This window comes from Oryctolagus cuniculus, chromosome 7, assembly GCF_051225735.1.
Source record: "Oryctolagus cuniculus isolate XC-2025 breed Fujian yellow rabbit chromosome 7, ASM5122573v1, whole genome shotgun sequence".
NCBI classification, from domain to species: Eukaryota; Metazoa; Chordata; class Mammalia; order Lagomorpha; family Leporidae; genus Oryctolagus; species Oryctolagus cuniculus.
In genome coordinates, this window is record NC_142873.1 from 10,804,010 (window position 1) to 11,062,192 (window position 258,183).

General features: G+C 45.4%; 2 protein-coding genes and 1 long non-coding RNA gene across 21 annotated transcripts; 1 reads left to right on the forward strand and 2 right to left on the reverse strand.

Moving 5' to 3' along the window:
* Window positions 1-27,178: 27,178 nt before the first annotated feature.
* On the reverse strand, window positions 27,179-110,349 carry DYNC2I1 (dynein 2 intermediate chain 1). 13 transcript variants are annotated; one of them, XR_016236932.1, is made up of 26 exons: window positions 110,139-110,349; window positions 106,188-106,241; window positions 105,014-105,476; window positions 101,078-101,169; window positions 97,903-98,193; window positions 92,461-92,516; window positions 91,149-91,203; window positions 87,363-87,428; window positions 80,362-80,439; window positions 79,658-79,874; window positions 74,794-74,896; window positions 68,296-68,425; window positions 67,003-67,114; window positions 65,535-65,623; window positions 63,224-63,435; window positions 54,077-54,206; window positions 52,519-52,691; window positions 51,030-51,192; window positions 46,998-47,111; window positions 46,846-46,907; window positions 45,406-45,457; window positions 42,153-42,213; window positions 37,773-37,872; window positions 37,470-37,601; window positions 33,562-33,785; window positions 27,179-27,794 (listed from the first exon to the last, which is right to left on the reverse strand). XR_016236932.1 is itself a non-coding variant. In XM_002715015.6 (25 exons), exons 1-25 carry the CDS (start codon window positions 110,151-110,153, stop codon window positions 27,596-27,598), a joined length of 3,231 nt encoding a protein of 1,076 aa, XP_002715061.3. In that variant the 5' UTR covers window positions 110,154-110,349; the 3' UTR covers window positions 27,179-27,595. The 13 variants fall into 13 exon arrangements, 7 of the variants coding, with proteins under 7 accessions (XP_002715061.3, XP_089192976.1, XP_089192980.1 ...); XR_016236930.1 differs by lacking the exon at window positions 63,224-63,435 and having other exon boundaries at window positions 54,077-54,228; XM_002715015.6 differs by lacking the exon at window positions 63,224-63,435.
* Window positions 110,350-110,676: 327 nt separating this feature from the next.
* LOC149125288 (uncharacterized) lies at window positions 110,677-124,031 on the reverse strand. Its single transcript, XR_016236938.1, has 2 exons — window positions 123,905-124,031; window positions 110,677-111,825 (listed from the first exon to the last, which is right to left on the reverse strand). It is a non-coding gene; the product is annotated as an uncharacterized LOC149125288 (long non-coding RNA).
* On the forward strand, window positions 123,612-227,394 carry ESYT2 (extended synaptotagmin 2). 7 transcript variants are annotated; one of them, XR_016236935.1, is made up of 24 exons: window positions 123,612-124,069; window positions 157,680-157,721; window positions 158,853-158,987; window positions 162,142-162,218; window positions 166,593-166,665; window positions 166,903-166,992; window positions 181,674-181,729; window positions 187,130-187,250; window positions 190,548-190,724; window positions 192,026-192,108; window positions 193,901-193,949; window positions 195,130-195,219; window positions 196,077-196,172; window positions 198,105-198,206; window positions 202,353-202,415; window positions 206,089-206,163; window positions 207,259-207,345; window positions 214,133-214,244; window positions 216,357-216,730; window positions 218,730-218,828; window positions 221,073-221,204; window positions 223,273-223,378; window positions 224,236-224,285; window positions 224,401-227,394. XR_016236935.1 is itself a non-coding variant. In XM_051857038.3 (24 exons), exons 1-24 carry the CDS (start codon window positions 123,740-123,742, stop codon window positions 224,444-224,446), a joined length of 2,703 nt encoding a protein of 900 aa, XP_051712998.2. In that variant the 5' UTR covers window positions 123,617-123,739; the 3' UTR covers window positions 224,447-227,394. The 7 variants fall into 7 exon arrangements, 4 of the variants coding, with proteins under 4 accessions (XP_051712998.2, XP_089192982.1, XP_051713000.2 ...); XM_051857038.3 differs by having other exon boundaries at window positions 123,617-124,069; window positions 214,133-214,282; XR_016236936.1 differs by lacking the exon at window positions 202,353-202,415 and having other exon boundaries at window positions 123,613-124,069.
* Window positions 227,395-258,183: the final 30,789 nt, after the last annotated feature.

Below are 258,183 nucleotides of genomic sequence, written 5' to 3' on the forward strand. Positions count from 1 at the left end.
TTCTCATCCCAGAAGGGTCAATGAGAGCCACCTGAGGGTTTAGTCAGATTAGCCAGCTAGTAGATGCCTTCCACTACTAATATCCTGAAATTTAATATATGTTATTTTCCATTATCATAAGGATATTTGGTGTTTAACGAATAGGACTCTGTAAATTAGAAATAATGTTTCTGGCCCATAGCAAAAATAATTGGGGACATCATTTAGGTTTTACTCCTCTGCAATAAAAATGCTTTTAATTTGGAATTTGTCTTCTAGCAACCAATTTGAATTTTCTCCTACTGTAAAAATAAACATTTGCCTTATGGATAGTTTATATTTATTATTATTGTTGTTATTGTTATTGTTATTATTATTATTTTGACAGGCAGAGTTAGACAGTGAGAGAGAGAGACAGAGAGAAAGGTCTTCCTTCCGTTGGTTCACCCCCCAAATGGCTGCCACGACCGGCACTGCACCAATCCGAAGCCAGGAGCCAGGTGCTTCTTCCTGGTCTCCCATGCGGGTGCAGGACCCAAGCACTTGGGCCATCCTCCACTGCCTTCCCGGACCACAGCAGAGAGCTGGACTGGAAGAGAAGCAACCAGGACAGAACTGGCGCCCCGACCGGGACTAGAACCCCGAGTGCCAGCACCGCAGGTGGAGGATTAGCGAAGTGAGCCGCGGCGCCGGCCTTATTTATTATTAACTGACAGTAAAGGCTTCATCTCAGAATTCTGAGGAGCTAGAGATAATGTAGGAGTTTTGGTGCCATTTTTAATATAGAAGTCTAGGTTTTTGTTTGCAGAAGGGAGCATATTTTAGAACATTAGCAACAAAAATCACTAACCATTTGTATTCCCCCCCTTAAAATTCATATATTGGAGCCAGCTTTGCAGCATAGCAGGTAAAACTGCCACCTGTGACGCCAGCATCCCATATGGGCACCACTTCAAGTCCTGGCTGCTGTGATGTAGCGGGTAAAGCTGCCGCATGCAGTGCTGGCATCCCATATGAGCGCCGGTTCAAGTCCTGGCTGCTCCACTTCCCATCCAGCTCTCTGCTATGGCCTGGGAAAGCAGCAGAAGATGGCCCAAGTGCTTGGGCCCCCACATCCACGTAGGAGATCTGGAAGAAGCTCCTGGCTTCTGGCTTCAGATCAGCACAGCTCCAGCCATTGCGGCCATCTGAGAAGTGAAGATGGAAGACCACTCTCTCTGTCTCTCTGTCTCTGTCTCTCTCTCTCTCTCTCTCTCTGTAACTCTTCCTTTCAAATAAACAAATAAATCTTAAAAAAAAAAAAAATTCCTGGCTGCTCCACCACCAATTCAGCTCCCAGAATGTTCCTAGGAAAGCAGCAGAGGATGGCCAAGTGCTTGAGCCCCTGCACCCACGCGGGAGGCCTGGACAAAACTCCTGGGTCCTGGTTTCCGCCTGGAGCCTGCTCTGGCCATTGCAGCCACCTGGGGAGTGAACCAGCAGATGGAAGATTCCTCTGTCCTCGTGTGTGTGTGTGTGTGTGTGTGTGTGTCTCCTTCTAACTTTGACTTTAAAATAAGTAAATATTTTCTAAACATTGTATATTGATATCTTAGCTCTAAGCAAGGAAGGCGTGGCCTTCCCATTTCAAGTTTGATTTCTTTTCTTTCCTTTTTTTTTTTTTTTTTTTTTTTTTTTTACTGCTCCTTGTTTTCAGAATGTGTTGTCTGACATTTTAAGCCCAGTCAAAAAACCAGTATAACTGCATTTTTCAAGCCTCTGCTTTGCTTAGGATATATTAGTCAAAAATCACATCTGCTAAGGCAAACCACTCGACTTGCCCTGGAGACTTCTCCTGGTTAGAGGAGTGGCACAGGAGAACAAATATTAGGTCCTTATTTCCTGACCTGAATGTCTCTGCTGAGTCAGAATGATATACAGGAGAGGGCGGGGGGGGGGGGGGCGCGTGTGATCTGAGGCATTTTAATCATCTTATTCACTTTAGCGCTGTTTACACAAAGCATGCACCTATGTAATGTGCATATATGTTTCATAGTATTTATTACTTTATGACTATTTATTTTTAGAGACTCACACGTCACATTAACCTACTAAGGTCTCTGAGACCTACAATACAATAAGCTCTTTATCTCTAGCCCACTACTTCCAAAGCCCATTGTATTTCATCGACGCTAAGAAGCCATTGGCTAGAACATACATGACTATTTTGTGAGCCAAGTAACAACAAGCAAACAGTCATGGCTGTTGACACTACAACACACCATGGAATTTTAGGACACGTTATGACTTTAGAACTATTAAATGTTCCAAGGAGCACCTTAGAATCTACTGAGATGTTAATTCACCACATGCCTTGGTTATGCATTGTTGCAAAAAAACAGGACAACCATTACTTGTCTTCTAATTCTGCAGATCACCAATCAAGCGCTGGGCTCAACTGTGCGGTTCATTTGCACTCTGGCCTAAACCATTCTCACATTCTGCGGACAGACTCAGCTCAGCTGGAGACCACTGTCAGTGAAGCCCGGCAGGAAGCTGGGAGGAGCTGTAGCTCTCCGTGTGCCCCCCCAGGAGACAGACTCACGATTCTCACAGCGTGGGCTCAGGGCTCCAGACGAAGCCCGAGGAGGGGAGGCCTCAATGTGCTGGCATTTTTGAAGCCTCTGCTTTGCTTAGGATATATCAGTCAAAAATCACATCTGCTAAGGCAAACCGCTCGACTTGCCCTGGAGACTTCTCCTGGTTAGAGGAGTGGCACAGTCCTACTGTAAAGCGACAGGCTCTCAGCGGTGGGAGGGCTGTGTTCATCCTTCTGCACTGAACCTCATGGTTTTTTCTTAAGGTGCCTCTTCACACTGCACACATTCAAGGTTAAAAAATCGCCAGGAAAACTAGAAGATCTTAGGCTCAACTGAGCCTACAGTCCTGACAAATACATAAGACAAGCGAGTATTTAAATAGGCTCAACTGAACCTATAGTACTTAGCAATGGATATAACAAGTGAGTATTTAAATAGGCTCAACCGAGCCTACAGTCCTGAGAAACGGATAAGACAAGCAAGTAGGCTGTTTAAACTTGAGATCTACCAAAGGGCACTCAGAGTTCAGGCTCACCCTAACTTAGGAGCCCGCGTTCTAACCTATGACTGTTTCTCGGACACGGGTGGAAGACGTGAGACGCCTCAATCAGAGACAAAGGACTTTATCACTCACGGTGCACAAATAGGGTGAGCACCCTATGGACACTGGCTGGCCCCACGCCCCCAAGCCCCGCAGGCAGGACATGGCACACACAGGGCACCGCGCTGCAGCTGAGATGCACGGAGCTTGGAGAAGCCAAGGTGTGCAGAGGGAGCTGTCGGTGGCCTGCTCTCTGCCCAAAGGGAGACAGTATCGTTTTTCCCCCAGGGCCGCTCCCTGCAAACACCACACCAAAAAAATGGCCTGGGAAGAGACCCAACAGAACCTTTAATCCTTGGCTCATCCATCAGAAACCTAAAATATTCAAGACGTGGCAGATCACCTCCCCAGTCAAGATTGTGCATTGAAGTCTTCCTCCCAAACCACAGGGCTAGGTTAGGGGGAGGGGCCAGGTGGTCCCTCTCCCGGTCTTCCGGCCCCCAGTCAGCTGTCATGTGACCTGGAATCAGTCATTTGTATCCTTCTGTGGGGGATGGTTGGCACTGCCCATGAAGCAGAGGAAGGATGGCCAATTTTCAGGTACACAGTTGGTGTCCAGGATCCGGTGGTGTGGAATTGTTCAGTACCCAGAGGCAGAAGTAGACATCTAAAAATAAGACCTAGCCGTAATGCCCTGGTCAAAGTGCCCCTGCCCCAGGCTCCCCTGGCTCCTGCCTGCTTGCCCACATCTTCTCTGTAGCATTCTTCTGATTTGGTAACTTGCGAAATACTCACTATGAATCCCTTTTCAGTTTAAAAAAATATTTGGAATTCAGAGAAAATCAAGAGAAAGCTTACTTTGATGGGCACTCTACATTTTGATTCAAGGAACATATTGAAACAATCTAAAACATAAGCCATGAATGAAGTATTTTACATATATAAGTAAACATCCAACACATATATATATATTTGTTAACTTCAGTCATCTAATTATATATATATATATATATAGAGAGAGAGAGAGAGAGAGAGGTGTTTTTCTTCATTAATCACAAATAAAGCCTCTTTTCTCCTGAATTAAGTATGCATTTATTTTTATACAAATGCTCCTGTCTTTATGAATGGATTGTTCTAAATCTTCATTAAACATGTCGTGTGAGATTTCAGATCCATTTCTTCACCACTATGAATGGTGAACCACCCCTTTTCTGACTCATCCCTACTAAAACGTTGGGTAAAAGAATGAAGAACCTCATTGGCATTGAATGTATTACTTGAAAATGGAGAATTCCCACGATTAGGTGATTTCTATGGGAGATGGAGGTGGGAATGTCATTTGAAGGAAAGACAGCTTGGGGGTGAGGATGGGAAGTGGGAACGGAGTTTGCATGTGGAGGTGGTGGGTAGGAAATAAGGCTGGAAGGGGCAGGTGGGGTGGCTTGTCCAAAACCCCTTCTTTTGCTCAGTTTTCCTGGGGCCATGGATCCCTTGCGTCCTGTGCACCTCCCTGGACGTCATCCTCCCAGGCCCACTCACCGCAGTGCATAGCCAAGGAGCAGAAGAGAGAATAAATATTTCTGATCTCCATTCTGCAAGTGATTTGAGCCTTAGGTCAATACCATGGGAAACAGGATTTAAAAAGGAAGTTATTTTCAAAAACAAAATGTGCAATTAAAGCTTGGATCATATCATAAGATGATATGAATTTTGGATGGTCTATTTACAAAAGCATACATTTCCTAGATTGAGAAGATGGTAAAAACTCAACCGAGTATGACTGATATGGAGCACGGAGGACAGGACCCGAGTCAGGGAGGGGCAGATGTTCCGGGGCCCAGAATGGGACAAGCTCAGAATAGGGCCTGGAGGAAGGCCCGAGTTTGCAGTGAACCTGAGAAACAGACACGAGTATGGTGAGGTCCCAGACCAAGGTTCAGAGTACAGGAGGAAATGAACAAGGAAATCTGTCGTAGTCAAGAAGCCCTTGGGGCTGGAGCTGTGGTGTAGTGGGTAAAGCCGCTGCCTGAAGCGCCGGCATCCCATGTGGGTGCCAGTTCAAGGCCTGGCTGCTCTACTTCCAATCCAGCTCTCTGCTAAGACCTGGGAAAGCAGTAGAAGATGGCCCAAGTCCTTGGGCCCCTGCACCCACGTGGGAGACCTGGAAGAAGCTCCTGGCTTCAGGTCAGTTCAGCTCCAGCCTTTGCGGCAATTTGGGGTATAAACCAGTGGATGGAAGATCTGTCTCTTCTCTCCCCTCTCCCCCTGCCTCCTCTCCCTCCCTCCCTCCCCCAACCTCTGCCCTCTCTTTAACTGTCTTTCAAATAGATAAATAAATCTTTTAAAAAAAAACACACACACACACAAAGTATATACACCTTCACCTATATTTTAAAAAAAGTCCAATCTCAGGACACCTGGTATGAAGTCAGGTGATCCTCACTTGTCCCCTCCTGGTCTCCAGTGAGCGTGATCTCCAGCAGAGACTCCAGCTGAGAGAGACGCATGCGTCCATCATCTGATGAGAAACGGAGCAGCTGCCCGTGACCCTAACAGCCACCCCTCCCACATTACTAACACTTTACAGCTCACGCTGTATTGTCCACTTCTTAAACTCACAGGCACTCACAACAACCTGTAAGGCAAGCGCTCCCCCCATTTTATAAGCGAGGACTGGGGTTGACCTGTCCAAAGCCAGCAAGCGACTGGGCAAGCAGCTGGGAGTCAAGCTTCAGTCTTCTGACTCCAAAACCTCTCACCATTTGTGCTGTGTGGCACAAAAGTCGAAGCAAAGAGAAGGAATACACGATTCTCTCAGAGTGTGGGAGACTCAGTTCTGGCTTTCCTGAAGATTCCCGGCACAGGTTCCCGTCCACAGGAGTAGCAGGTCTCCAGGTTTTAGGCAGGCTCATTTCCCAGCCTCCCTTGCAGCTAGAAGGGTCCGGCTACTAAGGTTCTGCCCCTTTGGGAGAGCATCTACCATTCTCCTCCACGTTCCTTCCGTGTCTTCCTGACTGCTTTAAACGCGGGCATGGTGATGAGCCACAGTCCAGGAATGTGTCCCTCAGAGTGGTGGAGCCCAGTCCCCACCATGGAAGAGGCCTGAGTCCCTGGCACTGGAGTTCCTGGTAGACCAGGGGTGAAGACACCTTTTCTGCTCAAGGCCAGATGTGAACGACTGTAGCCTCATGGGCCACGCCGTGTTGCAGCAATCCAGCTCCACCAGTACAGCCTGAAAGCACCCACAGCCACTGCAGAGCCGTGCAGCCAGCTGGAGAGTGAACCAGCGGATGGAAGACACCTCTCTCTCTCTGTGCCTCTCCCTCTCTCCTCTCTCTCTCTGCCTCCCCCCCATCTCCCCCCTCTCTGCCTCCCTCTCTCTCTCTCTCTCTGCCTCCCTCTCTCTCTCTCTCTGCCTCCCTCTCTCTCTCTCTGCCTCCCTCCCTCTCTCTGCCTCCTTCCCTCTCTCTCTCTGCCTCCCTCTCTCTCTCTCTGCCTCTCTCTCTCTTTCTGCCTCTCTCTCTGCCTCCCTCTCTCTCTCTCTGCCTCCCTATCTCTCTCTGCCTCCTTCCCTCTCTCTCTCTGCCTCTCTCTCTCTTTCTGCCTCTCTCTCTCTCTGCCTCCCTCTCTCTCTCTGCCTCCCTCTCTCTCTCTGCCTCCCTCTCTCTCTCTCTGCCTCTCTCTCTCTTTCTGCCTCTCTCTCTCTCTCTGCCTCCCTCTCTCTCTCTGCCTCCCTCTCTCTCTCTCTCTGCCTCTCTCTCTCTTTCTGCCTCTCTCTCTCTCTCTGCCTCCCTCTCTCTCTCTCTCTGCCTCCCTCTCTCTCTCTGCCTCTCTCTCTCTCTCTGCCTCTCTCTCTCTCTCTCTGACTCTCTCTCTCTCTCTCTCTCTGCCTTTCCTCTCTGTAACTCTTTCAAATAAATTTAAAAATTTTTTAAAAAGAATGAAGAGAGGATTGTCCCGTGTCCGGGGCCAATTAGCTCAGCTGTGAGCAGCTCTGCTCGTCCAGCTCAGACTGAAATCTCGGTGTGGACCAGCAGGAGTGCAGGTGCAGGTGCACAGCTCACCTGTGCAAACCCACCAACACTCTGGACAGGCGGCTCAGAGGGGACGGCTGCAGAGAATGAGCCATGCGTAGGGGAGAGCATCATGGGGATACTGCGGCACACCAGGCATGTGAAGGGGTTTTGTTCTAGGAAAGATGCTTCCACCGTGACTGATGGTGCCCCCAGAGGTACTGACGACCTCCTTCCCGAGAGGAGACCTGACATTTCAATACACCTCTCCAGTGCATCCTAAGGGACACACATTCAATGACCAGACTCTTCGTACTCAACCCATCTTCTAAGATCATCCCAAAACACCAGCCAGCACACAAGAACTTAATCTCCTATTAGAATAGGGGACATTAGCAACACAAAACAACTCCCCTCCTCTTAAGTGAGAGAAGGCTGCCTGAAGACCTAAGAGGTAGGTGGAGCTTTTTTCCCAGGCTTTGGAGGAGAGCCAGGACAGGGTATTGTTGGTCAGTGACCACTTCTCACAAAGATGGGCCAAAACCTACCTCTAATAACAACCCATATAAGAAATGGGGTGTTGGGGCCGGCGCCGTGGCTCACTTGGTTAATCTTCCGCCTGCAGTGCCGGCATCCCATATGGACGCCGGGTTCTAGTCCTGGCTGCTCCTCTTCCAGTCTAGCTCTCTGCTGTGTCCCGGGAGTGCAGTGGAGGATGGCCCAAGTGCTTGGGCCCTGCACCCGCATGGGAGACCAGGAGGAAGCACCTGGCTCCTGGCTTCGGATCAGCACAGTGCGCCGGCCATAGTGACCATTTGAGGGGTGAACCAACGGAAGGAAGACCTTTCTCTCTGTCTCTCTCTCACTGTCTATAACTCTACCTGTCAAATAATAATAATAAATAAAAAAGAAAGGGGGAGCTGAATTTCACACCATTAACAGATGCACTATGCGTGTCGTGGTTTTTGTTTCATTTTGGAATCTGAGAGTCAGCCTGAACTCCCATCTGCTGGTTCACTCTCCAAACGCCTGCAACAGCCAGGGCAGGACCAGACCAAAACTGGGAGCTGGGAGCTCAGTCCACGTGACCAGAGCCCAACTCCCTGAGCCATCCCTGTTGCTTCCAGGATGCTCAGCGGCAGAAAGCACCTGAGAGCAGAGCTGGCACTCAAAGGCAAGCGCTGCCATGTGGCTCAGTACGCCCCAGCGGTGTCTCCACCCCAAGGCCGAAGGCCTGCCCCGCATGCCCTGCTGTTACAAATGGATACACCCTGCTCTTCATACGTATCCAGTGAGCAGCCAGCATTGAGACAATGGGTTAAGCTGCTGCTTGTGAGCCTGGCATGCCGTCATTGGAGCACCAGTTCAAGTCCTGGCTGCTCCATTTCCAATCCAGCTTCCTGCTAATGTGCCTGGGAAAGCAGTGGATTATAGAGCAAGCACCTGCGCACCTGCACCCACGTGGGAGACTCAGATGAAGTTCCAGGCTCCTGGATTCAGACCGGCCTTGCTATGGCCATTGCAACCATTTAGGGAGTAAAGCAGTGAATGGAAGATCTGTCTCTATCTCTGGCTCTCCCTCTTTCTGTGCCACTCTGCTTTTTATTTATTTATTTTAAAGATTTACTGATGTATTTGAAAGGCAGAGTTACAGCAAAGCAGAGGCACAGAGAGAGAGAGAAAGAGATCCCATCCACTGGTTCACTCCCCAAATGGCTACAACAGCTGGAGCTGGGCCAATCCAAAGGTAGGAACCAGGAGTTTTGTCCAGGTCTCCCACGTGGGTGCAGGAGCCCAAGGACTTGGGCCATCCTCTACTGCTGTCTCAGGCCATAGCAGGGAGCTGGATCAGAAATGGAGCAGCCGGGACTTGAACCAGCGCCCAGGTGGCCTGCTGGCACCGCAGGTGGTGGCTTTACCTGCTTTGCCTCAGCACCGGCCCCATCACTCTGTTTTTTAAAGCATCATGTTTTAAACATACTTGATAAATACTTTTATCTAAGTACAATTATGAGCAAAAATCATATAATCTCACAGTCTTTAAATAATACCAGCTTATTTAAGGGAATTATTTTATTCTAATGACTGTAAGTAAACAATCTAGATGAATTCATAGAGATTGGGTCAGTTCGTTTTACCTCAGTTTAAGAAAATCTTTAATGAGCCACTTAGGAAAGTATGTTGTGACCACCGCAGATACTAAGAAATACCTTGATGGCCCGTCTATGACCTCAGGAAGCCCATGTCCTACCAGGTCATTAAAATAGCATTCTTTTTTTTTTTTTTTTTTTTACAGGCAGAGTTAGAGACAGAGAGAAAGGTCTTCCTTCTGCTGGTTCACCCCCCAAGTGGCTGCTACAGCCGATCCAAAGGCAGGAGCCAGGTGCTTCTCCTGGTCTCCCATGGGGTGCAGGGCCCAAGCACTTGGGCCATCCTCCACTGCACTCCCTGGCCACAGCAGAGAGCTGGCCTGGAAGAGGGGCAACCAGGACAGAATCCAGCGCCCCGACCGGGACTAGAACCCGGTGTGCTGGCGCCGCTAGGTGGAGGATTAGCCTATTGAGCCGCGGCGCTGGCTACTGGTCATGTACCTTTAACATCCCACATCCACTGTCACGTCACAACACGAGCTCTGTAAACACCTGCAGTACAGACTGTTGGGACCCCCAAATACACTGCTGATGTGATTACATCAGCTGAAGGGATGTACACAGAACCAAAGCCAAAGCATCTACCCAAATGGCAATCTACGCCTCATCTAAGCAAGAACGTAGTCCCCTGTGAAAGCTACTCCAAGAAATTAAAAGCAGCAACTGCCACAGCAGATGCACAGACATCAACACAGGGACCCAAGCAGCTGTGAAAACAAGGAATCATGATTCAGGCTGGTGCCGCGGCTCACTAGGCTAATCCTCCGCCTTGCGGCGCCCGCACACCGGGTTCTAGTCCCGGTCGGGGGGCTGGATTCTATCCTGGTTGCCTCTCTTCCAGGCCAGCTCTCTGCTGTGGCCAGGGAGTGCAGTGGAGGATGGCCCAAGTGCTTGGGCCCTGCACCCCATGGGAGACCAGGAGAAGCACCTGGCTCCTGCCTTTGGATCAGCGCCATGCCCCGGCCACGGCAGCCATTGGAGGGTGAACCAACGACAAAGGAAGACCTTTCTCTCTGTCTCTCTCACTGTCCACTCTGCCTGTCAAAAAACAAACAAAAAAACAAACAAACAAACATACCATGATTTCTCCAAAGGAATACAACAATTTCTGGCAACAGACCCTAACATAAAGGAAACAATGAAATGCCTAAAATGAATTAAAATTAATGACCCTAAGGAAACTGAGGGAGATGTTAGAGAATACAGATAATTGAACAAAGTGAAGAAAACAATTTATGACCCGAATGACAAGTTCAACAGAGGCAGAAATCACTAAAAAAGACCAAAAATATTTTAATGTGGAAAAAAGTCAATTAATGAAATAAAAAGAACAATGGAGAACTTTTCCAAAAAACTAAAGAATTTCTGAACTCGAAGACAGGTTTTTGTTTTGTTTTGTTTTGTTTTGTTTTTTTACAGGCAGAGTGGACAGTGAGAGGGAGAGACAGAGAGAAAGGTCTTCCTTTGCCATTGGTTCACCCTCCAATGGCTCTGCGGCTGGCACACCGCGCTGATCCGATGGCAGGAGCCAGGTGCTTCTCCTGGTCTCCCATGGGGTGCAGGGCCCAAGCACCTGGGCCATCCTCCACTGCACTCCCTGGCCACAGCAGAGAGCTGGCCTGGAAGAGGGGCAACCGGGACAGAATCCAGCGCCCCGACCAGGACTAGAACCTGGTGTGCCGGCGCCGCAAGGCGGAGGATTAGCCTAGTGAGCCGCAGCGCCGGCCGAAGACAGGTCTTTTTAATTAACCCAGTCAGAAAAATAGAAAAGAATTTTAAAACCTGTGAGACTAATGGGCCATCATTAAGCACTTTTTTTTTTTCATAAATTATGGGGTTCCCAAAGGAGAAGAGACTGGAACAGGCACTGACAACCTATGTAATGCAGTACTAGCTGAAAACTGCCCAAGAGGGCTATGGATATTTAAGTCCAGGAAGTTAAAAGACTCCCTGTAGGTCAACGAAAGGAAGACTTTCTCCAAAGCACATTGTAGTCAACACATCAGAAGTCAAAGAGAATTCTCAAAACAGCAAGAGTCAAGTGTCCACTCACAAGTAAAGGAATCCAAATTCAACTAACAGTAGATTTCCTAGAAGAAAACTTAGAGACTGAAAGAAAGAAAAAAAAAACCCTGCCAGCCAAGAACAGTGTATCCAGCAGAGTTACCTTTCAGAAATGAACTACAGGGGTCAGGTAGTGGGTAGAGCAGCCACCTGTGCTGCCAGGAGCTTCTTCCAGGTCTCCCACATGGGTGCAGGGGCCCAGGCTCCAGGGTCATCCTCTGCTGCTTTCCCAGGCACATTAGCAGGGAGCTGGGTTTGTGGAGCACCCAGGACTTGAATTGGCATCCATAGGAGATGCTGGCATGGCGGGCAATGGCTTTACCTGCTACACCACAACACTGGCCCCAATAAATCCTTTTTTTTTTTAAAAAAAAGAAATGAATAAAGGCTAAATAGTCTTTCCTGAATGACTAAAATATGAAGCAATGCATCACCACTAGACTGGTCTTAACAAGAAATGCTTAAGGCAGTTTTCATGTGGATATGAATGGAGGATAACTACTTTCCTGCAAAAAAAAAAAAAAATAGGAAAAATACTAAAACTTAGTGGGAAAAGAGACACACAAATGAAAAAGGAAAAGAATGGAAACAGTACCACAGAAAACCACCACACAACGAAAACAGATAAGGAGAGAGGCAGGAAAGAACAAAGTATATACAAAATGACCAGGCATGACCATAAAACATTAACAAAATGGCAGCAAAAAGTTCTTATTAATTAGGTTAAATTTCCTAATCAAAAGATATAAACTGGAAAATTAATAGAAATGAGATCCAACTACAAGCTGTACATAAGAAACTCACTTTATGGGGACTGCGTGTGGTGTGGTGGTCTAATCCTCCGCCTATGGCACCAGTATCCTATATGGGTACCAATTCTAGTCCCAGCTGCTCTTCTTCTGATCCAGCTCTCTGCTATGGCCTGGGAAGCAGCAGAAGATGGCCCAGGTGCTTGGGCCCCTGCCCATGCAGGAGACCTAGAAGAAGCTCCTGGCTTCAGATCAGGACAGCATTCCTTTGACTGACACATGCCGAACAGGTGCAAGGCCCTCCCCCCGGGCCCCACCTCTTAAAGGTCCCACAACATCTCCCAACACTGCCGCCCTGGGGCCCACGCTCCCAAGATGTGAACAGCATGCAAACCCTAGCAAGGCAGAAGTGCAAGTGACCAGCTGTAATGCAAGAAGTGCTAAGTAAAAGGGGACGATACGGTGTCGTGAGAGATGAGGAAGGCTTCAGAATGACAGTGTTTTATCTGCACGCCGAGGGATGAGCTTTGCATCGCAGTGCTAATGTCTCTCCTCCGAGTGGACGTCTTCGAGTGGAGGTCTGCCCAGGCCTGGTCCTGGCTGCAGCACGGGGCAGATGGAGACAAGGGATGAGCCAGCGCTGGGTGCCTTCTCCACCGTAGCTCCCGAAAGGCACTGCGGCCTTGTAAAACATCACAACATGGATTGTTTTCTTTGAATTGTCTTCAGATACTTTAATCCATTCAGTAAAGAAAAAAGACACATGGAGAGCCAAACATTTTCACCATCCTGCATTCATATGGAAGCAACAATGCCGATAAAATTACCTTTGCAAAACAGTCATTCAGAGACTCATTCAAGAAATGTGTATTGAACACCCTGCTCCACATTTATTTATTGGAGGGTTGGGGCTTTGACAGTGAATGAGGCCAACAAGCCCCCTGCTCCCTGGAGCCTCTATTCCAGCCCACAGACGACAATCCCGCTCCGTGGGGAATAAAGGGCACGATGCCTGCAGAGCAGCTGTCGCGGCCACCTCCAGCAGAGCAAGCGGTGCCTAGTGGCCTTGTGTGGCCAAAGATCTCAGCTGCACGCCACAGAGCCCACGCTGGGCGTTTAAAGCAGGAAGCAAAGCTGGCTTTTTATATTGTATTTTGCTTTATAGCTGACACACAGGGAATCGTACATTTGTCTGGGGTACCATGCAACGCTTCCACATCCGGGTAAACACATCCATCTCCCCAAAACGAGAGGCCCTGGCAACTGTGTTGGGTTTATGATAAGCTTGGAGAAACACGCTGTGGTGTAGCTTCCCAGACCAACTCCAGGAGATGGGCGCAAGGGATAGCCTGCAGGAAGGTCCTGCCTGGGGGACCCCACACCAGCCACAACCACATGGCTCCTGGCTGCAGCCTGGCCTAGCCCCAGCTGTTGTGGCCATCTGGGGAGTGAAACTGTGATGGAAGATCTCTCTCCCTCTCTCGCTCGCTCGCTCTCCTGTTTCAAAATAAATAATTAATTTAAAATGTTTAAAAAACAAAACCACCACCACCCTGTCCCAGCAGAGGCACCAACTGAAGCTATGCCACTATGGCATCTTCTAAATGCTCCCAGTGACTTCAATCTGCAGCCTGAGTCTGAGAAGCGAGCTCCAGGCCCGTATATGACATGAAAATACACGCGTCCCTGTCCCTGACATCGAAAGCCCCGGTCCCAGGCGCCATCTGTTGAGTGAAGCACTGTTTAACTTGGCAGTGGGTGGGCAGAGCTACACAACCCTAGCCCCTCTTGAGTGGCACCTGTGAGCAGGAAGTAGGCATTCCACACGTCTCCGCTGTGATGGGGACCTGCTCCTGGGCGGCTGGCATTGGTCAAGATCTCTAATTCCAGGCTAAAGAGCCAGCGAGCCTCGTGGGCTGTGGCCAAAAGTCGCACTCTCAGACAGCTTCATCTAGGCAAAGTGAACATTTGACTAGATGTCTGACTCTTGTGTCTGTTTTCACATACTTGATTCCAAACATCAGCAGGGAGGAAAAGGGGCTTATTTTTAAATCCTTTAACATGTCAACAGATGTCAGGGAAATACTATTTATTTCCATTTGACAGAGTAAACTGAGGCAGAAAAGCACTTATCCTAAATCACATACGCGCTTAGCCTTCGAACAGTCTACCCTCTGACGATGCTGCCTGCCAGGTGCCGGGCTAGGAACCCTGGGAAGCACGTGGATCACAGGTGGGAGCCATCACTCGCACCTGTTCGCTGTGTAAGACTGCAGTGGTCCCCGACCTCCCAGGAGGCGGCAGCCTGTCCTACCCGCTCAGCTTCCAGGCTGTTAAACAGGCTCTGAGCAATGCACAAAACCCAGCCAACTGTTCCTGTTTCCTACTCCCGAAAACAAAAACCATGCTCTCCCTAATTTTATGCCACACTTTTCTTCGGAAGTGAAGTTGGCTCAAGGAAAGCATAGAAGGACCTCCCAGAGAGTGATGTAGGCAAAGAGGCAGACAGCAGGAGGATCTGAGGGAGGTGGCCAGCCCCACCCCGCAGCCCCAGCTGCACCAGAGCCCCCCCACCCCACCCCATCCCTCCCTGCAGTGGAAACCCGCAGCTTCCATGAAACTCCGACTCCATTTGGAGGGCGTACTTTTATTTCGTATGCAAATAAATCTTGCTTCTCTGCTGGCTTTTACCTACCTCTCATCTTCAAATTCTTTCTTGTGTTGAAGAGAACCTGGACCCAGCTTGCCGCTGGCAGCAGCACGGACTGGGAGGGATTAACCATGCAGAGAAAGGCGGCTGGTGTGCGCTCTCCGCAATCTGTCCTTTCTCCTCCTGCCTCTCTGTCCTGGAGCAGCACCTGCGGCCGAGCAGGTGGCTTCAGGCTTGCACTGTCCCCTGCAGCAGAGAGGAGAGGACGCATCCCAGCCTCAGGGAAGGTTGCTTCCTCCTGGTCCTCCTCACACAGTGCATAGCACACAGCTCTGGGGCTGCATTCTCACAGCTGACATGGATTCAGCCTTGGGAATTTAAGCCCAAGAGATTAAAAATAGGGTTTAAAAAGAGCCTGTTTTGGGGCCAGTGCTGTGGTGTAGAGGGTGAAGTCGTTGCCTGCAGTGCCAACATCCCATATGGACACCGGTTCAAGTCCTGGCTGCTCCACTTCCGATCCAGCTCTCTGCTGTGGCCTGGGAAAGCACTAGAAGATGGTCCAAGTCCTTGGGCCCCTACACCCACGTGGGAGACCTGGAAGAAGCTCCTGGATCTTGGCTTCGGACCAGCTCAGCTCCGGCCGTTGCGGCCAATTGGGGAGTGAACCAGTGGATGGAAGACCGACCTCTCTCTCTCTGCCTCTGCCTCTGCCCCTCTGTAACTCTTTCACATAAAATAAATAAATCTTTAAGGGAAAAAAAACAAAGCCCGTGTCTGTCTGCATGGGCTGCCATAACAAAATACCACTGTGGGTAAACAACAGAGGTTGATTTCTCACCATTCCAGACTCTAGGAGCCCGAGGTCAAGGTGACAGCAAATACCGTGGCTTCTGAGGGTCCTTTCTCCATACCTGGTGCATTATGTGCTGGAAAGATGTGCGTGGGCCTACGTCCCACGGTCACTAACCCCATTCATGAGGTGGGGCCCTCCCCAAAGCACCACCTTTGTTGTCATCACCTTGGGGGTAAAGGTTCAGAGTATTAATTCTTGGGGGGGGGGGACACATCATCCAGACCAGAGCAGCTTGGGGGGCTGCTGTTTGTGGCACAGCAGCTGGGCTTCTCTTGCAAAATCAGCATCCCCCATGAATGCCAGTTCAAGTCCCGGCTGCTCCACTTCTCTCTCTCTCTCTCTCTTTTTTTTTTTTTTTTTTTGACAGGCAGAGTGGACAGTGAGAGAGAGAGAGAGAAAGGTCTTCCTTTTGCCGTTGGTTCACCCTCCAATGGCCGCCACGGTCAGCGCGCTGCGGCCAGCGCACCGCGCTGATCCGATGGCAGGAGCCAGGTGCTTCTCCTGGTCTCCCATGGGGTGCAGGGCCCAAGCACCTGGGCCATCCTCCACTGCACTCTCTGGCCACAGCAGAGAGCTGGCCTGGAAGAGGGGCAACCGGGACAGAATCCGGCGCCCCAACCGGGACTAGAACCCGGTGTGCCGGCGCCGCAGGCGGAGGATTAGCCTAGTGAGCCGCGGCGCCGGCCTCTGCTCCACTTCTAATCCAGCTTCCTGGATATGCAGAAGATGGCTGAAATACTTGGGCTCTTGTCCCACATGTGGGAGATCCAGATGGAATTCCTGGCTTCAGGCTGGCCGGCCAGCTGTTGCGGCCATTTAGGGAGTGAAGCAGAGGATGGAAGACTCGTTCTCTCTCTCTCTCTCGTCTCCCTCTCTGTTGCTCTTTCAACTAAATAAATCTTTTTTTCTTAAAAAAAAAAATGCAGCTTTGGCTTCATGACAAATAGGTGGTGCATTCCAATAATTTGAGGACATTGTCATTACAGCTAGCAGTTGAACTATAATACTTCAAAACTATTTTAACTTATTTGAAAGAGAGGTATAGACAGAGATCTTCCCACCCACTGGTTCACTCCCCTAAATGCCTGTAATAGCCAGGACTAAGCCAGGAGCCAAGAATTCAATGCAGGTCTCCCATTGTGAGTGGCAGGGACCCAACCCCTTGAAGCATCATCTGCTGCCTCCCAGTGTGTGCACTAGCAAGAAGCCAGAATGGAGAGCGGAGCCAAGACTCAAACTAAGCGCTCCACCGGGGAAGCAGGTGCCCCCAGCGGTGGCTCTCCCGCTGCCTGAACACCTGCCCCTCAAATGATTTCTCACGGTATCTTTGTAATCTCCTAGGGGTTGCTTCTGTTTGGAGGCTGCTGATCTGTGTGCTTGCCTTCCCACTCCCATGGCTTGCTTCCGGAGAAACCACCGTGTAACCCAGACAGTCCCCACAGGTCAGGACAGCTACACACTCACACTTCCCGCATCATCACGGCTCCCCCTCCCAGGCTCAGATACCGCAGGGCCACCCCCTCCTAGGTATCCGTCCTTAGCAGCCATACTTTTTTTCTTAACAGCAAGAACTCCCTGCGCTTAGAGAGGTGAAGTAGTCAGTCACCGCTGGACAAAAGACCTTGGCTTACTCAAAGCTATTGCTGTGTTGTGTGATGTGCGTAAGTTCTGTGAACTGTGATTCAGAGTCCACACAGCTCTCCTTTGTTAGGGAGAAGGTCCCAGGACCTGTCCACCCCCTCAGCAAACTGGACGACTTGTCCTGAAGTCCCTGTCCCATCACGTCTACATGGCCAATGTGGTCATTTGTAATGCCTGTCCTTATTGAGTGAGTGTTTGTTGTGAACGTCTTGGTGAATGAGAAACCTAAAATAACAGGCTAGGATTTCACCCAATTTGTGGGTTCTCAAGTAGTTCACTTCAATGCCTATCAAAAATAGACAACCTTCTAGAAAAATAAGTGATTTTGTTCCTTTGATCAAATGTATCCCTCCCCATGAAGAGGGGAAAGATTGGATTATTGTGGTGTTTTCAAAAGAGAGTTTTTATAATCTCATTGCTTCTTGCAAGTATGTTTGACTTTGCAATGTTCCCACAGGCCATGAACTGAAATGAAGTGAGGGCATGGAGGACTTGGGACCAGACAGGCCTTGGACATGGCTGCCCCCATGTGGTTGACCTTGTAATGTTTCATGCTACTTCCAAGATGCTGAACGCTGCCGTCTGCTCCCTGGTTTCTGTCCTGCACAAACACAAAGCGAGGGAACGAGTCTGTCACAGCTCCATTCAAGTTACCATTAGGGAAGGAGTGGCTGCTGGGCATGGGGTAACCACGAACCCTCAAGGCGCACACACCAGGGCCCTGGGGACACACGTGCCTGAAACCCATCAGGGTGCGGGGACCAACGCGGCCAGTCTCAGAGAGACGGACATCTGCAGAGACACACGGGGTGACCCGCTTCCATCTAAAATAACTCAAAAGCTGCCTGTGCGATGACAAGTTTCCCCTGTGACCTATGGCCAGGTACTGGCACGGGGGCGGAGTCCTGAGCATGTTTCCCGCTATGGTGCTGGCTGTTGGGTGGACACCTTTCCCGGCCACTTGTTGGCCTGTGCAGCCTCCACTCTGCAAGGTCATCAAAGTTTCCTTCTTTCTCAGAGTTCTACAGTCAGAGATGTTTTGTGATCCATATAGAAATGTGATCGCCACAGGGAAAAATCCAAAAGGCTCAAGCCCTCACAGTCTCATCCCAGGAAAGACGGGGCCCACGGTGCTCATTCCTACACCCTCACACATAATCCCTGCTTTAAAAAGGAGCTCGCTTGGCCTTGTAGGCCCCCGACAACAACAATCTCTTCCCTGTTTAGGAAGAGAAAGAACCTGCAAATAGGATTGGGTACCTTCAGACTCTAGCCAAGGATTAGGAACACAGAGAAAGAAGGGAACCTGCACAGAAGGCCAATTCCATGGTCCTACTTCATAGCTTCTGCTTGGTGAGTGCCACACTTAACTCAGAATGCAAAGTGTCCCCACTGGGACACATCCGCTTTTGCCAGGTTTGCAAGGCAGTCTGAGACTGCTCCAGCTCCTCCTCTCACCCATCACACCTCCCTGTGATGGAAAATTCACTTGAGCATCTAACAATGGGGTAAGAGGGGACTTTGAAATGCTGCAATGAACCCCATTTGCAATTTAGAGTTCTAATCTTCACCTTCATCAAAACCTAGGGGGAGGCCAGTGCCAAGGCTCACTAGGCCAATCCTCCACCTGCAGCCCTGGCACCCGGATTCTGTCCCGGTTGCCCCTCTTCCAGTCCAGCTCTCTGCTGTGGCCCGGGAAGGCAGTGGAGGATGGCCCAAGTGCTTGGGCCCTGCACCCGCATGGGAGACCAGGAAGAAGCACCTGGCTCCTGGCTTCAGATCAGTGCAGCGCTGGCCATAGCAGCCATTTGGGGGGTGAACCAACAGAAGGAAGACCTTTCTCTCTGTCTCTTTTTCTCTCACTATCTAACTCCGCCTGTCCAAAAAAAAGAAAAAAGAAAAAAGACCTAGGGGGATGCAACGGAGTTCTCAGATGCTGTTCCATTATAAGTAATTCTAGATGATGCATCACTGTGACTGGGGCATTATCAACTGAAGCAAACCAAAATACCTTGCTGAGCAATTCCAAATACTGAAACCCAAATTTCCCCTTGAGTAACAAGAGTCAATGCAAAAACAAACGAATATTTCTGTGGAACTACTGTGAATAACATCTGAGTATTCACAGATGCTAAAACATGGGAAGAAGTCCAAAGAAAAAGAGGAACAAATAATTTAAAATAAGTGTAATCCAAAATCCCAAAACCTACAAATGACACCATTCATTTAAGTGTTCTAGCGGTGCCACGGCTCACTTTGCTAATCCTCCACCTGCGGCGACAGCACCTTGGGTTCTAGTCCTGGTTGGGGCGTTGGATTCTGTCCCGGTTGCCCCTCTTCCACGCCAGCTCTCTGCTGTGGCCTGGGAGTGCAGTGGAGGATGGCCCAGGTGCTTGGGCCCTGCACCCCATGGGAGACCAGGAGAAGCACCTGGCTCCTGGCTTCAGATCAGCATGGTGCGCTGGCCGCAGCAGCCATTGGAGGGTGAACCAACGGCAAAGGAAGACCTTTCTCTCTGTCTCTCTCACTGTCCACTCTGCCTGTCAAAAAAAAAAAAAAAAAAGTGTTCTATGGCAGTTACCAAGCAGGCTGCGAATGAGAAACAGCCAGGATGGATTCATGAAGAACACGCGTACTCATCCCACTTATCCTTTCTGATGGGGTTGACACGTGAGAGAAAATGAACCGAACTCTGGTCATTTACTTAACAAAGACTGGGTACACACCTATCTGACTGAGGTGACCTGAAAAAGTTTATGACTAAAAAATAAAAATGGGGACCACAATTATGGGACAGCAAATTAAGCTGCTGCCTACAACACTGGTATCCCATATGAGTGCCAGTTCTAGTTCTGGCTGCTCCACCTCTGATCCAGTTCCCTGCTACTAAGCCTGGGAAGCCAGTGGAAGATGGCCCACATATTCCAGTCCTTGTTACCTACATGGGAGACCTGGATGGAGGTCTGGGCTCCTGGCTTTTCAGCCTTCCGCAGCCCCAGCCATCATAGCCATCTGAGGAGTGAACCAAAAGGAAAATTTCTCTGTTTCTCCCTCTCTCTCTAACTCCGCCTCTCAGATACATAAATCTTTACATATATATATTTAAAAACTCTCTCAATGTAACCTCCATGAAACTCAACAAATTTTTGTTAGCAATGATTACATCCATTCAGTTCACCCAAAAGAACTGAGGATCCTGGTTTTTGAACCATGTCCATGCAGTCTTTTTAATATTTCTAACTGAGGAAAACTGGATGGCCTTTCAGGAATTTTTTAAGAATCGGAAACAAACAGTAGTCTGAAAGATCCAGATCAGGGCTGTGTACTGAATGCCTGATGGCCTTCTCCTGAAACTCCTCCAAAACCCCCCTTGAAGAGAGGAAGGAGCAGGGGCATTTCTGTGGTGCAGGCTTCGCTGACTCGGGCACTTTTCTGCTAAAGTTTTTGCAAACTTTTGTCAAACTGCTCTTATTCTTTTTTTACAAAAAGATTTTATTTTATTTTATTTATTTGAAAGGCAGAGGCAGAGAGAGAGAGAGAGAGAGAGAGAGAGAGAGAGAGAGGAGTCTTCCATCTGCTGGTTCACTCCCCAAATGGCCGCAACTGCCGGAACTGGGCCGATCCGAAGCCAGGAGCCAGGAGCTTCTTGCAGGTCTCCCATGTGGGTGCAGGGGCCCAAGCACTTGGGCCATCTTCTACTGCTTTCCCAGACCACAGCAGAGAGCTGGATCGGAAGTAGAGCAGCCAGGACTCAAACTGGATGCCGGCACTGCAGACAGCAGCTTTAACCACTATGCCACAGTGCAGGCCCCCAAAAAGCTCTTCTAATAAGCACATATTATTGGTTCTTTGGCCCTACAGAAAGTCATCAAGCAAAATGCTTTGGGTATCCCAAAAAACTGTTACCATGCCCTTGGCTCTTGTTTAACTTCCATTCACTCTTCACAATCAGTGCTTTGGCTGTGTTTTGTCTTCACGGTTGTACCAGCCAAGCTGTATTTCATCTCCTGTTCCAATTCTTGCAAAGAATCATGCAAGACCTTGATCCCACTTGTTGAAAATTTCCACTGAAACTTCCGCTCTTGCCTGAGCGGATCTGGGAGCAACAGTTTGGCACCACTGGGCAGAGGGTTTAATTGTGCCTTTTAAATTTTCAGCCTTGTATAAGCTGAATCAAGTGAGATGTCTAGGGTATTGGTTACTGTTTCTGCTGTTAATCACAGGTCCTCTTCAATCAGGGCACAAACATTTTTTCTCTGCAAGTTGCTGTGGGTGGTCTCCCAGGGTGGGCTTTACTTCTCCCTCCTTAAAACAACTTGACCATTTGTAAGTTGATGACTTGTCTGGAGCAGTGTCTCCATAAGCTGTGCAAAGCATCCACGATGTCACCATCCTTCCTCCAGTCTTCACCGGCAATTCAATGTCTGCTCTTGCTTCAAAACTGTGGCAGAACTCATGTGGTTCTGACGTGTGTCCTTCTTAGAACCTCAAGCTAGAGCCACTTCAGACATGTATCGCAAGCTAGGACGAGTGTGTCTTGATGCAAACATGTTTTGAAACCCATGCAGACGCCGGCGCTGCGGCTCACTAGGCTAATCCTCCGCCTTGCGGCACTGGCACACCGGGTTCTAGTCCCGGTCGGGGCGCCGGATTCTGTCCCGGTTGCCCCTCTTCCAGGCCAGCTCTCTGCTGTGGCCAGGGAGTGCAGTGGAGGATGGCCCAAGTTCTTGGGCCCTGCACCCCATGGGAGACCAAGAGAAGTACCTGGCTCCTGCCTTTGGATCAGCGCGATGCGCCGGCCGCAGCACGCCGACCGCGGCAGCCATTGGAGGGTGAACCAATGGCAAAGGAAGACCTTTCTCTCTGTCTCTCTCTCTCACTGTCCACTCTGCCTGTCAAAAAAATAAATTAAAAAACAAACAAACAAACAAACAAAAACACAAAACAAAACAAACAAACAAAAAAAAAACAAAAAAACCATGCAGAGCTCTTCTGAAAAACACATTTTCCACAGTCTTCTTGAAGACCCTGTGTATATGCCAGGCACTGTGGAAGGTATGGGGATTCAGTGGCCAGTACGACAGAGTAAAGCCAACCCCCGAAAGATACTGTTGTCTTCATTAGGGATCATGGCAAAACTGTGTACACGGATGTCCACATGTATGTGTGTGCATGTCTACATGCCTGGAAAGTTCTAAAAGCACACACAACGCTGAGCCTCTGGACAGGATGGATGGGGAAGGGAAGGCCACAGGGGATACTATTCTGCTTCAATTGCTTTGTGTTTTTTTTTTTTTTTCTTAAAAATTGTATTTGAAAGGCAGAGTGACAGAGAAAGGGAAATTAGAGGCAGATCTTCCATCTACTGCTTCACTTGTCAGATGGCTGCAACAGCCAGACGTGGGCCAGCAAAGAGCCAGTAACCAGGAATTCCACCGGGGTCTCCCACTTCGGTGGCAGAGGCCCAAGCACTTGCATCATCGGCTGCCTGCCCAGGAACATTAGCAGGGAGCTGGATCACCAGCACAGGAGCCAGGACTCAAACCAGCACTCTAACACGGGATGACGGTGTCTCAAGTGGCAGCTAAACCTGCTCTGTGCACAACGCTGGCCCCATGTCAACTGTCGTAACAAACGTACAATTTTTGATAATTTAAATCAGCGTGAGAGGGGCTGGAGCTGTAGCACAGCAGGTTAAGACTCTACCTGCGGTTAAGCCTCCATATGGGCACCAGTGCTGGTCCCTGCTTCTCCTCTTCCGATCCAGCTCTCTGCTGTGGCCTGGGAGAGCAGTAGAAGATGGCCCAAGTGCTTGGGCCCCTGCACCCACATGGGAGACCCGGAGGAAGCCCTTGGCTCCTGGCTTTGGATTACATAGCTCCAGCTGTTGCAGCCACTTGAGGAGTAAACCAGCAGATGGAAGACCTCTCTCTGTCTCTCCTTCTCTCTATCTGTAATTCTACCTCTCAAATAAATAAGTTATTTTAAAAAAAAAAATCAGTGTAAGAACAGAAGTAAAGGTTCCGGGGCTACTCAGGTGACTGGAAGGAGAGCATCTCAGAAGTTCAGAGAGCACAGTCCCACCCTGCAGGGAAGCGTGAGCAGTACCCAGAGCATCAGGGAGACGTGGGCAGTACCCAGAGCATCAGGAGACGTGGGCTGTACCCACAGCATCAGGAGACGTGGGCTGTACCCACAGCATCGGGGAGATGTGGGCTGTACCCACAGCATCAGGAGACATGGGCTGTACCCACAGCATCAGGAGACGTGGGCTGTACCCAGAGCATCGGGGAGACGTGGACTGTCCCCACAGCATCAGGGGAGACGTGGACTATACCCACAGCGTCAGGGGAGACGTGGGCTGTACCCACAGCATCGGGGAGATGTGGGCAGTACCCAGATCATCGGGGAGATGTGGGCTATACCCACAACATCAGGAGACGTGGGCTATACACACAGCATCAGGGGAGACGTGGACTGTACCCACAGCATCAGGGAGACGTGGGCTGTACCCACAGCATCAGGGGAGATGTGGGCTGTACCCACAGCATCGGGGAGACGTGGGCAGTAACCACAGCATCAGGAGACGTGGTCTGTACCCACAGCATCAGGAGACGTGGTCTGTACCCACAGCATCGGGGAGACGTGGGTTGTACCCACAGCATCAGGAGACGTGGACTGTCACCACAGCATCAGGGAGACGTGGACTGTCCCCACAGCATCAGAGGAGACGTGGACTATACCCACAGCGTCAGGGGAGACGTGGGCTGTACCCACAGCATCGGGGAGATGTGGGCAGTACCCAGATCATCGGGGAGATGTGGGCTATACCCACAACATCAGGAGACGTGGGCTGTACCCACAGCATCAGGGGAGATGTGGGCTGTACCCACAGCATCGGGGAGACGTGGGCAGTAACCACAGCATCAGGAGACGTGGACTGTCCCCACAGCATCAGGAGACGTGGGCAGTACCCACAGAATCAGGAGACGTGGACTGTCCCCACAGCATCAGGAGACGTAGGCTGTACCAACAGCATCAGGAGACGTGGACTGTACCCACAGCATCGGGGAAGATGTGGGCTGTACCCACAACATCAGGAGACGTGGGCTGTCCCCACAGCATCAGGAGACGTGGTCTGTACCCACAGCATCAGGAGATGTAGGCTGTACCCACAGCATCAGGAGACATGGGCTGTACCCACAGCATCAGGGGAGACGTGGGCAGTACCCACAGCATCGGGGAGACGTGGGCTGTCCCCACAGCATTGGGGAGACGTGGGCTGTCCCCACAGCATCAGGGGAGACGTGGGCTGTCCCCACAGCATCAGGGGAGACGCGGGATGTACCCACAGCATCAGGGGGACGTGGGCTGTACCCACAGAATCAGGGGAGACGTGGGCTGTACCCACAGCTTCAGGAGACGTGGGCTGTACCCACAGAATCAGGGGAGACGTGGGCTGTACCCACAGCATCGGGGAGACATGGGCTGTACCCACAGCATCAGGAGACGTGGACTGTCACCACAGCATCAGGAGACGTAGGCTGTACCCACAGCATCAGGAGACATGGGCTGTACCCACAGAATCAGCGGAGACGTGGGCTGTCCCCACAGAATCAGGGGAGACGTGGGCTGTACCCACAGCTTCAGGAGACGTGGGCTGTACCCACAGAATCAGGGGAGACGTGGGCTGTACCCACAGCTTCAGGAGACGTGGACTGTACCCACAGAATCAGGGGAGACGTGGGCTGTACCCACAGCTTCAGGAGACATGGGCTGTACCCACAGCATCGGGGAGACGTGGGCAGTAACCACAGCATCAGGAGACGTGGGCAGTACCCACAGCATCAGGAGACGTGGACTGTCCCCACAGCATCAGGAGACGTAGGCTGTACCCACAGCATCAGGAGACGTGGGCTGTACCCAGAGCATCGGGGAAGATGTGGGCTGTACCCACAATATCAGGAGACGTGGGCTGTCCCCACAGCATCAGGGGAGACGTGGGCTGTCCCCACAGCATCAGGAGACGTAGGCTGTACCCACAGCATCAGGAGACGTGGGCTGTACCCAGAGCATCGGGGAAGATGTGAGCTGTACCCACAATATCAGGAGACGTGGGCTGTCCCCACAGCATCAGGGGAGACGTGGGCTTTACCCACAGCATCAGGAGACGTGGGCTGTCCCCAGAGCATCGGGGAAGATGTGAGCTGTACCCACAATATCAGGAGACGTGGGCTGTCCCCACAGCATCAGGGGAGACGTGGGCTTTACCCACAGCATCAGGAGACGTGGGCTGTCCCCACAGCATCAGGAGACGTGGACTGTCACCACAGCATCAGGAGACGTAGGCTGTACCCACAGCATCAGGAGACATGGGCTGTACCCACAGAATCAGGGGAGACGTGGGCTGTCCCCACAGCATCGGGGAGACGTGGGCTGTCCCCACAGCATCAGGGGAGACGTGGGCTGTCCCCACAGCATCAGGGGAGACGCGGGATGTACCCACAGCATCAGGGGGACGTGGGCTGTACCCACAGCTTCAGGAGACGTGGGCTGTACCCACAGAATCAGGGGAGACGTGGGCTGTACCCACAGCTTCAGGAGACGTGGGCTGTACCCACAGAATCAGGGGAGACGTGGGCTGTACCCACAGCTTCAGGAGACGTGGACTGTACCCACAGAATCAGGGGAGACGTGGGCTGTACCCACAGCTTCAGGAGACATGGGCTGTACCCACAGCATCGGGGAGACGTGGGCAGTAACCACAGCATCAGGAGACGTGGGCAGTACCCACAGCATCAGGAGACGTGGACTGTCCCCACAGCATCAGGAGACGTAGGCTGTACCCACAGCATCAGGAGACGTGGGCTGTACCCATAGCATCGGGGAAGATGTGGGCTGTACCCACAATATCAGGAGACGTGGGCTGTCCCCACAGCATCAGGGGAGACGTGGGCTGTACCCACAGCATCAGGAGACGTGGACTGTCACCACAGCATCAGGAGATGTAGGCTGTACCCACAGCATCAGGAGACGTGGGCTGTACCCACAGCATCAGGGAGACGTGGGCTGTACCCACAGCATCAGGGGAGATGTGGGCTGTACCCACAGCATCAGGAGACGTGGGCTGTACACACAGCATCAGGGGAGACGTGGACTGTACCCACAGCATCAGGGGAGACGTGGGCTGTACCCACAGCATCAGGGGAGATATGGGCTGTACCCACAGCTTCAGGAGATGTGGGCTGTACCCACAGCATCCAGGAGATGTGGTCTGTCCCCACAGCATCGGGAGACGTGGGCTGTCCCCACAGCATCGGGGTTACGTGGGCAGTGGCCTCTCAGATCCCTCCAGCTCTAGGACTCTCCAGGTCCAGCCGGGTAAGTGGAGACGATCCTCTGAGGCAGTGAGGGGATGTAAACACGCCTGTCTGTACCCTCACAGACCCATCAAGAGAAGCGCAGGAGGTATCCTCACAGCAGCGCTCCTGGCTTTCCTGTGATCGCACCCGGAATTCCCCGACCCCGTGCACGTGTCCCTGCAAAGCTCCTAGGCTGGAAGTGAAATTCCCCCAAGGGCAGTACCAAGAGTGGGGTCCTCTGTGAAGCACAGCTCCCACGACAGATCAGTGGTCTTCCAGGAGGCTGAAGCAGTGTCCTGCGCACTTCTGCTCTTCCAGCTCCTGCCTTGCGAGGACACAGCAACAACGGACCCTCCTGGACGCAGACCCTGCCCATGTGTCGCTAGTGGACTTCAGCTTCCACAACTGTGAGAATTTCCACTCCTACAGATCACCTAGCCCCAGGCATGTTGCTATAAAAGCACCATCGATTCATATATTCAATTACAAGATTCAAGAGGATTTCTTTACCCGTAGTACTTCTATAGAAGACAATTTTTAATACTAATGCATTGTAAAAAATGTGTCTGAGCACTCTAATGAGAAATAATGCGATCATGGAATCATGCCTTTTAATGTAGACACACATATATATATATCATTCTATGAACAATTAAGAAAATAGCTCATTAAAACACATTTTCATCATGGTGGACTGTTTAGAAATCCAGTAATGTGCCAGCATTAAATCTGTTCTAAAATTCACTAGAAATATTGTCAGAACAGCACACACTGGACATGACTGTATTTCCTTTGAAATTTCGTATACACTATGATGTTCATTTGTTTCTGTTCAAAAATAGCAATTTATTTATGGGGAATATCAAAGCAACATTCTTGTGAAGTAAATTATGTACAGAATATACAGGGTCCATATACAGAAATACACATGCACACAGATGTAAAATTATCCACCTTATAATTTTGTCTCTTAAATTTGGGTCATTACATAAACACGTCCTGTCAACAACACTGTTAGATCTGTAATCTTCCTTTTTTCCACACGGTTTCCTGTAAAAGCAGACGCAGCCGGCCAGGCTCGTCCTCCTCTGGGGTTGTCCACTGCCTCTTCAAGTACTGAACGTCAATGGTGCCGGAGGCCCTGGCCAGCACCAGGGCCAAGAAGCTGCTGCTGGCCTTCTCCGGCTCCCCCATGACGGCCATGGCCACCAGCCTGCGGGCGAGAAGGGGCATAAACAGAGAAGTTGGTGCACGTGTGTGAGACTTCCTGTTCCTTCCGAGTCTCCCACAAATCCATCTTGCAAAGGGAGGGTGAAATGGGAGAGAAATAAAAAAGGGCAACAGTCAAAATGAAAAGTGAGACCAGAAATAAAATGTGAAAATCTACAGAGAGTGTATTTCTGCACCTTAGACCTCTACGGGGCCGCTGACTTGACGAAGTGACTGATGAGCACGTGTTACCCCAGGCAGGCCGGGAACTCTGCAGCAGCCTCACGCAGGTGGGAGGACGCTCTCAATGTGCCTCCTCTCTGCTCAGCTCAAGAGTGACCTCGGCAGGTCTTGCCCAACCCCAGAGCCTCGGACAGCTGCGTCCCTGACGTGGGGCCCCAGCATGAGGTTTCCTGGTGCCTCGTCCTTGGTCTCCTCACTGCCTCCCCAGAGGAGACGGCCAGCAGCTCAGTGTCAGTGCTCAGAAATCTGCATCTACAGCCGAGGCCACCCGCTGACCGCTGGTCACCTCCTTCATCCATCCATCAAGTGCCCGTGCAAGAGACCTAGGGCTGGGCCAACACCTCTGTCTCCTCCCACAGGACATCCCCACCGTGAGATCATCCCCACTGCCCATCCTGAATCTTATTCCCTCCCCACAGCTGACAGACTTGAAACACACACGCAGTGTTTGTGCTGCCCCCACTTAAATCCCATCCTGCTGCCCGCAGGAAAGCATTCAGTCTTCCAGAAGGCCTCCGCCAGCCTGCGCTGGCCCAGAACCTCTACAAATCCAGCTCTCCCCACCCTCCCTCCTTCCCCGCTCCAGGCACCTGCAGCTTGGGGACTGGCTTCCTCTCCCAGTGCCTCAGAGACTCCTCCTATCCAGCTTTGTCCAGCACACTCCCATCTATCAGTGCCATCACCTGGAGAAATCTCCCAGGACCCCCTGACTGCAGCACATCTGGGTCAGCCCCCCGCCCCCCCCCCAGGACTCCCACAGCACCCCAGGAATGTCTCAGTCACAGCCTGAATCATCGGGTTTAACCTAGCGCCTTCCTCAACATGGCCCCTCCCCCTTGTCTTACTCCCTAGTGATCAGCAGCCAGGGTCTGGCACTACACAGTGCTGCACCGTTTCAGTGGGGCACATGACTGGAAGCAGGACACACTGAGCTCTCACCAGCAGGCAGCAGAGGGCTAGAACGAATCCCCCTTGTGTGGCCCAACAGCTCTGTCTACTAACATGAAGTAAATGCTGTCTCTGTAATCCAAATACCCAGGGCAGCCAGACTCCCATGGTATGAGCCCTCAGAGCACACGGACAGGAGCCTCTGCTGTCACCATAGCATTCCCTAGCACATGGGTGGCCAAGGCGAAGCCAGAGTTGCACTGGGGGAACCCACCTGAGCACTCAGAGAAATGCACTTGGGGCTTGACAATGTGCCTCTGAAGTGTTCACTGAACAGCCACCAGGAGCTCTTGCTAGAGAGAAGTTACAGCATTACGAGGAACAAGGGCAGGTGTAAGAACTAATTCCTCGCAAGAACACAACAGGGGCAGACCATGACAAGTCATTAGAACTTACACTGTTTAACATTTCAGTATTGCTGTTTGATCAGTCATGTAAAATACAGGTAGAGTTTAACTGCCACAGACCTGGAAACATCAAGAATGGATGACACTCTGACCTCAGAATCAGCCCTTAAGGCATTCGGATGTGGCTAAAAAGCCCATGAGAGCAATGCAGGCATGGAAAGCCAAGACACTGTGGCAAAAATTATCCTATATGAAAGATCTTGGTGAGTGAGACCCCAGTGGAAAGAAGGGGCCATCAAAGAAGGAGGTACTGGGCCGGCGCCGCGGCTCACTAGGCTAATCCTCCGCCTAGCGGCGCCGGCACACCGGGTTCTAGTCCCGGTCGGGGCGCCGGATTCTGTCCCGGTTGCCCCTCTTCCAGGCCAGCCCTCTGCTGTGGCCAGGGAGTGCAGTGGAGGATGGCCCAGGTGCTTGGGCCCCGCACCCCATGGGAGACCAGGAAAAGCACCTGGCTCCTGGCTCCTGCCATCGGATCAGCGCGGTGCGCCGGCCGCAGCGCGCCGGCCGCGGCGGCCATTGGAGGGTGAACCAACGGCAAAGGAAGACCTTTCTCTCTGTCTCTCTCTCTCACTGTCCACTCTGCCTGTCAAAAAAAAAATAAATAAATAAATAAATAAATAAAAAAAAAAAGAAGGAGGTACTGTTCTCTGAAAGGAGGAGAGAACTTCTAGTTTCCTTATGGCCCTAAATACTGACGGAGTTTGTGGACTCAAGAGGCTTCCATAGTTTTCTTGGCAGCTCATGTCAAGAGCCTTGGGTGATCACTGATGTCATAAATAATAGTGTCAATTGTTCAATCAACAACAGGAGTCACTGTGCACTTACTTTCCATGTAGGACCTCTGTCCTTAATGAGTTGCACTATGAGAATTAACTGTAAAACTAGTCTTCAAACAGTACTTTATACTTTGTATGTCTGTGTGTTTGCAAACTGTTGAAATCTTTACTTAGTATAGATTAGTCTTCTGTATATAAAGATAATTAAAAATGAATCTTAATGAAAAATGCGATGGGAGAGGGAGTAAGAGGTGGAATGGGAGTAGGTGAGGGAGGGTGGGTATGGGGGGTAAAACCACTGTATTCCCAAAGTTGAATCTATGAAAATTGTATTCACCAAACAAAAGCTTAAAAAAAATTAGAATGGATGATAATCCTAAAAGGTATCCCTGGAATAAGGACTGGAGGAGTGGGGTGAGGAACAGAATGTAGTTCATTGATAAACTATCTCTATAAATGTTTTTTTAAACACTACCATTGGGGAATTAGTGCTATCATTGGAGAATTTTTTGAAATATCTTCAAGATTTGAGTTGGACAGAATCAGGGAAGCAGGGCAAAATATGAAAACCAAAGCCTAGGTTTAACATTTGTTTGCCAAACCGATTACAACAGCTCCTGGGCTGGCCCCAAGAAGCCCTAGAGAGGAGCTGTCTGCTTTCAATGAGTGACTGCAGAACAGGAAGGTGGTTATCATGAATTTCAGCCTAAAAAACTCTAAAAGTGGTAAATCCTTCCTCTATTTAATCTAAACTCCTGTCAAACTCTATTGCACTCCTCTTGGTCTGATTTTCTTTAGAGCTAGAGAAAAACAATTCAGAACTTTCTATGTAACATTATTTAAAAAAAAAAAAAAAAAGATTGATTTGGTTGCTTGAATGACAGAGTTACAGCGATACAGAGAAAGGGAGAGAGAGCGAGCTCCCCCAAAATGGCCACGATGGCCAAGGCAGCACCAAGTCGAACCCAGGAGCTGGGAATTCCATCCAGGTCTCCCATGTGGATGCAGGGGCCCAAGGACTTGGGCCATCCTCCACTGCTTTCCCAGGCCACAGCAGAGAGCTGGATCAGAAGTGGAGCAGCTGGGACTGGAACTGGTGCTCATACAGGACATGGCATCTCAGGTGAGGGCTTAACCCTGCTGTGCCACAATGCTGGCCACTGTACCACAGCACTGGCTCCTACTTTTTTCTAACTGAAACACAGCTGCAAACAAGCTGCTCAACTGCCACCTCCCTCCCGCAAGCTCCCGAGAAGCAGACACAAGGACGGGCGGTCCCTCGCGTGTCCAGCACTGGCACGGGACACGGCAGAGAGGGCCCTCGCCAGGGCAAGAGTCGTCAGGTTCTTAGACTGCAACCACGGTCCCCAGCACACATGGTGCGATGCAAGACGAGGCTCCACGGAGGAGGGCTCCTTATCCAGCTAACGTGCGCAAACATATTCTGAACAGTGCATCTGGACCTGATCAAACAGGACTCGTCATTGTTCTGCTCACCTCCCACAACTCTCATCCCACTCAGCCAGTGTCCCTGTCCCACGGGCAACCGCGGCCTCCCCACACCAGCGCAGTCCATCGTGGGACTGGTTTGCCTGCTCTCCTGCCCAGGCAGGCCCCTGGTATTCATCTCCTATGTCTTTGCCCAAATGTCCCCTCTCAACAGGACCATCTTCCCCAACAGCCTACTGCCCCCACTCCTGGCCCCTTACTATTTTAATTCTCAACATCGCATACATTCTAACACATCTTCTGCGTTCCTTGTCTTATGTATCACCCATCTTGGCTAACCAGGAAGTGGGGGCAGTCCTGACTGGCTCCGTGTTATACCCAGGGTCTAGAGCAGTGCCAGGTACACAGCTGGAGCTCAATAAATTCGGTATTTATTTACTAAACAATGGACAGGCAGACTTTCCGGAAAATAAACTACAGATGCACTATGAGTGTACATGTATCCACAGGATGAACTTTTTTGGTGTATTTTTTTCTAACAATTAGAATAATGTCAGTATGCCTAGCATTTGAATTACATAAATCCAACCCTCAGTATTTTTTCACACCTTATCAGTGTATTCCTAACAGTCGATCAAACTATTATCTGGCTTTCTATCTTCCTCTTACCTTTACAAACGGGATTTGGGGTTATATTTGGGAGTTCCTTTTCTTCCCCGGAGAGGAAGTTTTGAGAAATGTAAAGTCTCAAGAAAAAACACAGGTGAACAGACAAACTCATACCAGAGAGAACCCTTCGTAATGAAAGCTTCTATAAATATTTCTACTTTGAAAAAAGACAACAAAGATAAAGACTCATTAATTCACATTTAATGTCTTAAATTCACATTAGTGAATTTCACATGAATTGATGGAAAGGCCACGGCAGGGATGCTGAGATGATTTGACTCTGAAATGGTTCAACAGTGTGAAACTACGTGAATTACTTATTCTCACATACTATTCTGTTTTTGATACCAGAAGGAATACTCTATATCACAGACATGCTGAATTTATAAAACTGGCACATGAATATAACCAAGAAGCTTACAAAAACTTTCCTTTTACTTACAGAATCATGACAATGGGGAAACAGTATATTACAAATCTTTAATTCATTAGACTATTTTGGGATAAACATAAAATAACCGCATTTTAAAGTGGTTTTCAAAATATTGCCCAGCAGTGGGCATTTGGTGCAGCAGTTAAGCCATCACCTGGGACGTCCGTGTCCCTACTGGAGTGCCTGGGTTCAAGTTCCGACTCTGCTTCTGATTCCACCCTCCTGCTCATCTGCACCGTGGGAGGCTGCAGGTGACGGCTCAAATACTTGGTCACTGCTGCCCATGTGAGACCTGCAATGACCCGGTTCCTGGCTTCAGCGTGGCCCAGCCCCAAAATGTTGGAGGCATGTGAGGAGGGAACCAATGGACAGGAGCTCTCTGTGTCTGTCTCTCTCTGCCTTTCACATAAAATAAAAACCTTAAAAGCACTTTAAAATATTATGTAAATGTACAACACCAAGAGTACACCCTAATGCAAATTGGATTCTGGGTGATAATGTCTTGATATAAGTCCATCAATTATATTTTCACAATACACATTTTCCATTAACTTTCCTGTGAAAAAAGTATACATGGATTTAAAAATTTTTCTGCACCCAAATAAACTGACCCTTTCATTCCATTTTCCTTGAACTTTCTCAAGTACCTCTGATTAATTAAATTTAAATAGCCACATTTTAAAATGCAGTGGCTTTATGCATAAATTAAATAAGTACTCCATAAATATGCACACTTACTATGTGCCAGTTAAGTTTTTTAAAGTAGAAGTTTAACTAAATCCTCAGCAACACCCCTGCCTAGGATCCAGCTGCAGTGATGTGGGGCGTCCTGAGTGCACTGCTTACCCGTCTGGGGAGATGGACTGCCTGGCCACAGGGCCCAGATCACTCTCGAGGAGGTCCCAGATATAAACCCTGGATGCCTCATCCTGGACCAGGAACACAGCAGGCCTGCTTGGGGACCACTGCAGGCCGGTGACAGCGCGTCCGTCGGTGCTGTTGTCCCACTGCGCAAGGGGGTGCTCGGAGGTCAGCTGGTGCAGCCTGATGCTTCCATCTGAGCAACCAGCCTGGGGGGGCAAATTCGAAGATGAAATACAAACAAACAAATTTGAAAACCTACATTCCAAATAAATAACATAACCACAAAGGGAGAGGAACAAGAGCTCAGCCCACTGATTTCTGAACACAGTATGGCAACAGCGTACTTTCTGACTCCAAGCACAGAAAGAATCCTCAATACGGAACCCACTTGGGTTTCTTGTCACAGAGGCATGGAGGCTCTGCATATTCTACGATGAGCAAATAAACAGGTATATTATCAATAATCTATCAGTGTCAGAGGCAGCCTACGAGTTAACATGGAGTGAGAGATGGGGGTAGATTTCTGCTTGTGACCTGTAGCTTGGGTAAAAGCAGGTATGGATAGATGTCCTGCCTCACTGTTTGGACTTCAGCACACTGACCACTTCTTACTGTGCAGGTGTGGGTTTCTGGACACTTTCCTCCAATGATGACAGAACTCCCTAGAGAAATGGCCAGTTCTAGAGCTTGCACCAGGAAGCAATGGAAGGGCTCACAGAATTATATCAAAAGAACATAGGTGCCTGCTTAAAGGATACCTATGGGGGCCGGCGCTGTGGCGTGGTGGGTAAAGCCATTGTCAATAGTGCCAGCATCCCATGTGGGCGCTGGTTCGATTCCCGGCTGCTCCACTCCCAATCCAGCTCTCTGCTATGGCCTGGGAAAGCAGCAGAAGATGGCCAAGTCCTTGGGCCCCTGCACCCACATGGGAGATCAAGAAGAAGCTCCTGGCTCCTGGCTTCAGACCAGTGCAGCTTCAGCTGTGTCAAACAACTGGGAAGTGAACCAGAGGATGGAAGACACCTCTCTCTCTCTCTCTCTTTCTCTCTGCTTAACTCTTTCAAGTAAATAAATAAATCTTAAAAAAAAAAAAAAAAAAAAAAAAAAGATATCTACTGGCCTAACCGGGAGGACAATTTGAGTAGCAAAATAAACACTGACAGTAAATGAGTACAGCCCGTTGTGTGAAACAAAAGGCCACATGTGCAAATTCCCGTGATAAATGAAAACACACATACATCCACAGGGAAGAGGGGACGCTCTCCCTAGTAGCAGAAAGCCAACCGGGAAATGGAGAACGAACGACAGGATTAGAGATCAGCATTTGCCAGCCACACAGTGACAGCGTCAGGCGAGCAGCAGCAATGGATGATTCAGTGAGCGGGTGAACATGAGTCTCCGGCAGTCACAGTGTCCACTTGTGTCCCCATTTAAGACACATGGTCACTAGGAAGGGCTGGCAGGAGAGCCACGGAGGAGGAGGCCCCCACCCGTGGTCAGAATGAGCACCATCAGTGACTGGATCAATCAGTATCATCAGGCCCTCCCAGCACACATGTCACTTCTGAGCCACTCCAGCTAACGGGTAAAGCCTGCAGGTAATCATGACGGTAACATCAGGCAAGCTCACACTGGGGAGCATTCTACAAAAAAACTGGCCAATGCCCTCCAAAAACGTCAAGGTCACAAAAGACTGAGAAACTCAGATCAAAAAAGACGGAGGTGACAGAGTAGCTGGGATGTATGCCCCAGGATGCTATTTGGCTTATATAGGACACTACGAGAACTCAGTGAGGTCTGTACATTAGATAACGGGATCTTTTCAGTGCTGACTTCCTGGTGATTACGATCATGCTGGCAACATGAGAGAGTGCTCTTGGTTTTAGAATAAGAACATCTCATTTAACTATGCTGGAGTGGAAAATCATACAACTTTCTCCTCTCAGTTAAAACATATGAACACGGCCAGCGCCTCGGCTCAATAGGTTAATCCTCCGCCTAGCGGCGCCGGCACACCGGGTTCTAGTCCCAGTCAGGGCGCCGGATTCTGTCCCGGTTGCCCCTCTTCCAGGCCAGCTCTCTGCTGTGGCCTGGGAGTGCAGTGGAGGATGGCCCAAGTTCTTGGGCCCTGCACCCCATGGGAGACCAGGAGAAGTACCTGGCTCCTGCCTTCGGATCAGCGCGGTGCGTTGGCCGCAGCAGCCATTGTGGGGTGAACCAACGGAAGGAAGACCTTTCTCTCTGTCTCTCTCTCTCTCATTGTCTAACTCTGCCTGTCAAAAAATTTTAAAAAAAAATTAAAAAAAAAAATAAAAAGATTCTTAGAAAGCGAAGGATCAGGTGTGCAACATCAGACACAAGCAAACCTCCCAGGACCAAAGATGCAGGTCAGTGCCTCACGCAGCAGTGAAGCGGGAGGGGACCTTCCAGAGGCTGCCCCATCCCACTGCAACCAGAGCCTGTGGAGCCAGAGCTGCTCTGCACTTAGGACCAGCTCTAGGCCCAAGGCCAGGATACACACAAGTCTTTCTGGGGAACATCACTGCTCTTTTATGCACCTTCATAAAACAGACAATTTACTGTAGATTTATACCTACAGCACACCTCGACTCTGGCCAAATGCCCAACAGCCAGCCACATGTAGCCACTGCACTGCACAGCCAAGTATAACCTTGGGAAAAATAAAGATGAACAACATACAATCTCTGCCTTCAACAATCTTAACGTTGGCAGAGATGCTGACATAGAAATATAATTTATAACATACTTTAAGTGCTGTAACTGTAGTACAAATAAAGAAAATCTTTCCCCTCAATCTCAAGCACAGAGAAGTTTGTAAGGACTAGAGAGAGAAAGGGAGAGCTGAGCTATGCATGCCTTGATCCTGGCGTAACACTTAATAGTTAACGGCCAGATTTAGGCCGGCGCCGCGGCTCACTAGGCTAATCCTCCGCCTAGCGGCGCCGGCACACCGGGTTCTAGTCCCGGTCGGGGCGCCGGATTCTGTCCCGGTTGCCCCTCTTCCAGGCCAGCCCTCTGCTGTGGCCAGGGAGTGCAGTGGAGGATGGCCCAAGTGCTTGGGCCCTGCACCCCATGGGAGACCAGGAAAAGCACCTGGCTCCTGGCTCCTGCCATCGGATCAGCGCGGTGCGCCGGCCGTAGCGCGCCGGCCGCGGCGGCCATTGGAGGGTGAACCAACGGCAAAGGAAGACCTTTCTCTCTGTCTCTCTCTCTCACTGTCCACTCTGCCTGTCCAAAAAAAAAAAAAAAAAAAAAATAGTTAACTGCCAGATTTAATCATCTAAAGTTCTAACATGTTTTTGCCTTCTCCCCGCCTAACCCACATCCTGAGTGACCTACAAAGTCAATTAGAGTTGGGATGAGCTGTGTTGTCACCAGGTCCTGGAGGAGAGGGGATTAAGGACTCTACACTCCACCACACGTTCCCTGCAGTATACCCGTGCAGCCTGTAGACGGGTGTCCCACTGCAAGGCTACCTCTACACTTTCTCTGGGAGTTACAGACACGGAACGTTGACTGTGATTATGTTTGGTTAAATAATAGAAGTCCATAAGGCAAAAATTCCTGCACTAAGAATTTCTTGACACATTTTTGGTTGTATCAAGATTTGATACTCTGTTAAAATCTAAATAGTTTTCAACTGAATAAAGTACTCCTTAAGAAGTAAATTTCTAGGTGGGTTCTAGTCTTAAAAATTTCTATTATTAATGTCATGTTTCTCCTTTTTAGACCACCAAGGCCTAATAAGTAAGTTTGTGGCCTAGTACATGATCAACTTTTCAAATTTTCCAAAGGACATGTTAAGCTGCCCAAGTAGGCAAATAACACTGTTAAAAAGAATTGTTGTTGTAAAAAATAGACTTTCTTACCAGGAATATTGGTTCTCCAAATGGTGAAAAATCAATCACATTAACTTTTACTGGTCTTATTCCACACTGCTGAGACTTGAACAACCTGGGAGATACTTTCAAATCTTGTCTTGAGCCATGGCTTATAAGACCCTAGTAATAAGATGATGATTAAAGAAAAATATTAAGTATAGGGTTGGATAAAGCTTTCATTATTAAAATAATCATAATAAAAGCAAGTACTAAGTTAATGGTAAATTAAGACATATCAGGTGACTGGAAAAGAAGAAGGAGTAACAGAATGCAATTCACAGTACTACTCACCAGGTCTGTGCCAACAATAAAGTGACTTGGATCGGAAGGCAGAAATTTAATATTCAGTGTTTGTGTGTTTCCCCAAAATTCACTGCTTCTAGGGCAAAGACTGAAAACACAAAAGCAAGATGAACAATGAATTCTTGTAAAACCTTAGGGACAGTGATGACACTGCACACGTACTCAGCACTACCACACAAACTCAAATGTGCAACAGGCCACGTGATTGTCTTCTGGGTCATTCCACTGTTTGTTATTTACTTTTTCTGTTACCGCATTCTTGGTAAATTCTTCAGCTGTCATCCTATCACCAAGTCTTTGTTCAGCTATGACTAACTCATTACATTTAAGATTTCAGGATAATAGTTTCATTTTTAGGAACGTCTTTAGACCATATAGTTGTGGGCTAACCCTATTTGTAGCACTATGGGGACTGTTTTTCATGCGTGTAGGTTTTATGGTTTTTGTTTGTGAACTCGTTTTCAGCAGACTACTTATGGGAATCCTGGGAGCTCCAGCTTGTACAAGTGTCCCTACCCACCAGTGTTCTCTGTGCTTTAACTCTGAGCCCACTGATATCAGTGGTCTAGAATCTGGATGTCAACCTCTCAGTTTACACCCACACACTGCCTGGGATTTCAAGGTGCTCCAAGTTCCCCTGCCCTCTCTCAGCTGAGGATAATGCTTTCTGAATTTCTCTCACACTGAGGGGGCAGTGAGTGCCAGGGTCCTGTTCAAGGGTCTGCTCCAGATCCTGCCTATACATCACCTGGTCCTGTATGGGGCGTGAGCCCTAGACACACAGTAGAGGCCAAAGAGCCTGGGCCAAATAACTCAGCTTCCAGGCCATTGCACATCAGCTTAAAAGTTTATTACTGGGGCTGGCGCTGTAGTGCAGCAGGTAGAACTGCCGCTTGCAGTGCTGGCATCCCATATAGGCACCAGTTCAAGTCCCAGCTGCTCCACTTCCAATCCAGCTCTTTGCTATGGCTTGCGAGAGCAGAACAAGATGGCCCAAGTTCTTGGGCCCCTGCACCCATGTAGGAAGCTCTAGGCTCCTGGCTTTGGACCTGTGCAGCTCTGGCTGTTGTGGCCAATTGGGGAGTGAACCAGTGGATGGAAGACGCCTCTTTCTCTCTCTCTCTCTCTCTCTCTGTTTCTCTCTGTGTAACTCTTGACTTTCAAATAAATAATCTAGCTTTTTTTTTTTTTTGGCCAGGCAGAGTTAGACAGTGAGAGAGACAGAGAGAGAGTTATAGACAGTGAGAGAGAGACAGAGAGAAAGGTCTTCCTTCCATTGGTTTACTCCCCCAATGGCCGCCACGGCTGGCACTATGCTGATCTGAAGCCAGGAGCCGGGTACTTCCTCTCGGTCTCCCATGTGGGTGCAGGGACCCAAGCACTTGGGCCATCCTCCGCTGCCCTTCTGGGCTACAGCAGAGAGCTGGCCTGGAAGAGGAGCAACCGGGACAGAATCCAGCACCCCAACCGGGACTAGAACCCTGGGTGCCAGAGCCCCAGGCGGAGCATTAGCCAAGTGAGCCACGGCGCCGGCCAATAAATATATCTTTAAAAAAAAAAAAAAAAAAAGTTTAGGGGCTGGCGCTGTGGCGCAACAGGTTAAAGCCCTGGCCTGAAGTGCCAGCATCCCAAATGGGTGCCGGTTTGAGTCCCAGCTGCTCCTCTTCTGATCCAGCTCTCTGCTGTGGCCTGGGAAAGCAGTAGAAGATGGCCCAAATCCTTGGGCCGCTGCACCCACATGGGAGATCCGGAAGAGGCTCCTGGCTTCAGACCGGCTCAGCTCCAGCCGTTGTGGTCATCTGGGGAGTGAACCAGCAGACGGAAGACCTCTCTCTCTGTCTCTACCTCTCTCTGTAACTCTTTCAAATAAATAAAATAAATCCTGTTTTTAAAAAAGTTTATTACACCAACTTAGGTTCTCTCCTTGTTTCTGGCATTTAAATAGATTTAGACTTTTTCAAAAGCTGCATCTGGCTTTATTTTTTTCTTTAGGCATACATGCACCTGTAACGGGAGAGGGCCCGCAGCTGCTCCGTCTGCCTCAGGGATCAGCACAACAGCCTCGCACACCATCTCCCTGATCCAGCCTCCTTCCCTCTGCTGCCAGCTCACCCTGCTCCAAGTCTATCATTCTGAAACTCAAGTTAGACATGTCCTTTCTTTGCTTAAAATCGTGCAATAACTCCCTATCACCTGCATGGTAATTTCTCAACTCCTCAGCACAGCAAACAGCCGCATCAGGGTCTTGGCCACTGACTCATCCCCATCTCTCTCAACGTCAGACTCACTGGCATTTCCAAATGCGCCATGCACCTTCCTGCCTCTGGGCCAGAACGCATTCCTAAGTCTACCTACCATGCACCTTTTAAAGGCATGGCTCACTGATCACCTCGCCACAAAGTCACCATTTCACACCATCCCCTAAACTATTCCCTTTTTTTTTTTTTTTTTTTTGGACAGGCAGAGTGGACAGTGAGAGAGAGAGACAGAGAGAAAGGTCTTCCTTTTCCGTTGGTTCACCCTCCAATGGCCGCCGCGGCCGGCGCACCGCGCTGATCCGATGGCAGGAGCCAGGTGCTTTTCCTGGTCTCCCATGGGGTGCAGGGCCCAAGCACCTGGGCCATCCTCCACTGCACTCCCTGGCCACAGCAGAGAGCTGGCCTGGAAGAGGGGCAACCGGGACAGAATCCGGCGCCCTGACCGGGACTAGAACCCGGTATGCCGGCGCCGCTAGGCGGAGGATTAGCCTAGTGAGCCGCAGCGCCGGCCAACTATTCCCTCTTTTGAGCTCCCACAGGCCCTGTGGCTGCCCCAACAAGTACTGCATGCTGTGTGTTACAACCACAACGGATGAGCAGATGTGCACTGAACACCGCTTTCCGTGGAGAGCTTGTTGGCGCAGAGGTGGGGCGCTGCAGGCAGGCAGTTACACGAGCAACTTCATCCAAGTGACACACCCTCCCAAGGACGCCCACCTCCAAGGACTGACGGGAAAGCGGGTCTGAGGGCCTGGCAATAGCGATTCTGAAAAGCCATTCCGGCTCCAAGTCCCCAGGGCCGGAGACTGTCCTGGGAGGATTCCTGGACCAGTCTGCCTCCTGCCCTCCCTTGTCCAGGTGCTGGTTCCAGGAATTCCCTAGGAAACGTCCCCACACTAAACTCCATCCCACAGTCTCCTCCCTCTGGAAGCAGGACCTCCACCTGCAATAGTTGCTGTGTTCACCTGTCTGCCTCCTTAACAGAGCTACAGGGGGAAGATGCTACTCTTGGAGCAGAATATACGCAGCACGGCTGTATCAAGTCTGATTACCACGCATTACTCTCAGGAGGTTTTATGGAGAAAACATGACATCAGGTACATTAGACACTTCCCTTCAAAGAGCACCTAATTAAGTCTAGGAGAAATCTATCATTAAAAAAAAATAAATAGAATACATGCTAGGAAGTGAGAAAGACTATTAAGAAAGACAAAAAGTCTTAAAAGAAATTCATCAAGGGAACCACACAGAGCTGCTTAGAAATCAAGTGTGCCTGACTCTGTAACACAAAAGTACTTCAAAAAGTTCACAGAAAAATAGAAGCAGAAGATAAGCATATTTTGACGCAAAATATTTTTCATAGTATGCATTTTCCATGACCTCTCACACATTAGATGGCTTTTTAAAATACACTGGTTACTTTCAGAGTTATGTTTTAAATCAGCTTTAATGTCCATGAATTCATTAACATAACCCAGAGGCATTTTGTGTGATGGAGGAACCAGGCTCAAAAATTTTTTCAAAAATTTTAGCCTGAGTGCAATAAATGGCAAGAAAAGATATCTTTAGGAAATAAATTAACACAGAATATGTAATATCACAAGTGATATTTGTGTATTTATTAAGAACATAGATGTCATTTTAAGTGATATGAGTAAAAGTAAAAATCTAGATTTGTTAAGTTTTTATTTAACTAATTTGAAATTAGTGAAAGACAAAGACAGACAGACAGAAAGCCCCCATGCACTGGCTCACTCCCCCAGTAATCCAAATCTAAATTTCTGTGGAAAAACAGGAACAGAAACAAAAAAATTTTCTATTAAGGTTTCTAGTTCCTGAAGCCTTACTCAAGCATTACAAGTGGATTAAAAATGGCCAAAGAGTATCAACTCATAAGACAGGAAATTTTTCATCAAAGTAAAACGGTAGCTCTGTACCTGGAAGTTATATTTATCACAGTAACTCATGAATAACGAACTGACTAAACAGCAGTGTGAGAAAATGTGTCTTCACTGACAACTTTGCATTCATTGTCTGTGCAGTTAAACGTTACGTCTCTCTCTCTGAGAGACGACGGAGCGAGCATCTGAGCTCAAAGCAGCAGCCTCACCTGTCGCCCAGCTGGATCGTAGCACTGTGCACCAACTTTATCCTCCCTCCAGGAATCAGACCTAAACACAGACCAGAAGTAAGGGCACTTTTTAACGAAAGCTCATTACAGTTGCCTGGAATCATTTTTTATTTCTTAAATACGTGTTAGGAAACAGTATCAAAACAGAAATCAACAAACAGTATTTCCTTCCTAATTCTGAGGGACGTTCACACACTGCCTCAGGTTAAGAGCTCAGCTTCAGATCTGTTGAAACGAGGGCAGTTCACCCTTATTCATGCAGACATATGTGTGAATGACTCACCCTTAAACTCACCAGCGCAAGGGCTGGGCCCTCCGCACCTCCCTCCTCACCACTTCAAAGCCCCCCTTTGAAAGCTTCAGGCCCTGCAGCAAGTGGACAGAGGTCTCCGGGCTCCTCTAGCTCCACTTGTTGCAGCATCAGCCCCTTTAACTTCCTTCTCTCAAACAAAAAGGCTACAGTTCTAAGGCCTGACTTTATTTCTCCTTCCTTGCACCTCCCTACAACGTCCACACCACCGTGGTAACTCGTGATCACTGACCAGCTTCGCCTCTTCCCTTTATGCTCAACATCAATCCCACTTTAAAATAAAATTATTGCAGAAGGAAAAGTGGAAATTCCTATACACTAGAGCCCCAATTTGGGCCAAGGAAGTGCCTCGAACATTGGGAGTAGGATTAAACGTATAAACAGGGGCAAGCATTTGGTGCAGCAGTTAGGTGCTGCCTGGGCCACCCGCCTCCCATGCTGAGTGCCTGGGTTTGAGTTCTGCTTCTGCTTCCACTGCCAGATTCCTGCTAACGCACACCCTGGGAGGCAGCAGGTGATGATCCTGTGCTTGGGTCACTGCCACCCAAATGGGAGAACCAGACTGAATTCCAGGCTGCTGGTTTCAGCCCGGCCCAGCCCTAGCTGTTGCATGCATTTGGGGATTAAACCAGCAGATACATAAACGTAAATAAATTTTTTAAGTATATGGATAAAGCAGCAGGCATTTGAACTAGAGGTTAAGACACTGGTTAGGATGCCGCACCGGCACCCATATGGGACGCTGGCAAACTGGTGGAGACTTCACTGCTAGACCACCACACCGGCCCATGGACACCCACATCCCAGATCAGAGTCCTTGGGTTCAACATCCAGCTGTGCCTCTAACTGCAGCTTCCTGCTAACGCAGGCCCTGAAAGGCAGCAGTGGTGGCTCCAGGGACTGGGCTCCTGCCACCCATGTGAACTGGACTGGCTTCCTGGCTCAGGGCTTTGACCCCAGACACAGGCTACCCTAGGCATCTGGGGTGCAAAACAAATTAAAAAAAAAAAAAGCTTTTAAATCATAAAGTACACAGAAATAAATTCAATTTGCAGTTGGAAAGAGCGACTGTGATTATACTGCACGTTACTTGTCACAATTTTAACTCTAATGCAAGAATGCTCAAGCAGCTATTCACAAATCGGAGACTGCCCTCAACCTAGAATCTCAGCTCACGTCTACCTGCCGTAGGAAGTCTCGTGACTGGCCTCCTCTGTTCCAGCACTTACAGCAGCAGTCGTCACCTCTCCAACAGCGTTTCCCAGGCACCTGGGACTGACCAGCTTGTGCACAGAACATTCATAAAGGAATGAACCCCAACATACACCAGTGAGCACGGAATCACCTTCATCCGCTTGCTGTGTGACCTTCTCTCCTTTCCTAAAGACAAGGCTAGAACATCACCGAAGCTCTGGTAAGTAGTTTAGCAGACACAAGATGTTTGTGGGTTTTTTTTATTTTTATTTATTCATTTTATTCGCTAAGCAGAGAGACAGAGAGAGAGCTATCTACTGGTTCACTCCCCAAATGCCCACAACAGCTAAGCAAGGCCAAAGTCAGAAGCTGGGAATTTAATCCAGGTCTCCTACGTGGATAGCAGGGACCTAGCACTTGACCCATCATCTGCTGCCTCGCAGGGTGCACATTATTAGCAGCAAGTTTGGGTCGAGAATGGAACTGGGAACTCAAACCCAGGCACTCTGATAAGAGATGTGCTCATCCAAGTGGTGGCGTAACCACTGAACCAAACACCTGCCCCAAAACGTGTTTTTATATAGCAACATTTAACAATGAAATACATTTCTCCACAGCCAGGTTTATTAACTGTGGACAGACTCCTTAAACTCCTTAGCATTATCCCTAATTGCTGGGAAATTGCCTTGGCCATGTAACAAGTGACTAGCATGATCAGCCTCTGGGTGAGTCCTCAGGGTTAAGAGAAATCTGGGTGTTCGGGGAATAAGCCTGGATGAGAAGCCGGGGTCAGTTCTCAGCCTGGCCTCACTGTGATCAGCTTCAATGACTCGTGCACACAGAGGCGGGCCTAGGAAACCTCAAAGGCTTCTGCAGCTCTCAGGTGCCAGCATCCTTCGAGCGATGGTTGCAAAGCAAGCAGGAAGGATGCTATTTGAGGAGGGCTCGTTTTCATTACAGTCTATACTGAACTTTATCACTGACATTTGGATATGAAGCACACAGCACCTGCTCCACAGATAACAAAGTGTCCCTCTTGCCTTATTTCAAGAAGTTGGGAATAAAGTCAGTATTAATCCTGTCATGTACTTTTTGCAAGATCCACCTGGAGACACACTCTCGATACAAACAAGTGGGGAGGCTTGTCATTAGAAATGAGAGGTCAGAGGCTAATAAAGCAATGAGAAAGTCGAGTATAAAACATGGGCTAAGCTAGACGACAGAATGCAACAAGACAGAATTACTCCATGATTTCTGAGTTCTTTTTGGAACTAAGGCTGAAAACCATACTGCACAGCATCAGCAACAGCAAACTGTGGGGATCTGGTTACTGTTCCTCCGGGTCACTTCTGCTGCACCCAGACAAGAGTGTACTGGCCCTCAGCCAATTCTATGACCTGAGGAAGGTTCCTGCAGTGCACTTACACCACAGACCCAAAATGAAGACCCAAGGCCGTGGACACCTGGTGACTACTAGAAAAGGCACTCTCATAAGTAAAATACAGTGATACGCAGCTGCAAACAGAACTCGCTAAAATAAAACAGATTACCCTTTGATTACTCATGTTAACTGAGGTGCTTAGTGAATAACTCGTAAGATTATATCACACACAACTTTAGCATTTATTTTTCAGGCAGCTGATTACAGATTTTTCAAAGCAGTTACTGGTATTTTTAATTTCTACTAATTTTAGAAAACATCAACTAAAATTAATTTTTTTTAATTACCTAAATCACTTATTGAACCTGCGATGTCTGCCTTTGGTAATTCAACAACCACCTAAAAACAAAATATTGAAAATGAATATTGATATGTTTTGTAATCATGAAACAATCTAAGCAAAGCATAGCTCTAATTAAGATAGCATGCTGTATTAGCTGCTAAAAATATAACTGCTCCAGAAAAGAGATGGATCATTATGTTTTAATTTTTAATTTATTATTTGAAAAGCAGAGAGATAGAGAGAGATGGAGAGTTACAGACTTCCCATACACTGGCCCACAACAGCCAGGGTTGTGCCAGGTTAAATCCAGGAGTCCAGAACTCAAGCTAGGTTTCCTACATGGGTGGCAGGAACCCAGTTACTTCAGTTATCACCTGCTGCCACCCAGGAAGTACATTAGCAGGAAGCTGGAATCAGGAGCAGAACCAGGACATGAACCAGGCGCTCGGGTATGGGATCCAGAAATCCCAAGGGGCTTCTTAACTGTTACACCAAAAACCTATCCTCAACCATGAACTTTAGGGACAATATTTTATTTTGGGGCTTAGTGACGATTTTTTAAGAAAGCTTTTATTTAATAAATATAAATTTCATAAATACAATTTTTGGATTATAGTAGTTCTTTCCCCCATACCTGCCCTCCTACCCCCAAAATGTCCCATCCCATTCCTCATTAAGATTCATTTTTAATTATCTTTATATATAGAAGATCAACTCCATACTAAGTAAAGATTTCAACAGTTTGCACCCACACAGACACACAAAGTATAAAGTACTGTTTGAAGACTAGTTTTACAGTTAATTCTCATAGTACAACACATTAAGGACAGAGGTCCTACATGGGGAGTAAGTGCACAATGACTCCTGTTTTTGATTTAACAATTGACACTCTTATTTATGACATCAGTAATCACCCGAGACTCTTGTCATGAGCTGCCAAGGCTATGGAAGCCTTTTGAGTTCGCCGACTCCTATCTTTCTTTAGACAAGGTCATAGTCAAAGTGGAAGTTCTCTCCTCCCTTCAGAGAAAGGTACCTCCTTTGATGGTCCCTTCTTTCCCCCAGGATCTCACTCGTAGAGATCTTTCATTTAGGTCATTTTTTTTGTAGGGACAATATTTTAAATGCTACTCTTTCATATCTCTATGCTCAGGAACTTCATTGGCAGCCAAACTTCCGTTCACGCTCTAGGATGAGTCCTGAGGCCTTCCTGTAGTTCTGGACATTTTGTTCCAATTGCCAAACCACATATCCATATTGAGGAGTCAGGCTGGGCCCCAAACCTGCTGCGCATGACACTCCACACCTCCTCTCCCAGAGCTAGGAAACCCAGGCTTGCTCCTGACTTGCCCAGGGCAGGTCCCATACTGCTGCCCTACTACTGCCCTGGCCCCTCCCCAGACCTCCTCATTCCTGCTGCACAGGGCCCTGGGCTCGCACTTACCCACACGTTGAGCACGCCACTCTCATCCAAGGAAGCCATGTGGAAGGACACACCTGGTCTTTCTAACAAAGAGGACAAAGAAAAAGTTTAAACAAGGAAACCACAAACCCAGCGGCTCATTTAAGGATACAAAGAAAATGAGGGCTCGGTACCTTCTTGAGTAGAAAAGGGTGAAAGCACAAAGCTCTGCTTCTTGCAAGCAGACGTCGAGATCGGTTCCACTGCTTGAATGGGACTCCGATGGTTTACTGATAGAAGGATTCCATCTGGAGATTAAAACCCACAGCACCCACAAGTCAGCAGCAAATCAGAGATATACAAGGGATGCTTGCATGGACAAACATGGAGGTGCTTCTGGGCCTGAGAGATCCAAATCTCCCCATAGGTCCCCCCAGAAAACCACAAGACCAACATGGACCACACGTAAAGTGACACCCTCAGCATTCCCAGCAAGCAGAGACCATGGACTTCAAAGTGCTTGGAAGAAGACAAACAAATCCCAGCGCCAGCGCCCTCAGAAAGACAGGCTCTAACGCTGAGCCGGATCCCGCGGGCTCTCGACAGCTACAGGGAAGTGAAGGGACCACAGGAAGTGACGCAGCTTAGGAAGGAGGCCAACAGAAAAGGAAGGTGCCACTGGAGACAGGGCAGTGCCAGGGACACCAGGGAGCAAGAGAGAAACCCAGGCTCTTATAAACCAAAGCTAGCTGGCGCCGCGGCTCACTAGGCTAATCCTCCGCCTGCGGCACCGGCACCCCGGGTTCTAGTCCCGGTCAGGGCACCGGATTCTGTCCCGGTTGCCCCTCTTCCAGTCCAGCTCTTGGCTGTGGCCAGGGAGTGCAGTGGAGGATGGCCCAGGTGCTTGGGCCCTGCACCCACATGGGAGACCAGGAGCAAGCACCTGGCTCGTGGCTTCAGATTGGCCCAGCTCCGGCCGTAGGGCCATTTTGGGGGTGAACCAACAGAAGGAAGGCCTTTCTCTGTCTCTGTCTCTGTCTCTCACTGTCTAACTCTGCCTGTCAAAAACAAACAAAAAAAACCCAAAGCTAAAAGACACACCAGCCCCACCCACCATCACCACAAGCAACACTTTCCATTAAAGAAACACATTTTACAAATTAGAATATTTGTCTAGAAAATGTCTAGGAGTAGGGAAAAAAACCCAGCAAACTCCATACAAAGCAACTATAGTAAGAAAACAGAAAATACAAGTCAAAGCATTCCAACTGATGAAAAGTCTCATCCCCCTCAAAAGACAACCACAAAGCAGAACTCTAGCAAAACTCAACATTCCAAATTAAGTCAAATCTTTTCTGAAAGAAATTGAGGGGGCAAGTGTTGTGGCACAAGAGGTAAAGCCTCCTCCTGGGAATCTGGCATCCCATATCAAACTGCCTGTATCCCGCATCAGAGAGCCCCGGATGGAGTCCTGCCTCTACTTCCAATCAAGCTTCCTGCTCGTGAGACCGGGAGGCAGCAGATGGTAGTGCGAGTACTTTGGTTCTGCCACACACTGGAGAGACCCAGATGCAGGTTCCTGGCTCCTGGCTCCGGCCTGGTCCAGCCCAGCTATGGCAGGCATTTGGGGAATGAACCAGTGCGTGGGAGATCGATATTGGTATCTGTCTGTCTCTCTTCCTCTCTCTCTTTCTCCCTATCACTCTGCTTTTCAAATAAACAAATAAGTCTTAAACACACACACAAATGTCACAGCTTGGAAATTACTCATCACGGCGAGCAACAAAGCTGTCCTTCAACACGTGAATGAATGAATAAATAAGTAAGTAAATGGAGGCACATCCATGCAGTGGAATACTGTTCACTAAGCAGAATTTTAAAGAATATAAAACAAAATAAACTTTAGAGTGAGATATCAAGGCATGAAAAGAAATGGAAGAACCTTAACTGCCCATTACTAAGTGAAAGAAGGCAATGAAAATACTACGTGATTCCAACTAGATGGCATGCAGAAAAAGGCAAAAGTAAGGAAACAGTAAAAGGTAAGTGGGTGCCAGGAGTTAGGAGGGAGAGAAGGATGTACAGGAGAAACCACGCTGAGACAGAATCGTAATCAAGTTGCGGGAAGCCACATGCACAGAGCAGTAAGAAAAACAAGTGCTTTTTTAAGCAAGGGAAAAAATAACAGATTAATATTTGACTTCTCAATAGAAACTGTGGAAGTCAGATATAGAACAACAGAAAATCAGAAAGAAAAAGGAACTATAAACCTCTACTGTTGGGCACTGCCTACAATCTCCATTACAACATGGCGCCTGGCGGATGTTCGAGGGGCGTGTCTGCGGCTGCTGGGGTTAAGCCACGTAAGATCAGACCACCGGCAGGGATAGGTCTGCTTTGGTCCTGGACACGTGCACAGTGCGTGATCCCTATACTTTGCTTAAGGTGCCCCTGTGCGTGCTCCACCCACGCCTGCGTGACCTTTTCACTGATTGGCTCCCCTGCTGCGCATGTCTTTCGTAAGCTTTATAAGCCTGCACACTTCCTCAATAAAGTAGTTCCTGCTTCGACAGAATTCACAGGTGCTTGCTGTGTTTGTTCTTCACCCGTCGACCTTACCTCTCCCGTTCGCCTTGTTGGGGAGTGTCTGTAGTGGTCCCTGCTGGTCAGGGGCCAGCCTAGGGCTTGAGACCCTGACACTCCACTTGTATGTCCTCCATACTATCTCTCAAGAATGAAAGTTTCCACACACAATATTATTAAATAACTGGATATCCATATACAAAAAGAATGAATCTCACCCAATACCTCTCACCATGCACAAAATTAACTAGAAACCTAAAACCATAAAACTAGAAGAAAACAGGAGAAAAGCTTTATAATTTTCAGCTAAGCAAAGATTGCTTATTTGTGACTCTAAAAGTATGATCATAAAAAAGATAAACTGAATTTTATTAAATGTAAAACTTTCTATTTGAAACAGTTAAGAGGAAGGAGACCACAGATTGGGAAAAATATTCATTAGGGAATGGAAGTTAAAAATACAAGGTACTATTACATGCTTTTTTTGTTTATGAGTTTATGATTAGTTTTTTTTTTTTTGGACAGGTAGAGTGGACAGAGAGAGAGACAGAGAGAAAGGTCTTCCTTCCATTGGTTCACCCCCTAAATGGCCGCCACGGCAGGCACACTGCGCCAATCCAAAGCCAGGAGCCAGGTGCTTCTTCCTGGTCTCCCATGCGGGTGCAGGGCCCAAGCACTTGGGCCATCCTCCACTGCCCTCCCGGGCCACAGCAGAGAGCTGGCCTGGAAGAGGAACAACCGGGACAGAATCCGGCACAGGAATGAAATTCTGCAACATGCAACTGCATTCCCCTAACTATAAGATTCCTTTTATTTGACCCCTGGAGTAAGGCAGACTATAGGGTCAGAAAACAGATCAGCAGCCTATGGGAAAGGAGAGAGAGAAAAATCAAGAGTCATTGTTGTGTGGTGGGCTTGTGAGCAGGAACGGGGGGGGGGGAGGGGGGACCCCAGTCAGAGACAGAAAGTATGCATTCGGTCAGCAGGATTCCAGCCCCTACAGCTGGTCACAAAAGGTAAGGTGTCACAGCACAGCATAAGTCATAAAACTGGGGATGTGTGCAGGCCTGGCCCATGGAGTCAGTCTGACCCTGGACAAATATTTCATTCCTGAGGATCTGTAACACAGGACTACATGAGAAATTTAAATTAGGATATACACAAAGCACTTAGGCAAAGTCCTCAAACAGAGGAAATGCTTACTTATTACCTACTATGGTGGCTGTGGTACAGCATGGCACCAACTGTTCACCGGAGTCAGATTGCGGGTCCCAGGTGGTCTCACTGTTCTGGTTTCTTTCATCCCCCAAGAGGTGACTATTTCAAGTACTAGTTAACTATGCCATAGGAGCACACACGTAACACACTTTGGGCTAACTTGGGATTAAAAGTTATTTTTTGGAGGATTTTTTGGTTGCTACAGACTTAATAAGAAAAAAAAAAATTCCAATCATTGCTGGCTACCAGATAAGCATTCCTTGAATGGATTTTGGTTTTTTCTATTTGTCTCTTTCGCCCATGCGTCAGATCCCATGCCCTGAGATCAGCTGAATGAACAAAGGTGAATAAGTGTAAAAGCCCAGTCTTCAGATCTGCCATGGCTTTGCTAGGAGACACATCACCAGCACACACATGACACTGACCAGTAGAAAACGTTGCTGTCCTGAAGGTCCAAAAGCAATCGCTCAGCTTCACATAATGATGTATCCTCGAATCTTCTCTTAAATCCCACACAACTACTGAGCCATGCGCTGTGCCAGCAAACAGCAAAAATGCTTTAACAGGGCTAAAGCAGCAACAAGTGACCTGAAAAACAGGCACACAGGAAAGTGATGGCCAAAAACATGAAAACCACATTCCCAGAAGTTAACTTTACTGACTCCGGCATCGGGCGCTTTTTTATTTTACATAGGTGTCACTATAAAACCTTTCACACCAGGAAGCTGTGACGCGTAGTAACTAGTCTATGTACTTTTTTTTCTGCACATAAAAATTTCATTTGTCTGAGTGTCAGTTTCTTTAAATGGAAAATAGGGATAACAAAACTAGCTCATAAGATTGTAATAACTGACACAAAAGATGCTTAGCACACATAGGGGCACATAACAAGTATGGAGTGACCCCTTCAACTGAACTCAGTTACCTGGACCTCAAAAATGGCAATTATATACTTTGTTATTCTATTTACATTGCATTGCAAAAAGTTGCAATTCTCAAGTCCCCTACATCGACAAAAATTATTCTCAATAACTGGTGGAAATCAGTGTCTTTGAGGGCAAGAAATTTATAAATAGGAAAATACAAATAGAGCTGGCCATCCGTATCCCTGTTCCGCACATCCACGGTTCAATCAATCATGGATGGAAAATATTCCAAAAACAACTGTGTCTGTACTAACCATGCACAGACATTTTTCTTGTTATTCTATAAACAATAAGGAATAACCAATTACATATTTATATTGTATGAGGTATTATACTATGAAGATGACTAAAAGTACATAGGAGGATTGTGTAAGCTATATACAAACACTGTGTACTTTATACAAGGGATCTGAGTATCCTCAGATTGGGGGACCCACAGGAGTCCTGGAAGCAATCTCCCACGGGTATCTGGGGGATGACCTCATGTATGTCCCCTGTCAAAAAGGGAGCAAACAAAAAAGGGCAGGTCTCCCACTGGACCTGCACAGGCACAAAGCCAGGCATCAACAATGAGGCGGATGCATGAAACTGAGGGAGGACTCTGAGGACAAAAGCATTTCCAACTATTTTAAGAAACCTCAGCAACACTAAGAAGGATCCAAATAGTGCAAGGATTCCCACAGCCATGTCCAGGGTGGCCAAGTATTTTCACTGAGCCTAAAACGATAGCCGTTACCTAATTTTCAGTGGACCACAGAGGCTGCCCAACAATAATTCTGGGCCTCTCAGTCTGAGTTGGTCCTTTGAACTAGGAATTTCTATTGTCAAAACACGAGTCTTGTCACCCCTGCAACAGAGCTGGGCGTGGCTGTGAGAAAGGAATGCTCTAAGTTCGCATTCTCCCTCACTGTCCCTGCTCCCTCTCTCCTCTGCAGCTTCAGAGTCCACGACCCTTCAGATGATCAAACAGGCAACTCCCTCAGCTTACCTTGGACTCACATATCAGAACCTTCTGGGGCCCTGATGGCTGCCAAATATCCCACACGCAGAGGATGTATCTTCCGTCCAGTGGATGGACGAACTCCTTTTCAGGTAAGTCATGAACGGAGACGACCGTCTGCCTCTGAACTTGAGAGGCATGCAAGCCGGATACTTTTCGATCTGGGGACAAGAAGAATATTTTTGCATTTCAGTGATTTGCCAGAACCCATGTTAAATTAACACACTTCAGAATATCCAAGTGAATTTCAGTTTAATAAAGAAACATACATGGTCTCTCAAATTTGGGATCTGATAAATGGCCGTAGCCTGTACCTAAACATTATGTCGAAGCTGATCTTATGGTTTCACTAAAGAGAACTCCTTCAAACGTGGTACAGTGCAGTCCAGGACAGGCCACTTGCCTCTACCTACTAGCTATTCACACCAAGACCAATGGCACCAACGGTTCTGGTTTCACACCTGCCCTTGAGCACATTTATACCGTAACCTACTGAAGAGAGAGCAATTGCCGGGCTTCCCTGAATCCTGTCACCTCCTCACACAGACCAGGACCTGCAAAGCCTGATGCCACCTCACGAGCACGTTGTTCAAGGCAAGGAGGCTAACAGCTTAAGAAATCTAAATTCAGTCTTGCAAATGTAACTCGTTTCAACCATGTAAGCAACTATATCTTATGCAATTATATCTTATGTTTGATATTATGCGCTTCATTTATTTAGCATTTTCTGTTCTGTATCCAACATCAACGTAAAACTTGAAGCGTATCTATGGTAAGTGCTGGGCATCTTACACGATATCTAAACTAATGCAACTCTGACCCAAACTCTCATGCTGCTCCAACTGTTTCCTCTATGCTATTTCAATAAATAAAAAAGGAGAATAACTGGAAAGAAAAAGAAATAAGGATTTAAGCAAATATGGGAGGTGAGCATTTGGCCTAGCAGTTAAGATACCACTTGGGATGGCCACATCCCATGTGAGGGTCCCTGGGTTTGGGTCCTGGCTCCACTCCTGATTCTCGCTTCCTGCTGAAATACTCCCTGGGAAGCAACAGGGGATGACTCGATTCCTGGATTCCTGCACTCACAAGGGAAACCCAGGTTGAGTCCCTGGCTCTCAGCTTCAGCTGCCCCAACCCTGGCTGCTACAGGCATTTGGGGAGTGAACCACTAGAAGGGAGATTGCTCTCTCTCTCTGTCTCTCTATTTATCTCTGTGTGTCTCTGCCTCTCAAATAATAAATAAAATTTTTTTTAAAAACTTTAAAAAATAATATAATAATACAAAAAACTGTTAAACATCCTCATTTATTTAAATTACTGTGTGCCCCTCTTCTAATCATTTTATGAAAGCTGTTAACCATAAATTTAACATAAACATTTAAGAACAATAAATTTAACCACTTTCACATTCTGTAGAAACTGAGTCTTTCTTTTGTATATGAAAAATCCCATCACATGAAAGTAGAATGTAAAAGTACAGGTCGCTACTCAGCATACGTGTTAGCAGTTAAATGCAACGCCGCATTCAAGGACGGTCTCTTACTCTGAAGGAACGGCAGCTGAGTATTCAGCTGAGAGGAGCTGTCACTGAAGTGCAGCGTGTGGTCTTGAGCCCTGAGATTCCAGCTGGGCTCAGCTGCCAAACGATCCTCTTCCAGTAGAACGGAAATCACCTTTGAAAAACCAATCAGGAGTCTAGTTAAAAAACAGAGACGTGTGTTTGTGTGTACACATATATACACATATAAAATGTACTATAATTTTAAGAATATCTTCTCATTTTATCCATCTCCACAAATAAGTATTTGGCCCCACCACATAATAAATAAAAAGGAAACTCCAAGGTCATTTCACACAATAGCAGAAACCAATGGGAAAAGTCAAATAAACTCCACAGGAGGGCCATTACTTGACCTCGCATACCATTTTATTCACTGAATAATGAAAATCACAGGGTAAGGACAAAGGCTGAGTACTCAACACACGCATGTGTGCGAGGCAGCCTGAAGAGACGCGGTGCACACGACCTCTCTCCCTGGGCTTTGGTAACGGCCCAGCCTGTGCGATAAATCAATGGTTCACTCTAGGAGGAGCATCTTCAGGATCTGACAGGGGACGGGCAGAGACTGAGCATGCAGCAGGCACACGGTGTCTGGTGATACCTGACAGGACGAGTGTCAGGAAGCCAGGGAACATCGGGTGAGCAACGTCAGGCTGGGAGCGAGGAAGTGAGGGAGTGGGAAGTCAAAGTGGCTGTGAGAAGTCAGAAGGGGCCGGCACTGGGACACAGCAAGGTTAAGCTGCCACCTTCAACACCAGCACCCCACTTAGTTGTTAGTTCGAGTCCTGCTACTCCACTTCAGATCCACCTGCCTGCTAATGGCCTGGGAAAGCAGAAGAAGATGGCCCAAGTGCTTGCACCCATGTGGGAGGTCAGGATGAAGATCCCGGCTTCAGCCTGGTCCAGTGCTGGCCATTGCACCCATCTGGGGAGTGAACCAGTGAATGGAAGATCTCTGTTTCTAACTCTGCCTTTCATATATATATATATTATATATAAATTTATATATATATATTTTATATATATATTTGAAGATTTATTTATTTTTATTTGAGAGACAGAGTTACAGAAAGAGAGGTAGAGACAGAGAGAGGTCTTTCCACCTGCTGGTTCACTCCCCAAATGACAAAAGCTGTGCCAATCCGAAGCCAGGAGCCAGGAGCTTCTTCCGGGTCTCCCTTGTGAGTGCAGGGGCCCAAGGATTTGGGCCATCTCCTGCTATCCCAGGCCATAGCAGAGAGCTGGATTGGAAGAGGAGCAGCCAAGACTAGAACCGGCGCCCATAGGGGATGCCAGCGCTTTAGGCCAGGGTTTTAACCCACTGCATGACAGCGCCGGCCCCATCTAACTCAGTCAAATCAATCAATCAATCTTAAAAAAATTTAAAAAGGTCGGGTGTAAGGCAATGTTCAGTAAGAAATGACAACATGGGAATGAAGATGACTAGGGATATTTCATGAGAATGACGAGACAGGCATAAAGGAGGGAATGCTTAGTGAGAGCTGACAGGGCCGTGTTTTAGGAAGATGGGTTAGAAGGCAGAGGGGTGCTGACAGATCAGGGATGGCCCCAGACCTCTTCTGTCCTCACTTCAATTCCCATCCATCCCATCTCCACTCTTCACCTCACCCTGCACTCGAATGCCCTCCCTTCCTAGTTCCCATGTACTTAGACTAAATGGAATCTGATAAAAATAACAATTTGTGAGGGAGCACAATCATATCACAAAAACCACAGATCCCTACACCACCACCTGTTCAGATCAGTCTGAAAATGCTGAATCCAGGTCAACCTGTCAAGGTTTAACAACTATATATTTATTGCTGATCTTTCCTTAAATCCTTAACCTATAAAATACATTTATGACACAAATCTATTCTTGTAAGTTTTTTAAAAGATTTATTAAATTATTTACTTGAAAAGCAGAGTTATAGAGAGAGAAACAGAGACACACAGGGAGATCTTCCATCCACTGGTTCACTCCCGAAATGGTCACAATGGCCAGGGCTGGGCCAACATGAAGCCAGGAGCCAGGAGCTTCATCCAAGTCTCCCACGCGGGTGCAGGGGCCCAAGGACTTGGGCCATCTTCTGCTGCTTTCCCAGGTGCATAAGCAGGGAGCTGGACTGGAAGTGGAGCAGTTGGGACTTGAACCAGCACCAGTAAGGAATGCTGGCACTGCAGATGGCAGCTTAACCCACTGTTTCACAGCGCCAGTCCCACAACATCTAATGAAATCTTTTTTTTTTTTTTTTATCTTTTATTTAATGAATATAAATTTCCAAAGTACGACTCATGGGTTACAATGGCTTTCCCCCCCATACCGTCCCTCCCACCCACCACCCTCCCCTTTCCCACTCCCTCTCCCCTTCCATTCACATCAAGATTCATTTTCGATTATCTTAGTATACAGAAGATCAGCTTAGTATACCTTAAGTAAGGATTTCAACAGTTTGTTCCCACACAGAAACATAAAGTGAAAAATAATAGATGATTTTTTTTTAAATGATGATGAAATCAGATCAGACCTATTGTCATGTTTAATCCCAGTGAGAGTCAAGTTGGGAATTGATAATTTCTTTTTTTTTTTTTTTTACAGAAGATCAGTTTAGTGTACATTAAGCAAAGATTTCAATCGTTTGCACCCCCATAGAAACACAAAGTGAAATATACTGTTTGAGTACTCGTTATAGCATTAAGCCTCAGTGTACAGCACATTAAGGACAGAGATCCTACATGAGGAGTAAGTGCACAGTGACTCCCGCTGTTGACCTTACAAATTGACACTCCTGTTTATGGCATCAGTAATCTCCCTATGCACCAGTCATGAGTTTCCAAGGCTATGGAAGCCCCTTGAGTTCTCCGACTCTTATCTTGTTTAGACAAGGTCATAGTCAAAGTGGAGGTTCTCTCCTCCCTTCAGAGAAAGGCACCTCCCTCTTTGAAGACCTGTTCCTTCCACTGGGATCTCACTCACAGAGATCTTTTGCCAGAGTGTCTTGGCTTTCCATGCCTGAAATACTCTCATGGGCTTTTCAGCCAGATCCGAGTGCCTTTAGGGCTGATTCTGAGGCCAGAGTGCTATTTAGGACATCCGCCATTCTATGAGTCTGCTGAGTATCTCACTTCCCATGTTGGATCACTCTCCCCTTTATTTATTCTATCGGTTAGTGTTAGCAGATACTAGACTTGTTTATGTGCTCCCTTTGACTCTTAGTCCTTTCATTATGATCAATTGTGAACTGAAATTGATCACTTGGAATAGTGAGATGGCATTGGCACATGCCACCTTGATGGGATTGAATTGGAATCCCCTGGTATGTTTCCAACTCTACCAATTGGGGCAAGTCGGCCCGAGCATGCCCCAAATTATACATCTCTTCCCTCTCTTATTCCCACTTTTATGTTTAACAGGGATCACATTTCAGTTAATTTTCAACACTTAAGAATAACTGTGTGATAATTACAGAATTAAACCAGTCATATTAAGTAGAACAGACAAAAAAAAATACTATGAGGGATAATGTATTAAGTTGTCCATTAGCAGTCAGGGCTATGCTGATCAAGTCACCATTTCTCATAGTGTCCATTTCACTTCAGGAGGTTTCCTTTTTGGTGTTCAGTCAGTTGTCACCGATCAGGGAGAACATATGGTATTTGTCCCTTTGGGACTGGCTTACTTCACTCAGCATGATGTGTTCCAGATTCCTCCATTTTGTTGCAAATGACTGGATTTCGTTGTTTCTTACTGCGGTATAGTATTCTAAAGAATACATATCCCATAATTTCTTTATCCAGTCTACCATTGATGGGCATTTAGGTTGGTTCCAGGTCTTGGCTATTGTGAATTGTGCTGCAATAAACATTAGGGTGCAGACCGCTTTTTTCTTTATCAATTTAAACTCCTTTGGGTAAATTCCAAGGAGTGGGATGGCTGGGTCGAACGGTAGGGTTATATTCAGGTTTCTGAGGAATCTCCAGACTGATTTCCATAGTGGCTTGACCAGTTTGCATTCCCACCAACAGTGGGTTAGTGTCCCTTTTTCCCCACATCCTCGCCAGCATCTGTTGTTGGTAGATTTCTGTATGTGAGCCATTCTAACCGGGGTGAGGTGAAACCTCATTGTGGTTTTGATTTGCATTTCCCTGATTGCTAGTGACCTTGAACATTTTTTCATGTGCCTGTTGGCCATTTGGATTTCCTCTTTTGAAAAATGTCTATTGAAGTCCTTGGCCCATCTCTTAAGTGGGTTGTTGGTTTTGTTTTTGTGGAGTTTCTTGATCTCTTTGTAGATTCTGGTTATTAACCCTTTATCTGTTGCATAGTTTGCAAATATTTTTTCCCATTCTGTTGGTTGTCTCTTCACTCTCCTGACTGTTTCTTTTGCAGTACAGAAACTTCTCAATTTGATGCAATCCCAATAGTTGATTTTGGCTTTGACTGTCTGTGCCTCCCGGGTCTTTTCCAGAAATTCTTTGCCTGTGCCAATATCTTGAAGGGTTTCTCCAATGTTCTCTAATAACTTAATGGTGTCAGGACGTAGATTTAGGTCTTTAATCCATGTGGAGTGGATTTTTGTGTAAGGTGTAAGGTAGGGGTCTTGCTTCATGCTTCTGCACGTGGAAATCCAGTTTTCCCAGCACCATTTATTGAATAGACTGTCCTTGCTCCAGGAATTAGTTTTAGATCCTTGATCAAATATAAGTTGGCTGTAGATGTTTGGATTGATTTCTGGTGTTTCAATTCTGTTCCATTGGTCTATCCATCTGTTTCTGTACCAGTACCATGCTGTTTTGATTACAACTGCCCTGTAGTATGTCCTGAAATCTGGTATTGTGATGCCTCCGGCTTTGTTTTTGTTGTACAAGATTGCTTTAGCTATTCGAGGTCTCTTGTGCCTCCATATGAATTTCAGCATCATTTTTTCTAGATCTGCGAAGAATGTCTTTGGTATCTTGATTGGGATTGCATTGAATCTATAAATTGCTTTTGGGAGAATGGACATTTTGATGATGTTGATTCTTCCAATCCATGAGCATGGAAGATTTTTCCATTTTTTGGTATCCTCTTCTATTTCTTTCTCTAAGGTTTTGTAATTTTCATCGTAGAGATCTTTAACGTCCTTGGTTAAGTTTATTCCAAGGTATTTGATTGTTTTTGTAGCTATTGTGAATGGGATTGATCTTAGCAGCTCTTTCTCAGTCATGGCATTGCTTGTGTATACAAAGGCTGTTGATTTTTGTGCATTGATTTTATATCCTGCCACTTTGCCAAACTCCTCTATGAGTTCCAATAGTCTCTTAGTAGAGTTCTTTGGATCCTCTAAGTACAGAATCATATCGTCTGCAAAGAGGGATAGTTTGACTTCTTCCTTCTTGATTTGTATTCCTTTGATTTCTTTTTCTTGTCTGATGGCTCTGGCTAAAACTTCCAGAACTATGTTAAATAGCAGTGGTGAGAGTGGGCATCCCTGCCTGGTGCCAGATTTCAGTGGAAATGCTTCCAACTTTTCCCCATTCAATAGGATGCTGGCTGTGGGTTTTTTATAAATTGCTTTGATTATATTGAGGAATGTTCCTTCTATACCCAATTTGCTTAGAGTTTTCATCATGAAAGGGTGTTGAATTTTATCAAATGCTTTCTCTGCATCAATTGAGATAATCATATGGTTTTTCTTCTGCAGTCTGTTAATGTGGTGAATCACATTGATTGATTTGCGAATGTTGAACCATCCCTGCATACCAGGGATGAATCCCACTTGGTCTGGGTGGATGATTTTCCTGATGTGTTGTTGTATTCTATTGGCCAGAATTTTATTGAGGATTTTTGCGTCTATGTTCATCAGGGATATTGGTCTGTAATTTTCTTTCAGTGCTGCATCTTTCTCTGGCTTAGGGATTAAGGTGATGCTGGCTTCATAGAAAGAATTTGGGAGGATTCCCTCTTTTTCGATTGTTCTGAATAGTTTGAGAAGAAATGGGATTAGTTCTTCTTTAAATGTCTGGTAGAATTCAGCAGTGAATCCATCTGGTCCTGGGCTTTTCTTTGTTGGGAGGGCCTTTATTACTGTTTCAATTTCTGTTTCAGTTATGGGTCTATTTAGGTTTTCGATGTCTTCATGGTTCAATTTTGGTAGATTGCATGTGTCCAGGAATCTATCCATTTCTGATAGGTTTTCCTGTTTGCTGGCATACAGGTCCTTGTAGTAATTTCTGATGATTCTTTTTATTTCTGTGGTGTCTGTTGTTACGTTTCCTTTATCATCTCTGATTTTATTGATTTGGGTCTTTTCTCTTCTTTTTTTAGTTAGTTGGGCCAATGGGGTGTCAATTTTGTTTATTTTTTCAAAAAACCAGCTTCTCGCTTGGCTGATTTTTTGTAGTGTTTTTTTGGATTCAATCCTGTTAATTTCTTCTCTGGTTTTAATTATTTCTCTTCTCCTACTAGATTTGGGTTTGGTTTGCTGCAGTTTTTCTAGGTCCTTGAGGTGCGCTGAAAGCTCATTTATTTGGTACCTTTCCAATTTCTTGATATAGGCACCTATTGCTATAAATTTGCCTCTCAATACTGCTTTTGCTGTATCCCATAAGTTTTGATATGTTGTGTTGTTGTCTTCATTTACTTCCAGAAAGTTTTTGATTTCTCTTTTGATTTCTTGAATGACCCAGTGTTCATTCAGGAGCATGCTGTTCAGTCTCCATGTGTTTGCATACTTTCTGGGGTTTCCTGAGTTGCTAATTTCCAGCTTCATCCCGCTGTGGTCTGAGAAGCTGCATGGTATGATTCTAATTCTTTTAAATTTGCTGAGACTTGCTTTATGGCCTAGTATGTGATCAATCCTAGAGAAGGTTCCATGCGCTGCTGAGAAGAATGTGAAGTCTGTAGATGTAGGGTTGAAAGTTCTGTAGATATCTGTTAGATCCATTTGGGCAATAGTGTCAATTAAATCTGCTGTTTCCTTGTTGATCTTCTGTCCAGATGATCTGTCTATTTCTGAGAGTGGAGTATTGAAGTCCCCCAGTACTATTGTATTGGAATCTAAATCTCCCTTTAAGTCCCTTAACATATCTTTTAAATAGACCGGTGCCCTGTAATTAGGTGCATATACATTTATAATAGTTACATCTTCCTGTTGAATTGAACCCTTAATCATTATATAGTGTCCCTCTTTGTCTCTCTTAACAGTTTTTGTATTAAAGTTTATTTTGTCTGATATTAATATGGCTACACCTGCTTTTTTTTGGTTTCTGTTGGCATGGAATATCTTTTTCCAACCTTTCACTTTCAGTCTGCATGCCTCTTTGTTAGAGAGATGTGTTTCTTGTAGGCAACAAATAGTTGGGTTGTGTTCTGTGAGCCAGTCAGTCAAACGGTGTCTTTTAACTGAAGAATTCAGACCATTAATGTTCAATGTGACAATTGATACGTAGTGACTTTGCCCTGCCATTTTCCCGGAAATATTTTCTAGTATATGCTTTGAGCTTCCCATGCTCTTTTACTGGTAGGTGTTCTTCCTTTCCCTTCTTTCATATTGATGGCCGTGTTTCTGTGTTTCTGAGTGTAGCACATCTTTAAGTATCTTTTGCAGGGCCGGACGAGTGGCCACAAAGTCTTTCAATTTCTGTTTGCTATGAAAGGTCTTTATTTCACCTTCATTCACAAATGAGAGCTTGGCAGGATATAATATTCTGGGCTGGCAATTTTTCTCTCTTAGCACCTGTGCTATGTCTCGCCATTCCCTCCTAGCTTGTAGGGTTTCTGATGAGAAGTCAGCTGTGAGTCTGATTGGAGATCCTCTGAGAGTAATCTGACGTTTCTCTCTTGCACATTTTAGGATCTTTTCTTTATGTTTCACTGTGGTAAGTTTAATTACCACGTGTCGTGGTGAGGATCTCTTTTGGTCATGTTTATTGGGGGTTCTATGAGCTTCCTGTACTAGGATATCTCTGTCCTTCTCCAAACCTGGAAAGTTCTCTGCTAGTATCTCACTAAAAAGGCCTTCCAATCCTTTCTCTCTCTCCATGCCTTCAGGAACTCCTAGAACTCGAATGTTGGTTTTTTTAATAGTATCCTGTAGATTCCCAACAATATTTTTTAGGTTTCTAATTTCCTCTTCTTTTCTTTGGTTTGACTGTATGTTTTCCTGTGCTCTATCTTCTAAGTCCGATATTCTCTCTTCTGCTTCACCCATTCTGTTTTTAAGGCTTTCTAATGTGTTTGTCATTTGATCTATTGAGCTCTTCATTTCATTTTGATTTCTCTTGACTATTACACTTTCCTGTTCTACTAGTTTCTGAGTTTCATTTTGACTCTTCCTTAAAATTTCATTTTCACGAGAAAGATTTTCAATCTTGTCCATTAAGGATTTCTGTAGTTCAAGGATTTGCTTTTGAAAACTTCTAAATGTTCTTATCATAAATTTTTTGAACTCCGTATCTTGCATTTCTTCTATCTCATCATCTTCATACTCTTGGCTTGGGGTGTTTTGCTTATTTGGAGGCATCATAGTGTCATCGTTGATCTTGCTCCCTCTATTTCTGTGTTTGTTACTCGGCATAGTTAATTCTTCTTGCGTCACTGTGCGCTTTTTTTTCTTTCTTTTTTTTTTTTTTTTTTATACTGTGTCCGTGTTAAGTGGACTGCCTGCTGTTGGAGGAGCCTTGGAGGCTTGAGCCTGGGAGCTCTGCCTGGTTCTTCCTGGTTAAGGGTGTGCAAAGGTGACACCCTCAGGTTATGCGTGGTAAATCTCTCTCTTTTTATTTATTTATTTATTTTATTTATTCAGGGGGTAAGTAACACAGCAGGGCAGGGCTGTGCAGAATTGATGGTATTTAGCTTCCAGTCTTTGGCTCCTCTGGACTCCCACTGGGTTGCCTAGGCTACTGAATTGTAGTGACTCAGTTCCTTAACTCTCCCCCATTGATATGTAAATCCAAAGAGGAGGCCTGCTCTTTGTCTCTTGGGAATTCTTCAAGCCGGCCTTGTAACCTTTGCAAGGTTAGGGGGAAGAGAAACCCTGAAGCTTTTTTTTTTTCCTTCTTTCCGGTAGTGAGTTTGCTGCACTTTCCGGTCCCCCTCTAGATTCTGACCCCCGTTTCCCCACCAATGTCTGGGGTTATTGAGCTCACCTCCCCTTCCAGCGCCGATGTGTGGACTCGGGGCCCTGAGCGTCCCAAGTCTCCCCGCTGTTTTCTGTGTGGCGTGCACTCTCCTTGGCGCACTGTCGCGCAGACCCTGGGGCTTCTGCGGCTGGGTCCCGCGACTTGGCTTCTGCGGTGGGCGACCTTGTTCTCCCAGTAGGTCCTCCGATTCACGCCTGCTCCATTCAGAAGGGTTTCCCCTGCAATTTTTTGTTTGGTTCTATTTTCTGCGGCTACCGTAACTCCCCTTTTATTAAACTAAATTTTCCCGGACTATCGGTGCGCGCCCTCACTATTCCGCCATCTTGGCTCCGCCCCCATCTAATGAAATCTTAATACTGACGTCATATTTGCTGACATTTAGAAATTATAACTAATAATTCTCTTGGTGTTGTTTTTCTTTTAGAAATTCACACTGAACTATTAATGGAGAAAAAGCTATGATGACTGGTATTTGTTTCAGCATAATTAAAGATGAGTGGGTGATGGGGTGGTGGGGGCCAGTGTCAGAGGAGATGAACTGGCCATGAGGCAGGAAATACTGAAGCACATGAGAATTCACGATACTGCTTCCTTACCTTTGTATGGATTTTGAAAAGTTTCCATACTCGGTTTAAGAAGTCATGAGTTGGAGCTTGCATTGTGGTGTGGTCAAGCTCTCGCCTGCAGTGCTGGCATGCCATGCGAAGGCTGTTTGGGCCCCGGCTGCTCCACTTCTTATCCAGCTCCCTGCTATTCAGTCTGTGAAAGCAGCAGATGGCTCAAGCGCCTGGGCCCCTGCAGCCCAGAGTTCCAGGCTCTTGGTTTTGGCTTGGCCCAGCCCCATCCCTTAGGGTCATTTGAGAAGAGAACAAGTAGATGGAGAAACTCGCTCTATCTCCCTCTCTCTGTAACTCTGCCATTCAAATAAATAAATAAATAAATCTTTAAAAAATTAAAATCTAGGGGCTGGCATTGTGGCACAGTTGCTAAAACCATTGCCTGCAATATGGACTTCCCATATGAAAATGCGTTCAAGTCCAGGCTGCTCCATTTCCAATCCAGCTCCCTACTTATGGCCTGGGAAAAGCAGTGGGAGATGGCCCAAGTGCTTGGGCCCCTGCTGCCCATGTGGGAGACCTGGATGAAGCTCCTGGCTCCTGGCTCTGGCCTGGCTCAGCCCAGGCTGCTGTGGTCACTTGGAGAGTGAACCAGCAGATGAAGAACTCTCTCTTTCTCTGTGTTTCTCTCTCTGTAACCCTGACTTTCAAATAAATAAAAAAAAATCTTTAAAAACAAATCTAAAAAGAAATCGTGAGTTTATTATACAAATACACAATATTTATGTTTGTCTTATCAACTAGTATGTCTAGGTCTTAGTCTATAGTTATTTTAAAATATAAGAAACTAATGTTAAAGTATAGAATGCACTAGATGGCTGGCGCCGTGGCTCACTAGGCTAATCCTCCACCTAGCGGCGCCAGCACACCGGGTTCTAGTCCCGGTCGGGGCGCCGGATTCTGTCCCGGTTGCCCCTCTTCCGGGCCAGCTCTCTGCTATGGCCAGGGAGTGCAGTGGAGGATGGCCCAAGTACTTGGGCCCTGCACCCCATGGGAGACCAGGAGAAGCACCTGGCTCCTGGCTTCGGATCAGTGCGGTGCGCCGGCCGCGGTGCGCCGGCCATGGCGGCCATTGGAGGGTGAACCAACGGCAAAAGGAAGACCTTTCTCTCTGTCTCTCTCTCTCACTGTCCACTCTGCCTGTCAAAAAAAAAGAATGTACTAGAATCCAAATACATACTTAGTATTTTAGTGATAAACATTTCTGAGTATCATTTTGCGTACAAGAGCTTAATGAAAATATCACTGACATTTGTAGGGAAAAAGAAACTGAAAATGAGTAGCTGCTCCTTATCTAAGCTATAAAAGGCTCCAAGATTTCAGCAGCCCCTATGCTTTTTTTTTTTTTTTAAGATTTTATTTATTTGAAAGTCAGAGAGAGAGAAAGGGAAGGAGAGACAGAGAAAAAGAGAGAAGAGACAGAGATCTTCCATCTGCTGGTTCACTCCCCTGATCATCTGCATCTCCCACGTGGGGGCAGGGCACTTGGGCCATCCTCCGCTGCTTTCCTAGGCCATCAGCAGGAGGCTGTCTCAGAAGTAGAGCAAATAAGACTTGAACCAGTGCCCATTTGGGATGCCAGCGTTGTGGGCAGCAACTTAACCCGTTATGCCACAGCACAGGCCCCGTTCTTACGTTTCTATGTATAATAAAACTTTAACCACTTACACACAGACTAGAACACACAATGTAGAATATACCTGACAAGCTGCACGGAGAAAACTAGATAACCTTGGAGTATCAATCTTTGGTACAACTGCAGCATCAGAAATATCTCTTTTTTCACTACCTAAAGGGGAAAAAAAAAAAAGGTTATATAACATCTACTAAATTGACTCTAAAATAATCATGCAAACACATCTTAAGAGTTCAAAGAGGTGTTACAGATGAACATTCAAAGTCCTAGATGGAAAAGTCAGAAAACTTTGCATCATATTCTCTCACCTACAACTGATTTTTCCCCTCAAAAAACATGCAGCTCGGTTCACAACAGCTAAGACATGGATTCAACACAGATGTCCATCAGCTGGTGACTGGATAAAGAAATCATGGTATATACACACTATGGAGTACGACACAGCGGTTAAAAAATGAAGTCCTGTCGTTTGCAACAAAATGGGTGGAACTGGAAACCATTATACTTAGTAAAATAAGTCACCTCCCCAAAAAACAAATACCGTATGTTCTCCCTGAACTGTGGTAACTAACAGAGTACCTAAAAGGTAATCTATAGGAGTAAAATTGACACTTTGAGATGCAATGATTTTGAACAGCCCTTGTCTTGACTATTGAGGAAGAGTTTATTTATCTTCATACTAATTATTAGCGTCTTTACTTACTGTAGGGTTAATCTTACGGGTAAAAAGTTAACTGAAAATAGATCTTTGTAAAACAAAAAGAATGGGAATAGTCCTTGGGTCCTTGGGCCTCTGCACCCACATGGGAGACCTGGAGGAAGCTCCAGGCTCCTGGCTTCAGACTGGCACAGCTCTGACCATTACAACCAATTGGGGAGTGAACCAGTGAAGGGAGGACCTCTCTCTCTCTGCCTCTCCTTTATGTGTAACTCTGACTTTCAAATGAAATTTAAAAATCTTAAAAAAAAAAAAACCTACATTTTGTTTTATTGGAGGTCTGTAAACAGAACTCTATTTAAATGTATTAAGAAAAAGAGTTAAAAGATTCAATTTAACTATTATGTAAGTGTTACGTTTAGGTAATTCCTTAAGGTGAGGCTTATCTGAGGAAACCAAGTTAATATCATTTCCCTCCATACAGAGAGTTCCTCAAGAAAAACAATCAACCAGCAAGATACGTAACATGTAAACAGTTGCAGTATACCTACAAGAAACCATGTGTCCCAGGGATCTTCAACCAGTGTCTATGGAACATACCTGCAAACTGCACTTTGAAACATAAAGATTCTATATTGGTGGGAACAGACTCTCCTCAACTTAAGAGCAGAGTGTATCCCTGAAGTCCAGTTCAAGTGGCTGTTTGGAATGTGAAATCCTTCCCTCTATGATTAGGAACAAAAGGACCCTGACTGGTCTCCACAAGCAGATTTAATCACCTTGTAGTTCAGTTGCTATAATGTTACTTCTTCAAAACAATATATGGTATTCATTCCCACATCACATTCAACACTGAAGAGCAAAATGATGTTACCTCCAGACACAATAGCACTCTCTCCTGGATGCTGGGTCCACACTTCCTTGGTCTCTATTTCTTCAGTTTGAATATCTCTTTCAACATTATCTTCATTATACTGAACATATGCCTAAAAAACAAAGGCATGTTAGAATTAGAATTAACATTTAGTCTAAGTATCAGAGCAATCTATCATTATTGAAAATTAAAATAATTTAATTTTTTTAAGTTAACAATGCCTGTCCTTCTTGCTTATGTCCAAAACAGGTATAATGGCATATCTAATAATCATGCAAAAACTGCTTGTGTCTTAAACATTTGAAATGTATAGGCCTGATTTTCAAACAACCACATCAAACAATTTAACCTGACTTTCAGAACTCCAATACCTAGCCTACCCAGAATGTACTGGCTTTGCAAAACCAAATATAGTTTCTTTATTTCAAAAAGCAGCATGTTTCAATAAGGACAATTTTGTTGCCAACTGCTGTGAAATGAAGACACACAAGCAAAGAAGTTAGAAAATTTACACTGAGTCAGAGTGAATTTGTCAATAAGCAAGGATTAAAAGTTTGTTTCTTCAGTTCTATGCCATGACTTTGCTCTAAAAGAGTATGGTCCAAATACATAATGTTAAAATAGACGGTACCATGATCAAGGACATAAGAAAAACACAAGCTATGTTGACTGACTTCTAAAGTTTTATAACCTTGATGTTCAGTTTGACTATTATTATGTGGGATGTATTGCACTGAGTATGGATTAAAACAGAGAATTCTGTGTGAGGTCATTTGGGAAAGATCCACACAGAGAATGGGCCTTGGGCACTGCAGACTGACACAGAAGTTCCGGACAGAGAGGAGGAGGGAGGCACAAGAAGACAGAATACACAGAGAAGCTTGAGTGTTAAAGAGGTCCAGTTACGGGGAGTTCAGGCAGCATTACTGAAGGCTCATGAACGGTAAGGGTTTTATCTACGCAAGAATCAACGTTACGTTGTCACCTGAACGCCAAGAAACTAATCCAAACTTGACACTCTGCATGACTTTAAATAAAACATTTGCACTAACAAGGCTGTACTCACAAGTTCAAACCTTGTGCCACCACCTGCAACCCATTACAAATGGGCCACTCCTCCACGCTCCCCAAGGACTTTCTCTAAACCTTACATTGCACAGTCTACCCAGATATGAGTACCTATATCCTTCACTGACCAGTCCCAAATCCTAACATTCTGCAACAAGACACTGGAAGGCACAGACTTACAAGTTACTTACATTTAGCCACTTGCTTAAAACAACTTGTACTAACCTGCTTGGTATTTTTTTTCCCAAAGTTTCTGATATACATGTCATATTCATTTACTGGTGGTAGATCCAAGAGAGAGAAAGTGAAGGAAAAATCTAAGTCAATAAGCCGAAGCAGCTTTGTACTCCGTGTCCTTTAAAAGAAAATGGAAATAAGACAAAAATGAAAGTGAGTAATACACATAAGAAAGTCAGCAAGAGCAGGGAAGCATTACGGCTGGACGTCAGCCACGAGCAAGACTCAGCTTGTGCTTGACTGTGAGCCTGAGGTATTCAATACTTGGTGCACAGGGACAGGTGCTGTGATGTGGTGGGCTAAGCCGCCACATGGGACACCCACTTCCCATACTGAAGTGTGAGTTGGAGTACTGGCTCCTCCACTTCCGATCCAGCAGGCTGCAGGTGATGGCTCAAGGGCTTGGGCCCCCGCTGACTACATGGGAGCTCTGGCTGGAGTTCCAGGGCCTTGGCTTTGGCTTGGTCCAGCCCTAGCTGTTGGTGGCCATTTGGGGAAAGAACCAGAGAATGGGAGATGAATCACAATCTCTCTCTCTTTCTCCCCTCTCCTTTTTAAAAACAGCTGTTGAAATATCTATGAGACCAAGCGTGCCCCCAGCTGGACCAGGCGTGTGTATCTGTGCCTCTTTCCCACTGGGATTTTCAAGAGCGGCAGCTCATATCACTCACTGCCCTGTCGGGGCTGGAGGGACGACCTCTGTGTGGCACGAGCAGGTCGGTCACACTCGTTCCTGAGTTCACAGCCGACCTCTGTCTCCCACAGGACTCTGAAACACAGGCCCACGCCTTCCGAAACGCCACATCCTCTCAGCTTCCTCTTGCTCACAGACCGGTCTGCTGCACCCCGTGCTGGTTTCTCCTTCTCCTCCAGACACCCTCTCTTTAGCATGCCCTGGGCTCAACCCGTGTGATAGTCATCGGCCATCGCCCCCAGCAGAATACGCGTTCCTCACGGGCAGACTTCTCTTGCTGTCATTTACTCTAACTTCCGCACTACTGGTGCTCATAAACACACACTGAACACGCGAACGCTCCTCCCAACACCCTGCTACCTAACAACGTGATCTGCTCTCCCCTCGCGTCCTCCTGTCCTTCCTTCCAAGTACGATCACGCGTCCAGAATCTTACTCTCTGGCCACCATGTCCTATCTTTCCAACTTATTGCCCCCAATCTTCTGTCTCTAAAAAAATCCTTCAAGCACACGGCACCCACAAAAGAACCCTATACCTTCCCTGGTCTCTCACCACCCTCCCCGACTATGTGGGGTACAAGCAGGGGGCACAGGTTCCTCTGTTTCCACACATGCATCTAATTGTTCCAGAGTCTTCCACGGAAAAGACCACCCCTCCCCCACCACGCTGCACTAGCAACGTACGAGTCAGGTGATCACACGCACGTGTCTGCTCCTGAACTGCCCGGTCTGTGCACTGGTCTGCTCCTCTCTCCCCGTGCAGTAACACAGCTTACTCCCTGTGCTTTACAAGAAACCTTCATAGCTGAGCGCAAGGCCTTAGCTCTGTTCTCTGCCTCAGGATGTGCTAGTCCTGACCCTCTGTATCTCCAGGAGTTCTAGAAGCAGCATTCTAAGATGTGAGAACCCCCGCTCTGCTGAGACTCCGAACGCGACGGTGCAGAACCCACACTTCGGTGGGAGAACCAACACCACTGCCACTGTGAGACCTTCCTTTCAAGAACATGATCTCTACCCCTTATTTGGGTTTCCCTGAATTTCAGTCATATCTGTTAAATTTCAGTCATATCTGTTAAATTTTAGTCATATCTGTTAAATTTCAGTCATATCTGTTAAATTTCAGTCGTATCTGTTAAATTTCAGTCATATCTATTAAATTTTAGTCATATCTGTTAAATTTCAGTCATATCTGTTAAATTTCAGTCGTATCTGTTAAATTCTCTGTACTGAGGTTTTTACATGTACTCCATTACATTCATCCTAGTCCTGCTGTAAATGGTGACAATTCAGTAATACACAGAGACACCGCTGACTGCTGCATATCACCCTTTTGCCCAGTACCCTTGCTGTCATTCGTCACATTTATTCATAAATTCTAGTGACTCACAGCTCTAGACTCACATCTATGCAGAAACACACTGCAATGGACAGTTTCAATTTTACATTATTACTATTTGTGAGATTAATTTGTTTTTCTTGCCTAATTGTAGCTAGAACCGTGTACAATGTTGAACAGAAAGAAAGCAGCACACATCCAAATGCCTCATTCCAGATAGGAAAGGAAACTTTACAAATCTTTGCTAACAATTTTGGTTTTGCTGGATTTATTAAAACTGTTTTCAATTTTACAAAATTCTGCTCCTGCTAACTAACTCCTTTAACGTACCATTTGTGTCTCTTTGACAAACCTCTTGAGACGGATGCTCACATCACGATTTACAGCCTCTTCATATTCTGATAGGCGTCTCTAGGTTTAGCTTCAGCTGCATCCCACAGGCACGGTACTGAGCATGTTGGTTTTTATTATCATTGTTAAAAATAGTTTGTAATTCCCCTCCTGATTTCTTCTTTGACTCACAGTTTATTAAAAACTATAATGCTTAATTTTCAAACTTTGGGGAATTTCCTAATTATCTGCTTATTAAAGTTTTCAGCATAATTCCACTGTGGTAAGAAAACATATTCTGTACTGTTTCAATCCCAGCATCATATGACCTTTTGCTAAGAAAAGAATATGGACTGAAAAGAACATGGCAGGCGCCAACACGTGGAGCAGCAGGTTAAGCCGCTGTTTGCAACGTCAGCATCCGTATCAAAGCGCCAGCTCAAGTCTTGGTTACTTCGCTTCCCATTCAGCTTCCCGTTAACTTGCCTGGGAAGACAGCAGAAGATGGCCCAAGTACTTGGGCCCCAACCACCCATGTGGGAGACCAGGATGGAATTCTAGGTTCCTGGCTTCAGCCTAGTCCAGCCTTAGCTGTTGCAGGTATTTGGGGATTGTGATCAGTGGATGGGAAATCTCTTTCTCTCTCTCTCTCTCTCTCCCTCCCTCCTTCCCTCTCTCCCTGTCACTCTTTCAAATAAATAAAACAATATATATTTCTAAAACAGTGTTAGGTATAAGTTTTTCTTTTGTTAAGATTTATTTACTTATTTATTTATTTACTTGAAAGGCAAGGTTAGAGAGGAGAGACTGAGAAAGAGAGAGAGATCTTCTTTCCACTGGTTCACTCCCAGAATGGCTGCAACAGCCAGAGCTGGACCAGGCCAAAGCCAGGAGCCAGGAGCTTCATCCACTTCTCCCACATGGGTACAGGGGCCTAAGTGCCTGGGTCAATCTTCTGCTGCTTTCCCAGGTGCATCAGCAGGTAGCTTGACTGGAAGTGGAGTAGGCGGGACTCAAACCAGCACCCATATGGAATAATTTACTGCATTGGCAGCTTAATCCCCTACACCACAATGCCGGCCCCAAGTGTAATTTTCAATGTTATGTTAGGTACAGTTTGTTAGCTAGGTAGTTTAACAGTACGGGCTGTTAGTTATGAGATTTTTCCAGTACCTTTTAACCTTTTAATAAGTACCCTACATATATTAACATGCATTCCTACCCTATTAAAATCTCCCTTAAGTACTTTTACCTCTTTCTGTCAGGACCTTACAACAACTAAGTATCCCCCTTCATTTCCTTCAATTTTTGTGCTATGCTGTTAAGTAATTTATTTGAAAGTCAGAGTTACAGAGAGGCAGAGAGGCAGAGAGGCAGAGAGGCAGAGAGAGAGAGAGAGAGAGAGAGAGAGAGAGAGAGGAGAGAGATAGGTGTCTTCTATTCAATGGTTCACTCCACAGATGGCTGCAATGGCCAGAACTGTGCTGATCCAAAGCCAAGAGCCAGGAGCCAGGAGCTTTCTCTAGGTCTCCCACTAGGATGCAGGGGCCCAAAGACTTGGGCCATCTTCCATTGCTTTCTCAGGCCACAGCAGAGAGCTGGATCAGAAGTGGAACAGCCGGGACTCTAAACAGCGGCCATATGGGATGCCGGCACTGCAGGCAGCAGCTTTACAGGCTATGCCACAGTGCTGGCCCCATTTAATTACTCTTTTAATTCTTTCAAATAAAAAAATAATTAGAAAAAAAAAGAGCATTCTGGGGGCCGGCGCTATGGCACAGTGGGTTAAAGCCATGGCCTGCAGCACCAGCATCCCATATGAGTGCTGGTTCGAGACCCAGCTGCTCCACTTCCGATCCAGCTCTCTGCTGTGGCCTGGAAAAGCAGTGGAGGGTGGCCCAAGTGCTAGGATCCCTGCACCTGCGTGGGAGACCTGGAGGAAGCTCCTGGCTCCTGGCCTCGGATCAGCGCAGCTCTGGCCGTTGTGGCCATCTGGGGAGTGAACCGGAGGTTGGAAGACTTCTGTCTCTCCCCCTCTCTCTCTGTAACTCTATTTTTCAAAAAAGTAAAATAAATCTTTAAGAAAATAAAATAAAAAAGAGCATCCTGTTAAGCATTCTGTTATGCAATTTTCTCAGAATCAGGTTTAAAAAACAAACAACAAAAGAGAACTTTAGTTTTACTGCTTCAATAGGATGCCCAAAATATAAGGCCAACAAAAATCCTGTGAAAACTGTTAATTTTATCAGTAATGGTTTATTGTTCCTTTAGCAAATATTTACACACTATTTACCAAGGCCATTCAGTGAGCTGGAAGGTATAGAGTTTTTTTTTGGTTTTTTTTGTTTTTTTTTCATTTAAGCCTTAAAAATATTTGAGTTTAGCACAAGAAACCCTTGGCTTAAAAATATCTTGTATAAAATTCTAAATTTACAGTAATTAGAAGCTTGGACCTTGATGTCTGGCAGTCCTAGGTTCAAAACTCAATTCTAGGGGATGGCGTTGTGGCACAGCAGGTAAAGCTACCACCTGCAATGCTAGTATCCCATTATGGATGCCAGTTCATGTCCTGGCTGCTCCACTTCTAATCTAGCCCCCCGCCAATGGCCTGGGAAAAGAAGCAGAAGATGGCCAAAGTGCTTGGGCCGCTGCACCCATGTGGGAGACTGGTAATAAGCTTCAGGATCCTGACTTCAGCTCAGCTCCACCCTGGCCATTGTGGCCATTTGGGGAGTGAACCAGCAGACAGATGCTCTCTCTCTGTCTCTCTCTCTAACTCTTTCAAATGAATAAATAAATCTTAAAAAAAGAAAAACCTCAACTTTACCAGTCACTACATTTTGACCTTGAGCCTTTTCTTTCTTATCTCTAAAATGGGGCTGCTAAGGAATCTGAGGTAATACACATAAAGCAGCACTCCAAGCTACACACATAAAATACCTAAGTGGAGCAGGTGCTGTGGCATAGCAGGTAATGCCACTGCCTGCAGTGCCAGCATCACATATGGGCACCGGTTCAATTCCCTGCTGCTCCAGTTCCCATCCAGCTCTCTGCTATGGCCTGGGAAAGCAGTAGAAGATGGCCCAAGTCCTTGGGCCCCTGCACCCGTGTGGGAGACCTGGAAGAAGCTTCTGGCTCCTGGCTTTGGATCAGCGGAGCTCTGGCTGCTGTGGCCATCTGGGGAGTGAATCAGCAGATGGAAGACCTTTCTCTCTTTCTCCCCTTTGTGTCTATAACTCTGCCTCTCAAATAAATAAAATCTTTAAAAAAAAATACAAAAGCACTCAACTCAAGTATTATCTAATACGAGTATTCTTAATCATTTCTAATTTCCTTAGCTTCGTCAAGTGAGACACAGATGCAGTGATACTGAACTCACAAGGATACAGCAGGACTGACATTAACTGGCCTTCAGTGACAACAATGCCAACTGAGAAGCCACGTTACAAGAGCCACACTTACTGTCCCCTTGGGGGTTTCTGGCCCCCAGCTTAGTGAAGTGCGACTGTGATTCCGCCTCAGCCAAAACAGACTCCCAGGGTAACTCCTCAATAGCCAGCCACAAATTTAACAACAAACATCAGATGTCAAACATCTAAGACACCAGTACACATACTCGCACTACCAGCCTAATATCTAAACGCAAAGATAAATGTGGCACAAATTAAAGGATACACCTAAACAGCCAACAGAGAAAACAGAGTGGGCTGGCACTGTGGAGTACTGGGTTAAACCTCCACCTGCAGTGCCAGTATCCTATATGAGCACCAGTTTGACTCTCGGCTGCTCCACTTCCAATCCAGCTCTCTGCTATGGCCAGGGAAAGCAGTAGAAGATGGCCCAAGTCCTTGGGCCCCTGCACCCACGTGGGAAACCCAGAAGAAGCTCCTGGCTCCTGGCTTTGGATCAGCCCAGTTCTGGCCTTGCGGCTATTTGGGGAGTGAACCAGCGGATACACGACCTCCCTCTCTCTCTGCCTCTCTGTAACTCTGCCTTTGAAATAAATAAATAAAAACCTTTAAAAGTTTTTTTAAATAAAGAAAAGAAAAAGCTTTTTTTTTAAGTACACTGAAGCAAACTGTATTACAATTCCATAATCCTTTGGCAAACTTCCCAAAATACCTACTTTTGCTTAAGGGCCTGAGTCCTACTCTTCTGGCGGTGTGAGGCTGTTGCAAAATCCACAAAAATTCCACAAACAGGGGCTCTGGAAGGAGAATTATTCCCATCTGTACCAGGGGAAAAGAGCTAATTAGGTGATACTGAAGTATTTCTTTCAAGGAAAAAAAGACAAGAATAAGACAGAAGAATATGTAACAATGACATTCCACAAGTTCTTTACCCGAAACTAATGACAGCAATGCTAAACATCTGTCAAGCACATTTAAGAGGTTTGTCCTGTTTAATTCATCTAAAACTTTCAGGCAACAAAGCAAATTTTACTGATCATCTACTGTATGTACAATCACACTACTCTAGCTTTTAAAAATAGTTTTTTAAAGATTGTATTTATTTGAAAGGTAGAGTTACAGAGAGATGGAGAGACAAGAGAAAAAGGTCTTCCATCTGCTGGTTTACTCCCCAAATGGCCACAAAGGCCAGACATTGGTTGATCTGAAGCCAGGAGTCAGAAGCTTCCTCCGTGTCTCCCACACGACTGTAGGAGCCCAAGCACTTGGGCCATCTTCTACTGCTTTCCCAGGCCATAGGAGAGAGCTGGATCAGAAAAGGAGCAGCCGGTACTAGAACTGGTGCCCATATGGGATCCCAGCACTGCAGGCAGAGGGGCGAGCCCCTTTAAAAATACTTAAGACAGATCCAACTCAGTCATAGGTTCCTCCACTATCCCCAAAATATAAAAGATTATATATATATATATATAGTAGACCTCCCTTACCTATAGTTGTTTTACATAGTTTCAGTACCCATGGTCAGCTGAAATCTTTCATTATTAGATGGAAATTCGAGAAACAATTCATTAGCTTTAAATTTTAGGCTGCTCTGAGTTGTGTGATAAAATCTTGTGCCACCCTGTCCTACCCTTCCCACTATGTGACTCATCCCTTTGTCCAGTGTACCCACTCTGTATACCCACCCGCCAACATTAAAGACTTGGCAGCCATTTTATCAGATCAACCATCCTGGCATCACAGTGCTTGTGTTCCAGGAACCTTTATTTTCCTTAGTAACAGCCCCGAAGTGCAAGAATAGAAGTGCTGGCAATTCAGACAGGCCAAAGAGAAGTGATAACGTCCTTCCTGTAAGTGAAAAGGTGAACATGCCTTACAAGGGGAAAAAATCATATGCTGAGGCTGCTCGGATCTACAGTAGGAACAAGTCTACCCATGAAATTGTGAAGAAAAAAAAACTGCTGGTTTTGCTGTGACTCCTCAAACTGCGAAAATTATACCCACAGTACATGGTAAGAGCTTAGTTAATACGGAGAAGGCATTAAATTTGTGTGTAGGCATGGACATGGACAGCAACACACAGCAGAAAGAACTGAGCAGGCCGGCGCCGCGGCTCACTAAGCTAATCCTCCGCCTGCGGCGCCGGCACACCGGGTTCTAGTCCTGGTTGGGGCGCCGGATTCTGTCCTGGTTGCCCCTCTTCCAGGCCAGCTCTCTGCTGTGGCCAGGGAGTGCAGTGGAGGATGGCCCAAGTCCTTGGGCCCTGCACCCCATGGGAGACCAGGAGGAAGCACCTGCTTCCTGGCTTCGGATCAGCGCAGCTCACCGACCATAGCGGCCATTTAGGGGGTGAACCAATGGAAGGAAGACCTTTCTCTCTGTCTCTCTCTCCCACTGTCTAACTCTGCCTGTCAAAAAAAAAAAAAGAAAGAAAAGAACAGAACAGAACTGAGCGTACGTATGACGTCAGTGAGAGATGCCCAGAAAGAAGTGACTGCAAGCCATTGACTGCAAGTGAGGGATGGTTACAACAGACTCAGGAACAGGGATGGACTAAAAATATAACAATTCCTGGAGAGGCTATCTCAGTGCGGAAGCTGCTGCCACACTTCTAACAGACTGAACAAGCTGGTTAAGGAGAATGCCATCCAAAGCTGGTCTTTAACTGCACTGGAAGAAGATGCAAAACAGAACCCACCAAAGTGCAAAAAAAAATTCACAAAACTGCAAAAGAGGCAATGAGAGCATAAAACATGTGGTAACCCCACAGGGCGTATGATAAAGCCAGGCACAGGGTACTGAGTGAAGGACACACCACTCTCAGAAACACCAACGTGATTATTTCACTGTGTCCTGGCGACATAATCACAAATCAAGAATGACAGCCATCTTGTTGATGGAATGGTTTCGTCAATACTTTATCCTAGAAGCAAGTACTGCTTAGAAGGGTTAGGATTTAAAGTCTTCTTAATAAAAGTCACTGCACCTGGCCATCCTGAAACTATCTGCTATGAGAATAAAAACGTCAAGGTTGCATTTTTACCCCACTGTTGCAGCTCCATGACCAGGACCCTGTTTGATTTGTCATGGACACATACACATACTTGTATCTCATCACATTGGATCAACACTTGATGCAGATTTCAATTTAAACACAAAACAGTGCTGGAATATTCTCTACGGCTGATGCAATGCCATTCATCAAAGCTTCAATGGATAAATGAAAATCAGAAACTAAATTCCTACTGGAAGAACTTAAAGAGTATAATTGAGTTTTAAAGGCTGCTGGGGACTGACAGAGAAGTCAGGAAAACCCTGTGTGCAGCAAGACAAGCTGGTGGGAAAAAGTCTGTCAACAGGGGTGACAGAGAAGTGGACAACCTATTGAAGGCCATCAGGAAGTGTTAGCCAATGAGGAAGTTAAAGAATTTGCTGGGTCTGGTGTTGAAGTGCAACAGGTTAAGTTGCTACCTGTATCACCAGCACCCCGTAGGAGTGCCAGCTGGAATCTGAACTTCTGCACTTCCAATCCAGTTCCTGCTAGTGCGCCTGGGAAGACAGAGAAGATGGCTCAAGTGCTTGGGCCCCTGCACCCCGGGGGAGACCTGGATGGAGTTAGGGGCTCCTGGCTTTCACCTGGTCCAGCCCAGCCACTGTAGCCATCTGGAGAGTGAATCCATGGATGAAGATCTCCCTCAATATCTTTCTCTCTCTCTCTCTGTACCTTTGCCTTTCAAACAAAAAAATTTGCTGAGTCATCTCAAGAAGAAAAGGAAGATGATGAAAAGGAAACTGAAGCAGAACTAGCAACCTAGATATTACTAAAACTTGTCAAAGGGTTTAGAATTGCAGACATTAAAAGGACAAAATTATGAAATACAATCTATTAAAGTCACTCATGTGATCATAACCTCTTCAGCAATAATTTGATGAACTAAACAGATCTGCTAAGAAAATTGAGAACTTTAAAAAACATCTTGCTCACATCTCAGACTTTAAAAACTTTAATGTATGTGTATAAGTATTTGAAAAGCAGAGTTACAGAAGGAAGAGAGACATCTTCTATCCACTGGTCCACTCCCCAAATGGCTGCAATGGCTTGAGCTGGGCCAGGCAAAACCAGGAGCCAGGAGCTCCATCCAGGTCTCCCACACGGTGCCAGGGGCCCGTGCACTTTGGCCACCTTCTGCTGCCTTCGCTGGTGCATCTGCAGGGAGCTGGATGGGAAGTGAGGCAGCCGGGACGCACACCAGCTCTCGAGTACACGATGCGGGAGTCGCAGGTGGCAGCTGAACCTGTGCACCCAGACGCCACCTTCTCAGCAACTTCTGAGCTCCGGCAGGACCGGAACGCGGTCCTGACATCCTGCTGCACACTCCTCTGCACATGCTCCTCCACAGCAGAGGCAGGCAGCCAGGCCTGGACACCTGCCCAGGACAGGCTAATGAACACAATACAGACAAAACGAAGGCAGATCCTTAACGCTGCCAGGACAGGCACCCCTGGCTTCAGAGGCTTTCAGCTGTAAGTTTACAGAATAGTCTAAATTCAGCGCTTGCCATGGGGTTTCACTACCTCTGTAGCAGACACAAAATCAGAATACTGATCTCCCTGTTGGTGCTCCTCCTGCAGTTACATTACACTCATAATTACTAATCGTGATTCATTGTTTTCATCATTATTTTACTAGATGAATAAAAGTAGTGTACCCCTATACTATTATTTTATTTTACTTTCAGTGCTAGGTTTTTTTAGCTGTTTTTCCTTCAGTCACTCTAAAACAGTCACAGCCATCGTCACTCAGTGATGAAGACGTATTCTAAGAACTGCCTCTTCAGGCGATTTCATCTCTGGGCAGACATCAGAGAGTGCACTGACACAAACGTGACAGCTACAACCTCAACAATGCATCACTAAGTGACAGAATTACGGTGCCACCGTCGTACATTCAATATGTCACTGATCAAAATGTTGTTATGCATCATTCGACTGTTTCCTGTTCTATTCGCACAAGTAACTTATCATACCCAGATGCCAAGATCTGGGGGTTGAAACGTATTTCTAAACTCCTAACCAAAACCTCTGGGGGGACAAAAGGCTCAGTGAGAAACGTTCTTCGTGACCAGCGTTGCCGAGCCGCGCTGCTGAGCCTTCACGGCCATGCTGCCCCCTCGGTCTGCGGCCTGCTCACAATGACTCTCATTTGCTGGCATCTCTGAGTCTCCTGCTGGTAACCACGACTGCTCCCTTAGTGAAAACTCAGGCCAATCGGGAAAACAAGAGCTTACACTCACAGACTGAGCAAGAACTGATTACGTTGGAAAAATGAGTACACTGCACACTGACGGGCACCTGACACGTGCTCACGGCCACCCTCAGGCCTCGGGTGCCAGAGAGAAACTTCTTCCATTAGACGGTCCCTAACACCCACATGATTCAAGGCTCTTCAACGTCTCACAGATCAAAAGGGCACAGCATCACCCCAATGGACAAAATGCTACTTATCTGCCCACCTGATTACAGGGACCCTGTCTGTAACAGGTCCTACACAGACATATGAGCATGGACACCATCATTTACCTGCCCTGGACTCCCTGGTACAATCCACTCGACCTTGCTTCTGAGACAGTTTCAAGGACAACTCGCCAACCCTTTCATTTTCTGCATTAATGGCTTTCTGAATTTCTTGGATTTCCTTTTTGCGGGCCGGAGGAAGTTCTTCGATGTTTTCTTTTGATTCAGTCTCATTATTACTATCGTCATCTCCATCACAAACCTCAAAGTCATCTTCATAGTCCTATAATAACAACATTTTTGGAACACTTTAAGTAGCACTTGTACTGAAGAAAACATTACAATTTCTAATTTAAAATAGAGTCCTTATTATGGCTAAGACAGACTTTTATAGTTCACTGATTTTAATATCATTGAATTATATAGTTCTATAAACTGCACTTATTTCTCTAAAAATGAACTGCACAATATACAACCGCTGTGCCAAGAATCTGAAAAGTGTTTATTTGCATACAGTTACACACACACATATTTGAATGCTGTACACATAAAAATGGACTAAATTTTAAAGTCCCTTATTTATATCATATTAGTAAGCATTTCCATAAGTACAGTCAATTTTTCAAAAGTTACAGACAGACCTAAAGCAAATCTAGTCAGATACTGGATATTAAAAATATTAAGAGAGAAAAAAGCTATAATACTTCACATATGCTAACTTTTAAGAATGAATTATGTTTAAGCAGAAAAACTTTAACTTTTATACATACTTCAAAATCACCTTCAAAACTGGGTGTATACTCATCAGCTTCAGTATTTTCTAAATCAATGTCTTCTTTTTCAATTTCCTAGAGGTAAAAATAAAGCATGAAAAAAAATCAATCATAAACTTGAAATTTGTAAATAGGCTGGGAAACTATATGCTTTCTGAGATTCACTTGACTTTGAAAATTTTAAAATATAAGTATTTATAAAACCAACAAAGGCTAACTGAATTCTTGCAAGAAATACCTTTGTTAATTTACAGATATGACTAAAAGAAGAAAATGGTTAACAAACAGCCTTTTAAGAAAACTATAATTTTGAGGAGCAAAAATAATGTGTTATACACAGAAATCTAAGTGTGCAGCAATCCATTTCTCACCCATGAATGCATTCCCTACTGATGGCTTCATCTGCAGTGTTAGGAACACATACACAGAAACGCATGCTCAAGAACCACAGTCAGCCCAGTCCCGCCTGAACTGTCAGACCTCCCAAAGGATGGAAACGTTGACTGAGAAGTCTCACGGCACCACGGCCCCTTCCTTTCCACGGACAGGCTGCCCAGATCCTGCCAGGCACTGGGTCAGAGAGCACCGGGCTAATCACCTTCCACTCCACCAAGGGGTAAGATGGAGGCACGCATGCTGGGCCAGGCCTGGAGGGGTGGGAGGCTGCACACCATCTTGGTCTGCTAGGTGAGAGTTTGTCAGGGAAACGGAGTAGAAATATGGGTGCAGGTTTCCAGGCTAAGAGGATGGCAGAAATGCAGTAAACATCTGGAGAATTCAGGCTTTCCCTCAAAAGCTGTCCCTCCCTTTATTTACATCTGCTCTTCCACTTCCTACGTACTGGTATCATCCACCTACCCAAACCCCAGGAATCCTCCAGGCTCTGCCCTGCCCATGCCAACCTGACAGTCGGCTCCCACGTGTCTCCTGGCCCCTTCCCCTCCTGTCACGACTGTCACCCTCAGGTCAGCATCTGCTATCCCTCCTGTGTCCCTGGACTCACGGGGGGTTCACAAGCACCCTTCTAGGAAAGGGACCTGAACACCCCACCCCTCCTGCAGACCATCAGAACACGCCACAGACCACTCACAGAACCCACCCCTCCTGCAAACCATCAGAACAGGCCACAGACCACTCACAGAACCCACCCCTCCTGCAGACCATCAGAACACGCCACAGACAGGTCACAGAACCCGCACGTGGACCTGAACACCCCGTCCCTCCTGCAGACCATCAGAACACGCCACAGACCGCTCACAGAACCCGCATGTCCATCCGCAGGAGGCAAGAACCCCACCATGGGATCATTCTGGTTCCTGAAGAAAGACGGACACGGAACACAGAGGGAAGGACTAGAACAAGGAGAGTGGAGCGGCCGCCACAAGAAGCTGTAACAAGGGTGACTTGGACTTAAGGGGAAGAAGGGAAAATGATCCTGCTCTCCCGGGCTTCCATATTCAGAACCTGGACTACACCAGTGTCATCAGCCAACACATGGACGTGAGAGCGCGAGCACACTCAGAGGGGGCGGAGGGAAGAGGGAAGTCAGGGCGGCCTGAGCATAGCGAGGGCGAGGGGCAGAAGATGCACGCGCAGACCTGGGACTCAGGCAGGAGGCTGGCGGAGCGCTCAGCTGCCCCATCTGTCACCTAGGAGGGGAATGCTCGTCTCCAGCACCAAACTGACGGCAGTAAGCAACGCCATCAATCGATTATACCACCACGCAGCTGCGGTGTCACTCACGTCTGGATATTCAATTCTGACCTTCCAGCATGAGAAGTTCCTGTACGCCTACGTATCTACGAGGATGGCCAAGGACACCTCGCTACGGGAGGGTGGGAGGTGAAGTTTTACTGTGAGCAAATACTTTGCAGGAAAAACGGACCTACAGGGTTTTTTTGTTGTTGTTGTTTTTTGTTTTGTTTTGTTTTTTTTTAAGATTTATTTATTGGCCGGCGCCATGGCTCACTAGGCTAATCCTCCGCCTTGCGGCGCCAGCACACTGGGTTCTAGTCCCGGTCGGGGCACCGGATTCTGTCCCAGTTGCCCCTCTTCCAGGCCAGCTCTCTGCTGTGGACAGGGAGTGCAGTGGAGGATGGCCCAAGTGCTTGGGCCCTGCACCCCATGGGAGACCAGGAAGAAGGACCTGGCTCCTGGCTTCGGATCAGCGCGGTGCGCTGGCCGCGGCGGCCATTGGAGGGTGAACCAACGGCAAAGGAAGACCTTTCTCTCTGTCTCTCTCTCTCTCTCTCACTGTCTACTCTGCCTGTCAAAAAAAAAAAAATTTATTTATTTGAAAGGCAGAGTTACATAGAGGCAGAGGCAGAGAGAGAGAGAGGTCTTCAACCAGTGGTTCACTCCCCAGACGGCCGCAAAGGCTGAAGCTGTGCTGATCTAAAACCAGGAGCCAGAAGGTTCTTCTGGGTCTCTCACAAGGGTGCAGGGGCCCAAGGACTTGGGCCATCTTCCACTGCTTTCCCAGGCCAAAGCAGAGAGCTGGATCAGAAGTGGGGCAGCAGGGACTTAAACCGTGTCCACATGGGATGCTGGCACTGCAGGAAGCAGCTTTTCCCATTACACCACAGCGCCAGCCCTCAGTGTACTTTTTTTGAGACTTTCAGTTTCTAGTTTCATGGGCAAACAGCTTAGGAAATAAAATGAAGAAATACACAAGACTTGACTAGGATCTGTAAGAGAGGAGCAGGCACAGGGCAAACTGCTGCCCCCAAGCGTGGAGAGACAGCAGGCAAAGTGCAGGGAGTCCCTGCTGCTGGAGCCAGCGTCAGTGCAGGAAAACCTCAGCTGAAACTGCTCAGCAGGTGTGGCCCAGGGCAGGCACGTGGGGCCCAATCACGGATGCACGGCACGTGCTTGTGAACTTTATAGGTGACTGCAGGAGGGAAGCCCCTTGTGCTTCTGGGGGGCACGAGGGGAGGGGGGACCACCCTGGAATAGGCCGGAGCTTTCTGTGCTTCACAAGGCCTGCCCTTGGAGAACAGACTTAGCCAGAGCCTAACCTGCTGCGGTCTCATCAGAGCCTGACCAAACCAGGACGGGAAACAGCCACGTCCAGTTCACGCACACCATCCTGGCCCACCCAGAGGGGACCAAGAAACACACTAGTAGGAGACGCAGGCAGGACGACAGTGCTTCCCCTCCCCCACACCTCACCACCCACCTCCTGTTGCCCGTGACAACATAGCCCGCTACCGAGAAAACACTACAGGGCACACTGAAAGGGACAACGTCCAGCTTGAAGAGACAGCCGCAGCATGAGTTCCTGACACGGCAAAGATACCGGAATATCAGACCAGGGGTGTATGGACAGCACACAATAACAGATCGATAGAGAGAGAGAGACTACAGGGAATAACCTCAAAGTCAGGGATCAAAGACACTGCAACACAAACGAGGAGTGCCTTTGACGGGCTCAGGAGCAGAACGGGAAGAAGCAGCTCAGGGACAGCTGAGGGAGAAAAACCTCCGAGCGTGAGGGTATCTCGGCTGAAACCTTCAGAACGGAAACGCAAGTGAATGAACAAAGCCTTAAAGAGGACAAAACGGACCAAAACTGTGCGATTCCTACAAAAGGGGTAACACGTGTGTAACGGGAGTATCAGAGGAACAACAGAGAAAGGAACAAAAGAGAAGTGTCAAGCAATGACTGGAAATCTCCCCAAATTTGGTGTCTGTTGGACACCAAACCAAGGACCAGGAGGCTGGCAGAACACTGAGCAGTAGTCGTGCAGAGGCCACCACGAGAATCTGGGGTGGTGACGTGCACTTAACGGGAAGAGGGAAAACGGACTCTGCTCTGCCAGGCCGTACGTTCTTCAGAGAACAAGACAACAGTGTAGGTCAGGAATTCAGATACAGGGCAGCTGGCAACCAGCCCAGCGGTTAGGACGCCTGCACCCGACCCTGGAGTGCAGCTCCAGCTCCCGATCCCAGCTTTTTGCCAAGGCTGACCCTAGGAAGCACCGGTGACAGCTCAAGTCATGGGGCTCCTGCCGCTCACACAGAGGGGCTGTACTGCAGGCCTGCTCCGGGCTCCAGCCCCAGCCTAGGCTACTGGTAGCATACGGGGAGGGAACCACTAGAAAGGAGCTCTGTTTCTTTTCTTTTCTTTCTTTCCTTCATTTTCTTGGCTTTCTTTCTCTCCCCACCCCCCACATACTTTCTCAAATAAAATATTATTTTTAAATTGTGGGGTTGGGGTTGCGCTGCAGTGGTTTAAACTGCCACTCACAACACTAGCAACCAGCATTCATTTCAAAGCACAAGTCCCACTTGCTCTGCTTCCAATCCAGCTTCCTGCTAACGCGCCCAGGAAAACACAGGAAGATGGCCAAAGTACTTGGGCCCCTGCCACCCACAAAGGGAGACCTGGATGGAGTTTCTGGCTACTGGCTTTGGGCTGGCTCGGCCCCAGCTACTACAGCCAACTGGGATGAGCCAGTGGACAAAAGGCTCTCCCTCCCTCCTCTGCTGCTCTTTCACAAAATTAATAAATCTTTAAAAAAAAAAAAAAACACTAGGGAATGGAGCAAAGAAAAAGAGGTAGCGGTAACTGCAAAAGAACAGTTTTTGCGGGTGGGAGGGAGGTTATGGGGGGAAAAAGCCACTGTAATCCAAAAGCTGTACTTTGGAAATTTATTAAATAAAAGATAAAAAAAAGAGTAGTTTTGAGTCATCTTTGCTATGCCGATGGTGCTTCACCCTGCATTCCAGCAAGAAACACATAAGCAGAGAAAATGAGAATGTGGGTCACAATTTTACATTCCTATAATCCTAGCTTAACCAATTCAGCAAAACTGAAACTACATTGAAAATCATGGCTAGAACACATTCAGACACTTGCACCCACTGTGTTCTCCTTAAATACGATAAGCACTCTCCTCATCTGGACCCAAACTTGCAAGTATGATTTTATTACCATCACTTCCAACATATGCTCCTTTTGCTGACGAAGGAACATTAGTGCTAAAGCTAGATTCAATTCCTAGTAATTCACGCCATTATACACTTGTCCAAAACCATAGAATCTACAACACCAAAAAGTAAATCCTAATGCAAACCATGGACTTTGAGTGATGATGTGTCAATTTATGTTTTTCAACTGAAGCAAAGAGTATCAGTCTAATGAGGGATACTGATAATGGGAGAAGCTATGCATGAGTGAGGACAAAGTGGAAACAGAGAAAGGTACCTTTCTCTCAGTCTTGTTGTAAATTTAGAAATGTTCTTTAAACATGTCATAAAATACAAATCAAAGGGGGGCTGACAGTGTGGCGTAGCAGGTAAAGCCACTGCTTGCAGTGCCGACATCCTATTAGGGCACCAGTTCGAGTCCCAGCTGCTCCGCTTCCAATCCAGCTCTCAATCCAGCTGTAGCCTGGGAAAACAGTGGAAGATGGCCCAAGTCCTTGGGCCCCCAGCAAATTCGTGTGAGAGACCCAGAGGAAGCTCCTGGCTCCTGGCTTTGTATTGGTGCAGCTCTAGCCATTGCAGCAACCTAGGAAGTCAATCAACGAATAGAAGACTTCTCTCTCTCTCTCTCTGTGTCTCTGCCTCTCCGTAACTCTGCCTTTCAAATAAAAAAATAAATCTTAAAAAAAAATTAATGCAAATTCTTTTGGCATACTTTTCTATCAAATCATGACACATTACATTGAATGATAATACTGTATTTGTTGTACAAATAATATCTACTGATAAGAAAAACAAAAACAAATGTTATATACTTTCACCTGTAAAGAAATCTTTTTATTGAAATGTAACATTTATGTGATACACTATAATGCAATATGTATAATGAACAAGTCAAAGTAATTAGTATTTCTATCTCCTTAAACATGTATCATTTCTCTGTGCTGGGAACATTCAAGATCTCTCTCTCCTAGTTCTTTATAAATCATACAATAAGCTGTTGGGACCATCACCTACTGTGCTGAGAAGACGGGAACCTGCACTCCTGTTTGTGTATTGGTACCCCTGAGACAACCTCCTCCATCCCTCCCACCACTAGTCCCCTGTTAGCCTCGAGGGACCACCATTCTACTCTCTACTTGTCTGAATCCACTTTGGCAGTTTCCATGTATGAGCAAGAGAGAACATGTGGTATCTGTCTTCTGTGTCTGGCCTATTTCACTTAACAGAATGTCCTCTGGTTCCACCCTTTTTGCCATAAATGATAGGATTTCATTTTGTTGTTGTTACTGAATATATTCCATTGTGTATAACTTCCACATTTTTGTCCATCTGTTCATCCACGTATGGAGACACCTAGGTTCGCTCCATATCTTAGCTACCACAGGAGTCTTAAACAAAAACTAGTAAACATCACACTTTATATTCATGTTCAAACTCAGGATGATCGGGACTCTACCACATCCTGTGTCTGGCCAGCATTTTGAAACTGCAACTCATCCACTCAGTAAACATGGCAGCACACTCCACGCGCCAGGCACTCAGCTAGGTGAAGGGGCGATACGGCGGGGGGCGGAGAGCAGGGTACTGTGGTTCCTTGATCTCTCTGATTTCACGTTTCTGAAAATTATGTGACCTTCTCTGTTTCTCCCAACAATGGCCTGAATCATGTCTTTTGTGACTTCTCTTTCTTCAGATTTTCCCAGTCTTCTTCCATTTGAAGGCAGAGCCACAGTGAGAAGGCTGGCTGTTCGCCCGACCTAATCCTCTTCCCCGCAAACATCTTTCCAAAACCTCTCCCTCACCCTTCCACAAAGAACACTGAGGCTGCACACAGCAGTCTGGCTACCTCTGCCCCACGACCGAGACTGCCTTCAACAGGACCAGACTTTCAAACAAGAGAAAATAAAATTTCACATGCAAATCTCATGCATCCTTTATATTAACGCCCTGATGTCTGAAAGGAATAAGAGTTACACTAATAACATGGTAACACGAAGGCAAGGAAGCAGGAGGCACAGTACATGTCCGGACAGACTGCCACGTGTATACGGACACACTCTGCTTACCACAGTTTCTTCACTTTCTTGCCTCTGAGACAGCTTCCACATCAATGAGGCTTCCTCGTGGCCATGCTTCAGGAGAGAGGAAAGCCACCATCAGCCCAGGGAGTAACACGATGCCATCCCAGCTCCTCCCACGCAGGTGCCACCCTTGCACTTCAGCGCACAGACAGCAAAGCTCAAACTCTGGGAAACTGGTCCTAGCTTTGTGGTGTATGAACTATGTAACTAGGGAGATTAACTTAAACTCTGTGCCACAGTCATACCTGAAAAATTAGATTACAATGGTACCAGTGAAAGGAGTGGATAAAACAATGCACATAAAGAATGGTCCTTGTGCTTGAGATAGGAAAATCCTGATAAATGTTACCTATTGTTACTCATACAAGGAAGGTATGACACTTACCCAAACTATTCAGTATATAAAACTGGTGACAGTAAATGTATTATTCATGAAGAAAATAAAAAGAATTTACTATGTGTCCAAAGAACTTTCGTGGCACATAGTAGGCTATCCATGTTCTGAAGAATTGAAGCAACATAAATTCAGTGTTGAGACTATAAAATATATGACCAAATGTCACAAGTAGCTGGGTTCCCAGCACCCTTATGGAAGACCTGGATCTAGTTCCACACTCCCACCCTCAGCCAGGCCCAGTCTTGGCCATTGTGGACATTTGGGGAATGAACCAACAAATGGGCACACATTCTCTCATTCTCTCTCCAATAAATAAATTTAATTTAAAAAAATATATATGAGACTAGTCATAAGCCAAAAAAAAAAAAAAGCTAAGTTTCAAAATCACTTCTGAAATGTTTCTGGGAACAAAACCATCACACATTTCACATTTGTGGCAAAAAAAAAAAGTATAAAATATCTCATTGGTGATTTTTCATACTGATTACATGTTGAAAGAATACTACTTTACGTGCACTGGATTACATATGTTACTAAAATTAGTGGTTTTTTTTTTTACTTCCCTAATGTGACTACTAGAAAACTTATAATTTAAAATGTGGCTCACATAATAATTCTAGTAAACAATACTAATCTGAATTTTAGAGAAAAAATATTGGGAGACATGAGAAACAGCATAAAAAAAATAGATATATTTTCATCCACTAATTCCACAACTTCAGTTCAAGAAATTCATCCACAAAAAGAATGTGAGGTGATGTTCAGCACAACGGTTAAGTCACTGTTTGGAACACTGCATCCCATACTGGAGGGCCTGCTTGGAGTTCTGGCTATTCTACTTCTGATCCAGTATCCGGCTCACGTACACCCTGGGAGGTGGGAGATCACAGCTTAAGCACTTCAGTCACTACCACCTACATGGGAGACCCAGGTCAAATGCTGGGCACCCGGCTGCTGCAGGCACTTGGAGAGTAAACTCGCAGATGGAAGATCTCTGTCTCTCTGCCTTTTGAATAAAAATGAAATTTTTTTTTTCCAAAAAAGAGGGGTAAATAGATTTCCACAACCAACTGGGGAAGAACAGTGGGCTGCACAGTATGTGTGTTTATGTGTGTATGTGTGAATATGTAAACAATAAAAGAAAAATAAACCTATTGGGACGAGCACGCTCACGCTGGGCAGCCACTTGCCGGCCTCCCATGCTGGTGCTCTGATTCTGATCCCAGCCACTCTGCGTCTGCTCCAGCTTCCTGCTAACATGCCTGGGAAAGCAGTGGAAGATAGCCCAAGTGCTTGAGTCATGGCCTCCCATGGGAGACCGGGGTGAAGCTCCTGGCTCGTGGCTTTGGCCTGTCCCAGTTCTGGCTGTTATAGGCATGTGGGCAGTGAACCAGTGGATGGAAGGGGTCTTCTCTCTGTTTCTCTCTCCCTCTCAACTGCTCAACCTTTCAAATAAATAAATTTTAATATATATAATATATATTATACATAATATATACATACATACATATCAATATGTGATTGTAAAAGATAATGAGGAGAAATATTTGTAAGGCTAACATTTTCCTATGGTAAGGGGTATAGCTTTAGCCAGACAGTAGTTGACCCAACCAGCATCCCCCAAAATTCAATGATCATAGCCACATCAAAACAATACATGCCATAAGAACTAATTTATATAAAATTATATGTTTGCATATGTATGTGGAATAAAGTTACATAAAACTACGGCATCTAATTGTTAAATATGACGGGTTTTAGGTAACTGCAAAGAAATAATTATTCTTCAGAAATAATTCAGAAGACAAATAATCTCGCCACGTTATCTGAAATAACCACAAAAGGAACTAAAAATATGGTTTGATACGAACTCTACAATGTAACATTTTATAGGTATTGCATAATCACTAGGAAGACTATTCTTATGATAACTAGGAAGACGGCAGTAAAAAGAAGCGTGTGGAGAAATGCTGATACAGCATACATCACTGCTCCCACTATGCGTACATACGTATAGACAAGGCAGTTTACAAGACAAGAGTAACTATGCAAGGAGAGACATTGCGAGTGCACATTACTATCAGTGACAAGTGTTTAGGGAGCAAGCACTGAGCCTAGGCATTAAGACACTGCACGCTACACTGGAGTACCTGGGTTGGCTACCTAGCTGCGGTGGCTGACTTCAGCTTCCTTCTAATGTAGACACTGGGAGGCCCTGGTAATACTTCAGGTAATCAAGCCCACCCTTCTGGGATACCTACACTTAATTCCTGGTTTCTGGCTTTGGTCCCAGCACAGCTCCAACCATTGTAGACATTTGGGAAGTAACCAGCAGATGAGAGTTCTCTCTGTGTTTCTGTCCATTTCAGTCCCCTTTGCCTCTCAAATAAATTTGTGAAAGTTTTTTTAATTTTTTAAAATTTTAAGTACTTGATAGAATTTGCCAGAGAAGGGCCAACACTGTGGCACTCCAGGGTAAGCCACGGCCTGCAGCATCAGCATCCCATATGGGAGCCTGTTCAAGTCTCGGCTGATCCACTTCCAATCCAGCTCCCTAATAATGTGGCTGGGAAAACAGCAGAAGACGACCCAAATGCTTGGGCCCCTGCACCCATGTGGAAGACCTGGAAGAAGCTCCTGGCTCCTGACTTTGGCCTGGCCCAGCCCTGGTTGCTGCAGCCATTTAGGGAGTGAGCCAGCAGATGGAAGATCTTTCTCTCTCTCTTTCTCTCCTTCTCTCTCTCTGTAACTCTGTATTTCAAATAATTAATAAATAAATAAATCTTTAAAAAAAAAGAATTTGCCAGAGAAGCCACCTGAGCCTGAGCTTCTTTGTGGGAAGATTCTTAATACTGAGTAAATTTCCTTATTTTTTTTAAAAGATTTATTTTATTTATCTGAAAGACAGAGTTACAGAGAGAGGTAGAGACAGAGAAAGAGGTCTTCCATCCACTGGATCACTCCCCAGATGGCCACAATGGCCGGATCTGTGCTGATCCGAAGCCAGGAGCCAGGTGCTTCCTCCTGGTCTCCCACATGGGTGCAGGGGCCCAAGCACTTGGGCCATCTTCCACTGCTATCCCAGGTCATAGCAGAGAGCTTGATCAGAAGAGGAGCAGCTGGAACCCAAACCTGCACTCACTTGGGATGCTGGGATGCAGGTGGCTTTACCCGCTAGGCCACAGTGCTGGCCCCATCTTTTCACTTTCAATCTGAGTCTTTTATTATAAAGGGAGTCTCTAGTAAGCATTCTGGGAAGATCATTCGCACCACATGCAAACAAATCCTTTCTTGAGCTCTGCTTTCAAGAGGAAACACAAAGTAAGACACATGACTAATCTCACTGCATGAACAACCTCAATGCAGATTCTTACCTTCCTTCTTGAATCTTTGTCTTTCCCAATATTCTTGACTAAATTCTCTGCATGCCTAGAAAGCAAACATGATCAAAATTAAAATTTAATTTTAAATCATGTCCTTAAGAAAAATGAAACATTTTTCTTCTTAGTAAAAGTTCTTATCAATATTTTGTTATGATTAAGAACTGCTATCTGTTAGCAAAGCATGTTTTATTCGCATTATGAATGCTAAAGACTTCCCAGTACTTTCACTATTGCAACAGTAACGCAAGATAGAAGACCTCTTCGGCAGAGAGAGGAAATTCTGTGTTTTAACAATCTTTCGTGTGTGTGCATGAATCTATCCTTTAAGAGTTCTAGAGTTTGTCTATAATTTTATTAATCTATCCCAAATACCATTTTATGTGGCATATAAAACTTATATTTCTAAAACAAAATTTACCTTGAAATATGTTCTATTTTTCAATCATATTTCACTTTAGTTGGGATCTAAAGTAAGGTTTACAAAATTTCAAATTGATTCCCAAATTTTAGAACTTATAAAACACAGTAATTCAATATAACATGGGGCTTAATAGATATACAGATCTGAGCAAAAGCCTACTTTACAGATTTATAATATAAAATCTAGGAAGCTCACCCAGGTTTAAGTGATGTTTTTGCTCAAATGTGTAAAAATTTGGGTAAGATAGCAAAGCTGAGTTCTCCTAATCTATGAAAATCATCACAAAATGCAGCTGCCCTAAAAACCTGAATCCAGGGCTTCTGTTCAAGATGAGCATTCACCCATAAACTCGAGCCTGCAATCTTCACAAGGCATGATCACCAAGATTTCACTGGAAGGCCACCCAATGGCATAATTGAGAGGCAGACCCCAGACTCGAGGCGAGGCCGGTCCCAGCGACTGCTCTCACGGTGACTGCCGCAGCCCAGCTGAAGTGTCCTGGTGCTCACGATTTGTGAATGCTGAGCTGGGGGCAGCTGCTGGAATATGGCATCAGTGAACGCGACCCTGAATGGTCTACTCGAGTCTCTAAAAGGAGCTAATCCTTCTACCTGAAGACACTTTTCCTCTAGACAGAGGAAAGACCACCTCTCACACAGTGAGAAACTCCCAAATGTCTTACTTCCCATAGTAAGTACTCATTCTCTAATTTTATATGAACAAAAAGACTTGGAGGGGTTAAATCTAGAGAAAATTAAATACTTCTATAACTTATTCCCATTTACTAGTTATAATTAGGCAAAAAAAGAAAAATTCATTTTTATAGCATTCTATGAGATCTATGCTGTACATAACGATCAAGAAATGACGTAGATTCCTTACTGGCTGCCAGTTCCATCTCTTTTTGAATTTGTTCCTCGATTTCTATGTTCACCATTCTATTAAAGAGAAAAAAATTCCATAACCTAATTAAGTAATAAATCATAACAAATTAAGGATAATCAGTAAACTCTATAAAACAAGTATGGATATAAAATTCAGCAATAGCATCTACAAACATTTTTAAAAATAACTATTTTACTTGATTTTTTTTAAAAAATTGTTTTTAAAGATTTATCTATTTATTTGAAAGGCAGAGCTACAGAGGCAGGGGCACAGAGAAAGAGAGGCCTTCCATCCACTGGTTCACTCTCCAATTGGCTGTAACAGCTGGAGCAGCGCTGATTCAAAGCCAGGAGACAGGAACATTCTCCGGGTCTCCCACATGGGTGTAGGTGCCCAAGGGCTTGGGCCATCTTCCACGGCTTTTCCAGACCATAGCAGAGAGCTGGATCAGAAGTGGAGCAACCAGGACTAGAACTAGAGCCCATATGGGATGCCGACACTGCAGACAGCAGCTTTACCCACTATGCCACAGCGTTAGCCTCAGCTATTTTTAATAAATTAGGCAATGTAAGGAAAATAAATAAAAGTATATTAAAATGGTGATTATATATTACCCCAGTACATATAATAATATATAATAATGGATGTACTAGTCATCCATTTCACATAACCGACACATAATTTATGGATAAATATGACTGGTTCCTTAAATTGCTGAAAATTGCAGTTTCAAGCATTTAGAATATCGCTTTTTCACAGATGTATGTTACTACAGAGAAAAAAAAACTTCAAAAAACTTCTCTGGAATTAACTGAACTTTTAAAAATAAAATTAGGGGGCCGGCGCTGTAGTATAGTGAGCTAATCCTTCGTCCTGCAGCACCGGCACCACATATGGGTGCTGGTTTGTGACCAGGCTGTTCCTTTTCCAACCCAGCTCTCTGCTATGGCCTGGGGTAGCAGTGGAAGATGGCCCAAGTGCTTGGGCCCCAGCACTCATGTGGGAGACCCAGATGAAGCTCCTAACTCCTGGATTTGGCCTGGCCCAACCCTGGCCGTTGTGGCGATTTGGGGAGTGAACCAGTGGATGGAAGATCTCTCTTTCACTCTCTCTCTCCTTCTCTCTCTGCATCTCTGCCTTTGAAATAAATATATATTTTTAAAAAATCTAAGAAAATAATCAGATATATTAAAATTTTCAACCTATTCATGACAGAATTTATAATACCAAAAAATGCTAATAACCTGAATGTTCAATATTGTTATTAGCTAAATAAATGAAGTTATGACCACAGGACAGAATACTAGATGGCTATTAAAAATCCTAGTATTAAAAAGGATTCCCCAGAACAAAGAGAAGAGAATACCACGATTCCAACGTTCGTTTTCACAAAGTTCATTTACGCGTGCAGAAAAAGCAGTGCAAGGATATATATACACAAAATACCAAAATGGATTATCTGACTCCAGGGTCATGCGCAACTTGTAATTTCTAATACTTCCCTGTACTTAAAAATATTTCTAAAATCATTGAGACAATAAATATAATTATATGTTGAACAAAAGAGATTAGAAGGGAAAAGGAATGAAATCTTAAGAGCTAGGTAGGAAAAAACTACAATTTAATGGTTAACTAGACATAAATGAGGAAAAAGAAAAAAGTGACCAAGTTAATTGTAAGAATCAAGCAGCCAGCACTGGAAGAGCCCTGGGGTAATGCTGGCCCGAGGGGCTGCATGTGGGCAGGCGACATGGGTGATGGCCAGGGATTACCCACTGCTTTCAAGTCCTTATCTCAGTACCTACAATGCTCACGGAGATGGGTAACACTGCTAAACCCTCACGGCCTGCACAGGGCAAAATCTAGAATAAAAGTCTAGAGGTTTTGTCTCTTTTCCTATGATCTGTTTTATTTATTTGAGAGGCAGAGTTACAGAGAGAGGAGAGACAGAGAGGGGTCTTCCATCCCCTGCTTCACTCTCCAAATGGTTGCAATGGCCAGGGATGGGCCAAGCTGAAGCCAGGAACCAGGAGCTTCTTCCAAGTCTCCCACATAGGCACAGGGGCTTAGGCATTTGGGTCATCCTCCACTGCTTTCCAAGGCACATTAGCAGGAAGCTAGATCGGCAGTGGAGCAGCCAGCACTCCAACTGGCACCTATGTGGGATGCCGGCACTGCAGGCAGTGATTGAAGTCCCGGCTGCCCCACTTCTCTTCTAGCTCCCTGCTAGCAGCAGACGATGGCCCATGGTGCTGTGGTACAGTGGGATAACAGTCCTGGTCTACAGTGCCGGCATCCCATATGGGCGCCAGTTCAAGACCCAGCTGCTCCACTTCCAGTCCAGCTCTCTGCTATGGCCTGGGAGGGCAGTGGAAGATGGCCCAGGTCCTTGGGCCCCTGCACCCACGTGGAAGACCTGGAGGAGGCTCCTGGCTCCTGGCTTCGGATTGACGCAGCTCCAGCCGTTGTGGCCATCTGGGGAATGAACCATCGGATGGAGGACCTCTCTCTCCCTCTGCCTCTCTCTCTGTGTAACTCTGACTTTCAACTAAATAAATAAATCTTTAAAAAATAAGAAAGAAGATGACCCAAGTACTTGGGCTACTGCACCCATCTGGGAAGACTCAGAGCTGCTCCTGGTTCCCAGCTTCAGTCTGACCAAGCCCTAGCATTTGTGGCCATTTGGGGAGTGAACCAGCAGATGGAAGATCGATCTCTCTCTCTCTCTCTCTCTCTCTCTCTCTTTTTCCCTCTCTCTCTAACTCTTTCAAATAATGAAAATAAATCTTAAAAAAAAAAAAAAAAAAAAAGATATCCAGAAAGATGTTTCAGAGACAGGGACTAAACAAATGCAATCTAAGCATATCATTTCTAGTAACTGAGCCTGGCCTATGGAATGGACAACAGCAAGTTCTATATAATGTTAGTGGCAGAATCCAAGTGGAGAGTATAAGGGTGTCTATTGTAAAATTCTGTCAACTTCATGCTCAAAATGTTCATAATAAAATGTCAGAGAAAAAAGCAATGAAAAAGTTGTGATCTAGAGAAGAGCTTTTAAAAAATAAAAAATGCATACCTGTCCTTGGGGATCTGTTTGTCCACTAGCGTCTCACCGAGCTTTCTAACCAGTCCACGGCCAGGAATGCACACATTCCAAGTGACTGATTGGAGAGGAAGTGCATGGGCCTTAGACAGCACATACACACATGGAAAATTTGAGACTGTGTTGTGACTGCTAAGAAACATAACCACCATTTAGCTCCAAAAGGAAGGCAGGGGCGGTAGGCGACGGTGGGTTTCAACACAGCTCTAAGAAAGGCACCAGGGTGAAGACAATGGGGAGAAAGGACGCGGATTCATGCCACAGGACAGTGAAAAGAGCAAACTGGTGACATGAGACCAGGCAGCAATCTATTCCTTTTTCATAAGTTTACTTCAAAGGCAGAGAGAAAGCGAGTGAGAGAGAGATCCCATCCTCTGTTCACTCCCCAAATGCTCACAACAGCCAGGGCTGGGCCAGGTCAAAGCCAGGAGCCTGGGGCTCCACCTGGGTCATCCATGTGTGTGGCAGAAATCCAGATACTTGAGCCATCTGGTACCTCCCAAGAGAATTAGCAGGAAGCTGGATAGGAAGGGGAGGAGCCAGAACAAACACTCTGACAAGAAGTGGCTTACCCCACCGTACCACAAAACCTGCCCCAGTAACCTACTCTTAACTCAACTGTTTCTCAGCTTAAATGGTCCTGGTTTTAATCCAAGGCTTTTGGTTCCTACAACAAACACATGTGCATACAGTAGGCTTCAGCTATGTATACTTGCATCAGCAGGCCAAGTCCTGGGCTTTGGCTAAAACCCCATCTTGCCCTTGAAGGTGTGAATCTCTCTCAGCCTCAGTCAGCCCCTGACCCCCTGATCCCACTAAGAAATAATAGAATAAAACCATACTAGCTACAGATTCTGTAAAGAGCAGCAAAAAGTACACATCAGAACAAGATACTAAAATGAGTCTAAGAAAATATTAAGCATGTACAGTAATTAAATTAATACCGACGGAGAGATTAGATCCTTTGCAGCCAGTGTTTTATATTTTTGGTCTGTTTTGTTTGGTTTGCTGTACACTTACACTACCAACTCTGGCTGAACACTGATTACTTGGCTGCTCACTTAGTCTCCACTGTAAAATATCAGGGCCAGGCATTTTGCCTTTCCATTAAGACACTGTAAAGACACGTCTGTCCTATCTCAGAGGACCCGGGTTTAGTATCTGGCTCCAGCTCCTGACTTCAGTCTCCAGCCGATGCAGTGACGGCTCAAGTGTCTGAGTTCCTGCCACCCACGTGGGAAACTCAGACTGAGTTCCCAGCTCCTGGTCCAGCCCTGCTCACTGCAGGCACCTGAGAAATGAGCTAGTCAGTTCTTTGCTTCCCTGTGTGAATATCTGACCGTGTGTGAGTGTGTATATCTCTAAAATAAATAAATTTTTAAATAACATCAGCTACCTTTATAATGCTAAATCTCAAAATTTTATAACAGGTTCTCAAATATAAGTTAAAAGTACATTCCTAGGGGCTGGCGCTGTGGTGTAGCAGCTAAAGCCGGCGCCTGCAGTACCGACATCCGATATGGGCGCCAGTTTGAGACCCAGCTGCTCCACTCCCCATCGAGCTCTCTGCCATGGCCTGAGTAAGCAGTAGAAGATGGCCCAAGTCCTTCGGCCCCTACACCCACGTGGGAGACCTGGAAGAAGCTCCTGGCTCTGGATTGGCGCAGCTCTGGCCATTGCGGCAAATTGAGGAGTGAACCAGCGGATGGAAGACCTCTCTCTGTCTAAGTCTTTCAAATAAAATAAATAAACCTTTAAAAAAAAAAAAGTACACTCATTGGGGCCGGCGCTGTGGTGTAGTGGGCAAAGCCACTGCCTGCAGTGCCAGCATTCCACCTGGCCACTGGTTCGAGTCCTGGCTGTTCCACTTCTGATCCAGCTCTCTGCTGTGGCCTAGGAAGACCATGAAGGATGGCCCAAGTCCTTGGGCCCCTGCACCCGCGTGGGAAACCCAGAGGAAGCTCCTGGTTCCTAGCTTCAAACTGGTGCAGCTCTGGCTGTTGTGGCCAATTGGGGAGTGAACCAGTGGATGGAAGGCCTCTCTCTCTCTCTCTCTGCCTCTCCTTCTCTCTCTGTGTAACTCTTTCAAATAAATAAATCTTAAAAAAAAAAAAAAAAAGTACATTCATCATAAAATCCAAAGTTTGCCTTCGTTTCTTGTAAGTTCAGTAATCTCCATACATATACTAATCAGAGACTTGAATTACGTTTTTCCCAAGATGACAGGCATCAGATAACAAACAGTAACGTCATCAGGCCACATGCAGCTACGACTCTTCTCTAAGAATGCTGATCTGAGGATGACCAGAAGGCAAGCAAGCATCGGAAACTCATACCTTGGATTCTCTTTTCTTGTGTTCCTCTTTCAACGATCTTTCTTTTTTATCCACGTTACTTCGGTGCCTCTCATCATCAAAATGAGAGCTTTCTTTATGTCGTCTTTCTTTATGTCTTTCTTCTCCTTCTTTCTCAAAGAACGAACTACTTTTTTCCTTTGAATGTTTCTCTCTTTTCTCCCGGTGTTTCTTTTCTCGATCTGGTTCTCTTGCCTTCTTGTGTCTTCTCTCGCCTTCTTCTTTATAAAGCCAATACTTAAGAGGATTGTCTTTACTGTCACCATACTGCAACTTTGAAATGCAAAATATTGAAAAACGAATGAACACATGAAACAAGAGCAGTCTACCTTATGTACACAGTATGACAAATGCAGAGAAAACCACACAACTAATACTGCCCTCTTCTCTCTCCCGAGGTTAGGGGTTGTCCTAACAACTTAATCTGCTGTCCTTTTGGAAAGCAAAAGAACCTATTCACACCATTGTTCTACGGCTGATGCTTCTGATGACTCAAGCCTACACAATATCAGAAAGACACCACGGCCCAGCTGACCTCACTGAGGTATGGAGGACAACGTTCAAGTTCCTCAGGAGGCAGATACGGCATCAGAGTCCAGCCTCTCCCGACTCCTGCAAGTCTCGTCCTGCCGCCCACATCCTGAGCTCCGCTGGCCCTGAAGATCTTCCCTACGGAATCTCTGTGACCTCCCTAGACGGTCTCTTCACTGACCACCCACACGCTGCTACCTCTCTCACAAAGATGCATCACACCACTCTATCAGTCCGACCCACATAGAGATCTTTGAAACAGGGACCACCATTCGGTCACTTCTGTATCCCCCAAGATCAGAGCGGCGCTCAGTGAGCAACTGGTGACGTTCCTCAGGAACTGTATGCCAAGTTATCAGGACAGAATATTCTTGGCTCAGACGCAGTTCCAGGGGCACAGCCAACGTGCCGCCAGACCCCAAAGTGTGCCTGACCTGATCCTTCACAGAGGGTCTTCTCAGCTCAACCTCAACCAGGGGGAGCAGACTCCTAGTCCACAGCTTTCTGCTCATCGCTGCACTCTGCGGCCCCTTCCCTCCTCCCACAGACCCTGACTCTCACCTGTGCCAGGATACCCACCCTGAAGACAAACACACTGAACATCTCCCTGACCAAACTGCTCCCATGTAGAGTGAGATTACGTCCTGTGTCGCTCACCAAAATAAACTCCAAGATAATAAAAGATTTCAGCTGGAGCCGACGCCGCGGCGCACTAGGTTAATCCTCTGCCTGCGGCACTGGCATCCTATATGGGCTCCGGTTCTAGTCTCGGCTGCCCCTCTTCCGATCCAGCTCTCTGCTATAGCCTGGGAAAGCAGAAGATGGCCCGAGTGCTTGGGCCCCTGCACCCACATGGGAGACCAGGAAGAAGCTCCCGGCTCCTGCCTTCAGATCGACGCAGCGCACCAGCCGTAGCGGCCATTTGGGGGGTGAACCAATGGAAGGAAGACCTCTCTCTCTCTCTCTATCTCTCTCACTGTAACTCTACCTGTCAAATAAATAAATAAAATCTTTAAAAAAAAAAGATTTCAGCCTTAAAACAAATGTTAAAGACCCAAATCAAACTTCAGATGACCACACAGATAAACACGTGGGGGTGGGCATTGCAGGACAGCAGGCCACGCTGCCCCTAGGACACCTGCATCCATGTGGGAGGACCTGGCGCAAGTCCTGGCTACTCTGCTGCTAACCCAGCTTCCTATCAATGGGCCTGAAAGGCAGCAGGTTACAGCCCAAGTACTTGGGTCCCCACCACCTCCCTGGAAGATAAAGACGGAGTTCTGGGCTCCTGGCCTTGGCCTTTTACAGCATGATTACTGTAAGACTGTGTGTGTGTTCTAGGGGCTTGGGGGTGTGTGCAATGGTTAATCAGCAGATCAGCAGATGGAAGGTCCCTCCTTCTGTGTGTGTGTGTGTGTGTGTGTGTGTGTGAGAGACTCTGCCTTTCAAATAACTTTCAAATAAACAAATCTTAAAAAAACAAAACAGATGTTTCCCTATGGGGAAAGGGGGCTCAAAAGTTCCACAACAACAAGTTGACTAAAGGTCACATAAACCAAATTCAAAGCAAAACAAAACAATGCTATAAAAGACTAGCTGTGGGGCCAGCACTGTGGCACAGCGGGTTAAAGACCTGGCCTGAAGAGCCAGCATCCCATATGGGCGCTGGTTCTAGTCCTGGCTGCTCCTCTTCCTATCCAGTTCTCTGTGTGGCCTGAGAAAGCAGTAGAAGATGGCCCAAGTGCTTGGGCCCCTGCACCCACATAGGAGACCCAGAAGAAGCTCCCAGTTCCTGGCTTCAGATCGGCGCAGCTCCGGCTGTTGTGGCTATCTGAGGAGTGAACCAGCAAAAGGAAGACCTCTCTCTTTCTCTATCTCTCTCTGTAACTCTTTCAAATAAATAAAATAAATCTTAAAAAAAAGACTAGCTGTGAGTTAACCTTTAAGGACTCTTACAAATCAGTAAGACACAAAATGTACACAATAAGTAACTAACAGAAAGGCAGTACATCCTTTTAAGAAAACGTGCAGAAATGCCATTGTCTTCTCAAATTAGCAAAGACTGAAAATGAAAATAATGCCCAGTAGCTACTTAGGACATGGGGAATTATCCTCTGATGAGGAGTTTTCCAAAAGTTTGTGGGGAAAAAAAATATGCACAGACTTGAAAAATTGTTTATGCCAAAATAAACATCTCTTAAGAATCAATTTTTCCACAAACTTTTTGAAAGTCCCCTCATACACACACATATCTACAAACATATGAGTATGGGTGTATGTGCATACATGTTTGTACATATAAACAAAAAACCTGGTAAGATACATACATGATCAATACAAACATTATCAATAATTAATTACCTGAGTGGAGATCAGACAGCCTTTGTTTACTTGCTATTTATCTGTGTGTTCTAAATTTTCTAAAATAATGACGCACTACCCTGGAACCCAGAGAAACACGCAATCACGAGGAGGAAAGACTGGTAATGCATAGAGCCTGAAACGTTTCCAGGCCTGGAACCCTCAGGTATGAAATTTTCCACAAATGCTTCCAGTAACGTCCCTCCCGGCCCTCAGCCGCCCTCCCCTGCAGCACTGAACGCCCCGTGCTGGCCTGGTTTGGTACCTTTCTCTCTCGGTATCTCCTCTCTCTCTCATCTTCTGCTCTTTCACAGTCTTCTTCTCTCCGTTCTTTCTCTTCAATTCTTACTTTACTTACTACAAAAATAAAACATTTTTAACACTCCCAAATGTTAGCCATAAAGCAGATATTCTAACATCCTGATGCAGACTTTACTGCACCTCCATTTATTAACATTTATTAACATGTATTTTTAGATATTCTTGAATAAAACACACTCTCCAAATTCGAGGGGAAGTTCTAGCATCTAAACCTACAATGGAACAAAGAGGGAGATCAAAATGGCAATCCAAGGCTCAGACAGAATTCTTCCCCTCTCCCAGTTTGCTAGTTGGCAACCAGGCAAATGTCTCACTTCCATGAGACATTCAAGAGGAGCCCCAGCCCAGATACACACTGACCTCATGATTTCCACGTATCAGTAAAAGGGGAAAGCAGAGCCCAGTTTGAGGAGAGACTTTCACCCAGATGGCCAAACATGCTAGCCAGCTTTGACGCTCCGAGGATACGTCTGCCCTCATGGAGGTGCTGAGGAACTAGCCCGGCCCCCACAGCCTGATGGCTCCCCCAATGCCGGGAAGACAAAAGAGGCAAGAGGTCCCCGAACTAAAAGGAAGTTAGGCAGGCACAGCCCACACACACTAGCATGAAGGATCAGTGCCTGGGGGCAGGGCGTGTTGAGCCAACGCCCAGCACAACTTGGCAGTGAGGCCCAGGGAAGGAAGGGGTGGGCCAAACAGTCATACAGTTACTGACGTCGCCCAAAGCACCACTGAGCAAGCAAACCTGGATCTTCTCTTCTGAAACTGCAGATAAAAAAGGCATCTGCCTCCCAGCTATGAAAACTGACTTTAAAAGATAAGGGCGGGAGCTGGCATTGTGGCGCAGCAGGTTAAACCACCAACGGTGATGCTGGCATCCCAAATGAGCACCAGTTTGAGTCCTAGCTGGTCCACCATAGATCCAGCCCCCTGCTAATGTACCTGGGACAGCAGTAGAAGATGGCACAAGTGCCTAGATCCCTGCCACCCACGTGGGAGACCTGGATGGAGTTCCTGGCTCCTGGCTCCTGGCTTTGGCCTGGTCCAGTGCCAGTCACTGTATCCTTTTCGGGAGTGAACCAGCAGGTGGAAGAGTATGTGCTCCCTCTCTCTCCCTCTCCCTCTCTCCTTTTCTCTCTGTAACTCTGCCTTTCAAATAAAACCTTATAAAGCAAATTAGGGCGGGGCCAGCACTTGGCATAGCAGGTGGCGCCACCGTCTGCAGTGCCAGCATCTCATGTGGGCACCAGTTCAAGTCCCGGCTGCTCCACTTCCAATCCAGCTCTCTGCTATAGCCTGGGAAAGTTGTGGAAAGTGGCCCAAGTCCTTGGGCCTCTTGACTCACATGGGAGACCCAAGGGAAGCTCCTGGCTCCTGGCTTCAAATCGGCACAGCTCTGGCCACTGCGGCCAACTGGGGAGTGAACCAGCGAATGGAAGACCTCTCTCTTACTCTCTTTGCCTCTCTCTCTCTCTCTCTCTCTGTGTAACTTTGACTCTCAAATAAATAAATAAATCTTAAAAAATAAATAAATAAATAAAGGCAGGAGCTGGTGTCGTGATGTAAGAGATTAAGCCACTGCCTGCATCACCAGCATCTCATGTGAGTACCAGTTAGACTCCAGGATGCTCCACTTCAGATCCAGCTCCCTGGTAACACACCTGGGAGTGGAAGTGCTTGGGCCCCTGCCATCCACATAGTATACTCACATGGAATGCCAGCTTCCTGGCTTCAGCCTGGCCCACTGCAGGCCACTGTGTTCATGTGGGGAGTGAACCAGCAGATGGGAAAGTCTCTGTGTGTGTGTGTGTGTGTCTCCCACTAACTGTTTTTCAAATAAATAAAATAAATTCTTTCAAAAAGGGGCAAAATTAAACTTTCAGAGATGACTAAGACAAACATCTTCAGGAGCACTAGCCACCGTGCTAGGAGCCAGGGACACAGGCCGGGGAGGGTCAGGGTCTAGCGTATTTGGAAGGTAGAACCACATATTCTCCAAGAGACTGGAGAGAAGCATGTGTCAGGGTGATTCCAGGTTTCCTGACTCCGGAACAGAAGGACGCAACTGCCACCAGAAACGAGAGGGCGGTGGTGGAGCCGCGTCCGGCAGAGTGATCCGAAGTGCAGCGGGGACACAACTCACAGAACCTAAGCAACAGCAAATACAGGCAGGTAGACGCACGGGGTTCAGGGATGAGGCCCACTGCGGGAATGTGGAAATCTGGAATAGATAGAGGGTACTGAATACTACAAGACTGGATCCAGCCAGTGAGGGAGACAGCCAGCTGTGAAGTGCTCCAAGGACCACGGCCCAGAGCAAGGTCACGTGTAAGACAGGGAGAAGCAGGAGGAGAAAGAAATGCGAGAGGCCAATCCGCGATGACGGAAACAACTTCACCAAACCCAAGTATACAATCTGCCTTCCTAACATAACTCATTTAAATACCGTACTGAAAAGGCAAGGGCAAGCAGCGACAACAGAGAGCGACCTGAGGACAAAGTATGTTATTAGAAATAAGGACCAAGAACACCAAAATAATAATGAGAGGCATTAGTAAGATAACTTCATAGCTAGTTCCTCTACCCCTTATGCTGATTCTGAGTTACTACTGCTAACTATAAGTTATATATGTAACTTATATAACTATAAGATATATTCTGCTAATCTATTTTTTCACGTAAGTTGCCTCTTTTTTTATAAGAAGAGTACACTGTCTGTACAACTAATAAATCATCAAGAAACTTCCATTTGGGGTGGGGAGAAGCCCATTACCTTTACCTCAGAATTTACATAAACAATATCTAAACGTTGCTTAAAAGAAAACCGGCATTTGTAAGGAATACTTCCTACCAAAGAACATGATTTCTGCTTATTTACAATAGAATTAAGATGTATTAATATGAACCTAAAATACTTTCCAACAGTAAAACTCTAGCAAATGAGGAAATTATTACTACCCTTATTGACTAAGTTTTAAAAAGATCAAAAAGAAAAGAACAGTAAACAGTACACACCCCAACACACATAGACACACAGAAGAGGGACCTGTAACTTCAAATACAATGCTAAACCACTCACAAAAATGTCAGGGAAAACAGAATGACTGGCATGGCGGGTTAAACCACCACCTGCATGGCCGGCGCCGCAGCTCACCAGGCTAATCCTCCGCCTGCGGCGCCGGCACCCCAGATTCTAGTCCTGGTTGGGGCACTGGATTCTGTCCCGGTTGCTCCTCTTCCAGGCCAGCTCTCTGCTGTGGCCCAGGAGTGCAGTGGAGGATGGCCCAAGTGCTTGGGCCCTGCACCCCATGGGAGACCAGGAGGAAGCACCTGGCTCCTGCCTTCAGATGAACACAGTGCACTGGCTGCAGCGGCCATTGGGGGGTGAACCAACGGAAAAGGAAGACCTTTCTCTCTGTCTCTCACTGTCCACTCTGCCTGTCAAAAATAAATAAATAAATAAAAGATTTATTAAAAAAACCACCACCTGCAGCACTGGGACCCCGTATGGGCACCAGTTGGAGCCCTGGTTGCTCTACTTCCAATCCAGCTCCCTGCTAATGCACCTGGGAAAGCAGCAGAAGATGGCCCAAGTGCTTGGCTCCTGCACCCACATGGGAGACCTGGATGAAGCTGCTGGCTCCTGGCTTCCACCTGGCCCAGCCCCGTCCTCTCGGCCATTTGGGGAGTGACCCAGCAGACGGAAGATTGATCTCTTTCTTTCTTCCCCCTCTCACCCCTCCATCCCTGTAGCTCTGCTTTTCAAATAAACAAATTAATCCTTAAAAAATAAAAAGAAACACTCCTAACAAAAGGTTTTAACAAATGGGCATGCGGCACCTCGACAGGAGCACACTCGCCCGAGACGAGGGGGACGCACCTGAGCGGACCTTCCTCTCTGCTCTCTCCAGAAGCTGTCGCTCGCGGGCCTCGCGGGCCTCGCGGGCCTCGCGGCCCAGGAGGTTGTGGTGGGCAGCGGTCTGCCGGAGCTCGTCCTTCCTCGCCCTCCTGTCCTTGTCCTTGTCCTTGTCCTTGTCTCTGTCCTTGCCCCTGCTGTGAGCCTTCTCTGCCTCCTGCTCTCGGTACTTCTCTCTCGACCTTTCCTTGTCCCGATCTCTGGCGTCCTTCTTCCTCTCCCTCTGTTTCTCTCTGTCCCTCTCCCCGCGAGGGTGCTCCCTGGAGGCGTGGGCCTCTCTCTCGGTCAGCCGTTCTCTGTACTTCGCCTCCCGCTCTGGATCCCTGTACTTATGCTCTTTGTGCTCAGGAAGGTCCGTCTCAGACTCCCGGTGCAGCTTCTTCTCTTTGTGTTTCCTTTCTTCCTTGGAAGCACCTGATTGCACAGCCTAAAACAACAGGAAAAACAAAAAAAAAAGAATCCTCTTTGACCAGAAAGGCACATTTCCCTTACGTTTTTGACATCTGAATATGAGAATCATCATACTCATCGTAGGGACCTTAAAAACACACTGGATTCAACAGCTTTCCAATCCTAGCAGGATGGGTAGGGGCCCGGGTGAGTGTTCCTAGAATACTAAAGTGACTGAAGTGAGAACCAGCATTTCTCCAACTGCCTGCTGGGTGGCAGGGACCTGCACATTTATTGGCAAATCAAATCTAAAACACCACGTAGATTAGAAAGAAAAAGATGCGAGAGTGTTTTTAAACTTGCTGAGATAGGAACTACCTGGGTTCTATCCACAGAACAAAGACCCTCATTATAAAACTCTGAGGAGCTGAGGACATGACCTCAGTCCCCAAGCCTCTCTTCTACCTCCTTGCCACTGCTTCCATGAATGAGGAAACACACACAAACACCTGGAGTAGCACAGGGCCCAGGGACCCAGTGGGGTTGCCAGGCTGGCCTAACAAACGGAACACATCCTGCCCTGCCCCTGGCCCTATCCCACCCCAGTTCCTGAGGTACTAACCACAGGGCATCATCTTTCAGTCAAAGGCATATCTGAAATCAGCCACAGGGAACCCAAGTTGTGAATGTCCAAGGAAATCACACAGGCTCCAAACACATCTCAGCTTAAAGCTTTAGAAGGCATTACCCAAAGCTGTCTTCTGAGATCATCCGCTTTCCAAGTATCATCTTTGGTTCTTCTCTAAAAGGAAAAATACAAAGTAAGAATTTTTGAAGTTTAAAATAACTGATTCTGTGTGCTCCAGTTGGCTGCTTTTCCACTACCCTCTTTAAACCAATGGTAACTACTTCTTGGTAGGTTAGAAAATATCTGTCTACCTACTGGAATAAAATGCTATGTCGAAGCACGTGGATGCCTAAGATTCCGACAGCACTGAGTCTGTTTTGTAGGTGAAACGCTGACCAGTCCACTCCAGAGTTGCCTGACAGAAATGTGGGGAGGATGTCAAAGATGAAGAAAGCTGCGCATTACAGTGGTAAACACAGATTGTATTCAGTAACAGTGGCAGTGGGGGAAAGAGCTAAGCTCCATTCCAAATGGCACGGAGGTGTCTAGATATTTTAGAGAGAGAATGGAGGGAGGCAGCCAGGGGAAAACGCAACCCGAAGATTATAAAGGCTGATCAGTGTCAATGGGACTGCACGAGCTCTGTCTTCTAGCTGACAATTCCTGGAATTAGGAGTCTGCCCCCGTGGACAATGGGAGACACAGGCCCACTGCGCCTGATGAGCACGTCTCTGAACAATGGCCCCGAGGCCCTTGGGAAACACGCCTGAGTTGTCGGAGACACACAGACATCTCAGCCAAGAGAAGGGTTCCCATTCAGCCTTTTTAGCTAATACCCTCGGAAAGCAAAGTTAGAGGCCTATCCTCAGGTGTTGGCTAGGACACACAGTAAATTATTTTGGCAGCCCTGAGTTTCTCCAAACAAGGAGTTCAAAGAGGGGCTGGGGTGTCCCAGAGACCCAGCCTAGGCTGCTGGAAGGCGTGCTGGAGTCTGGTCAAGCCTCTTGCTGCGGGGGTCAGAATGTACGTTCATGCTGAGAGTCCCAACAAGTGGATTAGCGCTCATCAACTCTTGGAGAGGCCACCCGGCCTCTATAAAAATAGAACGAAATAGCACTGTACCACGCCAAGTCAGTATCGTTAGTTCATATTCATATCAAATTTAAAGCTTAAGGAATTTTTCAAACCTAAAGATAACCTTAATACACATACATAAGATTTTCCATTTTTCTACCTATGAATAATAAACATCTCAGTAATAACAAACTTACATGTTACCAATGGTTTAGTATCTAACAAAAAAAAATGCAGGGCTGGTGCTGTGGCGTAGTGGGTAAAGCCGACGCCTGCAGTGCCAGAATCCCATGGAGCACTGGTTTGAGTCCCGGCTGCTCCACTTCCAATCCAGCTCTCTGCTATGGCCTGGGAAAGCAGTGGAAGATGGCCCAAGTCCTTGTGCCCCTGTACCCACATGGGAGACCCAGAAGAGGTTCCTGGCTCCTGGCTTCAGACAGGACCAACTCCAGCCGATACAGCTATTTGGGGAGTGAACCAGTGGATAGAAGATCTTTCCGTCATTCTATATCTCTGTCACTTTGCCTTTCAAAAAAAATAAGTAAGTCTTTTAAAAAGAAATAAAGAAAAAGGCATGAAAATACTCGAGGGCAGGAGAGGGAGATTTTTAAAAAAACCCAGTAGGCCCAGACACAGCAAGCCTAACTCAGAAATACAATGTAAACGAGCTTGCAGACAACAGTTCTGCCCTGATCCAGAAAACAAACAGTTCTGGTGAGAAGAGAAGGGAGAAGGCAAGCTCTGGGAAGAGGTTTTTCAAAGTGGACTTCATTAAACAGGTAAGATGACTGATGAATAAACTAGAATATATAGTGAGAAGGTGTAAGAGAGTATATATTCTTTTTTGCGCAAAAGGCAGCAAATAGAAACAAGTAGAAGATCAAAGAGTCTTTAAGAGGCCAGCACCAGAGCTCACTAGGCTAATCCTCCGCCTGCAGCGCCGGCACACCGGGTTCTAGTCTTGCTTGGGGCACCGGTTCTGTCCCAGTTGCCCCTCTTCCAGTCCAGCTCTCTGCTGTGGCCCAGGAGTGCAGTGGAGGATGGCCCAAGTCCTTGGGCCCTGCACCCCATGGGAGACCAGGAGAAGCACCTGGCTCCTGCCATCGGATCAGCGTGGTGCGCCGGCCGCAGCGCGCCAGCCGCGGCGGCCATTGGAGGGTGAACCAATGGCAAAGGAAGACCTTTCTCTCTTTCTCTCTCTCACTGTCCACTCTGCCTGTCAAAAAATAAAAAGTCTTTAAGAGAAACATATGGGACTGGCACTGTTGCATAGCCAGTAAAGCCGCCACCTGCAGTGCCGGCATTCCATATGTGTGCCAGTTCAAGACCTGGCTGCTCTACTTCCTACCCAGCTCTCTGCTATGGCCTGGGAAAGCAGTAGAGGATGGCCCGAGTCCTGGGCCCCTGCACCCACGTGGAAGACCTGGAAGAAGCTCCTGGCTCCAGATCAGCGCAGTTCTGACTGTTGCGGCTAATTGGGGAGTGAACCAGCGGATGGAAGACCTCTACCTCCCTCTCTCTCTCTCTCTCGTTCTAGTTCTGGCTCTGGCTCTATCTCTCTCTAAATAAATAAATAAATCTTGAAAGACAGACAGACAGACATAGTCCAGGACCAGAGCTGTGACGCAGCAGGTTAAAGCTCCAGTCTGCAGTGCCAGCATCCCATATGGGCACCGGTTCTAGTCCCGGCTGCTCCACTTCCAATCCAGTTCTCTGCTATGGCCTGGGAAAGCAGTACAAGATGGACCAAGTCCGTGGGCCCCTGCACCCATGTGGGAGACCCAGAGGACGCTCCTGACTTTGGATCAGCACAGCTCCGGCAGTTGCGGCCATCTGGAGAGTGAACCAGCGGATGGAAGACCGACTTCCCTCTCTCTCTTTCTCTCTCTCTGCCTCTACCTCTCTGTAACTGTGCCTTTCAAATAAATAAGTAAATCTAAAAAAAAAAAAAAAAAAAAAAAAAAAAAAAAAAAAAAGGAAGACATAGTCCAAGCACAAAGTAAACCACAGTGTACTACATTAACTGAATGTAAAAGTAGATGATCTATTTGAATCCGGCCCCAGGGACACCGTTCTCTAGGCAGAATGAGTCGGGGCTGCATCTCCACCTGTTCGGTTCTGCAGTAGGCACTACTTACACAATGCCGACGCATCCACTTGTGAACACATCACGGAAGGCTTGAGGTACAGAACGACTTACAGAAATGTCAAGGGAATGATGAGAGAGGATGACAGAGCTCGGGTGGGGCTTAACGAGAGGTGGGGAGCAGCGTCACTCCCTGAACTTAACTAAGAGGAGTTAAAGATGCCTCCTACGGTTGATGCAAGAACACAAAACACCAGCTCAGATGAGAGTATCATGGAACATTCTCTAAATACAAAGTAAATGTTATTTATTATAAAGGTAAACAAGGAAAATAATGGGAGGAAAGGTATGCAATGTATAAAAAAAAATTGCAATTCTGTTCCTCGGTCACATCAGCCACACAGCTCAGGAGTCGCATGCGGCCGGCTCCTACCGGTACCGGACAAGGAGTAAAAGCCGGCTACCAGTCGTTATCGTCCTACAGCCTAAAAAGCTATTCTGTGTGCCGTTCAATACTGTTTGGAGCCGGAAAACCAGACACGAGCTGCGCTCCCGGCGCCTACTACACACACTGCTTAGCCCTGCCTCAGTTTCCCCCGCGTCGGGCGAGAGCCAAGACGGAGAGAAGGGGGCTGCCCGCTCGGGCGGGGCGGAGGAGACTAACAGGCGGCCCCCGGGTGCTGCGTTCCGACCCCTCCAATCCCAGCGCCTCAGACCTCCGAGCTCCCCGCCCCGCGGCCCCGGCTCCCGACAGGGAACCGCTCGAGCCCCCACGAAGCCTGCAGGCGCGAAGGCCGCGCTCGGCTGGCCCGGGAACCCCGCGGGAGTCCGAGAATGTCCGCCATGCCGAGCCGGCCGCAGGTGAGGGCCGGCACCCACCTCCCCGCTCCCGGATACCGGCCTGCACTGACCCTTCCAGGTTCCATAGCTCCTCGCAGGCCCGGGCGGCCGGAGTACCCGGGGCCCCGGCCAGGCTCCGGCCACCCCGGAGACCACCTGGCTGGCGCCTGCCCCCTCGGCCGGCCAGGGGCCTGCTGCGTGGCCTGCGTCCTCGACTCCTAGCAACCGGCAGGCAGCAGTAGCCGCGAGCCTAGCGACAGCTACCCGGCATGCCCCGCGGCCGCTCCCTGTACGCCTGCGCGTACCCACGCCCAAGCTGAGGCAGGCAGGAAGAGCAGAGAGCCGAGCGACCGCTATCCGTCAAGCCCTGCGGCCGCTCTCAGTGCGCCTGCGCACACCGGAATGGTGTCAAATTAGGCATCAGCCGCAGTGAGTGGAGAGGTAGGTGTTTTCGTTAGTCGCTGCGAGGGCCGCGCCTCTTTGCCCTCACTTGGCCCTCCAGGGAGAAAGAAACAGAAAAAACGACCGTTACGTGTATGCAAGAGTTTGCACTTTGCAAACCCCATAAGGAATCAGAGTATCTGGACAAGAGAAACGAAATATCAAGAGTTATTCTGCGTCACATTTATTTAGAGATTAAAAACACGAAAGTGCCAACAGATCTTAAAGAAAAATAGGCTGCGGCAGAAGGCATTTATTCAGGGCCCTCAAAGGAGTTGCGATGCTGGCGGATCCAGGGCCCGGCTACTGATTGCCTCCCAGAGAAGAACCGCGGCTGTGCGGTGTGTGCAGTTGTCTCGCGCAGAGATGATCGGTGCAAGCCCGTGGGCACAAGGGCCTGCCGGTCATCACAGGTGCCGCAGGAGCAAGTGAGGGCCGCCTGCTGAGGTCCCTGTGGTTCCACCCAGTCCACAAAGACTGTTGAGGCTGCGCATTGGCCCCACTCCCTAATTCCTGCCTTTCCCGGGGCTCTGACCCAAAGGGCAGCCATTTGTGACCTCTGCTCACATCCGCCTGTTTTAATGGCTGATGTCAGACGCATTTCTGATTGATCCAGTCGTCTGGATCCCTGGATGCTAAGAAAGCTTAGTCCGAGGTAGGCTGTCCTGTGCAGAACTATGGAGTGCCCTGGTGGCCGCGGGAGCTGAGGGGGAGGAGGGCTCCTGGCAGAGGATGGCTCAAGCATGAACTTCATGGAACGAAGGGGAGCGTTGCGTTATAATTTCCGCAAGGCCGAGAAGTGGGTAGGCAAGGGTAACGGTCACATTGTCCGGGGTGCACCTGTGGACTTCATTAAATCGGTAACTCAGTCCTTTGAAGTGGTCTAGTCATATCTGAAGAAAATAACATTTTAGGCAAACCCTTGTAACGTAGTATTTTCAGTTGTGTCCAGTTAGAAGAAGAGATTCTTACTGAACTCGTGCAAATAACGATACTGCCATAAAATTAAGGAAACGCCACTGTGAGCTTTCTGATGAGATCGGGTTGGGAGAAATGTAAATGTTTGCATTCTATTCCAAAAGGTAGACTTCACCAAATTGTCGAAAACTTAAAAGTTCTCTTAAATCTGGAAAACTAAAAGAATGAGCTATGATTTAAACAAAAAAGTCAAAAAATTGTAATCCTTTATCACTCCAGTCTTGTATTGCTAACTCTTATTCTGCTTGATGAAGCCATCCGTGTTACAAGTCTCATTTTCCATTTGAGATCTGGAGATTTTTACCCAGTTCAACGATGTGATCCTGAAGTTATCTGAAACTTAAGAGTACACGTCAGTCTTTTTTGTGAAGTAACAATGTTGGACAATAGCTAATTGCCAAAGGAAAAAAAAAAAAAAAGGCCAGCGCCGCAGCTCACTAGGCTAATCCTCCACCTTGTGGAGCCGGCACACTGGGTGCTAGTCCTGGTCGGGGTGCCGGATTCTGTCCCGGTTGCCCCTCTTCCAGGCCAGCTCTCTGCTGTGGCCAGGGAGTGCAGTGGAGGATGGCCCAAGTGCTTGGGCCCTGCACCCCATGGGAGACCAGGAGAAGCACCTGGCTCCTGCTTTCGGATCAGCGCGGTGCGCCAGCCGCAGCGGCCATTGGAGGGTGAACCAACGGCAAAGGAAGACCTTTCTCTCTGTCTCTCTCTCTCTCTCACTGACTGTAACTCTACCTGTCATAAATAAATAAAAAATCTTTTAAAAAAAAGTGATGAGAATTCATATGAATTGACAAGTATATTTCATTATTTTGCAGCATACAGTCTTAACATTTATAAATTATAACATAAACCAAGACATACTAGATTTCTAGGAACCTCATACAATCTTGGAATCCATGTTAATAATACATTCACACAGATATAACATGCAACAATTAAATCTCATTTTTTTTTAAAAAAAAATGATATGTATTTAATTGAAAGAGCAACAAAAAGAAAGGGAAAGACAAAGAGATCTTCCATCTACTGACTCACTCCCTCAGTGGCCGTAACAGCCAGGTCTGGGCCAGGCTGAAGCCAGGAACCAGGAACTTCACTTCAGTTTCCCCCATGGGTAGCAGAGGCCCAAGTGCTTGGGCCATCATCCACTGCCTTCCCAGTCACACTAGCAAGGAACAGCTGGGACTTGAACCAGCAAACTGATAAGAGATGCTGGCAAAGTTGCAAACAGCAACTTAACCTGCTGTGCCACAATGCTGGACACTAACCATCATTTCCTAGTTGACACTTTTTCTCATATACATCAATATATCAAATACTCCTAGTTTAATATTGCTTTGCATTTTCAGGAGCCCTTGGAAATGTCCAAAGTTTGTGGTCAAAAAGACATAATTTAGAATTTGCTTTTGTGAAGTTTGCCAAATATCAAATGCTTAAAATGCTTGCTCAAAAGAAGGAGGTGCTTTTCTCTGAAGGGAGGAGAGAATTTCCGCTTTGCTTATGGCCCTGTCCAAATACTGACGGAGTTTGTGGACTCAAAAGGCTTCCATAGCCTAGGCAGCTCATGTCAAGAGCCTCGGGTTATCACTGACATCACACATAAGAGTGTTAATTGTTAAATTAACAACAGGAGTCAGTGTGCACTAACTTCCCATGCAGGACCTCTGTCCTTTGAGGACAGAGTTAGTTGAGTTGTATTATAATTAAGTCTAAGTGCTTGCAAAGGACTTATAATTCTTGGGTGCTTCTTTAAAGTTAGTTAAGTTTCTAAAAAAAGTTAAAGTGAAATAAACTTCAGGATGCGATGACTTTGAACAGCCCTTGTCTCAACTGTTGAGGAACAGTTTGTTTTGTTTTGTTTTGCATTCATGCAAATTGTTGAACTCAGTACAGAGTTGGTCTTCTGTATATAAAGTTGGTCAAAAATAGATCCTAGTGGAGAATGGGATTGGGAATGGGAGAGGAAGGAGGAGGAGAGGTGGGAAGAGTGAGTGGGAGGGAGGGTATGGTGGGAAGAATCACTATTTTCCTAAAGGTGTATTTATGAAATGCACGAAGTTTGTATTCTTTAAATAAATGTCTTATTTGGGGAGAGGGAAATAAAGAAATAAATTTTTAAATGTAAAAAACAAATATATAAATAGAAAGTTCACAAATAAGACAAAAATAACATACTTGATCAAGGGGCGGGTGCTGTGGTATAGTGGGTGAAGCATCCCACTGGGGCTCCGGTTCAAGTTCCAGCTGCTCCAGCTGTTACAGCCAAATGGGGAATGGGCCAGTGGATGGAGGACCTCTCTCTCTCTCTGCCTTTCCTTCTCTCTCTGTGTAACTCTGACTTTCTAATAAATAAATAATCTAAAAACAAAAGTGCTTGATCAAGGCCAGCTCTGTAGCATAGTGAGTAAAGAACCACCTGTGGCAGCGACATCCCATCTGGGTGCCAGTTCCAGTGCCAGCAGCTCCACTTCTGATCCAGCTCCCAGCAAATGCACCTGGGAAAGCAGCAGAAGACCCAAGTCCTTGGGCCCCTACACCCACGTGGGAGACCCGGAAGAAGCTACTGGTTCCTGGCTTTTGATCAGCCTAGTTCCAGCCATTACCACCATTTGGGGAGTGAACCAGTAGACAGAAAATCTCCCCCTCTCTCTCTGTAACTCTGCCTTTCAAATAAATAAATCTTTTTTAAAAAATGCTTGTGAAATAATATTCATTCATTTAACAAGTTATTTAACCATAGTTATCAAGTGATTAAAATATTTTAAAAGCAAATCAATGTCTATATATTTTTTAAAGATTTAGCTATTTTGGGCCAGCACCATGGCTCACTTGGTTAATCCTCCTGGCTTCCCATATGGGCGCTGGGTTCTAGTCCCGGTTGCTCCTCTTCCAGGCCAGCTCTCTGCTGTGGCCTGGGAGTGCAGTGGAGGATGGCCCAAGTGCTTGGGCCCTGGACCCGCATGGGAGAGGTCCTGGCTTCAGATCAACACAGCGTGGGCTGTAGCGGCCATTTGGGGGGGTGAACCAACAGAAGGAAGACCTTTCTCTCTCTCTCTCTCCCTAACTCATCTGTCAAAAATAATAATAAAAATTTTTTAAAAGATTATTTATTTTTATTTGAAAGACAGAGTTACACAGAGAAAGGAGAGAGAGGGAGAGAAGAGGTCTTCCATCTGCTGGTTCACTCCTCAATTGGCCACAATGGTGCCGATCTGAAGCCAGGAGCCAAGAGCTTTCTCCGGGTCTCCCATGTGGGTGCAGGGGCGCAAGAACTTGAGCCATCTTCTACTGCTTTCCCAGGCCATAGCAGAGAGCTGGATCAGAAGTGGAGCAGCCAGTACTTGAACTGGCACCCATATGGGATGCTGGCACTGCAGGCGGCAGCTTTACCAGCTACTCCACAGCAAAGGCCCCGCAAATCGATGTTTAAAAAAAAAAAAAAAAAAAAACTCTTGAGTCTCAGTTTTCCTAAGTATCAAATTAAAAAGATGGAAGAAATTATCTTGATAAAGTATAAAACGTTCATTTTCTAGGTCAATTACCAAAAGGTAAACAAAAGTTTTCTGTAGTGTGATTTCTTTTTGTGGGAAACCTGTTCAGATAAGCTGGAAGCTAACCCTAATGAAAGGATACTTGAATATGAATTAGACACCGTAAGAGCATGTGTCCAAGGTTATGGGTGAATATCCCATCATAGAAGATGCAAAACAAGAAAACCAGTATCTGCAGCAGGGGGATGCAGGACTTGGAAACAGTAAAAGCACATGACATACTCAGTTATATGGAAAAACTCAAGTACACCAAGAGAAGCCAAGTATAGAATCAATTCATGCAAGGCCTTTAAAGGCAAACATTTTTAGCATCAGACCACAATAGCAGAGTCAGAAATGAAGAAAAGAAGCTAACAGGAGCTGACTAATAAGTTGAGGCTGAGAATCACGCGTTAAATGGATTCAATAAGACAGGAAAAGCTATACTTCATAAAATGATGGGCCATTATAAAAACAGGCTTCAGAATTTAAAATCAAGGCTTTTATAAATTTTAGTAGCAGATCAATATTTCAGGAGAAGCTTATTGATTTAAATAAAGAACATTAAATCCTGGTTTTATATTAGTGTATGAATGCTCCAATTTTTAAAAAAACCTAGGGGCCGGCACTGTAGGCTAATCCATATGGCACCCCATATGGGCACCTGTTCTAGTCCCAGCTGCTCCTCTTCCGATCCAGCTCTTTTTTGTGTCCTGGGAAAGCAGTGGAAGATAGCCCAAGTGCTTGGGCCCCTGCACCTCCAGGGGAGATCAGGAAGAGGTTCCTGGCTCTAGATCGGCCCACTTCCAGCCACTGCGGCCATTTGGGGAGTGAATCAGTGGATGGAAGACCTTTCTCTCTGTCTGTCCCTCTCACTGACTGTAACTCTACCTCTCAAATAAGTCAATAAAATCTTAAGAAAAAGAAAAAACCTATACCAAACCGAATTTAAACAAAATTGTTATTTTTCTAAAAAAAATTATGTCTTATAGTCTCTTATCAAAAATGTGTCTTACTGTTCTTAAACTCTTTGTATACAGAACTGTTTCCCTTCTGTTTAGTAGTTTTAGTCATATATTAGAATGTAGTCAGCATTGTGGAATAGCAGGTAAAGCCTCTGAGTGTGATGCCGGCATCACATACGGGCGCCAGTTCAAGTCCCAGCTGCTCCACTTCCAATCCAGCTCTCTGTGAATAGCCTGGGAAAAGCAGTGGAAAATGGCCCAAGTGCTTGGTGACCTACAACCCATGTGAGAGACCCAGAAGAAGCCCCTGGCTTTGACCTGGCCCAGCCAGGCCATCTGGGGAGTGAACCAGCAGATGAAAGATCTCTGTCTTTGTTTCTCCCTCCCTCTGTAACTCTGCCTTTCAAATAAACAAGTCTTTAAGTAAAGAAGAATTTAACTCTTCACCATATGAACCAGTATTCTATAGATTAACACAAACATCAACACACATTTCCTCAAAATACAAATGTGTTTCATTATTTTAACTTACTTAGGAATGACTCGGACATCTCACAAGTATCCATTACTTAACGTGATATAATTTTTAAAATTCACATGAAAAGTCCACTTGTGTTATCCCATTTTTCATATACCTATATTTTTTTTTGACAGGCAGAGTGGACAGTGAGAGAGAGAGAGAGAAACAGAGAGAAAGGTCTTCCTTTGCCGTTGGTTCACCCTCCAATGGCCAGCGCGGCCGGCGCACTGCACTGATCCGAAGGCAGGAGCCAGGTGCTTCTCCTGGTCTCCCATGGGGTGCAGGGCTCAAGCTCTTGGGCCATCCTCCACTGCACTCCCTGGCCACAGCAGAGAGCTGGCCTGGAAGAGGGGCAACCGGGACAGAATCCGGCACCCCGACCAGGACTAGAACCCGGTGTGCCGGCACCGCAAGGCGGAGGATTAGCCTATTGAGCTGCGGCGCCAGCTACCTAATTTTTTTAACAATTACATTTAGATGACTTACAAAAACTGAGGTATAGACAAACATAGTCATCATTTCAGGTTGTTTCTTTGTCAAAGAAAAACCCTAGAAGTTAAGTTGCTGTACTTGATACATAGGAAGCAATAGACGCTGCATTGCACTGTCATCTGCATAATTGTTCTTGGGCCAAACTTACACTTTTATGATCTTAAACATCTCACAGAGATAAATATAACCCTGCCTGGAGAGCAGATAGCAAACCCAGACAAAAATACATGTTAACCATTCTGACAACATCTCCATTTTGGTTCCATTAACAAAATGAAAACCAGCTTATCAAAAAAATTATCTGGGTCACTTGAACAAAAAAAGCATTGGGTTAATTACTACACACTTTTAGGAAACGTACGTGTATTCATTTATGAGCATGCACTTTTCTCTAAGACAATTAAAAATGCAGCTCTTATAACCACGGTAGAAAAATATCACACACTTAACATACACATGTATAGACAGTCACAAATACACAGGTAAAAACAGATTTCATAGTTTTCTCTTTAAAATTTATGCCTCAGGTCTTAAAATTCAGAATTCACTAGCTGGATCTGGAAAATGGAACAAGTTTACCTATATAGATGGCTGAAACCTCTTTTTCTTAGTAGAAAGGACATTTAAGGGTTTTATTTGCTCAATTTATATGTTTTTACTCATTTGAAAGGCAGAATGCCAGAGCAGGAGAGGCCTTCTCCCACTGTGTTCTTAGGTGTATTAGCAGGGAGCTGGATCCAAAGCACAACAGCCGCGTCTCAAACCTGCACGTAGATACGGCGTGCCAACTTCTCAAGCCACTGTGCCACAACACCAGCCCCTATTACTTTCTTATTTATTTGACAAAGAGACACAAAGAACCCCATCGATTGATTCAGTCCCTAAATTCCCACAAAAGCCAAAGTTAGGCCAACAGTCAAAGCTAGGAACCAGAAGTTCAATCTGGGTCTCCCACGTTCACTTGCTGCCTCCCAGGGTCTGCACGGGCAGAAAGCTGAAGTCGGGAGCCAGAGCAAGGCATGCAATCCAACAAGAGACATAAATATCTCAACCAGTGTCTTAACTGCTATGCCAAAAACTTGGCCCTGCTCAATTTTCAAATAGTCAAAGACTACCAACAAGCAGGTTAAACCAGCACTCACAATACCAGCATCTCATATCGGAGCAGTGGTTCAAGTCCCAGCTACTCCACTTCTGATCCAGTTCCCTGCTAATGCACCTGGAAAAGCAGCAGAAGATGGCCCAAGCACACACAGGAGACTCTAATGGAGTTCCAGGCTCCTGGCTTCAGCCTAGCCCAGACCTAGCTGTTGCAACCATTTGGGGAATAAACCAGCAGATGGAAGATTCTCTCTCTCTCTCTCTCTCTCTCTCTCTCTTTTAAATAAATAAGTAAATCTTTAAGAAAATACAATGGGGGCCCGTGCCGCGGCTCACTAGGCTAATCCTCCACCTGGCGGCACCGGCACACCAGGTTCTAGTCCCGGTCGGGGCGCCGGATTCTGTCCCGGTTGCCCCTCTTCCAGGCCAGCTCTCTGCTGTGGCCCATGAGGGCAGTGGAGGATGGCCCAAGTGCTTGGGCCCTGCACCCCATGGGAGACCAGGAGAAGTACCTGGCTCCTGCCTTCGGATCAGCGCGGTGCGCCAGCTGCGGCGGCCATTGGAGGGTGAACCAACGGCAAAGGAAGACCTTTCTCTCTGTCTCTCTCACTGTCCACTCTGCCTGTAAAAACAAAAACAAAAACAAAAAAAAACAAAAACAAAACAAAAAACAAACAATGGGAAGAGAATGCCGCAGTTGCATGTTGCAGGATGGCCTGGCAGCGGAGGAACAGAAGCCAAAACAGAGCAGGAGGTTCACCTGGGAAGCATCACCCTCTGCTCTGGCCTATGGACCTGCCTGCGGATCCCTAGGAAGCCACAGGTCATGTGCAGCCACACAGCCTTCGTGCAAGCTGACTGCCTGCCTGGAGCGTACATTCCTTCTCCCCAGTCCACTTCCCCTGCCGGCTCACACTCATTCTTGTTGGCCCAGCACCACTATCAACCGTCCTCTTACTCAGGGTCCATATCTGACTCATTTGTTGTTCTCCCGTATCCTATTTTAGATCATGGTGACAATTAATTTCTAACTCCCCCACCAGACTATCTACTAGATTATGATTTAGGTTAGTTTAGACCTATTTTTCACAATAATGAGCAGTTTATTACATAACTCCTTCTTCCTCCTCCCCCATCTCCTATAGGTTTTGTCATCAGAGTGTTATGTTAGCATAATGCCTGCATATACAGGTAGTGCACCAGGCCTACCTACAGTATTTTTTATTTATTTATTTTTTATTTTTTGACAGGCAGAGTGGACAGTGAGAGAGAGAGACAGAGAGAAAGGTCTTCCTTTGCCGTTGGTTCACCCTGCAATGGCCGCCGCGGCCGGCGCGCTGCGGCCGGCGCACTACCTACAGTATTAAATAATATCTTCACACCAAGTGGCAGGCTCATAAGCTTGCCTAATACTGGCTGTGGTGTCCAATTGTCCCTGCTCAGCCTCTCAGGAGCCGTGTGAACCTCAGAACTGTATGCTTCAGTTTCTTCTATAAAAAGAGAATCACTCTGTAGAGGGGCTGTGGGGATTAGATGAATCCTTATGTAAAATACCTAGCACAAACTAAGCACTCAGTAACTGTTGTTTATCAATTTTATGGTTGTCATTACCTGAGTTACAAGCACTTGGGGATGATGAAAATCTGCGGAAGAAGCAGGCATTTGGCACAGTGGATAAGACCCCATGTGGCATGCCCACATCCCTTAACAGAGTGCCAGTGTTTGAGTCCTGGCTCCACTCTTTTTTTTTTAAAGGTCTATTTATTATTTGAAAGGCAGAATTACAGAGAGAGAGATAGAGTGAGAGAGAGAGAGAGAGAATAGAGATCTTCCATCTGCTGGTTCACTCCTCCAATGACTCCAGCAACTGGAGCTGAGCCAGGCCTGACTCCACTCTTGATTCCAGCTTCCTGCTAATGCATACCCTGGAAGGTAGCAGGTGATGGCTCAAAGATGAGTTTGTACGAATAGCTCTCATTTTAATTCAATAACTAAGAGTTTTTTCTAGCCTTCCCCCTTTCCATGTTTATAGGTATCTTCTCTCCAAAAACAAGAAACCTGACTGTAATTGTCCTCAAGATACTTAATTATTTGCTACTATAACCAGGCTGACCAACTCTTCTGCCTGCCACCTCATCATTTCCTATGCTGTCAATACTGGGTATCTTTGCCACTGCCTCCTCTGTGCTGGGAGGGGAAGGTCCTCCAGATAGCTTTTTATTTATTTATTTATTTGACAGGCAGAGTGGACAGTGAGAGAGAGAGACAGAGAGAAAGGTCTCCCTTTACCGTTGGTTCACCCCTCAATGGCCGCTGCAGCCAGCGCACCGCGCTGACCCGAAGCCAGGAGCCAGGTGTTTCTTCTGGTCTCCCATGCATGTGCAGGGCCCAAGCACTTGGGCCATCCTCCACTGCCCTCCCTGGCCACAGCAGAGAGCTGGCCTGGAAGAGGGGCAACTGGGACAGAATCCGGTGCCCTGACCAGGACTAGAACCCCGTGTGCTGGCGCCACAGGTGGAGGATTAGCCTATTGAGCCGCGGCTCCGGCCCCAGATAGCTTTTTAAGAGGGCAGGATTAAAGGGATGCCAATCGATTTAAAGATGTTTATATTCGGAGCTGGCACTGTAGGGTAGCGGGCAAAGTTACTGCCTGCATCGCCAGAATCCCATATGGGTGCTGGTTTGTATCCCAGCTGCTCCAGTTCCCATCCAGCTCCCTGATAATGGTCCAAGTACTTGGCCCCTGCCACTCACATAGGAAACCCATATGAAGCTCCTGGCTCCTGGCTTTGGCCTGGTTCAGTCATTGCCTTTGTAGCCATTTAGAGTGAGCCAGTGGATGGGAGATTCTCTCTCTCTCACTCCAACTTTCAGGTAAATAAATACATTTGTAATAAACTGGGTAAGAAAGTACCAAGAAGTGGGCATTGTGGCTAAGCAGGTTAGGAGGCTGCTTGTGATGCACACATCCCACATCAGTGTCGATTCATGTCCTGGCTACTCTGCTTCCAATCCAATTCCCAGCTCCTGACACACATGTGGGAGACCAGGATGGAGTTCCTGGCTCCTGACTTTGGCCTGCTCCAGTCCTGACTGTTGCAGCTATTTGGGGAGTGAATCAGCAAAACGCAAATTTCTCTCTCTTTTTAACTCTCCATCTATTTCTCTCTGTGTGTGTGTCTCTCTGCCTTTCAAATACATAAATAAATCTTGGGGGAGAGAAACCTTTTTTAATTTTTTTGGTTGTAAGACGGAGAGACCCATTCAGGATAGCTCAGATACAGAATGTTCACTATAAGAATGTTTGCTTGTCCCACAAAAGGAGAATCACAGAAATGCAAAAAAAGGAGTCTCGGTGGTTTTGGGTGTAGGAGAGGGAAAGGGGGTGATCCCTCGCCTTACCGTCATAAAGGGTCATGGCCAACCCCGTTTCCAAAAGGCAGGTTAATAAGAGAAAAGCACAACCACCTTATTTGATGATAGTTTTACATGACAGAATAAGGACATAGAGTGAACAATGTATTTTTATGCCTAGGTTCCAAGAAGCATGGACAGCTGTGCAGAGAAAAAGGGAATGATCCAAAACTAACAGCCTGAGTGGGGAGACCCAGTAAGGCCTGTCTGTCCGGATTCTTCTTTTACAGGACTCCTTTCTTCCAGGTGAGGGGCAGGACTCCTGAAACGTGGGTTTATGATGTACTATCAGATGAGGTGTGTCAGAGAATTTCTTTATGGCCAGCTGCAAGGCAGAAAGCTGGGAGAAAGTGAACACAGTTGGGTTTTATGGGAAGAAGGGGTTTATCTTTCTCTGACCCACTTTGGCGAAGAGAAAGTCTAGTTTAGTCAATTGTTTGTTTGGGAGTGGGGTGGTGGGCAAGAAGAGACAGAAAGGACAAAAATCAGAGAAACTTTGCTTCTGAGGCCTTCACGCTAGGGTATCATTTTCGGAGCCCCAGTATGGGCCAAACATTTTTGGCTGGTAGCACCAAAGAGAGCAGAGTGGGTATTCCTGCCCCTGCATGCGACACTGTGCACAGATGTCAGGGACTGAGATCTGAAACGAAGCAGAGAGGACTGGAGTTGGGCAGAAAAGCAGCACTTTTCTCTGAAACTACAAGGGCGGAGACTTCCTCGCTGTGCTTTGCAGCTTCCTCCCAGAGAGCCGCACCTGTCCTTGGAGTTCTGTCTACACAAAGAACGGACACAGGGGACACGAAGAAGCCGCAGGAGACTTCGGGGCATACATATTGGCAGAGAACCGAGTCCGACTGGACAGGGACGGGGACCGAGTTCGGCGGGGAGTGACAAGGCGGGGGCTGACTACCACGCAATGACACACTTCCCGCTACTCTACCCGCCGGGGTCCCTGGGTCAAGTCATGATCGCAGACCATACAGGATCCCTTAGGTGCCTTGTGCCGACACACGGCTTTGTAGGATGCGATTCCACTTTGGAGCGACGGCTGCGAAAGACAAGCTCACGCTCCTCCCTGTGTTAAGGCAGTTATCCAACATGACTGAAACTCGACCTTGGATGAGATGAGGCCGTCATTAAGAGCATTGACCTGTTGCGTGGGGAAGGGGGTTGATCGCATTTTAACCACTTCCTTCTCCCGCTGGGTTTCCTGCGCTTGCCTGGCGTGGGTTCCGACTCCCGAGCCACGGAGGCTGTATCACCCGTGATATAATCCACCCACACACAGACGCACACACAATCACGCAGGCACACGTTGAGAGGAGGCACAGACACCCCCGCACTTGTCTTCTTCATTCAGTACCTCCCATGGCCTGGTTTTTAATTTTTTTTTCCCAGTTGCCCCCAAATTTGCTCAGAATTCACGAGATAAGCTCAAGAGCATTCAAACAGGATGTTCCCCGCTAGTGCTGTGTTTGGCTTCAAGAATAATGCAAAACAACTGTAACTGCGCTGATGGAATTTACTGGGAAAATGAAAAAGCGATCAATAGTTGTGTTCCTGTGAGTTAAGAGGAAAGCGAAGGCCCGACCCCAGTGCTGAGTCACAGTCTCCCGTGGCGGGGCGCGGCGCTGGGGTCGCGCATCTCAAAGGGGACCCCCCAAGCCCCCCGCGAATTTGAGCCAACATTCCATCATTCTTCATCCTTGCGCCCTATGTCCCGCCGCGGGTTTTGCAAATCTTAGCTGAGGGACTGGCAAAACGAAAAGCAATATACAGCACGAACAACACGGTAGCTTCTCGGCCCCGCGCTTCCCCTCAGGGAAGGCTGTCCAGTTTCTGTTTTTATCATCCTCAAAGTACACAGCCCGAGACTGTCAGGCCGCCGGGCGCCGAGGTCCAGCTGCGTGCGAGGGAGCGGCCCGCCACGCCCGCCATGGCCGGGCTGGGAAGGGCACCGCCCCCTCGCGGAGCCCGCCCTTTTCCTTCCGCGTGATGACGGCACACGTCGGCCCCGCCCACTCGCGCGACGCCCCAGGTAGCGGGCGCCTTCCTGCCCGCGGAGCCGCGCGCCCGCCCACCGGCGTGATGACGTCACGCCCCGCCCACCCAGCGCGGGGCGGGCGGGCGTGTTCGCGACGGCGCCCGCCGTCCCCCCTCAGAGGGGCGCTGGCGCGGTAGCGGCGCTCCCGCCTCAGCCGGGGAGGGCGGCTCGGCTCGGCTCGGCGATGAGCGGCGCCCAGGACGAGAGCCCGGAGGCCGGGGCTGGCCGGGCCGGCGATCGCCCGGCGGCCGAGCCTCCCGGCGGCGCCCTGAGCGTGGACGTGCCGGGGCTGCTGGCGCAGCTGGCGCGCAGCTTCGCGCTGCTGCTGCCGGTGTACGCGCTCGGCTACCTGGGCTTGAGCTTCAGCTGGGTGCTGCTGGCGCTGGGGCTGCTGGCCTGGTGCCGCCGGAGCCGCGGCCTCAAGGCGAGCCGCCTGTGCCGCGCGCTGGCGCTGCTGGAGGACGAGGAGCGCGCCGTGCGCCTGGGGGTGCGCGCCTGCGACCTGCCGGCCTGGGTGAGTGCCGCGCGGGCCCCGCCCCAGCCCGGCCGGAGCCGGGGCTCCGGACCCGGTGTAGACACCTGCCCGGGCGGAGTCTGCACGGCCCGAGTCCGAGCTGCAGCCTCCCGGAGTCAGGGGCCCGCGCCCCCAGACCCTTGGCCCCCCCAAACTCGGGCCGAGGTACGGGGGAGTGGGGGGCGGAGATCTGCCCCCGGCCGGACCCCTGCCGCTGCTCCTTAGGTCCACGCTTCCGGGATCCCCGCCCCGAGTCGGGGGTCTGCGCCGTGTGGACCCCCGGTCTGAGTCAGCCACCGTCTCCCGCATCGCTGTCAAAGCCTCCCCGCCCACCAGCTCCTGTCCCGGGGTCCCGATCGCTGTCCGACAGCCCCTCCGCCCACCCCGGGGTCCTCCCAGGTCCCCGCCCCAGCCGCTCCCCTCGCTGACCCTGCCCTGGCCCCCCCCACCGGAGACCCCCGCTCCCGCAGCAGGTCGCCTGCGGGGCGCGCTGCCTAATTTGGCTGTGCCCCTCTGCGCGGGAGCCGTGACTCGCGCCTCTGGTATGCGCGGAGCCACCCGCGCGGTCGTGCGTGTCCTCTCCCGGCACCGCTGCAGACCCGGGAGTGGTCCGCGTGTCCTTCGCTCACGTGGTGGCAGCTGGCCGGGGGAGAGGTTGATCTTTTCTTCTGCTCTGAGAAGACACATCCATTTCTTGGTTGTTCCTGACACAATCCAAGAGTAGGAGCGTCCCCCGAAAAATTGGCTCTAGTAGAATAATTGAAATTTTTTTTTTCTGGCGTGTACTGTTGTGAGACTGAACATTTTTATATAGGATCAACCTGAATGTGTATATGAAGATACTTTTTATGTTTTTAAAAAGTTAGTGGGAAAAATGGAATTTAAAAATGACGTGCTGAATTATGTCACAGGAAGTTTTGGAGCAGCTGCACTAACAAGAGTCATGGTATTGATTGTTTTATTTTTACCTCGGGCAGTTCTCTACATAATGTATTTGGAGTCGGCTTCATCCTCTGTTTCTCCTCCCTCGTTCTTAGCTGTGAGCTCTCACAGTCTCGGAGTGCAGGGAGTAGCGCTTATTTTAAGGTAAATGATGCTCGTGTGAGGCTTGAGGTAAACTTGTCTAGGAAGATGGCCAGCCGTGCGTTTCAGGAGGGTCATTTGCGCTTAGCGGAGAAAAGGGCGTGGAGAATGGTCCCTGTTTCCAGTCATGAGACACTTGTGATGTAAGACATGGAACGTGTGACGCAAATGGCAAACAAACAAAAATTAGAAAGCGGTGATGCCCAAGACCAAGAGGAACATAGTAGATGCCACTTTGTAATGACAAGTGGCAATTGGAATACAATAAAATGCTAAGGGGCGTTAGGAGTGTGACTTGAAATTCTGTCAGTGCAGGGTGAATTTCTGAGTGGTAGTATTTTGGAGAGTCATAATAACTGGTATGGCACAGCTTTTAGATAACAGCAGGGAAAAGAACCAAGGGACACATGCACAGCAAGTTAGAGTGCCAGGCCGGGAAAAAACCAAGAACAAAGGTACACTTTGGAAAGGCAAAATTGGCGTCTTGTGGCTGTCTGTATTACACTGAGTTAAATGATGCTAAAAAGTAGCTAAGAGCAGAAAATAGATATATTACCAAAACAGCATCGTAATTAATGCTAAAATTTGCAGGAAGAGCTGATACTTGGTTAATTGAGCAAATGACTGATGTCAGATGTGCTTGTAAAAATCTTCGTGAAAGGCTCTTCTCTCATAAATTAACTAATACAGTTGCTGCCATATTAAAGGACTCAAATTCTTTTTTCTGACAGAATGAAAAGTGACTAGCCAGCATTTTTTCCTTTTTTATTTATATTTTTATTAACATAAACAGAACGGATTTAATGTAGTTCATAGATACAAGGATTTTTATTAGAGTTTTTATTTATGTGACTTAAGCTGATGAACCATGATGTTCATCTCATAAAGAGTTTATCTTTTCTCCAAAATTTTTTATTTTTTATTACAAACTTGTACTTGAGCTTATATCACACCTGTATGACTTAAACATGCTATATTGCTTAGAAGACTTCTAGAAGGGTTCACATGAAATTTGACAGAGATCATACCAAGGTTTTATAGAACTGTGGTTTTTTTAGTTTTCACCATTTGTTTTTCTAATAACCAGTGTTGCACAGTCTAGAAGTGGGCCTGAAATTCTGTTGCAGAAATTACCAAGGCAAATCAATAAAAGAAGAAGCCGTGCATAAGAAAAGTTAAGATTTCAGTATAACTCATACTTGGATTTTTACCTGTATGTTTTTTGAATTTCTGAACTTTGGGCTGGCATTTTACTCTGAACGAGACTTATTTGTATACCTAAATAGTGTGCATGTTTTTATAGCATGCCATTGATGACTATGATTCATTGTAGAGAGGAAGCATGGGAAAACGTACACCAGTGTGGTACCAACCTCCTGACTCCACCTTTACATGTGCTCACGGGTGGCTTCTCTGCTTTTTATCTTGTAAAAATGTTTGCTGATATGGAATTAAGATCATTAAAAATATTAATACTTCAGGGAAAAAACACATGTGGTTCCTGAATCGAGGCGACTACAATGTGAGAAACAGCTCTCACTTATCAGATGATAATTCTGTAAGAGTCTGGCCCTACAGCTTTACTGTAAACCGTGTTATTGTTCATTCTTCACTCTTTTTTTCCATATGCAGGAAAAAGGCATGGCTGAATGATGGATTGAGGGTGGGGCGTTTTGTTGTATGAGTGTCTAGCCTGTGCTAGTGAGGTCCTGAAGGCTAGCCTCCAGGGGAAGAGTATTCTTGAAGAGTTCTTACAGAGATGAGTATGGACAGTTTCCCAGTGATGTTTTATTTATTGAAAACTTACAACTTGGTGGGGTGAAGTCCACTCTTCCTTGCCTCTGCCATTGAGTGAAGGCTGACTTGGAGGCTGTGAGCCAGCAGAGGGCCAGCTCCTTCGTGGATGGTGGTATTGAGCTGGTTGACAGTTGGTCCATTGTTAGCCTGATACTCACATTGCAGAAAATGAAAGCAAACTTAGCTTTCTTGGTTACGTTCTTCTACACTATTGGTGTACCAATTTTCTTCTTCCCATTGAAGGCTTTCTTCTCATTGTTCTTCTGGGAAATACAGAGAATGCAACAGGAGCCAAACTATAGTATGTAGAATCTGAGAACCCGGTGAACAAAAGAGAAAAATGCACTCTGGTAGAGAGATAGTAAATATTTGCTTTTTTTCTCAGTGTTAATTATTGACTTAAGACTTAAATAAAATTTTGTGAAGAGTTAGAACGGAAAATGGTGGCATAGCTAGTCCAGGAGCCACAGTTTAACGTTAGCACCTAAATCCCACAGTGATTGTGTGGTCTGAAAAAATCTTAAGAGCCCTTATCATAGCTGTGAATGGACTGTAGGTGAGTTTCCTGTTTACACCCACACTACAGCTTTAACAGAGGGGAAAGAATGGTGACAGTTGCATTGCTTTATGTTATATAGTCTAAATGCTTCCTTAAGTTGGAACATAATTCCCCATGGTCGAGAAAATACAGCAATAAATATCTGGTTTTTAGTTTAAACTGGAAAGTGGATTTAAATTTAGAATGCATGCATCCACCCAGCCTGTAATGCTCTGCTTTTCGTAATATTTCTATTTCAGATGATGTCATCTTTATTGTATACTTAAAAACAAGAGAATGTGGAGGTAGAACTGAAATATAAATAATTTATGTGCATTAAAGTATATGCATTTTATCTTTTATTTGTAAATACAAATCTCAATCCTGTGAAAAACCAGTTATGAAAAACTGACTAGTAATTAATTTGGTGCTGTCATTAAGTGTAATGAACCTCTAATTTTTTCCGAAAGTTTTTATGTTTTCTACAATGGGTATCGCATTTAACCTTGAAACAGGTACTGTGAATATACTAAAAACATCGTTCACTTTATTTCTTTATTTTGTTATAGATTTATTTTTTATTTACTTAAAAGACAGGGTTACAAGGAGAGGAGAGACATTTGCTGTTTCACTCCCCAAATGGCCACAACGGCCAAAGCTGGGCTAGTCTGAAGCTAGGAATCAGGAGCATCTTCCCAGTCTCCCACGTGGGTGCAGGGTCCCAAGCACTTGACCATCTTCTGCTGCTTTCCCAGGCCATTAGCAGGGAGCTGGGTCAGAAGTGGAGCACCTGGGTCTCAAACCAATGCCCAGATAGGATGCCAGCATTGCAGGAAAGACGTAACCTGTTTAACAATGCCAGCCCTGAATTGCTCACTTTAAATGAATGTTTTAATAAATTTCAAATGAGTGATATATGAATTATACATCGATAGCATTGCTGAAAAATAGAGGCATAGAATTTCTTATTTTTTTTAAAGATTTATTTTATTTATTTGAAAGATAGAGTTATAGAGAGAGGTAGAGAGAGAGAGAGATCTTCCATCCGCTGGTTCACTCCCCAGATGACCACAATGGCCGGAGCTGTGCCAATTCAAAGCCAGGAGCCAGGAGCCTCCTCTGGGTCTCCCATGTGGGTGCAGGGGCCCAAGCACTTGGGCCATCTTCTACTGCTATCCCAGGCCGTATCAGAGAACTGGATCAGAAGAGGAGCAGCTGGGACTGGAACCAGCGCCCATATGGGATGCCGGCGCTTCAGGCCAGGGCTTTAACCTGCTGCGCCATGGCCCCAAGGCATAGAATTTCTTTTAAAAAAAAAAGAAGTGAAACAGTGTGATCACTTAGTGTGCAAAATGAGATATAACTCTTTGCTTATAAAATTCTGGCTAAAACTGAAAATTTTTGAATATTGTTCCAACTTAAATTTTGGGGGTATTACATTTTAAAAGGTGCTTAATGAAAGAAATGGGCTAATTAATGAAAAAAGTAGCTAAATATTTTTATAACCTAATATTTAAACTTTGTTGCTGTTTCAGCTAAAACAAATAGATTCTAATTGTAGAACAATAGAAATCATTCTTCAAAGATATAAACAACCTGAATATGTTTTTTGGTGAGTTGTGTCGAATTCAACTCTGATTTAGTATGTCAGCATATAGTTATGTAAAATAGAGAAATTTAATCTGTAGATTACTTTATACTGGATATGAAATATATGTTAGTTTATTAGAGCATAATTTTAGGATGTACATTTGTGGTCTTTTGATTTTTTTAATAGTCTGTCAAGCCTCTTTATAAATTTCTGTGACAGTTCTGTCTCAGAGGAATTTTATTGTTTCCTGTAAAGATTTGACGACACACTTGGCAGTGCCGTATTCCTACAAAAGTGTAAGAGGCCATCCCATCTTCAGATTTATACTCTTCAGTGTAGATGTGAGAAAGTCACTTGAAGCAGCTATGGCGATCGCCCCAGATGTCATGTGGTTCATAAGAATGGATCAGGGAAGCTCTCTGCTGTGGCCTGGGAGAGCAGTAGAGGATGGCCCGAGTCCTTGGGCCCCTGCACCCACCTGGGAGACCTGGAAGAAGCTCCAGGCTCCTGGCTTTGGATCGGTGCAGCTCCAGCCATTGTGGCCATTTGGGAAGTGAACCAGCAGGTGGAGGACCTCTCTCCCTCTCTCTCTGCCTCTTCTCACTCTGTGTAACTCTGTCAAATGAATAAATACATCTTTTTAGAAAAATTTAAAATTAACAAAATTAAAAATTAAAGTAGCAATCATGTGCTGTGTTCCTGCATGTTAAAAAAAAATAGATCAGGGAGGGCTATATTATATGCACATGTATGGACGTTGAAGAACTGAGGGGCCTGGCACTGTGGGAACAGCAAAATAAAAAGTGCATGAGTGGGAGAACACGGGCATAATTCACAGCATAGAAGCGCCAGAGCACAGTGGGGGAGCCTTGTGGGGGAGGACAGTGCAAGTGTGGATTTCTGGGCTGTCCTATCTATAGGGAATTCTCTGGCAGGTCTGTTGTGGTTTTAATTCCTTCTTGGGGCAGAAGATTGAGTTGAGCTTCTGACTTACTCAGGGCCCATTAAGTGAAGGAGCAGACACACGGTGCTCCCACTAGACCCGGTGTGGGCTTCCAGGGCACTTACCATAATTTACACACAGGCCAGGGGACATTTTATTCTATGAAGGGCCATTTGGATGTTTATCGCATTATTTGCAGGCCACACAAATTATCAGCTTAAAAATTAGCCTGCTATAGATTTGTTGAGTGTCAAGTTCTGCCTGCAGATGTCTCGGCAGGGCCACACCGAATGATTTTGTGTGCCTTCTGCGGCTCCCTGGCTGGACACTCCCCAGCCCTGAGGGAGCAGGGTCTTGGGCATAAACACTGCTGTCCTCTTGAGACTTGGAGGGTTTGGACATGGCAGGAGGGAGAGATGGTGCTGTGTTCAGATCTGAGCGTGGGAAATCAGAAAAGGAAAAAGCTACTAATGCTGTATAGTTCTTGTTTTAGTTAGCAGAACTTACGGGCGGGCAGAATTGTTACCAGGTTGTTGCACTCAGTCCCTCGGTAGTGCCTAGTGCTCACCACACCTTCAAATAGACGTTTCTCTTTCACTCTCACTTATCTTATGGTGCCTTCCCCACTGAGTCACCGCGTATTCTTGTGGAGTTGGGTGGGGCTTAGTTCTTGTACAAACAGTTAATTTGTCTGGAGTTGTCTTTTGTGTGGGATCCCTTTCCCAGTAAGAATGTTTTATTTGTAGAGGCTTTTCTCCCTGTCATTAATTTTTCTTCACTTACTTTCTTGTAACCATTTTCAATGCAAACCACATATTTTGGTGAACTTTTTCTAGAGCCCATCACGTTTTAAGGGACTAGCTAATTCATGCGTGAAGATTGAATATGACTCGTTATGAAGTCACCTAATCACTCAGCCAACATTATTAGATGGATGTTCAAGGTGCGTAAGGAGCTAGCAGCACAAATATGAGTAAGACAGAGCCTTCGGCTCAAGAATCTACCATCTGTCAATGACACAAATCTTTGTATAATCCTAGTTTTGGTCATAGTAGGCATTAGTAATTTTTAGAAGTTATTTTTAATGAACAAAAAAGTGTATTTATCATGTACAACTTGTTTTAAATATATATATACATACATATATATATATATATGTTGCTGAGTGACTAAATTGAGCTGCTTAACATATCCATTACCTCACATACCTGTCTTTTTTTGTGGTGAGAACACTTAAAATCTACTCTCTTAGTCATTTTCGAGAATAGAGTACATTGTTATAAACTATTACATTACCATGTTGTACAGTAGATCTCTTGAATTTACTCCTCCTAACTGAAATTTTGTATCCTTTAACTAGTATCTCCTCAACTCCCTGCCCCCCACTACCACACACACACACACACACACAGACACAAACACACTTTTTTAGTAAAAGTAATAGTTTCTGGGAAAAATATTAACATTATAACATTATCTGTAATACTAAATCACCCATTATTAGTTAAAAATTACAAACGGAATGGGATTATTATTTTGAATCTTTCTCTTTGTGTTGATCAGCTAGACTAAAAATCATTTGTTCAGGAAAATCTGGCTTAGGACTTAATTTTATTAGATTTTGGAGCTGATGAAATAGTTGTGTTTATTTTGTAAACGTTAGGGCATTTTGTACATTTACTCAGGTAATAGATAGACTCTTGAAATCATTTTTTAAAATGATTAAGAAGGCTTTTTTTTTTTTTTTTTTTACATTTTCCTTTTATATGAAAGCCAGAGACAGCCTGCAACAGCCAGGGCTGGGCCAGGCCAAAGGCGGGATCCTGAAACTCTTGAGACCTCCCACATGGGTGGCAGGGACCCCAGCACTTAAGCCGCCATCTACTGCCTTGCAAGGTATGCACTAGTAGGAAGCTGGATCAGAAGCATTGTAGCCTAAACTCAAACCAGGCACTCTGAGAGGGGATGCTGCTGCATTTTTTTTTTTTTTTTTTTTTTGACAGGCAGAGTGGACAGTGAGAGAGACAGAGAGAAAGGTCTTCCTTTACCGTTGGTTCACCCTCCAATGGCCGCCATGGCCAGCACACTGCGGCCGGTGCACCGCGCTGATCTGAAGGCAGGAGCCAGGTGCTTATCCTGGTCTCCCATGGGGTGCAGGGCCCAAGCACTTGGGCCATCCTCCACTGCACTCCTGGGCCACAGCAGAAAGCTGGCCTGGAAGAGGGGCAACCGGGACAGAATCTGGCGCCCCAACCGGGACTAGAACCTGGTGTGCCGGCGCCGCAAGGCGGAGGATTAGCCTAGTGAGCCGCGGTGCCGGCTTAACCAATGCACCAAATCTTAACTGCTGCATCTTAACCAATGCACCAAATCCCCAGCCCAAAATCACTCTATTTTAAAACACAGATTTTTCTTAATGATGGTTACACATTTTTTAAAAAATGTGTTGATCTAGCTAAGCATATAGGTCCAATTTTATGCCGTGTCATCTTTCCTTACTTTACTGATGGGCAATTTTGTGATTACTCTTATATTGGATGCCCTGAGAGCTGTCAGATTCAGTGAGGTGTCTTTTTAATGGAGTACAGCAGGGTGCACAGGCGGAAGCATCAATGCAAAATAACAAGCACATCTGTATGATTTATTAGAAAGGTAGGGTCTCAAGGAGACAGAGGGAGAAAGAGAGACATCTTGATCCATCTGCTTATTCACTATCCAAATGGCTATAACAGCCAGGACTGTACCAGGCTGAAGTCAGGAGCTAGGGAATAAATATGGGTCTCCCACAAGGGTCACTGGCCCAAGCACTAGGCACATTAGCAGGAAGCTGGGTCACAAGCAGTGCATACAGGATTTGAACCTGGTGCACCACAGTGCCAGCCCCAAGAACATCTTAACTGCATCACCTCTGTCAGCAGCAGTTGTGTCCTCTTTAATAACAGTCAGTTTTGTCGCTGGTGACTACTCACTGGAGTTAGTGATACTGCACATCAGTAGGAGTGGAAATGCTAACATGGTAGTTTTATTAAACTTTAATTATGCTTCATGCATTGAAGTCCCTTTTTATTTTTCTACTTCGAATGACTGTGCCATTGTATTTTTTAAAATTTCTTGTGTTATGCCTAGACAAATTTTAAAAACAGTTTTTCTGATTTGAGAAGAATGCACCTTAGTTGTAGAACATTTCAAACTTCATAGAAGAATAAAGAGGCAAAAAGCTACCTGTAATCCTAAAAACTAGTGATAACCATTAGTAATGTTTCATGGGTTTTCCTTTTTTTGTTTTTTAATATTTTTGAATTTATTTGAAAGACAGAGTTAGAGACAGACAGGCGGAGGGAGAAAGAGATCTCTCATCCACTGACTCACTCCCCAAATGACCCCCACAGCTGGCCTTGGCTAGATCCAAGCCAAGAGCCTGAAAGTCCCATCTGGGTCTCCCACGTGGGTGGCAGGGACACAGGCACTTAGGCCATGTTCCACTGCTTTCCTAGGTGCATTAGCAGGGAGCTGGATCAGAAGTGGAGCAGGTGGAACTCGGAGGAGACCAGCAGTATAGGCTGTGGGCTTAACCCACTGTGTATAACACCGACCCCCATGGATTTTTCTTAATCATTTAATGATACATTTGGATGGGTGTTGACCTTTGAACAACATGGGTTTGAACTGTGTGAGTCTACTTACACATGGATTCTTTTGGGAGATTTGTGAAAATTTGAAAAGCTTGCAAACCACATAGCCTAGAAATACCAAAAAAAAAAAATTTAAGAAAAACTTAGATATGTCTGACTATATAAAATATGTGTAAATAATCTGTTGGTCATTTGCTACCATAAAATGTTTATAAATTTGTTATAAAAATTTTAAATTTATTAAAACTTGTGAAACAAATGCAGATCCATACATGGCTCCATTCACTATCTAGAGTAATGTAAACAAACATAAACATGCAGTTTTAAATAATAACTTCATAAAATTAGCTGTAGTATGTATTGTACTACTGTAATAATTTCATAGCTAGCTCTTGCTGCTATTGGAAGAAATGCTAGCAATAGCTAGGACTGGACCAGGCCAAAGCTGGGAGCCAGAAACGCAATCAAGTCTCCAACATGTGTGGCAAGTACTCAGCTGCTTGAGCTGTCACTGTTGCCTCCCACAGGGCACATTAGCAGGAAATGAGACTGAAACTCTACCCAGGTATTCCCGTACAAGATGCTGGCATTGAATCTTTAGCCACCATGCCAAAAAGCCCTGCATGCTGATTTTTGACTGTGTAAGGTTCGGCTTCCTAACCCCTGCATTGTTCAAGGGTTAACCATGTCGTGTGTGGATATGTGTTCGGTATTCTTTCCTTCTTCAATGTCCTTTTTGTGGATATTGTTGTCATTCTTCAGAACTATGATAATTGTAATATTATCTCTTTATGGAAGTTATATGCTTATTTAAATGATGTCTAATGGACCCATTTGAAAAAAGATTGTTATAATATGATGAGAAAAGCAGAATGGCTATATTTAATTTTGTGCCCTTTTTTGAGTTACAAAAGCTTGTTGAGCTATTAGTTCTATTTCTGGGGTGTATATGCTGTTTTTGAACTCATCAGTAGTATGGTGATTCTATAAGCAAAGCCTAGCTGTGGAATGCAGTGTTTGTTTTTGAATGCTGTGTTAGAAGACACAGTAGGTTTTTCCAATTTCTTATGTAAATGACCTTTAAAAAAGCATTGCCTCCGAAATGAGTCACAACTTGAGATTGCTTTTCTTCCTGTGTGTGTGTTGAGGTATTCAAGTTCTTGAACACGAATGTTTTTGACCAAAGTAGTAGTTTCATATAGCACAACAGTGGTGGCTACTTTGAGAGTTCCGAGGAGACCCTGGGCTGCCTTGCCGACCAGTGTCGTCTGGCACGCCTTCGCACTGAGCACTGAGTGGGACGCCTGCCTGTCCCTAGAAGCAGGCAAGCTGGCGGTTCCCGGGCTGTGTGTCTGGAAGATGTGGCCTCTGCTTGGCGGCCCACCCCTTCCTAATCTGCCCTGGTGAGCCCGTCACAGCTCTTACAACCTGCCTTTCTTCACTAATACGATGCGGTCGAGCCTGACCCGGTGCTGTGGTGCTGAGGCTGGACTGGGATGGGCCCGGTGAAGTGCTGGACACGGGCGAGCAGAGGGCAGCGGGCAGCCACCTGAGGCACAGACACGCACAGCTGTGCCTGGTGCTCCCCTGCAGGTGGCCTTGCTGGGGCCCAAGTCACTTCTCGTAGCCAGAGTGGCCTTTGCCACTTCTTCCCCCACTTCAACTGGAGTGCAACAGATGAGCTCTGGAGGTTTTCTTTGTTTCTGTTTGACTGTGTTTGTTTATTTTTCGTTGCTAAGAACTTATCTACATAATATTTTGTTATTAACACTTGCAAGTATGCCTTGTATCTTCACTTTCTGTGTTTCCCTGTGTATCCTGAAATACTATCACCCAACGAACCTACGTCCTTGCTTTGGGTTGGTTTGCCCTGCATCTTCTTCCATAAAGCAGACGCTGTTAATCTTTGCTGGTTCTACTTCCAGCAGCCTACCTGATAAAATAAATAGTGGCAGTTAAAATTGTGTCTTGAGTATTAACGTATTATAAACTTTATTCTAATATTTATTTCCTTCTTTGTATGAATAAGTATTGGACCGGGACTGAAATAAAGATTTGGAAGTTCCTATATTCTTTCTGGGTCAGTAGTAATAATTTCAGTTTTATACTAAATGGAGTCTTAACTTGTTTGATTGATATGTTAGGTTTCCCAGAGTAAGCTAGATCTATAGAAAATAAATGCAGTGGCCGGCGCCGTGGCTTAATAGGCTAATCCTCCGGCTGCGGCACCAGCACACTGGGTTCTAGTCTCAGTCGGGGCGCCGGATTCTGTCCCGGTTGTTCCTCTTCCAGTCCAGCTCTCTGCTGTGGCCCGGGAGTGCAGTGGAGGATAGCCCAGGTCCTTGGGCCCTGCACCCCATGGGAGACCAGGAGAAGCACCTGGCTCCTGGCTTTGGATCGGCGCAGCGCGCTGGCCATAGCGGCCACTTGGAGGGTGAACCAATGGCAAAAGGAAGACCTTTCTCTCTGTCTCTCTGTCTCTCACTGTCCACTCTGCCTGTCAAAAAATAAATAAATAAATAAATGCAGTGATATGGGAGTATATTATCCAACTTCAGAAATATCACATTGCGGAATACATTATATTCTAGTTTTTGGTTATGCTGCTTACATTCTGAGATGCCAGCATCAAGTTACCAAAGTTATTGATCTGAATAATACTCTTACTTTCTGTTTTTTTATCTCTCTTTTTAGGATTTTTAAAAAATTTATTTGAAAGAAAAAGGGAGAGACAGAGAGGTCTTCCATCTTCTAGTTCACTTCCCAAATGGCTGCAACAGCTAAGGGTGGGCCAGACGGAAGCCAGGAGCTCCATCTGATCTCCCACATGGGTGGCAGAGACCCAAGCATGTGGGCCCTATTCTGCTGCTTTCCCGGGTGCACCAGCAGGAAGCTGGATCAGAACAGTAGCCAGCACCAGCTGGCACTTCCATATGGATGTTAGTGTTGCCAGCAGCAGCTTAAGCAACTGAATCAATATGCCAGGCTTGTTCTCTCTCTCTCTCTCTTTTTAAAGATACATTTATTTATTTGAAAGGTAGACATACAGAAAGAGAAGAGGGGAGAGAGCGCAAGTACTTCTGTCTGCAGGTTCACTCCCCAAATGGCCACAACGGCCAGGGCTGGGCCAGGCAGAAGCAAGGAGCCAGCACCAGGGTCTCGCATGTGGGTGCAGGGGCCCAAGAACTTGAGCCATCTTCTACTGCTTTCCCAGGTACATTAGCAGGGAGCTGGATTGGAAGTGAAGCAGCCAGGAAACAAACCGGTGCCGTATGGAATGCCACCATTGTAAATGGAGGCTTAGCCTTATACATCATAACACCAGCCCCACTTTCAATTTCTTATGAAACTTTATTTATCAAAGAATTTTGTTTAATAGGTGTATCCTGTATAGCATCATGCATTTGTGTATACTTTGTGCTCGTAAATTTTTAAAGTTTTGCTTTTATTTTATTTACGTGAAAGGCAGAGAGAGTTTTCAGCCACTGATTCACTCTTCTACTGTGTGCAACAGCTGGGAACTCAATCCAGGTGTCCCATGTAGGTGGGAACCTATCTACTGGAGTTATCACCTGCTGCCTCCAGGGTGCTCATTATTAGGAAGCCAGACTAGAGAGTGAAGCCAGGACTCAAACCCAAGCTCTCCAGTGTGGGATACAGGCATCTCAAGTGGTACTTTAACTGCTGCACCAAACACCCATCCCGAGTGTGTAAAATCTGTTACCACTTTCTACATTGGTCATCTGAGTACTGGTATTTTAAAATCTGATACAAAAAGGACAACACAATTTCTCCTTAATTTTTCCAGGTACATAAAGGTCTTAGAATTTATCCAGTACCTATTAGAAAGTGTTGATTGATCCAGCTGTGATTTTGTATTGACAGAAGTAAAGGAGTGTGCTCTGTGTATAAAATATTGCATGGTGGCTGGCGCTGCGGCTCACTAGGCTAATCCTCCGCCTGTGGCGCCGGCATACCGGGTTCTAGTCCCAATCGGGGCGCCGGATTCTGTCCCGGTTGCCCCTCTTCCAGGCCAGCTCTCTGCTGTGGCCCGGGAATGCAGTGGAGGATGGCCCAAGTGCTTGGGCCCTGCACCCCATGGGAGACCAGGAGAAGCACCTGGCTCCTGCCTTTGGATCAGTGCGGTGCGCCAGCCGCAGCGCGCTGGCTGTGGCGACCATTGGAGGGTGAACCAACGGCAAAAGGAAGACCTTTCTCTCTGTCTCTCTCTCTCACTATCCACTCTGCCTGTCAAAAAAAAAAAAAAAAAAAAAAAAAGCATGGTGATAAAGATTCTTTGCTTGCTGCCTGCATTAGGCCACTGTGACATAATTGTCACAAGATCAGTAGATTAAAACAATGTAGATTTATCTTTTACAATTCTGGATGCAAAAAATCAAAATCAGGGGCCAGCATTGTGGCACAGTGGGTTAAACTGCCTTTTGCAATGCTGACATCGCATATCCAAAGACTGGGTTGAAGTCCCAGCTGCTCTGTTTCCAACCAGGTCCCTGCCAATGCACTGGGAAAGCAGTGGAAGATGGCTTAAGTATTTGGGCCCTTGCCTCCCACAAGGGAGAGCTGGATAGAGTTCCAGTTCAGTCCTAGTTGTGATGGCCACCATGGAGTAAACCAGTGAATGGAAGATCTCTCCCTCTCTGTTTCTCTCTGTCACTCTGCCTTTCAAATAAATCTTTAAAACAAACAAACAAAAAAGTCCAGAATCAGCTTCTCTGGCCTGAAACCAAGGTGTGAGTAGGACCATGATCCCCCGGAGGTTCTAGAGGTAGAGCCATTCCCGTGTCTTCTCTAGCTTCTTGCGCTGTATTCCTTGGGACACGGCCCTTCTTCCACTTTCACAGCTAGTAGCTGCTTCCATCATCACATGGCCTTCTGTCAAATCTAACTCTCCTCCATTAAAAATGTTTTTATAAATAGTTTTTATTATTAAAGAGGCAAAAAGAGACAGAGAACTCTCATGCACGTTGGTTCACTCTCCAGATGCCCACAACAGCTGGGGCTGAGCAGGGCCATAGCCAAGAGCTGGAAATGCAATCCAGGGCTTCCACATGGCAGGAATCCTGCTTCTTGAGCCATGACTGTTGCCTTCCTGGGTCTACACTGGCAGGAATCTGGAGTCAGCAGCCAAGCCTATAAGGACACAAATGCTGGCATTTAGGGTCCTCACAGATAATCTAGGATAGTCTCCCCAACTCAAGATTTTAACTGTATCACATCTATGAAGTCCTTTTTATTTATTTATTGTCATATAAGGTGACATTTATAGATTTCAGAGATTAGAGAACTTGGCTATCTTTGGGGAGAAAGGCGGGGCGGGGGTGAGGGGAGGTAGATGTTATTCACCCTACCGTCCTGCTGTGTGTTTTGGAATACTCTGGAGCCAGTGTGACTCACTAGCTGTAATTATGGCCTAGCCATAGCTCATCAGTTCTGAGACCCAATTTCCCTCATGCTTTAGCATCACTGAAATCAGACTCCCTCACACTGGTGTGCTGGTGTTTCATCAACAGAGCTCTTGCAACAGAGATGCCCAAAGTGGTGGTGCAGAACATGTTCAACGCTGTACTTACACCCATTTTCTGCTGTATCCCTGCTGTCTTAGAATTACATGTGATCTTCTGGAGATGCAAAAAGCAAAGCCACAGGGAATAAAGAGGAGCTGAGCAATTAGAATAGGGTGGCTTGGACCAGCGTTGTGGCGCAGCGGGTTAAAGCCCCAGCCTGCAGCATGGGCATCTCATGTGGGCGCTGGTTCAAGTCCCGGCTGCTCCACTTCCAATCCAGCTCTCTGCTATGGCCTGGGAAAGCAGTAGAAGATGGCCCAACTCCTTGGGCCCCTGTACCCACATGGGAGACCCAGAGAAAGCTCCTGGCTCCTGGCTGCGGATCAGCTCAGCTCTGGCCGTTGAGGTCATTTGGGGAATGAACCAGCGGATGGAAGACCTCTGTCTCTTTCTGGTTCTACCTCTCTGTAACTCTGTCTTTCAAATAAAATAAAATATTTTTTAAAAAAAACAAAAGAAGCAGGGTGGCTATTGAAAAATGAACTCACGAAGCAATAAGTGGAGGAGTTTCAGCTTGATCTGTCAAACACTGGGCAAACATCAAAATGTTGGCAAGAGTGATGTGTCTCAATTTAAAAGCGGGGATTAGCAAGATAAATTTGGCAGTGATATCCGGGTGAACTGAGGGGACTCTGACAGGTCTCAGTATGTGGAAGGAAGGGATGTCCCAGTCTTGTGGCAGTAGCATTGGGAAGGAAGGACGAGAAGAAGATGAGAGGAAAGTGAAGGTGACTGCAGGTGCAGAAATGATGGTACTCCAGGGGCCAAGAGAGCTGAGCAATAAGAGTGTAGTTTGCAGGCAGAGTCCCACGGATGGGAGCATGTGAGTTTAGTTTATAAATGCTGAGAGTAAGAAGCCCACAGAAATGCCAGGAGTCCTCCAGACAGCCGTCAGCACTGCAGATGAGATCTGGAAGATACCTGTTTGCTCATCTCTGCATAAACAATGGGTGGCTGAAATCCTGGGTTGGAAGTGGACAGAGGAAGAAGATTGTGTATCGCGTAGGAGGAGGTGATGGCTGGTCTTCTGCCTTCTGCAGAAGTTGGGTGGGAAAACATGGAAAATGGGAAAAGCGTTTTGCACTCGCTCAGCGCAGATTCTCTTCTCAGCCCTTTACATAGAAATATCATTGGCACTTCAGAGCCGACCTGCCACCCCTATTTTACAGGTAAGGAAACAGGCCACCTAGAGGTCACAGATGCAGAACTGGAACTCAGAGGTCTTTACTCTCTCAATGGCAGTGAAGAAGAAACTGAGAACTGACATTGTCTAGTTCCTTCAGCTCGATAACTCTGAGAAACTTGTATGTGTTCACTTTTCAGAGGAGGAACTAAGGCCCAAGAGGCTCCACAGTTGCCCCTAGAAGTCGAGTGTCCCTGCCTGACATCCCCTGAGAGCTGGGCCCACCTGCGACACCTGTGCTTGGTAAAGACCCTGAGGTGCCAGGGTGCCGGCATCCACTGGTTCACTCCCCAGTTGGCCTCGACGGCTGGAGCTGTGCCGACCTGAAGCCAGGATGCAGGAGCTTCCTCCCGGTCTCCCATGTGGGTGCAGGGGCAGGGGCACAAGAACTTGGGCCATCTTCTACTGCTTTCCCAGGCCATAGCAGAGAGCTGGATCAGAAGTGGAGCAGCCGGACTCGAACTGGTGCCCATATGGGATGCTGGCACTGCAGGCAGCGGCTTTATACACTATGCCACAGTGCCAGCCCACATTAACTGATTTAAATTAAAAGACTTCATTTTTTAGAATAGGTCTGCATTTGTAGAAAAAATGAGCAGATAACAGAGGGTCCCCATTCCCAATTTCCATATAACTTCCTGTATTAGTATGATTAATACTAGTGTGATACATCTGTTACATTTAATGAACCAATGTTGATACATTATTAACTGAAGGTCACAGTTTACATTAGGGCACCCTTTTTTTTTTTTTTTTTTTAAGATTTATCTATTTGATTTCTCTCTTTTTTTTTTTAAGATTTTTTATTTATTTACTTGAAAGTCAGAGAGAGAGGTCCTCCTTCTGCTGGTTCGACTCCCCAGTTGGCCGCAACGGCTGAAGCTGTGCCAATCCGAAGCCAGGAGCCAGGAGCTTCCTCCAGGTCTCCCACGTGGGTTCAGGAACCCAAGGACTTGGGCCATCTTCCCCTGCCTTCCCAGGCCGCAGCAGAGAATTTGCTTGGAAGTTGAGCAGCCAGGCCTCGAACCATTGCCTATATGGGATGCTGGCACTGCAGGCGGCGGCTTTACCTGCTACACCACAGCGCCGCCCCAGATTTATCTATTTGAAAGGCAGTTACAGAGGGAGGAAGAGACAGAGAGAGAAAAAAATATCTTCTGTCTCTGGTTCACTCCTCAGATGGCCACATCAGCCAGGGCTAGGCCAGGCTGAAGCCAGGGGCTAAGAGCCTCATCCAGGTCTCCCACGTTGGTGACGGGGGCCCAAGCACTTGGGCCATCCTCTGCTGCTCTTTTCAGGCCATTAGCAGGGAGCTGGATCAGAAGTAGAGCAGCTGAGATCGGAACAAGAGTAGGGCTCCCTCTTGATGATGCACATTCTGTGGGTTTTGAGAAGTGCAAGATGTCATGTATCTACCATTTCAGTATCATACAGAGTAGTTTCACTGACGTAAAACTCCCGTGAGCTCCACCTAGTCTTCTTCCTCAGTTTTGCACTTTCCATGTCATACAGGTGGAATCATACAGCACATGACCTTTTCAGATTGGTTTCCTGTCACTTAGCTGTACACATTAATGCGCATTAAAGATTCTTCTATTATCTTTTCAGTGTTTTTAGCTCACTTCATTCTTTCCTATATTTTTATTGCATTGAATTCCAGTAACATAAACTAACCACTTTTAAAGTGTACAGTTCAGTGCTATTTAATACCTTAGCAGTGTTGTGCAACTGTTACCTCTAGTTACAAAACCTTTTCATCCCAAAAAAAAAGCCTCATACCCATTAATAGTCATTTCCTGCTTCCCTTTTCCCCCAGCCTATGGCAACCCTTAATCTGCTTTCTATCTCTGAATTATTCAAGTCTGGATATTCCTTTTTTTTTAAGATTTTATTTTTTTATTTGAGAGGTAGAGTTAGACAGAGAGAGGTGGAGAGACAGAAAGAAAGGTCTTCCTTCCACCGGTTCACTCCTGAAATAACCACAATGACTGGAGCTGGGCCAATCTAAAGCCAGGAGCCAGGAGCCAGGAACTTCTTCCAGTTCTCCCACGTGAGTACAGGGGGTCCAAACACTTGGGCCATCTTCTACTGCTTTGTCACGCCATAGTGGAGCGTTGGATTGGAAGTGGAGTAGCTGGGACATGAACTGGTGCCCATATGGGATGCTAGCACCGCAGTTGGAGGCTTAGCCTACCCCACAGCACCAAGCCTTGGATATTTCATTTAAATGGAATCATATAATATGTGACTTTGGTATATGGCTTATTTCACTTAGCATTTTTTTTAAAGATTTATTCATTTATTTGAAAGTCAGAGTTACACGGAGAGAGGAGAGGCAGAGAGAGAAAGAGAGAGAGGTCTTCCATCCAATGGTTCACTCCCCAGATGGCCGTAATGGCTGGAGCTATATCGATCTGAAGGTAGGAGCCAGGAGCTTCTTCCAGGTCTCCCACATGGGTGCAGGGGTCCAAGGACTTGAGCCATCTTCTGTTGCTTTCCCAGGCCCCAGCAGAGGGCCAGATTGGAAGTGGAGCATCCAGGACTCAAACTGGCACCCATATGGGATGCCAGAACTGCAGGCGGTGGCTTTACCTGCTATGCCACAGTGCCAGCCCCCTTGACTGTTTTTACCCCTAGCATTTCTGACACCAAATGTGTGTGTGAGGGTCTTCCTCCACCCAACAATCAGTTCTCTAACTCTGTGGACACTGTCTGACATCCCACAGTTTGCTTCAGTTCTGACACTCACTGGGGTGAGCATCAGTCTCCAGGTTAAGAGCTCAGTCCCACCTCAGATATCAATTCCTCATCCTGGGTGGCCAGGGTGACCATCTTTCTGCCCAGCCAACTACACATTTGAGGGTTCCCACCGCACCCCCGCCCCAGATTGGATAATTTGCTAGAATAGCTCGCAGAACTCAGGAAAGCACTTTACTTACTGTTACGGATTCATTAGAAGGATACAACCCAGGAACAGCCGAACGGAAGACACAGGGACAGGTATGGAGGGTGCAGCGGGGAGCTCCCTGCCTTTTCTGCATGCCACCCTCTCAGCACCCTGATGTGTTCACTAAGCTGGCAGCCTCTGAGCCCAGTAGTTTTTGTGGAGGTTTCACTACGTAGACATGATTGATGACGTCACTGCCATCCCTCCAGCTGTGGAGGGGGAACCAGGGCCAGCAGTGCCAGTCCTCAAACCTGCCTTGGTCTTTCTAGAGACCAGCCCCATCCCGCAGCTGTCCAGGGGCCCACAGATACTTGCCGCATTCGAACAAAGGAAGCTTCTAGCCCTCAGAAATTTCAGGGAATTTGGGATCTCTGTGTCGGGTGCAAAGATCAACTTTTTGAATTATATCACAGCAGTCTTATAGTCCAGTTATTGGTTTCTGTTTGTGATTATGCTTATTTAATGGATAAATTACTGAATTTTCCAGGTATAATTTTGGAATTTGATCAAGAGGTACATAAAAATGTTTGGAATTTCTTGCTCTGAACTCCCCTGTCATTATTCAATATCTTGAATGGAAAGCAAAATAATAAAGTATATCATCCTATTTGTCTCTGGATTTTGACTTTAATACTGAAGTTGTGGGATTTTTATTTTAAAGCCAGAGTGACACAGAGAGGGAGCAAGGTCCATCTTCCATCTACTGGCTCACTCCTCAGATGGCCGCAGTTGCCAGCGCTGGTCCAGGCTGAAGACAAGAGCCTGGAGCTCCTCTGGGTCTCCCACAGGGGTGGCAAGGACCCAAGCACTTGGGCCATCTTCTCCTGCTTTCCCAGGTGCATTAGCAGGGAGATGGGTCTGAAGCAGAACACCTGGGATTTGAACACACACTCTCGTACAAGATGCCAGCACCACAGACAGCCTAACCTGTGCCAAGTGTCCGTCCTTCTGCAATTTTTCTTCTGACTTCTTTCTCATTACTCTTCAGATTTGGGCATGAGTGACATTAATCTCACAAATTAAAATGACAGAATAAAGTTGAGCTCTTAGGAAATATATAAACCTGCTTCTTGAAAAGTTCACAGTCATATTTTAAACCTGATGTTACTTTTTTTTTTTTTTTTTTTTTTGACAGGCAGAGTGGACAGTGAGAGAGAGAGAGACAGAGAGAAAGGTCTTCCTTTGCTGTTGGTTCACCCTCCAATGGCTGCCGCGGCTGGTGCACCATGCTGATCCGGTGGCAGGAGCCAGGAGCCAGGTGCTTTTCCTGGTCTCCCATGGGGTGCAGGGCCCAAGGACCTGGGCCATCCTCCACTGCCCTCCCTGGCCACAGCAGAGAGCTGGCCTGGAAGAGGGGCAACCGGGACAGAATCCGGCGCCCCGACTGGGACTAGAACCCAGTGTGCCGGCGCCGCTAGGTGGAGGATTAGCCTAGTTAGCCGCGGCGCCGGCCCCTGATGTTACTTTTGAATCCAAGTAGATGTGTAGCATTCTATCACTTTTATAATTCTAGTTTTTAACCCTGTCTTCACAATCTCATATAGTTTTTCTTTCTTAAAAATAATAGAAGAATGGGGGCCGGCACTGTGGCATAGCAGGTAAAGCCACCACCTGCAGTGCCGGCATCCCATATGGGCACTGGTTCCAGTCCTGCTCCACTTCCGATCCAGCTCTCTGCTATGGCCTGGGAAAGCAGTGGAAGATGGCTCAAGTCCTTGGGCCCCTGCACCCATGTGGGAGACCCAGAAGAAGCTCCTGGCTCCTGCCTTCAGATCAGCACAACTCTGGTCATTGTGGCCAATTAGGGAGTGAACCAGCGGATGGAAGACCTCTCTCTCTCTCTCTCCATCTCCTCCTCTCTGTAACTCTGACTTTCAAATAAAGAAATAAATCTTTAAAAAAAAAACAAAAACAAATAAAATAGTAGAACAGGAATCAGCACTGTGAGATAGCCGGTAAAGTTGCCCCCTGCAGTGCTAACATCCCATATGGGCACTGGTTTGATTTCCGACTGCTCCAGTTCTGATCCAGCTCCCTGCTAATGTGCCTGGGAAAGTAGTGGAGGATGGCCCAAGTGTTAGGGCCCCTGCACCCACATGAGAGACCCAAAAGAAGCTCCTGGCTCCTGGCTTCGGTCTGTCCCAGCCCCAGCCATTGTGGCCATTTGGGGAGCGAACCAGCAGATGGAAGACCTCTCTCTCTTCCTCTCTCCGTAATTCTGCCTTTCAAATATAAAATAAATCTTGAAAATAAATAAAATAATAGATCAAAGCTATTTATTTCAGACAATACAGGACATATGCAATTAATTCAGTACTACAATTGCATGTCTTCTAATCCATTCCAGTCAACAGATATGTAAATTGAATAGTGGCATTTGATTTGAATTTAAAATAAAAAGCAACCAGATTGTTTTATGTGCTTTAGTAAAGGAGATGAGAAGACAGTTTTCAACTCTTAGGCTCATTTTGAGAGATTGATGTAACTCATGCCCAAATCTCAACTTAAATCAAGATTCTAAAATGATATACTTGTGTGCTTTTACTTCCTGTTAGCAACAATGGAAGAATGTCTAAAGGACTTCAGAATTTGGTTACAGTATGCTTCAAACATTTGAAAGATGTCTCCCATAGGCATTTGTTTATATATGAGGCTTTGACTGAATCTCTTGCCATGAGTGTTTTGGTGAAAGAATAGCTTCCTGTTCTCTGGAGGAGCTGTTCATGTTCTTATTCTGCCACTGAATATTGTCCTGGCCCAAACTCACCTGTTACGCCTTCCGTACACTGAAACTTAAGATCTCTTTAAAAATAAGCAGACGGATGAATAGCATATGTGAGATATAACATAAAATTCAAAGTACATTCAGTGAATTACAAATGGAATTGATTTTCAAATAATTTAGACAGCTTTGTTATATAAAATGAATGAAATGTATGAAGGAATGAAAGTATGAAAGTTGTTTTTATGTATTTTTAAAAAAATTTATTTATTTGAAAGGCAGAATTACAGAGAAGCAGAGAGAGAGGGAGAGAGAGGTGTCTTCCATCCACTGGTTCACTCCTCACATGGCCTCAAGGGCTGGAGTTACACTGAGCTGAAGCCTAGAGTTTTCTCTGGGTCTCCCACAAGGGTGCAGAGGCCCAAAGACTTGGGCCATCTTCTACTGCTTTCCCAGGCCACAGCAGAGAGCTGGATCGACAGTGGAGCAGCTGAGACTCAAACCCGTGCCCATATGGGGTGCCAGCACTGCAGACCAGGGCTTTAACCCGCTGTGCCACACTATTTACACTATTTCCTTATCTACAAAACTATAGTTACCCTTCTAACAAAGAAATAGTAATGAATTACACATACACTTTATAGTGATGCTCGTACACTTGATCTTTGCTAGCATTGTCACTCCTTTAGCCAGGAGTCTCCTGCTCTGTAGCTGACGTCGGCCAAAACTGTGGCTCTCTGCTCTGGTTCAGCCATGTTCCCTTTGTCAGCAACTAGTTCTTATTTCAAACAGAGTTTAAGATGGCATAAGAGAGCAACAGTTTTGCTCTAACCCTGGCAGACAGTACCACTTGATGTGTGGTGAGAATGTGAAGAAGCAGCGGCTATCTCAGGTAAAGCTGAGGGATTTAGTGCTGTGTGCGATTCCCTGGGGAAATTTCTCATTGATGTAAACAGCACCTAGGAAGGAATTTTGAAAATGCTTCCTGGAACTGGACTTAAACAGATTTTTCAGCAGTGTCATTGTTCTGCAGCGTTCCTGTTGGAGGTTCAGGTTACGCTGTTGAGTAATCAAAGTCTACATAAAAGTTGACTGAAACCACTGAGAATATTATTGTCTTAGGGGTTTTGAAAAGATCAGTTGGGTTTTTTTACTATGTGAAGTAATTGATTGCCTGCTTTTTATGTTGACTGGAAATAGATACAAGTTATTTTTGTTTTCTTTTTACTATCCAAAGTAGTAATTTGACCATACGGTGACAATTTATTATACAATTGGTAGATTTTTTTTAAGATTTATTTACTTATTTGAGAGGTAGAGTTATATAGAGAGAGAGGGAGAGACAGAAAGAAAGGACTTCCATCCACTGGTTCACTTCCCAAATGGCCGCAACGGCTGGAGGTGGGCCGATCCTAAGCCAGCTGCTCGGAGCGTCTTCTGGGTCTCCCATGCGGGTGCAGGGACCCAAGAACTTGGGCCATCTTCCACTGCTTTCCCAGGCCTTAGTAGAGAGCTGGATCGGAAGAGGGGCAGCCAGGACACACACCGGTGCCCATATGGGATGCCAGCAGCACAGACAGAGGTTTAGCGCACTACACCACAGTGGTGGCCCGGTAGATGTTTTCAGAGAGCTGTTCTCCAATTTTTTTTTTTTTTTTTACATTGAATATTCCTTTCTTTGTAGAGAACTGAACTGTAGCTATCTGGATAATACATTTCAGTGAATTAGACAAAAAACACATTTAAGATTACGATTTCTTGTTCCTGTTTTCTTCTGCTTCTATGAATACCCATTTTTGTGAATATTCTCCCAAGTCTATGGAAAAGATGGGCAATGGACAGATTGGAATTGGGGATCTTGAGGTAAGATGGGTAGCTTGGGAGAAGTCTGAACATAAAAAGATCAGAAGGGACAAATGTGTGTTGATGCCAACTTAGGTGTGAGTGAGTTCCTCCTGTAAAGCTCACCAGCCAAGCTGCAGGAAGGGGCAGGAGTCCCTGTGGGTGAGCAGAGTGACGGGTTCTCTGCAGAGTACAGCTTAAAGCTTTGAAACTTTAGAAACCGTCTGTTTAGACGTTTTGCCCAGTGTCAGTATTTAGTATACCCCTAATGCCTTATATGTTTTGTCCAGTGTCAGTATTTAGTATGTCCCTAATGCCTTCTACTTATATGTTTTGTCCAGTGTCAGTATTTAGTATGTCCCTAATGCCTTTTTTCATCATGATTCGCTAGTATGAAGAGATTGTACTGAGTAGTTTCTCACCAAGCCTCCTGTAGATGCTTCTTGAGCCCCTCAGTGTGTCTCAGCAGCCAAACCTACGTGCATTGTTTGCTGTGCCCATCACAGTTGAAGGCGCCAAATAGGAAGCTGCAGGTGTTGAGTTGGTGTAGGGACCGGCAGGCGGGAATGAAGAGGAGGGGGTTCTCATGTCTCTAGTGCTGATATCCCCGATTTTTGCCTTCATAATGGCAGTTCCGAGTCCTGGGCTATCTAGGAAGGCATTCTATATATGCTGGAACCTTAGACTCTCTTGTTTTGTGTGCGAACCAAAATTTTCTGGGCAACTTTAGCTTTCTGCAAGTCTTTTTTCCCATTTGCACAGATTTTAAGATATATTTCATATGCAGACGAAACAGTATTAAACATTTTAAATATTTAAAGATCTTTCGTTGGTATCTCCCCACACTGAATTCTTTGAACGCAGGCCATGTCTAAGTAAACCTGCAGTATACAGTGCCAAGCAAAAGTATGTGTTGATTGCTTCAAGCTTTCTCGAGGAAAGAGTTTCTCTTGTGATACAAGTAATAAAGAACATGCAGCTCATACTTTTCTTAGAACTCATGTTCTGTTGTCCTTGTTCTGACTTACCTAAATCTCAGTTTTTGAGATTCTGGTGATTGTAGACAAGGAAACAAAAATGCCTGCTTAGATTTTTTGATTTGTAGACATACGCAGGACTCACTGCATGGTATAGGAATGTTGGTGTTTTTCGATGGTGGATGAGTGGTGGACCCTGTCACTCAGAGCTGTGTTGGGAGCTGGGGCCGTGAGTGCCTGGGGCTCTGCTAACAGGCGCCTGTACTGGTTGGCGCCTGCCACTGGGCTGCAGGGCACACTCAGAGCTACTGTACCGGGTGCCTTAGATTCCTTCTTCCTTCTGTCTTCAGTTGTAGTCCGAGATAGCAGAAGAATTTCATGGTTTATTTGTTTGGTTTTGTTTTGTTTTGTTTTGTTTTTCTTTGAGATAGTGCCTAGAGGACAATTCAGAGTTGAGCAAAACTCAAATCCTTCTTGGGATGAGGAAAAATATGAATAAATGAATGTGGTTTGCCAGCTTATTGTTTGATGTTTAATGGTGTTTGATTTCTAAAATGACCATTTTATCCATGTATTTTGAATTTTACTTGAAAGCATTCAATCAGTAATGTTAATAGAATTAGAGGCGGTATCTTTCTTCATATTTTCATAGACATTACTTGTCTAAACTTCATCTGGAATTCTATCTTAAAATAGGAATGAGTCAAGAATTAATTTATACTACATATTTCAGTGCTACTAGTGCTAACGGAATTTTTTTTTTAAGATTTATTTTATTTATTTGAAAGAGTTACAGAGAGAGAAGGAGAGACAGAGAAGAGAGAGAAGTCTTCCATCTACTAATTCATTCCCTAAGTGGCCATAATGGCCAGGGCTGGGCCAGGTGAAAACCAGGAGCCCGGAGCTTCTTCCAGTTCTCCCACGTGGGTACAGGGGCCCAAAAACTTAGGCCATCTTCTGCTGCTTTCCTAGGCATGTTAGCAGGGAGCTGGATAGGAAGTGGGACAGCCGGGACTCCAGCTGACACCCATCTGGGATGCCAGTGTGGCAGGCAGCGGTTTTTAACTGCTGTACTGCAATGCCGGCCCAGCTAATGAATTCGAAATTACTTCTCTACATTCTCTGTGAAGTGCCTGTTGTACTTTTCTTGTAATTGTAGTTGTTTATATAATGCTTAGGGTGTGGAATTTATGAACTATAAAATCTGTTACAAGTGTTAATTATCAATATTGGTCTTCAAGGAGAGTTATTTGAAGCGAGATTTCTTTCTTTTTTTTTAATTGTTTTTCTTAAATCTGTGTGTACCACACTTTTTTTTTTTAAGTTTCATTTATTTACTTGAAAGAGTTACACAGAGAGAATGAGAGACAGAGGAGAGAGAGAGAGAGAGAGAGAGAGAGGTCTTCCATCCACTGGTTCACTCCCCAGATGGCCACAATGGCTGGAGCTGCACCCTTCTGAAGCCAGGAGCCAGGAGCTTCTTCCAGGTCCCCCACAACGGTGCAGGGGCCCAAGGACTTGAGCCATCTTCTACTGTTTTCCCAGGCTGTAGCAGACAGCTGGATTGGAAGTGGAACAGTTGGGACTCGAACTGGTACCCATATGGGATGCCAGTGCTTCAGGCCAGGGCTTTACCTGCTACCAGTGCCAGCCCCAGAAAGATTTCTTTTACGTAATTTCAATTCTAAATGTTGATTTTTAACATTTAGAGATGGGAAATATTTTTAATTAGAGAGGAAATTTTGACCATGTTTTACAGATTCATTTTGTTCTTTATGCAAGATACATGGGAAGGACTTAGAGTTCTCTGAGACTGGAGGTCTTTATTCTACTTATTCCCCCCTGTCTGTCCTGTTATCTGTTAGAAGGAGCCATTAATTGTTCAAAGGGTCTTTTGAGGATTAAACAAGGTATTGTGTGTAGAATTCCGGGCATGCAGCTAAATATTCTTTGTATATTTGGCTTAATTTTTTTAAACAAAATTACTTTGGTGATAGTAATAGCACATTAGAATCTAAAATATGCCTTTGTTCTTTTTAAAGATAACATTAAAAACATAACAAGTTTTGGGTAGTGTCAACTCTTAAATATAATAGAAACTTGAATAATCGTACAGTGATTATTTCTAGTTCATAAAGATAATAAAAATAATAAACACAAAGGAGTTTTTTTGTTCAGTTGAAAGATGAATTCAAAAGCAAATAATACGTGTTTACACATTCCTGTGTTATTTGGGAACGTGTTTTATATGATCCCAGTATAGCTCAGTCTTTCTCTGTGATGTTTTTGTGATTTTAAAATTCTGTTTTGTGCAACATAAGCAAATGCTTATGAATATGTATTAGTGAGAAGCAGATTTTTGACTTAGTGAACAGAATTTAAAATTTTGTAACAGATTTACTTTCTTCGAATTTGATACATTCATTGTCATTTTCTTTGGCACTTTGAAATAACCACTTAAAACTCATAAACCTGAGAACTATTAAATGCCTTGGAATGCTACTACTGGGAGATGGATGGATTTTTTTAAACCTTCTTGTGTGAATTCTGACAACGTAAGCCCGTTCACTTGCTCCGGAAGCTCAGTTGTACAGGTGGCTCCTCTGTTAGCTCCACAATAGACAAAGCACCTCGAGTAGTAGCCTCATTGCTCCAGGAATGTGAGCATTGCTCCCTGCCTGTGGAGTGAAAGCCGCACTCCCCTGTGTGGCACGGAACACACTCACGGGCTGCTCACGGCCGCATTTTCCAGCTTTCGTCACTTACTGTTCTTCCCATCTCCCAGTCCGGCCACAGTAAATTGCATGCCATTATTTTTGCACAGAAAACTCTCTTTATTTTGTCTGCCTAAGAAATGGGTAGAATCAAACTGTTCTTCCTATTGTCACATTTGATACAACATTTCACCTCTTGTCCCTAAAACGCGTGTGGGTTTCTCCACACGCACCACGCACACACCAGCAGGCATCAACAGGGGGTCCTGTAATTCAGCTTGATTTTGACAGTACCTGGAGACAGTGTCAGATCCCACAGGCTAAGAGCTCCGTCCCACGAGACTGCCCTGTTCCACGTCAGAGGCCAAAGGCAAGCAGCAGCTTGTCATGCATGCTTCTGACTAAACAGCTGCAAATCGAGGTTCCCACGGCCCCCACCTCAAACTCAGCTAATTTGCTACGATGGCTCACAGAACTGAGGGAAACACTTAGCCTTACTGTTTTATCGTAAGGGATATTGCAAAGGATACAGATGAGTAGTCAGGTGACGAGATACATAGGGCCAGGAAGAGGGGAGGGATGTGGAGCAGCCGTGCCCCCTCAGACTTGCGCTCGGCAGACACACCCACAGGTTCAGAAACCCGGAAGCTCTGCAAACCTTAGCCTTTTGGGTTTTGATGGAGGCTTCATTAAACAGCCGTAATTTTTTTTAAGAAAACTTTTAATTAATAAATATGAATTTCAAAAGTACAACTTTTTGGATTATAGTGGTTCTTCCCCCCATAACCACCCTCTCACCCACAAACCATCCCATCTCCTACTGCCTCTCCTGTCCCATTCTTTATTAAGATTCATTTTGAATTATCTTTATATACAGAAGATCAACTCTACTAAGATTTCAACAGTTTGCACCCACACAGATACACAAAGTATAAAGTATGGTTTGAAGACCAGTTTTGCTCGTGGCTCACTTGGTTAATCCTCCGCCTACGGCGCTGGCATCCCGTATGGGCACCGGGTTCTAGTCCCGGTTGCTCCTCTTCCAGTCCAGCTCTCTGCTGTGGCCCGGGAAGGCAGTGGAGGATGGCCCAAGTGCTTGGGTCCCTGCACTGCGTGGGAGACCAGGAAGGGCACCTGGCTCCTGGCTTCGGATTGGCGCAGCCACGGCCGTGGCAGCCATTTGGGGGTGAACCAATGGAAGGAAGACCTTTCTCTCTGCCTCTCTCTCTCACTGTCTATAACTCTACCTGTCAAATTTAAAAAAATAAAAAGACTAGTTTTAGCATTAATTCTCATAGTATAACACATTAAGGACAGAGGTCCTACATGGGGAGTAGGTGCACAATGATTCCTGTTGTTGATTTAACAATTGACACTCTTATTTATGATGTCAGTAATCACCCGAGACTCTTGTCATGAGCTGCCAAGGTTATGGAAGCCTCTTGAGTTCACAACTCCAACCTTATTTAGACAAGGCCATAATCAAAGTGGAAGTGCTCTCCTCCCTTCAGAGAAAGGTACCTCCTTCTTTCAGGTCATTTTTTGCTACAGTGTCTTAGCTTTCCATGCCTGAAATACTCTCATGGCTTTTTAGCCAGATCCAAATGCCTTAAGGGCTGATTCTAAGGCCAGAGTGCTTAAACAGGCATAATTGATTGAATCACTGGCCATTGATGATCAACTCAACCTCAGAGGTGGGGGCTGGTGGGTAGGTGTGGGGAAGACTGAAATTCCAACCTTCTAATCACATGCTTGGGTCCCTGACAAGCAGTCTCAGTCCTGAAACTAACCAGGATCCCTCCTTAGAACAAAAGATGCTCCTGTTACCCAGGAAATTCTGAGAGATTTAGGAACTCTATAGCAGGAACCAGAGGTCAAAGAACAAATGTTAGGACAAAAGATTCCCCTAGCACCCCCTTTCTACAAAGGTTTTAGGAGCTCTACATTAGGAACCAGAAGTAGTGACCTTTTATGTTATTTCACACCTATTTAACACAGTCCTTTCAAACCCAGCTCTCACATACTGTCTGCTTTAACCCTTCCTTGTGCTCCCTTCTTGGCTAGCAGGTGGGGAGGGGGGTGTCACCTCCACACCAGCCCCCTCCTCCAGCCATGAGCTTCCCAAGGACAAGAGCAGACCTAGTAAATGCTGAGTGAATGTGTTCTTCAGAAAGAACAATCAACACATGCACACTAGATTGGAGAATGTTTGGTCCAGAGGTTAAAATGTCGTAATTAACAGGAGCACTCACAACTTTCAAAGTTTTTTGGTTTTTTTCCTGGTGCATGACTGTAGGTAGAGAAACGTTATTATTTCATGTGTAATTCCTTAGGAGAATCATGGGCCTGGGGTCTGCTTACCTTTGTGGTGTTATGCTGCCATTAAAGACAGCAGGAGGAGCATGAATTTATTAGCACTGGCTGCCCCGATTTGAGAAGTTATCAGTGAACTTAGAGAAATCTAATAATGTTAGAGAAGGAAGAATGTTTCCCTTTGGAACATTAGCAGGAGTCATTTTATCATATTTAATCAATGAAGTGGGTCGGTATAGTTAAAAAGTTGATGTACTTGGCCAGTGCCACGGCTCACTAGGCTAATCCTCCGCCTGTGGCACCGGCACCCCAGGTTCTAGTCCTGGTTGGGGAACCAGTTCTGTCCTGGTTGCTTCTCTTCCAGTCTAGCTCTCTGCTGTGGCCCGGGAGTGCAGTGGAGGATGGCCCAGGTCCTTTGGGCCCTGCACCCGCATGGGAGACCAGGAGAAGCACCTGGCTCCTGGCTTCGGATCAGCGCGGTGCGCCGGCTGCAGCGGCCATTGAGGGGTGAACCAATGGTAAACGAAGACCTTTCTCTCTGTCTCTCTCTCTCAATGTCCATTCTGCCTGTCCAAAGGGGGGTAAAAAAAAAGCTTGATGTACTAAATTTTTTTTCCAATCAAATTCATAATGGATTTTTTTATTTTGTAAGAGAATCGTGTTTCCAAGTAGCATTCTCTTCTAATATAATTAAAATCTTTCATCTATGAAAATTTCATTTTCACATAATCTTGGTCATTTATTGTATAAAAAGAATACTTCTGTGTTAGAAACATTTTCTTAATTTTAATCTTAAATTATAGAAGTAATTAGAAAAGTGATTTATGCTTTTCATAAGAAATTCAGTAGTATAGAAATTCAATAGTATACAAGAAAAAGTAAAAGCTTCTCTCTCATTATTAGTTGGTGTGTGTTCTTGCAAACCTCTATTCTGTGCCTTTATCATATACAACTACAAAGTAGGTATTTATATACAAACATGTGTTTTAAGAATATGTAGCCTCTAGTAACTATTTGCTCGTTGAAAATATAGTTATATTTTATATTATCAAGCATAGTAATTTCTTATAATTCATGAAGATTTTAGTAGAAAGAAGTTCAGTTGATGGTATTTGCAGATTTGAATTTGGTCCACTTTAATGACCGGAAAATATAGGTTCCAGTACCTATGGGTCCAGATGGTGAATCAAATTAAAGATTCTGTATAAGTAGGAATTCTGTGATCCTGAAAAGATTAGAAGAAAGACCCTGTAATGACTTGAAGGGATGGATTAGCAGGCAGGAAGTAAGAATTCTAACCCTAGTACTTTTGAGGGGCATTCACAGAGTAGGATTGTGACAGTGCAGATTTTTGGAAAGTGTGAGTTAACACACAGTGAGATGACCTTGTCCCATGTAGGAAGTTGTCTAGACTGAGTTGAGTTGAGAATATATTTAAGGAAGACTAGCAGAAAGTATGAAGTAGGAAAAGAAGCAGGTAGAGAAAAATCACATTTCTGGGTAACAAGCCATAATTGTTCCAGTTCCACAGGAGTGTGGTAAAAGTGAAATTTATGAGTTGTGAATTCTAGAAATTGTAAGTTGAGCTCTGCCTTTGAAGGTCAAGCAGAGAATATTGGTCTCTTTAGTAAGTAGGAACTCAGGGTCCTGAGGAAGGTAGATTGAAACAGGATTCCTGTTTTCTGGAGTGGTTGTTCTGGTAGCTAAATTTAGAGTGGTTGGGAAGCCAGGAGAGGAGAGGCCGTCCACGAGCAGCAGGTGTCAGCAGTCACCACAGCACCAGAAAGGGCAAGTGCGCCCCGATGTCCCGACGGGTTGTCCCACACACCACGCGCCCAGGCCTGGCCTCCCCCAAGTCCACTGCACTCCCGCCCTGCAGAGGTGGGTTTGCTCCGAAATTATAAAAGAAGGAACGCAGCTATAGTAAACTGGTTCTGGCTGTCCCCAAATAGAAGGTGCTCCATGTTTGCCGTTTGTCTTTTCTTTGCCACCAGTGGTTGGTTGCATGTGGAAGGAAGGGGCCGAAAGGGAGACAGCCTGCCAGGAGGCTGAGGGAAGCCCTGGCTTCGTATCTGCTCTACGTCTAGCACACCCTTCAGTGGCAACCACCTGTTCCATCGCTGCTTTGAGTTTTAGAGTGTTGAGCCACTTCACTGTCGCACACATGGCAGAATGCTAAGTACAGATGAGTTTTGTGACCTAGTTTGCTGAGTCTGACAAACCCTCCACCTCTCCTCACCCTAATCTCCAAGTATCTTCCTGTTCCTTGTGGGAAAGGGCACCCCATTATTGTACCCTCATTCCAGATGGCTCAAAATTGGCCTCTCAAGAGTGACAGAAGCATATTCTGTGGTTTAAGCAAGCATCTCTAACAATTCTTTTTTTTCTTTAATTTAGCCTTTTTGAGTATTGCATTTCTCAACTTTAAAGCCAATTTCTCGATTTTGGAAGGTACCATTTCTTTGTTGTTGTTTTTCCTTAGAATGACTCAAGTTAGTTTAGAAACAGCGTATTTCGCTCTAGCTCACCTCATGATTGAAGCAGAGAAAGGACTTCATGTCGGGTGGTGTAAAGGAATTAGTGCTGCTCAGACGTGTGGACACAGAGGAGCAGGTGCTGACACTGCGGCGGCTGCTTCCTGTGCTCCTTCTGGGCCTCAGGGTGAGCCGAGTCACCAGTGCTTCCGCAGGCTGCTGTGGCCGTGACGGAGGGCTTGGCCTGGAATCCGCCGCTGCCGCGTCCCATTTTCAGTTGTTTGTTCTCTTGTTAACATATGAGGGGTGGAGGTGGATGTCAAAGAAGCCATCTCCTGGGAACCCCCATTCCCTATGGCGTTATTCCCTGCCCAGCCGCTCTCAGCCATTCTGGTGGTCATCCTCTTACTGCCAGTCCCACTCCCCAGCCAGGGCATGGGGGAAAGATTGTCAGACTCAAGTACTGTTGTTACTTAGGAGGACAAACTGTGGCAGTTCTAGACATCAAAACATTTCTGACTATCTCAGCCACCAGCATAAAATTGCCTGTGATCCGTTGTATGTCTGAGCCAAAAATGTTGTTATCAGCTCATTAGTGTGGTCTGTATACTCTTCTTTGAAAACTCCCTATCTGTGGCCAAAAACAGCTTTAGCCTTCCTTTGCAAGGATGTTTCATTTTGGCTCCACCAACAGAGAAAATATCTTCCACTGTTTTTCTAAATAGGCTTCTGTTTGCTTCTACAAACGCTTCTGCACCATACAGCCCCTGTGCATGGAGAGCCATAATTATACTACTCATTTAGGAAAGGGTGGGGGAGAATGTAGAGAAGAGCCAGCTCTGGAGAGGCGACTGCACCCCTGGGTAGGGCTGGAGGAAGAAAGCAACAAGGAGAGGTGAAGTCTGAGTCTGGATTTGTAGGACATAAAGAAGACACTGCCAGTGGCAAGTTGGAAGAGTGATTCTTCTCAAAAGGAAGCAGTCAGCTCTGCATTCGCTGATGTTTCAAGGACCAGTGACTGTTCTCCTGCACGGCAGGGAGGAGGGGTGGCTCTGGCGGCGTTTGGTTCTTGCCTCCAAGTGCTGGGAAGAGCCTGGGGCACACGCGGCAGTCTCCCTCTCAACACCATTTTCCATAGCATTAGAGTAACGTGTTAGGGAAGCATTATGTAAACACAGGATGCACACAAGAATACAAACAGCCTGCCTGACATGGTATTCACAGTTACCAGGAGTCAGTAAGTGATGTGTGTGTCTATTTCTCTTCTAGGTTCATTTTCCAGACACTGAAAGAGCAGAATGGCTAAATAAGGTAAGATTAGAGTATCCCAAATACCAGATAACAGTGGGAATTAGAGGATGAGAGACCATCTTTCCATATTTGGGGATTTGAGTGTTGGCAACATTTGAGCTGTGCTAGCCCGCAGTAGGATGACTTCTGTTCCCCAGAGAACTCAGTCATGACTAGTATGTTACATTCCCTTCTGAGGGGTGAGAACCAGGCTTCCACCTGAAAAAATCGTACTGTGCTCATATTGGTGCTTATCTCTGGCCTCGTGTCCTCCTTCCCGAATGTCTAATGCTCACTTGTAATATAATCATAAGTGAAGAGGGAAATAACTCTGAGGAAGCCTAGTTATTGGTTGTAATTTTGTAAAAGACATGTTTTTCTATCAGTATACTTTGAAATAGATTTTTTATTCATATTTTATACCACTTTGTAGTAAACACTAGTGTAGATAATGTTCACTTTATAACACTGGAAGTTTGTGCTAAAAAAAGATTCATGGGTGGTTTTTTTTTTTTTAAGATTTATTTATTTATTTGAGAGGCATAGTTACAGACAGAAAGAGGGAGAGACAGGGAGAGAGGTCTTCCATCCACTGGTTCACTTCCCAAATGGCCTCAATGGCCGGAGCTAGGCCAATCCAAAACCAGAAGCCAGGAGCGCTTCTTCCAAGTCTTCCACGTGGGTGTAGGGGCCCAAGCACTTGGGCCATCTTTCGCTGCTTTCCCAGGCCATAAGCAGAGAGCTGGATCAGAAGAGGAGCAGCTGGGACACGAACCAGTGCCCATATGGGATGCCAACACCAGTGGCGGAGGCTTAGCCTGCTACGCCACAACGCCAGCCCCTCATGGGTGCTTATTAAGGTCTGTACAGTTAGAGGTTTGGAGCTATAGGATTTTTAGCAATTACTAAATACATTGACATGCTTAAACAGAATATTTAATGAAAATAACTAATTTCTGTAACACATGGGCAAATCAGTAGTTTACTATTAATAGGTTTTTAAAATTTAGATTTTTGTATAACAAGACCCTGCTTTCCCCCTTTTATTTTTCAAAGCCAGATTTTAGTAAAACGATAGGAGCATAATTTTTTATGATTATTTAAGTATATTATTATAACATCTCTTTAACATGAGTTCTTTTTTCTTTCCAGACTGTAAAACACATGTGGCCTTTTATTTGCCAATTTATAGAGAAGTTGTTTCGAGAAACGATTGAGCCAGCCGTGCGCGGAGCAAACACCCACCTTAGCACCTTTAGTTTCACGAAGGTTGATGTGGGTGAACAGGTGCGTTTCTTCTGCAGGTCCTTACACTGCATGCGGTAGGACTTCCGTGAAAACATTCAAACATTTTAAACTACCCCAAATTATGTTCTGGGAAAAACTGTTCACCAGGAGGCCTGACATGTGTCTCCGCAGCCTCTGCCCAGGGTCTTCCTCACACTGTGTTGTCTGTCTCCAGTGGGTGTGACCTCATGTTGCCTGCTGTGCTGTTTGCCAGTTCAGTCTTTATTGCATGGTTTCCCATTAGTATTTCCTCTACCTGTTTTATGTGGTATTTATAGAGCTTATGTTTCTACCCCATGTTCTCCTGTGAGAACTGCCTTTTCAGAAGAAATCTGTCGTGTTAGAAAGAGTTGATATGTGAGTCCGCACTAAAGGTCCAGTAACTGACAGCAAGCCGAAGGCATTCACCCCTCTCAAGATGTTAAAAAACAACAGCTAAGGGTTCTAATATTGGCATCACAGTAATTACACAGATGAGAGAGAGATTTTGATAACAGAATCATATTATATAAAAAGGAAAGCTTAATTGTACTTTTTGTTTTTAAGATTTATTTATTTATTTGAAAGCAGAGTTACAGAGAGAAAGAAAGACAGAAAGAGAGAGGTCTTCTATCTGTTGGTTCACTCTCCAAATGGCTACAATGACCAAGCCTGGGCCAGGCCAAAGCCAGGAGCCAAGAGCTTCCTCTGGGCTTCCACGTGGGAGCAGGGGCCCAAGTACTTGGGGCCATCTCCCCTGCTTTCCCAGGCACATCAGCAGGGAACTGGATCAGAAGTGGAGCCGCCAGCACTCAAACTGGCACCCGGTGCTGCCAGCTGTGGCTTAACCTCCTACACCACTGTTCCAGCCTCCTTAATTGTACTTCTCATGAAAGTCCCAAGTACATTTAAATTAGTTGATTGAGACAAATTTACTCTTTGTTTTATTTTTAAAAGTCAGTGTTACAATAATTAACAACAGTTCAAGTTTACATTTTTGTATCCCTAATAGAAACTCAGAAATAATAATACTTTAAAACATACACAATGTATACATTAGTGCCCATATAGCCAAGGCAGATAGCAGGCACATGTCACTACTCCGTACTGTTCAGGGTTGTGGCTTAGGGAGCGTCTGACCGATTGCTACGTGTCCATTCCACACTCTCCAGGCTGCTTTTCCCATCAAAGCCGATTTCCTCCATGCAGAGAGTGCTGGGTGAGACCAGGGAGCTCTGGTCAGTGCTGCAGGGTGGGGCGAGTATCCAGGGTGACGCCCTAGTTGGGCATGGTAGATCTCCTCTATTGTCGGGGTGGGGGAGAGGGTATGGTCACCTCTGTTGCCGTGATCACACCCTCACCTCCTCTGTTCCAAGGTGACAATGCCCTGGGTTAGTCACAGTGGGTGCAGCACTCACCCAAGCTGCTGTATGAACCATGCAAAGGATCTGTGCAGTCCTCATGAGAGCACAGATCCCGCCACAGCGACCCACCCCAGGAAATTGGGGAGCGTTGAGCCTCTGGTGCCACACACAGTGACCTGGCTACACCCTGCACCCTGTCGTGCAGTCACGGAGTTCCCACGGTCTGAGCACACAGGGCTCCCGCAGTCACAGGGTACAGAGGATCCGCTCCACCCTGCTAGCCTGTCCCATCCACGGAAAGGCAGAGAGGGACCCAGAGCCGACTAGCTGCCTGTGGCTGCACCGCCTTGGCCATTTGAACCCTGGAGCCTGTGATGTGTTGAAGGGCTGGGGACACCTCCCTGTCCTACATGGGTGCCCAGCCCCCATCAGTCCTCCTAGCCAGACTCAAAGTCAGTGGGAAACACAGATCTTTCCCTCTAGTAAAATCCCCGGATCACATGCATGCACTAGAGCTGCGGTAGGCAGTACTCGTGGCAAATGGCACCTTCTCCCCACCCGTCGCTGGGTGCACAAAGAGCCGCCGCAGCCACTGCTCATTTCAGAATGGCGCCTTCTCCCACCTGCTGCCGGATGCACGCACGTGAGCCTCTGCAGCCGCTGTTGGTGTCAATATAGCGCCTTGTCCCCACCTGTTGACCCCTGTGGCCGCTACTGGTGTCGAGATCACCCTCTCCTAGCTGGTTGCTGGAAGCCATTGTAGGGGGAAGGGGAGAGAGAAACGGGCCCTTTTTTCTCTGGGTTGGGTAGGTACCTTGTACCCCTTAGGGCTTCAGGCCAGGCTCAAAGATAAGGTGGTCTGCCAGGGTCTCCCTCCAGCTGTATCACCAGTGTGGTGTGGGTCGTCTGCAGTCTGCACTCACCTCACTCTCCGGAGCTGGTGCTTCTTCTGGCTCTCAGCTGCGGGGGTCGTGTGTTGTGTCCTCACTCGTCCTGCACGTCCACAGCTTGCATGATGACCCATGGCGTCCCTCTGCCTTCTGTAGAGTTTCCACTGCAGGGTTCTCTCTAACTCTCCCCTGGGGATGCACTTCCTCACTTGTGTGCTGCTATTTTCCCTAGCCTACAGCAGTGCGTCCTTTCCTATTCCGCCCTCTTGGAATCCTGTGTTGAGATTTTCAAGGGTATTGCATGTTCATAAATGTTCTCTTTGGGCCGTTGAAGTACAAGATCTGTTATGATCTTTCTCAGTTTACACTGCAGTGTACCTCTTTCATATGTTAGGTGTTGCTTTATATCTACAGCTTACATCTTTTCTTTACTTGCAAACCCCAGTTTTGTGAAAATCATCAGAAAGGAAGAATTATAAGAAATAAAAATTAAAAAAATATTTTTCAAACAATGTAGTAAGGATGGAATAGGGGAAAATGAGCAAATTGGAAGAGACAAAGGGGTTAAGGAGCTTAGGAAAAAGAGTGAAAATGTGTATCCTTATATGTGCTGACAGTAATGCCTAGTGTGTATTGAGTACTTAGTCCCTGCCAGGCAGTGTACCAAGTTCTTCTCTTTCATTATGTCATTTAACTTCACAGTAACCTCATGAGATACATGCCATTATGATTTGCAGCGTATGGGCAAGAAAACACAGGTTAAATAACTTGCCAGACTTCAAACAGCCATTATGTTGTGAAGTAGACATTTAAATCGTGTAGTCTTATGCTAAAGATCGTTCTCTTCACCTCTGTCTTATATTACAAGTTTAGATAAAAAAAAAATGTCTGGATTTTAAAACAAGCTACATCTTTTTTCAGCCTCTTCGGATCAATGGTGTTAAGGTGTATACTGAAAATGTAGACAAAAGGCAAATTATTCTGGACCTTCAGATTAGGTAAGTTTTTACTGGTGTTATAATTGTGTTGTAGTTGATGTAGTATAATGTCACTTACCTATACCCAGAAGGGGGAACGTATAATGAGCATGCTTCTTATTCTTACCTGCTGTTTGTTGGGATTTGACGAAATTCCTTTTTGAGAACCAGGTGTAGTTTGTCTTGTTGATTTCAGTTCCTAATTGCCATTAATAAAACATTTTAAATAAAAGAAACTGAAGGCACCATAAGAAACCTACAAACCAGTGTCTCTTATGAGCATGGTCATAAAAAGTCCTCAACAAAATACTAGCAAACCAAAACTATCAGCATATTAAAACCATTATACACCATAACCACGTGAATATATTCCCAGAATGCATAGGTGGTTCGACATATAAAAATCAGTCACCACATTAACAGGAGGAAGGAAAAAAAGCCCAAACCATATGACTGTCAATTGATGAGAAAAATCAAAATTCAATACCTTTTCATAATAAAAATACGGAACTAGTAATAGAAGGAAACTCCTTCAACATAATAAAACTGTAAATTAAAGACCCGCAATGAACATCATGCTCAATGGTGAAAGACTGAAAGCTTTACCTAGAGGAAAAAAATAAACAGGGCAGCGATCTTTACTTTCACCACTTCTGTTCAAGCTGGAGTTATTCAAGTTGTAGTTAGAACACTTAGATAAAAAGAAGTAAAAGGCATCCAGATTGGAAAGGAGAAAATAATCTCTGTTCTTAGATTATATGACATTATAAGTAGAAAATCCCAAATATTCCACCAAAAAAAGCTGTTAGAACTAATAAATGCACGAAAGTAGCAGGATAGGAAATCAGCATACAAAAATCAGTTGTATTTCGATACACTAATGACAAATAATCCAAAAAGAAAATGTAGAATACAATCCCATTTATAATAGAATCAAAAAGATTAAAATATGTAAAAATAAACTTAATTATGGAGGTGAAAGACTGTATACTGAAAACTATAAAACTTTGTTGAAAGAAGTTAAAGAAGATACCTATTCATGGGTTAGAAAACTTAAAATTGTCAGTTCTACCCAATTTATAACAATCCCTGTAATCATGTTATTATTATCCAGAATATATAGAGGATTCCTGAAATTTTACGACTAAAAAAGCACCCTTTTAAAAAATAATTAGTCCTGTGGAGCATCTTTTCATATGCCATTATCTATTTACATATCTTCCCTGGACAATGTGGGTGCTAAGGCCTAGGGGAGGAGACAGCAAGGAACTAGTGTTTAATGGAGTGGACGGAGTTTCAGTTTGCAAGATGAAAAAGTTCTGGAGATGGGTGATGGTGTTGGTTACACAACATTACAGATACCACTGAACTGTATACTTAAAAATTATTAAGATGATAAATTTTGGGGCTGGTGTTGGGGCGTAGCAGGTGAAGCCACTGCCAGCAGCCCAGATACCTCATAGGGGCACTGGTTTGAGTCCCAGCTGCTGCTCCTCCAATCCAGCTCTCTGCTGGTGGCCTGGGAGAGGCAGCGGAGGATGACCCAGGTGCTTGGACGCCTGTACCCACATGGGAGACTGGAGGAGGCTTCTGGTTCTTGGATGACGACTGTACCCACATGGGAGACTGGGAGGAGGCTTCTGGCTCTTGGATGACGACTGTACCCACATGGGAGACTGGGAGGAGGCTTCTGGTTCTTGGATGACGACTGTACCCACATGGGAGACTGGGAGGAGGCTTCTGGCTCTTGGATGACGACTGTACCCACATGGGAGACTGGGAGGAGGCTTCTGGCTCTTGGATGACGACTGTACCCACATGGGAGACTGGGAGGAGGCTTCTGGTTCTTGGCTTCAGCCTGGGCTAGCCCCAGCCATTGTGGCCATTTGGAGAGTGAACTGGAGGATGGAAGATCTCTCTCTGTGTCTCTCTCTCTTTCTCTGTAACTCTGACTTTTAAATAAATAAATAAATTTTTTTTTAAAGAAGTTGGCAAATTTATGTTATATCTGATTTAATAAATAAAAAAAGATTGGAAAAAAGAAACTGAGTCTGCCAGGTTTCACGTCTGGTATAACAAAGGTGTGTTTCTTTCTTTCTTGTCTTCATTCTTACTTGAACTTGCTTGTGGCTTCCTGCATTCCATCTAAGGCCTAATAATGCAACGTTTATGGTGAATGCTGTATGCTGTGGATTCAAAAGCAGCTATTTGTTTTTTAGTGGTTTAGCATGGTTTCTCTTTTGAGCCTTCACTGATGATGATTTTATGTCATTTTGAGTTTCCAAAGTACATTAATGTAGTAAAGGTACAGAGTTGGTGCCAATTATGTTTATTTTAGAAAGCAACGTAGAATGTTTTTAAAGTGAAAAAAAAAATGTGTCTTTAAAACATTTGCAAACACTGTTATCAGCACAGAAATAAGAGGAGGTCTATTGGTATCTCAGGTTAGTTAGACTGTATCCCAGAGGGCTGTCCACTAGGCTGCTGACAACTCCACAAGAGTGGAAACCTTGTTCTGTTGTTCGGTGTTTCCAGCACTGAATATTCTATAGTTTTATTAAGTAAATGTTTTGGGGGGCTGGCTCTGTGGCATAGCAGGTTAAGCCACTGCCTGCAGCACCGGCATCCCATGTGGCCACCAGTTTGATTCCCGGCTGCTCCACTTCTGATCCAGCTCCCTGCTAATGTGCCTGAGAAAGCAGCAGAGGATGGATCAAGTCCTTGGAGACCTTCAGTCTGGCCCAGCTCTGGCCATTGTGGCCATTTGGGGAGTGAACCAGTGGCTGGGAGATCTCTTTCCTTCTGTAACTCTGCCTTTCAAATAAAATAAATAAATCTTTAAAAATAAATTAAATAAATAAATGTTTTGGGGCAAGCATTGGCCTGGCAGTTAAAATACCCATTGGGATGCCTACATCCCATATTGGAATGTATAGGTTTGGACTCCTGACTCCTCTCCCAATTCCATCTTCCTACTAATGTGCACCCTGGGAGGTCGCAGGTGATGCCCAGGTCGTTGTTCCCTGCCACCCATGTCAGAGTCCTGAATTGAGGTCCGAGCTCCCAGCTTCAGCCTGACCCAGCCCCCGCATTTGGGGAGTAAACTAGCAGATGGGGACTCTTCCTCTCTGCCTGTCTCTGTCTGTCTCTCTGCCTGTATCTGCTGTTCTACCTCTTAAATAAGTAAATAAATGAATACAAATTTAAAACTAAATATTTGAATCAGTCAGTTCATGGATGCCATTTTTAGAATACAGACCGGGTATCATGAAAGGTTTTTGACAGTCATAACATATGCAAAATATCCTGCTCAAATATGTCTCTAAACAAATATGCATTCTGCTTTTTTGTGTATTCCAAACAAGGGCCTTAACTAAAGTGGCAGTAGAAATGGGAAAGTGGAAATTGAAAAGTATTAGGAAATAAAGTGATCAAGTCTTGGAGTGGAAAGGAAAGTTTATGATGGCTTTGGGACAGGTTATCAGTGATTTCTCTAAGTAGAGGGTAATTCTCAATGAGAAGAATCTGTAGGTATGGGCTTTAACGTCAGGGTAATAGATACTGGAAGAATTTCATCTAAGATCCCTTTTGTTAGTATTTTACTTACCTGCTTAGATACTTCCTGTCTAGTGTTTGTCAAACTTCTCTACAAATATTCTCAAACAGGGGTTGATGTCCCACTTCCGGGAGTGAAAGATTGGGATCAAATCATACACAGATGTGTATGCACAGATCAGGCATGCACAAACACGTAAAACATTCGGTAGTGCATGTTTATATTAAAATAGACGCAAACTTTACATGCAGGATCATGGTAGATTCAGGCCTGTTTGACATTACTATTTGAAATGACTTAATCATTGAGACCCCGACAGGCACTCTGTTTCTAACCTTTGATATCACAGAGCCCTGAGGCAAAGTGAGTTTTTTCATGAATGAGGAGACAGTGATCTGAAATTTACTTGAGGTGAAATAAAATGTAAACTTTATTATGTATTAGACAAACAAGAGCTGTAACACAAATGGGAAGTGCATATCATCAAAAGGCTGCTCTAGAAGTAGCACTGTTATTACATTTTCTTTTGAAAATAGACATTTATGTTTAGGATTTCAACATAAAACCGCCAGAACACACACATACACACACACACACACACACCACGTATACTTGATTCTTCACAGATGTGGTAATGTTGAATCTGGTAACACCACAAGCCTATGACCAGGACCAGTAAAATACCTTGGTGTGAGCCACGGTTACAGTTTTTGCCTTCAATTTGATTTTGGTTGCTTTGCTGTCATTTTATTTAGGTTATATAACTTTCAGGCCTGTGATTATTAAAAGAATGGCTAATTGCACTCACCTTATGTAACGCAAAATTCTTTCTTTGTTAGTTTTGTAGGAAATTGTGAGATTGATTTGGAGATTAAGCGATATTTTTGTAGAGCTGGTGTGAAAAGTATACAGGTAAGTTTTAAAAATTTTTAGTCTTCTAAAGTTCTCTAAGCTATGTTCAAAAAGAAAATTATTTAGTTTTAATTAGCTCAGAAATTTCGTGAACTCAAGTTTGTATTTGTAGGTCACAGTTGAAAACAAGTAAGTCAAGTGTATAAGACACTGGATTTTCATGTGATCTTGTTAACCAAGGGAGCGGCCCTGCAGTGTTGTTTTCTATTACCTATCCGGTTTCCTGTTTGAATTTAGATTCATGGTACCATGCGAGTGATCTTGGAGCCATTGATTGGAGACATGCCTTTAGTCGGAGCTTTATCTATATTCTTCCTTAGGAAACCAGTAAGTCAACATTTATTTCAAGTTTCCTGTTCCATTCACTGACAAGACTATGTATATGTAGAAGAATGATACAAAGTGGCAAAAGAAAATGTTATCCTCAACTCTTGTCCCTTTCTGATTCATGAATCCTATAAGTTTTCATGCCTCTTTTGCCTTAACTAAGGGCTTCATCTCTTGAGAAACATCTTTATTAATTATGAAAACAAGGTTTGGGGGTTGGCATTGTGACATAGTAGGTAAACCCACCACCTGCAACTCCGGCATACCATCTGGGTACCAGTTTGTGTTTTGGCTGCTCTACTTCTAATCCAGCTCCCTGCGAATGACCTGGTAAAAGCAGCAGATTATAGCCCAAGTGCTTGGCCCCTACACCCATGTGGGAGACTTGGATGAATCTCCTGGCTCCTGGCTTCAGCCTGGCTCAACCCTGGCTGTTGCAGCCATCTGAGGAGTGAACCAGTACATGGAAGATCGATTCATATTCTCTCTCTAATTCTGCCTTCCAAGTAAATGAATCAATCTTTTAAAAACAAAACAGGTTAGTTTGGCAAATTATTCTTTAGAGTTAATTTATTTTCATTTTCTTTGACAGAAAGAGAGCAGGAGAGTGCTTCCATCTGTTGGTTCATTCCCTCAAATGCCTGCAGCAGCCAGCGCCGGGGTAGGCTGTATCTGGGAGCTGAGAATTCAGTCTGGGTCTCCACGTGGGTGGTGGGGACCCTGAACTTGAGCCGCCATCTGCTGCCTCCCTGATGCGCCAGCAGGAAGCTGGATCAGAAGCAGGGGTGGAGACAGGGCTCTGTCCCAGGCACTTGATATGGGATGTGAGCATTCTAAATGGTGTCTTAATCACCGTGCCTATTGCTGCTCTGAGATTTTTGTAAGTGTAGCTTGTAGCTAATGTTTTATTTTTTTTAGCTAACATTTTGTAAGCGTAATCACTGAGTATAATTTACATAATTTGCTTACTTAATCCCCATAGCCCTATAATTAAGTACTGTTTATTTTTACCTACCGGGAGCTGAGATTTTAAAAGTCTTATTTGTCCAGATCATACAACTAAGTATTGGGGCCTACACATAGACTCAGATTAGTCTGATGCATAATTCATGTTCCTAAACTCTATTGTTATGACTCACCAGTAAATCTCCATCACCCACCAGAGATGAGTGCTGCCATCATTTGGATGCATTTTTTCCACTGTGCTTAATAGGTTACACATACACTTTTTGAAAATTATACAGACCTTTTTTGACTGATCTATCATTCCTTGTGGTAAGCAGTAGGTTCTTATTGGCCACAAGAACAAGACAGTGGAACTGTGATTCCTCCTGAACAGACTCCTGCTTGCCTGGCCTCCTCCTTACGTGGCCTCTGTGGCCTCAGAGTGGCGTCTTCCTCTGTCTGTCTTCAGTGTTCAGCATCGTTAGGGTAATCTTCCCAAGTGCAAACAAATCCGCTAGGATTTTCTTTCCCTTACAGACAAGATCATGGGTTCTCCAGCTGCACTTCCCACCACAGCCCCAAACGATCATCCAGGTTCCCAACAAGAGGGAACCATCAAACTCTAGAGAAACATCAGCCCCGTCTTCCTGTCTTCCATGACTACTTCTCGGTATCTTTTCCTTCTCCCCAGAATGTCGTCTTTGGCCCTTTGGTTCATTATTTCCAGCAAATTTCTACACGTCCCTTCCTAGGACAGAGGTCCCATTATAGTTATGTATATACTGTTAACTTTTTTTTTAAAAAAGCCAGGAATGTTCCTATCTCCATGAAGTTCAATGTCTGTGGATGAATTGGTCTGTTTCTAAAATGCTCCTCCTCCCTGCACACCTTTTTAAATGATTCTTAAGCTATGCCATTCTGTGGCCCTCAATGAGTCCTTTATGGAGGTATTGTTAAACATCATTTTTTAACATGATTTCTTATTTTGTTAAGAATAAAGGTTTTATTATTTTTATCTGAGAGGCCAAGAGACAGAAAGACAGAGTTTGCATCCTCTGGTTCCCTGCCCAAATGCCCACAGTGACCAGGACTCAGCTGGACCAAAGCTGGAGTTGGGAACTCAGTGCAGGTCTCCCATGTGGGTGGCAGGGACCCAAGTGCTTGAGTCATCACCACTGCTTCCCGTGGCCTGCATTAGCAAGGTACTGGAATCAAGAGCCGGAGCCAGGCATCAAACCTGGGCACTCTTCTATGGCTCATGGTATCTTAAAGGCTAAACTCCCATCCCATCATCTATAATTTACTACAGAAATATTAATTTCTATACTTTGATTCAAATAAAGTAAAAAGTATTTTTGTTTGGTTTTTGAGATAAGGGTTTGTCTAGACCAAAATGAGTTTACCACCAGTGGTACTATTTCTATATAAACGTATAAGAAGCATTTACTGTCATCACTTTGTATTACCACTAAAATTATTATTCTCCTTCTCTTATTGCTTACTTAAAAGCATTTTTTAAAAGATTATTTGCAAGTCAGAATTAAAGAGGGAAAGGCAGAGAGAGAGAGAGAGAGGTCTTCCATCTGCTGGTTCACTCCTCAGATGGCTACAATGGCCAGAGCAGGGCCAGGCCAAATCCAGGAGCCAGGAGTTTCTTCTAGGTCTCCCACACGAGTGGCAGTGTCCCCAAATACTTGACCCATCTTTTGCTGCTTTTCCCAGACCATTAAGAGGGAGCTAGATCAGAAGTGGAGCTTCTGGGACTCAAACTGGTGCCCATATGGGATGCCAACATCACATCAGCAGCTTTACGTACTGTGCCATGATGCCTACCCTGTGATGACATTTTAAGTACTTGCTCTGCCACAATGCCCACTCCCATGATGGCATTTTAAATACACAAAATTTAAGAGCTATTAGAGAACCTTTTTCTGTCAATTTCACTTTATTAAAATTCTGGAAAAGGAGAAAATCTACAAAAGATTTAAAATTCATGGTTTTCTCATGTACTGGTTGTTTAAAAGCCAGTACGTTTAAGAAACCAACTTTATTAATGTCTGTGAAAAATTAATCGTTATGGGGCCAGCACTGTGGCACAGCAGGTTAATGCCCTGGCCTGAAGCACCAGCATCCCATATGGGTGCCGGTTCAAGACCCGGCTGCTCCACTTCCCATCCAGCTCTCTGCTATGGCCTGAGAAAGCAATAGAAGATGGCCCAAGTCCTTGGGCCCCTGCACCCGTGTGGGAGACCCGGAAGAAGCTCCTGACTCCTGGCTTCAGATCAGTGCAGCTCCGGCCATTGCAACCAGCTGGGGAGTGAACCAGCGGATGAAAGACCTCTCTCTATTTCTCTCTCTCTGCCTCTCCTCTCTCTGTGTAGCTCTGACTTTCAAATAAATAAATAAATCTTAAAAAAAAAAGAAAGAAAAACTAATATTTAACAAATTTCTAAATATTTTTCATTTACGCTTGTTTATACAGAGATGTTTTAACAATTTAAAGAAAAATCTTGGGACAGGAATTTTAGCTCATGGTTAAGACACTGATTAATACACTTTGCATTCCATATTGGAGTAATTGGGTTCAGTTTCCAGCTCTGGCTCCCAGTTCCAGCTTCTTGCCCATGTACATGGGAGGCAGCAAGTGCTGACTCAAGCAGTTGAACCCCTGCTACCTGTTTGGGAGACTGGATTGTGTTTCCAGTTCTTGGCTGTGGTCTCAGCCCAGCCCCAGCCGTTACAGGCATTTGGGGAGTGAGCAAGTGGATGGCAGCTCTCTGTCTGTCTTCATTTTCTGCCTCTCAAGTAAATAGATAAATGATAAATAAAGGTCTTTTTTTATTTTCAGTTCAGAATTTAACAATCCAGATCTTTAAATCTTCCTCAAAACTTAGTAATTCTCTTATTTAATTTAAACTCTTCACAGATGAATTTGCCTTTAAAATAACATTATAATATTAACATCCACATGAAAGTTTAGTGACCAGAAAAGAAAGAGGCTGAAAAGTTCAGAATCGCTCATTTCCTTCTATGGTAACTAGTTACCAAACCATATGCTTCAGAGAAAAGGAAAATTTTTTTTAAGTTACTTTCAACTGGAAAATATGAGAATAGAATTTACTGCTTGTTGCCAAGTAATTCTTCCTCACTCTGGTGAAAAATAAAGCTAGAAAGATTTTTAGTTTTGTTTTTGATAATTTTTTTATTACCCTGGTGATTTAGTAGTGCTGGACACTCATGAAACTTTTCCACATTTTTAGACTTGTTCATTTGTTTAGATTAGTTTTGATAATATGATACTTGTTGGGAGAAAAAACAAAAACTAAAAAAATCCTGCAATGATTAAGGGATTGAGTGTAGAAGACAGTCTGTGTAGTAGGTAATGACACTCTTGGGTGTGGTACAGCCTGGTTTTCCGCTCCTGATTCTTTCTCTTCTCACTGTGAGCTTTGAACAGCTTATTTCTCCAGTCATCTCCAGTTTTCCTATTTGTAATATGAAAATGAATAATACTTCATACAATTAAATGTGAACCTTAAATGTCAATGAGGGGCAGGCGCTGTGGTGTAGTGGGTATGGGCCACTACACCCATAATGTAGTCCTGGCTGCTCCACTTCCTATCCAGCTCTCTGCTGTGGCCTGGGAAAGCAGTAGAAGATGGCCCAAGTTCTTGGGCCCCTGCACCTGCGTGGGTGACCTGGAAGAAGCTCCTGGCTCCTGGCTTCAGATCAGTGTAGCTCCGGCCGTTGCAGCCAGCTGGGGAGTGAACCAGCGGATGGAAGACCTCTCTCTCTTTCTCTACCTCTCTCTGCAACTCTAACTTTCAAATAAATAAATACATCTTTTTTTTTAAATGTCAATGAATGTAAAACACTTAGTACAATGCCTGGCACATACTTGTTAAGCCTTTAGTTTATGTTTTTCTTTTTTTTACGTTTTATGTATTTGAAAGTTAAGAGTTACAGAGGGAGAAAGAGAGAGAGAAAGAGGTTGAGAGAGAGAGAGAGAAAGAGAGAGAAATCTTCCATCTGCTGGTTTATTCCCCAGGTGGCCACAGTAGCCAGGGCTCAGCCAGATCAAACCAGGAGCCAGGAACTCCATCCAGGTCTCCCACGTGGGTGTCAGGGGCCCATGTACTTGAGTCATCTGCTGCTTTCCCAGGCCATTACCAGGGAGCTGGATCAGAAATGGAGCGGCCAGGACTTGAATCGGCACCCATAGGAGATGCAGCTTCTCAGGCAGCGGCTTTACCCACCACACCACAACACCAACCCCTGAGTCTTCAGATTTTTAAGAAATTAAATATTTTCGTACATGTAAGCATTGTAGTGTGGTCCTTACACTAGAAATGAGCTATTGGTAAGGAGAAAATCTCAGATAAATGTGATAAGAAGCAGAGCAATTGGTGTTCGCCATTGGATGTGTCCCAGGAATGGCTTTAACATGGTTGTAGCATGTGCCTGAGGCACGCATCCTGGAGGTCTGTCTCCTGGAGTCATCTCCCCTGCCTCTGGGAGCCTCCTCCAAGCTCAGCACTCTCCTGCCCCTCCTCCCTGAAGGAGCCTGTTAGGAAGGATCTCAGGCTGGCTGGTGGCCTTGGGCCACGACTCTCCCACGTGATCCAGGGCGATGCTCTTTCCAGTTTTCCACGTCCCAAGTGAAAGCCAGAAGCCCTGGGACTTTACAAAATGAGAAGAAGTTCTTGACCCTCATCACCAACCCAAATCTACCAAATAAAGGATCCTAGAGAATGGTGGGCACCAGGGTTTGCATTTTAAACAAACGTCTTGGTGATTTCTTATTCTGAATTGTAGCAATTAATGCACCTGGGATGCGTGGCATATATAAGTACTCAAGTACCAAATTGCTGTGCTCGAACTGTTCTGTTTCACTACATCTGCCAAGTGCTGCATTATAGATCAGTAGGGAGAAGAAAGTACCTCCGTGTTTTCCAGAAAGAGTCACGGACCACGTTACACATTCCGTGTCTTATGGGAGCGCCGCAGCAGCTCAGAGTTGACTTCCTGTCCTTTGGAAATACACATTCCACTTACTCTTCAGTTTCCTGAAATAGAGATGTTAGTCATCCAGGGACCGTGGTTCCCATTATCCTAGGGCACAGGGAGCACACTAATTTTAGTTGCCTTTCCAAAGGGGCTTTCTTGAGCACCGCCTTGATGAGGTCCCTCCTGCTAGTGTCTCGGGCGTCTGTGTGCAGTTTCGCGACTGAGCTTGTGAGCCTCTTGCTCTCTCGCACACTCGCCTGGCCTGTATCCTCTTCCTCACACATGCCGGCACACTCACATGCTCGTTTTTCATTTGCACACACACTCATTCCCTCACACACTGCTTCTGGCACTTGCACACTCATTCTTTCTCCCTCTATCTTTATGCACTTAGTCTCCTTCTGCTCCCCAGCCCTCCCCTGTGCACAGGGACAGCCAGCTACCCCATCACTGCCTTTGACACAGGGACCTTATTTTTTTTTTTTAAGATTTATTTATTTATTTGAAAGGCAGAGTTACAGAGAGGCAGATTGAAAGAGGGAGAGAGATCTTCCATGTGCTGGTTCACTCCCCAAATGGCCACAAGGCTGGAGCTGCGCCACTCTGAAGCCAGGAGCCAGGAGCTTCCTCCAGGTCTCCCATGTGGGTGCAGGGGCCCAAGGACTTGGGCCATCTTCCACTGCTTTCCCAGCCCATAGCAGAGAGCTGGATGGAGAGTGGAGCAGCCGGGACTAGAGCTGGTGCCCATATAGGGTGCTGGTGCTTCAGGTGGCAGCTTTACCCACTACACCACAGCTCCAGCCCCAGGGACCTTATTTTTTACACTCAAACCTCTTCTGTTTTCAAATCCCAGATAAGCCCTGTCCTCCCACCAATCCTGTGCCTGCCTCCCGATGATTTTTTTTTTTAAGATTTATTTATTTATTTGAGAGGCAGAGTTACAGACAGAGAGGAAGAGACAGAGAAAAGGGTCTTCCATTTGTTCGTTCACTCCCCAAATGGCCTCAATGGCCGGAGCTGGGCTGCTCCAAAGCCAGGAGCCAGAACCCAGGAGCTTCTCTGGGTCTTCCATGCAGGTGCAGGGGCTCAAGCACTTGAGCCGTCTTCCATTGCTTTCCCAGGCCACTAGCAGAGAGCTGGATCAGAAGAGGAGCAGCTAGGACACGAGCTGGTGCCCCTATGGGATGCACCTATGGGATGTAGAGGCTAAACCTGCTACAACACAATGCCAGCCCCCTCTGTGGCTTAAAAATCTCTTGGACTAAAACTGCCTTCTTTTAGACTTCTAATATTCCATAGATGATGGTTAATATTCTTTGGAGACTTTTGTCTTAGACAAAGTAATGAAGCTGTTTTTCTGAAATGGTTCTTAGGACTTCAAAAATGGTCTCTGATGGTTTGATTCTAGGTAGCTCTTCACCAGAAGTTAACATGGAACAAAACTGCTTCAGAAGTGAAAAGATAAATGTGCCTTGTGCTGCTTACCTATGTTTGGCATAGTTAGGAAGATCTGGATTGCTCTAAGGCATTCCCAAGGCGAGGAGCCCTGAGAGGGTATCTTCTGTAATTCCTCTCTCTCTCTCTCTCTCTCTCTCTCTCTCTCTCTCTCTCACACACACACACACACACACACACACACACGCTATCTAGTTGCAGCTCTGTCTTCCCACAGCCCACTAGGTGATGACTTAGAGCCAGGTGCCATCTATATACGTTGTCTTACTCAGGCCTCATGGCCCACCCATCCTATGGAAAACAAAGCTCAGAGATAGTATTTTTTTTTTTTTAATTTTTGACAGGCAGAATGGACAGTGAGAGAGAGACAGAGATAGAGAGAAAGGTCTTCCTTTTGCTGTTGGTTCACCCTCCAGTGGCCGCCGTGGCCAGCAGCCGGCGCACCGCACTGATCCGATGGCAGGAGCCAGGTACTTCTCCTGGTCTCCCATGGGGTGCAGGGCCCAAGCACTTGGGCCATCCTCCACTGCACTCCCTGGCCACAGCAGAGAGCTGGCCTGGAAGAGAGGCAACCGGGACAGAATCCGGCACCCCGACCGGGACTAGAACCCGGTGTGCCAGCGCCGCAAGGCAGAGGATTAGCCTAGTGAGCCATGGCGCCGGCTAGTATTTTTTAAATTGGAACTTCAGTAGGAATATTTCTAGTATTGAAATTTATTTTTTAAAATCTCATACGTGGAAGCAGTTGTTTGGCTCAGTGGTGAGGATGCTGCTTAGGATGCCCGCACCCCATATTGGAGCTCCTGTGCTTCCATTAGAGTCTTAGCTGTGCTTCCAGTCCAGCTTCCTGCTAAGACATACTCTGGGAGGCAGCACTGGCTCCCTGCCACCCATATGGGAACATGTGTTGAGTCCCTAGCTACTGGCTTCAGCCTAACCCAGCCCTATCTGTTGTGGGCTTTAGGGGAGTGAACCAGTGGGTGAAAGATAGCTCTCTCTCCCCCACTATCTCCTCATTCTCTCTCCTTCCACTGTCTCCCCCTCCCGTCTTTGTCTGCCTTATAAATAAATATAATTTTAAAAATAAGTTTTTTTAAAAATCTCAAATTATATTTTAAAACTTCTAAGCATTGTAATTTGTATTTCAATGGTTTTCTCTAGCAACTGGAAATTCTCTTTAGGGAGCTGGCATTTGGGCATAGTGGGCAAAGCCGCCACCTGTGATGCCAGTATCCCCTATGGACACCAGTAAAACAGCAGAAGATATGCCAAGTGTTTTGGTCCTTAAACCCACGTGGGAGAACCAGTGAAGCTGCTGGCTGCTGGCTGCAGTCTGTCTCAGCCCTGGCTATCGTGACCATCTAGGGAGTGAACCAGCAGATGGAAGACTCTCTCTCTCTCTCTCTCAATCTCTCTCTCTCCCCCCCTCCCCTCTCCCCCTCTTCCCCTCTCTCCCTCTCTGTCCCTCTCTGTCCTTCTTCCCTCTCTCTGTAGCTCTGACTTTAAAAAAATAATTAAAAAAAAAAAAAAGAGATGGGTATTAAGGAAATGAGTATTTAGATTGTAGTGATAATAGGGGCCAAGTTCCCTAGTACCATTTAGTGGAAAAAACCTAGATGTTTAACATCCCATGCTGGTGTGTAGATCTCCTGCCACAAAGGAATGCCCTGCGGGAGGCCAAGAACCCCGTGTTTAAGTTCTGCATATCTATAGGAAAGTGACATCCAAGTCAGGTGGCAAGACTTAGACCAGCTGTCTGCTGGTGCATTCACTGTGCGGGACCTCAGAGTAAGGGAGAAGTCAGGGAGGGGAGAAGGCACCTCAGAGATGCAGAGACGGTGAGAGGATGGATGGCTTGGAGCAAAACCCTGTGCGGCAGATCTGCCGTTTCTTCCCTTGGGGGCTGAGTGGGAAGATGAGAACTCCCCTCTGTCCTGTTACCCAGTTGTGAAATTCAAACAGTTAGATAGGATCACTTCCTCCAGGTCTTAGTTTTCCCACCTGTAAAACTAGAAGAGAATGGTTCTTCTCAGTCTTTGACTAATTCTCAGTTTAAATACCTACGACTTTGTAAGCCAGCTTTTTACGTGATCTTCAAACGTGTATCTGTTCTGTTTTCTTTTTGAGCTCAGTCCAGCAAGTCTTTCTTGCATGAAACTTTTATCCTCAATGCAGAAAGTGGAAGCATTTTCCTGGCTTGGAGCCTTTCATTTTTAGTTTTGAGAGGCAAAAAGATATCTGTCGGGTGTCTAGGTAGTTTTTAGAGATTTTTTTTTTCTGGGTGTTAAGCCCACAAGAACAGAATTACCACCTATTTGTGCAGATTTTCGGGAACAAGTGTTTGGCCTGGTGGCAAGGATGTTGCTTGGGACAGCTGCATCCCACACTGCGAAGTCCCGCTTTGCTGCTGATTGCCGCTCCCTTCTAAAGCACTGGGAGGCCGCAGGTGACGATGGCTCGGGAGCTGGGTCCTTCCCATCTAAGAGGGAGACCTAGATGGAATTCCCAGTTCCCTGGTCCAACCCCTGCTGTTCAGGGCATTTGGAGAGTAAACCAGTGGAGGCAGCCCCTACCCCCACGCCCAAAAGTGCCCCCCATCTCTGCCTGCCTCTCTAATACAAAAAGCGTTACTGCTGCTCGTTTGTGGAGATCTGACTTGCCAGCTTTGAGCAGTTTTTATCATTTAAAGTTCTAGCAGAATATTCCATGTCAGTGCCATATCAGGTGTTTAAAATCTTCATGCAGTGGCAGGCTCCACAGTACCAGTTGGTAAAGACACTTCTCGTTTGTTCAAACTGAAACATACGTTTTTAACCAAAATGGAAAGGTGTAGACCAGCCAGGTCATACTTAATGATGTCAGTTCTATATAGCACTATTGTACATGAGGTAAGAACGCAGGTTTCTGAGGCAGGCTTTCGGCACAGTGGTTAAGACACTGCTTGGGATGACCCCATCTGATACCAAGGTGCAGGGGTTCAAGTCTCAGCCCAGCTTCCAACTCCAGCTTCCTAATGAAGAGCAACAGGAAATGCGTCGAGTGGTTGGATTCTTACTACCCACGTGGGGGGCTCCAGTAGAGTTTTGGACTCCTGGTTCCGGCCTGACCCAGCTCTCGCCACTGCTGTTATTTGGGAGATGAACCAACTAATGGAAGATTTCTGTCTGTCCCTGTGTCTCTCTCTGTCTTTCTGTCTCCCTGTCTTTCAAAGAAGGTGAAAACAAATAACTAATTATTTTTGAAATGACCAATTTTTTTAAAAAAATGGTAGTGAGCCTCGTGCTTGAGCTGTGGGTATATCTTGTACTCCCTGCCAGTCCCAGTCTAACTTAGGACCAGTGACACATCTGGAGAAAAAGCTGATGATTCAGTGTGATTAGACATTTCTTTCCTTATAATTTTGGTCAGACAAGCAGGATGTCATGTTGGTAATCAGAGCGGCTTTCAGATTACTGCACGGAATAATCGTGTGGAGCGTGTGGCATTATAGAAAATAGGACAGTGAAAAGAGTCCTTTGTTGTTTCCTTCTGTCACTTCATACATGTTTTTTGTTTGATACTTGTGACTCGTTCCATTTGGCCAATTTTTGCTTTTTGCATTTTTATTTATAGTTCAATTCACTGGGCAGTCAAAGCTTCTCAACCAAAGCCAGTCCCTGTTTCACAGAAGTATTTTAAGAGGTCCAAAAACACCAACTAAAATTAGCTTTACACTGGCTTTTCTAAAGTCAGTCCTGTCTCACCAAGTATTTTAACAAGTCCAAAAATACCTCGGAGCTACTTGGAACCATAGTAAAATCTCATTCTAACACCAGTTTCGAGTCTTCTGCATTCTGCTCTTTCTGAAAGACGACTGCATTAACAAACACTATTAAAAGAATTGTTAATTCTGTTTCCAGAAGCTGCCAGGATAAAACAGCTCTACCTTAAAGGTATTAAGACTAGGGGCTGGCATGTGGTACCATGGGTTAAGCCTCTACTTGGGATGCTGACATCCCAAAGCAGAGGGCCAGTTTGAGTCCTGGCTGATCCAGCTCCCTGCTAATACTCTTGGAAATCAGCAGATGATGGCCCAAGCACCCGAGTCCCTGCCCAACCTGGGAGACCTAGATGGAGCTCCTGGCTTCAGTCTGGAAGTCTTCTCTCCCTCCCCTCTCTAATTCCCGCTCCTTCAGATGCTCTGCTTCCAAATAAATAAGTAAATATTTTTAAAAAAATCATTGAGACTACACTGAAGATGTTTAAGGTGACAAGACTGTGACATAAAAGTATAAAATATGAATACTGTGTTTTTTAAAAAATTTATTAATATAAGAACAGATTTTATAGGTGCAATTGTAAGACAACCATACTTCCCTGGCTCCCTCCCACAATCCCGTCTCCTTACTTCCTTTCTTTTCCTTCTTTGATTTTTGCAAAAACATTATTTCAATCCACTTATAATCACAGGCTTAATGCACCACTAACCATAATATTCAACAAGTAAAAAGCAGGATGCTTAGAATGAAAGTGTATTTATAGGAAAAGTCTTCATTAAGCTGCACCTTTGAATTTCATCCCCTTCATTGTCCTCATGGCTATAGCGGCCTCACCTAATTTTACTGAGAAGCTTCCTGTCTCCTTCCCTAACGCGTGTCCCTTCCCTGGAATTTGTTTGGCTTTTCTGTCTCATAGTCCTGCAGATGGCGAAGCTTAGGTGTCTTTTGATGTAATAGCATGTGGAGTGCTTGCACTTTAACTCAAGTCACATGCGAAACTTCACGCTGCATCTCTGACACGTTCTTCTTTCCTGAAGTACATTTGTGATCAAGAGACAGAACCTTCAGGGGCAGGTGGTTAGCCTAGCAGCTAAGAGGCCTGCATCCCACATTAGAGTTCCTGGGTACCCTAACCAGTTCCAGCTCCTGACCCAGTTTCCTGCAATGCAAACCCTAGGAAGCAACAGTGATGATTCAGATAATTGGGTTCTCGCTACCACTGGGGAGACCCGGATCCAATTCCTGACTCCCAGCTTCAGCCTGGCCCAGCCCCAGCCGTTGTGGGCATTTGGGCAGTGAACCAGTGAATGGTACAGGTCGTTTGTTTTTTCTATCCCTCAAATAAATAGATAGGTAAAAATTAAGAAGAAAAAAAAAAAAGGGGAGGAAAGAACCTTCCATGCTGATTTATAAAATCCTGTTACAGTGCTGTCTTAAATGTGAAAGATTCCTGATATATAGGTGTTTTTGTAAGATAAGAATACTTTGTTGTGGTGGGAGTATCTGTTCCTTTCTAAGTTCTGAAAAGAGTCTCTGGCCTAGTGGTGTAAGAGAAAAGAAAGGGCAGTCAGCCTCTAAATCCCAGTGTTTGTCAGTTTATCCATATGATATAAAATATATGCTCAGCCACATACATTGGAATATCCAGTGTTTCACTTAATTTTATATTCCTATTTATAACTGTCAGGGACTGGCATTGTGGCACAGCAGGTGAAGTTCTTGCCTATCAAGGTTGGCATCCCATGTGAGCACCTGTTTGAGTCCCAGCTATTCTGCTTCTGATCCAGCTCCCTGCTAATGTGCCTGGGAACGCAGTGGAAGATGGCCCAAGTGCTTGGGCCCCTGCCACACAGGAGACCCATATGGAATTTTAGACTCCTGGCCTGGGCCTGCCCAACCCAGGCCATTACAGCCATTTGGGAAGCAAACCAGTGGATGGAAGATCTCTCTCTGTCTCTTTGTCTCTCTCTGTAACTATGCCTTTCAGGTTATGGGGTGGGGGGAGCCACTGTAATCCAAAAGCTGTACTTTGGAAATTTATATTTATTAAATAAAAGTTAAAAAAATAAATAAATTTTAAACAAACAAACAAAAACAAAAATGGTAGACAGACTCAGGATAGACATTTCTGTTAAAGAAAAGGGAAAAAGAATAGTTCATATTGATATTTACAACACAAATTTAAGATTAATTACCAGGGCTGATGCTGTCGCTCACTGAGTTAAAAGCCTGGCCTATAGCGCCAGTACCCCATTTGTACACCAGTTTGAATCCCAGCTGCTCCTCTTCCAATCCAACTCCCTGCTAATGACCTGGGAAAGTATCTGAACATGACCTAGTGCTTGGACCCCTGCACCCACGTGGGAGACCCAGTAGGAGCTCCTGGTTCCTGGCGTTGACCTGGCCCAGTCCCAGTCATTGTGGCTATTTGAGGAGTGAACCAGCAGAACAAAACCCTCTTTGTCCACCTCTCTCTGTAATTCTACCTTTCAAATAAATAAAATAAATCTTTAAAAAAATTCACAATTAAAAAAGATTAATTACCCATTTTTTTCTTCCCATTTTTTATATTTGTATCTCATTTCTCTTATACTGAAAAGTCACAGTCTTTCAGGATTTTGAAAAATTTGTTTCTGTTTTTAGTTTTGGTCTATCCTTAAGAATCTTGACTCTCACAGTTCATATTTATTTATAACCACTTACTCCCAAAAGGGATTTGGACACTTCTGTTGCTCTAACTGTGTTGATAATTGAGGTCAGTTTAATGTAGTATTTCTTATACAGATATAAAACACAAGGAATTTTATTATTTGTGATGCCCATTTTGATAGGAAAAGCAGTACTTATATTTCCAGTCAGTAATTTTAACTGGTCTACATCCATTTAATAGAATTTAAGCTAACTGTGTAGAGATTATTCTTAGACAAATAGATATAAATGTCAAATGAATGGGCAGAACATGTTCCGCTAATTGGAAAATGCAAATTAAAACAGTGATAAATGACCATTTTTTCATAGCCAGATGGACTAATTTTCAATATCTGCTTTTGGTGAAAATATGGAAAAATGACACACTTTTGGTGGAATGTAAATTGTCATAATGTTTTTGGAAGGCAGTTAAATGCTATATATCAATATTAAAAATAAACATAATTCTTTAACCAAATATCCCATTTTTGATTGCTAGTATGCATTTATCTATAAGAGCTTGTATGTACAGACAAGTCATTATTCATAATAAAAGAGAAGTTGTAAATACTCTGAGGATACATCTGTGGAAGGACAGGTTAATAAGTTACTGTATGATTTTACTAGAGAAAACCAAAAGCAGAAGCAGGTCTGCATGTACCAACCAGGAAAGACGTCCTCAACATATAACAAAGTGGAGGAAGAAAGACTAGGACAGTATTGTGTATGAACTCTTTTTGTTTAGAAAGAAACAAACTTGTGTGCATTTGATTTGATGACTGGAAGTGATTTGGATATTTAATATTTTGCCCTTTTTTTAAAAAACAGCTTTTAGAAATTAACTGGACAGGACTGACTAATCTTCTGGATATCCCTGGATTAAAGTAAGTTTTTTGCGGGGTCCTATTACAGTTAGCTTGTTGATGCTGTAATGCACATTTTTAGTGTCATAAAATAACACGAGAATCATTTAGACACATGTCTGCCAGGTAGAATTAGGCCAGACTGTCACAGAACAAGGAACAGAGACAGCATATTTGGATTTTGTTCTCATAACCACATTTGAAAAAACTACTTGCGTCCAAATGAGCTAAACTATGATGGTTTTAGGAGTGCTTTAGACTGAGTTACCCTTTATTTCCTTTTTTTTAATTGCAAGGCTTCTTCACAGTCCTGGTGTGTTAGAAAAGCAGAAACCTTTTAATATTCAATAAATTAATTTTTAAATTTAGTTCTTATTGTTTCCCCTTAAACAATAAAGAAAACTTTGAAAATATGTGTATACTGCAAACCAGCCTTTCCATGCTGTCCAAGCTGTGGATAGCCCTTCCCCTTGTGGCTTTTGTTACCTTCCTTCTTCTGCCTTGAAAGGAGTAAGTGTCAGGTCAGTGTGCTCGGTCTTTGCAGAATTCTGTAGCAATCTAGTATCTAAAAGGCAAGAAAAATGTCCTAAAACAAGCATCCGAGACCATGAAGGATAATCCCTCCTCTGAGGGAGGTGGATCTGTGCTGGGTGGGTGACATCCAGCATCAGATGTGTGGGCCAGTGCCTTCCCATCCACCCACCTGCCCCCGTCAGTCTCTCCTGTGAGGAAAGCCTGGAGAATGTCTCCTCTCTTCTCCCCTTTAGCAGCAGAAGGGACAGCGTCTCTCTGCTTGTCTTCTCAGACTAATAAGCACGTCACTGGTGACTTTAGGCTGTACAGAAGAACAGAACTGTTGACTCCAAGTAGCCTCAGTTGTCTCCGCCCAGGACAGAACCCCTGTCCCAGGCCAACAGTGCGAGGCCTGACCAGAGAGTGAGCACACACAGTAACCCACCTGCAGACCCCCCTCCTCTCAGGCTTCTCCATACCACCTGTCTTAGAAGATGCGGGTCCTCGTTCTGGCTCTATCTCATGTGCCGTGTGGCCTTCAGGAAGTATCCCCGCCGAGCCTCAGTTCATTTCCTCCCAACAGCAAATTCAAAGTCCTGTGTCCACCAACTACAGAGAAGAAAAAGAGGAATGGATACGCCTGCTCCTGAAAAAAAAAAAATTAATGCATAGATCATGCTGGACGCAAGACCTTGGCATGTTCATTTCCCTTGTCAGATAATGTTAACAGCAGACTGACTCTTCACATCGATCGAGACCAGATCATAGCAGTGCTGAATCTCCAGATCATCTTGCCTTGTCCTCAGCTCCCCATAACAGTTATTCTGTGTGCTCATCCCTGAAGGCCGCAGCCTGAGTCCTGTACAGAGTCAGAGATTTGGATAACAGACGATGTACCCAAGCAAACGCAACACAACCTCCACAAGTAAAAAATACCATGTACCCAAAGGAAAAGCAGAGAAGGAAGGAAAGAACAAGAACTTGTGCATGGTGACTGCTTTGGGCAGACCTGTTATTTCCAAATGGGAAGTTTTATTATAGGTTAAACTCACTTGTGAAAGAATGCATTACTTTTTAGGTAAAAGTGACATATGTTATAGTGGATTTTCCTCCTAAAATAGCTTGGTATTAAATTATGAGAGCTTGGTTTCAAGCTATTTTTTTTTCCTATTCCTGAGTTTTCGTTTATGCCTCTGCAATGGCCATTAGAATCTTCTTTCATTATAAGGAAAAATTAGAACTTGAACAATCTGAGGCATAGTCATAATAAAAGTCTTTTTTAGGTACTGTTATTTACTGGATACAGAAAAGTACTGTTACCTTTAAAAGATCTCTGAGAAAAAAAAATGTGACTTTGAAGGATTTGTTAGAGTATTCTTTAGGATTCTTGGTTGCAACCAACAAACCTAGCTCAAATGGTGTTTGAGTGGTAAAAGTAAATAAATAATTTTTTGAAGACAGTTTAGCCGCCTACCCAACAATGAGGCATTAAGCGCCTGCTCTGAGCCAGCTGCTCTTAGTGCTCGGACACAGCCGTGAACAGAAAGGCACAGTCACGTGGCTGCTGTCATGATCTCACCTCTGGTGGCTTGCTTCCTGCATGTAACTAAAAGCTGGAATGTTCTTTGAGGGATCTTTGAGGGATTTCATGCATAGTTGGGTGTTGATGCCAAGTCATGCTGTAATGGCTCTGTATCCAGCGCTTGACTCAAGCAGAGTTGAGTCTCCACTTGGCTTCGCTTTCAGACTGGCTCTTGCTGTGAAGTAGCAGTTGCTAGCATCTTCTGTTCTGCAAACTTAGCCGCTGTGGTCGAGCAAGACCCTTTTCCAGCAGTGCCAGCAGCAGTTCCAGAGTTACCTTGTGTGTGTCCACCCATCCTTGGTCAGATTCCTTGGATTCTTGTGATCCCCCTTGGGTCTTTGTGTACCCCTAAAACGGGGCCGGGGGAATGTCCAGCCCATTTGGTCTGGCCCTGTCAAGGCAGCCACAGGCAGGATTTGAAATTCAGTACATCTATAGCAAGCTAATTTTTAATTTGATAATTTTGTAGGGCCTGTGAATGATGTTATAAATAACCAAATGGCCCTTGGCAGAAAAAAAGATTCCCACCCTTGTCCTGGAGAAAGCAGAGAAATGGGTCACTTGCATGGAAAAACAAAAACAAAAACAAAACAATGAATTGGGGTGTCTCCCAAAGGAGAAATTTTCACTAGGAACTGGGGAAATGGATGCTGCTCACCCAAGTGAAACAAGTCTGCACACACTTAAGCATAGAAAAGAAAGTTTGGGGCCAGCATTGTGGTGTAGTGGGTAAAGCTACCACCTGCAATGTCACTTCTGATCCAGCTCCATGCTAATGGCCTGGAAAAAGCAGCTGAAGCTGCCCAAGTGCTTGGGCCCCTGCACCCACGTGGAAGACCTAAAGGAAGCTCCTGGCTCTTGGCTTCAGCTGTGTGGCCATCTGGGGAGTGAACCAGCGGATGGAGGATCTCTTTCTCACTTTGTGTCTCCACTGCTCCCTGTAACTCTGACTTTCATAATAAATAAGACATCTTTGGGAGTTGGTGGGGAGAATTTCCATTCTGCTTTGCCTCCCTTCAGTACCTGGGAGGACTGAAATAGAACATGAGTGACTGAGCATTTGCACTGTAAGTTATATTGTATTAACTACCTGAAAAGGTAGCATCAAACACAGTGCATTCTGCCTCTGGCAAGACTACAGTTTGGGGAAGGCAATCCCAAGTTATTATATTTAAATAGGGCTGTACAAATACACACACACATATATAGCTCCATTTTATTTAATAATTTATATGTAAGTAGGTTCTGTATACAGTAGTAGCTCCTACTGTTTTATAGTCATATATATGATACATAAAAATGTATATTCCTATATATTCCACATATACAGAATCATATCATTAAAATAAAAATATATGGTTATATATACTTAATATACATTATAAAGAGAGATGCACATATATCATTCAGAATTAAGCAATCTCTGATATAAAAAGAAAATGTAAAGCTATCTCTTTAAAATTTATTTATATTCTATGTATAATTTATGTGAGAGTACTTCAAAAAGTTGGAAAATTGAATTGAGAAATTTATTTTTGTGCAAAATTTTTTTAAATATGCAGGGTTTTTCATAATACACAATTTACATGAACTTTTGAAGATGCCTTATATGCATGGCTTTCAAATTGCTGCATCAAAATAACCTTATCTTTTAATTTCATTTTTTCCACAAGCTTTTTGAAGCATCCTCATATATAATTATGCAAATTTTATATAATATATGACATTTTATATAGGTTTATATGATAAAATATTCATATGTTCTTGAAATTAGGGTCACTAGTTCTCAGACTTTCTGTCAGATGAATTGCAGCTATAACAAGCTTTATCTTAAAAGATGAATAATCACTATGAAGCTAACAATGAAATCTTGTCCCAGGCTTTCTATAATGAGCACCACATGCTGTACTCATTGCTTAGAAAAAGGAACCATGGATATTACACAAGTAAGCAGGAAAACGCTCGAGTTACTTCACTATAACACAAATGTTGGCCATCCCTATAGCGCTATCATGTTTCAAAGAAGAACTCTGGGTTGAGTTTTGAAGGTAGAAGAAACGCTGAGAACCATGACAGAAACAGAAGGGCGATGAACAGGAATGGTTCTAACGGACACACGAGCCGAGGACGACAGGTGACCCCACAGTGACCAATGCTGTATCAGGGCAGCAAGCAAGAGGATTCTTCAAAACGTGTCAGTCAGCTAGACAGCTCTGCGGTTTCAAAAGACTTTTCAGTATAAAGAAAGCCAGTATTTTAGGGCCAGGGGAGAACAGCAGAAGCAAGAAAATGCTTGGTATTAAAATTGCGGACCAGCTGATAACTTCCTTCATGATTACCTATCCGTATCTGCAAGCTCGTACCCCTGGACTCTCCTTGGAAGCACAGAGCAGCGCCAGATGTGTCTTTGTGTTTTGAAGATTTGTTAAGGTCTTTTTCCATAGTAACCTGAAAGATCCTTAAAGCAAAGCACTCCATCTTGTTGTTGCATGTATTGCAGTGTGGTTCAATAATTATTCACTGAGTGATGATGACATTATTCTCTGTAGGTTAGTAGTTCTAGCATCTAAAACGTACTGACATGAAATGTGGTTCTTTTAAGACTTCACGCAGTTCAGAAGTTCTTTACTTCACAGGGAAGGTGTTCTGGAGCAGTGACACCTGCACTAATACACGCTTTCCAAAGTGCTTCCACATGGACATTATTTCATTTCACGTTGATCCTAAAAACTAGGCAGAAAATATGTTAAAAGTACATTTGTTCCTTTAGTCTAAGCAACTTTATCCATATTACTGAGTTTACATGTAGTTGTGTGGAGAATTTCAAAAGTTAATACCCAAAGAAAGCATTTGATAATGTGTGGGGAGAGAATACACTAAATTCTACTTCACTGGGAGCCGGTATACAGCAATAGAGAAAATTTTAACATGTCTATAAACATGGAATGGGTTCATTAATGTTGTCTTATTCTCTGTACTTTTATGAATGTTTGAAATATTTTATATTAAAAAATTTAATGGGAGGCATCTTATTTAGTATTAAATCTATGATCGAATTATATAGGAATATACAAGTATTATTTAGGAAATTATAAAATGTTGCTAGATTTCTACTTTGTGTTCTGACGTTAAATTCTACATCAGTTACTATAGAAATATCAGCTTAAGTACTGAAATACTGTATTTAAACATCTTGTGGGAGAAATTATATTGAGACAACTCCTACCCTGTGACTGTGTTATTGTGTCACATTACATTTGTGGTTAAAGGGGATAGTGAGTGTTGGTATGTTTGATTGATTGTTCTTTTTCTCTCCCGACTGCCAGTGGTTTATCAGATACTATCATTTTGGATATCATATCAAACTATCTGGTGCTTCCTAATCGAATCACTGTTCCTCTTGTCAGTGAAGTTCAAATAGCTCAGTTACGGTTTCCTATACCAAAGGTAAGCATGTCTTAGCATCCAGCAATGTTTAAAAACAGATAGTAAACGTGTTTCAAATGGATGTTATATCAGGTGTTGTCACTTCCTGTATTGCTCCGAACAGCTAAACTTGCCTCATGTCTTGATACAGTAAGAATACTTTGTCCTGCCTCACTGCTTAGATCCTGGAACTTGTCTCAGAGACTTCTGGCGAGTTCTCACACCTCAATCATGTTCCTGACGGGTGCTAATAGGGATTTAATTCTGCATATGTTATTGCGAGTCATAAATAATGACTGTCAGCAGTACAGATGACTTATCTCAGAAATCACAATTTACATTTGTTTTTATTACAATCTAACAGCTCTCAGTAACAAGCGCCAGTTTCCTGGTGATTTTGAAAAGAACTTTGTGTAATGGTTTGTATAGATTTTCCTGTAGAGTCATTTGAATGAGTATCATAGCAGGAGAAACACTTACATAACAGCTGACTAGGTAAAACGGAAAGAGCAAACCTAATTTGAGTCACAGCCCTTAAGTGTGGCAGCAGCTTCACTTCCGTCGGCATGTCGTTTAGCATGGCCGGGCCTCAGTTTCTTCACCTGTAAAATGGAGATGTTACATAGCACAGAGCTGACTGAAGTACTGAAGTCTCCTTCATCGGAGCAAAGTAAATAACTACATTCAAAAATTGTGAGGACTCCCTAGTCGGGAGCATCAGATTCCTTCTTCTTGGCAAGGAAACGATGTTGCAGTGGGTGAGCTCCGGTAGGTTGGGAGAGCTTTCAGCCACCTGGGTGTTGGCTCCCACATCTGTGTAGGGTGTTTGGACTTTGTACTCCAGAAGTCGGGTCAGCAGGATGGCCACGGTGTTGTCTGCAGGAAGTTGGAATTGGAAATGGAGCCAAGATGCAAGTCTCTCAAATGATGTCCCTAACACTGCACACAGTGCCCCCTCAGCATCCTTGTATATATGCTTAAAGGTGTGTTTATTCACTTACTTACCTGAAAGGCAGAGCTACAGAGAGAGGGAGACCTTCCATCTGCTGGTTCACTCCCCAGAAGGCCACAACAGCCAGGGCTGGGCCAGGTGAAGCCAAGGACCAGAAACTCCATCCTGGTCTCTCACGGGTGGCAGGAGCCCAAGCACTTGAGCCATCCTCTGCTGCCTTCCCAAGCGCATTAGCAGGGAGCTGTACCAGAAGCGGAATAGCCAGGAGTCAAGCCAGTGCTCTGAAATGGGCTGTGAGTGTTGCAAGCAGTATCTTAACCCACTGTGCCACAATGGCCCCCATCCTTATAATTTTTTTTTTGAAAAACATTTATGTTTGAAAATTAGAGTTAGGGAGAGAGAAAGAGAGAAATCTTCCATCTGCTGGTTCACTCCCCAGATGTTCATAATGGCCAGCACTGGGTCAGGCTGAAGCCAGAAGCCAGGAGCTTCTTCCAGGTCTCCCACATGGGTAGCAGGGGCCCAAGCATTTGGGCCATCTTTCACTGCTTTTTCCAGGCCATTAGCAGGGAGCTGGATTGGAAGTGGGGCAGCTGGGATGTGAACCAGCACCCATATGGGATGCTGGTGTCACAGGGGGCAACTTCACCCACTGTACCACAACGCTGGCCCCTTACAGTTTTTAAGAGTAAAGGCACCCAGTTAATTCAGTACCCAGATTAAATATATTGTTGGCATTCAACAGATTTAATGTGCATATTAGAAAGGAACGTCTTATTTCCTTAATTTATCATTCTCACCTCTGAAAAGGAAAGACTTCCTTTTACATGTCGAAATCCTCGTGATCCTTTGCCACTTGAGCCACTTGAGCCTTCTGTGCCCTACGTGGGAGTGAACAGCGGAGCTCAGCCTGATTACATGGGTTTGAAAAACCAGTGTTGGGACTGAGTAGGGATTGAGATGCTGCTTGGGGCACTGCATCCCTCTACACCTGCATCCATCTCCTCTACGTTCAATTCCGCTTCTTGCTAACATGCATCCCAGGAGCCAGTGGATGATGATCTGGGTACTTGGGTTCCCGCTGCCCACGTTAGAGATCAGATGGAGTTCCAAGCTCCTGGCTTTGGCCTGGCCCAGCCCTATCTATAGAAGGCATTTGGAGAGTGAACCAGCAGATGAGTGTTCTCAGTGTCTCTCTGCCTTTCAAGTAAAGTAAAAAATAAGTCGATTTAAAAAAAAATTGTAAAGCCAAACTTACTGAAAATGTTGGGATCGTCATAATGGTGTAGCTGATGGGACCGCAACCCATGACACACAACCCGTATGAGTCCTGGTTCCAGTCCCAGCTGCTCTGCTTCCAGTCCAGCTCCTTGCTAATGTACCTGGGAAGGCAGCAAAAGAGGCCCCAGTATTTGGGCCCTTGCTACTCACATGAGAGACTTGGATGGCGTTTGAAGCTCCTGGCTTCTGCCTGGCCCAGCCTTGCCCATTGCAACCATTTGGGGAGTAAACCAATGGATGGAAGCTTGATCCCTTTCTCTAACTCTGCCTTTCAAATAAATAAGTAAAGCTTAAAAAATAGCTGTTGCCACATTAAGCTTTAGACACATGCAAACATGAAGATTTTTTAGAACGTGTGCATCTGTAGAGGTGCATGTCTTCATTGCCGATTCAGTCGGGAATATCCCTGGAACTTTCTAAGAAGCATGTGAAGTGCAGAATGCTACCATTCTGAGAGGTAACGTCAACCACCCTTGTTTGCCTTGGAAGAAATGTGAATGAATACTTCTTCTTTATCAGTAAAACAACATTTATAAAAAAATATTTCAAAGTTTTAGTTTCTTCTTCTGGAAAGTAAGTTTAATGACATTCTATAAGATTGTTCTAAAAATTAAGTGGTGTAGCTACTGCATACCAAGTATCTAGTAATAGATATGATAGATCTTCTCGTGTTAATTATTGCTTACTATGGTACCAGAATCTGGGATCATCAACCTCCTTGGAATAAGCCCAGTGCCCTAGCATGACCTCTGTCCTTAGTGTTCCCTCTCTCAGGGAAACCACATGCAGGTGTCTGTGTGGTCCCTCTGTCACGTCCCTGTTGAGGTGTCTCTACAACAATAAAGAACAAAATGTCTACTATCTAAAACAGACCCATGTGGCACTGTCACCTTGCCCTGCCCTACTTTTTTTTTTTTTTTTATTTGTCACCTGGCTTTTACGCATCTACTGTATTGCTGGAGTATACACTGTGTGAGAAGAGGGTTTCTGTGCCCCAGTTCTTAGGATGGGATCAGTCACATAGCTGACTTTCATCTCTGTTAAGTAAACTAACGAATGATCTAAATGTGTATTCCTCTGTTCAGGGTGTTCTAAGGATACATTTTATTGAAGCTCAGGATCTTCAGGGGAAGGATACTTACCTTAAGGGACTTGTCAAGGGAAAATCAGACCCCTATGGGATTATTCGAGTTGGCAACCAGATCTTCCAAAGCAAGGTCATCAAAGAGAACCTTAGTCCAAAGTGGAACGAAGTGTACGAGGTAAGATGTTGAGTCCACTTGTGCTCTTGGCATAGTGGACTGGACACAGAGTGGAGCATCTGAAATCTAATTCCAGTCTTATCACATGGAAGTGTGGCTAATTTAGGATATCATTCAAATTTTCCTTGCTTTCATTGTGCGTCTTTGAAAGAGATTATACCTGCTTTTCCAACCCTACAACATTCTTGTGTTGCTAACACATACAATTTTAAACCTTAATTGCATTATTCTATCACAATAAATAATTGGCAAAATATTTTAATATTATAAATAGCTTAAAATGAATCTTGATGTGAATGGAAGGGGAGAGGGAGTGGGAAAGGGGAGGGTGGTGGGTGGGAGGGACGGTATGGGGGGGAAAGCCATTGTAACCCATGAGACGTACTTTGGAAATTTATATTCATTAAATAAAAGATAAAAAAAAATAAAAAATAAAAAATAAAAAAAATAAAAAAAAATAAAAAAAGAAAAATAAAAAAAAAATAAATAGCTTGTGTTAATTATGTTACATGTGGTTGTTAACACATAGACACATACAAAAATGGGATTAATTATGTACTGTTCTGCAAATGTTTTATGACAATAAGAGTTCTACATGATTCTTCATAACCATTTCACTGAATGGATATTGTCATTCAGCTATCTAGAGAGGCCTAGGCCATTCTCAGCATTATAAGTAGTGCTGAACAAGTACAATGTGAATGTGTTTTTCCTGCACTTGACTAAGTTTTCTCCAGATAAAGCTCCTCAGAATAGAACTGTTATATCAAAGTTAGGAGTTTTAAAGACCTGAAATGTTTTTGTAGAATTACTCTTCACAACAGTATGTATTTTATACTCCACCAGCTTCCCACTCTCTATTCCTTTCAATCTGGTCCCTTCTCAATTTCTTACTCTCTAAATGGTGAAAAATGGATAACTTACAGTTATCCCAAGCCCGGCATCTGAATGGAGCCACTTCAGGACTAGAGTTATAGATCCTACATCTATGATCTATTCCAAACCTTGGACCAGGCTTGTAGGTTGACCTCCTGTAACCTTGACTTAGAGTGATTGAACCTGAACCATTGAGATGTAATCCCAGGTAACTGGAAACAAACACAAGATACTGATACAGTGGGGGCACATATTTCAGAATGATCCAACTCTCAAAAGGATATGATTTGACAATAACAAAATGTAAGTGCTTGAAAAACTATTTTCTGCTAGATAAAATACATATAGTATTTACTATAATCATCGGACTTAGTATGTTGCTATGTTAGTAAGAATGCAATATCTACTAACCCTTAATTTTCCAGGCTTTAGTATATGAACATCCTGGGCAAGAATTAGAGATTGAGCTCTTTGATGAAGATCCAGACAAGGATGACTTTCTAGGAAGGTAAATAGAACTCTTTTTGGCTACTTGGAGAACATTGGATCTCATTTTTTTTTCTTTAATAATTGTTCTTAAAAATTTATAGATATATTTATGTACATATATATTTTAATAGATACACAGCATTTGTTTTACCTTAGATTTCTTTAAAGTATTTTTATTCCTAAAAAATTTCACATTTAAGAGAAGGAAATTTTCTACATCTATGTTGCCCATTGGTAGCCTCTGGTCATGGGTAGGTACTTGAGTTAATTACAATTCAGCAAATTTAAAAATATTTTTCATGGTTACCCTTTATTAATTTATAGTGCTCAATATTTTTTTAAAGGATCTTTTTTTTTTTTTTTTAAAGACCTATCTTACTTGAAAGAGTTACAGAGAGAGGTAGAGACAGAGAGGTCTTCCATCCAATGGTTCACTCCCCAACTGGCTGCAACGGCCGGAGCTGAGCCAATCTGAAGCCAGGAGCCAGGAGCTTCCTCCCGGTCTCCCATGTGGGTGCAGGGACCCAAGGACTTAGGCTATTTTCCACTGCTTTCCCAGGCCATAGCAGAGAGCTGGATAGGAAGAGGAGCAGCCGGGACCAGAACCGGTGCCCATATGGGATGCCAGCACTGCAGGCCAGGGCGTCAACCTGTGCTGGCCCTGAAAAGTGCTCAATTTTTCCATATAAAACTGCACCCTGTGCAGAGAGTTCTTGTAAACAGCTTTGTTGTAGATGGCAAAAGCATATTTGTTAACATTTTCAGTTTGTTGAGATAGTTTAAGTGGTGTCTACACACCAAGAAAACAAATGCTGGTTTGCTGTCTTCAGTTGAACTAGTACAGCTGGAAAAACTAGCTTTCAAAATACATGGTACCTAATGCATTCACTAGTGATTATTTAACAGAGTTTACTGTGGCCAAAAAAGTTATGGCATTAGGTGACACTGGAGAGGTTTGTGCCTCATCAAGAATGGTCTTGTATGTTGCATTCATAAAACTTAAATAGGCAACAGAGAACAATTGAGAGATTTTCAGGAGGACAGTGATGAGATCAAGGTACATGCTAGTGAAACAAGGGTATGGATTGGATTCTTGGAGACTGAGATTGAAGGCCAGCAGAGCAGTCAGGCTGTTGTCATGGGCCAGATGTGAGCTGTACACTGACCGCAGGGGCAGGGGCAGGGGCAGGGGAGCTGACAAGAAAAAGCAGGGGGATGATCATTTCCAGCTGCTTCTGGCTGCTGTGGGGGTGTCACCATCTTTGCCATACAGCAGGATTGCTTTAGGGGAAATAGAATTAGCTTGCTCTTGAGTGTGCCAAGCGAGAGTCTTCTATGGGCTTTATTTAATGTGGTCTAGAGCTCAGGAGCAAGAGTAGAAAGGATGGACGAGTTTATAACCCGACACATGACTTATAACTGCTCACGTGACTAATCTGAGTCCTCGTGTTGGTGGCAGTGCTGGGGGAATGTGTGAAATAAGAGGGCTGAAGGATCTTTAAATATTCTTTAAGCAAACCACATGGTGGGGAAGGCTAGTTTTTTTTTTTTTTTTTAATATAGTTCTAGCCTAAGTGAGCCAAACTCAGTATTTTGACCTCCCAGACACTGATCTTCTCCTTCTTTTTCTTAACACTCCATAAGCAGCTGGAGGCCGAGGGCACTTCTGGAAGAATGGTCTATCTCCTGATAAATCATAGCATTTTGTTGCATTCCTGGAATCCTTTTTCATAGACAAATGCTTAAGGATTTTTCAATAGTAAGAACGTGTGTTTCTATGTTCTAAAGTTGTTGTATTGTTATTTCTATAGTCTTATGATTGATCTTATTGAAGTTGAAAAGGAGCGCCTTTTAGATGAAGTAAGTTTTCTTCGAGTATTGGTCTATTTCATGAACATTGAGTACCTACTGTGTGCCAGAGGAGTCATTAACCACCATTGTCACCCACCCACATAATAGAGGAATCCTAATTAACACTGTGTGAACAAATTTGACTTGCCAGCATTAAAAATGTAGGCTTTTCATTCAGGCAAAATGAAAAGAAATTAAGAGTTGTATTAGATAGCGTGTACTGAGTATCTACCATAGACATTCCTATGAATATAAAATATCAAACTGACTTTATTACAGACAAAAGTGATCCATGTAGGAGTAAGGCTAGAGATGCTTAAAAGGCCCACTAAATGGAAATTTCCATGGAAATTAGATAATATGGAATTATTAATGATAACTAATAGAAGAGGTGGCACAGTGTCATCACTGAGACTTGTCAAATGAACAGTGTCAGTAAATGCCGTGGTAATTGATAGCAAACAGACAATACTTCAAGCAGGGGTATTTCTGCCTGAATGAGAAGTATATAAAATGAAACAGTTGGGGTAGCTTTTAAATGATGGGTAAGATAAATGAAGCACAATTAGCCTAATCAGTGTTGGGATTTTGCTGCTTCTAAAAGGAAAGCATTATGAGTATATAGCATTGGACAGAACAGACACAATCCTGCCTCATGGGAGTCTCTTTTTTTTATAATCACTGAGCATTTGGGAGCCACCTTTGATTGTTTTGTGGTTTTTAAGCTAAAACAATTGAACACTATTTTACTAATTGGTATGTAGTGATAAAAATACTAATTTGATATTGAAATTCAGCATTTTGGATCAATGCTATATTATCTCTTGGCCTATAACTTCCATTTACAACCATATGTAGACAGCTTCTCCAATACTAGGGAGTTCCAGAAAACATTTCAAACCTTAAAATAGAGGTTGTGATGGTACTTATTTCACAGGGTTTTGTTGGGATTAAATGGGTTGATATTTTTGAGGCATTTATTATGGTCTCTGTCGTCATTATCCTCATACATAAGATTATCAGACCTTCAAAAGGCATAAAGCTATGCATGGCAAGATTCAGCCATTTGTTATTGAGAACTGCTAATGCACCACAATTAATGAATACTTTGTGATCTTGTGGAGATGGGGTTTGATTTGAATTTTTGATTCAGGAGAACTTTTGCTGAACTTAAACATTTTCTCTTCAGTGGTTCACGCTGGACGAGGTGCCAAAAGGAAAGCTGCACTTGAAACTGGAGTGGCTCACATTGATGCCAAACGCTTCCAACCTTGATAAGGTACTGTCAAGTGTGTTCTCTTGATAACCGGCCACTTCTAGCACCTAAGATTACCCTATTAAAATGGTGTCACTACTTAATTTTATAATTATAGCAGTAATTTTTATTTTGCTATTATAACTCACTATAGCAGGGTCAAGGGAGAAATGACAGATAATGGAACTTTTTTAAATTGAAATATACCAGGGCAGGCATTGTGGCACATCAGCTTAAGCTGCCGCTTGACTTATCCCATAACTGAGTGCTGGTTCAGGACCCAGTTTCTCTGCTTGCAGTCCGGCCTCCTGCTAATGCATCGTTAGGAGGCAGCAGATGATAGCTCAAGTACTTAGGTCCCTGCCACCCACCTGGAAGATCCTTCTAGGCTCCTAGCTTTGGCTTGGCCCAGTCCTGGCTATTGGAGGCATGTGTGGAGTGAACTAGCAGATGAAAGATCTCTCTCTCTCTCTCCCTCTCCCTCTCTCTCCTCCCCCCTTCTTTCTCCCTCTCTCCCCTCCCCATCTCTCACACACAGACTGGATGAGTATGATGTATCTGTCTGTCTCTCTATTGCTGTGCTTTTCAAGTAGATGAAAAATTTTTAAATGGAGTTTACATTCACACCTGTATTATATACTTGCTATAGTGCGGGGATTTGGAAAGCCAAGTATCACCTGTTTCACTTAATTAATTAGTACGGAACAGTAGTGTTGCATTTAAAAGCTATTTATTGTATTTCTTCTCTTTGCATTGTATATATTAGATGGTTTACTTCTCACCTTTCTGACTCTCCCAAGCGTGACTGACCCACGCACTCGGTAGTTAGTTTACGGTCACGTGGAAGCACACCTGGTAAGGCTGTTTCCCTTTCCTTTCAGGTGCTAACAGACATCAGAGCGGATAAAGACCAAGCCAATGACGGTCTTTCTTCTGCACTGCTGATCTTGTATTTGGATTCAGCAAGGAACCTTCCGGTAGGTCGCGCAGTGGTAACTGATTTGGGAGCTTACTTCCTAGCGGCAACTTTGTTTGGGAGCCACTGCTTTGTTCACCACAGTGTGTCACTTGCTCTTGTCTGGCTGTGTTTTCACTTCACTTCCAGCACAAGACAGCGGCAGAGAGGGAAAAGTCAGCACTGGCTTTCAGCGTGCATATTACGTTGATGCATCTTATTGGATTTGTCCAGGCTTTCAGAATTACCTTTATCCTGGCATATTTTATGAAGAATTCTCTAGTACACAGAAAAATAATGTGACTAGTAGTGAGAGGGACATCCTGCTTGTTAAAACTTTGTTGCCTAAAGATGGAAATTGTGTCTTTGGAGTGGGAGATAATAAAAGAGCTCCGACTAGAAACTCCAAACTCGTCCCCCCTGTAGCATGGCAGTGCATGAGCTACTGGGCCCGGCGGTCCTCAGGGCACATGGTGGCAGAGGTGCCACTGGGCAGGTGTGCTGAGCCCTCAGGTACCCGGGATATTTCTAACAGTCAAAAGAAAAAGCAGTGACTCTGAGTAAGCTTCTGTCCAACACGTGATGTGCTACAGCCTAAAAGCATATGATTTTATTTGTCTACAGCAGAATTGTTTTGTTCTTAGAAAATACAATTTTGTAGCTAATAACTATAACCAGGGAGAATACTATTAATTCAGTCAGGCGAGGCATGGTGTGGTATTCCACTGTTACACTTGACACCTGCTCCTTAAGGTAATGTTGTCATCACTATCAATGTTTTATTGTTTGATAATTTTTTGAGCACCAGTACACTTGTTCACAAGATGGTGGTTCTTTATGTCATGGTGTCATGGCCAGTTTTTTGAAAGAAAGATTACTGCTCCCAGATACATGATTTTTCCTCCCAAGACTCTCTATTGCATAACTCTTCCTGCATTGTTAGTGTTTTTCACTTAAGTTCATTTGTAACTAAATAGTCTTCCTTTGTCAGTATTTATTTGGTGGAGATAGACAAAGAAATGAAGAGGCCCTTAACCCAGCCTTTTTCAATACTGCATTCTGCACTCAGATTATAAGTGTTTCATGCAGGATATTCTCACTTTGCATTAGAGTTCATGAAACATACTCATACACCCTTTGTTTCATTTAGTAACTTTCAAGGTTTGAAAATTGTGCATTTACTTTGACTTTACCCAAAAGCAAAGTTAATGTACTTTGCATGTTAATATGTTTATTTACAGTTATTAATAATTAAAATACCATCATTTTCTTACTGAGGGAATGTAATTTTACTTTGTCGTATATGATTGCATATAAATGTACTCTTTCTTTCAATAATGGTATCTTGACTGATTTTAATTTAATAAATTTTTGTACTTCTCTTAAAGTATTTACCTTAACCTTTTGTCCAATCTTCCAGTTTAAAGTCTGTGACTGTATCTGTTATAATTTCAATTCAGGAAAAGTTACTTATTATTTAACCTTTCTACAGAATTTAGTATATGGTAAAACTTTTTGCTTTTAACTACAATCATGTTTCTTATAGAGTCTTTTATAATGCCTGATTAAAGTGAATTGGTTGTATATTTCAGGATATAGAGTAGTGTCAGTGAATTGGCAAGAAAGAGTTAGGCCTCTCTTTAGAGCTGTGTGTTTTATCACGATACTGAAATTTGAATGATGTCACATAAGCAAGAAAAGTGAATGTATAATTTTCTGTAAGAGGGCACTGTGCATGAAGTATGCTTATGGCCATCAGAGGCAAAGGATCTTGGCAAAGCCCCGGCCCTGTGGGGTGTTTATTTTACATGGGAGCATTTGCTGACTGGTTTCACTGTGTTTTGCCAGAGTCTTTGCCTCTGCCTTTGCACTCCTGTTTATTTGTGCTGCTGGCGCGCGCATTGACCACAATCCACCGTTCTTTGCTTTCTCCTCCCGTCTCCACTTTCCTAAGAGTGTCTACGAGGGAAACTTTGGGTGTGGCTACTTAAAGGAGAGGCGAGCTTCGGGACTAGTGTTTTGTGAAAATACTACCTCAGTCTATAGAGCACTATTTGTGAGTCCTTCAGTGTTCCTTCTTCCTTTTGTTTCTAATGGAGACTGCCAGAGTGTGGCACTTCTAATGCCTTCTGCTCAGTGGTGGAATGATGTGGCATGCTCTTTTCATTTTCTTGCATGATTTCAGTTACCATGTATTTACTTTATGTTTCTTTTGTAAAGTGTTAACACTGCTTTAATACTGGAAAGTACATCTGATGATGAGATGAACAAACCTAGCAAGCTGCCTTAGATTCCTAAATTGCTACTGGCCCATACACCATAATAAAAATTGTTCCGCGGAAGAAATGAAGCCAGAATGATTAAAACGTATTTTCTTGTAGTTCATCTCAATGTGAGATGTAAATATTTTTTAAACTTTGACAAAACTTTCATAAATCTACTTTCTCCTCCTTATCAAACATACAAGTGTCAGAATTCCAGCTTTCTTTAAAATATACCCTGTGCAGTCAGCTGTCAGTTACCCAGGGGAATGGTCATAGGAAGATGGAAGTCCATCTGTTTTAAATGAAAATTTGCCTTCTCTGGCATGGTTTAACCAGAGCTCCTAAGGGAGAAGCAAACTATATTGAGTTTATGATTCAGCTTCTTTTAAATATTTTCCTGGCGCAGATAATTAAGCATTTGTTGTTTTGATCTCGTTACATCTCTTTCTGCCTAGTCTTTATAACCGGGACCTTCATTTCTGGTGCTGTTCTTGGTGCTTTCCGTAGATAGCTATTTTCACTTGTTTTGGGGCCATAGAAAGCCTGGTGGCTTGGTCATTAGTCTAGAAAATCACTCCTCAGGTTTAATTCAATGATTAGTGAGATTCTTAAGGTTTGTCCCTTGAATCTCATACTCTAGTACTTTTTCAAAGGATTTCCACATACACCGTCAGTTTATTCTTTTTTTTTTTTAAGATTTATTTATTTATTTGTATGTCAGAGTTACACAGAGAGTGGAGAAGGCAGAGAGAGAGAGTGAGAGGTCTTCCATCTGCTGGTTCACTTCCCAAATGGCCACAACGGCCAGAGCTGTGCCGAGATGAAGCCAGGAGCCAGGAGCTTCTTCCAGGTCTCCCACGCGGTGCAGGGGCCCAAGGACTTGGGCCATCTTCTACTGCTTTCCCAGGCCACAGCAGAGAGCTGGATGGGAAGTGGAGTAGCCAGGTCTCGAACTGGCGCCCATATGGGATGCCGGCGCTTCAGGCCAAGGGTGTTAACCCACTGCACCATAGCACCAGCCCCTAGTTTATTCTTAAAAAAAGAGAAAGAGAGAGGAGGGGCTGGGAGGTAGTACTTAAAAGAATAAATATTTCACACCATTTTTTACATGAGGAAAATCAAGATCATCAAAGGTTAGGTGTGCTGTTAAGTCACAACACTAATATGTCATAACCATGAACTCCCTGGCTGTGTCAGCTCACACCTGTTTAAGGTCTTTTTAAAAGTCAAAAGGAGGTCAGTGATACATAATTCAGCATATTCTGTCACTTTTTTATGAAAAATAATTCTGCTTCTTGTATTTCTTAGTGGAGAAGTTCATTGTAAATATACAAAAGATGAGATTGCTCTACTGTATAAATTCTGCCCATCTGTTTCCAATAACTTTAAGTTGCTTTTTCTCATTCTACAGCTGCTTCCTTTTGCAGAAAGAAAATCTTCCTTGTGTCAGGATTTTAAATGTTTACTTATTTATTTTATCTGATAGACAGAGAGCCCCTGTCCACTGGTTTACTCCCTAGACGCCAACAGTTGCAGAACTCAGGCACACCAAAGCTGGCTTTAGGTCTCCCACCAGGATGGCAGAAACCAGTCACCATGCCTTTCAGGGCCTGCATTAAGCAGGAGGTCGAAGTCAGGAGCCGGAGCCAAATATCAAACCCAGGTACTCCACTGTGGGACACAGGTATCTTCACCAGAGTCATCAGCATCAGCACTAGGCTAAATGCTTGCCCCATGTGAGGATTTTAAAAACTGCTTTATAATTTTTAGTCTATAACATTGCTGGGTTATCGAAATTCACGTTCCTTATGCATTATCAAAATCACGTCCTGTAACTGTTTAAAATGTACACAGTTCTGTCAAATAAGTTTGAAGTGTTTCTGACCCCTTTGTTTTCAATAGGATCAGTGTTTTTGAGCTGAGACCATCACTATTACTAGAAGAGGTTTTAGATGCTGCCGTCTCGTAGCTCTCTAAAAGACTTTAGTTTTCAGTTTCGAGAGTTTATTACCACCAAGGATCCCCATCTGAAAACTTCAAACAACAGAAATTTCCTCTGTGCTGAAAATGCACTCTTTGTAATGTTAACTCTTAGAACTGTGACCTCCTCCTTTTAGTCAAATCCTGGGCTTGGATTTCAGGCTTGAGCAATGAGGACGTTCTCTGATTGGCAGTGACCAGCGTCAGGAACGTAGGCTTACGTGAGGCCCTGTGCTTATGGAGCACTTTCCCATAAGCAGCAGAGTTCTGAGGGCTCTGCATTTATACCTCATCTAGTCCACACAGCATCGTTATCTCTGTGCAGAGAAGGGAACCGAGACAGCACGGAGAACGCAGATCACTGAGACGAGAGGCCCAGGGCCACCGGTTGACAGAGCTGGGATTGGAACTCAGCCATGTGACCCACAGCTGCATTCCTGAACCCTCTCAGCCCCCATGACTCTGTCCTAGTAGAAAGTGGATTTGTTTCACTTTACTAAATGTGTATGGGGTTTATCTGAGGTGTGTGGTGTTACAGTAGTTGCCTTTTTTAAATATAATAATGCTAAGCTGTATAATAGCTGCCACTGTGGAGACCCTGAGGGGTGATGATAGGGCTTTGTGCTCTCAAAAAAAAAAAAAAAAAAAAAGTGTGCAGGTGGCTATTACTGCTTCCATTGATTGTGAGGAGCCCAAGGGTGCATGATCCATAACGTCCAGAGGCCTCACAACAGGGTGCCTCCCAGGAGCACTTGAATGATCCAGTCTGTCTCACCCACAGGCCTGTGTACTTTCCCATGACCTCACACAGCTTCTCTTGCAACCCCTAACACCACACCACAGCCTGTCTCCTTGTTTTTCTTTAACTGATGCATGTTAGAAGAATAAGTGTATTTAGTATAGGCCATAAAAGTGAGCTTCGGGAGAGGTTCTGGTGATTTCTGAAGTGTCAGTCCTCACGCGTTAGGGTGACGGTTTCCTGTGCTAACATCGGGAAGCTGTTAAAAATCACCCCTGTTCAAGCTCCACGCAGCAGTGGATGCTGGGGCCCAGGATCCTCTGAGAGCTCTGCAGGCTGAACCGGCAGGCTGAGGACCGGTTTTGGTGTTGCGTGAATCCCTGCCCAGCGGAAATCCCACCTGCCTCCCTGGCCGAGTCTGCTGGCCAAGGAAGACTGGGGCACTGCCATCCGTCTTTCTTCCTTACAGTGTCTGCTGGTTAATTTTTTTAAATTAAAAATCAAGTTCAATTTGTCATTTGAAGTTAATTACAACTAAAATGATAAAAATATTTTATCTTAAATGTTAGTCCTAGGAGCTTGCAAAACAACTCATCCTTGCTCTTCTGAGGGCGAGAAAGTAATGAACTGGAAAAAAGAATAAAAGTAGGACATAAAATCCATAATAATAGAACTTTATTTAAAGCCAGAAAGGCTTTTAAGATGATCTAGCCAGTTTCTACTTTTATACCTAGAAAAGGGTGAGGACAAAGTAGAGAAGTTGGTTCTGTCTCTCCTGTGCCGTTGCACTAAGAAAGTAAATAGGATATGATTTGGCTTGAGAGCAATTTGGGAAACTACGGTCCATTAATTTGTATTTCAGACAAAACCTTTGATTATGGTTGCTGTTTTAGGAATTTATTTGGGCAAATGATAGTAAATAGAACTCCTAAAGTCTCACTCCTTTATTTTTTTCAAATTCCAAAGAACAGGGCGGGTGGGGAAATTAATTATATTGGATAAGGAAATACGCTTAGATTAAAGGTTCATTCTAGGATAAAAATCTCGGGAAATAAGAATTTCATAGATGGCTCTTATGGTTGTTTGTGTAATTCTTAGTGGTTTTTGTTTAAAGACTTTTTGTTTGTTCCCATGAATCTTCATATCATTAACCTTACATAAATTCCTCATGGCATGATTTATTAACCCTTGGTATATTCATTTTCTTCTGACTTGAAAGAGTAACCCATTAGAATTTAACCCTGATGTCTTGAAGAAGACTGCAGTTCAGAAAGCTTTGAAGGTAAACTAATGGTTTCCCTGAGATTGCAAAGTGTTGAACACATATTGAAAGAGATGATTCCTTTAACTCTCCTAAGTGCATTGACGGAAAACCACCCACGCTAGTATATTAATCGAATGTCTAGTGGGAGAAATCCTACTTGTATTACCCAAGAACCAGCAGTTAGAATTTAAGTCATCTTTGAAGGTAAATTTTGTACAGTACCAATATGATAAAATAGATATTTTTCCTGTTGGCCTTAGGCAGCAATCTTTAAGGTGACTTAAATAACTACATTTTAATTGGGCCGGAAATTGTGAAAATGGTGCTAGAGAAGTTTATGTAAAATTTTAACTATTTTAAAATTCAGATTGAAGGATACACTTTGTGAACTGTAAATATGCATTAAAAATCACCTCTTCCAATATGTTGTAGTAGGATCATCTCTGAATCGACAACCTCATGGCTTTTGGTGCTGCTGGGTTTGGGTGAAAGATCATTCAAGAAGCTTTTAAATTTCATTAAATGAGGTATATTGAAAACTAAGCTCCACTCCCTAAAATATGACATTAGCATGCATTCTCTGACTAAATTGCTCTAAGTTTTCTATGACTTAAAAAGTTTTATTATTTTTTTCTCTAATTTCTGACTATTTTAGGTTTAAGAATTTTGGAGCGGGGTTGGGGGAGTTGTAAATGTAATTGTTTAAAGATAATTCTGTTCCAAATTAACAGGAATGATTTTATCCAGTTTCATCTGGAAAAAATAAGTTAATTTTCAAGTGAAAGAGAGTGGCAAAATCTTTTTTTTAAAGATTTACCTGTTTGAAAGGTAGAGTGACAAATGGCGAGACAGAGGGTGATCAACTGATCAATTGATCAATCTTCCATCTGCTGGTTTACTCCTCAAATAGCCACAGCAGCTGGGTCCAGGCCAGACTGCAGCCAGGAGCCAGGAACTCCATCCTGGTCTCCTGCATGTGTAGCAGGGACCCAAACACTTGGGCCATGTGCCGTTGTCCTCCCAGTCATAGTGGCATAAATGCTGGATGAGAAGTGGAACAGCAGGACCTGAACCAGCACTGTAACATAGGATGCCAGCGTGCCACGCAGCCGCCTGAGCCACTGGGCCACAGTGCCAGCCCCAGGATCACTGCTCTTGAGTGCTGGTTAGCACAACGGCTGACGTCACTGTGCCTGCGGGAGCACTGAAGGGATGTTATGAGCATCCTTTGCTCACTCAGTTCTTTACGATATGAAGGCTATTGACCAATACAGCACCGTGGTTGGAAAGGGAGACTCCAAAATCAGACAGGATTTGAATCCAATATGCCTAGTCAGCAGCACAACTTATATTTAATTAACTTGTCTTTTTTAGGATGGAAATAATTCCTTCCTCATTGGATTATTCAGTAAAAAATATTGAATCTAAAAGTATTCAGTGTAGTTAAGATGATGTGTGTATTGTAGTTGTTATGTTATTATGTGACTGTTAGCCACTGACGCCTAACAGCAGGGTCTGGAAGTGCTGTCATGCTTGTTTGGTAGGCAGGAAAACTGAGGTTCAGATAAACCAAGGAAGTCGTCTCAGTCGTCACATGATGAAGAGCTGAGATGAACCTTCAGGATGATCTGACTCAAAGCTTACATTTTCATTATCGTTAATGCCTTTAACTTGTGCTGATGCATTTTGAATGTTGCTTCCTAGTAGAAAGCATAGTGATTTAACCCTGTTTCATAGAATTTAAAACATCATCCATTTTTAAAAAAGATTTATTTTATTTGAAAGGCAGAGTTACAGAAAGCAGAGAGAGAGAGAGAGAGAGATCCTCTATTGGCTAGTTCATTTCCCAAATGACCATAATGGCCAGGCCTCAGCCAGGAGCCAGGAGCTTCTTCCAGGTCTCCCATGTGGGTGCAGGGGCCCAAGCACTTGGCTATCAGCTGCTTTTCCAGGCTCATTAGCAGGCAGCTGGGTAGGAAGTGGAGCAGCCAGGACTTGAACCAGCACGCATATGGGATGCTGGTGCTGCAGATGGAGGCTTTACCCACTACACCACAGCACTGGCCCCAAACATCAGCCATTTTAAGATGTACCACAAAGAAAGATTATAAAACATCAGTTAACTTTTTTTATAGTATTTATTTTATACTTTCTAAAAGGATTTTCTTACTTGAAAAACAGATTTTTATCATGTCGCAAATATAAGCCACATAAATTGGTTAAGGCAATGACGACCATTTCACTGCAGCAAACTGCCCAGAAAACAGTCGTGAATTCTATTCTGTTCACAGAGGCACTAGGAGCTGGAGAATGGGCTTCAAACTTGATGCAGTGAACCCCTAAGAAAGAGTGCCTTCCTTTTTTGCAGATGCAGTCTTTCTATCAGCTAAGCTCAACTTTTGTATCCAAAGTAGCAGTAGCTCAAACAAGCAAGAAGTTCATTTCCCTCTAATATAACAGAATTCTGGCCTGAGGGTCTGCCATGCGCAGACTGTGCTCCCCATCTCAGGGATGGGGAGCTGGGGGGACACGCCCCCCTCCAAGCCAGAACACAGGCACCTGACCACGCTCAGCTGCGAGGGAAGTTTGGAAATGAGATTTTTATTTACAGGCTTGCGCTCAGTTAAAACTCACAGATTGTAACAGTCAGGACAAAGAAACTTGATTTAAAGGGAAAATGAGTTTTCTTTGCCACAATAGTCTGTAGCCTTGGATACTCTTTAACAGTATTTATTTCATTTTGCAGAATTCATTCACATCAAAAACGATGAACCAGAAAATAGATTGTCGCAGTAGGTTTGGGCTAGTAATACTTTCTTAAAAAAATAATCATACGACTTTGACACCTATTTCTGTCATCGTTGCAGTGTTGAAGATTGACTCTAAAATTATTTAACTCAAAAAACATTTTTGTGACCTTCTGATTAATTTCCACTAACAGATATTTAACTGCATCTTCCTGTGGGGCTAAGTTATAAATAAACCTCATGTCACATATCTGTTGTGTTTTACTGTTTTCTATCAACTGTGTGCTAAACTATGCTTTTCTTTTTTTTTTTCTTATTCCTGAAGTTTTTTTCATTGTATTTATATCTGTTTAATGTAGTGCACTTCTAAACTGATGGTTATTCTTCCAGTCAAAATTATTTAGCAGTTGGTAAGCAAGATTTGATATCTGATACCTACACATGCTTGAACAGAGGATGATAAGTTAAAAAATGTAAAGCCACGTATCATACACTGTGTTGTTTTTATTATTCCAATCAGAGAGATATTCTGAATTATACGTTCTTTTACATTTGTCTTTTCTCATTTTTTTTGTTTCCATTCATTGCATTTTATACATTTTTGTTATTCGAGTCAATAAAATAAGCTAAGAACTACAGTTAACATCAAAGATACTTAGAGGATTCAATTTTCCCCAAGTAACTTACTTTAAAAATGAAAGACTTTAACATTTGAAAATTGTGTGCAAATTGATGTTCTCTTAATTTATTTTATGTTAGATGAAACATTGGCTTGCGTTGTGCTTAGCAATTATTTTCCATTTAAATTGTTCCCAGATATCCTCTGTATGTGAAATATCAGAGATAAATAGAAATAACTATTAATATAAGCCAATAATTTCATTTTTTGTAAAACTGACTTTAAAATGTATTTATTCATTTTGTCTTTATTTTTCTTTTGATAGTCAGGGAAGAAAATAAACAGCAACCCAAATCCTCTTGTCCAAATGTCAGTTGGGCACAGGGCCCAAGAGAGTAAGGTAAGTTACTTGTATGTGGTGAATTTTCTGATTGTCTTCATCCAATCATGTTTGCCACTATCTCCACTCTTAGGTGGAGGGTGCTGAATTGCTCTATGTGAAAGAATAGACATTAAAACCATTGCTTTCCATATCTTTCCCCCCTTTTAAATCAGTCATTTGACAAACAGTCACCTACTTAATTTAGTAACAGTTAATATTAAGAAATAACATAGGAATATGCTTTCGCTTGATTTCATGAGTAGGTACTAAGAATAAATTCTTAGATTTCTTTTTAGCACTGTATAAAATTTTAATTTAAAAGAAATTTCAACAAATACAATTAGATCCAAGAATTAAAGTGGACATTGTAAAACTGAATAACAAAAAATAAATAAATAAAAGGAAAGGAAAAAAAGACATTAGCCCAAGGACACCCAAGTTATTTTTCCCTTTGTAAGATGAAAATAATGTGGCTGGACCATGCAGGTTACAGAGAATTATGGCTGCATGACAGTTATTCAAGAAATAGTGGCTAGTGATGAAAACAACAAAACACAGATAACACTTATCGACTTACGCTCCTGTTTAATTCTTGAGATGAAGTATATCATTTGATCACTTAAACTATCCTAATAAAGATTAGCATTTAAAAAGTAAAAAGTAGTATTGTTATTGCTGTAATTGGTTGAACTTTCCTGATATGAGATAAAACATTTCAGGAGTTAGAGTTATAGGCATTGCTCACTTTTAATCATGAACATAATAATTGTTATGTTAATAACATGCCCACATGCCCACACATAGCACCATTCTAAGCACTGGGGGACTGGGAGGACCAAGTCCAAGCACATAATATTTTTGTCTTTGGGCACACAGGATGGATTTTCCTAACAATTTCCTGATACTCTAAGGGCTTCAGACTGTCTCTCCATCTTTTGAACTCTTTCCATGATTAACACATAACAGTATATACTCAGTAAATACATAATATGTATCTTGGAATTTAATTAAAGTCATCCTCATCTTCCAAACACATTAAAGGAATAAGCACGGTGCTGGTAGCCCATGTCCACAGGAAATACTACAAAACTGACACTGGCATATATCTTCCAGATTCGGTACAAAACCAATGAACCTGTGTGGGAGGAAAACTTCACTTTCTTCATTCACAATCCCAAGCGCCAGGACCTCGAAATTGAGGTATTTTATTTGCATTTTTTAACTGATTAGTTGAAATGTAATTGACACATAGCAAACTATATGAATTTAAAGTGTTCAGTTTGATGAGTTGTGACCTATGGATGTACTCGTGGACCAACCCAAGACCACAGTCCCTGTAATGAATATACTCATCACCCCTTCTGGAGCTGTATCATCTCTGTAGCTCATACCTCCTGCAGGCAGACGCACATCTGCTTCTGCCATGTCACTCTACATTATCACTCACTTGTTCTAGAATTTTATATAAATAGAAACACAGTATGTATACTTCTTTATATATATATATATATATATATATATATATTTTTTTTTTTTTTTTGCCAGGCAGAGTGGACAGTGAGAGAGAGAGACAAAGAAAAAGGTCTTCCTTTGCCGTTGGTTCACCCTCCAATGGCCGCCGCGGCCGGTGCACTGCAGCTGGTGCACCGCACTGATCCAATGGCAGGAGCCAGGTGCTTTTCCTGGTCTCCCATGGGGTGCAGGGCCCAAGCACTTGGGCCATCCTCCACTGCACTCCCTGGCCACAGCAGAGAGCTGGCCTGGAAGAGGGGCAACCAGGACAGAATCCGGCACCCCGACAGGGACTAGAACCCGGTGTGCCGGCGCCACAAGGCAGAGGATTGGCCTAGTGAGCCGCGGCGCCGGCCTTGTCTATATATTTTTCTTTAAAAATTGTTTATTTATTTGAAAGTCATAGTTACACAGAGAGAGGGAGAGAGAGAAACAGAGATCTTCCATCCACTGGTTCCCTCCTCAGATTGCCGCAACAGCTAGTGTTATGCCAAGCCGAATTCAAGAGCTTCTTCCATGTCTCCCATGTGGGTGCAGAGGCCCAAGTATTTGAGCCATCTTCCACTGCTTTTCTCAGGCCATTAGTGGGGAGCTGGATTGGAAATAGAGCAGCTGGGACACAACCTGGCACCCATATGGGATAATAGCATTGCAGGCAGTGGCTATACCTGCTACGCCACAGCATAGACCCCTATCTGTACATTCATGATAATTATTTTCACCTGTGTTTTTTAATATCCATACTTTATCCTTTAAGTGTTTTCTTTTAATCTGTTGAAAGCCAAAAAGACAGGAGAGAGAAAGACAAGAGACAGAGATTTCCTTTACACTGGTTCGCTCCCCAAATGTTCACAACAGCCAAGGCTGAAGCCAGGAGCCAGAAACTCAGTCCAGGTCTTCCACATGGGTGTCAGGGTCCCACTGGATGCACATTAGGAGGAAACTGGAATTAGGAGTGGAGCCAGGACTCAAACTCACACTCACACGCTCTGATATGAGATACAGGTGTCCCAAGTGGCAGCTGTTCTTCGTGTGTGTGTGTGTGTGTGTGTGTGTGTGTGATATGTCCATGATATGAATGTATCACAGTTTGCATGCCCACTCACCCATCAATACAAGAGTGAATTCTTGAGGTTGTGTTGTGGCACAGCTGGTCAAGCCATCACTTGGATGCCGGCATCCCGGACAGGAGTACCAGATTGAATCCCGGCTTCTCCACTTCCTGTCCAGTTCCCTACTAATGTGCCTGGGAGAGCTGGAAAATGCTCCCAGTACTTGAGTCCCTGCCACCCACGTGGGCAGCCAGGCTGGAGTAGCTGGCTCCTGACTTCAGCCTGGCCCAGACTTGGCTGTTGTGTCAGTTTGGATAGTGACCCAGTGACGGAAGTTCTGTGTCTGTCTCTCCCTCTCTCTCTCTCTCACCTTGCCTTTCAAATAAATAAATATTTGGAAAAAGAGTGAATTCTTTTCAAATTACACCTATTGTAGATAAACCTATGAGTATTCACACAAGAATCTTTGGGTGAATCTGTGCCTTCCTTTCTCCTGGGTAAATTTCTGGGAGCAGGATGGTGGGTGCATGTTTGACTTCTTAATAAACTGCCAGATGGTTTTCCAAGGCAGTCGTGCCGTCTTGCATTCCCATCAGCAGTGTGTGAGACGTGCCCGTTCTCCACAGCTCGCCAACACTGCGTCGTGGGTAGGCAGTGGGTAGAGCAAGTCCCTGATCCATGGCTTTCACTTTCCACAGTTTCAGTTCTGAAGTTCAGCCTCAATATCACAAGAAGAAAGGTGATAGTAAAGAGACACCACATTCAGATAACTTTCATTACAACAATATATTGTTATAAATGTTTTTATTATTGTTATCAATGTTCCCAATTTATAAATTAAACTTTATCATATATGATTGTATAGGAAAAACCGTATGTATATAGACTTTGGTGTAAGGCCACCGCCTGTGATGCCAGCAGACCACATGGGTGCCTGTTCACTTCCCGGCTGCTCCATTTCTGGTCCAGCTCCCTGCTAAGGGCGTGAGAAAGCAACAGAGGATGGCCCACATGGGAGACTGAGAGGAAGCTGCTGGCTCCCAGCTTCCGCCTGGCCCAGCACTGGCCGTTGCAGCCATCTGAGGAGTGAACCAGCAGTTGGAAGATCTATGTCTCTGTCTCTCCAACTCTTTCAAAGTAAATCTTAAAAAAGTGTCTCCCAGCCGGCGCCGTGGCTCAATAGGCTAATCCTCCACCTTGCGGCGCTGGCACACCGGGTTCTAGTCCCGGTTGGGGCGCCGGATTCTGTCCCGGTTGCCCCTCTTCCAGGCCAGCTCTCTGCTATGGCCAGGGAGTGCAGTGGAGGATGGCCCAGGTGCTTGGGCCCTGCACCCCATGGGAGACCAGGAAAAGCACCTGGCTCCTGGCTCCTGCCAGGATCAGCGCGGTGCGCCGGCTGCAGCGGCGGCCATTGGAGGGTGAACCAACGGCAAAAGGAAGACCTTTCTCTCTCTGTCTCTCTCTCTCACTGTCCACTCTGCCTGTAAAAAAAAAAAAAAAAAAAAAAAAAAAGTGTCTCCCGTGGATAACAGGGAACTACTGTTAGTACCTCATGATAATTTAATTGTGATTACTATGGATGTTGGGCATCTTTCTGTGTTTATTTATCCATCTGTGTGTCTTCTGTGGTGAAATGTCTATTCAATTACTTTGCCCATTTTTTGGTGAGATTGATTTCTTAATACTGAATTGTAAGTTTTAATATATTCTAGAAACAAATGTTTTTTATTCCACATTTTACAGATATTTTCTCTCAATCTGTGGCTTTATTTTGCATTTTGTAACCATAGTTTGTACAGCAGAAGTTTTGAAATTTGATGAAGTTCAATTTAACACTTTTTTTCATTTTAGTTCTTACTCTGTATCCCATTTAAGAAATATTTGTGAAACCTAGAGTTTCTAAAATTTTCTCATCTCTTTTTTCTGGAGGTCTGTGATTCATATTGCATTAATATTCATTTGTTGTATAAGAGAAGATCATGGTTCTTTTTTTTTTTTTAATGTATGGCTGGCTGTACAATTGTTCAACAGTTTTTGTTGAAAACATTATTCTTTGCCCTACTTAATTAGCTTGGCATCTTGTAGCACGTCAGTGGCCATATGTGAGGGTCTATTTCAAGAGAGCCTTCTGTTTCATTGTTCTATATGTCTGTCTTTATGCCAGTTCCACACTGTCTTTATTACTGGTGCTTTATAAATAAACCTTGAAATCAAATAATGTAAGCCTTCAAACTTTATTTTTAAAAATTATTTTAGTTATACTTAGTCTCCATTTCCATATGAATTTTAGTGTCAGTTTGCCCATTTCTACATCAAACCTGTGAGAATTTGGGAAGAACTGCATGGAAACTGTGGATCTAATGATCAAAATTGATACCTTAGCAGTGCTCAGTCTTCTGTTCCATGGAAACATTGTGTGAATTTATTTAGGTATTTTCAAAAATCCCCTCATCAGCGTCTTATAGTTTGGGGAGGGGGGTTTAATTTTTTTTTTATTTTCATTTTCTTTGAAAGGCAGAGACAGACATGGAGAGATGTTCTGTTCATTAGTTTACTCACAAAATGCCCACAACAGACAGGACTAGGCCGGACAAAGCCAGGAGCCCAGAACTCAATCCTGAATCTCCCTCTTGGATGGCAGGGACCCGAGTACTTGAGCTGCACCTGCTACCTCCCGAGGTGGGTGTTAGCAGGAAGCTGGCTTGGAAGCAGGGAGGCTGGACTCTAACCAGGCACTCTGACCTGGAGTGCAGGTGTGCAAAGCAGCGACTTCACCACTGTGCCAGTCACTGGCCCCCGTTTTGTAAAATTTCTAATGTACAGTACAGATCTTGTGTATTTCTGTCAAATTTTCCCAAACTAGCTCATGTTTTTGATGGTACTGCAAGTGGTAGTTTGTTTGTTTGTTTATTTATTTGAAAGTCAGAACTACACAGAGAGAGGAGAGGCAGAGAGAAAGAGAGGTCTTCCAACTGCTGGTTCACTCCCCAATTGGCTGCAATGGCCAGAGCTGCACCTATCCAAAGCCAGGAGCCAGGAGCTTCTTCCAGGTCTCCCACGTGGGTGCAGAGGCCCAAGGACTTGAGCCATCCTCCACTGCTATCCCAGGCCATAGCAGAGAGCTGGATTGGAAGAGGAGCAGCCGGGACTAGAACCAGCACCCATATGGGATGCCAGCACTTCAGGCCAGGGCATTAACCCGCTGCGCCACAGCGCCAACCCCTGCAAGTGGTATTTTTTAAATTTTAGATTTTTTATTTTTTCACTAACATATACAAATACAGTTGATTTTATGTATTGATATAATCTTATACCACTGTACTTGACTTGCTTATTAGTTCTAGTGTATAGACATGTTAGGATTTCATAAATGGACAGTCATGTTATTTGCTAATAATATCTCCACCTCTTTATTTCCTACCTGAACATCTTGCTCCCTTTTCTTGTGTCAATGCCCTGCTCAGAACCCCTGGCACATGTGGTGGTGAGTGGGCTCCTTAGCCTCCTGACCACATGTCTCACTGTGGAGGCTGTTGCGGATGGGAACTTCCCTAAATGCCTTTTATCTGGCAGAGAAGGTGTCCCTCTACCCCTGCTACTCGTCTGCTGAAAACTTTTAATTATGAATGAATGTTGAATTTCACCAACTGCTCTTTTCCGTCTACTGAGATGTAGTTTTTCTTCTTAAGCCTATAAATATGAACTACATTGATGATTTTCAAATGTTAAACCTTAAAAACTTTTATTTATTTGGTTCAAGATTTAACATTTGAAAACCTTACAGCAGTCCTAAACAAACAAATACCATATGTTTTGCCTGATCTGTGGTAACTAATAGAGTACCATAAATGTAATATATAGGAGTGAAATTCACATTTTGAGATTTGATGATTGTTTATAGCCCTTGTCTACTGTTGAGGAACAATTTTTTTTCTTACTATTTGTTAAACTTTTTACTTAGTGTAGGGTTCACCTTATGAGTATAAAGTAAACTAAGAAAATAAGAGAGGAAAGAGGAGGAAGGGTGGCAGCAGGGGTGGGAAACATCACTGTGTTCCTAAATCTGTGTATATGAATTACATGAGATTTGTTTACCTTAAAAAATTTACAAAAGAAAAACTTGCAAACAGTTCTTTATTCAGGGCTAAGCCCCACTTGATCATGATGTGATATATTATCCACTTATTGTTCAATTCAGTTTACTAATATTTTGTTTAAAACGTTGGCAGGTTACTCATGAGGGATACTGGCCTGTAGGTTGCTTGTTGTCCTCTAATAATGTTTTTCTAGTTTGGGTAGCAGGCAGTGCTGGCCTCATGAAGGAGTTGGGAGTATTCCCTCCTCTTGGGTTTCTGGAGGAGTCTGTGTAGCGCTAGTATTTCCCCCCTTATCTGTTTGATAGCATTCACAAATGAAGCCAGCTGGGCCTGCAGTTTTCTTTGTGAAAGGGTGTTAAAATACAACCTCAATTCAATCAACAGATAAAGGTCTGTCCAGGTTATTTATTTCATTTCAGTTGTTGAAATCTTTTCGCATAAGATTATTCGTAGAATTCCTTTAATGTCCTACTGCAATGCCAGTTTAGTCCTTCCTGAGATTGGAATTGTGTATTCTCTTTTCTGATCTGTCTGGTAAGAGATTTATCAATTTTATTTTCTTGAAGAGCCAACTTTTGGTTTCATTATCATCACTACTTTTTACTATTTTATTGATTTCTGCAATGATAATGACTTCATTTCTTCTGCCTAATTTGTGTTTCATTTGCTTCTCTCTAGTTTCTTAAAGCTTACTTTGAGATCTTTCTTCTTTTACAATACAGGCATTTAATCCAGTGTATTTCTTTTTAAGTACTATTTTAGCTACAGTTCACAAATTTTGATTTGTCTTGACTTCATTTTCGTTATTTTTAGTAATTACTCTCTTGTTTAATATTATTTTCTTAATTCCTCTTTTGATTTATTTCTTTAGCCCATGGATTGTTTATTTTTATTTTTTTAAATTTATTTGACAGATAAAGTTAGACAGTGAGAGAGACAGAGAGAAAGGTCTTCCTTCCATTGGTTCACCCCCGAAATGGCCGCTACGACCAGAGCTGTACAGATCCAAAGCCAGGAGCCAGGAGCTTCTTCTGAGTCTCCCACGTGGGTGCAGGGGCCCAAGGACTTGGGCCATCTTCTACTGTTTTCCTGGGCCCCAGCAGAGAGCTGGATTGGAAGAGGAGCAGCCGGGACTAGAACCAGCGCCCATATGGGATGCCGGTGCTTCAGGCCAGGGTGTTAACCCACTGCGCCACAGCGCCGGCCCCAGGGCTTTTTTTTTTGAAATATGATTTTGATGGTTAATTTTGTGACCCTTTGTACGTTGTCTGTAATTTCTGCACCTTTGTTTCCAGCTGAATCTATCTTCTGTGCCATGTTTTGCAGGTCAAAGATGAACAGCATCAGTGTTCTCTGGGGAACCTGAAGATCCCCCTCAGTCAGCTCCTTGCAAGCGATGACATGACCGTGAATCAGCGATTCCAGCTCAGTAATTCAGGTCCAAACAGCACTATAAAAATGAAGATTGCCCTCAGGGTATTGTATAGTCTTTTGCAATCAATACGTAATGGATGGGCAGGAAGTAGGTTGCTGGAAGCAATGCTTGTGGATGCTATCCAGTGCGGCAGATACCGCCCCAGGACAGGGTCCTGTGCGGTTACTGTCACCAACTCAGTGGTTCTGTTTCGGAGACTGGGAACTGCAGCAGAATGTCATCAGAATGTGGGGAGAGGTGATAAAGGCTGGCCTCAAAAAAAAACAAAAGTAGTATTTCCAGGTTGCTTGAATAGGCCCCAAATTATTCACTATTTTTGCCCAACTGTGTTTCTTTCTTTCTTTCTTTCTTTCTTTTTTTTTTTTTTTTTAAGATTTATGTATTTGAAAGAGAGAAAGGTCTTCCATCCACTTGTTCACTGTGCGAATGGCCACAATGCCTGGAGCTGGGCTGATCCAAAGCCAGGAGCCTGGATTTCTTCTGGGTCTCCCACATGGGTGCAGGGGCCCAAAGGCTTGGGGCATCTATCGCTGCTTTCGCAGGCACAATAGCAGGATCAGAAGTGCAGCAGCCAGGACTCGAACCAGCGCCCATATGGGATGCTGGCACTGCAGGCAGTGGCTTTACCCGCTAAATGTCACTATATATTACCAGAGTTTTCTACCAAGGTTGAATTTTCAAAGGTTGTTTAAGAGAGAATTTAACAAAGCTCTACTATAGTCGAAACTTACAAATACTTCTTTGTCCAAAATAGATCACAGTTCATTTGTTAATACTTAAGGAAATGTTGAAATAAAAATTGGCAAAAATATCGAAAAATGCTAAAACTCACTGATCAAAAAAATGCAAAAGAAAATGAGCCAACTTTGAAAAAAAATTTTAATTATACTGAAATACAATGTTTCCCTCTATAATACCTTTTGTTTTGTTTTGGTTTTGGTGTTTTCCTTTTTTTTTTTTTTTTTTTTTTTTTGTAACATTTATTTATTTGAGAGACAGAGTTAGAGAGAGAGAGAGAGAGAGAGAGAGAGAGAGAGAGAGAGAGAGGGAGAGGTATCTTACATTCACTGGTTCATTCCCCAAATGGCCACAACAATCAGAGCTGGGCCAGGCCAAAGCCAGGAACCAGGAGCCAGGAGCTTCATCCAGGTCTCCCATGTGGGTGCAGAGACCCAAGAACTTGGACCATCCTCTGTTGCTTTCCCAGGCACATTAGCAGGGAGCTGGATCAGAAGTAGAGCAGCCAAGTATTGAACCAGCACTCATATGGGATGCTGGTGCGGCAAACGGTGGCTTAACCCACTGCACCACAGCACTGGCCCCTGAAAAAGCTATTTTAAACAGATTTAATCTGTCAAGCATGTAGTGGAAATGGTCTCCATGTCCTTGGCCAAGACAGGTGGTCTTAGCATAACCCTTCAAGGAAGATTCTGCGAGCTGTAAATCCAAAGGCCGCTTAGATCGATGGGCCTTTTTTCAGAGATCTGACAGTTGGTAATAATACAAAACACAGGGACACAATGAACAGAAAGATGTTTGCTGCAGCTTTTTTTCATAAAAACAGAGAAAATCTTCAAGCTATCACAATAACCCAAGAGTGGAGACCCTGCTCTCTGGCGTGTGGTGGAGACTCACGACGGCTTTCACAGGCATCATAGCTCAGACGTGTGGGTTGTGCGGGTTGTGCAGACACCCCCATTCTGTACTAATGCGTCATTGTTTGGGGGCTGATCTTGCTGGGTAATGGGAGCTCTGGGGGTGCTTACAGAAACCATCCAAGTAAAATAAGGAATTCAGTCTTCTGAAAAGAGCACGTGACTAAACGTGCTCTTCCTGTAAGAACACTCCCCCACTTGAGAATGGAGGAGACTATGGGAAGATGGGAAGACGTGGACGTGGTGGACGTAGTGGATGGACGAACACAAGTGGCATTTTGATTACTTAAACTTTCCTTTGAACTTACTGTGAGATGGTACTTCTGTAATAACTGGATAACTGAACAGATAGACTAAATTTTTTAGTGTTTTCAGCCAAATTGCAAATGAACACATCTAAATCTATTCAAGTATCTATATTATTAGTGTCACTAATTGTTTTTTTTATTTCTACTTCTAGGTACTCCATCTTGAAAAGCAAGAAAGGTCCCCAGACTACCAACATTCAGCTCAAGTGAAACGACCCTCTGTTTCCAAAGAAGGGAGGAAAATGCCCGTCAAGTCCCAGGTGTCTGTATCCTCAGGCACCGGGGGCAGCAGCACGGCTCCTTCCACTCCGGTCCTTGGGGGTGGAGATAAGCCTGGTGTGGAAGACAAAGCCCAGCCGCCTGAAGCCAGCCCAACGGCCCCGCGTGACTTGGGCAGAAGCTCCTCCAGCCTCCTGGCGTCTCCGAGCCATGTCTCAGCGAAGGAGCCCACCCCTAGCATAGCCTCTGACATATCATTGCCCATCGCCACCCAGGAGCTGCGGCAAAGGCTGCGACAGCTTGAAAAGTAAATGCTCTTTGTGTAGTTGCACAAAACTGGGATATGTGCCCAGCCTACCGCAGGGGTGGGTCAACACAGAGTATGCGTCCTGTGGGCCGCAGGGGTGGGTCAACACAGAGTATGCGTCCTGTGGACCGCAGGGGTGGGTCAACACAGAGTATGCGTCCTGTGGACCGCAGGGGTGGGTCAACACAGAGTATGCGTCCTGTGGGCCGCAGGGGTGGGTCAACACAGAGTATGCGTCCTGTGGGCCGCAGGGGTGGGTCAACACAGAGTATGCGTCCTGTGGGCCGCAGGGGTGGGTCAACACAGAGTATGCGTCCTGTGGGCCGCAGGGGTGGGTCAACACAGAGTATGCGTCCTGTGGGCCGCAGGGGTGGGTCAACACAGAGTATGCGTCCTGTGGACCGCAGGGGTGGGTCAACACAGAGTATGCGTCCTGTGGACCGCCAGGGTGGGTCAACACAGAGTATGCGTCCTGTGGACCGCAGGGGTGGGTCAACACAGAGTATGCGTCCTGTGGACCGCAGGGGTGGGTCAACACAGAGTATGCATCCTGTGGACCGCAGGGGTGAGTCAACACAGAGTATGCGTCCTGTGGACCGCAGGGGTGGGTCAACACAGAGTATGCATCCTGTGGACCGCCAGGGTGAGTCAACACAGAGTATGCGTCCTGTGGGCCGCAGGGGTGAGTCAACACAGAGTATGCGTCCTGTGGACCGCAGGGGTGGGTCAACACAGAGAATGCATCCTGTGGACCGCAGGGGTGGGTCAACAGAGTATGCATCCTGTGGACCGCAGGGGGGAATGTGGGGTTTGAAGTTAGCCAGAAGAACTTAGGGCCCTGTTTCTGTTTTGCCGAGTCTTTGACTTTCAAAATAGAACTTGTTATTTTTTAGGGCCCAATCCTTTAAAGATTACAAAAAGATGGAGTGACAGATTTCACCAACAGGAAAGGCAAGAAGCTGAGAGCTAGGATGCTACTGTGTACCTCTCCTCCTGCTGGGAAGAGGGACCCCACAGGGCCGACTGCTGCCTTTTACTGTGTGGCATGAAGGCTGGCAGAGGGGTGGCTTCTCTTTGTTGTAAAATAGGTCCTGTTAATTCATGTTTGATCAACATCCCTTACTTCTACCCAGTCCCTTTTTGTCTTTGGATGTTTGTGTTGACTTCTTATTTAAATCCCATGATCCACAGACATGTTAATGGATTCCTCAGATAAAGAGGGAAGAAAATCTGTGTTCTTCACAAGCATCCCATGTTCACTTTTTCCTCTAGGTAGAAGGACAAAAACTGACCTTTGAAACAATTCTTCCTATTAGTTGTTAAAAGAGGCGTGTTGAGTAATAAAAATAGTCAAAGAATCAGGCAGAGCTGAAAGCCTGTTCGCTCGCTGGCAGTTAGAAAAGCACACGACACCAGCGTCTGTGGCCCGCACCTGAGAGGCTGCCTTTGATCCACACGGGGCTGGCTTCTTTCATACAGTCTTGTGTCCATGATTTTGGAAAAAAGAAATCAGTCTCCTCCTTCTCACTCTCTTGAAGGAAATAGAACTGAAACAAGGAGACCTAGATTTGGGGAGTGGCTGACATGGTCATGGGGAGCACTGAGCAAGAAAGTTCATTGTCTTAAGAGCCTGTGCTTCAACCCTGAGCAAAGAGAAGTTAGAGGAAGGGGTGATGGGATCTCACCGAATGAGAACACAAAGATGGGTGGCGTCAGGCAGGAGCCGCCCAGCAGGGGCCACAGAACTGCATGGAGCAGACCCCTGCATCTCTTTTCCACTTGGCACACTCCATGCAAAGCCGTCCGTGTGAATGATTAAGTTATATCGAATCCTCACGTGACATCTGAATTCAGCTTTATGCAGAAGTTTCAAATTATGCTCAGGTTCTTGGGTAACTGAATTCCTTTTTGTCCAAATGAGTTGAATTCTCTCACCATGTCCATCACACCAGTGAACCGCAGCTTTTTTTGAGCTGGTACCTCTGCTTTGTTTGCGTAGTGGGACGACGCTGGGGCAGTCTCCGCTGGGGCAGATCCAGCTGACCATCCGGCACAGCTCACAGAGAAACAAGCTCATCGTGGTCGTCCACTCGTGCAGGTGAGCGGCCGCTGCCGACGTGTGGGCATCACGCTGAGCGTGAACGTTGCACGACCAAAAAACACCTCCCTCTCGGCTTACCAAACTGATCGCGTGAGGCCTCTTACAAATGGCGCTGCTGAAGGGTGCCAGTATTTGTCACGTGCCCGGTCCCCTGAGTAGCGTACGGAATACAAGGATACCCTTCCCCCACTGAGAAAGCATACCAGAGCCTGAAGTCAGTGTGCCTGAATCTGCGAATTGTCTTGACTTCTGTATTTGGAGGAATGGGTTTTATCTCCAAGTACCGAAGAAAGCACAGTTGGCAAGGATCCCAAGAGACTGGTGAGAATTCAGTCTAACAAGAAAGCTTAAAAATCTAGGATGAACTGTTCGAATTATTGAAAATAAATGCAGGGGCCGGCGCCGTGGCTCACTTGGTTAATCCTCCGCCTGCAGTGCCGGCATCACATATGGGCGCTAGGTTCTAGTCCCGGTTGCTCCTCTTCCAGTCCAGCTCTTTGCTGTGGCCTGGGAAGGCAGTGAAGGATGGCCCAAGAGCTTGGGCCCTGCACCCGCATGAGAGACCAAGAAGAACCACTTGGCTCCTGGCTTTGGATCGGCTCAGTGCGCCGGCCCTAGCGGCCATTTTGGGGGGTGAACCAATGGAAGGAAGACCTTTCTGTTTCTCTCTCTCACTGTCTAACTCTGCCTGTCAAATAAATTTTTTTAAAAAAAGAAGAATATATGGGGCAGGCATTGTGGCACAACAGGTTAAGCCACCAGCTACAATGCTAGTACCCCATCCAATGCTTGTTCCAATCCAGCTCCCTGCTAACTCAGTGGATGATGGCCCAAGTGCCTGGGCCCCTGCACCCCACATGGGAAATGCAGATGGAGTTCCAGGCCCTTAGCTCAGCCTGGCGCAGCCTCTGGCTGTTACAGCCATTTTGGGAATAAACCAGCAGATGGAAAAACATTCTCTCTCTCTCTCTCTCTCACTCTCATTCTGCCTTTCAGATAAGGAAATAAATCTTAAAAAAAAAAAAATACATGAGGGACTTAAAAAAGTTTGTGGAAAAAAAGATTTAAAAGATAATTTATTTTTTTAAGCCGGCGCCGTGGCTCAATAGGCTAATCCTCCACCTTGCGGCGCCGGCACACCGGGTTCTAGTCCCGGTTGGGGCGCCGGATTCTGTCCCGGTTGCCCCTCTTCCAGGCCAGCTCTCTGCTATGGCCAGGGAGTGCAGTGGAGGATGGCCCAGGTGCTTGGGCCCTGCACCCCATGGGAGACCAGGAAAAGCACCTGGATCCTGGATCCTGCCATCGGATCAGCGCGGTGCGCCGGCTGCAGCGGCGGCCATTGGAGGGTGATCCAACGGCAAAGGAAGACCTTTCTCTCTCTGTCTCTCTCTCTCACTGTCCACTCTGCCTGTCAAAAAATAAAAAAAAAATAAAAATAAAAAAAAATTAAAAAAAAAAAGATAATTTATTTTTGGTGCAAAGAATGCTGAAATCTATGCCTAGTATTTTTCATAATACACATTCTTCATGAACTTTTCGAAAACCCCTTGTGTCCGTGGACCCCTTCTGTACCCTTATTGGGAGGAAACAGAAGTATTATGGAAAGGTAACGTAGTAATTTCTATACTAGAAGCAGCAAGTGAGGACTTAGAATGTTCTTGGACTCAAGAAATGGAGGCAAAAGTTGCCTCTGGCAAAAGCTGGTAAAAGAGAAATGTGAGTTGCCAGCCAGCTAATGTGGGGAGGCAAAAATATGCCTCATAGGGCTGGTACTTTGGCTTAGTGGGTTGCGCTTCCGCCTGCTACACTGGCATCCCATATGGGCGCCGGTTCAAGTCCTGGCTTTTCCTCTTCCAATCCAGCTCCCTGCTGGTGGCCTGGGAGAGCAGCATAGGATGGCCCAAGTGCTTGGGCCCCTGCACCCACATGGGAGACCTGGAGGAGGCTCCTGGCTCCTGGCTTCGGATCTGCCCAGCTCGAGCAGTTGCAGCCATTTGGGGAATGAACCAGTAGATGGAAGACTTCTCTGTCTGCCTCTCCCTCTCTTTCTCTCTCTCTAACTCTGCCTCTCAAATAAATAAATAAATAAATCTTTAAAAAATGCTTCACAGTATTAGCTGTTCATTTAATACTCCTTTTGGCTTCTCGGTGTTTAGATGACTCTAAAGTCAAACTTGATAAAGTACATTTGAGTGTGATGCTAATTCTCTAACATCTATCTTCTCTGGTTTGTGTTATCAGAAACCTCATTGCCTTTTCTGAAGATGGTTCTGATCCATATGTTCGCATGTATTTATTACCAGACAAAAGGAGGTCAGGAAGGAGGAAAACGCACGTGTCAAAGAAGACATTAAACCCAGTGTTTGATCAAAGGTACGATGTTTCATTCCATTCAGAAGAGGTGGCATGGGTAAAATAAATTTAAAAAGCTCCAAGCAGTACCTTTGAGTGACTAAAGTGTATAAATCAATGCGTTGTTGAGAAATATAAGTGAAAAACTCCACATTTTAGTATACATGTACTCGTTAAGATAAATAAGTAAGCATTCTAAATTTCTTGTCAAAGTGCTAAACATAATAAATCCGAATGGGGGCCCGTGCTTTGGCGTAGCGGATAAAGCCACTGCCTGCAGTGCTGGCATCCCATATGGGCGCCAGTTCGTGTCCTGGCTGCTCCACTTCCCATCCAACTCTGTGCTGTGACCTGGGAAAGCAGTAGAAGATGGTCCAGGTCCTTGGACTCCTGCACCTGGAAGAAGCTCCCAGCTCCTGATCGGCTCAGCTCCAGCCATTGTGGCCATCTGGGGAGTGAACCAGCGGATGGAAGATTTCTCTCTCTGTCTCTGCCTCTCTGTAACTCTGCATTTCAAATAAGTAAATAAAATCTTTTAAAAAAGTAACAAAAATAAACATTCCAAAGGTAAACTGTGGACAGGTAGGCTGGTGGTTAAATAAAGATCAGATTATTGGTCGCCCTGAAGAGCTTTCATTTAGGGAGTTATGGCTGCCGGTACTTACTGTGTCATAAACTGAAACTGAGAATCTAAGGACACATATACTTTGGGGCAGGCATTTGATGCAGCAGTTAGATGCTCCTCGGGATGCCTGCATCAGAGAGAGTGTGGGTTCACGTCGAGGCTCTGCTCCTGATTCCACTTCTTGCTAATGTGCACCCTGGAAGACAGCATGGGATGGCTCACATGCTTGGGCTGCCATCACCCTCGTGGGGAACCTGAATTGTGGTTCTGGTTCGTGGCGCTAGCTCCGGCCCCTCCTCCTCCAACCAATGCAGGCATCTGGGAGTGAACCAGCAGATACAAGTTCTCTATCTAAAATATTTAAGAAAAAAATAGGTCTCAGAGGACCTTTTCCTTTCTGTGAAGCTGCTGTCCATGATAGTTGTTTTGAGTTGGAGATAGTAGGATATGGCCTAAAGACTAGGCAAGATGCAGCGCCGGCATCCCACGTGGGCGCCAGTTCAAGACCCGGCTGCTCCTCTTCCAGTCCAGCTCTCTGCTGTGGCCTGGGGAAGCAGTGGAGGATGGCCTGGGTCCTTGGGCCCCTGCACCCATGTCAGAGACCCAGAGGAAGCTCCTGGCTCCTGGCTTCAGATCGGCTCAGCTCCGGTCGTTGTGGCCATCTAGAGAGTGAACCAGCAGATGGAAGACCTCTCTCTCTCTGCCTCTACCTCTCTCTGTAACTCTGTCTTTCAAATAAATAAAATAAATCTTAAAAAAAAAAAAAAAAAAAGATTAGGCAAGAGCAATCCTGAAGCCTAGGCAAGGAAACTACTCTGAATTTGGGAATCCGTCCCACAGTGCGACTCCCATGAAGAATCAGACACGCAAGGCCCAAACACTCCTCACTCAAGAGGCAGGGAGCCACGCACAGTGGGATCCAGATGTTTCTAGCATGCCAGAGTCTTCTCTTCTGTTTTGGAAATAATAGGCAAAAAATTGCTTTTGAGTCTTCATGAAATGCCAGATCAAAACCAGAAGAGCTCAATTTTACAATAAAAATAACATTTGGAATAGTCTCATGAGAAGAAATGTCATTTTTAGTTATAAGAAAGTGTGGGGCCAGCATTGTGGCGTTGCAGATAAAGCCTGCAATGCTGACATCCCATGTGGGTGCCAGTTCATGTCCCTGCTGCTCCACTTCTGATCCAGCTCCCTGTTAATGTGCCTGGGAAAGCAGTAGAAGATGGCCCCAAGTGTTTGGGCCCCTGCACCCATGTGGGAGACCCAGATGAAGCTCCAGGCTCCTGGGTTCGGTCTGTCCCAGCCCACATCATTGTGGCCATTTGGAGAGGGAAACAGCAGATGGAAGATCTCTGTCCCTCCCTCCTTCTCTGTAACTCTCACTTTCAAGTAAGTAAATTAAAAAAAAAAAAAGCACAGAAAAATTACGGAGGAAGTGAAATGGATTCTGTTGTGCTTCAGCTTTGATTTCAGCGTCTCGTTACCTGAAGTGCAGAGGAGAACCCTGGACGTGGCTGTGAAGAACAGTGGCGGCTTCCTGTCCAAAGACAAAGGGCTTCTTGGCAAAGTAAGTTTTTCGAACATCCTTAACTGTACCCTACGCGTTGTAACAAGTAGGCATTTTGCTGAATTTCAGGCTTTCTAGATCACACCTGCCTATGTGGAATGCAGAGCCCGCGGGCTGCGTGTTTATAAGACAGTGGCTGAGAGGGCGTCCAGCTCAGCCATGGGTGTAGTCTGCAGATGTTGTCATTGTTTCACACATGCCTATTACTGGCTTCTTAATCACACTAAAGCTATGAACTCTTAGTGGAGAAAAGGTAGATTTTTTTTTTAGATTTTTGTTCAAATATTACATTGAAGGAAAACAGAAAGGAAACTCATTCTCTTACAGTTCTACCTCTTCAACCTACCACACTGTTCTTTTTCTGACAAATCATTGATTTTGTTGCTCTGAATTTCTTCTAGTCTTGGTCCATAGTCACATTTAACTTTCGCATAAGACTCTTCTTCCCCAGTGGCGTCATGCAGGTTAAGCGAGGGCAGAGGAGTTCTGACGTCGGATGACGCTTGGTGGCGGTGGCGGCGGCAGCAGGAGGCTACTCACCGTCAGCAGCCACTGCCGCCGTGAATGTGGGCAGCTCAGCCCGGACCCCTGTCAGCCTCACCGATGTTCATGCTGGGTTTTCAGATTGCTGGATCGAAAGGGGTCTTTTAGATGTAATCTACCACACCATTGATAGGTGAATCGTAGGGCAAGAAGTCTCAAAACACGAGGGCCACAGGAAAGCAGAGGTCCACATTGCTAGAGTAGAACAGGAGGAGATCAGAGAGATCGGAAGTGGTAGACAATCTAAGGGAAGTACTTCAGCCTACTTTCCCAAACCACTTTATTTATTTATTTATTTTTTTAATAATCCACAGGTGCTGGTTGCTCTGGCATCTGAAGACCTTGCCAAAGGCTGGACCCAATGGTGAGTGTCCCCACCTCAGGTAGATGCAACAATAAAGACAGAGACCCCCTCGCGGACGCCAGGCCCCTTTGCAAACCTGCCCTGTGTCTGTCACCATCTTTCTGTGCTCTCACAGGTATGACCTCACAGAAGACGGGGGGAGACCACAGGTGGTCACGTAGCCACACCGGACGTGAGGCACCCTCCTGGGCGCATCGCGCGCCTCTGCTCAGAACACAGCCCTCTCACAGACAAACCAACATTATTTTTATAGTTTCATGTATTTAGTTATACATACCTTAATAGTTTTATAGAACTGTTGCCATACGAGGCAAATCTGGCCAACATGATCATGAAATTTTGTTTGTTAAATTTCCTTTATGATTTCACCAGTTATGACATTGTGCAATAGGGTAGTAGTTAATTGTGTTATGTAAACTGTGTCAGCTGTATCTAAGGAAACGTATATATGTACATGCTTTATTGTTGCCTTGTTTTGTATATCACTGAGGTGTACTATGCCATGTAAATAGACTCTATTTTTTATAATCTCTACATGCTGATTTGAATTCAGAAGAAAATGGATCAAGGAAATATATATTTTCTTCTAAAACTTATTAAATTCTTGTGACAAATAATCATTTTCATCTTTGCAACAAAAAGTTCTGACAGTGACCTATTTTGTGGTGTTTCTTTCTAAATAGAAAAACTTCAAGATTATTAATATTCGTATATTTCTGCCCATTATGAATGATAAGGTATTCAAAATATTAACATTTTCATAAATATATAGATGTATTATTGAGCAATCAGTTGAAGGGCTTCTAAGGAAAATGTTTAATAACTGAGTAATATAAAGGATTAAGAGAGCTGTCATGGTTTATAAACCTTAATGTACTAATCTGATATTTCTTACATAGAATGAAATGTCTTAAGTTTATTTTTAATTGGTTATTGTAACTTATTCATGAAATAGTGCACAGATACACACATTATACTTTTCCTAAAATAGAGGGGAACAGGCTTTCAACGTTGGCAATTAAGCTGTTGTGCCCTAGTCGTCATGGGCTGTGTTCATTTCTAGTGCTTCCCAGTCCAGGAGAGCTGCATGATGTTGTCCTGAAGGCGAAGTGGGTCCGGGCGAGTGGGTAGGATATTGCACTACAAACTGATAGCTCATGCACCCCCCTGCTAGAGTGAGCAGAACCTAGTTGTACCTCATACATAGGATGTGTCATCTTTGAAGTGGGGTGTGCTGTCATCCTGCCGATGCACGGGCCCCTGCAAGAACCCAGGGGTTTGACCAGCAACCAGCTCCGCAGCTGTTGGTTTTAAGTCACCCTTCACCCTTCATGGGATTCCCTACTTTAAGCCATGACTGACTTTAATCATGGGGTGTGGTTATACAGTTTTTATCTTGAAATTGTTTTTTCCTTTTTAGACTGCTAACAGCATGTCTTGTATACTTAAGAATACCCCAAACCTCTTGTGAGGTGAGGCTGTATGGCAGTGTCGTGAGCTATGCATGTCTATAAACAAAGCACGCACATATGCAGAAAGATTTTTAAGTGTCTATTTTAAGCTGTGTGATGAAAATAGCCATGAGAACATTCTAAACTATGTATCCACGTACCGGGGAACACGTAGCTTTGTAACTGAAATTGGAGATGTTACCTTACGTCATTTCACAATGAGTAACTGAGGGACACTCCTATGACCAAACATACCAAAGTGCCTATGGTGGATGCTGGTGGTCGTTTCTGCACTCCTCCCTGGCAGCAGATTCCACTTCGTTTCAGTTTATAGCTTACACTTTGAACCATGCGTTTATTTATAGGCTGTTGATAGCTTCACAACGCATTTCATGTTAATCATAAAGACCAGTACAATCTCACCGTCTCCTGTTTAATGGCACTTTATCCTGAGGCCACTTTCTAAATAATTTCCTATAAGTGTGTAGCATTGATCATTCTAGGGGGAAGTTGGTGGATTTGTTGCACATACATATGAACCTGTATGCAGACAGAACATTTAAGGTATTTCAGTAGCATGAGAAAGACAAGTAATAGCTTGTCAAATCTACCTGCTCACCCATGCTGTTGGACTTTTTGAAGGTTTGTGTTTTTTTGTTTTTGTTTTTTTTTTAATGAGGTCTCTCGAAGGGCTGCAGTCACTATCTATAAAAGCAGAAAAACACTTGCTAGAATTTCATCATGCCAGTACTTACCAGCATCCTAAACATCTGGGTTTTACACCCCTCTACTTAATCTGTTCAGTGTGTATTCTACTTACAGGGATGCTTTACTTACGCAAAAAGGCAAGACAAACACAACTACAGGTACGAAGCCCACGGGAAGCCAGTTTCGTAGCACAGTGCACTGACCTCTGGCTCACTGAGGTTGGGAGGGCCTCTCAGGGGTTGCACACAAGGTTCCCCCCTGCAGGTGGTGGGTAGCCACCTCTGGGGCTGTCTCCACTCTCTGAACAGAAGGAAGGAAAGGGGATGACTCCAAGGCACTGGAGCCCTCCCAGATGAGCCCTCCCTTTGTGTTGTGCGGGGAAGGTTAAGAATTACCTTCAAGGCCATACTCTCAGCACTCCAGGATCCTAATGGTGAAACACTTTCAAGTTGTTCTCAAAATGCTAGTTTTTAGTTTTAATAACCGACTTATCTAGGAAAAGAGAACTCTAACTTGTCACTTTAAGCCAAACCAATGGAGGAAAATTAACTGAGACAAATCGGAAGTGCAGCTCTGTTAGCTTGTATGTGTGGGTTGCTTTTCCTGTGCCTTAAAGTCCAAAGGTGTTGTTTTCAAGTGTCAGACTAAAACAGAAGAAGCCTTGTAGCTATATTTGCCACAATTTATATTCTGTACTCTAATTCCTTTTACAGATATTCTTTATCAAGCTGTCAGTCCTTTTTCAGGAACCTAAGCCAAATGCGAATCATTGTGTATAGCTGTGCACTTATTGCTACATTAATTCCAGTTCTTGCTGGATCACCCACTGCAAATGGAGAACAGCAGAGGGTTGTTTTTTTTTTTTTTTAATTATAGAATGTCTTTTTTGGTCAACTAATTTTACATGACAGTGCACGTATTTATTCAATAAAACTTTTATGTTAGCTCAATTGTGTTTTGTTTCTCCTTTGTCTTTCAAAAATGAAATTTTTAGTGTGGGACCAGATAATTTGGGAAACAGGTACAGTATCCTATTTGTATTTGTTGTGTGAATTCCATCAGATCACTTGATACAGTTCTTTTGTTCCCATCTAAGTGTGACTCTGCCTAGCCCCTCAGACTGGGGTTTTGAGAACAGCTCTTCGAGGGTTAATGATGAGTACAACAGCTGGACTGTAACGAGACTGTAACCAGAGCACATGGTTACAGAAGTGAGACCAGCTGCTGCCGCTGTCTGAGTCCAAAGCTTGAGCGGATGGAGGGGAAACGCTAGAGGCGTTCATCACTGTTTCAATCCATTCCTCATGATGGGGTAGACCTGAGCCGGTCCTTCGTCGGCTGTCTCCTAGCCTCTCAGCATTTAACACTGTTTACTTCCTGTCTGGTTTCTCAAACGTCTGTCTGTGTGCTGGAGGCCTGGGAGCACCTGAAGCCTCCATCTGCCTTCCTCCCAGACTCCTGAGTTCTGGGAATACAGTATCTGCACTGCACCTGTTGTCTTAGGCCAAGCCACTGTGCTCTCCAGCAGTCAGCGCCTGGTCTTCAGCCTTTACCCCTGCTTCCCTGCCTCCCGCCGCATATTCTGTGCGCAGATCTTAACTCGTCACCCCACTGTTTTCCATGGCTCTTAGAACAAGGACGGGGCACGAGGCCCTGAGACCTCCCCAGCCATGTTTCCTCCCACTGTACCTCTTCCCCTTATGCTGCAGCTCCAGGATCTTCCTCTGCATTCCTCGGACTCCCCCATGCTCCCATCAGCTGGCTAACGTCCACTCCACTCCACCCCACCTCCCAGCCTCCAGGGATTTCCTCAGGTGTCTTCACCAGCACCGCCACCCAGATCTGCTCTTCCTGCCATAGCTCTCAGCACCAGACTCTGAGCCGTCACACTCCACGTAGTTGCACTTTTTTTTTTTTTTTTACTTTCCTGCCTAGGCCATAAACTCGCAAAATTTATGTGAGAGTAATTTTTTGTTTTCTGATGGCTTTTCTTGGCACATAGTTAATGAGCCAAGTATCTGTTAAGTGAATGACGCATAAAGTTTGGCAGACCATAAAAAGTACCACTCATTGATTTGAACGGGTTTCCTCTCAGAGACGCTTATTGACAGTTTTTAGTGAAGACGGAAGGTGAGCATAATACAGAATAGTACTAAGGGGAAGCGTGTGGCCTAGCATTTAGGATGATGGTTGGGATGCCTGCGTCTCCTTCCACACAGTACCTGACTTCAGTATCCACTCCAACTGGTGAGTCCAGCTTCCTGCTAGTGCAGCACTGATGGCTCAGGTAGCTGGGCTCCTGCCACCCGCCTGGGACACCTGGATGGAGGCTGGTCTCCTGCCACCCGCCTGGGACACCTGGATGGAGGCTGGTCTCCTGCCACCCACTTGGGACACCTGGATTGAGTTCCTGTGCTTCCAAACCAGCCTTTTGCTAATGTGTACCCTGAGAGGTAGGAGGTGATGGTCCAAGTGGCTGTACACCTGCCGCTTACAGGAAGGACCTGGATTGAATTCCAGGCCCTTGGCTTGAGCCTGACCCAGACTTGGCTGTTGCAGTCATTTGGGGATGAACCAGTGGGTGAAAGACTGTGTGTGTGAATGCATGCTTGCCTTTCAAATAAGTAAACTAGTGAGAGTTTGATAAGGACGCCCAGTCTAGTCACTGGTTGGTGTGGTGATTCTGGGCAAGCAGGAAGCAAAGGCTAAGGCAGAGGTGCAAGCTGCCTGCTGGAAAGTCGAAGGCACACCGTGAACGGTGACACGCACACGGAGCCCCTCAGCAAGCATGGGAAACCAGCTGGTCGGAATACAGAAATCTGTGAAACTTCAGAGACAGCCTATGACAAAGGACACACCTTTTAGAGAATTAATCCAAGAAGCTGAGCAAAAAGCAGCAGCAACAAACCTCCCCAGCAGCAAAGCCCAGAGGGAGGGAGAGGGGTCTTGTTTACAGAGCTACCACACTGTATATCTTTTTTTTTTTAATTTGTTTGAGAGGCAGAGAGAGACTCTCACCCACTGACTCCTTACCCCATGACAAGTCTGGCTGGGCCACCACCTTCAATCCAGATCTACATCTGGGAACTCAGCCCAGATCTACATCGTTGGCAGTAACCCAGCTACTTGAGCCATCGCCACTGCCTGCCAAGCTTTGTGTTACCAGGAACCTAGAATCAGGAGTCAGGGGTGGAAAACAAACCAGGCGCTCCAATGCGAATGGGATGCAGGGATCTTAATCGTAGCCAAACACCTGTCTAGTTTTCAACCCCAAAATCATGAGAGATGTAATAGTAAAATGGTATAAGTAGTAAATAGTAAACTATAGACCATTCATGGCTAGGGGTCCGAGGGGAGTGGGGGAGGGGACATTCTGAAACAGTCTCTAAGAAAGTCCAGATAGGGGCCAGTGCTGTGGCTTCACGGATAAAGCAGCCTCCTGCAGTGCCAGCGTCCCATATGGGCACCAGTTCAAGTCCTGGCTGCTCCACTTCCGATGCAGCCCTCTCCTATGGGCTGGAAAAGCAGTAGAAGATGGCCCAAGTGCTTGGGCCCCTGCACCCACGTGGGAGACCAGGAAGAAGCTTCTGGCTCCTGGCTTCGGATCGGCTCAGCCCTGGCCATTGCGGCCAATTGTGGAGTGAACCAGTGGATGGAAGACTCTCTCTCTCTCTCTCTCTCTCTCTCTCTGCCTCTCCTTCTCTCTGTGTGTAACTCTTTCAAATAAATAAATAAATCTTTAAAAAAAAAAAAGTCCAGATGTTGGAGTTAAAGCAAAACAGGATCATAAATCAGCTATTATATGTAAGTCTTAAAAAAATAAAACTATAAAGAATTAAAGGAAAATTAGAAGGATGTTTCACCATAATTGAGGCTATTGATAAAGAAAAATTAACAAAAACAATAAATAGAAATTTTGGGGTTTGAAGTACAGTCAAGGGAATGCAAAATTCACTGGGGGAGTTCAGCAATAAATTTGAGCTGAGAGAGGAAAGAATCAACAAACTACGTCAATGGAGGTGGTCTGCTCTGAGGAACTTCAAGAATGAAGAAAAATGGGCAGGGCACCAGCACACATGGGAGTTCCAGAAAAGGAAAGGGGATGAAATAATGGGCAAACACTCACACACTGGCATGGAAAATGTTACACATTAAGGAAGTTCAAGTAACTAAGTAGGACACGCCAAAGGGGGCCACACCCAGGCATAACCTAGGCTGTTCACAGTCAGAGACGAAGCTCTGGAGGCTACATGCTCCTGGGTCGGAGAGCAGCCGAATGTCTCTGAGAAACCACAGCCCATTAGCAGAGGGATGAGAGATGCAAGTCTGGAAGCAAGCCAGGAATCCTGTCTCCAGCAGTTGTCCAAAAATAAAAGGGAAATTAAAGCATTGGCAGCTTTTTTTTTTTTAAAGATTTATTTAGTTGAAACGCGGAGTTAAAGTAATCTTCCATTTGCTGTTTAACTTCCCAAATGGCCTTAACAGCCAGAGCTGGGCCAGGTCGAAGCCAGTAGCCTGGAACTCCATCTGGGTCTCCCACACGGGTGCAGGGGCCCAACACTTGGGTCATCTGCTGCTGCCTTCCCAGGCGCATTAGCAGGGAGCTGGATTAGAAGTGGAGCAGCTGGGACTTGAACTGGCGCTCATATGTGATGCCATTGTTGCGGGCAGTGGCATAACCTGCTGCACCAATGCTGGCCCTCCTAGATTTTTTTTTTTCTTTTTTCATTTTTTTTTTAGCAAAACATCCTCCAAGAAATACTAAGAAATATATGTCTCTTTTTTGTCTTTGCACATATTTATAACCAATCTCTAAAAAGAAGCATCTCCTAGGTTTCCCCTGCTGTTTCTGGTTTGTGGTTGCCTCAATTCTGGGAAGCAGTGTCATCCAGTGGTGTTCAGACCCACTTCTGCCCCGCTGCGCGCTGAGACAAGTCACACGACTGCAGAGCAGGAATAGCCACGAGACAGCTACCCAGTGGTTCTGGGAGATTAACACCTGCAGATTGTTTGGGACAGCACCTTGCACACAGTACTGGGACAAAGGTAGCTATCAAGTTGCCCCAAGTCTTTACTCAACATCAAAGCAGAATGCGGCACCTGTACTGCCCCTCCACCGGTTCGGGACTACAGTGGCATTGTATTATACTTTTCTTTTATACCCAAGTTAAAGTATGAACCTCCAGCAGCCAGATTGTCAGAGGTGTCTCCCTCCTCCCCAACCCCCCATTTCCTCAGATTCCTGGGTATTCCCACTCACTTGCCCAAGAATGAGCCCCTTGACTTCCCCCCTCCACCCCACCTTGCCGAGGTCCTGCATCCACTGGGCCTGTGTGTTCCTCAGAGGGTGACTTCCACCAGGATCCACCTCGCCTTGTGGAGGGCACGTGGCTTCCTTTGTTCTCCATAGTATAGCGAGGTGATAGAGTTTATTACTCTTATCCATTGCGGCATAAAATATACGTGCACAGATCCTAATTTATTGCCTTGATGAATTTCCACAACTGAACACACCTGCGTAGCTAGTGCCAGCTTCAGCCGTAGAACCTCAGTGTCCTGGATCCCCAGATGTGCCACTACTATTTACTGTCCCCACCTCTGCAGGAGCAACCGCGTCCTGATAGCAATCCTAATTCCCATGTATGAGTTTTGCCAGATTTTGAGCTCTATATAAATGGAACCACACATTGGGTCCTGCCTTCTTTTATTCAGCATTATGTTTGTGAGAGAGAACACAGTGCCTTTTAACAAGGTTTGACTGAAGACCGGGACATAAGAAAAGCGTGGTGGCCGGTGCTGGAGGGGTCTAAGCTGTGCAGGGCAAATTGTAACTCATGTTTGCAGAGCCTGGCCTTTACGGGCCCAATCAAGAGCAAGTTTGGAGGGGCCGGCGCTGTGGCGTAGCAGGTAGAAGTCGCCACCTCAGTGTCAGCATCCCCTATGGGCGCCGGTTTGAGTCCCGGCTGCTCCACTTCCAGCTCTCTGCTATGGCCTGGGAAAGCAGTGGAAGATGGCCCCAGTCCTTGGGTCCCTGCACCTGTGTGGGAGACATGGAAAAGGCTCCCGGCTCCTGGCTTCGGATCAGCCCAGCTCCGGCTGTTGCGGCCAATTGGGGAGTGAACCAGCGGATGGAAGACCTCTCTCTCTCTCTCTCTCCTCCCTCCCTCTCTCTCTGTCTTTTCTCTCTCTCTCTGCCTCTCCTTCTCTGTGTAACTCTGAATTTCAAATAAATTAATTACAAAAAAAAAGCATGAAATAGAGGTAACGATCAATTCCTGAAGTGGCCTGCTTTGAGACGCCTGAAGCCCAAATCAGGCCACCTCCTGGCTCAGCATCCAGCCCATCTCTGTGTCCACCTGGGCCAGCATCCAGCCCATCTCCGTGTCCACACCCACTACCAAAAGATGGCATCTGGCTTCTGCTGCCCAAGAATCCAGGCTTATGGAAGCAAGGACTTCTAGGTTTAAAGAGAGAACTCTCCTTGGCCGAGAAGTAACCTCAAACACTAGCTCTTGTCGGAGGGGAGGCCTCTACCAGCAACCTACACATGTGCTCAGGCTCTGCAGTCACCATGGCAAGCATGCTTCCTGAAACCTGGCTCATTTCATTTTCAGGTGCTCCATATGAGGGCCTAGGCCAGGCCAGGTTATGCAACAGCAACCATAACCCAGGTTTTCTTTTCTTTTTTCTTTTTTTTTTCTTTTTGACAGGCAGAGTGGATAGTGAGAGAGAGAGACAGAGAGAAAGGTCTTCCTTTGCCATTGGTTCACCCTCCAATGGCCGCCGCGGCCGGCGCACCACGCTGATCCGAAGGCAGGAGCCAGGTGCTTCTCCTGGTCTCCCATGGGGTGCAGGGCCCAAGCACCTGGGCCATCCTCCACTGCACTCCCTGGCCACAGCAGAGAGCTGGCCTGGAAGAGGGGCAACCGGGACAGAATCCGGCGCCCCGGCCGGGACTAGAACCCGGTGTGCCGGCGCCACAAGGCGGAGGATTAGCCTAGTGAGCCGCGGTGCCGGCCCCAGGTTTTCATCACAGGTTTCTCTCCAACGTGTGATGACGGCACCCCCACCTGCATCTCACCTGCATCAGACAACAGACTGGTGTCAGCGCCGTCTCTCATATAGACATGAAACACCCTAGATGCATACGCAAAACCCAATATTCACACACCACCACATACATACACAATATACCCAACACATGGATGCAATATACACGTAGCACTCATAAGACACAGCACAACACACACAACACAACATCTGAGTGCACACACACACACACACAGACTTTTCAAGAATTTAAACCTAAGTTGGGCAAAATGGTCAACCAGTGCTCTTGTGTCTTGGATTACTTCAGTGCCTCAGGTAACCTGACAGTAATAAGGAGGCATTTGATGGACGTGAATATGGCAGAAAGTATGGACAAGGGCAGGGTACCAGAGTGGAATTCTGATCTCTACAGTGAAGGTAGAGCCATGGGTGGTGGCTTTTCTATTTGAAAATAAAAAGTGAAAGGTTCTTCCTCACGTGGCCCTCTCTGTTGCTAGGGAGGTGACCCCACCTCAGTGTGAGGGATATTTTGCTTCTCTTTTGTTGAAGTCTCTTTAACTTTATAACAAATATTTAATACCAAATAATGTATTTGTTTTGCCCAAGATTCCCTTTTTCTTGTCCTTGGCTTTGCAAGCTGCTTCAACTCTCAGTTAAGCTAGGCTTCTTATTTATGAATATTTTAACTTAAAACATAACGCCTATAAGCTTCTTGGATCATTTATTATGCAATAATTCTTCCAAAAACCTGCCCAGAGATAGCATACTAAAAATGTGTCATCATAAGTATCTAAATATGTGAATGCCCTAAATACTAGCAACAGTGACTGACAAAATATGTCCTCAAGTCTTTTCTTTCTTTCTGGTCAAGTGTAGGAAATAAGGTTTGGGAATGTCTTGTTTTACATTTTTATATTCCCTGGTTTTAAGAACGTAAACGTGGGGCCAGCATCGTGGTGTGGCCGATAAAGCTACTACCTGCAACACCAGCATCCATACGGGCACTGGAATGTTATATGATGATAGTTTCTCTTCTTCCATTGTACTTAAAATCTTTTCTTGCTTTCCTATTTACATTACATTTATGCTCTTTTTCTTCTCATAATGTCTTCAGTTTTTCATCTTTATTTTTAAGATAAATGTATTGAAGGCTATAGCTTTACCCTACATGTTGCTGTAGTCTCATCCTTCAAATTTTTTTTTGACAGTTAGACAGTGAGAGAGAGAGACAGAGAGAAAGGTCTTCCTTCCGTTGGTTCACCCCCCAAATGGCCGCTACGGCTGGCGCTGCGCCAATCCGAAGCCAGGAGCCAGGTACTTATCCTGGTCTCCCCTGTGGGTGCAGGGCCCAAACAGTTGGGCCATCCTCTACTGCACTCCCGGACCACAGCAGAGAGCGGGCCTGGAAGAGGGGCAAATGGGACAAAATCCGGCGCCCCAACCAGGACTAGAACCCTGGGTGCCGGTGCCGCAGGCGGAGGATTAGCCTAGTGAGCCACAGCGCCGGCGTGCCAGCCCTCATGCTTCAAATTTAATAAGTACTTTCATTTAGAAAGTACGAAATGACATTCGTCTTTAGATCTAAGTGTATTATAATTTCCACTGGGATGAATTCTGTATTCTATGAGTTACACAGAAGAACATTTTAAAGATTCAGAACATGGGGGCCAGTGTTGTGGCACAATGGGCTAAGCTACCACCTGCAGTGCCAGCATCCCATAGGAGCAACGGTTCAAATCCCAGCTGCTTCACTTCCAGGTCAGCTCCCTATGAAAGTGTCTGGGAAGGCAGCAGAGGATGGCCCAGGTGCTTGGGCCCCTGCACCCACATGGGAGACCTGGAGGAAGCTCCTGGCTCCTGGCTTCCACCTGGCCCAGCCCCAGCTGTTGTGGCCATTTGGGGAGTGACCCAGCAGATGCAAGTCCTCTCTGTGCCTTTCTTTCTCTGTAACTCTGCCATTCAAATAAATAAAATAAATCTTAAAAAAAAAAAAACGACTCAGAACATGTTTTTCTTCTAACTTTTCAGTCAGTCTACGTGGTATTGATTTGTCGGGGCTGGGGGACTGAGCCTTTGTGACATGGATTGTGGTCAGTTTTTAGAATCTGTCTGAATTTTGTAATTTCTACACCTTCTCTATTGGTTGGGTGCAAGATTTATATGTAGGTAAATATAAACGTTTTTGAGTTTTAGGTTCATAGCAAAATTCAGAGAAAGGTACAGCGACTTCCCTCGGTTTATCCTGCTCCCTCATATGCATTATCAAGGTGGATGGTACATTTGTTACCACTGATGAGCCCACCATGATCCAGTCTAATGCCCTGGAGTCCACAAGTTACATTCTGTTCACTCGTGTTGCACAATCTATGGCTTTGACAACTAGACTACATATGACATGTATCCGCCATCACTGCACCATTTAGAGTTCTGTCTCTCTGCCCCCAAACCCTCTGTATTCCGTCTATCATCCTCCCCCTTCAACAACTGGAAGCTAGTGATCTTTTTTACTGTCTCTGTAGTATTGCCCTTTCCAGAATGTCATATAGTTAGAACTGTATGGAAGGGAGTCTTCTCAGATGGGCGTCTTTCGGTTAGTAACATGCGTTTAAGAGTCTTCCGTGTCTTTTCATGACTTGATAGCTCATTTCTTTTGAGCCGAATGATACTGCGTTGAACCGGTGTGTTTTTCCACTCACTTCATGGACGGGCATCTTGGTTACTTCCAAATCTGGGCAACTGTGGATAAAGCTGCTTTAAATATTTGTGCTCAGATTGTGTAGACACGACATTTTCAATTGTTTTGGGCAAATACCAGGGAGTGTGGCTGTTTGCTGGAGTGTATGGTAAGCAAATTTTAAAGAAACTGCCAAACTGCCTTCCAAAATGCCTGTACCATGGTGCATTCCCACCACCAGCGAATGAGAATTTCTATTGCCCCACAGCCTCGCCAGCACTGGGTGTAGTTATTTTCCATATTTGGTCATGATTCTAATAGGTGTATAGTGGTATAACTCGTTGTTTTAACGTGTATTTCCCTGAACATGGTGATCCCAAACATCTCTTCATATGCTTCTTTGCCATCTGCATGTCTCCTTTGGTGTGGTATCTGTTAAGATTTTTAGCACGTTTTAATTGGGTTGTGTGTTTCCTTACAGCTGGATTTTAAGAGTTCTTTGTATATTTTAGAAAATAGTCCTGTATCAGATAATGTATTTTGCAAGTATTTTCTCCCAGTTTGTGTCTTGTTGTCTCATCTTTTTTTTTTTTTTTTTTTTTTTTTTGACAGGCAGAGTGGACAGTGAGAGAGAGACAGAGAGAAAGGTCTTCCTTTGCCGTTGGTTCACCCTCCAATGGCCGCCGCGGCCAGCGCGCTGCGGCCGGCGCACCGCGCTGATCCGATGGCAGGAGCCAGGAGCCAGGTGCTTCTCCTGGTCTCCCATGGGGTGCAGGGCCCAAGCACCTGGGCCATCCTCCACTGCACTCCCGGGCCACAGCAGAGAGCTGGCCTGGAAGAGGGGCAACCGGGACAGAATCCGGCGCCCCAACCGGGGCTAGAACCCGGTGTGCCGGCGCCGCTAGGCGGAGGGTTAGCCTAGTGAGCCGCGGCGCCGGCTTGTTGTCTCATCATTTTGACACTGTCTTTCACAGAACAGAAGTTTTCCATTTTAATGAAGTCCAGCTCATCACCAGTTTTGAGTTAGTTTTGTGAAGGGTGTACGGCCTGTGTCTGGATTTTGTTGTTGTTTTGGCATCTGGCTGTCCAGCTCCAGCACCATATCGCGTTGTCTTGCCCCTTTGTCAAATCAGTTTAGTATATATAAGCGGGCCTGTATCTGGACTCTTTTCTCTATTGCGTTGTCTTGCCCCTTTGTCAAATCAGTTTAGTATATTTAAGCGGGCCCATATCTGGACTCTCTATTCCACTGATTTTTCTATTTTTTTTGTCAATACAACAATGTCTTAATTATTATAGCTATATAGTAAGTACTGAAGTAGGTCAGTCTTCCAACTTTGTTCTCCTTCAACACTGTGTTGGTTACTCTGGGTCTTTTCCCTCTCCATAGAAACTTTGGGATCCACTTGTCCTTGTCCACAAGGTGACTTGCCGAGATTGTGATTGGAATTGCATTGAATCTATATGATCAAGTTGGGAAGAATTGATATCTTCACCATACTGGTTTCCTATCCATGAATATATTGTATCTCTCCATTTATATAGTTATTTGATTTCATTCATTAGAGTTTTTTAGTCCTCATATGGATCTTGTACATATTTTGTTAGATTTGTATGTAAGTATTTGATTTTTGGTGTGCTAATGTAATTGGTATTGTGTGTTTAAGTTAAAATGCCATGTGTTTGGGTGGGTCAGTGGTCTAACAGTTAAGACACTGGTTATCTGGGACACCAGTGTCCCAGATCAGAGTGCCTGGTTTTGATACCCAGCTCCAGCTCCCGGCTCCAGCTTCCTGGTAATGTAAACCCTGGGAGACAGCAGCAATGGCTCAGGTAATTCAGTCTCTGCCACCCACTTGGGAGACCTGGCCAGAGCTCCCTGCTCCCAGTTTGGCCCCCAGCCCAGCCCAGAGCTGTTGTGGGCATGTGGAAAGTGAACCAGTGGATGGGGCACTCTCTCTTACTCTCAAATAAATAAATAAAAACACATTTTAAAAATGCAGTTCCATGTGTTCATTGATTATATATGAGAAAGCAGTTGACTTTTGTCTATTAATCTTGTATCCTGCAAATTTGCTATAATTATTTCTTGGTTCCAGTTTTTGTTGATTATTCACATTTTCTATATAGACAATCATGTCATCCATACAAAATAGTTTTATTTCTTCATGCCAATCCTTATATTTTTTATTGCCTGTTCTTATTGTATTAAGAGGACTTCTAGTGGCTGGTGCTATGGTGCAGCGGGTTAAAGCCCTGGCCGGAAGCACCGGCATCCCATATGGGTGTTGGTTCTAATCCCAGCTGCTCCTCTTCTGATCCAGCTCTCTGCTATGGCCTGGTAAAGCAGTAGAAGATGGCCCAAATGCTTGTGCCCCTGCACCCACGTGGGAGACCTGGAGGAAGCTCCTGGATCCTGGCTTCAGATAGGTGCAGCTCCAGCCGTTGTAGCCATCTAGGGAGTGAACCAGTGGATGGAAGATCTCTCTCTTTGTCTCTACCTCTCTCTGTAACTCTTTCAAATAAATAAAATAAATATTTTTTTTTAAAAAGAGGACTTCTAGTACAATTTCCAGATGACATGAATAGAATAAGAGAACATCCTTGCCCAGCTCCTGATATTACTAGGAAAGTGCTAAGTTTCTCACCATGAAGTATTATGTTAGTTGCACAGTTTGTGTAGATATTCTTTTTTAAAATTTTAAAGATTTACTTGGGGCTGGTGCCATGGCTCACTTGGTTAATCCTCCGCCTGTGGCACCGGCACCCCATATGGGTGCCAGTTCTAGTCCTGGCTGCTCCTCTTCCAGTCCAGCTCTCTGCTGTGGCCCAGGAGGGCAGTGGAGGATGGCTCGAGTGCTTGGGCCTCTGCACCCACAAGGGAGACCAGGAGGAAGCACCTGGCTCCTGGCTTCGGATCGGTGCAGCTCCGGCCGTAGTGGCCATTTGGGGAGTGAACCAACGGAAGGAAGACCTTTCTCTCTGTCTCTCTCTCTCTCTCTCACTGTCTATAACTTTACCTGTCAAATAAACAACAACAAAAAAAGATTTATTCATTTACATAAAGTCAGAGTTAAAGAGAGGCAGAAGCAGACAGAGAGAGAAGTCTTCCATTCACTCCCCAGATGGCCAAAACTGCCAGAGCTGGGCCTATCCGAAGCCAGGAGTCAGGAGCTTTTTTAGGTCTCCCACGTGGATGCAGGCACCCAAGAACCTGGACCATCTTCCACTGCTTTCCCAGGCCACAGCACACAGCTGGATCGGAAGTGGAGCAGCTGGGGATTCAAACTGGTGCCCATATGGGGCCGGCACTGCAGGCGGCAGCTTTACTCACTACGCCGGCCCCCATGTAGATATTCTATATCAAGTTAAGGAAGTTCCTCTTTATTCCTACTTTACTGAGAGTTTTACAATTATTAAAAAAGACTTATGTATTTATTTGAAAGTCAAAGTTCCAGAAAGAGAAAGAGAGAGAGAGCGAGAGAGCGAGAGAGAGAAAGAGAGGTCTTCCATCTGCTTCTTCACTCCCTCAAGTGGCTGCAATGACCAGGGCTGAGCCAGGTGGAAGCCAGGAGCCAGGAGTTTCATCCGGGTCTCCCTCATCAGTGCAGGGCCATCTTGTACTTGGGCCATCTTCCACTGCTTTTCCAAGGTCGTTGGTAGGGAACGGGATCAGAAGTGGCCATATGGGATGCTAGTATCACAGGCGATGGATTTACCTGGTACAGCACAGTGCCAGCCCCAAGTTTTATAATTTTTATCAATTTTATGGATGTCAGTTGCTTTTTCTACATTTATTGGTATGATCATGTGATTTTTCTTCTTTAGCCTATTGATATAGTAATATTTTGTTGAGAAATTTTTTATCTATGTTCATGAGAGATTAATTATTAGTGTAGTCTTCATAAGATGAGTTAAGAGGTATGCCTGGGGCTGGCACTGTGGTGTAGCAGGTTAAGCCACCACCTGTGATGCCGGCATCCCATTTGTGTGCTGGTTCATGTCCCAGCTCCTCCACTTCTGATCCAGCTCCCTGCTGTGGCCTGGGAAAGCAGGGGAAGATGGCCAAGTGCTTGATCCCCTGCACCCACATGGGAAACCAGGAAAAAGCTCCTGGCTCCTGGTTTCGACCTGGCCCAGTCCTTGTGGCCATCTGGAGAGTAAACCAGCAGATGGAAGATCTCTCTCTATGCCTCTCCCTCTCTCCCTCCCTCCTTCTCTCCCTCCCTCTGTAATCCTGCCTTTCAATAAATAAATAAACGTTTCAAAAAAAATAAACAAGAAGTATTCCTTTGGCTTCTATCCTCTGAAATAAATTACAGATAACAAGTAAAATTTCGTTTTTAAACATTTGGCAGATTTCATCAGTGAGTGAACCCATCTGGACCTATTACTTTTTATTTTGGAAGGTTATTAATTATTGATTAATTTCACTTTTAGATATGCTTATTCAGATTATCTAATTCTTGTTTAAGTTTTGACAAATTGTGTATTTCAAGAGATTAACTTACTATGTCATTTTGGTTACCAATTCTGTGGCCTGGAATTTTTCAAAGTATTCCTTTTCATGTCCATAGGATCTGTAGCAATATCAGAACTCCTCCAGTTCTGGTATTAGTAATTTGTGACGCCCTTTGTTTCTTGATTAGTCCAGCTGAGGCTATAACATTTTGTATATCAAGCTAATTGTGTTACTCATTTTTTCCTTAGCCTCACTAATCTTTGTGGCTTCAAAGTTCACTTTCTGATTGAAGTATGTTAAAAAGTAGTGTGTTGAGCAAGGAGTCATCTATTTCTTCTTGAAAGTTTTTCATTTTTTATTTTGTACATTTTCATATTTGATTGAAGGGGACATATGGGCTCAGAATTGACATATCTTCTTGGTGTTTTTGTCTTTTATTACATGATACCCTTTTTTATTTCCTGTAGATATTTTTGCTTTAAATCTATGTTGTCTAACATGAATATTTTTGCACTAGCTTTCTTTTGGTTAGTATTTGAATGGTAATTTTTTCACACCTTTATTTCTAAACATCCTGTACAGTTTGTATCATGAATATGAGGCACACACTTGCATTTGGTATTTTTAAATCCAATTCAACCTTCTGTTTAAAATAAGAGTGTAGGGGTCAGCGCTGCGGCAGAGGGTAAAGCTGCCACCTGCAGTGCCGGCATCCCATATGGGCGCTGGGTCCAGTCCTGGATGCTCCATTTCTGATGCAGCTCTCAGCCTTGGCCTGGGAAAGCAGTGGAAGATGGCCCAAGCTCTTTGGGTCCCAGTATGCACTTTACAGGGAGACCCGAAAGAAGCTCCTGACTCCTGGCTTAGGATCGGCCCAGTTCTGGCTGTTGTGGCCAGTTAGGAGTGAACCAGCAGATGGAAGGCCTCTCTGTCTCTCTGCCTCTGCCTCTCTGTAACTCTGCCTGCCAAATAAATAAATGAATCTTAAAAAAAAATAAAACCACATGACATGAAATTAAAAAACAATAAGATTAAATAAGAGGTTAATCTTTTGTTAGTTATAATTAGTGGTATATTTACATCCATTTCTTTGAACTTACTTGTTTTTTTAATTTAACCTTTTCCTTTGCTTTTTTGTTATTTCCTACCTTCCTTAGATTAATAATTTATTATATTTTTTCCTTGGTGCTTTGAAAGCCCTATGTTATTTTATTGATTACACTAAAGTTATTCAGTATCTGTCATCTTTCTTTAAAATTTATTTTTAAAGATTTATTTATTTATTTGAAGGTCAGAGTTACATACAGAGAGAAGGAAAGGCAGAGTGAGAGAGAGAGGTCTTCCATCCACTGGTTCACTCCCCAGTTGGCCACAACTGGAGCTGTGCTGATCCAAAGCCAGGAACCAGGAGCTTCTTCCGAGTCTTTCATGTGGGTGTAGGGGTCCAAGGACTTGGGCCATCCTCCACTGCTTTCCCAGGCCATAGCTGAGAGCTGGATTAGAAGTGGAGCAGCCGGGACTTGAACTGGCGTGGGTATTGGGATGCCAGCACTGCAGGCGGCGGCTTTACCTGCTACACCATGGCGCCAGCCCCTTTTCTCCTCTTTCTAAACATAAAATACCTTACTGGAACCACTCAATCTCTTCTCTTCTAGCATTTTAGTATCATGATTTTTCAATGCACAAAAGGGACATTATTATAATTTTTATAATGATTGTTAGTTATATTCATAATACGTGTTAACATTTCTGTGTCAATTTTTATTTCGTGAAATCCATACTTTCCTTTGAGTTAACTTTTCTTCTTTAGTAAGTCTTTACTGAGGTTCTGTGGTTACTCTCATGGTCTTTTTTTTTTTTTTTTTAATTTATTTGACAGGTAGAATTATAGATAGTGAGAGAGAGAGAGAGACAGAGAGAAAGGTCTTCCTTCCATTGGTTCACCCCCCAAATGGCTGCTACGGCTGGCGCTGTGCCTATCTGAAGCCAGGAGCCAGGTGTTTCCTCCTGGTCTCCCATGCGGGTACAGGGCCCAAGCACTTGGGCCATCTTCCACTGCCCTCCCAGGCCACAGCAGAGAGCTGGACTGGAAGAGGAACAACCGGACTAGAACCCGGTATCCATATTGGATGTCAGCGCCACAGGCAGAAGATTAACCAAGTTAGCCACGGCACTGGCCCCATCATGGTCTTGCTAAGACTGAAAATGTCTTTATTTGCCCTTTTGCTTGAATGGTTGGCAGGTTATGAAAGTATAATTTTACAGTTAATTTTCTTTAGCAATTCCCTTCTAGTCTTTACTAATCTTTTTTTAAAAATTACTTATTTATTTGAAATGCAAAGCAACAGCCAGAGATGGAGAGACAGAAAGAGATTTTCCATACACTTAATTGCTGCAACAGTCAGAGCTGTGGGCCAAAGGCAGTGGCCAAGAACTGCATCCTGGACTCCCACAGGGTGGCAGGGACCCAAGTGCTTCCCAGGTGCACTGGCAGGGAGCTGGATGAGGAACCAAGCAGGGAGGACTGCAACCAGCCTCCAAAATGAGATGTCAACAGTGCTCTACCTGCGCTTGGTCTTCACCATTAATAACTATTCTGTTTGTCTAAATCTCACACCTCTTCAGGCAATTATCTTTTTTCTATGGAAGGTTTTAGGCTTAAAAAAAATTCTGATGTCCTACAATTCTACCTACATGTACTTAGCCATGAATTTATCTTAATTAACTCTCGTCTTTGCTTGGAGTATACTTACAACCCTAAAAAGCACAGCATTTTCAGTTCTGGAGAATCTTCAGCCAGTGTTTCATTGATACTTTTTTCAGCATCCTTTCATTTTACTCTTTTTTTTTTTTTGACAGGCAGAGTGCACAGTGAGAGAGACAGAGAGAAAGGTCTTCCTTTTGCTGTTGGTTCACCCTCCAGTGGCCACCGCGGCCGGCGCATCGCGCTGATCCCGAAGGCAGGAGCCAGGTGCTTTTCCCGGTCTCCCATGCGGGTGCAGGGCCCAAGCACCTGGGCCATCCTCCACTGCACTCCCTGGCCACAGCAGAGAGCTGGCCTGGAAGAGGGGCAACCGGGACAGAATCCGGCGCCCCGACCAGGACTAGAATCCGGTGTGCCGGTGCCGCTAGGTGGAGGATTAGCCCAGTGAGCCGCAGCGCCGGCTCATTTTACTCTTTGTACAATTTCCTGTAGAGTATATCTGAGCTCCTCAACTTATTTTCCATGTCTGTTAAATATTCTTATACAAATATAATTTTTTAAAGATTTATTTATTTATTTGTAAGTCAGAGTTACACAGGGAGGGAAGGAAAGGCAGAGAGAGAGAGAGAGAGAGAGAGAGAGAGAGAGGTTTTCCATCTGCTGGTTCACTCCTCAATTGGCTGCAAAGGCCAGAGCTTCGCCGATCCAAAATGAGGAGCCAGGAGCTTCCTCTGGGTCTCCCACGTGGGTGCAGGAGCCCAAGGACCTGGGCCATCTTCTACTGCTTTCCCAGGCCACAGCAGAGAGCTGGATGGGAAGTGGAGCAGCCGGGACTCGAACCAGCGCTCATATGGGATGCCTGCTCTGCAAGCAGTGGCTTTACCCGCTACGCCACCACACAGGCCCCTACAAATACAATTTTAAAAATTTTTTCTGCAGTGAGCTCTGGCCAAAGTCTTCAGTATTAGATTCATTACTTTGTTCTTCCATTTTTCTCCAATCTAAAGTTTACTTCAATTATTAACCTTGCATTATAAGACTATATTTTTGATTTTCGAAATTCATTATAGATATATTTCCTAGCTACCTGTTCTCATGTTATTCCTGGCTATTTTTGCAGGATAATTTCTTGCCTTTTATGAATAGATGTACGTCCTTTATTTACCTTCTCGGCATATTCTACACCTAATTATTTGAATTATTTGTTGGGGCCTCCTGGCTCGCACGGTGCTTACTACTTGTGTTATCCGTTTTCCCTGGTATGCTATCTGTTCATGTGTTTTTGAATATTGGCTAGAGAGTCCCTTTTCATAGATGGTCCTTGCTCTCCCTACCCCCACCCCCACGACACACACACACACACACACACACACACATTGCATTTCTAGTCTCTGGTCTAGAGCCAGCTAGTAAAGGACATTTTGAGGCTCCCATTCTCTGGTGGTACCGAGGTTTTGATGTAGCAGTTCCTGTGATCAAGCCAGAGGGGCTAGACTTGGATGCTGGTCAGGAGGGTGTGTCTCGGACCTTCTCCCCACCAACCGCTCTTACCAAACTGTACTGTAGGCAGCAGACTGATGACAGTTTCCCCTTCCTCTCCCAAGCAAGCAGCTGCAGCCAGCCCTTGCTGCTAGCCTGAGCCAGGTCCCCGTCTCCATTCCTCACGGGCACACTGCGCCCCTCCTTGGACCTGAGAAACCGTCTGGCTGCATCCATAGCCTCAGGACTGTACTCTCTGCACTGCTGTTCCATAGATGCTCTGGGCCTTTTCTGGTTTTCTGTTTATCTCTTATCTTCCATAGATATTGACTTATTTTTAAAATCTCTTTACTGTCTGACTTTTTTAAAAAAAATATTTATTTATTTTAAAGGCAGAAATGCACACAGAGAGAAAGAGCAAGACATATCTTCTATCCGCTGGTTCACTCCCCAAATGGCCACAACAGCCAGTGCTGGGCCAGGCCAAAGCCAGGAGCCAGGAGTTTCATGCAGGTCTTCCACGTGTCTGGCAGGGGCCCATGCACTTGGGCCACCTTCCACTGCCACACATCTGGAACACCTGCCTGTGCGAGGACAGAGCGTTCAGTAAGAAGTCACCTGAGCACCTGGCTGTGCAGGTGACAAGCTTGTCCTCACCTCAGGAGGAGCCTTCATTCCACCAGGTGGTGCTACAGTCACAACTGAGACACCGTGGCTCTGCGCCCTTCCAGGCTCCGCGGGAACCACGTCCGCTCCTTTCTGTGTGGTAGTGTGCCATTCTAGAGTTGAAAGGTGCTGTCCAGTTATCCCAGCTCCCACGTTCCATGTGAGGAACCTGGCTCATAAAGGAAAGGACTGGACCAAGGTCTCGCAGCTGGTTGTAAAGCTGTGTGTGACAATCCCACCAGCCTGCTTTAGAGATGTAATGGGATGACAAAATGTCTTAAAATTTTTTCCTTCTGGGCCGGCGCCGTGGCTCACTAGGCTAATCCTCCGCCTAGCGTTGCCGGCACACCGGGTTCTAGTCCCGGTTGGGGCGCCAGATTCTGTCCCGGTTGCCCCTCTTCCAGGCCAGCTCTCTGCTGTGGCCCGGGAGTGCAGTGGAGGATGGCCCAAGTGCTTGGGCCCTGCACCCCATGGGAGACCAGGAGAAGCACCTGGCTCCTGTCATCGGATCAGCGCGGTGCGCCAGCCGCAGAGCGCCGGCCGCGGTGGCCATTGGAGGGTGAACCAACGGCAAAGGAAGACCTTTCTCTCTCTCTCTCTCACTGTCCACTCTGCCTGTCAAAAAAAAATTTTTTTTTCCTTCTAAACTCTCTGGATGACTAAATCTACACACAACAAAATGGTTACATGAAATCATCCTTAAGAAAGTTAAATAGGTAGATGGCCCATTTACTTCAGTTATTTTACTAACACTAAAACACTAAACACTAAAACATTTGGACTTTATCTTGAATTTAATTATTCAGTAGCAGCCAACAATAATTTTTCTACTATTTCATAAAGGAACTTATGGAAAAGTGGGCAAAGGAATACAGGGGAGATTTAACATGTGGTATAAAGTTACAGATGATAGGTGGTATTCATTACCTCGGGTGGAATAAGACTAATCTCTGAGCATCTGTGTATAATAGATGCTCTTGAAATGAATAGTCCTGGAAAAAGTTAGGAAAGGCAAGTCTGACATTTAAGTGGAGAGAGGAACATTATGAAAAGGGCAGGGTCGCATGTTTAATAGACATTGCTAGCAGATTTAATGAAGCATAAATGGTATGTTTGGCCAGCGCCGCAGCTTACTAGGCTAATCCTCCGCCTAGCGGCGCTGGCACACCAGGTTCTAGTCCCGGTTGGGGCGCCGGATTCTGTCCCAGTTGCCCCTCTTCCAGGCCAGCTCTCTGCTGTGGCCAGAGAGTGCAGTGGAGGATGGCCCAGGTGCTTGGGCCCTGCACCCCATGGGAGACCAGGAGAAGCACCTGGCTCCTGCCATCGGATCAGAGCGGTGCGCCGGCTGCAGCGCACCGGCCGTGGCGGCCATTGGAGGGTGAACCAACGGCAAAGGAAGACCTTTCTCTCTGTCTCTCTCTCTCACTGTCCACTCTGCCTGTCAAAAAAAAAAAAAAAAAAAAAAAAAGGTATGTTTGTGGATGCTCAAAAAGACAAGCCTTGGGGCCAGTGTTGTGGCATAGCAGGTTACACCGCCACCTGTGACTCCGGCATCCCTTACGGTTGCCGGTTTGAGTCCTAGCTGTTCTACTTCCCATCCAGTTCCCTGTTACTGCACCTGGGAAAGCAGTGGAAGATGGCCCTAGTGCTTGGGACCCTGCCACCCAAGCAGGAGACCTGGATGCAGTTCTAGGCTCCTGGCTTCTGCCTGGCCCAGCCCCAGCCACTGTGGCCATCTGGGAAGTGAACCAGTGGATGGAAGATCTCCTCTCTCTCTGCCTTTCAAGTAAATAAACAACAAAAAAAATTTTTTTTAAAGTGTCTTGATGAATTCCTGGGCTCTCAGAGGGCAGGTGGGGGGTTCTGAGATCTGGGACTCAGTGTCTCTGAGGAGATGATGTTGCAGCCAACATCTGGAGGGCACATGAGGTTCACCTAGAGAAGAGGACAGATGTTCAGGACTTGGAGAACGTGGCACGAGCAGAGGCTGTGCAGGCCCAGGCCCAGGCATGGAGGGCTGGGAGGACGAGTGACTGTCACTGTATTTGTGCTAAAAGCAGGCAGAGAGCAGGGATGGGCTTTAAATGAGAGGTGACGATGATCAGGGTCACAGGAGAAGCAAGCCCTTCCAGGCGCATTGTTTAGGACAAAGGGATGACAGGAAGGAAGGAGGGCTGGCACTGTGGCACAGCAGGGTAAGCCTGTTTCTACGTGATGCTGGCATCCCTTATGGGCACCAGTTAAGACCCGGCTGCTCCACTTTATCCAGTTTCCTGCTAATGCACCTGGGAAAGAAGTGGAGGATAGCTCAAGTGCCTGGGCCCCTGCACTCATGTGGGAGACCCGGAAGCAGCTCCGGGCTCCTAAATTTGGCCTGGCCCAGCCTTGGCCATTGTGGCAATTTCAAAAGAGAAGTGTGTCTCTCCTCTTCTCTATAACTCTGCCTTTCATGTCAATTTAAAAAAAAATGTAGAAAAAAAAAAAAAAAAGGAAGGTGAAGAAGTAGGGGGAGAGGGAGTGGGAAGAGATTCTCTTAGTAGATACTCTTAAAATTTATTTTCATTTAGGGCCGGCGCCGCGGCTCAACAGGTTAATCCTCCACCTAGTGGCGCCGGCACACCGGGTTCTAGTCCCAGCTGGGGCGCCGGATTCTGTCCCGGTTGCCCCTCTTCCAGGCCAGCTCTCTGCTGTGGCCTGGGAGTGCAGTGGAGGATGGCCCAAGTGCTTGGGCCCTGCACCCCATGGGAGACCAGGAGAAGCAGAGCGCTGGCCGCGGCGGCCATTGGAGGGTGAACCAACGGCAAAAGGAAGACCTTTCTCTCTGTCTCTCTCTCACTGTCCACTCTGCCTGTAAAAAAAATTATTTTCATTTAAATATTATTAATTTTATTTTAAAGTATATTTAATTTTTAAAAATATTTAGATTTTTAAAAGAATTGTTTATCTGTTTTGTTTACTTGAAAGGCAGACACACAGAGAGAGACAGACCTCTCATACTCTGATTCACGCCTTAAATGCCCACAACAGCTGGGCCACAACAGTTGGGCCAGGCTAAAACCAGCAGCCAAGAAGTCAACCCAGGTCTCCTACATGGGCGGCAGGAACTGAACTCCTAGAACCTTCACCTGCTGCCTTTTAGGGTCTACTTAGCAGTAAGCTGGAATTAGGAGTGGAGTCAGGACTCAAACAGAAGTAGTCATATTCAGTGTCATAACCACTGTGGTAAATGCCTAGCCCTATTGAAAAATTTTTTAAAGATTTATTTATTTTGCTGCGGCGCAGTGGGTTAACGCCCTGGTCTGAAGCGCTGGCATCCCATATGGGTGCCAGTTTGAGACCCAGCTGCTTGACTTCCTATCCAGCTCTCTGTTATGGCCTGGGAAAGCAGTAGAAGATGGCCTAGGTCCTTGGGCCCCTGCACCCACATGGGAGACCCAGAGGAAGCTCCTGGTTCCTGGCTTCGGATCGGCTCAGCTCCAGCTGTTGTAGCCATCTGGGGAGTGAACCAACAGATGGAAGACCTCTCTCTCTTTCTCTGCCTCTCCTTCTTTCTCTGTGTGTAACTCCAACTTTCAAATAAATATATAAATCTTAAAAAAAAAAATCAGAGTTAGAGGGAGGCAGAGGGGCAGAGGGAGAGAGAGAGATCTTCCATCCACTGGTTGACTCTCCAAATGGCCGCAACTGTCGGAGCTGGGCCAATCCGAAGCTAAAAGCCAGGAGCTTCTTCCGGGTCTTCCACACAAGTGCAGGGGCCCAAGGACTTGGGCCATCTTCCACTACTTTCCCAGGCCACAGCAGAGAGCTGGATGGGAAGGGGATGCTGGCACTGAAGACAGCGGCTTTACCAGCTATTCCACGGCACTGCTCCCCCAATGGAATTTTAAAATATTTACAGAAAGGCTGGTCTCTAGCATAATGGTTAAGATGCCAGCTAAGACACCACCATCTGGGGCTGGCGCTGTGGTGCAGTGGGTTAATCCTCTGCCTGCAGCACCAGCATCACATTCTAGTCCTGGCTGCTCCACTTCCGATTCAGCTCTCTGTTATGGCCTGAGAAAGCAGCAGAAGATGGCCCAACTGCTTGGGCCCCTGCACCCACATGGGAGACCCTTCTAGAAGAAGCGTCTGGCTTCTGGCTTCGGATTGGCCCAGCTGTGACCATTGCAGCCACTTGGGGAGTGAAACAGCAGATGGAAGACCTCCTTCTCTCTCTCTCTCTGTGTAACTCTTTCAAATAAATAAATAAAATCTTTTTTTTTTTTAAAGAAGTGACTGCAAGCTACGTAAGTGCATCCCAGTGTACCCACACTAAATGCATTCCTGACTCAGCCCTTCAGCACCAACACCACTGGCCGGACGGGCATGTGGAGAAAGGAAGCTGAAGCAGAAGGAGACAAGGCCTCAAGAAACTGCAGTGATGTGATCTTTCTTTTGCCAATTTCACTTAAACATGACCACCTGGAACACATTGTAAGGATCCTCTTGAGTGCTCTATCATTAAACTTTATTAGTTTTATGATAAAACAGATTTCATTTAATCTTTGCAATGGTCCCATCATATTGGTTTTTAAAAAAAATCCCTTATCTTAAAGATGAAAAGAAACAGAAGGTCTTTGTTACGATGCCCAGAGGGTAGATACTGTGCAGCAGGTTAAGCCGCTGCTTGGGACACCCTCATCCCACATCGCAGTGCCTGGGATGGATTCCCACTGCTGCTTCTGATCTGCTAATATGTGCCCTGAGAGGTAGCAAATGATGGCCCCAGTATTTGGGTTCCTGACACCCACATGAGGGACCCAGATGGAGTTCCTGGCTCCTGGGTTTTGCCTGGCCCAGCCCTTGCTGTGGCATGTATTTGGGAAATGAAGCACTGGATAGATGATGTCTTTTCCTCTCTGGGTTGCCCTCTCTCTGGGTTACTTTGCCTTTCAAATCAATCAATCAAGTTAAAAAAAAAAAAAAAGTGTCCCAGATTCTCGGGCTGATGGTGGAGCTGGAACTTGCTCCCAGGTTTGTCTGTTCTGCCTCCTGCACTCTGGGCCACTGGCCTGATGCATCACACATAAGGGAGTAGGAAGTGAGCTGAGATGAGATAAGGGAGTAGGATGTGAGGGTGTGAGCTGAGATGGGGCTAGGCCTCGGAGAGGGGGAGGTGCGGTTTAGCTGATGGAAAATGGGAGACGCGATGACTCAAGAACAATACAGGGGTTCATTGCACAGAGAGCGCCCATCCTTTTAAGATTGATTTATTGGAGAAGCAGAGCAACCCAGAAAGGACACACACACACAATCTTCCATTTGCCAGTTTACTCCCAAATGGTCAAAAAAGCCAAAGCCTGGAAACTGGAACTCCATCCAAATCTCCCTCACGGTTGGAGGGGCCCAAGCACTTGGGCCATCTTCCATTGCGTTCCTGGGAACATTAGCGGGGAGCTGGATAGATAATGGAGCAGGGGAGTCTTAAACCAGTGCTGCCGGTGTTACCGATGGTGGCTTAACCCACTGTGCCACGATGCAGGCAACATGAGCTGTATTTTAAAACCCTAAATTGGGGCCAGTGTTGTAGCATAATGAGTTAAGCCATCACCTATAAAGCAGGCATCCCATAAGGGCGCCAGTTTGAGTCCTGGCTGCTCCTCTTCTGATCCAGCTCCCTGCTAATATGACTGGAAGAGCAGCAGAGGATGGCCCAAGTGCTTGGGCCCCTGCACCCATTGGGGAGACCCAGATAAACTTCTTGGCTCCTGGCTTCAGCCAGGGCATTACAACTGTTTGGGGAGTGAACTAGTAGATGGAGAATCTCTCTACTTCTCTCTCTCTCTCTCTAACTCTGCCTTTCAAATAAATAAATAAATCTTTTTTTAAAACCCTAATTTAAAGAACTACCAGGCATTAATTTTTTTATATTTTATTTATTTGAAAGGCAGAGAGATATACATATGCAGAGAGAGAGAGAGAGAGAGCTCTCCCACTCACAGCCTCATTTCCTAAATGCCTGCAACAGCCAGGGCTGGGTCAGGATAAGGCTGGGAGCCAAGAATGCAACCCAAGTCTCCCATATGAGTGGCCGGGACCCAACTACCCAAGCCATCGCATTGTGCATCCCAGGAGCACATTAGCAGGAAGCAGGAAAAACAGCCAAACTAGGATTTGAACCCAGCCACTCCAATATGGGATCCAGGCATCCCAAGCAGGATTTTATCCACTGTACCAAATGCCCAACCTCCCCGACATGAGGCAGTTTTGATGGCTGTTTCAACCAGTTGGCCCAGCAGCTAGAAGACTCTACTGTGTGTGAGTTCTCTGAACAAGGTGGTATCTGAAGAAGACGTTCCCGGCAGATGGTCCTTCAAGTCAAGCCACAGCCCCTGGCTGGGGTCCCTCTTTGTCAGCACCAACCTGTCCTTGGTATCTCTGCGTAGACCCCAGGGTTTTCTTGAGGACAACGAACCAGCATGTGTCACACTTGTTCTGAAAACACGTTAGACTGTCCTCCAGCTGGCTAACTCCAGTTTCCTGGTGCAAGCCCTGGGTGCTGGCACCTGGGTCTGGTGACTGTGCTGCCAACACCCGACTCTGCTGCCAACACCCGACTCTGCCTTGTGGCTGTCCTCCCCATGATGCCCGAGGGCCCTTCTCAACATTCTCTACTGCGCTGAAGGACTTCAGACTGTCCAGCGTGGATCTGGGGTAGGGTCCACGTTAGGGTTTTTGTTTGCAACAAGGAGCTTGGTTATTCTAGTGTGTGTTAAGGGTTGATGCTACTGCTGTATGATGTTTAAATATCACTGCCTTCACGAAGGCTCCCCGACTCCCTCCTGCACTGCCCAGGGGCGTGGCTTATGCTGCCCCAGATGTTAGGCAAACCTCTTCCACGTCTCATCACCTGTGCAGGCAGTCAGGCGCATCTGCCCCGAGTGCTACGTGCACCAGTTTGCCTCTGCCACTCTTGCATAATTATGATCCAAATCCCCAGTGTGGCACATCTGCATTAATATCTCTGCAGATCAATTTTTAAATAAAAGCATTACTGAGACGCAATTTTACATCACAAAATTTGCCCATTTGAAATATACAATTGGGTGGCTTTTAGAATTTACAAGATTGTGCAACTGCCATCGCCATCTAATTCAGGTAATTTTCCTCATCCCAAAACCCACCATGGGGCTGGCATTAGGACTCAGTGGGCTAAGCTGCCACCTGTGACACTAGCATGCTGTATAGGCATGCTGGTTCAAGTCCTCTCTGCTCCACTTGCGATTCAGCTCCGTGCTAGGAGGACAGCAGAAGATGCCCAAGTGCTTGGGCCCCTGCCACCCACTGGGGAGACTCAGATGAAGCTTCTGGCTTGGGCCCAACCCAGCCCCAGTCCAGCCCCCGCCATTGCAGCCACTTGGAGAGTGAACCAGTGGACAGAAGACCTCTTTTTCTCCCTATCTTTTCCTTTCGCTCTGTCATTCTGCCTTTCAAATGAATAATTTTTTTTTAACTTACAACCATTAGTGCTTACTCCCTATTCCTCCCTCCCCTGGCAACCTCTTTACTTTTTTTAAAATTTATTTATTTATTTATTTATTAGAAAGGCAGGGATAAAGAGAGAGGAGATAGAGAAAGAGAGAGATCTTCCATCTGCTTGTTTACTCCCCAGATGGCCACAATGGTCTAGGTTGGGTCGGGCCGAAGCCAGGAGCCAGGAGCTTCTCCCGGGTCTCCCATGTGGGTGCAGGGGCCAAGGACTTGGGCCATCTTCCACTGCTTTCCCAGGTGCGTTTGCAGGGAGCTGGATTAGAGATGGAGCATCTGGCTATCAAACTGGCACCCATATGGGATGCTGGCATCACAGTGGCAGTCTAACCCTCGTGCCACACCACTGACCTCACGTTTTGTGTTTTCTTATACAGGCAGAAGACAATTCTGGAAGGACTTTCTGGAAACAGATAACAGGAGTTTCCTCTGGAAATGAGAGCTTAGTGTCCAGGGGCCAGGCTGAGGCATTCCACGGTATCCCTTCATACCACCTGAATTTGAATCATCTGATTGTGTTACTTCTGCAATACCAAGTAAATTTTTAAAAACCTGTGAACTGTACATTTTTTATCTTATAAAAGCTTTATATTATTGTTATCAAAGATACTTTTTAGCTAACTTTTATATCCTTAGCAGGAGGTCTGATTTTTAATTCTGTAAGCCTTTTTTCATTAGCTATATGGTAAGGTTTTAAGAACAGAGAATATTCATACCTCATTTATTCATATGAATTCACAAAACTTTTTTTCAAATGTATATTTTTATTTATTTAAAAGGCAGAGTTACAGAGGGAGGAGGAGTGATAGGGAGAAATCTTCCATCTGCTAGTTCACTCCCCAAAGCAATGGCCAGGGCTAGGCCAGGCTGAAGCCAGGAGCTTCTTCTGGGTCTCCCATGTGAGAAGCAGGGGCCCAAGGCCTTGGGCCATCCTCCGCTACTTTCCCAGGTGCATTAGCAGGGAGATGGAGGGGAAATGGAGCAACCGGACTCCAACTGGCACCTACATGGGTGTCTGCATTGCAGGCACAGGCTTAATCAGCTATGCCACAACCCTGGCTCTCATTTTCTCTCTCTTTTTTTTTTTTTTTTTTTTTTTTTTTTTTTTGCAGGCAGAGTGGACAGTGAGAGAGAGACAGAGAGAAAGGTCTTCCTTTGCCGTTGGTTCACCCTCCAATGGCTGCTGCGGCTGGCGCACCGCGCTGATCCGATGGCAGGAGCCAGGTACTCATCCTGGTCTCCCATGGGGTGCAGGGCCCAAGCACTTGGGCCATCCTCCACTGCACTCCCTGGCCACAGCAGAGAGCTGGCCTGGAAGAGGGGCAACCGGGACAGAATCCGGCGCCCCGACCGGGACTAGAACCCGGGATGCCGGCGCCGTAAGGCGGAGGATTAGCCTAGTGAGCCGCGGCGCCGGCTCTCATTTTCTCATTTTTTAAAACATTCATTTATTTATTTGAAAGGAGAGAGAAACAGAGAGACAGACAGACAGACACAGGCTGGGGCTGGGCCAGGTTGAAGCCAGAAGGCACAAACTCCATCTGGTCTCTCCGACGAGTGACCTGGGAAGGAAGACAGACTGGCAGATCAGCGGGAACTTGAACTGCCAGTCTGATGTGGGATGCTGCTATTGCAAGGAGACTCAACCTGCACTCACCTGGAGACCCAGAAGCAATGCCTTGTTCCTGGCTCCGGTCTGGCCCAGCCCTAGCCATTGTGGCCATTTTGGAGAGTGAACTACCAGATGGAAGATCTTGCTCTCTCTTTCTCTCTGTGTGTGTGTGTATGTGTGTGTGTCTTTCCCTGTCTCTTTGTCCCTCTGCCTTTTTTTTTTTTTTTTTTTTGACAGGCAGAGTGGACAGTGAGAGAGAGAGACAGAGAGAAAGGTCTTCCTTTGCCGTTGGTTCACCCTCCAATGGCCGCCGCGGCCGGCGCACTGTGGCCGGTGCACCACGCTGATCTGAAGGCAGGAGCCAGGTACTTATCCTGGTCTCCCATGGGAGACCAAGCACTTGGGCCATCCTCCACTGCACTCCCTGGCCACAGCAGAGGGCTGGCCTGGAAGAGGGGCAACCGGGACAGAATCCGGCGCCTGGACCAGGACTAGAACCTGGTGTGCTGGCGCTGCAAGGCGGAGGATTAGCCTAGTGAGCCGCAGCGCCGGCCTGTCCCTCTGCCTTTCAAATAAATCTTAAAATAATAAAACAGCATTTACCTCCTATATTCATAGGAATTCAGAAAGCGTTCTCTCCAAGCATCTGGAACGTGTCAGGCCTTGTGCTGAGGCTGTAGGAGCGAAGATGACAGAACACCTGACATCCGTGAGGAGTTAGAGGGGACCTGGGGTGAGCAGTGAGCCGAGACGGCTGGAGAAGGCACAGGTCGACCTGAATCTTGGAGGAGGGGGTGTACTCAGCTGGGGAAATGTTCTGGCACACTGAGTACGGGCCAGGGGGGCCTGGCGGGCAGCAGGCCTCACACTGCTCTGCGTGTGCGTGCCTTTAAGCCCACCACTTACACAGACGTCCAGGCCTCGTAACCACCGCTCAGGCGGCCTCTGTTATTGTTCCCACTTCACAGATGAGCAAACCTGAGGCTCGGAGTCATTAGGAGCCAGTGACCCGCAATTCTGATGAAGCCTAGGCAGCGTGGCCTCAGCACCCACAGGCATAACTTGTTTTATTCCTTAATCAGGGGCAGAACTACAGGATTAGATAACTGGTTAGAGAGGGGTAAGAAAAGAGCCAAGAACTGCACACCATGACTGTGATGTGGAAGGTGTGGCTCGAGGTAGCCGTTACACCTTGGAGGCCGATGACATCTCCCAAAGAGTACACAGTGAAGAGATGCTGGGGGCACAGCTGGGGACATCCAAATTCAAGGGCTTGTAGAGAAGACGGAGAAGGTCAGACGGGTGAGTCAAAGCCCCAACATGAGGGCCGGCGCTGTGGTGTAGTGGGTAAAGTCGCCGCCCGCAGTGCCAGCATCGTATATGGGCACTGGTTCTAGTCCCGGCTGCTCCACTTCTGATCCAGCTCTCTGCTGTGGCCTGGGAAAGCAGTAGAAGATGGCCCATGTTCTTGGGCCCACGAGAGAGACCTGGAAGAGGCTCCCGGCTTCAGATCGGTGCAGTTCTGGCTGTTGCAACCATCTGGGAAGTGAACCAGAGGATGGACAACCTCTCTCTCTCTATGCCTCTCTGTAACTCTGCCTTTCAAATAAATAAATCTTAAAAAAAGCAAAAAGCAAAACACTATAAAGTCCCAACATGAAACACACGCCATAAGCTGATCGTGTGTCAGAAACGATCCCCAACTCCACACCCTCAGAGGGGGCTGCCCTCTTCCTCTTGCCAGCTCACCTGCCCTAATGCCTCTGACTTTGTAACAGTGCCTGCTTCAGCAGCATGTATAGTAAAACTCTGGTAAAATGCTGGCTGTGGATCCAGCTGCTCCACTTCCAACCCAGCTCCCTGCTAATGTGCCTGTGGAAGCAGCAAAGGATGGCCCAAATGCTTGGGCCCCTGCACCCATGTGGGAGACCCAGAAGCTCCTGGCTCCTGGTGTCAGCCTGACCCAGCCCCAGCCATTTCGGCCATTTGGGAGAGAACCAGCAAATGGAGGCCCTCTCCCCCAAACACATACACCATCTCTCTCTTTCTGTAATTCTGCCTTTCAAATAAATAATTCTTAAAAAATGCCTTCTGCTGTATGTATAGACTAGGGAAACACTCTAATGCATACATTAGACTATTGACATTTTATACTTTTCAAAATTTTTTATTTAGTTTTATTTATTTGAAAGGGAGAAAGAGCGAGAGAGAGACAGACCCACAACAGATGGTGCTGGACTGGGCTGGGCTAAGCCAGGAGCCAGGAACTCCATCTATGTCTTTCACATGAGTAGCAGGAATCCCTGTAGGTGAACCGTAATTTGTTGCCTCCCAGGAAACCGTTAGCAGGAAGCTGGATCGGAAGCCGAGGCAGTACTCTGACTCTATCCCAGGGATTCTGATACAGGATGTGGGTGTCCCAAGGAGCAGCTTTTTTTTTTTTTTCATTTTAAAAAATTTTTATTTTTTAAAGATTTATGTATTTATTGAAAGTCAGAGTTACACAGAGAGAGAGAGAGAGAGAGAGAGAGAGAGAGGTCTTCCATCCACTGATTCACTCTCCAGATGGCTGCAACGGCTGGAGCTGCACCAATCTGAAGCCAGGAGCCAGGAGCTTCTTCCAGGTCTCCCACGCAGGTGCAGAGGCACCAGGACTTGGGCTATCTTCTACTGCTTTCCCAGGCCATAGCAGAGAGCTGGATCGGAAGAGGAGCAGCTGGGACTTGAACCGGTGCCCATATATGATGCTGGCGTTTCAGGCCAGGGTGTTAACCCACTGTGCCACACACAGCGCCGCCTCCCCCCACTCCCACCCCAAGCAGCAGTTTAACACCCATGCCACACTGCCAGCACTTGTACTTTTTCCTAAATCCAGTATTTCATGACAAAAACTTGTCAAAAACTTAAAACAAGGACAGCTTTCTAATAAACTAGCCTCCACTCCCAGGCCATAAGTTGATATTACTGTTTGAAATGCTATTTTTTTAAAAAAAGATTTATTTGAAAGGCAGAGTTACAGAGAGAGAGAGAGAGAGAGAGAGAGAGAGAGAGAGAGAGAGAGAAAGGAAGGGAGGGAGGGAGGGAGAGAGAGGGAGGGAGAGAGAGATTCCATCCACTGGTTCACTCGCCAAATGGCTGCAACCAGGCCAGAGCCAGGAGTCAGGAGCTTCATCCAGGTCTCCCACATGGGTGCAGGGGCCCAAGCACTTGGGCCATCCTCTGCTGCTTTCCCAAGCCATTCACAGGGAGCAGGATTAGAGGTGGAGCAGCTGGGACTCAAATCGGTGCCCATATGGGCATATGGTGGCTTAACCCGTTAGGCCACAGCGCTGGCCCTGAAATGCCATTTTTGCTATATCGGGTTAAATATAAATCTTTCACCTACTTGTTTTTACTTTTTCTAATGTGGCTACTAGAAATTTACAGTCACACAGTGGCTTGCATTGTTTTCACCAGCAGTGGTTCTTCAGTCTCACTGGGACTTTGAAACCACTTAGGCATTTCAAGTGTGGCCTCATCACCTCTCAGGGACCCCTCCTCCTCCTCCTATCACATCGGCAACACC

Excerpts from the sequence above, each read along its gene's own strand:
- DYNC2I1 (XM_002715015.6), bottom strand. Across the intron at positions 105,477-106,187 it reads ATCTCAGAAGACAGCTTTGG|GCTGTGCAATCAGGTGCTTC; the intron begins GTAATGCCTTCT and ends CTGTTGTTTTAG. Across the intron at positions 37,602-37,772 it reads TTATTGTTGGCACAGACCTG|GGTCTTATAAGCCATGGCTC; the intron begins GTGAGTAGTACT and ends TCTTATTACTAG.
- ESYT2 (XM_051857038.3), top strand. The coding sequence starts at position 123,740 with ATGAGCGGCGCCCAGGACGAGAGCCCGGAGGCCGGGGCTGGCCGGGCC. Across the intron at positions 193,950-195,129 it reads AGGAGCGCCTTTTAGATGAA|TGGTTCACGCTGGACGAGGT; the intron begins GTAAGTTTTCTT and ends TTTTCTCTTCAG. Across the intron at positions 198,207-202,352 it reads CAGTCTATAGAGCACTATTT|AGTAACCCATTAGAATTTAA; the intron begins GTGAGTCCTTCA and ends CTGACTTGAAAG.